General features: G+C 41.7%; 1 protein-coding gene across 3 annotated transcripts; it reads left to right on the top strand.

Annotated features, from left to right (window-relative positions):
• The first annotated feature begins 92617 nt into the window (after window positions 1-92617).
• On the top strand, window positions 92618-240387 carry LOC148038109 (sequence-specific DNA binding transcription factor ATNDX). Of its 3 annotated transcripts, none has more exons than XM_087669074.1 (20): window positions 92619-93149; window positions 153807-153938; window positions 154048-154203; window positions 154555-154638; window positions 154771-154899; window positions 155342-155566; window positions 156409-156540; window positions 171271-171366; window positions 211803-211970; window positions 212091-212427; window positions 212628-212753; window positions 212883-212952; window positions 236478-236541; window positions 236673-236888; window positions 236985-237860; window positions 238020-238054; window positions 238143-238377; window positions 238540-238574; window positions 238685-238935; window positions 239086-240387. In XM_087669074.1, the coding sequence occupies exons 1-20, from the start codon at window positions 93117-93119 to the stop codon at window positions 239106-239108; spliced, it is 3423 nt and encodes a 1140-aa protein (XP_087525200.1). In that variant the 5' UTR covers window positions 92619-93116; the 3' UTR covers window positions 239109-240387. The 3 variants fall into 3 exon arrangements, 2 of the variants coding, with proteins under 2 accessions (XP_087525200.1, XP_087525208.1); XM_087669082.1 differs by having other exon boundaries at window positions 92620-93149; window positions 238685-238925; window positions 239086-240386; XR_015689053.1 differs by lacking the exons at window positions 238540-238574; window positions 238685-238935; window positions 239086-240387 and having other exon boundaries at window positions 92618-93149; window positions 237989-238054; window positions 238143-238215.
• Window positions 240388-249556: the final 9169 nt, after the last annotated feature.

Genomic DNA, 249556 nt, shown 5'->3' with positions numbered 1-249556 from the left:
GAAACAAGTTGAGGTCTTGCTCTCCCTATTATATGTGTAAAAGAATTTGAGTGGTCTAATTTACACTTAGAGAAGAAAGAAAGGTCATCATTGATGGAGTTCCATATAAAACCTCTAAAATCTGACCCCATGGCACCATGTGTTGGAGGTATCTCTCTCTTCGCTTGCACCCCCTTACGAACATAAGAAAGCAACAGCTTCTTCACACACACACACACACACACACACACACACACACACACACACACACACACACACACACACACACACACACACACACACACACACACACACACACACACATTTTTAACCCTTGCCTCTAACACAAATGCATAGTACATATAAGTTAAGACACCATAGATTCTACTTGTCCGTGTCACTTGGGAGTAAAAGATTCAAGAAGCAACAATCTACTCACTCCCAACGGGTATTTCCAAATATTACAAGTACGTACTATCTATATATTTTAGAATGCAAAATTTTAATCCAACACTTTAAATGATGGAAGATGGTTTGAATGAGTGCTACATGTTGACTTTATTATTTCTTAACCTCCTCTTCTTTTTCTAAACATCAATTGCTACGATTTTAATCATGTCGTTGTTATTTTTCCTTAAACTCCTCTTCTATTTCAAAACATTGACCACTATATGTTTCATCAAGGAATTGTTGATTCACATCGATTCTTCATGTGGTTGAAGACATTAAGTGCATCAACAAATGTTGATTCAATTTTTCATGTGGTAGATTCACATCGATTATTTAGAAAGCACTAAATGTATTTATGCGAGATAGATAAAGAGAGATGTCAACATCCATAGATAGAGTGGCATGAATAGTGCAATAATGGGAGAGAGAGAGAGAGAGAGAGAGAGAGAGAGAGAGAGAGAGAGAGAGAGAGAGAGAGAGAGAGAGAGAGAGAGTGTGTGTGTGTGTGTGTGTGTGCGTGCGTGTGTGTGTGAGTTTTTACCCATTAACATTTCACAAGTGAATGCATTATTGCATTTAGACAAGCATGTTGTCTATTATAGTGTATAAGTGTATATGACTAATTACATGCTTTTGTGAATAACCTCCATAAACAACTTATTCACATTCTTGGGATTTTACACATTAGGTGCGAAGTGCCTCGCATTATGCACAAAGCATGCTATTCGTAATTCTTTTATAAGCAAACAGAAGTACCCATGCAACAACACCACCACTTTTCTTTGCTCACAAAAGTATAATGCGAACAAGGCAAAGCCTCATGAGTTTTGCAAGTCTACCAACCGCACATGCGGTTAGTGGGTCTAGTTGAAAACCACACATGTGCTTAGTGGGTGTATTTAGAAACCATGGCAAACCGGCTAGTACAAGTTCTTATGGTGCTACCTTTGCCTATATGTGCACGCGTGTGCACAAACACACACACGCATGCATACACAGAGAGAGAGAGTGTGTGTGTGTGTGTGTACATGTGGATATCAAATAAAAAAAGCAATCTCTCTTTTTCAATGTTTTTGACTTTTGTTATGTTTAGTTGAACATATAACTATCTTTGTATAGTGACATAACATAATTTATTGCCATAATGTCACAAAAAATGTGTGTATACATTCCAAATATATCCTATTTATCTCTAGAAACACATTTATGCAAATTGCCTCCACATATTTTTTTCATGCCACATCCTCAAAACTAACATGGAGGTAGAATTAGTAGCGACACAAGATAGAAGCTCTATCTAAACTTTCCATCCCATGAATATGCAATACACAATAGCTACAAAGAGAGAGATATGTAAACAAATAGATGAACAAAGAAGATGCTCCCCAACAAACCATGCATGCATGGTAACATGTACACATACATTTATTGTGACATTATGGTAATAAATTATATTATGTCACTTTCCAAAGATAGCTATATATTCAAGTAAACATAGCCAATGTCAAAAACATTGAAAAATAGAGATTGCTTGTTTTACATGATATCCACATACACACACACACACACACACACACACTCTCTCTCTCTCTCTCTCTCTCTCTCTCTCTCTCTCTCTCTCTCTCTCTCTCTCTCTCTCTCTCTCTCTCTCTCTCTCTGTGCACACATATGGGCAAAGGTAATAGCATAAGAACTTGTACTAGTCAATATGGCTAGGGTTGTTGGCTAGCCTCACTAACGTGCGGTTGCCGACTTTACCCTTAAACCGCATGTTCAGTTGGCGGAGTTGCAAACCTCGTGAGGCTTCGCCTCGTTCACTTTGTGCTTTTGTTCACAAAGGAAAGCGACTGTGCAACATTGTAGAGCCGCTTTCCTTTCCTTACAAAAGAATTACAAATACCACGCTTTGCGCGCAATGAATGAGGCACTTTGCACATAATGTGTGGAATCCCATGAATGTGAATAAGTTGTTTGTTGAGGTTATTCACAGAAGTATGTAGATACTCATATAGACTATAATAGACAACATGCTTGTCTAAATGCAATAATGCATCCACTTGTAAGATATTGAATGTGTGAAAAACACACACACACACACACACACACACACACACACACACACTCTCTCTCTCTCTCTCTCTCTCTCTCTCTCTCTCTCTCTCTCTCATTGCACTATTCATGCACCTCTATCTATGGATGTTGATATCTCTCTTTGTCTATCTTGCATAAGTGCATTTGGTGCTTACTAAATAATTGATGTGAATCCACCACACGAAAAATCAATGTGAATCAACATTTGCCACACGAATGAGAGAGAGAGAGAGAGAGAGAGAGAGAGAGAGAGAGAGAGTTATATTAACATCTACCGAGGCCAAAATTAGCCTATGAGAAAAACCATGTACAATGCTTATCACCGCCTAGATATCAAAGTGTGGCATGCTAAAAGATGGTTGATGATATATTGTGAAAAGAAGCTGAGCCAATGTACAAAACAAGATAGTCCTCATATAGGGATACAATGGGAGCATGATGAAGTGCATGTCTAGCTATGCGGTTCAATGATATCCCTATATCTAGTTCCATCAAGTCAAGATTGGTGGATAGAGTATGTCATATATCTCAAATTAAATAGTATGAGGGTAACATCTAGACTAGGCCCTCAACTCTATCAATTACTGCTTATATCGTTGGCAGATCTTCCTCATCTCTCTTTGATATAGCATTTAGGTTTATTATCCTTGCATTTGCGAGCATGTGCTACTCTAATCTCCTCAACTCTCTAGATTATCACCCCTGTTTGTGTGGGTGATGTGCATGTGGTGATTGTTTGAAAGTTATTGGTCATCTATGACCGATGCCCCACTCTCTATATGGTTCCAACTGTAGTGATGTGCGGAGCCTCTTACTCCCAACTAGGAACTTGCCTAGGTGGCACTTTCTAGTGTGGGGACTCCATGACTAGTATGAGGAAGGTGTCTCCTCCAAATAGTAGGAGGACCTAGCTCGGACTACGCTATGGACTCTACATCTACAAATGTAGTGCTCCTCGCTCTCCACCTCCTCCTAGCATACTTTGCAAATCCACTTAGCTCTAGGAATGTGGGATGCCCTCCTGGTCTCAATCTCAAGTGGTAAGAGGATACCCTAATTTGGCCAATCGCTACTCACCTCTCATGCAACATGTATGCATCTAGGTATCTAAGTCTCTCAATGAAGCCATTTGATGTAGTCTTCATGAAGTGGTCTCTATTGTACAACATATTTGGGGGAAGGGGCTACTTGGGTGAGGTCCTTATATTGTGTATATACAACTAGTAAAGGTCCTGCCGCATGACCAAGTTCCTTTCTATGTGGAAGAGGTATATGAAAGGGGAGTTAGGGTCATACTGAAAGGGAGGGAGATGGTTCATGTCGAGCCCATATTGTGTAAGCCACATGCTCGACCTGTGCATACAATGAAGTGTATTGTCTTACCTTATCTAGTTGCCTAGAGGCCTCAAAGGATCTTTTAAGTAGCCTATTTAGGTGCATGTCACATACTCTATGTATGATGCTGATAGTTTAAAAAAGGGCCTCCATCATCATGGGGGATGTAGCAAACTCAACTTTGATAATCTCATGTAGTACTGTTGGTTTGCTGTGAATCATCTGTGTGAGAGCATGATGATCTATGGTCACATAATCTGTGACAAATAATCATCAAGTTCAACTTAATGGGTATATAGGATAAACATCAACCAAAGGCCATAGATTGACAATATACCACTACCCTAAAATACACATCATGAACGTAAAGGAAAATATAACTAAGAATTAGGAAGCACTAAATGCTACAGTCAAATATAACCGCTTGTAATCACAAATTTATATCAACCACGAACAACCAACTATAAACTTGCAATAGAAAGCATAGGAAAAAGCCTACACCTATACCAAATAAATAATACACCATTTATTGGTATTGGATATCTCAACATAGTCATAAGGAAATAAACAAATGAAACTCACACAAATTACTTGAATTATTCTCAAAGTATGAAACGGGGCGATGTGGGTGGGCAGGGGGGTTTCGGTTTGGAGAAGGTGGGGGTAGGAATGGGGGCTAAGAAGGGGGTGGGGATTGGGGGGAAAGGAAGGGAAGGGGGAGGAGCAGGTGGAGGTGGAGGGGTGAGGGGAGGAATAGGGTATAGGAGGTAGAGAAAGGAGGAAGGAGGAAGGAGGAGGAGGAAAAAGGAGGGCAGGTGGAGGAGGATTGCAAGTGAAGGAGAGAGAAGTTGTAGAGGGGTAGGTGCACGTGGCAAGCCCTGAGGAGGGATGTCCAGGGCAGGGGAGATGCGCAAAGCAGAGGGATACAAGAGGGAGGAAGGTGGAGGAGGAAAAGGGAGGGTGAATGGAGGAGGCAGGAGGGCAGGGTGCAAGTGAAAGAGGAGGGTGGGTGGAGAAGGGAGGAAGTGCATGGAGAGGTGAGGTGAGGGAGAGGTGGAGAGGAGGCAAGCACGAACAACAGAGTCAGGGGGAGAGAGAGAGAGAGGCAAGACGAAAAAATCGTTCGCATATAGTCTTTTTTTGTTCTTTTCTCGTTCTCTACTTTCTCTCTTTGTTTTGTTATTTGAACTTTTCTTATTTTGTTTTCCATCTTTCTTTTTTCCCTTTTTTCTTTTCACTTTGTGGGATTTGCTCCCTTTTTTTGCCTTCATTTTGTATTGTTATTCTTTTCCTTTTGGGTGTTTTATCCTTGTTTTTTATTTTTATTCCATGTTTGAGGTAAAATGTAAGCATTGGCAAATTTGGCTATGCCATCCCCCAAATTGAGTCTCAATGGCTCCCTTAGTCCGAGCACTTTTAAATCAAATAGCTTAAGTTTTTTATTTGTACCTCTTTCATATTTGGGCAACAAGCATCAATATTATGGTAGGCCTTGACTCCTCACACTCCATGCTCCAACCATGAGCACCTCAATGATGAAATTGATAAGATGAGAAGCTACAACACACACACACACACACACACACACACACAAAAAGGGGGGGACCAATAGTTTTATGGGTACTAAGCTACCCTTATTCACTATATTAATATACAATATGCACATATACAAGGAATGCCCACTTGGCCTTAGGCCATTGGCCCTTACCCAACATAGATTGTGCATAATGCATAAATGTTATGTCCTTGGTCTGTTTTCCATATGTTTGATAGTGCAAATGTATCAAATGATATGAATTGTGGGTAAGATAGTTATGTATTAAATAATAGTGACAATTTACATTATGGGGATTATAGTTACTTAAGTTTTATCTCTTAACTTTTCTAGATCTCTTTCCTTAGTTTGCCCATTTTACAAGATATTTCCCAAAACCACAATGCCTTGAGAGAAAATTTTGCCCATCATATATCTTTTCTTTTATCATTGAAAATCGAGCTAATTTTCGCGTCTCAAATAGATTGTAAGGAAAAAAGCTTGGCTGATAGGTAAACAAAACATGCTATTTTGCTCTTAAAGTTTATATTTCCTTAGATCCAAAAAACCATTTATCATTGTTCATTACCATGAGTGCTCAAGTACCAAGATAGATTAATCCATACGATTTTGGCCACGCAACCATCCCAAAAGAGGTGTGATAGTGTTTCATTGCAGACGTAATCACATTTGCCATTTGCAAATCCTCTTTTCTTGAGCTCGCTTCTAATGAATATTTCCATGATCATGATTCTCCACAAGAATGCGCTATCCTTCAGAGAAAAATCCAATGACCCATTTCTATCAGGACATTCTTTGATTAGGTCTCTAGATAAGTTGCCTTCCTAATCATTGCAACAGTCAGGAGGTTAGTGTAACTTCCCAACAAAGTTTGCTTTATCATTTTTGCACTTAAAGCCATCACTACTTTTTGCCAAAAAAACTTCAAGTGAGAAATTTTATTTGTGGGAACATTAGTAGATAACTTAAAGTTGTTATATTTAAATGCTATAGTATCCCAATAAGATCTAAAGGAATTAGGCAAGTTGTGATCAACTTTCCCTTTCTCAAAAGCAATTGCATTGCTAGTGCAACTAATACGATCCACATATTTGTTCAAGCCCCTCTTAGCTAGCAAGATGCCCTTCCTCTCCACGATTTCTATCAAATGTAGGTGGAAGCTCCAAGACCAAAACACATTGTCTTTTCCCTAAATTTTACTGACAATAGCACCTCTTTCATATTCACTAAGGATTCTCGACCATTAGCTAAGTAGCTTCTTAAGAAAGAATGTTGTCTTTGCCTTTTTAATAGCTTGGAATTGGTTATTTCCTACTATGTAATGTTTTTGGACAAGCAAAAACCTCATATTTTTTCATACTGTAGCATGTTTGTTGGGGTAAAGGCTAATGGCCAATAGTTGGGTAGACACCCTTGTATATATGCACACTATACATTCCTACATAGGTAAAGATAACAAAGAATAAGGGTACCATTCATTTTGTACTGCATAACTCCGTTGTGTTCTCCTCTCTCTCTCTCTCAGCCCTCTTGCACTCTATAGCTCCTCCCTTGCATCCGACGATCCCTTCCTCTCAATTGGTATTAGAGTAGCATTCAATGTTCATGGGGGGTTATGATTGGAGCAAGGAGCATGAGAAGTGAAACTTTGTTGTTGCAAAGATTGAGGATTCTAGCTTCTTCTTTGACATTGATGCTTATTCTCTACACATTGATACTATTCTCATCGTATGGATCTATATTTGAGACAAGCATGTGCTTGAGCTATTGAGACTTGATTTGGGGTTGTAGTAGCCCGATTTGGTTACATTTGGGTAGCCATTAGTGGCTAAAATTGATGCAAAATAGTGTGGCTTTGGATATTTAGAAAGAGGTATTGGATGCTCAAAGACATTGAACAAAATTGAAGCTTTCCAAGAGACAAGAAATCAGCATTCTCTTCCATTTTTGTCCACTCAAATGTATGTGTAGCAAATGAGAAAGTGAGAATAAGTCTCAAGCATTCACGCTAGAAGACATTCTATTCATTTTGAGTGGATATAAAGGATACTACTAAATTCAAGGACAAGTATAGTAGCTTGATAGTACTTTAGTATTTTGGTTTGTATTCAATATTGGATTTAGGTGTTCTATAGCTCAAAACAAAGAGCATGACAAGAACTACAGATTTGAACAATTACATCGCCAATCTATGTAGTTTTTAGTTCTCTATTTTACACAAGATAGAACAATTCTAGTTTGGAAAGGAACTCACACTTGGATGCTCTTAACTTTGGATTACACACAGATTTTGATGGCTTTGTTGTCCTAAAGGATTTATTATGTTGGTTTATGCTCATTTCGCAAAGGTTATGTGGATCAAAATTAATTTATGAAGGTACTTTACATGTACTTGGTCTTTAGTTTTTATTGTTTTATGTTGAAAAGATAGCTAGAATACTTGGGATAGCTTGCAAAAACTTGATTCACCTTTGGGATTGCAAAAAATTTATTTTTACATGAGTTTAATGCTGATTTGATATTTGGATAGCCATTGCTTAGCTCAAGCACCCCATTTGTAGTTCATTGGTCTATTTTGAGCTTGCGATTAGGTATATCTTGTTATATTTGGTGTGCAGACATACTTTTATCATTATGTTCTTTCATCAAGTCCAAAGAATGCATTATTCAATATTAAAAAGCTTGATGGTACAAACTTTTCATACTGGAAAGAGCAACTCTATAATGTATTGGACTAGAAGAAGTAATGAAACCAATCAAAAATAGTGGGATTAAGCTTGAGGACATGGATGCGGATGTATAGGAGGAATTAGATGAGCTGGCATGCTCTAATATTATGTTTATACTCTCAAAGTCTCTATATTTTAATGTGAAAGGCATGGCATATGCATATGGTATATAGAAAAAACCTGGTGACTTGTATAAATAAGAAAGTGCAGCCCCTTAGGTTTATTGGCTAAAAAAAATCATTAATCTCTACATGGAGGAGGAGGGGGACTTCAATGTCTAACCATCTCAATAAATTCAACACTATTTTTAGCTAAGTGAGATCTCGAAAGATTATCTTCCATGATTCATTAAAGGCCATAGTCTTGTTAGTCACCTTGCTTGAGAGTTGGGACACTTTCAGGACTATCATTACTAACTCCACACCCATAGGTTGTCTTATGAGTGCTCATGTTAAGAGCAATTTGCTCACAAAGGAGGAAAATATAAAGAATAATGTAGGAATAGCTCTAGTGCACTTATGGTGAGAGGAATGTCAAATGCCAATAGGAACTCTTATGAGAGAGGCAAGTCCAAGAGCAAGTCACCTGGCAAAAAGGATGTGGAACACTTCTATAACAAGAAGGGACACATAAAAAGGGATTACTTCAAGTAGAATAGAAACCAAAAGGGAAAGAAAGAAAATGAGCAAGATGGCAAAGAGAAAAGCAAAGCAAGGATTGAGGAGGTTAATGCATGTGGTAGTGATGACGGTGAGATTTTATTTGTATCCTCCTTTGGTAATGCATTCTTGGGTGCCATGGATAATGGCATGTCTTAGAATTGAATTATGGATTCTAGAGCATCATTTTATGTTACTCCACATAGGGAGTGATTCTCTACTTATGATGCTAGAAAGAGAGGACGTGTTTGTCTTGGAAATAATTATGTATGCAACATTGTTCGCATTAGGAATATATATTTGTCATTAGCAAATGGTTTTTCTTTTGTCTTGGGGAATGTATTGCATGTTCTAAAACTTGACAAAAAGTTTGACCAATATAGGGCAACTTGATGATTATGGTTATAGTGTGATCTTTGATCATACATGGAATATTTGTGAGGTTTCTCTTGTTGTGGCCAAAGGGCCAAATTTTGGTAGTTTATGTCTTTTATATATTTTTGGTGGTAAAGATCATGAATATTTATCTATTTCTTTATGGCATCACTTTTTGGGGTATATGTCAATCACTGGAATAAAAAATTTGTGTCATTTGAACTATCTCCCTTGTCTAGATTTTTCTAATCTTGGCTTTTATGAGCATTGTCTCTTTGAAAAGCAAACATGAATCTTGCATAGAGAGGTAGTGGGAGTAGAATATTAAAATGTATTGATTTGATTCATAGTTATTTGTGTGGACAATGCCTACGATTTCATTGGGTGGAGTAGCATACTTTGTTACTTTATAGATGATGCCACAACAAAGGTTTGGGCTTATCCTCTTTGTAAGAAGAGATCAGTATTGGAAGCATTTCAAAATTATTTTACATTTGTAGAGAATCAGTTAGGCAATAAGCTTAAGTGCTTGAGGACTAACAATGGTGGAGAGTATCCCACGCATGTCTTTATGAACTTTTGTGTAAGGTCTAGTATCAAGAGAGAGTTGATAGCTCTTGAGAAACTTGCTCAAAATGGTGTGGCTAAGAAGACTAATAGAACCATTTAGGAAAGGGTCTAAAGTATACTAATGTTGGTCTCAGTAATGAATTTTGGGTTGAAGTTGTAAAGATAGTTGTGCATTTGATCAACAGGTCTTCAGAGTAAGGCATTGGATGAAAAGATACCATGAGAGTTATGGTCTAGTAGGAGACCTAGTTATTATGATCACTTATATAATTTTGGCTTGAGGCATATGGTTTAACAAGAGATGGATGGATTGTGGTGAAACTTCTTCTTATACAGATGCTATGACTAGGGTTGATCATCATAAGTGGAAGAGGGCTATGTAGTCAAATATGGATTCTTTGGTAAAGAATGCTACATGGGAGTTAGTTGCTTTGCCTAAGATGTACATATGCATTACGATGTAAGTGGATCTATAAGTCAAAGGTATCTCCATCTAATGCATTACCTAAATACAAGTTAAGATTGGTAGCCAAAGGATTCAAGCAAGAAAAATGTATTAACTTTGATAAAATCTTCTCATCAATAGTCAACATGACCACCCTTCATATGGTTCTTGCTTTGGTTGTTAAATAGGATATGGAGTTGTTCCACAAGGATACAAAAACTACTTTCTTGGATAGGGACTTACATGAGGATATTTACATATGGCAACCTAAGAAGTTTTGCTGTGGAAGACAAGGAGCAATACATGCATAGGCTACATAAAAGCTTATATGGTTTGAAATAGCTTCCATGGAATGCTATCATAATTTTAATGTCTTTATGTAGTCTCAAGGGTATACTAGGATTGAGATTGATTATTACCTATACATAAGGAAGGCTAGGGATCGTACCATTATAATCTTCATTCCTTATGTGGATGACATGTTGATTGTTGGAAAGTCAATTATGGATGCGTATGCTTTAAAGAAAAGGTTGCATGAAGCCTTTAACATGAAAGACTTAGAGAATGCTAGCCAAATTGTTGATATACATATTATGCGAGATTTAGATAATAAGATACTCTATTTATCTCACAAGGAATAACTTGGGAAGGTATTGGAGTGTTTTACTATGGAGGGGAGAACGCTGTTAGAGCTCCATTGCCTTTACATTTGAAACTTAGCTAAGAAGACAACAGCCCCAAGTCAAATGAGCAAAAGGTTGAAATGGCGAAGGTTCCATATTCATCTATAGTTTGGTAGCTTAATGTATGCCATGGTTGCTACACATCTAGACATTGCCTATATAGTGGACGTTACTAATAGGTATATGGCAAATCCCAGTAGGAAGCATTGGGAGGCAGTAAAGTGTACCATGAGATACTTGAATGGCACTAGATTTGTGTGCATATGCTTTAAAAGGAAGGATCTATCACATGGATATGTAGATGGTGATTTTGTAGGGATTGTAAACCCTAAAAAGTGTATACAAGTTTTATAATCACTTTCACAAGTGATAAATTCTCTTGGATCTCTTGATTGCATCCATGTATGGCTTTATCTACTACTAAGGCATAGTATATTGTAGCCTTGAGTATTGCAAAGAAGATGTATGGTGCCTTACTCATCTAATGGGAGACTTGGGCATTGCAGGTGATGTACCTATATTGCAATGTAATAGTCAATGTGCCATTTGATTGGTATAGAATCCTATCTTCATGTAAAGACAAAGCACATTGAGATGAAATATTACTTAATCAAGGAGGTGCTTGAGGATAAGCGCATTGAGCTTATCAAGATCCATATGGATGAGAACCCTACATATCTTTTCACAAAGACTTTACATTTTGAGTGATTTGCACATTGCAAAGTGTTATGGGCATTGGATAGTATCTTCACTTTCTTATTATGCTCCGATAAAGGTGCATTTGCCTTTAAATGGGAGGTTGTTAGGGTAAAGGCCAATGGCCAATAGCCAGGCAAGCACCCCTTATATATATGAAGATAACAAAGAATAAGAGTACCATTCATTTTGTACCCACATAACTCTCTTGTGCTCTCTCTCTCTCTCAACCTTATTGCCCTCCATAGCTCTACCTTCATCCCACCATTGCTTTGCTCTCAACAAGAATAGGGTGTCTTTGCTTCCATAATAGGGAACTAATTGTACGACACTTTGAAGGGACAAGGTAGAATTTATAGATAGGAAATTTATAAGGACAAATAAATGGGTGTATGACCAGTATATAGAAGTTATTCCTCCTAATAGGATTGCTCTTACTAGGCATCCAAATTCAAAGAACTATGAACTCCCTAAGTACCCTAATCTCTTGAAGGATTATAAACTCCTAGGTACTAGGGCCACTCTACCTTTCTTTACAATCAAAGAACTAGACGAGATACATTGTTAAACTTTCGTACTTCCTCATGAATTAATAAAGATATCATTATTTTCTAACAAGTGTAACTATGATGTCTTAGGATATTAGCCAAGCTTATAATTAGTTTGTGGTATTCAAGGTCATGTACAATATTGCCCACCAATCCTCAAATACTAAGTTGTGAGAAAACATGATGAAAATTCTTGAGAATGTATCAGACCCTAGCAATGATAATGCAAACAGTGTAGGGACCACCTCTAAAAATGTGTCACAAATTATAGGCTATCCCTTGGGGCTAGTCCGTGATGTGGGTGACCTTTTAGGATCACTTACTACTAAGTGAAGGTGCTCTGAATGCTAGAAAACATGCTAGAAAAGGTGGGGAACTATTGTGTACCTCAATTGGAAGAAGGTGTGGTTGCCATGGAAGCTCGGTTGAAGCTCTCTTTCTTGAGCTAAAGAAGAATGGTTGAAGCTCCTCACATGCGCACTTTGGTACTAGTTGAAAGGGTGATCGAGAGTGAAAGTGAGAGAGAAGCTCAAGTGGAAACAAGAGAGAAATGACTATGGAGATTTGAATTAAAGAGAGCAAGCTTGGTATGTGGGAACTCCAATTGTCATAATGTGTGACTTGCCTTTCCTTTATTATTCCATACTTAAAGAATAAATAACAAACATGACAGTGATGTGTGACTGCCACCTATAGTGTACATGTGTGTAGGCACTAAGTACAAGGTAAATATAGGTGACGAGGAAGATGCATCCTTTAACCCACAACACAAAGAGTTTTAAATCTAGCATGAACAAGCTAGCTAATGAGAATCTGACTTCTAATTTTGATCCTAACTCTTTCAAGGACCCCTTGCATTCCTTTTCCCTTACAAACATCTATGCCAAGCAGGAAACCTAAGTTTGTGTAGGTATTCCCTCTAGTAATGACTCTCCATTTCCATTACAAGTTTGCGAAGTCATATTTAGTGATGCTAATTGGTGTGGAGGTGTTGTAGTGATGATAAAGCTAATACCCTCATTGTAAAGGTCTAGCAAACTCAAAGTTTTATCAAGGTTATATTTTTTAACAAAACTAACAACCTTACTACAAAGGTCTACAAAACTCAAAGCTCTATCAAGGCTATCTTTTTTGGCTTCAAGAGACACCAATAAATCATGTACAAATACCTAGCCAACAAACTCCTTACCTCTATATTGTATGCCATTTAGGCTACCTTGTTGTGTGAGTCTATCATCATCCAAAAAAGAGGATAGCAATTTCAATTGCAAACAAAAGGGGGCTCATGGGGCACACTTGCTTAACCCCTATTAATGCTAATTGACACTAAGAGCAAACCATCCGAAGAGATGAAAGGCTAAGCTTGCCCTACTAGGAAGAATGTAAGGACAACCTACTTATTGTCAAAACCTATTTTAATCATTGCCTTTTTAATGTAAGACCATTTGATATGCCAAGGGCTTTTTCAATATCTAAGTGAAGGAATACAAAATTTTTCATGAGATTTTGGCCCATTTAGTGGCGATAAGTACATTGAGTATATCGTGCAATAAGTTCTCACCTTTTATGAAACCATATTCATGGTTGTTAATGTGTTTTCTCACTATATTGGAGCTAATATCATAGCAGATGCCTTGGCTAGGATTTTGTAGAGGCAATTTATGAATGATATAGGCTGTCATTGAGTCATTTTAATACATTACTTTTGGTTTGTTATGAGAGTGATAATATTCTTAGTAGTGGAAGGGAACTTGCTTGTAATGCCTTGCATTTGTAGTGAGACATTTTTTAATGCCTTCCAGCCATTGAAGACCCACCCACCTTAAATGAAAAATTATTGGAAAACGGTGGAGAAAAACCATTTGATGTCTACTTCCATGGTTGAAATTGCAAGAAGCTAATCTCCTTGATTGCAATAATACCATCCTTCAAGATGTGCCCTTTGTGGCTCAAGGAGTTAAAGGTAAAGGGAGGATTATTGATTGTAGAACATTAGTCATATATCAATTAGATTGAGGTTCTCAGTAGCTAGAGAGCATGCATGTAATTCTTCCCTGGCACTTAGCGCTGATAGTGAGGATGCACTAGTAGAGGGCTCTTGAACCATATTGAAGTTTCCCGCCACAAGGTCATTTTCCCTTGTGGCATTACTCAATAATAGCCATTGATTTTTCCTTAGCCTTCTGTTGATGAAGCCATAAACATTAATTAGATTGATTTAAGTACCCTCCCATGTAATAGAGACAATCAATAGACCATCCTAATTGGATCTACACACATCTACTAGATCTATGCACACATATTGAATCTCTAAAGGTTTTAATAGTCATCCAGCTAGAGTAGTGGCCTTTCTCTCCCCCCATAATACAAGTATAATCTTTTTTAAGGAACCACTCCATTTGTGAAGCTTATGCCCATATAAATGAGCTAAAAATGGTCATACCAAACTTATATTTATGGATCTATTGCCAAAACAAATACTTATTGGTGCTTCCATTATAAGTCCTTTTCTATTAATGGTTCCAAGTTTAATTTGATACCTTGTCATTTCCATCTATATTTTCAATGCTTGAAGGGACTTGTTGCTCAAAGACATTATCTCCATACTCCAATGAGGTGTGATCCTTGAGCCATTTGTTTTGTTCGTTTTGTCTCCCTTACATGCCGGTGTTGAGTTTGTAGCGAACTAGTTTTGGTTGCCTCACTTTTTGAGGTGGCTTGAATTTTTGCATCCCAATCTAGATACGACATATCTAGATGTTCCAATGGAACCTTATAAGCTAAGAAAATGTGCTAGCATGAGTCCAGATGTTCCTATGGATGGAAGCTTTATTCTTGAAATTCTTTATTTGAGGGGGGTCGATGAAGGCACTGTCTAGAAACAAGGCACTCTATTTATTTGCGCTTAGCTTGTCACTTGTATTCTTGGCAATTTGACATCCTTTAACCTCATCTTCATTAGAAGCCATGCCACTTTTGCCCTTGTCTTGATTTTGATTTTCCTTGATCGTTTTTTCTCAAGAGGCATTATGAATGTGGTTGTGGTTGAATTCTTCCTTAGGGAGCTTTGGGCACTCCCTATAATAATGGCACTAGATGCCACAATGGAAATAAGAGCAGTGAATTCACTCCATACTAAATTGAGGTGAAGCTCTCCAACATAGGGTATATCCCTCATATATCCAAGTCCAAAAAGTTTGGTTTTTTCTCTTCAACATTCCAAAGAAGATCGATCCTATTTTTGAAAGGGTTTTCTAGGGGAGGGATGTACAAGGGCCTTCCCAATCCTTTAACAATGTCAGGTAGCATGTTCCATAGGTAGGCTGGGAGGTCAAGAATCTCCATTAAGATAGGGCATTCATTGTGAATATTACCCTAGCCTCACCATAAGGATATATGAGAATACCAACAGCCATTTCCGACACATATTAGAGATGTCACTATTTGCGTCACAAATAGTGACGGTACTTAGACAAAAAAAAAGCGATCCGAAATCAAAGCGCAACATTTTGCGCAAAAGAGTGAAAGAGAGAGTGAACTGTATCGTGTGTTTGAGAGGGAGAGGGAGAGAAAGAGGGAGAATGAGAGCTTCTCACCGCTACCACCACCGTTTGCGAAGAAGAGGAGGAAGTGTACGAAGGGCGAAGAGGAGCCGCCGTCACGAATAGGAGCCGCCGAATCCATCCTCGGACCTTTGCGGTGAGTGCATTGCTCCCCCTTGGTTTGTTTTTGTTTTTTCTCCTTTTCTTTTGCTTATTTTTATTAAAAACGATGTGTACTAAGAGAGAAAGAGAGGAAATGAGAGAGGGAGAGGAAGAGAGAAAAAGAAAGAAGGAAGGAGAGAGAGAGAGAGAGAGAGAGAGAGAGAGAGAGAGAGAGAGAGAGAGAGAGAGAGAGAGAGAGAGAGAGAGAGAGAGAGAGAGAGAGAGGGGGGGGGGGGAGGAGAATGAATGGATAAAAAACAAAGAGAGGGTATTACTAGAGCACAAGAGAAGCAAGCTCTTGAGGAAGAAAATTTGCAATTAAAAGGAGTTGCAAAGGATAAATCTAAGGATGTAGATCCTAATATAGAGCTACGTGAATCAGACTCTCCTCAACTTTATTCAGATCATGTGTTATCACCCATGCCACCAGGAAATCTCAAAATTCAGATGGATGTAGCTCCTTTTCTTGAAAGACTAGCACCTTCAATGGAGGGAACAACAGAGTAAGAGGGAAAGGTGAATAAGGCTATGATATTTGGGAAGTACTAGAGAAAGTATATTTATCAATTAATCTCAAGAGGGTGCTTGGAATATAACCTAGATGCCGGAGACAACTCTATCATAAGCTAGTTCAACATAGAAGATAAAGAATTGAGATGACTATAAGTAGTGATGAAGTGGATATTTCATTAAAAACCTGATAAATGTATTTTTTGAGTTCCAAAAGGAACTATTGTTTCTAAGGAAGGTATTGCCATGGATCTTACTAAAATTGCTAAGATTTCTAAACTTCCACCACCTGGTGACATTATCCTTAACAAAACTTTCTATGAAAGGACACTTCTTTTAATTGGGATAGTGTCTATTAGGAAGATTTTGAATTTCTGAAGTAAAAGTTAGTTGAAGAACTAGTATGGGCACCCTCCAATTGTATGAAGGAATTTCACTCCAATCAGATAAATCTATGCATGATGTCAGAGCTATTTTATGTCAAGAAAATAACAATAAAGGGGATAATCTAATTTTTATGCAAGCCATAATTTATGTGATGCAGACATTTCTAATTTTCTTCGTACTACTCGGTATCCACATGGTGTAGATAAATGAAGAAAGCTAGAGATATTGATGCAAGAATGCTCGTATGGATGATAAGGGGGTTAGCTATATAAATTCTTCCCTAGAGAGGGCATTTATCATTGATGTGTATATGAAGATGAAGTTCAAGTGGTTTCAAAGTTATTACATGATGAACCTTGTGATGACCATTTTGCTGGTAAATTAACAACAAGGAAGGTTCTATTATCTACTTATTGGTGGCCTAGCTTACTTAAGGATGCGTATTATTATTTTCGAAAATGTGACGTATGTCATAGGATTGGTTGACCTTCTAAGAGTTTCGCTATACCTTTGACAACTATATTTGGGTTATATATCCTCTTTTGGGAAATAAAGCATTGATTTTGTGGGTCCAATAGATCGGACTACAAGATATCAATGCAATCAAGATATCTTTGTTTGTACTTACTATATTACTAAGTGGGTAGAAACAGAAGCTTGTAAGACAAATAAAGCCATTGAGGTGACTAAGTTCATGTATAAAAACATCATAACACATTTGGTTGCCCACTCAAATCAGTAGGTGATCAAGGTTCCCATGTCTTGAATGATCTAATTAGCAAAGTAATAGAACCATATAAGATTAAGCATCACAAATCAATGCTTTATTACCCTAGATTTCATAGCCAAGTAGAAGTAACTAATCAAATTATTTGTGGGATTTTAACTAGAACAGTCACTTCTTATAAATAAGATTGGGATGAGTATCCGTATGAGGCTCTTTGGGCGTATAGAACCACCTATAAGGTAAGAGTGCAAAATACACCCTCTAATTTGGTTTAGAGCATTGATGCTATATTTTCTATTTAACAAGAGTCTGATATTTTCTTTACTAGGTGTAAGAAGTTCAATTTCATAATCATTATTTTTACTTCCCATGCAAAACCTATAGCGTTCAGGTTGGACCATGCCAATACCATCATACATAAAGTCAAGTTGCTCCCAAGATGTTGGGACTCTCACTCCATCAAGGTTTGCATCCCATGTACCAAGTAGTTGCACTTATAGCTTACTTAAACTTGGCTTGCATTCTTCAACTCTTTGAGTCCTAGGCCTTGGATTGCCCATGTCTTCAAAAAATAATTGGAGTATGTTCTCTTGTGCACTGATTGATATTTGGTTCTCATCCTAAAGAGCTTGAAGCTCAATTATTATTTGTATAGTTTGTTGATATAATGATTGCTCAATAATAGATATGTGATTGTCTATAGAAGGGTATATTTGAGGAGACTCCGCATGGTTAATTGAGTTGTTGTCACGATCGAAGGGGGGACTTACATAAGTATGAATAGTTCGATCATTACCTTGTTCATGTTGCCTTTCATTAGAAGTAGTAAGACCAATTTGCATACTTAGTGCATCATATTTGGCATTCAACTATTGATGCCTAAGAAAAGTTTGTAGACCAATACTCCTCCCACCATTACAATATGCAACGCAATCACACCATGTATATCGTCTATTAAATCATCTATGTTAGTTCCACCATGCACTGGAGATGATTCTTCATGCCTTCAGTTCTCAATATGATCTCCTTGCACGTTTGAGTCACTTGGTTCACTAGCATGGAATATTTCTAGAGAAGAATACATAATCCCAAAGCATGTCTAAAATAAGTTCTAGGATTCACTAATTGCCAACCTTCAATACCATGTACACACTTATAGTCACATATATAGTTGTTTCTTTTTTTACAGAGTCCGTTCGATGCTCATTTGCGACGGGACAAGGTTTTGGATGGCGAGGATCTATAGCTCACCCTTGGATCCATGGAGCACACATCCTCTTCTTTTTTGGTCATGTGATTTATGTAGGCATTGTTTATGCACTATCTTATTATCATCCTTTGTATCTTGCCATGATTGTACCGTTGCTTTCATTATGCTTTCATTTATTTTATGTATTAGTCTTATGGATTCAAGTATACTTTGCCTTCATGAAAATGAGCATTGTACACTTTACTGTAACTCTTTTGTATGGCCCAAATAAAGCACATAGTGCTATGCTGCCCTACCACAAATTTTTTTCCCCCTATAACCATCGCTATTAGCATCACAAATTTACTGCATGCGTCGCAATTAGCGTCGCAAATCATCGCTATCAATATCACATATGGGACGTTGATAGCAATGCAAATAGTGACGCATATAGAGACGATTTTAGCGATTGTTCTATGGTGTCGCTAATACCAACGTTTTTTGCGATGATCGGGGCAAAATTTTTTATGAACATTTTCGTCGCTTTGAACGTCGATATGAGGCATGTATCTTGTAGTGCCTATATTAATGGATTACCAATCCATGATGTACACAAGGTCAAGGAGCCAAACATAAATGCCTTGATTGATATATTTCTATGTTGCTCCCTTATTGTTAAAGATCATCTCACAGAACTTCTTACCTCCATAGTATATTTGCTTCACTTTCCTATCGATTTTAAGGATCACTTTCAACCATGTTGCCATTTCCATTGCTTTGGGAGGTCTTCTAATGAAGAAAAGCCAATGTAGCTCTTGTATTCAATTGTAGGACATTGCTACACACCTTCTTGGCATCCAACACAACTTCGTTCAATTAGGCCTTACCTCTTTCATCCATGTTTATCTTAAGCACTGCTGCTACTATTTTTAAGACATCCTATGAGTTTGCTTCCAATGTAAGTCTAAATCCTCCTATGTGTCAATGAATGTCTCCTTTGATGAAGGGAACCTTCTTATTTCTTCACCAAATTGATGAACAAAAGCATTGGGTTTAGCTTTTGAGTTACACCTCTTTCTCTTGTGTAGAATAAGTGTGCTCTTGCTATGTACACTAGTAACTTTCTCTTCCTTAGTAGAGATACCTACCGTGTCACCATCCTTTAGTTCTAATGTGCTTAGATTACCATGACCCAAGCTCCATACACTCATTTGCATGTAGGGTGATGCAAACATGGCATGCATGCTTTAATAAGGAATAATGGTAATAAGTGAGACTCTAATAAAAGTAAATACACATAATTAAGTTTAATGACTCTACGAGCCCACTCTGTCCTTTGATCGTATTAAAGTATTTAGTGGAATCCACTCTCATCTCACCCACATTCAACTTCTCATTAGGTATTGGTTTTTTTTTTCCACATTTTTGGCTTGTATCGAGTGATAAATGTATTCCACCCCATGTTTTAATTAACTTTGTGTGTGTGCACCATGCATGTGTGTATGTGTGTTTTATTAGTGAGCATCACACTAAAGAATAGATTGTTGATTTTCAAAAAAAAGTGACAAAGGTCTTTCATCTATTTTGGCGTTGACTTTTGAGTGATACCTTGTATATCATAGCTTCAAAATTGCAAAAGGTTTATATATGCAACTAAACTTCAATGTGATCTCTCTCTTTTTGTCTCTTTTTGCAATTTTCTATAAACATTCTTTGATTGTGTTATTTTATTAACAACATGTCAATAGATAATCTTAAGTAAAAATAAATATCTCCATTACTTTTCATTGTTATATCTATATTATTCAATGACTATAGAAATAGGTATGTATTTTCCTCTGTGTGTGTGTGTTTTCCTCTATGTTTTGAATCATGCTATCCATTGTATTTTGAAGTTGCCATCGTGTATGCATCGCGCCATGATTTGGATAGGGAAACCTAACAGCCTCTAATCTCTACAGGGAAACTTGGTAGGCTCAGGGTGGGTTCAAACCCGGCAGACAAAGGGGCATCCCAAACGAAGATGGCCAATCAAATTTCAACATGGACAACTAAATGTTCACACACATGGTGGAAGGCCAAAAAATTTAAGGGCCCTTTTTGACACGTCAAGGCCAAGTTTTTGCTCCTCTCTTCTGGCATGCCCAGCATGAATACTTCTCTCCCTTTGCGTCATGTCTTCTCTTTGGCGCCTTCCATCTTGCCTATGCAACAAAAGCTTCAAGACTGCCATTGTAGTTCTTGAGCTCTCCCTCTCTCCTCTATATATACGTGCTGCTTCGATCACATCATCAAACTCTCATTGAGCTTCAATAATCTACAGGTACTCTCTCTCTCTCTCTCTCTCTCTCTCTCTCTCTCTCTGTGGCACAGTGATGTCAGGCGCATCTCTCCCTCTCTCCCCAGTGGGATGTAATCTTCATTGAAAATCTGTTCGTCTCTTTTCTTTTTCATAATAGTTGGGTGCATCTCTCTCTCTCTGTGTGAATATGTGCACAATTTGACCAGAATTTGCTTGATTTCTCTCTCTCTGAATTAGGCGCATTATCTATCTAAATCGGTGCATCTCTCTCTCTCTACGCTCCCAAAGAGGCATGCAATGTGGATTGAACTCAAAAATTGGGTGTATCTGTGTCTCTCGGCGCATTGGATCAATAAATCAAGTCTAGACATTGGATTTGTGTTGAAATTGACCTAATTTTTGTCTTTTGCCATCATGCAAGCTTTTCTCATGCCTCTGTTACGTCAAAGCACCTGCTCATCTTGCTTCACTTGGCATCACTGCTTAGCCAAAGGGATCACTTGGGTATGTACAAAAGAAAAGTAATTAGTAGACTCCATGCTGTCTTTTTGCATGCAAAAGCTGATTTGGATCATCTATAAAAAGAAAAGAATTTAGCAGAAGTTTACCAGAGGCATAGGTCAATTTGTGCAGTGAGAGTCTGCTTTTGACATGCAGCTTCTTCTCAAGCTGAAAGATGTTTGCTTCGGTGCATCTCTCTCTCTCTCTCTCTCTCTCTCTCCACCCCCAAAGAGGCATGCAATTGCATTGAACTCAAAAATTGGGTGTATCTATGTCTCTCGGTGCATTGGATCAATAAATTAAGTCTAGACATTGGATTTGTGTTGAAATTGGCCTAAATTTCATCTTTTGCCATCATGAGAGCTTTATCAGACCTTTGTTACATCAATGCACTTGCTCATCTTGCTTCACTTGGCATCATTGCTTAGCCAAAGGGATCACTCGAGTACGTACAAAAGAAAATAAATTAGTAAACTCCATGTTGTCTTTTTTCATGCAAAAGCTGATTTGGATCGTCTATAAAAAGAAAAGAAGCGAGAGTTTACTAGAGGCATATGTCAGTTTGTGCAGTGAGAGTTTGCTTTTGACATGCAACTTCTTCTCAAGCTGAAATGTCAGTTTATACAGTGAGAGTTTGCTTTTGACATGCAACTTCTTCTGCTGAAAGATGTTTACTTCGGTGCATCTCTCTCTCTCTATCATTTGTAAAAAGAAAAGAATTTAGTAGAAGTTTACGAGAGGCATAGGTTAGTTTGTGTAGTGAGAGTCTGCTTTTGACATGCAGCTTCTTCTCAAGCTAAAAGATGTTTGCTCTAGCTACCATGTGAGGGTGAATTCAATGCTTGTACAGTGCGGGGGCTCAAGACACTAAGGATATAATAGGCATGGTGATACCACAGCCGGGCCTACTCGAAGAATCTGTTGACGAGAGGAGGAGTTGTAACTCCTAGCTTGTATCACTACCCAGATCAGTACATCCTCTAATGGTAGTAAATGAAATATATGTGAAGTTTATCTATGAGAGAGGGCCCTGCATCACCTCTTTGGCAACCATTGCTAGGGCCGCATGGTTGGAGCCTGAACTTAGAACTATAGATGAGGAAGACTCGTCGATAAAGTTGTCACCCTTTGTCATTGGTAATGTTGTGTCACACTAATTTTCCTTTAAAATTGTAAAAGTGTTGCTTTTAGTACCGAGCCTTGGTTTGTAGACAGGTATTAGAACTCAATTTTGTAGCAATACATTATTTAATTTGCAGAATTCATTGGTGCACATCAGAACTCAATTTTCATTTGTTGTATCCTTCACACATGTGTTAGAAAGTGTGTGGAGCAGGATAAAATAGAAAAACAAAGTTAGGTACAGTTTTGCTATTCTTTTCTCTATATATTTGTGAATGTCATCTGTAAATAGAACTTGATTTTCGTTGTTGCATCCATTTGTTACAACCTTCAAATTCTTGATAGAAAGTTTGTGGAGGAGGACAAAACAGAAAAAGGGGGTTAGGTACAATTTTGTCTTTTTTTCTCTATATTTGTGTAAATATGTTGTCGATTGTAATCAAATGATTGTCTTATTTTGTAGGCTTGCAGCAATGGCTTTCCACCAATACACGCAAGACTCTCAAGATGACATTGTCATTGAATCACAGCCACAAATCTCTTTGGATAGCCAAATCTCAAGTCCTTCAGGTTTTCTCCCAAACGCATCGTATTATTTGCAGCATCTTCCACAAATGGGTATGCAATTCGGAATGCCTCCACATGGGTTTAGTGCTATGCTTAATGACGGCTCTATTCTAAACACTTGCATTACACAACACCTCAAGCTACCAATATGCAAGGGGTTCAACCCTTCTCTACCCAAGTTCATAATCTGGACCATCACGAGGCAAGTGTGCATTTACCTCAACAACCTCCAAACTCTCGGGGAACAAAGAAGTGTGTAGTGGCACCCAATAATGTGTCACTTACCCTTCCTCTCCCTAAGAAGAGAAAGACTAAGGGAAAGAAAGCCATGACCAATGACTTAGACAATGAGGAGGATGGAGAAGAAAAAAAAGAACAACTTTTGGAAGGATTTTTGGGTTGAGCAGCTAGTTCATGCTCGTGGTAGTATGAATGACTAGTTCAACAAGCCTAAAAAACAAGGTGTTGATCTTTGGGGCAAAATTGCCACACAATTGGCTTCCATGTATTCTAATTTTGATAAGGATAGTGAGTCTTGCAGGAAGAAGTGGACCCGTGTGTATCAACAATACAAGAAAGATAAAGCACATAACACAATCTCAGGCAATGATAGGAAGATAACATGTAAGTGGTATGATGTGGTGGATGAGTACATGCATGGCCGAGCTCATGTCACATGCATCAGCCATGCTTCTTCCACCCAAGAAAACTTGAATATAGAGGGAGAAGCATCCCCAGGGAATGTTAAAGGTAGTACATCTATAGAAAATGCACAAAAGATATTGGGATCTAATTGCACACGTCGCAAGCCCGCCGTTGATGACTACCTATCTGCAATGGTTAACACTGGACGAGAGCAGGTCTCACAACTAAAAGATTCATCTGAGCGATGAGATGCAATAGAATCTCGCAAGCTTGATATATTTCAAGCCATGCATGGTAGCATGGTGGCATTTCTAGAGCTAGCTAAGAAGCCTACTTAGTGTAGTAATGTTGAATTGTAATGGGAGTTTGAAGACTAATTTTAATTTCATGTTGGTGTTCCAATCTCAACATTGTAAAATGTCTCTACATGTGTCTTCAAAAATCCATATGTTGGTTTCAAAAGTATACTAACTTAAAATGTGTATCTTCAAATTTGTCTTTTAGGATTAGCATATGTGTATCTTCAAATTTGTCTTTTAGGATTAGCAAGTTTTGATTAGATTTTGTATATGGAGAGTCTATGACATGTAGTAGAGAGATGGCTTTGTATTGTGCTTGGGTGATATCTGTTATGATGCTAGCCATGCTAGATTGTATATTGGAGGAAGTTGATGATATTGCAAAGGCATGGCTTTATGAGGCAAAAGTTATTGCCAAGATGATGAAGGCAAAGACCCTAAATCATTGTTGAGGTCACCTTACTCGACGATGTTGGGCTTATCCATGCACCCAAAATTTTATCAAGCCACTTTGATGGGATCATACATAGCCCAAATGTTCAAGAAATGCCTTCATGTTAGCAGGGATACATTCCACTATCTTTGTGGCAAGTTGTCTGCTATGTTTGGGAGGCAAAACACTCGCATGAGACAAGCCATACCACTTCAAACCCGTATTTGCATAGCTTTGCATAGGTTGGCAAGTGGAACTCTGCTCGAAGTTCTTGCAGATCTCTATGGATGTGGGAAAGGTACAGCATGTCACATAGTGCTACAATTTTGTGCAGCATTGGTAGCATCAAGATTGAAGGATACATATATACGTTGGCCAACACCGTTTCGAATGCAAAAGCTTTCCTAACAATTTGAAGCTATCAGAGGCATTCCCTTTATGATTGGTGCCATTGATGGAACACATATCCCCATCATAGCACCTAAGGACAATGTAGCAGACTACTATAACAGAAAAGGTTTTCACTCTATTTTGTTACAGTTGACAGTTGCACCTGATTGCACTACTTGGGACTATGATGTAGGTTGGTGCGGGTCCATACATGACTCTGTGAACTTTGGCAACAGTGCACTTGGGATCCGATGCAACAAAGGTGACCTTGGCAAGTATTGCTTAGTAGGTGATTGTGCATACATAGCAAAATTGTACATGCTAGTTCCTTTTAAAGGAAGCAAGGAAGGCTTGTCTAAGATTAAGTATTATTGGAATTTCATCCAGTCCAGTACACGGATGGCCGTTGAGAGGGCTTTTGGAATGTTGAAGGCAAGCTTTCAGATTCTCCTAAAACGCATAGACATGGATCTGCTTAATGTTCCCGACATTGTCACTACATGTCTTGTGTTGCATAATATTTGCATACTACATGGTGACACCTTTGACATGGATTGGGTACGGGATGCTAAAACAACCCTTAGGCAATCAGTAAACCTTGAGGTAGGGACCACAAGGACATCAACATCCACCTTATTTGAAGTTCGTGCAGTTCTACCAATGTCAGAAGCAGAGGTGGTCAATCGAGCACAAATTGAAGCGGATGATGTAGAGACCAACAATATGGGTAGAGGTACTAAACACAGGGACAATTTGGCTTAAGTAATGTATAAGGAGCATTGTCGTAGAAACGTCCAAATGGTTTTTGGTGATAGTGAAGATGAGCATCTAGGTGAAGACGAGTAATCCATAATATAAATCTACAGATTCAGATTCAACTTTGTACAAATCTTCTTAGCAAATTTTAAAAATATTCTCTGAAATTTATACTCAAAAGTTACTTTTCTATACACTGTTACATGTTCATTTCTGTTCATTTCTGTGTACTCTGTTATTCTGATAACAAGTAATGGTATATCAGTAGCAAATTTTGCAGTGTAGTAATGTCTCCCTTGTATTTTGAAGGGTATGTAGTCCATAACACAATAACACTTTTGTTATATGGGACTCCTGCATTTGCTTGTGTTGCTATTCTTATTTCTCTAGCCAAGAGATGCATGCTGAAATTTGGAAATCAGGAGTAGATATAGATCTTTTTCTGAGCTGATCAACTGGTGGAGATTGTTAAGGTGCTAAAAATGCATTTTCATGGTTTTAGATAACTTTTAGTTTAGGGTGGTAGCTTTCTCTTAGCTGTTCATTAAATCTTACTCCCACAGATACTTCTTTGGATGTTCAAGACTATTTGCTCATTTGCCTTGTTTATTTGTTGTTGCTGGAAGGGGTGAGCATTGTTGCTTAGATAATGGATATGTTTGTGTTTTTCAAGACCACCTGAGGCAGTTGATTTGGTGTCTAGAATGTTGTAGAATTCTCCTAGCAATGCAGTAAGATCTATGTTTTTAATCTTATAGTCCTATGTAATAATATTTTCCTATTCAAGGTACTAAGCATTATGTTTAATCTTTAATGTGAACAAGAAAAGCGGCTTAATCTGCAACTGCAATAGTTACTTTATTGTGTCTCAATTTGCAACTCCAATATTTACTTTACCATCATATGAGTTCATTCTATTCTCAATTGTGTACCAGCTTGAAGCATGTGCACATCCTTTCTTTGATGAACTTCGTGATCCAAATACTCGACTGCCATCTAGAAGACCACTTCTTCCTCTAAACTTCTAGGTTTGTATAAGAGTAAGTTCTCCTACCTTATAGACACATCATTCCATATAATTGTGATTGATAGTTTTTTTGGATGTTAAAACAATAGAGTTGAAAGGTGCAACTCCAAAACTACTCCAGAAACTTATACCTGAGCAGGCTCGAAAGCAAAGCCAATGATTGCAATGTATAATATAAAGCCTTGAAGATTTCAGTAGTTGTACATGATCCATCAAAAGTTGGCAAGTTTTGTGGTACGACTTCATTTTTTGCAAAATTGGAGGAGAAAAAGCTTGGGCAAGCAGGGCCACTTGTAGTAGTTGTTTGACATTACAAAATTACAAGGTGCAATGAAATGGATGGGATTCAGGAATGGGGAACCTTTGGGTAGTGGCATGAAATACCTCCACATCCTAATAGTGGTGATCCTTTTGTAGAGCAAGTGCTTTACGTTAGTGTAGCTTACTAGTATAGCTTTTACACATATATGAAGCTAGTTGGTCCCTATATATGCAGGAGATGTTTAAGATGGCAGGTTGCTTGGATAATGCCATCTCCCATTCTTGAATGCATGAAAAAAGAGAATGCAATTGTAAATGTCTTATAGGTCTCTCATTTTGTGTGGTTTTTCATGGTGGCAACTGTCAGATTCCATGCATGTTGCAGGCTCATAGGCCATAATGCCAAACCAAGTGAGGCCTCCACCAGAAGAAACCAACCTTAGTTCTCCTTTGTGGGTTCTAGTCGTCTAGTAACTGGGGGAACTTGCTATACAATTGCTGCTTTCTCACAATTGGATTCTTGTTATTGTGCTTAGAACTGATCAACTTTTGTAATAGAAGATAATCACTTGGACTTCTGTGGCTTATGGTTGATTTTTGTCAGTATCTTTTGACTGGCCATTTTATATGAATGCCTAACTGTGAATTTTGTCATTCAATAACCTCCAGGTCTGTCACCTCATACCTGTTGTTGATAAGAGCTCAAAAATTTTGTCATTCAATAGTCTCCAGGTTTGTCAGCTTCAGAGAAAGAACAAACTTCGTTTGGATGCCTTCTTACATTTCTAAAGAATGTCCCAACAGGAGGTGAGCAGAAAATAGTGGGAGCAAGTGCAAGCCCTGTGAGTTGCGGCGAACAGCAACGGAGCGATCACTGTTATCTTCTTTCGCTCCTTTCGTTCCTTTCCTTCTTCCCCCAAGCTCCTTTTGCTCCTTTCCTTGTCCACCACTAATGTGAATGAGAGGGCGGACAACTCTTGGGAAATCCTTGTGGCTGGGTGGAAAAGGGGATTTTTCACCCTATTGTCCACCGTGCAAGTGTGAACCGGGCCTCAGAGGATGAATGTCGTTTGCTATCTGAAACATAAGACCGCCTCTCTACGGGTAGCCCTATGGCTCAACTAACCTGTGCAACCTGTACCCCAAAACATAAACCGCCGCCGCCGCCGCCGCCGGCCCGCCCCCCCCAAAGTGCTTGATCTTTGTGAAGTGCGGGATAATACAAAGAACGATCGATGCACAGGACAACATAATGTCCACAAAGAATGATCGATGGATGGGACGACGTCAACACACAGGAGAGGGCAGAGAAAGAGGAAAACATGGCTTTCGTTTAATGTTGGTGATGGGCTCCTTGGCTTGGCCGCACTGCTCGGTGGCGTTCCACGATTGGGCAGTTCGTGCAGGGTGGCGCTTCTCGATGACAAACCATAGCGAGGTAGTATTCCTTGGCTAGGCAGGGCGACAGTGGGACAGCTTTGGGATGTTCTTGATTGGGTGACGAGGAGGGCAGTCACTGTGGCGTGGTAGCAACAACGCACGAGGGTAGGAGCAATGCAGGAGGTTGAGATAGCCCATATCTGCCTCCCTCCCTTCTCGGGCTTCGTGTCGGGCCACATAAGAGACGCTATCATCTTCTTGACTTTGCTTGCAACGTGTTCATCGATGCCACACATCCAATCATGATTAACTCGGCATGTGAACTAAGTAGCACAATTAATGCCATGAAACATTGGCGTGACAGTCTTTGGCTTATTTAGATTGCCAAGGTCACCAAATTTGCATGGATATCCATATGTTGATCCTCAACCATTGATCCATCTCTTTTCGGGGGATATAGGTTTTTTATATTACATAATGACTCAAGGAGGGGTAATGCACCTGCACTCAATCACTCACATGATAGGGCATATAAAGGTAACATGATATGTGAGAGCAAAGTACACTCTTGTATTATTCAATGAAAGAAATGGTACAACATAGGCACATTCCAGAAATATACATTCGTGATGTCATACACATGAGGGTTCACCACTAGGTATAGAGAATCACACATAGAGTGGAAGCCAAGAAGGGCTTGGAGTCACTATTACTCCCTATATAGGTATTTCTAGTAGCAACACCATGGTATAACTATAAAGCCCTTATCCTCACCCAAATACAATGGATTGCTATCCTTAACAATCTAAGGATAGTGTTTATTGACTCATTTTGGGGTCGTAACGCAGCTCATGCTAGCAAGCTGGTCAGTGTCTACCTAGCTCATTTGCGAGGTCTTAACACGGTCTTTTCTATTAAGTCAATGTCTATCGTGCTACAACCTAGGGGGTCTTAGCATGCTTTTTCAATCAACCTAGCTAGTGTCTGTCCACTAGACTTTTTGTTTTTTATTAGTTTTTGGTATCGTCTACCCTCGACTCAAACAATGTTTAAGGACTAGAGGCTTCAAAGTCCTATGATATTCTAAGGTATGGATTAAGGTACATTGGAAGTATTGTTGGTATTCACCTTGATCCAGGTAGTGCCTCTTTGCCACGTTCACGAGCTTTTGCTTTCAAAATCTAAGTGGTAGGGTATCCTTTCCACTCGGTGAGATCCTTGGGGTAACCCTTGTGCTCTCGACGTTGAAGGATTGCTTCTACTTTTGAAGGGACCATTGGAATGAAGCAGTGGAATCTGTCGTGTCCATTAGGTGTTGAGGTAGAACTTACACAAAAGGCATGCATGGAATTCACTATGCATATAGATGCTCTTTGGTAGGTCCCCAACTTATAGGTGACCTCATTCAAAACCTGGGTGATACGATATGGTTCATAGTGCTAATACTTGTGAACTTTCATACTCTTTGGCAAGGACATATGCTTAGAACTAACAAGGACTATGTCTCCCTTAGTGAGCATGAGTGCCTTGTGCTTCTTGTTGGCTTGCTTGATCATGGTGATCTTACTCTTTTTCAAACGCTACTCAGCTCTTGCATTTCTCCATCTCCATTTCTTTAAGAAATCTTATGCATCATGATCTTCTACTTTGGCAGCTCCAAAGGCTAAGGCCGATGGTGTGATGACTTCTTTCCCTATCACTAAATCAAAGGGGGTATAACTTATTGTTGAATGGATTGAGCTATTGTAGTGGAACTCGAGTACATCAAGGTACAAGGCCTAATCTTTTTGGTCCACCCAGTCATAGATTTTGAGATCGTCTTCAATACCTTGGTTCACTCTGTCTTTAGGTGGAAGGATGATGAAGTTTTGAGTTGTGTTTCTAGAGACTTGAAGAGTTTATTCCACATGTCGCTCATGAAGTGACCATCTCGATGATACAATAACTAAGGGTAGCCCATGTAACTTGAAGGCATGAGTAAAGAAGAGGCAAGTTATCTCCTTGGTATTAAATGGTGGCTTGGCAGGTATGAAGTGTACACACTTGGAAAAATAGTCCACCACTACAAAGATGGTGATATAGCCATGGGATTGTAGGAGTTCTATAGTAAACTCCATGTTGATGATAGGGTGGCTTGACATTAGCATTGGTCAAAGTAAGTTAGCCGATTTGGTGCATAGAGCTTTCACTAGCTAGCAAGTGGGACAAATTTTGACGTAGTCTATGACCTCCTCCTTCATGCTTGGCCAGAATAACTATTTCCCTAAGGCCTCTAGTATCTTGCTTTGACCCTTGTGTCCCCCTAGCTTCCCATCATGCACTTCGTTAGGATGATCTTCTTTAACTCCATGCTATTGGGAATGTACAATCTCTTTCCCACGAAAAGGATCCCTTCTTCCATTGTATACATGCCATGTGTCATCTTCTCAACTCTCACTACTTCTATTAATTTGTGTATTTCCTAGTCATGCTCTAGGGCATTCTTCACTAACTCTAGGAAATTGCGATTGGCTATGCTCACTACTTTCAAATATGAATTGTGATTTAGTACTACTACCTTGTTCATGTGTCCATGCTTATATTTGATTTCCATGTCAAATTTTGCCAAGAAATCTAGCAATTTGGTTTGTTTAGCAGATAACTTGGGTTGGTAGTGGAAGTATTTGAGTGAGATGTTGTCTATGAAGACAACTATGTGCTTGTCTTATACTTAGTGCTTCCACTTTCTAAGGCAATGGATTAATACTAGCATATCTTTCTCATGTGTACTCCACCTAGTTTCTATGTGTGTAAACTTCTTGAATTCACAATCTACGAGGGGTGCCCATCTTGCATCAACACTCCTCCAATGCCATAATTATTTAAAGATATGACAAATGATGTATGCTCTAGAAGAGATGTCCTGAATCCCATATGCACAGTGAGGATAGTGGAACAACCCAACCACTATAAAGCATTGTACTTGACTATCACTTTCAAGATGAGTAATGCAATATCATGATGCTTGGTACTTTCAGTTAGTGTCATTGTCATTATCTGTCTCTTACACAAGATTGTGTTTATGAGTCCAAGCTTTCATCTTGGAACCTAATTCACTTGTGTAACATTCGGTCTGGTCATTGTCCATGTCACTATGAACCTAGTCTTCATTTTCCAACCTTCATAGCTACCATGCTCTAGATTCGTATTTTCAACATGGTATCAGAGCTTAGCTAAGCATGTCACAACTCCATACACTGCTTCTCTAGTCTCTCTTCACCTCTGGTCATCTCTCTGGATTCCAGCACAGTGCATGACTCCATTTTCAACTTCACCTTCATCTTGACCTTGTGTATGCCATAGGTAGCCTGCACCCACCTCTGTTTGAGCACTTAGATCTTTCAAACCAGAGCATATCTCTTCATGCTCTCTTCAAGAGAGTTGTTCCCCAGCTTGAGGCGCTCCTTGTTACATCAAATCTCAATATTGTGCCCTACAAGTAGGACTCGGCATTTCAAAAAATCTCAGCTCGTTGTAATTCTACGCATGTCATTGTTCGTACTGACATATCGTCTTCTTTGGAACCACTTCAATGCCTTCCTCTCCTATGATGAACCCTAGGAATTCTAGCTCTTTCAGTACTATGAATTCACATTTCTCTAGTTTTGCATATAATTTCTACTACCTTAGCTTCTCAAAGACCAATCTTAAATGTTTCTTTTGCTCCTCTGAAGCTTTTCTATAAACTAATAGATCTATGTATATAATGATAAGCACATCTAGCTCAGCCCTAAATACCTAGGTAAGTACTAGTTGGTTAATTGGATGGACCAATGGATCTACCAAATGATTAGTTTAGGATTTTTCTTTTAATTGTCAATATTGTGCCCGGTTCTTTGCACCCAATTTTGCGATAATGGCTATCTTTCAATTCATTTTATTCTTCCAGGTTCAATAGCTTTTTCTTCCATTTCATCAAAAGATGAATTTTCACCAATACAAGTAAGGGGAATATTTGCTATCCAAATAAGTATGGGATATTTGAGCAGAACATCCATTGTGCTCATTGTTATGGACTTTCAATTTATGGGAGGAAGCATGGGCTCCATAATAGGTGACCCCATCCATTAAACCACAAAAAGTTTAACGCCCATTTCTAAGTCCAAATCCTAGGACTAGCCACTCAAAGCTTCCATATCTAGTGCAAAAGGTTGTTTTTGGGATATCTTCTTCAGCTATGTAGATTCGACAGTAGCCTAACCTAAGATCTATGCAGCTAAAGTATTTCACTCCATGGATTCTATCTAACAAGTCCTCAACTAAGAGCATTGGGTACTTGTTCTTGATGGTGATCTTGTTAAGGGCCTTATAGTCTACACACAATCTGAGTCCACACCATCCTTATTCTTGACAAACAACACTGGGATACAAAATGGGGACTTGCTTGGCTGAATAAAGCCTTGCTCTTCCAATTCATACAATTGGTTCTTCAACTCCATCATTTCAATGTGATTCATTTGGTATGGGGCCCTAACTAGTGGGACTACCGCTGGGGTTAACTCAATCTTGTGGTCTACATGTCTTTTGGAGGATAAGCCTTTGGATAGTTCCACATGCATCACATATGCCTACTCCTTAAGTATGCCTTTCTACTTCTTTGTTGCCAACTTGTAGTTTGGGGCCCTTAGCAACCTCATTCTCCATGGGTTTGATTAAGCATAAGTACACTATATCTCTGTGCTTCACTAATTTCTCCACTTGTTTAGCACCATTCTATTGAAGAATCTTACTAGATTTAGAAGTCCTTGCAAGCTTTGAATTATGATTATCTAATAACTACATAGCATTCACAATCACATTAATATGCAATGGTTGCCACATGAGGAAATGTTCCGTGAAAATCTATGGCTGCCTTATCTTCATTGTATTCACATTCATGTAATTTATCTATTTGGTTGTAGCCTTTGTGCAATGCCTAAATGGCTAGACAATTATTTTTTTAAAGCCTTAGAATAGGCTAATTAGATAGGAGTTAGATATTATTAGGCCAAAAGCATGACATTCAAGCAAAGAAAGCAATAGTCCAAAAATGGTGCTCTCTTAATGCATTTTGAACACAAAGATATAATGCAAAATCCATAAATACATGCATGGGGAGGCACTCCTCAAATCACTAAGTTGCCACCTCATGGACACATCTAATATGGCATGTATTTTTATGGTCAGTCAAATATGCTATACTATGGACTAATTGTCATGTGCTTATGTTAGTTTTTATTGATTTTGCATATCCACTTGATTTCCATTTAGTGATGTCACGTGTTCCATATTGCATGGTGGTAAATTTGTTGTGGCAATGAGGTGACATTACATGGTGACTGCATGAGTCTGTGACATTGAGTCCACCTATCAAGAATGTGATGGGGCCAAGGCCCTCTTGTGTAGCCATGGAGTAGAGACTCATTCTCCACCCGATGAGAGTGCACCGTAGTCCATGGGGATGCCTAAACCAATGCATTGAATGAGCATGCCTTGAGTGATGAGGGTGGCTTGGGTGCTGCCCCCATGCCATTGGCAAGTAAACACTTTGATTTTGAATTGTTTTTGTAAGCAAGGCATTAACAAGTTAATTGATGCATACTTGCAATGCCCCTAATGTTGACTTGGAACTAATTAACTACCCTTACAAGGAGTATTACAATGAGGTTGGTAGGTTTGTATGGAGGTGCTATGGACATATATTGTGCAATAAGTTACATCCCATTTTCTAAACAAAAAGCCTTGGTTAAATACTTCAAGAAAGAGCATGGGATGAATGTTGATATCCCCTATAGGTAGCTTGGTGTAAAGAATGTCCCTTTTGTGAAGGGAGAGTAGATGAAGTTTGATGCATATAAGAGAGATCACTTCATAGCATACTTCCATGACACATATTGTAAATTTCAAATCAATAGTTGGAAGTATGAATGCATGTTGTTGGGGGTAAAGGCGCCTCTTCCTAGCCGCCCATGTATTACTACACTAACAGTCACCGCCATTGCACACTGCAGGTGGTGGTCGCCCGTTACCATCACTTTATTCTTTATTCTTTTAGTGACAGTTTGAATAAAGGAAGGCCCGGTCACACATTGTGACTGTTGGAGTTCCCATTTCTAGTCTCTCCCTTTCTTGCTCTTGCTCTTGCTCTCCCGCCATAGCTCTTGAGTCCAACCTTCGATCCGTCGCTCCCTTTCAACTGGTATCAGAGCTTTGCTTTCCGACTCTTGAGCTTGGTTCGTGGCATTCTCAGCATCCCATCGACTCCCTACTTGCATTGGGTCTCCTTCCCGGCAGAGCCATATCCGACTCATTCGAGCTCCCGTCACTCCCCGGCTTCTCGAGCACCTTCCCGGCATTGTTGGGCACCTTCAAGGCATTACATCAAAGGTATTTGATCATTTTCTTCAGGTTTTACTTCAATTCTCAGGTCTCACAGGTTGTAAATAAGTTGTGGGCAGCCATAGCTCACACCTCTTGGAACTTCCTTCACCTGGATCTTGCGTCCAGCCTATCAAGGCTTGCTGAGGCTTGGTGTAGGCCTTCTTTGGCCCTCATTTCTGCCCCCTTTGGGCTCCATTATTGACACGTGGGACAGCAAACCCCCAAAGCTAGTTCACATTTTTCTTTGCGCCTGTTTCAAAATCTGGCCCAAAAATCACTCTTTTTGTCATATCTCGGGCATTCGAAACTCGATTAGGGCAAGGTAAGAGTCTAAGTTGGGATTTTGGCATGCTCTAGACGTGATGGTGATGTCGAATTTGCCAAATTCTGGTGACAGAATCTTCTCCAACAGATTTCAGGTCTGAGACAGCATGTATTTGTATGCCTATGCTTGTTTGGGCATGACTACATAAACGGTTTGATGCCTATTGCATCCCAATTGATTGGGGGATTGAAGCTACATGTAATGCTATGATTTTGGCCTGATTTTGGGACTGGAAATACACAGTTTATAACAGTAAATGCATGCTGACTACTCTTGGGCTGAAGCTATCTTTCATGCTTTGACATATGCCTATTGGTTCCGGATGTATGTCTTGGGTTATGCTATGATATATTGATCATCGAGGGACGACTTTGAGCTTGTCATTGAATCCGGATGCTTTTGGAAGCTTGAGCTTATTTCAGCCCGCACTTATTAACATTGGTATATGCTTTGACAGTGATGCTTCTTGGGTTTATGCATACCCGCTGCCTACGGCTTGATGCTCATGTCACGGTTGATTACCCTATGCATACGTTGAGCTTGAGTGCTCATTGAAGCTCCACCTTGGATGCATTTTGGATTATCTGAAGTAGTCTTGGATGTTACTTGGCTTGTTAAAGTTTGGATTGGGATGTATTTGATGTGTTACATGCTTACGGATGCTACATACGAATGGTCTACCGCCTACATATTCGGGATTTACTATTGATGTATTGTCTTGGACTTATGTCATTGGCACTGTGCCTTGCCTTGGCTTGAGATCTTGAGCTCGTATATACAACTTTTGTGGCAGTGGGAGCATTCTTGGATGCTTATCAGACATTGAGCAGGCGGTACTTTTATGCATTGAGCTGTTACATGCCATTGAGCAGTTACAAACACTTGAGACTTTGAGACTTCTTACCTTTTGGGATGATACATCATATGTCTTGGTTCACTGTATGCTTATGAGCTAAGTCTCAGTTTTGGATCTGTATCTTTGTGAACTGACACCTACTTGTGTCAAGCTATGGTAGTGGCAGGAACACTTTGCCCTGTTGTCTAGGGGTGGTGCCTACTCACTAGTAGATGTTTGTATGACATACTTCGTCTTGGATTCATGCTTATCGGCCGTCATATGCTTATGTTATGCCCGCATGATGCCGGCTTTGGTCTTGGCAGTATCTGATTGCCTTGGGATTCGATTTTGGCACTGTTAACTCTCTTATATTGAAATCTGAAATTTATTACAGCAAGCATATATGTATGAACTAACATGGATTTTTCATGCTAAAACACTCTAAAATGATGTGCTTTCACTAGTACTTGGTGGGTAGCAGCTTTGGTTCCACTTTCCTCGCCATTTTCCCTCAATTTGGTGATTTTTTGGTCATTTATTGCAGTAAACAACAAGCAGTTTTGAACTGTCTACAATCTTCCAGTCTGCATTATGGCGAGTTCGTCCACTGATCATGCTATTTTCAACATCACTAAGCTTGATGGTACGAATTACTCTTATTGAAAGGGCCAGATTTGGCAGGTGTTGGTGCAGAAATCACAGATCAAACCTTTGAGGTTAAGCGGACATCCGCCTTCAACTATGCCAGATGAGGAATGGCTTGAGCTTGATGAGTTATGCAAGTCCACCATTGTATTGTCTCTCACAGAACAAGTTCACTACAATGTATTTGAGGAAGAACAGAGTGCATGGCAGTTGTGGGATAAAATCAAGAATCTCTATGACAAGAAAAGTCCAGCGAGTCAAAAGTATGGGTGGCTGAAGCAGCTTATGGATCTGCGTATGAAGCAGAATGTGACTATGTTTGCTCACTTGAGCTAGTTCCATGCTATACTCAAGAACTTGACTTCGCAGGACATCACTTTTGCAGAGGATGTCACTCCTCTTTTCTTACTTGGTACTCTTAATGAGTCATGGGATGTATTCCGCACTACATTATGTGCCTCTACTGCTACCTTGAAATTATCTGATTCTGAGAGTGCTCTTCTGCAAGAAGAGATTAACCGTAAGAATTTGGATGCCTCTCGTGTGTCACATGCTATGACAGTTAGAGGCAAGAATGATGGATATGGAAAGCATGGAAACGGCAATGGCCATGGACGGGATTCTCAAAAATCTCGGTCCAAGTCTCGTGGGAAGTCACGTAGCAAATCCCGTGGCAGGAATGCAGATGTTTCTTATCACCATTGTGGGAAAAAGGGCCATATTAGGCCACAATGCCATGAATTGCACAATGAAAGGTGCAAAGATAAGGGGAAAGACAAAGTGCAGGATAAGTCTTCTGATCGCAGCATAGTGCTTGCAAAGTCCAGTGTTAAAATTAAAGAGATCAATGTTATGCAATTTGAGGATGTTAATGATGATGATTATATCCTTGCAGCTTCTTCTAGTGCTTCGCAGATGACAGAGATATACTCTATGTATGTATAGTGTTGGCTCTTGGACTCAAGTGCATCCTTTCATGTGACACCTTGCTGAGAGTGATTTCATTCATACCGTACTATTTCGAGTATTGTGCGCTTGGGTGATGACAGCTCTCTTGGTATTATGGACATTGGTGATGTTAGGCTGCAGTTTCCTTCTGGCAGCAATTTTGTTATGCAGGATGTACGTCTTGTACCTGCTTTGACACGCAGTCTCATGTCAGCTAGACAGCTTGATGACGCAGGTTATCATGTATCTTTTGGAGACTCTACATGGAAGATCACTCGTGGCAGACTTGTGATTGCGAGAGGTACCAAGGCTGGCAATCTCTACCCCTTGATTGTATCAACTTCTTCCCTTGATTATGTTTTGTCTGTGGGTTCTATCCCACATGTATCTCTTTGGCATGCCCATTTGGGCCATATGTCTTTGAAGGGAATGAAAATGCTTTCTGGTTTGCAGTACTTACCGCCCCTTGATTATGCATGTTTTGATTCATGTGAGCATTGTCTTTATGGCAGGCAGACTAGATCTACGCATAAGAATTCTGGTAGGTCACGCATGAGTGAGCCCTTGGCATTGGTACATTCGGATGCCTGTGGGCCCATGCCTTGTCAGTCTATGGGTGGTGCAAAGTATTTTGTTACGTTCATAGATGATTTTTCACGGAAAGTTTGGGCTTATCCCATTAAGCTGAAATCTGATGTCTTGGCTGTGTTTCAGAGATGGCTTGCATTGGTTGAGAACCAGTCTAGGTATAGGCTAAAACGCCTAAGGACTGATAATGGGGGTGAGTATGTCTCACGTGCTTTTGAGCAGTTATGTGATGAGAGGGGTATTAAGCGTCAGTTGACCGCCCCCTACACCCCCTCAGAATGGTTTGGCTAGGCGGATGAATAGAACTATCGAGGAGCGTGTACGCAGTATGCTTAGTCATGCAGGCCTACCACAGAGCTTTTGGGCTGAGCCAGTTAGTACATCTGTGCATGTCATAAACAGATCACCTTCTAGTGGTTTGGATTTCTAGGTTACAGAGGAGGTATAGACTGGAAAACCCCCCTCTTATGTGCATCTCCGTGTCTTTGGATGTAAGGCATTTTGCCATGTACACAGGGACAAGGGAAGTAAGTTGGATCCCAAGAGTGTCAAATGCATTTTCCTTGGTTATGGGGATGCAAGCGAGATGGATTATCGTCTCTAGGATCCGGAGGCACGGAAAGTCATCTGCAGTCATGATGTAGTCTTTCATGAAGACAAGATGCATAGGCAGCCTCAGAGAGTTGTTGAGATCCGTAGGGTCATATCTCAGGAGGAGCCGAGAGCTCCCGCACAGCCAGTTGGACAGCCTACAGCTGCAGTAGATGCTCATGGTGAGGGCATTGGACAGGCAGCTGGGCAGGCAACATTGCCTATTGTGAGACGGTCTACTAGAGACAGACATCCACCTAATAGATTTCAGCCCTCGATGCATTATGTCTTGGTTACAGATGCATGAGAGCCTTTTGCTTATGATGAGGCTATGCCCAGGGGTGACAGTCACTCCTGGGAGAGGACTAAGCAGTCTGAGATAGACTCCTTGCATAAGAATGACACTTGGGATTTGGTTTCCTTGCCTACGGGCGAGAAGGCTTTGCCATGCAAGTGGGTGTATAAGCTAAAAAGTACCCCTGGACACCCCAAGCCCGCATACAAGGCTAGATTGGTAGCAAAGGGTTTTAAGCAGGAGCATGGTGTGGACTTTGATGAGGTCTTTTCTCCTGTGGTTAAGATGACCACCCTACACTTAGTCTTGGCTTTGGTTGCTTAGCTTGACTTGGATTTATACCAGATGGATGTCAAGACAGCTTTCTTACATGGGGACTTGCATGATGAGATTTATATGGAGCAGCCTAAGGGCTTTCCAGAACCTGGCAGGGAGCACCTAGTATGCAAATTGAAGAAAAGTCTTTATGGCTTGAAACAGGCACCTAGGGAGTGGTATCATAAGTTTGATGCCTTTATGCAGTCCCAGGGCTACAGCCGGAGTGCTATGGATTCGTGTCTTTATACGAAGAAAGCCCGTGATGGTTCTTTATTGATTTTGGTACTCTATGTGGATGATATGCTGATAGCAGGGAAAGCTCATGATGAGCTAGATGCTCTTAAGGCTCAGCTCAAGAAGAGCTTTGAGATGAAAGATCTGGGACAGGCCACTCACATACTTGGTATGCGCATTAGACACGACAGGCATCAGGGACTCCTCTACTTGTCACAAAGGGAGTACATTCATAAAGTCCTTGAGCGTTTCCGCATGTAGGATGTAAAGCCTATTGGCTGTCCATTGCCTTTTTATGTGAAGGTATCACAAGATGATTATCCGCAGACAGATGAGCAGAGGGCCGAGATGGCCAAGATTCCCTATGCATCCGCAATGGGCAGTCTTATGTATGCCATGATAGCCACTTGTCTAGATATTGCCTTTGCAGTTGGTGTTGTGGCATGCTCTATGGCTACTCCTGGCAAGAAGCATTGGGATGTCGTGAAGGGTATCATGAGGTACCTGAAGGGCACTGCAGATATGTGCATATGCTATGGCAGCCAGGATATATGAGTCGTGAGGTACACTGACTCTAATTATGCAGGACATGTAGATAGTAGGAAGTCCACTTTCGGTTATGTATTCACCTATGCTGGAGGTGCTGTTTCTTGGATGTCCAGGGTGCACAAATGCACGGCCCTTTCTACTACAGAGGCCGTGTGTGTTGCACCCACTGAGGCTTGCAAGGAGGCCATTTGGTTGGGTCATTTAGTTGCTGACCTTGGTATTGATGATATCCCTACATCGCATTCGGATTCTATAGGTGCTATTTGATTAGCCAAGAATCCGGTCTTCCATGCGAAGATGAAACACATTGTGGTGAGGTATCACTTCATACGTGGGGATGTTGAGGACAAGTCTATCGATCTTGTCAAGATCTTGACTGACCAGAATCCTGCAGATCTGCTCACGAAAAGCCTCTCTACAGAGTGCTTTGCCTTCCTCAGGAGGTTGATGGGCGTGGGATGAGATGACGTCTTTCCTCATCCTGTTGTACATGTGTACATGTTGTACTATCTTTTTTCTTTTTCTTTTCACTCCTCACTAGGGCAGATTGTTGTTGGGGGTAAAGGCGCCTCTGCCTAGCTGCCCGTGTATTACTACACTGATAGTCACCGCCACTGCACACTGCAGGTGGCGGGCCCCCGTCACCGTCACTTTATTCTTTATTCTTAGTGACAGTTTAAATAAAGGAAGGCTCGGTCACACATTGTGACTGTTGGAGTTCCCATTTCTAGTCTCTCCCTTTCTTGCTCTTGCTCTCCCGTCATAGCTCTCAAGTCCAACCTTCGATCCGTCACTCCCTTTCACATGCAGTGAAAAAAGGCTACTACACTCATCTAGGACCTTCTACCAAATGAGGATCGGATTATGACTAAGGATGAGTACATTTTTACATACATGTTAGTAGCCATGGAGAAGTACATGCCTATTGTGAGGATGCATGTATGGAGCTCACCATGAAGAAGATAGCTAGTGGTTATGATCACCCCATGAGTGCTTTATCTAGCTCATGGTCTACAACTATAATTTTGTTTAGGGTTGACTCCTTGAGTGCTAATATCTTGTGTAGGATCAAAAGAAGCCCCCTAAAAAGGAGCTTGTTCATGATGCCCCATGCGACAATGAGTGTGAGTCCTCTTACGACTCTAGTGAGTTGTATGTGGGCAATGCTTTGGTGGATTATGTAAGGCAAATGTGGTGCTATATATTTAACAAATTTACCGTCTAGTTGTCTAGAATATCCTTATTGAAGAATATGTGAACATGGTCTTGACAAAGAGGTATTGCGATGTTATATAAACATGTAGATAGAATTTCTAAATGCAATCCAAATGTTGCTGGCTTTTAGAAGCACATAAGTATTTAAAATCATGTTAGTACATGATATAATATTATGGAATGTATTAATGGAAGGATATTCTAACTATTGAGGTGCTAAGGAAGACTTGAATCATTTTAAGAAAATGCAATTAGTAGGGGTCCCTATGAATGCTGATAGGCTTGTTGTTTGCTTGAAATTCATGCAACACCATGGAAGCAAGAAAGCTAGGTAGAGGAATATGTATTGTGATAACTAAGGGAGATTTTGCACAAAGAGCCCTTATTGGCAAACACTTGATATGTATGGGAAGTGTAGCTTTATTGTAGAACCATATCATGTGCTTGACAAGGTGCATGTCAATAATGCAGTCTCATGGACTACCCTAATTGCACTGTATGTTGATTAGTCTCATGGTGAAGAAGTACTAAATTTTTCTAATCTAATGCCAGTTGCTACGAGGTATCCTTATAGATGCTACAACTTATGTTATTTACACAACACATCATTCCACATTGGTAGTTATCAAAGATATGTTGCATACAACTATGGAAGAGCTTAAATATTGAACATAGAGTTGCCTTCCCTATGTAGTTATAAAACTTTATATCTATGTACTTCTGGATATGCAATGTTATGCAATGGCGAAATGGCTCATAGCCTCGTCCACATGTAACAAATCTTGAGAGTAGACTTGTCGAAGACATATACTTACAATAAAGTGGTTTTATCCATGCACATTTTGAATGGCAGTGGTTGACTTTGTCTATAGGACCATATATAATAAGGATCTTATCCTAACATAGCATGTGTGTATGTACAAAACTACTATTTTATATATGCAAATATATGAGGATCTTATTCCTACATAGCACATGTCTATAGAAAACTACTCTCTAAACTATACAACAATATATATGTCTCTTCTCTACATAAATTAAATCATGGTAGTATCTATTACTTTTAGCAATAGAATATTAAACCAAAGTAGCCTCCATTGTTTTTAGCAATATAGTTTTCCTTGATTTGGTTGGTCTTAATAGCTGTCTACAATCTCTTTGATATTTGGGTATTGTTGTATTGCATATATATAAGTAACAAAAGTCTTAGAAAGATTAAGCATGTCTCTACAATCAGTCATGTCTTGATGTAATAGACTTGCTTCAACTATTCCCAAGCTTCAACATCCTGTATAAATAGGGCATGTGCCTACAATCACCTCTAAATGCATCAAACCTCTTGCTTCAAGTGGCGTTTGTTTTGCTCTTAAGATGACATAACATTAGGTCCAACATGTGGTACACTTTCAATGTCCATTTCACAATCTTCTTGAGGTATTGTGTAATAAGCAAGGGGAGACTCTCTATTTGAAAGTTCCATTTTTAAAGCTTAAATCAATTTTAAGAAACCTAGCATATCTATCAAGCCATGAAGCTACATTTCTAAGACATTATATCATTTTCTTTCTTGCTTTGTTGATAGTTCCTTGTCACCTCATGATGAAGAGTGGACCAAATGGCCCAACTAGTGTTGATGGTAAGTGGGCACCTATCATGAGATATGGGTGTCAATTCTATATGAAGTTAACCAATAGTATGAAATACATGTATATTGACATGCCAATCATGCAAGGCATTTTGGAGTCATAGGCAAGAATGTGTGACATCTAGATTCAAAACAAGAATGTGTGATATCACCATAGCTATGCAAACAAGAATGTGTGACATCTAGATTCAAAACAAGAATGTGTGATATCACCATATCTATGGAAACAACCCTCCTAAAAAATGTAAACAAAGGCCCTAGTAGGGTCCCGTCTTGTGCCTCTGCACATCTCATCTAACCTAAAATAAGAGAATTCGAGTATGATTCCTAACATGAAAATCCTTGGGATGTCTCAACGTCTTGCAAAGCTTTCACATTCAAGTAGCATAAGGATAGGGTAGTTTCCAACAATTTAATGTAATCCCAATCCTCATTCTAGAATTTAATCATAGAAATGCTTGGCATACTCTATCTTCTTCACATGTCTAGAGCTTTGAAAAGTGTTGATCCAATTGTGTAGCTCAGAATGCATCCCCACATCCCTACCTAAACATTCCCAATGATCAAAAGTCACTATAAAACTCTACCCTTTTCTAAAGGGTTCTACCACTACGTGGCTACAAAACCAATAGTGTAGCGCATCATGCTAGGTCATGGAGCATTTAGGAAAGATTTCCTACCACTTAGTACTTGTTTGTCTTCTAGTTTTGAATGTGTCCCATTTCTCTACTGTATCACGTAACAAACTCTAAGTAATATCAAGCAATGTGTTTGTGATAGCCCTGGGAAGAAAATACCCTTTCAAAGGATTATAATGTAAAGAAAAATGCTCGTTGAAGAGATTGTAGTCACCTCAATCCTAATGAAATGAGGTATGCCAATTACTAAGCTAGCCTACATGTGATGTAGCTACCATTGACTAAATGAAAATGTGCACATTCGAAATGGAATACTTGTTGACCCTACTTGGATTTCTACTAAAAAGATGTAACTCAAACTTGTGTAAGGCACATGCTCGTCAATGATGCACTATCAATCAGTTCTTCAAGACTTCTCCTCCCTTCCAATAGGCATGTAGGGTTCCCTGTGAATGTTGACAAGTTTGTTCTTTGCTCAAAAGCATATATCACCATGGGAGCAAGAAATTTAGATAGAGGAATATATGTTAATATAACTAAGAGAGATTTTGCATGAGATCCTTTGTTGGCAAACAATTATTTATATGTATGGCAAGTGTAGCTTTATTGTAGAACCACATCAAGTGTTTGACAAGCTACCTATTGATAATGTTGTCTCATGGACTCTCCTCATTGCATTGTATGTTGATTAGTCTCATTGTGAAGAAGCACTAAATTTTTATTAATCAAATGCTAGTTGTGAGGTATCTTTACAAGTGTTGCAACTTATGTTGTTGCAAAACATCTCATTATACATTGATAAAACTTTGGTAGTTATCATAGATATGTTGCGTGCAACTATGGAAGAGTAGAAATATAAAACGTAGAGTTGCCTTCCCTATGTAGTTATAAAAGTGCATTTGTATGTACTTCTGGATATGCAATGTTATGCAATGGGGCAATGCTTCATAGCCTCATCCACATGTAACAAATCTTAAGGCTAGACTTGTCCAAGGCGTATACTTATAATAAAGTAGTTCTATCCATGCACATTTTGAATGGCTAACCTAGTCTATAGGACCATATATAATAAGGATATAACATAGCATGTGTCTATAAAAGCTACTATTTCACACACACACTCTCTCTCTCTCTCTCACACACACACACAAGGATCTTATTCCTACATAGCATGTGTCTATAGAGAAATTTGTGAAATACTCAACAACACATATGTCTCTTCTCTACACAAATTAAACCATAGAAATCTCCATTGCTTTTAGCAATAGAGTTTTCCCTGATTTGCTTGGTCTTAATAGCTGCCTACAATCTCTTTGATCTTTGGGTATTGTTATATTGCATGTATATAATTAACAAAAGTCTTAAAAAGATTAAGCAAGTCTCTACAATCAATCAAGTCTTGATGTAAAAGACTTGCTTCAACTATTCCCAATCTTCAATACCCTGTATAAATAGGGCACGTGCCTACAATCACCTTTGTATGCATCAAATCTCTTGCTTCAAGTGGCTTTGGTAACATTTGTTTCTCTCTTAAGATGACATATTAGGTCCAACATGTGGTACACTTTCAATGTCCATTTCACAATCTTCTTTGATGTATTGTGTAATAAGCAAGGGGAGACACTCTAATCAAAAGTTCCATTTTTAAAGCGAGCTTAAATAAGTTTTAAGAAAATTGGCATATCTATCAAGCCATTAAGCTACATTTATCAGACATTATAGCATTTTCTTTCTTTCATTGTTGATAGTTCCTTGTCACCTCACAATGAAGAGTGGACCAAAGGCCCAACTAGTATTGGTGGTAAGTGGGCACCTATCATGAAATATGGGTATCAATTCTATGTGAAGTTAACCAACAATATGAAATACATGTATATTGACATGCCAATCCTACAATGCATTTTGGGGTCATAGGTAGAAATGTGTGATATCTAGATTCAAATCAGGAACCCAAAAAGAAAAAAAAAAACAGCAACAACGATGATGACAAATACATCTACACCACGTGCCAAACAGACCGGAACGAAACCATCAACATTAACTCACAATTTTTTTCTTAAAACCATAAATCAAACCAAAAGAAAAAGATATTGACCACCCACTACACTATAAAAGAACAAAATCCACCACACCTTTTTTAAACCCAAAACAAAAACAAAAATCACAAACTAAAACATAAACAAAGTAAACACAAAAAATGAATAAACCAATACAGCCACCACCACCATGCTCATAAAAACCAAATACACAACTAGCACCCAAATAAAAACACCAATAAATACAATTGAAAAACAAAAACAAAAACAAAATAACAAACACACCATTATGTCGACATACATTATACCCCAAGCCAACCATGCATCTCTTATTCTTTTTGTCTCTTTTTCTTGTTGTTGGATATTTGCATTATCATCATGATTACCCATCCATAGATTTCTTTTCTTGGATTTTGTGTGCATGTGGATGTGACTACCACTTAATCTTTTCAACAGTTGCCATCAACTTTAGTGTGCACCCACACACACATCTAGGTTTTCTCTTATTATTTTCTCCGTCATATCCAACCACACATTAATTATGTAAAATGAATCATGGACTCTTTCATGCACATCCATGCTCAAACACTTTTTATTTAATTCAAAATGGATCACCATTCAATTTTATACACACATATGTACTACACACACAACATAATTGCTAAAATAAACCCATCATCACCAATGCACACATAATAGCACTAAACACACTTGTAATTTGATAATTAAGAAACCTTATATTTAGAGATTAGTCAAATTGTCATAAGTCTAGGCTACAAAAATTCATTACTTCGTACTAAATAAAGATTTAATAAATTTTAAATTCATAAAGAATCATTTTCCTATTAAGGTTCATAACCTAATAAAAATATCACCCATTTTTAAATAATTTTCTTGAAAATAAATCCTAATCTTTAAATTTGAATCGACCCACTATGCATTGTAATTAATGAATTAATGAATGCGCTTCAAGATTTTGGTATGATATCTTTTCAGTCACCTAGATGCTAGTCTTGAGGTTCTTAATTCTTGATTGAGACATAATTGTCATGTTTCCTCATCGATGTTCTCTACTATCTTTATTATTTGTAGTCGAATGGTCAGTGGTTTATTTTCTATATTTGCTACCTAAAATATGGCATGCATGGCTTTTCTTTTGTTTTGTGTGCTTGATGATGGGGCTTTAGATACATTCATATCTACATCACATGAAGCTATCAGTCGCACATGTGCATAAGTCCCTACTACAAATGGTCAATGGTTTATTGTCTATATTTGCTACCTAAAATATGGCTTGCAATGGCTTTTTTTTTGTTTTGTGTGCCTAATGATGTGGTTTCAAATACATACATATCTACATCACATGAAGCTATCAGTCGCACATGTGCATAGATCCCTACTACAAATGGTCAATGGTTTATTGTCTATATTTGCTACCTAAAATATGGCGTGTATGACTTTTCTTTTGTTTTGTGTGCTTGATGATGAGGTTTCAAATACATACATATCTACATCACATGAAGCTATTAGTCGCACATGTGTGTAGGTCCCTTTTTTGTAGGACTATGGATCATTTTGGGGTGCTCTATTGCATCCTTCGATTATCGGTATTGTCTATATTTACTTCTTAGTCATGGTTTTGTGGTTTTTGCAAGAACTCGCTTTGTTCTTCTTGGTGTGCATATGTGTGATTTCATTCTTGTGTGATCTAAATGGCACCCATTCCTATCCAATATGTTTCTTTGGTTTTGCAAGATTAATCATTGCTTCTATAATTAAATCTTTATCTACAAGGCTTACCAACTTACATTATTATATGTGGCAAAACTACTTCCACTTCTACATGAGGATCTTCCTCTTTGTGATGCCTTTTTGTTTGACTATAACAAGCATACATGTCCATTCATGATATCACTGTGACAATGACTCCTAAAGGCTTTGGAAAAGCCTTGTGCTTATCATACAATGGTGAGGCTATTCAGATAGTTCATCAGTTGCTGCCTTCTGAAGTTATTGGGAAGATGTTGTAGAGAGACACCTCTAAGTCTTTGCTAATGAACAAACTCATCAATACTTTTGGGGTTTTAGTTTCAATGATTTTTGATTCCTTGTTGAAATAGTTGTGTCAGCCTCTGCATAATAGATTCATGCCTATCAAAACCTCTACCAACTATTTATCCAAGGAGCTATTCATTGCCTCTCAACTGAAACTAAATGGTGATGTGATTAATTTGAGGACCTATCTTTGCTAAAAAATGGAATAACACTTCATGAAAATGGCTGGAGGCAATGTTATTTACGTTGCATATCTTTATATTTGTCTATATTTCTTATTGTCTTCTCTCATTCCAAAGGTTTTCTTGCCCCAATTATTGGTAATCCCTTGTGTAGCACTTTTGAGCCTTCTTTTAATCTTATTCTAGTGGATATTGATACCAATTCTCTACCACTTGGTGATTTTGTGCACCAAACACATCAAATGCCCCTTCGATTTGGGATTTGCTATAATCCCTCCCATTTTTGCACTTGCACATCAAGAAGTTTCCTTCCTGCCTTTCTTAGTGGTCCAAATCTATTTTCAGTGTAGCATGAGGGTGCAGTTGAGGTGATAGCTCCCTCCCTCACAATCACCTTATGGTAGGAGATTCTATTCTGTTTCTATGCAAGGATATTCAATCTTTTGTAAAGTTGACATTGACAACCTATCTTAAGCAGTTATACTCTTCCATGATGAAATACGATAGACCACTAATGATCTTCGTGTTGATTTGAATAATGCTTGACTCAAGTGAGTTCCAGTAAGACATTGATTGATGTTACTTGCCAAATGAAAGAGTCAAGTAACTTGTTGGAAGCTTAGAGAACACTACTACTCTTCAATATAGTACTTCTTTATGTTCCCTCTTTCAAGCAAAGGTTGAAGGATTGTAGGCTCACATGGATATTCTTCTTAGTACTTTTGAGCAATTTATGGAGGGGGAGGGAAGAGAGAGAGACACGCACATAGCACAAGCTACCTGAGGCGAAGATAGATGCATGGACACACATGGGTGTAAGAGATGTGACTACCCCTCCATCTTCTATTTTCTTTATAGCCTTCATTCTCGTGTCATCATCACACAATGAAGATATGTAAATGTCACCAGACTATCATTGGTCGCAAATAATGAATCCAAACACAAGAATACCACCCAAGAAGTCTAGCTTTTTCGTCCCACAATTTTGTTTAATTAGTTTATTTAAGAAATTCAATAGAATCATGATTAGTTAAAAGGAAAAAGAGATTTAAAAGAACATACTTAAAATAATAACAAATAATCAATTAGAAAACTAGATTCTAAGGAAAAATATTAGCAATAATATAAGTAGTAAAATTTAATTGTATGTAAGAAAATATTATTTAGGAAAAAATGATAAGAAAACTAATAATATTATTAAATTAGAAATTTATTAAATGTTTGACTATTTAGTCCAAAATGCTAGGGAAAATTGTAGGGTAAGAACGAATTTAAGGAGAAGCTCAGTTGGTTATAGAAGCACGTCTTCCTTGAAGGTTGAGTTGGAGTGATCTAAGACTAAAGGCCTTTCATTTTAGCGGTACAAGAGAAATACCAATAATATCAAATATAATATTTGTGATACGGCCACCTTCTAGTATCACTTAGAAGAACATAGAATGTGTTATTGTAGGAGGGACCCCTTTAATATGGATTAGTCTGTGACATGTGTAGGGCTACCCAAGTGAAATCTATTAGATCATCCTATCAAGATTTGATCAAGGTAATATCTTGGTAAGAACAAGATACAATACCCATAGTTGGATTCCAACCCACTTGTATCCTATAATGATTTAGTATATTTGGGATAGGTAGTAGTACAATACAATGTGCAAATAGTCCTAGGTCTCAATCCATTTCATGAGGATTGCAACATGTATTTAGGATAGTATTTAAAGAGAAGAGGCACTCCCTATGAAGTACAATTAGTAGTTATGCAAATGTAGATTCAAATTGAAGAAGTATAATAGACTTTCAAATATAAAAAATTCCCTTGGAAATCAATGCATGTTACAGAAGTAAAAGTAGCTTTAAATCGACCAATTTAAGGGGCTAGTTGAGATGCCATCTTTCAATTTTACCATAATAGCATCAGGTGCCATAAGGCTAATTAGCTTGCCAAGTGTTGATGTCCTAGTGAATAGTAATAAGGGTCCAACTGACCTCTTGTATGCATTGGAGGAAATAGCATGAATATCCAAGATGTAAATGATTCATCTTTGCATGATGCTTGTGGGTCCATAGGTTGATCACAAGGTTTCTTCTTCATTAATGGCACACTAGCATTAGGCATAATGCTTTTTCTTTCTTATGTTGCACTAACGTTAGGCATAAATAAGATAATGATCAGTCAATTGTTGTTGTCTAAGTAGACCTACGTGCAAGTTCATTAGATCTCATCAATTATTTGTAAAGTATCATCCAGATATTGAAGTTCTTATGTGGTCAACGAATCTTTTTCTTAGAAGGATGAAAGGGATTCAAAACCTTATGCTATGTCAAAGACTAGGTAATAAACCATAGCTTAGTTTAAAGGACATGATTGTAGCTATAGCATCATACCCACAAGTGTGTGTTACACAGCTAGGAAATGGCAATATGACCCAACAAATTGCATTAAAGGCATGCTTCTATATTCAAGTGAATAGAGTTATTGAAAATTTCTTTAAAGATACAAAACTGAAAGGTACAAGGCATATATAATAGAGTCCCACATTGGGAAACGATAATGAAATAGAGTTTGGACCAGGCAACTTGGTTGCCATCCTACCACCATATCCAATTGGATACCAAATACCTGCTTGTTTGCATTGCACCAATGATCAATGTAGCTAGCTCAGCCATTGCTCCATTTCTGCAACAATTGGGTGTGTTTGCCAAGTATTCCATGGGGGTATTGAGTGTAGTCATAAATGGGGAAATTAGAGTCATGGCACTCTCAAAGATGAGAGAGGGCAAAAAAAAAAAAAAAACCTTTGCATTAGTTTGCACTACATATATCCCTTAGCATAAAATAACAAAAAGGGTGTATATAATGTGGACACAAGCATCTTAGATCATTAGGGTGCTAGAGTAATAGCGATTATGTCCAAAGCCTGGGCTTTGTAACTAGCATGCCTAAAGTGGATGTAGTTCAGTTGGTGATAAAGGAGGTTGATGAAAGTAAGAAGGAGGAGTACCAATAGCAAGGCTAGTATATCTTGGAGCCATTTTGACACTATAAGCATTCATACATCCAAGTCCTACAATGGTGGAAAGCATCAAATACCTGGGATAGGTGCACAAGCTAGGCAACCTCATTAGCCTGGTAACTGTCTTGTGTGAACAAAAGATGGCATGTTGCCTAACAATACAATCTTTTATGTGATAGAGCAAGGGGAGATATTGCTCATGTAGCTTAATAGATGGATGAGATAGATTGCCATGATACATAGCAATAAGAGAATGTGCCTAGGATAGGTCACCGTGAGGGGGCAAAGCAGCTAAAGAATACAAGCAAAGAAAGTGGACATAGTTTAGATGGTGATAAAAGAGGTTGATAAAATTGAGAAGGAGGAGTACCAATAGCAAGGCTAGTATATCTTGGGAACCATTTTGACATTGCAAGCCTTCGTACATCCAAGTCCTACAATGGTGGAGAGCACTAGATGCCTAGGATAGGTGTATAGGCTAGGCAACCCAGTTAGCTTGGTAACTATCTTGTGTGGACAAAAGATGGCATGTTGTTGGCAATATAGTGTTTGATGTGATAGAGCATGGGGATATACAACTATATAGCTAAGTAGATGTATGAGATAGATTGCCATGATACACATCAATAAGAGAATGTGCTTAAGTTAGGGCAACAAGAGAGGGTAAAGCAACTCAAGAATACAAGCAAAAGTCTAAACTAGGCCAAAATGGCAAAGTGCTGACAAAAGTGGTTGTTTTGAAAAGATAATTTCAATTATTTTTGTGTTGCACCACCTAAATGTCATTCAACAAACCTCATGTAACAAGCTAATTAAAGAAGTTGCTTTTATCTGTCCTCACAATGTTTGGACCCTTACCCACATAATAAAATGTCTAGTGATTAGGTGGAAAGTGGATTGATAGTAGCTACCATGACAATGATATCATGCAAAAGAGTGGACTCGATAAGTCACTCATAGAGTTTTTAGTACTTGAGGCAAACATTGACTTCCTAGGGTTGAGTCCATGAACTCAACTAGCACCATTTTAGGGGGCTAAAGTGAGATAATGCCAAGGCAAGGGGACAATGCTCATCTCCCCCTCATCTCTCACTCTCTTTGAACCAAGTTTGGTGCTAGCTGACTCTCAATCTTGATTGATTGCAAAGTGGTATTCTTGGGAGGTTCTTGGTCAAGCACTAGATTGTTGATAAAGACTGAGGAGCCATAGGCCCCTTAGGTCAATCCTATTGGGTCACCCCCTCATCTCTCACTCTCTTTGAACCAAGTTTGGTACTAGTTGACTCTCAATCTTGATTGATTGCAAACTAGTCTTCTTGGGAGGTACTTGGTCAAGCACTAGATTGTTGATAGAGACCGAGGAGCCATAGGTCCCTTAGGTCAATCCTATTGGGTCAAGTTGCAGCAAAGTAGACTCAAAAGTCGCACAAGAAGCTAGTTTTGTGAACTTAAGGGGTTCGAATGATGTTGCTTAGGAAAGATATCCATGCGACGACTAAATGTCTCCCCCCCTAGTATGTCACATATGGTATTAGAGCAAAAATAATAAATGTTACCTTTTCATAGAGAAGTTAAAGATGTGATGCAAATCTAAACTTAAGTGTAGTGTTGACTATGAAGTACCCCATGCAAGTAACAATACTAGACTTGCAAAGTAAATTTACTACTGTTTTACAAAGAAGATCTATGTTACTCAAGGTGATCAAAACCTCAATTTCATTAGATGCAACAAGGTAGGATATACTTAGGAAAAATGTCCCTATCATTGGTGCTCAAAGTGTAGCAAGGTGGGACACGTGCAAGCTAAATCCTAAATATGCACACTAATGTTGCCGAGGTAACAAATTTGGACACCTTTGAGCTCACTATCTTGCATGTTCGTAAGGGAAGGAGATGGAAGAAGGGAAACAAAACGTGCACACACACATGCATGCGAGTGCAAACATGTATTGTATAAAGTTAGCTAGGTTAGTGATTTAAGTAAGTAGTCTGTAAGCTAATGAAAAATGAATAAATGAGAAATATAGTTGAAATAATAAGAATTAGAATCAGTTTAAAATCCTTAGGAAAAATATTAGCAATAATATAATTGGTAGAGATTAATTACGTGTCAAAAAAATATTATTCGATTAAAAAATTCTAAGAAATGTTATAGGGGATTGGAAAAACTTATTAGAAGAATTACATGTTTGGTTATATAGTCCAAAATGCTAGGAAAAATGATAAGAGAAGAACCAATCTAAGGGGAAAGAGACTTTTAAAAAATTACAAGTAACTTAAGATGATGATTTATTACCCTTGTTAGAGTACAGGATTGCACATAAGAATGCAATAAATGATGGTTTAAGGGATGTGCTTTAACTCCCCCTAAGTTGGGAAAGATACTTGAGACATAAAATGCATATCTGAGATGGTTGTCTATGTTTTGGGTTGGTTGCATTTTGTATTTAGATGGGGATTATGCAATGGTATTGTGGGATAGTTGAGATGATGAGATGTATAAAAGAGGTAAAGTTTCTTGAACCATACCTTGTGCCTACATGAACACATTGTTATTGAAGATAGGGATCTTGCAATGGTATCAAATGTGCTTGCATAGATACATTTCTATCAAAGATAGAGGTCATGCGATGGTTTCAACTTGAAATGTCATGAACGCAAGTAGATTGTTTGAAATGAAACTTTGTTTAGTGGAAATGCTTGTGGATGTGACTGACAAGTTTGTGGATGTGACTAAAGAGGAATTAAAATACATAAATGAACAAGAATTGAGATTGGTATTGTACTTGTTAGATATGTTCAATGTCTTCATTTTACAAGGTGCAACCAATGATCCATGGTGTGAGCCCATGGATATTTATTGGGTTCTCATTTGATATACAAATGAGGTCTATGATACCGAATGGAAAAAAAGGTAAGGCAATCTTTGTGAGTCTAATATTTGGATTGGATAGAATAGTTAAGCTAGTAGTAACAGAAGGCACACTACATTGAGTTGTAGGGTGTGTGAGTTATTAGAGACAACTATTTTGGATTATGGACCAAACAATCAAGAGAATATAATATTCCTTGGCCAACTAATGAAGGTTCATAATATGGCAAGTCAGATTGTCCAACATGATCACCTTTGCAAGCTATAAAAAGGAGACCTCATAACCATTTCTTGCTTGGATTTTATACATTGTATAAAATCATTTTTACATGGTATCAAAGCCTAGCAGACTCCAAGGATTAAAAAGTATGTGAGAGGCAAGTGTTTCAACAATGAAGAGGAGCAATATTGGCATTAAAAAGACTTTTTGGAGCATCAAGTAGTGGTGTTGGTATAGTGGCAATTCAAACACCAAGAATTTGTCCACCGATCTTTAATAAAGGTAAGTTAGATGGTATAAACTACAGTTTGTGGATATTTCAAAATTGCAACTATTCTTGATTCTTATGAGCGCCATGAGACAGTGCTAGGGTGTGGGAGCTTTCACTCAACCGCCAAGACCCACGGACCGGTTATTGTTTCAAGCGTTCCAAGCGAGCTCTCATGGCTATCTCTTACCTAGCCGACGCGCCGTCGATCCTACGAGTGTAGTGAGCTTACCTTGATGCCGATGCGAGTAGCCTCCTCCCTCGCACACCTCGATAGCTCCACGATTCTTGATGCGAGCTCAAGCATCCTCAAGCCTCCTCCATCTCCAAGCTCTATCCTCCATAGCCGCGCGCGCAAGAGAAGAGAAGAGAAGAGAAGAGAAGAGAATAAGAGAAGAGGAGATGGTGAAGAGCTTCATCCACTTGATCCCTCACTCCCACACACTCACTCCCTCACACTCTCACACTCCCTCTCTCAAGAGCACACACAAGCAAGAAGGAGAGAAGAAGAGAAGAAGATGAAGACTCATTTTGCCACACACCAAAGAATTAGATTCTCATTCACTTTTGAACTTTATATACAAAACCCTAAATCCCTTTTGGGCGGTCACCCCCTTTTTTACAAGACCGGCCATTGGCCTAAGCCCATTTCTCATTTCCCACCATTCTAATTTATCATATTCCCAACTAATGTATACAATTTGCACAAGAGCGAGCCTGGCGCTCTTTTACAAGGATTCGTGAGTGCTTCCACATTTAATGGTGCGTCTTTTACTCTTTTGCTGTCTCGGGGCGATACTAAGACTTTCTGAGGGTCATGCCCGAACATTTAAATTTTTCAGGGTCTGGTTATCGGTCAAGGCGCCTTTTCCTTCTTTTATCCTGCACGTTTTTTTGCTATTTCCCTTTTTCCATTTTCCCGCTCCTCTACTCCATTTTCCCGCTCCTCTGTGCTGCGGTAAACACGGTAAACATTACCCCCTCCTAGCCAAGTGCCAGTCCCATGGCACTGTGGTGGGAAGTAGTGGCTAGTTGGGTCTGCTGCTAGGCGGAACTGGTAGGTAGATGACACTGATTCAAAGGTGATTATGTGAATGAGAGGTGACGGAGTTTAATGACGATGACCAGGAGAGATTCCAACGTGCTTTAGGCTTCATGAAGATGCTCGGCATTTCTCACACAGTTGTAGCTTCCATTCTGCGACAGCTGATAGGGGTTCCAGTTGGCTGGTGGAAAATATGTAGCCGGTCATCCCTTGAGCATCAGAAACGCTTGATCAATAAGCAATCCCTGTGGAGGATGGTATTGGAGGGATTTATCATGGAGGAACCCCTCCCCCTCCCCCCCCCCCCCCCCCCCCCCCCCAAACTCTACCTTGACAAAGATATGGTTTGTCTTCGCATTGAAGACCTGTGTCTTTGATTTGAAGATCTTCAATGCTGCATTGAAGATCTTCACCCTTGCATTGAAAATCTTCAGGCTTGTGGAATCAATAAGCGATTCGTAGATCTTGAGACGTTAGGAGCGGAGCCGGCCGACCGAAGCCACCAGGCATGCCTAACTTGAGAACCCCTAGGTGCAGTGATAGTGCTTATATGGTAATTGAGTGCTTCTACAAGTGAGTGCTTGTGTTGTCATGCTTTCTGCTTTGCCTTTCTTTCTTAGCTTTTCTCGTTTTGTACGTTCTTTGCTTTTTTTTTATTTTCTTCTCTTTTTTTTTTTTGGTTGTTAATAAGGGAAGAACTTACAGAGGAGGATATGGCTACTATTGCTCACTCCGATCATGTTGGGGAGGTTGGGGTTTGTGGGATCTATTAAGGAAGGATCAGCTTTGCAGATACCTACGTAGATCGAGGCGGGTTTGGAGTGTGGTGGTGAAGAGGAAGGGATGACTACAAGTCAAAAATCGGATGTCGCTTATATCCTCTAAAAGGGCTAGGCAAAACGAGGGTAGGAGCGTGGCTCGCATCATGAGACGGGCCATGGCACAGCTATCAATCATGTTAGGATCGAAGAAGAGAGGGGGTAAGTTGCGCTCTTGTGGAGTGGGATCTATCCTAAGGAGAATTCTACGTAGGCGAAGGTAATTACAAGTGGTGATAAATGCTAGGTCAAGGCAAGAGGAGAATGTGTCTAGGAAGTGTACAATGGCATTACATAGATCGCTAGGGGTGAAGGTAAGAGCATCCTCATAATTTGTACAATTAGGGTTGTAGATGATTGGGAAATCATACCTTCAATGGGCACTTGAGTCAAAATCGACTCCAATCCTCCGAGGGTACGACATGTGAGTGGGATCATTACGCTCGGAGAGGAGTGCATTGCAAAAGGTCATCCAAGTGTCCATATTCATCAAACATATCCTTCTCCTCCACAGAGGCTGGCTTTCGAATCCCGGCACAGATCTTGGCAGTCTGAATACCTTGTTCTGCCAGTATTCACGCTGTCTACATTGCTCCATGCACTAGAATGCTACTCTCTTTCCAGCAACCACTTGTCTCTTAGCCTTCCAGCAACACCTATGACTTCGTCCACCACTTTAATGGGTAAAACTCTTCTTAAGTTCAAGGGGAAGTTGAAAGTGAAGTCATAGGGTTGTCTATTCAGCTCCTGCTGCTCCCAGGCGGTGATGTCTGCTTGGAAGCGCGCAAGGCACTCTTCTAGGGTGGGCGGAATTGGCACTGTGGCCACTATCACTGGGGGTCGAGCCCTCTGTCTAGCCCTGACATCTTTAATAAGCTTCCTCTGCCTTTCTTCTTGAGCGGCTGTTCTCTCTGGGGATGGGTCAGTGGGCGGCTGGTCTTCTGCTGGTGGCGAAGGGGGTGGATGGACCAACTCCTCCTCTTGAGGCCCCTTTTCGAAATTGAAGTCGGTCTCATCTCCCTCTTGCCATTGCTCTTGCTACACTGCCTCTGCTATGAAGCCCAATGAGTCTATCTCCTGGGGAGATAGCCCTGCCTCTAGTAGTGAATTACGTTGTCCTTCTAGGCTTGGGCTGGCTCTTATCATTCGAGCCAGCAGCTGTAGTCCTGCTTTTAGTGCTCTACGTGCCATGCCTAGTTTCTTGCAGGCTGTTTCCACGATCTTGTTGTCTTCTGGTACCGTTACGTCCAGCAGGGTGGTCATGAAAGCACGTTGTTGAGCATTGAAGCTCATGAAGATGGCACCTGCCCTATTTTCCGCCATCAGTTTATCTTTCTCCAGCTGTCCTAGGCGTTGGGCGAGAATCTTCACCCGCCTTTCATTGTGAGCGGCCCACTCCTCGGCCCTCTTTCTCATATCCTCTAGACTCTCGTCTTGCCTTTGAGCCAACATTGCCAGTTCGCTGCTCTTGGTCTTGCATGTCCTTCTTCAGCTATACCTGTTTCTCTTGCTCCACACTCAGCTCCTGTTTTAACTTTTCTATCTCTTGCTCATACCTATGAGCCCTTTCTTCTCGTACCACCTCCAAGTCATTCGCAGCCCTCTGGATCTTCTCCCCCTAGGCCTACATATCCTCGCAAAATCCTACAAGTTCATCATTTTGCCGTTTTAAAGATGCCATGACCTCGGTGTCTTCACTGGCCTTGGTCTCATACTCGGCTTCCGCATCCTCCTTTTCCTAGAGCTGCCCTTTTAGCTCATGTAGTTCTCTCTGAGCTGCGGCTAGCTGCCTCGTTGTTTCCAGCTGGAAGGCAGCTCTAGCCTCTTTCTTAGCTTCCAGCTCAGCAGCCTGCTTTCTTCTCTTCCTTCGCCTTTTCCAGCTATGCTAGTAGCTGCTTCACGTATTCATCATATTCTTGTGCTGGCATGCCTGTTGTGGGGACGGAGGTGGTGGAAGTTTCTGTTTTTTGTCTCTTTGGGTCCCTTTGCGATTCTGCATCAACATCTATAGGTCTCTTAGTTTCGAGTCCAGAGGGCGTGACCTCTCCTCCTCCTTGGCTCATCTGCTTGTCAACCAAAAACTGCACCTACTCCAAGACATTGTTGAGATCAACCTCGAGAGTGGAGCCTTGGGTGGCGGTGGTAGTGGGCGTTGTCATGATGAGAGTGGCTGGTGTGGTAGGTACAAAGAGAGGGGGAATTTGCGCCATTAGTTCTTTGCCTTTTCCTTCTGCTGGCGGCGGGGGTGTGATTTCCGGCACACTGGTACTAGGACCAGGTGCTTCTGTTCTACATGGGCTCTTTGCGCCCTCCTCATCTCTTTTATGCTGCTCCTCAATGGAGTGACGGGTGGCCAACGCTATTTCTTCCTCTTCCTTTCTTCTCAACTCCTCTTCAATCTTCTTCCTCTCCTCCTCTGCCTTCTTTGATTCCATCTTAGCTAATCTTGCCTCCTCTTGCTCCTTCTTTTTTCTCTCCTCCTCATCCCTAAGCGACTCCCTCCGAGCCCTCTCCAGATCTTCTTTTTCTTTTTTCTTGCGCTCTTCTTCCCTTTTTCCATGCGGGGCTTTTGTTCTTTGTTCTGTGGGCTGCCCTGGGACTCTCCCTCTTTGTCTTTGTCAGTCTATGTTTCATCTGAAGACCTGTGATGTTATTCTGTGTGAGGTGGGGATTGTAACTGTGACTCGTCACTTTCTTCTTCGTCTCCCTTCTTATCTTCTTCTTTTATCCTTGCCCTAGTGCTTCTTGAATTATGGTAGTAAGGACGCCTCCAAACCCTATGGTTGAGGCCTTGGAGGACGATACCTTGCGTTTTGATCTGGACGATGGGGATTCTACTTCAGCGGCTCTTCCTCCCATTGCTAGAGCCTTAGCTGAAGCCTCTATGGTTCTCCTCACAAACCCATTCAGGTTTACCTCGTCCAATGATTGTGCCGCAATGCTTTCGAGCAGAGGCACGTTGATCCGGCTCATTATGGTGTTGTACCTGTGGCTCGAGAACAAAGTGTGCACCATTTTTGCTTACAGTTGGATATCTGGGTTTGGGATGTCTACCAAGCTAATCCCATCGTTGGTATGGACCTTCATCTTGTCCATTCCCAACATCATGTAGACGTCCCTCTTCGGCTTTCTTTCCACTTTATTTGGCAGCCCCAGTGCCCTCTCCACCAATTTCGGGGTCAGCTCAATCTGTATTTGCTGAGTGGCTTCATTCTCGCGCACCGTGATGGTGCCTCTATTTCTGTTAAAGGTGCGCAAAAAGTCGGCACACTAGGTGTAGTCCACCCTCTGGCCCACTGCTTCTAGGTATTTCTGCAGATGGCACTGGTCTATAATCTGGCATACTGCCGGTCGATGGCCACATCTTCAAGGTTGAAGATGTGATGGAACTTCAACTGGCTAAAGGTTCTAGTCTCCACAGTGAGCCCATACTTCGCTTGCTCCTCCTCCGAGAAGGGGAGCTTACCAGCCTTGTCCTGGCTTGCCATGATAGATGCCTGCAAGTTCAGCCATTTCCACTATTAGTGCTTTTTGACAAGTAACTTGCTGAAAGAAGAAAAGCATAGCAGATTTTATTAATCTGAAATATTTTGAGTGTAGCCTTAACTTTTCTTTTCAGACTTTTACCATTACATTTTACCATTGCATTTCAACTTTTATTGACATTTCATACTTGGTTCACTTTTTAAATTCCACCTTATCCCCCTCCCCCTTTGGAACGAGAAGAATCCGTCCCAGGATTGGAGGTTGAGAGGACAAGGGCATTCAACATAAAGAGCATCGGTCTATTTGCGCAGGAGCCAAGCATAGAAGTTGGGGTTGTACTCTAGCTGAGCTTCACGTTCTAATTCGAATGGACGAATACCCACGTGCATGATGTATGTCAGAACATCGGTTAGGAGATTGCCAGAATCGACGCGACTAGCAATGTGGAGTTCTTCCTCTGTTAAGAGTCGGTCAAGGTAGGGATGCCCCTTGATGTGCTCTTCCATGGGTCGGCCACGAAGAGTGGTTAATACTCGATACGAGGTTGACGCGATGTAAGTGAGATCGTACTCTGCCATTTTGATTGCGTAGCGCTACTCAGCGTTGGTCATTATGCGGCACTCCTCAACTTCCCATTGCAGCCTAAGATTGTACCAATGCTTCAAAAACGTGGAGTCAGTATCAGCGAGCTTGGATAACTCTGTGATTTCCTGATCAGTGATAGTAGAAGTGGTTCGCTGATCGTAGAATGTGATGAGACGTTGTTTAATGGCTTGCTCTTTGGAGATCTCGCTGTTGAGTAACTCAGTAGGCAGAGCGAGAAGCTTTTGCAAATGCAAATTCAAAGGTCTCCCAAGAGCAAGGCATATTGCGCACTTCCGTTGCAAAGGGTTCTTCTAATAGACCTAAGTCCAAGCGGTCATAGCTGAGGGCTAGCGACACAAAGGTGGCATCGAGTCGTTTAATGCATTCCACCACGTCATCCCCGGTGTCCTCAGCAAGGTCAGCAGCTAGAGCTAGAAAGAATTTTCGTTCATAGGAGGGCGTAAGGCCGACGGGTGGTCGAGGTTTGCTAGAACTAGAGGCCTTAACAATATAGAGTTGCGGTTGGGAGTTTCCTTGAGCCTGTAGTTGGGCTGTTTGGAATATGGGTGGATTAGGGTCAGCCACAACAGATGGACTGCTGCATTCACGTTTGCTTTGGGGAGTCGAATTGACTTGGTCGGATGAAGCCTCCTGTGACGGTGGCTGTTGCTTGGGCCGATAGGCCTGAGCGACTCTCTTGGGGCGAAACATAGATGAGTCGAATGGCTGGGGCTCTAGAGAGCACTGCAGCTTATGGTTTTGAGGTGTTATGGGACATGGGCTAATCAAGCTTGAGGGTGGCGTATGAATAGTGCCTCTGGCCGTGGAGGCCTTAGGGATCCACAGCCAGGTATTTCCCTCGTAGTAGCCTTACATATGCAAAAGGGCTTTAGGGACCCATCTTTGCTTAATCACATGGCGCTTCCTGTGATTGCGTCTTGGCCTCCTAGGTTTAGAGTTCTGGGTCTTATGAGGATAGGAGCGTCGACTCCTAGGCGGTTGTTGCAGCTGTTTAGGCACCCATTGAAGGCGAGACTGTTGGGCCTTAGCTTTGGCTGCTATGGGTTGCGGTTTATGGAAGTTGGGGAGTGGCAGCCGTGCACTACCCCCCTCCTTAGTCTTGCCTACAGATGTTTCTACTAGTGGCTTTCCGGACGGTGATGGTGTCGCACAACCCTTGCTGAAAGCTGTGACAATGCGCTCGTTGCCTATTGCTAGGTGGATGCACTGCGACTCATAATCAACATTGCAATGAGTGTGCTTTTTGAAGGTTTGCCCCAGCAGTGACTCCGTGCCTGCGTCTGTAGCACTTGGCAATACATAAAAAAGCATTGGAACAGTCTCAGACTCGATAGAAAGGGCGACTCTGCACTTGCCGAGAAGTGTGTATGAGTGGGCCCCATATGGGTTTAATTTGGCAGTTGTGGGTTGAAGTAGTGGTTTGCCAAGTTGGATCCAATGACTGTGGGTTAAGACATTGAAGTCTGCTCCCTCATCGATCAAGGCATTGAAAGCACATGTTTGCTTGTCAATTACCGTGATACGGAGGTAAGCGAGTTCTACGGCTTCCTCATCCTCTTTGTTGATTTCAATGATTGTAGCTACTTGTACTTTGACTGGGGGTTCTAACAATGGTGGCTCATGCAAAGGATGCGTGGGAGGGTAGTACTTCTTGACACAACTGCCATTGAAGAAGCCTATTCCCTCACCGTCTAGCGTCTCAAGCTCGACATTGCCGGTTCGGCTGATTGCATGAACCTTGAAGGGTCCGAGACCTCTAAATTTCATTTTTTGCTTATGCCCCTTAACTGAGTAAAGGAGCACTGAGTCACCCTGTTCGAACTTGCATTGCTTGACATGCTTGTCAAACCAACTCTTGCGTCGGGCTTTCTCACAAATAAGCACGTAGGTGGCTAGAAGACGAGTCTCTGATAGGCGTTCAAGCTCAACCAAGCGTTGCGTCCATGCCTCCTTCCCTTCCCATCGTTCTTGAAGTGCTATTCTTAGGCTAGGAACGAAGAATTCTAATGGTAGAATTGCCTCAGTTCCATAGGTCAGCCTAAAGGGGGCTTGGCCGACAGCCGTTTTATAAGCTATGCGGTAGGCCCACAAGGCTGCCATCAGCTTGTTGTCCCAGTCGCTGCGTGAGGCTGAGACTACTTTGGTCAGGACATTGACGAGAATTTTATTCATGGATTCTGCCTAACCGTTCGCCTGAGGGTAGTGTGGCGATGATTTGCGATGGATAATGAGAAAGGTAGATAGGAGATGCGCTATCACTTCGTTGATGAAGTGCATGCCTTAGTCACTGACCAGTTCGATGGGGCAGCCGAATCGCGAGATCACTTACTCCCATAAGAACTTGGCAGTCGTCCTAGCGTCGTTTTTACGTGTGGCTCTTACCTCTGCCCATTTCGTGAGGTAATCCGTGGCCACAATGATGTACTTGGCTTGTGAGTATTGCACCATAGGACTAATGGGTCCTATGAAGTCGATTCCCCATTTTTCGAAGGGTTGTCGAGCAATAATTGGGGTCAACTCCATTTGATCCTTGTGAATTGGGACTTTTGTCCGTTGGCACTCGTCACAATGCTTGACGAATCGTGTCGAATCGCGGAAAAGCGTGGGCCACCATAGTTGAGACTGTATCACCTTCCGTGCTGTCGTGTCTCCGCTAAAGTGTCCTCCCGCAATGCCGTTGTGTGCCTCTGAGAGCACATAGTGCATCTCATGCTCATATACGCATCTACGCAGGAATCCGTCTTGCCCCAACCTATAGAGTTGGCATGCAATCAGTTGATAGGGCTGGCTTGCAATCAGTTGATAGGGTTGGACCTTAAGGATTAAGCACCTAAGTCAGGCTTTTTCTATTGGTTGTCAGGTAGCCCATGCTCAAGCACTTGGACTATGTCATCTGCCCAATATGGCGTTATATCAGCCTTAAATAACTCTCTCTCGCTAGACAGGTTAAATAGATGGGCATCAGGTAATTCATCCACGATACCTTGTCCAGCGGCTTCTCCTGTGGGGATGCGTGACATGTGATCAGCCATGTAATGTTGTTTTCCCTTTCATACTACCACGGAGAAATCGAACTCTAGAAGCAAAAGGAGCCATCGAGCTATGCGTCCTGTAGCGCAAGGTTTGTTTACGAGATAGAGCAAGGCTTGATGGTCCACGAAGAAGGTAAAGGGTGTGGCCAAAAGATAATGCCGGAATTTCTTCACAACGAACACCATGGCTAATCCCTCTCTTTCTGTTGTCAAGTAGTTCATTTCCGTCTCAGTGAGTTGTCTATTAGCAAAGCTCACTGGATAATCTAAGTTTTGTTCGCCGGGTTGGCACAACACTGCCCCCATGGCAAACTTAGAAGCGTCGATGTGCACGTGGAAGATAATGGTCCAATCTGGGGCTAGTAGAATTGGTGCTGTTGTTAGAGCCTTTTTCAATTCTTCGTACACTTGTTGGCATGCCTCAGTCCATTCGAAGACAATAAGCAGCTTGTATAATGGTCTGACGATCAATGCATAGTTCAGTACAAACCGCCGATAATACCCCATATGGCCTAAGAAGCATTGAACTCCCTTGTAGTTAATTGGGGGTGGAAGGTCAACAATAACCTTGACCTTCGAGAAGTTAGTGGCAATGCCGTTCTTCGACACCATGTGCCCTAAGATGCATCGGTGCTTAACCCAAAACTGGCACTTTAAGGGGTTCAAGGAGAGACAATACAAGCGACACCGCTCAAAGACTGCGCGGAGTTTGTCTAAGTGTTTGATCCAAGTCGAGTGGACACAGAGATCATCAACAAAGAATTCTAACTCCTTGCAAAGCATGTCCTTAAAGATGGTGCACATGAGACGTTGGAAAGTGACAGGGGCATTGGTCAACCCGAAGGGCATGACTATGTATGCAAAGATGCCCCGCTTAGTGGTAAAGGTGGTCTTGTGCCTGTCCGCAGGATGCACTTGCACCTGGTTGTACCCTGAGAAGCTATCCAGAAAATTGTAGGCTTCCTTGCCTGCCACCCTCTCAAGCATGTGCTCGGTGTATGGCAATGGATAGTTGTCCCTCTTCGTAGCAGCGTTCACCTTCTTGTAATTGACGCACACTCAGATTTTTCCATTCTTCTTCATCACAATGACTATGGGCGATACCCAGTCTGTGTGCTCAATCTCATAAATGAATCCAGCTCTCATCAGCTTGTCAATTTTCTCTTTGATAGCATGGATTCATAGGGTACGGTCACTACTTGACCGGTGTTGCGTCTGGTGTCATGGGTATGTTGTGAGTCACGACACCCAGATCTACCCCCTTAAGCTCCTCTAAGGACTAAGCAAACACATCTATATACTCTCGCAAGAGAGCGACAAGACTCGTTTCTTCTTCATTGGTCAAGTCATCGGCAATGAATATTGGTTGGGGTGTTTCCCCTTCCTGGGCTAAGTCTACCTCCTTGACTTTGGCTGGTCCCTCGATTGGTTCGCTCGTCTACCCTTGACGTTTGGCACCTAACATAACTACTACCCTATCCCCTTTTTTGAATTTCGTGAAGCGTTTAGGGAGGTCCTATGGCTTTCACTGTTCTTCTGTTCGTGTATCCCTAGGTTGCTTTGCCTTTTCCTACCTTAACCGTCTGCGCCTCAGGTGGACGGGTAGGTCCCCCTTGGTACGCCTGGTCGTGGGCGGCCTAGGGCTCTCTGGATCACTATCCGAACTAACTTTCGATTCAGAGTCAAACCCTCCGTCTTCGCTAGAAGAGGTGGTCTCCCCTGGTGGCCGTAGTTCAGATGGTGATTCAGTCCTAAGTACTGATGCCGTTCCTGGCTGGGCTAGGCCTGCTTGCTCAAGGTCTATGGCTCCTACGTGTTCCAACCAAGCGTGATCACATTCCATGCGCATGACTCCTCGCTCTACCCTAAAGGTCTGCCTTTTCTGCGGCTTGGAGTCTGCTCAATTTCTTGTCCTTCAGTGTCGTATTCTACGATATCTACTTCACATTCGCTCTCATCACTAAAGGATTGGCAGTCTTCGTATTCATCGCTAGAATCTTTATCATCCGACTGCTCGTCGTCTCCTAGGGTTTGGTATGTCTCATGTCGTTGGTCAGAAACTAGGGCCTAGTTATACATGAGGTTTAAATCATGCACCCTGGTCCATTGCCACTTGGATTCCTCTAAGAGATCCTGGAGTGGTTTGAAGTTTGCAGATGGATTGCCAGCTAGCTTGTCCGTTAGGTATTCCAGTATCCCCTGGAGTTCCCTTTTGTTGGATGGTACTTGGAAGGTGACAGGCTTAGGCTTTCCACGGAGGCTTCCTGCCATCATGTAGACTGGTATAGAGAGTGCTTCATTAGACTTGCCGATCATTTTGATAGCTTGCTCATATGCCTCATGATCTGAGAATGGCAGGTCGATTGTAGCGAGAACGTGCATCCAATCCCGCTCATCCTCTGGGCATGGGATATACTTGGTCAAGGGCCCATAAGACTTCTTGACCTGAGTGTTACCCTTGAGCATAGCAGAGATGACATCTAGGTCGACTGGTGAGGTCTTCCAAGTGTCCATCTCTACCCTTACGTCATATGTTCTATTGCCAAGGAAGATCAAGCCGTTACCCCAATCTTCGATGACTCTAGCATCGCGCATCCAGGGTCAGCCTAATAGGATATCGTAGTCCACTCCCTTCATGACTATAAAGTCAATAGAGAACTGGACACTTGCGATCTTCACTGGCCAATTCTTAAGTACCCCGAATGGCTTCACTCTCATATCGTTTGCTAACGTGACATTAAACCTAGCAGTTTCGACAAGCGAGTTTCCCCAAGTCTGAAGCACAGCATTGCTAAGCACACTAACCCCAGCTCCCGTGTCTACGATTCCCTTTCTTGTTGTGTCACCTAAGGCTAAAACTAGTAAGACCGCATGCATCTCGAAACCTTCCCAGAAGGCATTGACGTGCAAGGATTTAGGCATAGAGTGCAGCGTCAAGCTTGATATTTGCATTTCTGCGTCATCGTCTTGAGGGTCTGCTGTGACCTGCTCTCGTGACCCTTCAACCCATTGCTTAAGATCTTGCCATAGGTTAGGATACTGCCTAAGCAGATCCCCTAGGCTAAGCGTTACAGTGGTAGTCACTAGGGTGGTCAGGAGATCGTTGGATACTCGACTTTCCCCTAACCTAGATTGTCCTGGCCAATGGCCACGACTGATCTGCGGCTTTATAGCATCAAGTCTTGGTCTTAGTGGCACTGCTTGTGGCGCGGTTGCTTCTGCCGACTTAGGTTGAGGCGGTGATATTGGCATGCTTACGTTGGAGAGATCATCAATCTCGTCCTCTATGATGGGCTCAGTGTCCTTGAGATGCTCTTGAGCCTCCTTCACCTTTTCTATGGCCTCTAACTCTTGCTTCGGATGCGGGTATTCCCCTACCTTAACACTTCCCTTTTCGGCCATCTTAGGGGCTAAAGTCTCTACCTCTGCGTTTGAAACCTTCTTTCCAGTAGGCAGAGTCATAGCACTCTCGATTTTTAGTGCGACTTTAGCTTCCGATCTCTTCTTCTTACGCCTGTGGCTTTTCATCCCTATAGAGGTTGCGTCAAGATTGCTAGGTCCTAGTGGAGATATACCGGCCTGCTTTGTTTGGGCTTGGGTCATGACCCGCAATGGGATAGGTGTGGCCTCCCTATTGAGGTTTTCGACACCAAACAGCCCCAATGGGACAGATGGTATGTTGGCTGAGCTAGAAGATGGCTTTCGCTTTGGGCAGTCTACAAAGAGATGGGTGATTCTGCACTCTGCGCACCTTTGGTCAGCCTTGTCTTTGTTTTGCTGCTTTCTTTCAGGGTAGCGTGATGAGACATGACCAAGGTGACCACAAGTCCAATAGGTGACTGGATCCTGCGTCTGCCCTCCTAGGCCTCTATCTCGTCCCCTTCCTAACACCATCACTAGCACGGGTCGATAATCCATGAGGACCACGTTGCCCTTGTCGTCGTGCGAGACGTAAGGGTATACGTAGGTCTCTTCCTCATTCGGCTCCTCCACGTAGTGGACTGGAGCGTTGCTCGGTGGATGGGTCACATAAGGACCGGGCGGTCTAAGAATGCCTGTAGGGTTTATGTCCATTCTAGGGACAGCTGGTTTTGTATCGTTAGGCGCGGGAAGAGCCAATGGGGCTCCCCTTCCGAAGAATGGCTGTGGCATGTTCGCTGGGTAAGGCTAGCCGTAGGGTTGCGAGTACGGAAGTCTTCTTGGTAATCTGCATTACGCGACGTCATGGCCAAACCTACCACAGTTAGCACAAGGTCTTGACCTAGGGTCTTGACATTCAGCCAGTAAGTGGTTTCTGACACAGTACACGCATTGGACGTGCAGGCACGTTGGTCGTCTCAACATATCTTGCAACTTGGCTAATTCCATCTTGACATCAGCCAAGCCTTGGTCTGTCTCGGTGGCCTTCCCCTTATCTTGGGATGATGGGATTGATCACTCACTAGAGGCTGACGCTCTCTCTGAGCTTCACGAGTTGGTCTCCTCTAGATTCGAGCTCCTAGAGTTCCGCTCCTTCAACTGATCATCGACTCTGATGGCTTCCTCAAACACTCTAGCTATCGCGTCTCGCTGCAAGCTCGAATTGCCTGCCAAAGTCTTATATAACTCCTCATCCCGAATGCCGCTAATGAATACAGTCGAAACTGCTCTTTCAGTCGGTCACTCGCCTAGAGGGATTCTCTTGAAGAGACTCCTCACATGGGCTCACATGGATTACATAGTTGTGGATGTCCTCCTTCTCATTCTGCTTGACGTTCATCAAGCGTACTAGTAGGTTATCGGAGTATCCGGGCTCGGTGAATCTCTTGATAAAGAGATCCTTGAGGCCATTGAAGTTGACTCACTCTACAGCATCTAGACTTGTATACCACGTCCTACCCTTGCCGCCTAGGCAAAGCTCGAACACTTGCGAGCGTTGAGTTAGGTTGTTGAGGCCGTTAGTCTCGCAGACTTGCTCAAACAGCTCAACAAAGCTGTATGGGTCGTCATGGGGTTGGTACTTATCGAGTTGCTTGGCAACAATCGGTATTTTGGACTGGCTCTTTGAGCCTTGGTTCGCCCCTATTCCTACGAGCAACAACGTCGCTAGTGCGGTGGCACTCTGCTCTGCTGCTATATTATCGAGCAGCCGCTTCATGAGAAGCTCGCTCAACGTCAAGTCTCCCTCTAGTGCTCTCTCATGGTCTATTCGGTTTCGGCCAGCTAAGTTCAGCACCTCATGCAGCTCCATCCTTTGCCTTTGGCTCCTAGCCTACTGATCCCTATTGTACTCGGCTATGCTTTGCAATGCTTTGTGGGCTAGCCTTCTCTCCTCTTCTAGATCTACGATGATTGCGTCTGTTGTCTTGCCGCGGTGCTCGTACCGGGCGTGCACGTCATAACTGCTCACCAGCTGGCTGAATAACATCTGGGAATACGTCCAAATCAAGCTCCTCATTAGACCGATGGTCTGAGCTCTCTTCCGCCATGGTCGAGTTCTCGCGCTCCACTAAGCTGTCGATCAGGTTGAATAGACCTTACTCTTGGTGAATGCTTTATGCTTTGGCTGTGGATGGCAGTTGTTTGAGCTCGTCTCGACATTCATTTGAGTATTCCCTTGAGCAATTGGACATTGACTTGGATTTTTCCGTTACGACTTGGATTTTTCCATTACGACCTTGGATGCTATCGAGGCATTGTCTTCGTTACCTGTCTTTGGTACTTTGACTTGGTTTGCTTGAGCTATTGAGTTCGTTTATCCACCTTTTGAGCTAGTGGGAGCATCTTGTATGCTTGACCAACATTGAGCAGGAGGTTTATGCTATTTGAGCATTTTGCAGATAGTTGAGACTTTGGGATCTCTTACACTTACATGTTGCATGGTTCATGCACTGATATCTTGGAGTTACTTTTGGCCTGAGCTTGGGCTTTGCACTCTTGTGAGCATACACCTACTGGTGTTAGGTCTTGCCACTGTTATGTATACTTTGCCCTACTGTCTAGAGGGTATGCCTACTCACTGACGGATGCTTTGGTGATATGTTTGGGTGAATGCTTAGGGTCTTGATGATTGTTTGGTGCTAATTTATGCCTATTTATGGCTGGTTATGTCTTGGTTGTCATTTATTGACTTGGTGCAGTGATTTGGTCAGAAATTGACTCTCATAGTACCCTGCTATCATTTATTATAGCAAGCATACAACTTCGGAATGACATGGATTTTTCATGCTGAAATATTCTAAAATGATGTACTTTCACTAGTACTTGGTGGGCAGCAGCTTTGGTTACACTTTTCTTGCCATTTTCTCTCGATTTTTGTGATTTTTTTGGTTATTTTTTGCAATAAACAACAAGCAGTTTTGAACTGTCTACAGTCTTCCAGCCTGCATTATGGCGAGTTCGTCCACTAATCATGCTATTATCAACATCATTAAGCTTGATGGTATGAATTACTCTTATTGGAAGAGTCAGATTTGGCAGGTGTTAGTGCAAAAATCGCAGATCAAACGATTGAGGTTCAGCGAGTAGTCGCTTGCAACTATGCCAGATGAGAAATGGTTTGAGCTTGATGAGTTATGCAAGTCCACTATTGTATTATCTCTCACAGAACACGCTCATTACAATGTATTTGAGGAAGAACAAAGTGCATGGCAGTTGTGGGGTAAAATCAAGAATCTCTATGACAAGAAAAGTCCACGGAGTCAGATGTATTGGCTAAAGTAGCTTATGGATCTGCGCATGAAGGAGAATGTGACTATGTCTACTCACTTGAGCCAGTTCCATGCTATACTCAAGAACTTGACTTTGCAGGATATCACTTTTGCAGAGAATGCCACTCCTCTTTTCTTGCTTGGTACTCTTAATGAGTCATGGAATGTATTCCACACTGCATTATGTGCCTCTACTGCTACCTTCAAATTATCTGATGTTGAGAGTGCTCTTCTGTAGGAAGAGGTTAATCGTAAGAATTTGGATGCCTCTCGTGTGTCGCATGCTATGATAGTTAGAGGCAGGAATGATGGATATGGAAAGCATGGCAGTGGTAGTGGCCATGGATGGGATTCTCAAAAATCTCGATCCAAGTCTCGTGGGAAGTCACGTAGCAAATCCCGTGGCAAGAATGCAGATGTTACTTGTCACCATTGTGGGAAAAAGGGCCATATTAGGCCACAATGCCATGAACTGCGCAAAGATAAGGGGAAAGACAAAGCACAAGATAAGTCTTCTAATTGCATTATAGTGCCTGCAAAGTCCAGTGTTAAAATTGAAGAGATCAATGTTATGTAGCCTGAGGATGTTGATGATGATGATTATATCCTTGCAGCTTCTTCTAGTACTTCGTAGATGATAGAGATACACTCTATGTATACACAACGTTGGCTCTTGGACTCAGGTGCATCCTTTCATGTGATACCTTGCCGAGAGTGGTTTCATTCATATCGTACTGTTTCGGGTTCTGTGTGCTTGGGTGATGACAGCTCTCTTGATATTGTGGGCATTGGTGATGTTAGGTTGCAGTTTCCTTTTGGTAGCAGTTTTGTTATGCAAGATGTACGTCATGTACTTGCTTTGACACGCAATCTCCTGTCAGCTGGACAGCTTGATGATGCAAGTTATCATGTATCTTTTGGAGACTCTACATGGAAGATCACTCGTGGCAGACTTGTGATTGTGAGAGGTGCGAAGGCTGGCAGCCTCTATCCCTTGATTGTATCTGCTTCTTTCCTTGATCATGTTTTGTCTGTGGGTTTTATCCCTCATGTATCTCTTTGGCATGCCCGTTTGGGCCATATGTCTTTGAAGGGAATGAAAATGCTTTCTGGTTTGCAGTACTTACTGCCCCTTGATTATGCATGTTTTGATTCATGTGAGCATTGTCTTTATGGCAGGCAGACTAGGTCTATGCATAGAAGTTTGGTAGGCTACGCATGAGTGAGCCCTTGGCATTGGTACATTCGGATGCCTGTGGGCCCGTGCCTTGTCAGTCTATGGGTGGTGCCAAGTATTTTGTTACTTTCATAGATGATTTTTCATGAAAAGTTTTGGGCTTATCCCATTAAGCTGAAATACGATGTCTTGGTTGTGTTTCAGAGATCGCTTCCATTGGTTGAGAACTAGTCTAGGTATAGGCTAAAAAGCCTAAGGACAAATAATGGGGGTGAGTATGTCTCATGACCTTTTGAGTAGTTATGTGATGAGAGGGGTATTAAGCGTTAGTTGACCAGCCCCTACACCCCCCCCCCCCCCCCCCCAAAGAATGGTTTGGCTAAGAGGATGAATAGAACCATCCAGGAGCGTGTACGTAGTATGCTTAGCCATGCAGGCCTACCACAGAGCTTTTGGACTGAGGCAGTTAGTACAGCTGTGCATGTCATAAACAGATCACCTTCTAGTGGTTTGGATTTCCATGTTACAGAGGAGGTATGGACTAGAAAACCTCCCTCTTATGCGCATATTCGTGTCTTTGGATGTGAGGCATTTTGCCATGTGCCCAGGGACAAGAGAAGTAAGCTAGATCCTAAGAGTGTCAAATGAATTTTCCTTGGTTATGGGGATGCAGGCGAGATGGGTTACTGTCTCTAGGATCCGCAGGCGCAGAAAGTCATCCACACTCATGATGTAGTCTTCCATAAAGACAAGATGCATTAGCAGCCTGAGAGAGTTGTTGAGATCCAGAAGGTCATATTTCAGGAGGAGCCGAGAGCTCCCGCATAGCCAATTGGATAGCCTATAGTTGCAGCAAATACTCATGGTCAGGGTGTTGGATAGGTAGCTGGGCAGGTAGCTGAGCTTGCCATGAGACACTATACTAGAGACAGACGTCCACCTAATAGATTTCAGCCCTCAATGCATTATATCTTGGTTACAGATGCAGGAGAGGCTTTCACTTATGATGAGGCTATGCGCAAGGGTGACAATCACTCTTGGGAGAGAGCTATGCAGTCTGAGATAGACTCCTTGCATAAGAATGACACTTGGGATTTGGTTTCCTTGCCTACGGGCGAGAAGGCTTTGCCATGCAAGTGGGTGTATAAGCTAAAAAGTACCCCTGGACACCCCAAGCCGGCATACAAGGCTAGACTGGTAGCAAAGGGTTTTAAGTATGAGAATGGTGTGGACTTTGATGAGGTCTTTTCTCCTGTGGTTAAGATGACCACCCTACACTTAGTCTTGGCTTTGGTTGCTTAGCTTGACTTGGATTTATACCAGATGGATGTCAAGACAGCTTTCTTACATGGGGACTTGCATGATGAGATTTATATGGAGCAGCCTAAGGGCTTTGCAGAACCTGGCAGGGAGCACCTAGTGTGCAAATTGAAGAAAAGTCTTTATGGCTTGAAACAAGCACCTAAGGAGTGGTAACATAAGTTTGATGCCTTTATGCAGTCATATGGCTACAGCAGGAGTGCTATGGATTCGTGTCTTTACACGAAGAAAGCCCGTGATGGTTCTTTATTGATTTTGGTACTCTATGTGGATGATATACTGATAGCAGGGAAAGCTCATGATGAGCTAGATGCTCTTAAGGCTTAGCTCAAGAAGAGCTTTGAGATGAAAGATCTGGGACAGGTCTCTCACATACCTAGTATGTGCATTCGACGCGATAGGCATCAGGGACTCCTCTACTTGTCACAGGGAGTACATTCATAAAGTCCTTGAGCGCTTCCGCATGCAGGATGTTAAGCCTATTGGCTGTCCACTGCCTTCTTATGTGAAGGTATCACAGGCTGATTGTCCGCAAACAGATGAGTAGAGGTCCGAGATGGCCAAGATTCCCTATGCATCCGCAGTGGGCAGTCTTATGTATGCCATGATAGCCACTCATCTAGATATTACCTTTGCAGTTGGTGTTGTGGCACGCTATATGGCTACTCCTGGCAAGAAGCATTGGCATACCGTGAAGGGTATCATGAGGGACCTAAAGGGCACTACAGATCTATGCCTATGCTATGGAAACCAGGATACAAGAGTCGTGGGGTACACTGACTCTAATTATGCAAGACATGCAGATAGTAGGAAGTCCACTTTCGGTTATGTATTCACCTATGCTGGAGGTGTTGTTTCTTGGATATCCAGGGTGCAAAAATGCACGGCCCTTTCTACTACACAGAGGCTGAATATGTTGCAGCCTTTGAGGCTTGCAAGTTGGATGGGTCGTTTGGTTGCTGACCTTGGTATTGATGCTATCCCTACAGTGCATTCGGATTCTATGAGTGCTATTCAGTTAGCCAAGAATCCGGTCTTCCATGCGAAGACGAAACACATTGAGGTGAGGTATCACTTCATACGTGGGGTCATTGAGGACAAGTTTATTGACATTGTTAAGATCTTGATTGACCAGAATCCTACAGAATTGCTCACAAAAAGCCTCTCTACAGAGTGCTTTGCCTTCCTCAGGAGGTTGATGGGCGTGGGATGAGATGACGCCTTTCCTCATCCTGCTGTACATGTGTATATGTTGTATTGTCTTTTTTCTTTTTTTCTTTTCACTCCTCACTAGGGTAGATTCGCCTTTAAGTGGGAGGTTGTTGGGGGTAAAGGCGCCTCCACCTAGCTGCCCGTGTATTACTACATTGACAATCACTGCCACTACACATTGCAGGTGGCGGGCGCATATCACCATCACTTTATTCTTTATTCTTTTAGTGACAGTTTGAATAAAGGAAGGCTCGGTCACACATTGTGACTGTTGGAGTTCCCATTTCTTGTCTCTCTCTTCCTTGCTCTTGCTCTCCCGCCATAGCTTTCGAGTGCAAGCTTCGATTCTTCTCACCTTTCACTCTCATAAATTTAGCAATTAATGCCATATCGACAATGTGAGAAACAACTTTTATTCTCTCCTATTTTCTTTGAGACTTCCTTGGTCTATCTACCTTTCCTCAATAGATGTAGGCATAGGCTTATTTCAATCATAGAGTTGCTTCACCCATCATAGCAATGGCTTCTCTAGTGGAGTGATAGCAGATTGGTAAAATCTATCCTAATTTTTTGAATATGATTCTTCTTACTCCTTAGGAATAGGAATAGCTCTTGGGATAGGTTCATAGTGGACTATTTCTTCACTTGATGATAAGGTAGAAGAACTTGTCTTTATCTCCAATGTATGTGGTTGCTCCTTGAACATCACATCACAGCTCACTGTGATCTTCTTTGTCTCTTGGTCATACAATTAAGCCTTTTTCTCATGACTATAATCCAAGAGAACATTTGATACTTTTTTATTTTAACTTGTTATTATACTTTGGAACACATACACAACATTCACATCCAAAAGTTCTAAAGTGTGAGATAAACGATTTCTTACCAATGTAGGCCTCATAATGTGTTTTTCCCTTGAGAGCCTTTGTGTAGCTCTGATTGAAAATGTAGAATGTAGTGTTAACAGCTTCGACCCAAAATTAGTTGTGCAATCCCTTGCCCTTAAGTATGCACCTTGCTATTTTCACAATGTTGTGATTTCAGCATTCAGCAACAATGTTATTTTGAGGTATATGAGGCACCATCAAGTGATGTTTGATCCCTTTACTCTTGCAAAAGTCATCAAACTCCTTTGAGTTGAACTCACCATCGCCATGTATTCTAAATTTCTTTACACCACTTGTTTCATTTTCCATAAGTTGTAGCTATTCTTTGAACTTATCAAAAGCTTGAGCCTTTATCATGAAGGAAGTATACCTACATCTTCTTGCTATTGTCAATAAATAATCAACATGAAATAAGAAGATCTCCCAAGGATTAAATTCTAGAGGAGCCTTTGCTCTATTTTTGTTTTCTTGTGGAAATGTCTTTCTTTGTTGTTTGCCTTTCATATGGTTCCTTCATTTCAGTCATTGTAGGTAGGTGAACAACCATAGCTTGCTTATGCATATTCTTTAATACTACAAATTTATTGTGACCAAATATTTCATGCTAAAGTTTACTTGTGCCTACTCCAACAATGGCTATAAAAGCACTTAGCTTATATAGGTTGTTTCTTTTTTCTCATTTGCCATCTATTTTACCAATGCTATTTTGAATTTATGTACCTATCTTAGTGGGCATTAAGCTTTTTGACTTTACCATTTGCAACAACAATGGAAATAGTACTCGTCCCCTCAATAGGGTATTTTGCATTGCTCCAAACTATCATAATAATAGGTTCTTGCAGAGGCTACATAAAATTGTATAAACATTTCTTATTGGTCATGTGACAGTAGACACCATTTATCCAATACCCATGAATCAGTGATAGATGTTTATTGTGCCAAGGAACACGCTTCCTTATTTCAGTTCTATTTCAACCATATTGGTTGTCTTCTTCCCTTTCCTTTTTAGGATACCATTCTTTTCATCTATCTTCTTAACATGACAATTTGCAACTATATTAGTTGTCTTCTTTCTTTTACTTTTCAAGGTACCAGTCTTTTCATCTACATTCTTGGCATGATAACTTGCAATTACATGCCCTTTCTTCTTATAGTAGAATCACTCTTCTTGAACCTTTTTCTTATCACCCTTCTTCTTTTATTCACCATCACTTTTGGTCCTTTGCCTTTTGCATTGGTAGAGAATGCAACATCTCCATTTTCCTTTTGGGGCTTTAAGCGACAACTCATTCTTCATTAATAATGCATAAAATTTCTCAAACATAAAAGCTTGAGATCCCACTTGAGTGTTAAGGGAAATTACCAATCCATCAAACTTTGGTGGACAAATATGAAGCCACCACCAAGCTACCTTCTTTTTAGTATTTTGTATCCTACCTTCATCCATCCAATTGTGTAGATTCTTGATCTAAGTGATAAATGTTTAAGTTATAACTCCTTCAAAAAACTTATGTACTACTAACCAATTCTCCAAGTTCTAGATCCTTGTTTGGTTTTGTGTCTCTTATTGACTCTTTATTATGTTCCAAGCCTTTGATACCTTAGTTGTATGTCAAATCAAGGGCAAATTATTGTAAGAATATCTTGTAACTAAGGTGCATAGGGCATCTATATTTTTTCATTTCTAAGATCGTAGAAGATCAACATTTGGAGAAATCACTATTCTCAAATTTGATAGGTTAGAGGTAGGTTATGGTTTTGGGTTAATCCCTATATTTACCGTGTTTATCGTAGCACAGAGGAGCAGGAAAATTGAAAAAATGAAATAGCAAAAACAAGCGCAGGATAAAAGAAGAAAAAGGCGCCTTGATCGGTAACCAGACCCTGAAAATTTTAAATGTTTAGGCACGACCCTCAAAAAGTCCCAGTGTCACCCCGAGACAGCAAAAGAGTAAAAGGCACACCATTAAATGTGGAAGCGCTCCCGAATCCTTGTAAAAGAGCGCCAGGCTCGCTCCTGTGCGAATTGTATGCATTAGTTGGGAATATGATAAATTAGAATGGTGGGAAATGAGAAATGGGCTTAGGCCAATGGCTGGCCTTGTAAAAAAGGGGATGACCGCCCAAAAGGGATTTAGGGTTTTGTATATAAAGTTCAAAAGTGAATGAGAAGCTCATTCTTTGGTGTGTGGCAAAAGGAGTCTTCATCTTCTTTTCTTATTCTCTCCTTCTTGCTTGTGTGTGCTCTTGAGAAAGGGAGTGTGAGAGTGTGAGGGAGTGAGTGTGTGGGAGTGAGAGATCAAGTGGGTGAAGCTCTTCACCATCTCCTCTTCTCTTCTCCTATTCTCTTCTCTTCTCTTCTCTCATGCACGCGGCTATGGAGGATGGAGCTTGAAGATGGAGGAGGCTTGAGGATGCTTGAGCTAGCATCAAGAATTGTGGAGCTACCGAGGTGTGCGAGGGAGGAGGCTACTCGCATCGGCATCAAGGTAAGCTCACTACACTCGTAGGATCGACAACGCGTCGGCTAGGAGATAGCCATTAGAGCTTGCTTGGAATGCTTGAAACAATAAGCGGTCCGTGGGTCTTGGTGGTTGAGTGAAAGCTCCCACATTTTGGTTCCGTTGCTGGGACCAACGGATTCAAGCTTGAGCACTTGTGCGCCTCATATCGAGCATCGAAGTAGGGGTTTCATCCCCAAAACGGAGCTTGAAATAAGTAGGAAGTTTGGGTGTTTTTGATCTTCAAAACAAGTAAGTATTTTGGGATATTTTGGTTGTTTGATGATTAGAAAACATGGAGAAATTATTTCAATTTTTTGCTTTCGATTCTTGTTGCGTTTAGAGTAGGCTAACATTAGGAAATCACACCCGAGAGGCATAGGGTTTGCTACTATAAAATAAGGAGAAAATCGGGAAAAACAAGTGGAAAATGGAGGAAATGCTCATTTGAATGTGTAGGAATCGCAAGGAGAGTGATCGATAACATCCCGGTAATGTCCAACAGGGATATAAGTTCTTGGAGGGCAAGGAAATCCTCATTTGCAACTAGTTGTGTGTGTGTGTGTGTGTGTGTGTGTGTGTGTGTGTGTGTGTGTGAGAGAGAGAGAGAGAGAGAGAGAGAGAGAGAGAGCTTGGGTGACCCATTTCGATCGATCAGTGCGAGAAGTTACATTGCTATCACCGATCCCCAGGTATATAGATATCTTCCCTATCACTCCAGCATCATTTCTGTTGAATCTTGTAGCTTGTAATAATCAATACCTTAAGATTTTTTACGAGTTCATGCTTGAAAGTGCATTCGGGTCAGCGGAATTGGACACCCGATCTAGTGTCCGATTCTGAGAATCGGACGCTCGGACATGTCCGATCGGACCACTCAGACCAACCCGTCCGATTTTGGAAATTGGACCACCTGTCCGATCGGACGCCTCGTCCGATCGAGGTAATCGAACCCACCCATGTCCGATTCGTAGAATCGGACCCATGGATTAGGACACATCAGCAATCGGACCACCCACCTGGTCCGATCTTTGAAAATCGGACACTTGACCCCTATCCAATTCTGAGAATCGGATAGCTCAAAATCGAACCCACCTGGTCCGATTCTGAGATTCTGAGAATCGGACCACTGGTAAATTGGACGTCCGATTCTCGGAATCGGACACACCCTTAGGCAAAAAAAAAAAAAAAAGAAAATATCAAAAATTGACCCCCACGACCGACTAGAAGCGCAACCCGCTCCGGGACAACATAGCGAATGCCTTGTAGGCAGTTCCCGACGTAGGAGTCATGACCAAGGGACAGGGGAACAGTGCTGGAGCACTCCACATCAACCTGACGCATCGAGAACATAAATCCAATCGTAGAACCTGTGATTGACCCTCGAGTGAACAGCAAGAAGCAGCGCAGACCCTAGAATCCGCTAGAACGACTAGGACTTGGGCGACGAAGCTTATTAGGCCCGAGACGAGACAAGAGGGCGTAAGCATATAGAGATTGTTTGCCGCACTCACATTGAATTCCGCACTTGAAGTACACATAAGAAAGTTGAAAGCCTAATTGACTACAAGTGCACGAGAAATGACACACACTGAGTGATCATAAATTGAGGATTGTATTCAATAATTCAAGGAACTCACTCAGATAAAACCACTCAAGGAACCTACGAGTAGGAGAGAACCAAGACATAGACAAACCATCAAAGTGCAGAGTAGGACCAAGCAAGGAGTGCCAATGACGTGGATCTAATCTCAACTCAAAAGCATTCCGGAGCATAAACAAGACATGTGGCATAGTCCAAATACATCATGACATCATACCGAGTAGTCGGGAGCACCCCGTGACCAATAGGCATAACCCAACTGTAGCATAAATAGCTTCAGCCATGAAGTTTCCAGTAGTATATATCCTCTATAAACTAAGCAAATCAGTGCTCAATCCAATCTCAAATCCATAGGCAAACCATAGACATACATTCCCGTATGTATAGGCACCAACTGGGAATAATCGGGCATCAAATGCCAAGATCTGTAAGCATAAAATTGAAGTAATAGGTGGCCGCCTTGTTTTGGACAGATCTGGGATTGTTCAAAATAGTCAATGGCTGAACTAAATTAGCTCCAAATGCGTCTCACATAAGAGATGCTATCTCAGACCTGAAATCTGTTGCAGAATATTTTGTCATAAAAATTTTGGCAAATCCGACATCGCATCGCATCCGGAGCGTGCGAAAACCTCAATTTAGACTCTTACTCGTCCTGAATCGGGTTTCGAATGCTTGAGATATGACAAAAAGAGTAATTTTTGGGCCAGATTTTGAAACAGGCGCAAAAAAAAACGTGAGCTGGCTTGGGGGGTCTGCTGCCCCATGTGTCAACGGGAGCTTAAGAGAATGAGCTATGGCTGCCGAGAAGGAGACCCAATGCGAGTGGGGAGTCAATGGGAAGCTAAGAATGGCACGAGCCAAGGTCAAGAGTCGGAAGCCATGCTCTGATACCAGTTAAAAGGTGAGAAGGATCGAAGCTTGCACTCGAGAGCTATGGTGGGAGAGCAAGAGCAAGAAAGAGAGAGACAAGAAATGGGAACTCCAGCAATCACAAAGTGTGACTGGGCCTTCCTTTATTCAAACTATCACTAAAAGAATAAAGAATAAAGTGATGGTGACGGGCACCCGCCACCTGCAGTGTGTAGTGGCAGTGACTGTCAGTGTAGTAATACACGGGCGGCTAGGCAGAGGCGCCTTTACCCCCAATAGAGAGAAGTAAAGGATCTAATTGACTTGGAAGAAGCACTTGCAAACCCAACGTGGAGATCAACTATACAAGTTGTGTATATTAGTATAATGAAGAATGACACCTAGAAGCCAGTGGATCAACCACCCAAAAGAAAGATCATTAGTATAAGCAAGTTTAAAATGTAAATTACAAGGTCGATGGAACCTTAGAAAAGTACAAAGTCATATTAGTTTTAGTTGCACATGGATTTTCATAAGTTAAAGGGTTTGATTTTCAAGAATCGTTTGGTCCAACTACTAGAATGACCAATGTTCGCACAATACTTGTCACTCATAAGAAGTGGACAACTTACTAAATGGATGTTAAATCAACATTCTTAAATGGTGACCTCAAGGGAGAGATATACTAACTCAACCATTAAGGTTTGAAGCCCCTTGAGAACAAAGTTTGTAAGCCGAAAAGGCATTATATGGGTTGTAACAAGCCCTTGGAGCATGGTACCAATTGATAGATACGTTTTTTTAGGCTTAAATTTCAAAATATGTGCTTCAAATACTAATTTGTATGTTTATAGGGATGCTAAAAAGCTTGTAGTGATTGTCCTATATATGGATGACCTTCTTATGATAGGTAACTATGGAAATATGTTTTATCAAACTCAAAAGGAAGGCATTGAGCTCTAAGTTGGAAATGATAGACTTATAGTATGGTACCAATAGATGGATAAGTTAACTTTAAGCTTAAACTTCAAAACATGTGTCTCAAATGCTAACTCGTACATTTAGGGGGATGTTGAAAAGTCTATAGTGACTATCCTATATGTGGATGACCTTGTTATTACATGTGGCTATAAAGAGATGATCCATCAAACTTGAAAGGCATTGAGCTTAGAATTTGAAAAGATAAACTTAGGCTTATTTCACTATTCTTTGGGGTTGAAGTCTAGTAAGATCTAGGAAAAATATTTATCCCCTAGGAAAAGTATACAAAGGAGATCTTAAAAGTATTTGGCACAACTCATTGCAAGGAGCTAGGTACACCTATGGAGGCCAATATAAGTTATCCATAGAGGATGTATAAGTACTAGTAGACATTGGGAGGTACAAGAGTTTAGTATGTAGTCTCATTTATTTGTGCAATGCTAAGCATTATATTAGTTTTGGTTTTGGTGCTTGAGCATGTTCTCAAACAAACCCCACCAGAGCCATTAGAAAACTGGGATGTGGGTGCTAAGATGTTTGAAGTGAACTCTCAACTATGGTATCGCATACACTTCTAAAACTTTCATGACAATAAATTGTGACTTAGACTAAGTAGAAGATAAGGATTCTAGGAAGTTGGTATTTGGCTATTATTTTTCTTTGAATACAAGAATTTTCTATTGGATTAGTAAGAAGCAACCAATAGTGGTGTCACCTTCTACTAAAGCAAAGTACAAGAAAGCTTATTTTGCTACATGTTAAGTGTTGGAGCTACATGGAGAATGGAGATCACACACATACACACACACACACACTAAAGACACTATATTTGTGGTGCCTCAAATTCCTTTATTGTGAGTAGCACCTTATTGTCTTATCACTCAAAGAACAGAGAATGAGTGTGTACATATATAGTTAGGGTTAGTAAGTAAGATAGGTAGTTGGCTACATTAACATTTACACCAACATTAAATAATATGGTTAAGGAGGATCCTATGGTTTATTGAAGTACAAGATGAAGATTCAGTTGTGCCAAGATGTGATAACCAAAATTGCATCACCGTTGCCAAAACTCCAATGTTTCATATATGTACCAAACATTTAGTATCACTATGTCTGTGATTTTATCAAGGATAGAATAGTAGAGTTGGTTTATTGTCCAAGAGAGAAGTATGCAGCATATATCTTATGAAGGATTTGCTTGAAATTCATCTTTAGAGACTTTGTGTTGGGCCAAGCATTATGTAATTTTTATAGTACTCTTCCAAGTCTTGTCAAGGTCAGCTTTATCACACTTAGTCGGATTGATTATAGTCTAGTGTATGAGATTACCACCTAGACAATAAGGGAAAACGTACAAGGAAGATTCCCTCCTATGGTGGCATGAGGCCAATTTGGGACTTTAATCATGTTAACATTAAATCCATGTTTATCTAAGACGAGAGAGGATATCCTTGGCAATTGTTTGCAAAGTGACCTTCTTGGCCAAGTGCTAGATTACTGATATAGACCTAGGAGTCATAGATCCCTTAGGTGGGATCCTAGTGGATTGACACCTTGATGTTCCACTTGAGATAGACTCCAAGGCCAACTGACTAGCTAAGTCTATGAATCTTAAGGGGCCCAAAAGGTTTTGCTTATTAGAAAAGGCATCAAGTGACTATTAAGTGTCTCCTTCCTTGGCATGGCAAGGTGTGGGTATCTCACACTCAAAGAGCTTTCATAATATAGTAAGTGACTTCACTTATAGGAATGCATAGTTAAGGACCCAAGTGAAAACCAAGGTTTATTATAAATAATAATTGAAATTTTATTCATATATCTCAATTATGTACATGTGGGAGGAAGAATAAATGCAATTTACTTTTGTGCATGTGGGCACATGCTTTTGAAAATAGAGGTACGTTCATCTAACTCACCAATGATAATTGAGCCTCTCTCTCTCTCTCTCTCTCTCTCTCTCTCTCTCTCTCTCTCTCTCTCTCTCTCTCTCTCTCTCTCTCTCTCTCTCTCTCTCTCTCTCTCTCTCTCTCTCTCTCTCTCTAGAATTTAAAGTTCATTGTCATTCACTTATTGCCTCTATCCATCTTTAACCATAGGAAGGTTGAGAAGAAGAAGTAAGAATATGATGCATAAGCATGGAATATGTATGCCTAACAATGCTCTTAACGTGACTAAGCATAACTTGGGGATGTGAAGCACACTTTGTTTTAATAATGTCACAGAAAGTACATGTGTAGTGCTTCAAAGTTGCAACTTAGTACCTTATATATAGGGTATCAAAGTTTTTTAATTAGAAATAATTAGAGTAGACCTTTGGGGTATGTCAAGGTTGGTTTCCTTGTGCCTCCACTAGCCATTACTCTCACCAATGCTTGTAGAGAAAAATTGAAAATTTTATAGTAATCAAGTGGGTATATATAACATGATCCTTATGTGTGAACCCTCTTGCCACATGAAATCTTAGGGCGTGAAGTGCCCTATCTACTAGCAACATTGAAGTGAAGCATAAGCTTAGTGCCACGCTTTGTGTAGCCTAGGTGCAAAGCATGTAGTAAACAACATAAAGACAAGCATTGTGAGAGTGACTTACAATCAAAAGATCATGTTAAAAACATCTTCACAATTTAGAAGTTAGAAACTTGAAGATATATTTATCAAATAGAAAGTTGAAGTCAAAGGTCAAAGACGCAAGATCACATTCAAAAGTTAAATGAGATAAACATATAGGAAATCCCAATAATCTCGCCTTGCCCAAGCTATATAAGCTCAAAGCTTCTAGCCATGAGACACAATCGACTTGGTCTTAATTACTGATTAGGCAAGGCAGAGGGGCATAGAGTGACATCTCTAATATTTGATATATATTAATACAAGGTTTTGAAGGTGCCATGTGTCTGCTAGGGGTGCCACGTGGTAATTGCTTATCGCCCCCTGAAACCTTCTAAGTTATTTTTAAAAATAAAAAAAGGCTTGCTTGACTACTAGTTTTACCTTCTCTCAAGCCTAGCTATTCTTCTCAATTCTTTGTCCTTCTTCTCATTCTTCTTCTATTCTCTTACATATGCTTTTTTCTATCCACCTCTAATGCACAAATTGGATGTTGTATGCGCGCGTAGTGAACGTTGGAAGGTTCCCAAGAACAAAGAACCCTACAAAAGCTTCATTAAAGCAATAAAAGAGTTTGTACGACACGAGACAAAAAGACCAATTAGGTGCAATCTCCCCCCATGCCTTGTGTGAGTGTTTCATAAGGCATGTATTTATAGATTTATTAATCTCCAAGCTCAAAAAATAGCCTAATTTACAATTAGCTTGCTTTTGGCTTTTGTGTTTACTTTTTCCCAAATAAAGAGTAAAGCGTTTGGGCATCCAGAAATCAGGTTGTGCCCAAATACAATGTCAAATAATGAAATATTTAAACCGAGCATTTATGCCATACAAAATAATAAATATTTGTCAAGCGCTTTAATAAATAAGCGCACCCAAATAAATATTGATGCTACGCTTTTAGTAATAAGATGCGCGCCCATCAAAAATAATAATTCTTCTAGGTAATCTAAATACACGCCATCGCCGAGTGCTTCCCAACACCACCATTGCCTGCTCTACACATCAATTGAAGCATTCACAATTGTTAGAAAATAATAAGATAAAACCCACAAAAGTGAATACCTAGTAGCCTTCAGCTACAAAATAATTAAATAGGTTGGAACTCTGTCCTAACTTTAATTTAATACGAGTGCACTCTAAACTCATAAATTTCCATTAATTTAATATGTATTTTGCAGAATCGCCTACTGTGGAATCATCCACATGCACATTAAAATAATCTGACGCCCGAAAAGAACATGCGTCCCTGTCAACTTCTCGCACAAGGAATCCACCTTGTATATGAGCCCCAGTAAATAAATATAGTTTTACGAAATCCACCGAAAAACCTCATGTCCCCGTGGTGGGATAGCAATTGCCCTCAATTACTATTAGCTTAATGTGGAGTGAGCAGTGAGAGGTAAGGACTTAGATCGCGAGCGTGCATTCATTGGGCTTCTTCAATAATATGCTTTTTAAACTTAACCAAATATCTAGAATATCTATGGCTAGTTCTAGTGATCATAAAGTCAGTGTCTAGAATAGTTTCAGATTCAAGGATTTCAGTTTCTTCTTCTAACAAAGGAGGGTTTTCATAGACAAGGTGGACATGTAATTGGCCTCTAAGAGGTCGTGGTAAACTTATATGAAAAGTATTATGTGCTTTCCAATGTTGGGGTAGTTCTAAATTAAATGCATTGTCATTGATCTTGTGAATTATTTTGAAAGGTCCGTAAAATCTAGGTGCTAATTTAACAACAGGGTGTTTCTCAACACTTTGCAATCTTCTCTTTTCAATGCGTAACCAAGCATAATCATCAACATTGAAACTCATGGCTTTTCTTTTCTTATTAGCTTGTTTAGTATATGATTGCTGGGCTTTCGCAATCATATCTTTAACTTGAGCAAAAATAGTAGCATGCATATTTGCAATATCATCAGCAACTTTAACTTTGTTCGACAATGATGTAACAAGTGTAGGCAATCTATGTCCATACATGCTTTCAAAAGGTGCTTTATGTGTAGTTATGTGTGGTGTATTATTATATGCAAATTGAAGTAGATGCAAATGTGTATCCCATGTTTGTGGTTTTGTATGCACGCAAAAAGATCTAGAATTGTACTATTAGTAGCTTCTGTTTGCCCATTGGTTTCAAGATGGAATGTAGATAAGAAATCAATCTTAGTACCTAAATTAGCAAACAAAGTAGTCCAAAAATTGTTACAGAATGTAGAATCGTGATCATAAATAATAACTTTTAGCAAACCATGGTTAGTGAAAACAGTCTTCAAAAACAATTGTGCAGCTTGAGATGCAGTTAATGTTTTCTTACAAGGTAGGAAATATGATTTTTTGCTAAATCGATCTACTATAGTCCAAATCATATCATGATTAGCTTGTGTGTTAGGCAAACCGATTATAAAATCCATTGAAATATGTTCCCATGGATGTTCAGGAATTGGTAAAGGCATTAACAAACTATATTGCTTACCATAGTGTCGCTTGACTCTTTGACAAATTAAACACTTAGAAATAAAGTTAGAAACATTAGATTCCATTTGTGGCCAGTAAAACACTTCAACCAATATTCTTAAAGTGGATATAATACCTCTATGGCCTTCATATGGAGGACAATGAATTTCATGCAACACAAATGGTCTAAATGGAGTAGTGACACATAATCTTTTCTCATAAAACATAAATCCATCAGAATAAGACAAAGAATCAATTGGAATCCAGTTATTAACAACTAATTTGTTTCAATGAGCTTGAAAATTGGGGTCATGGTCATAGGTATCCTTAATAGGAATAAGGAAATCAAAAGATAGAATAAAAATATTATGGATACTTGGTCTTCTACTCAATGCATCAGCAACAATATTCTCTCTACCTGGTTGATATTGGATAAGTGGATGAAAACTTTGAATGAAAGCAACCCATTTAATATGACGATCAGAAATTTGTGGCTGACTAAGGAGATGTATGATACTTTGTTAGTTAGTTTTGATCATAAATTCGGATCCCGTTAGATAATGATTCCATTGACGTAAGGCTTGAACTATAGCTAACAATTCTTTATCATAGATGGGATACTTCAGTTTAGAGGGTTTAAGTTTGCAACTAGAATAGGGTATGGGATGTGAATCTTGTATGAGGACAGCTCCTATTCCCGATTTGCTAGCATATGTGACTACTAGGAAGAATAATAGATTAAAATCAGGTGATTGCGAAACAAGTGCATGTGTTAAAGCATATTTCAATAAATCAAAAGACTTTTGCTGATTGTCAAACCAATGATACATAACACCTTTCTTTAACGATTTCGTTAAAGGTAATGCAAACAATGAATTTTTTTTTACAAATTTTCTATAAAAGCTTGTAAGACCTAAAAAAGAATGTAACTCATGCACATTTTTAGGGATTGACCATTCAAATTTGCCTCTATCTTTTTAGGGTCAACACGAATACCATCAAAAGAAACAATGGGACCTAAGTATATCTAAGTTTGGAAAAATTCACTCTTGTTAGGGTTAGTATATAATTGATTCTCTTTCAACAATTTCAAAACCAAAGATAGATGTTCATAATGCTCATTCTCATTCTTAATGAAAACCAATATGTCATCAAAGAAAACAATCACACAATTCTGATACTTCAAAAATATGCGATTCATCATATGATTGAATGTAGCAGGTGCATTAGTCAAACTAAAAGGCATAACAAGAAATTCATAATGACCAAATTGAGTTCTAAATGCAGTCTTAAAAATGTCAGATGTATCCAATCGTACTTGAGGATATCCAGATTTGAGATCTATCTTGCTAAAAATAGTGGCCCCTTGCAGTTTATGCATGAGGTTGCCTACCCTAGGAATCGGATATCTATTCTTAACAGTGATATTGTTTAGGGCATGATAATCAATGCACATCCTATAGGTATTACTTTTCTTCTTAACTAATACGACATGTACACCAAAAGGAGAACTGTTGGGCCTAATGAGTCCTCGGTTCAACAGTTCTTTAACTTGTGCTTGGATTTCTTTCTATTCAATCTAATTGTGTCTATAAGATGCTTTACATGGTGTTTGAGAACCTGGGATTAAGTCCATTTTATGGTCTTCAAGATGTGTAGGTGGTAAACTAGCTGGCAAATCAACAGCTAAAAAATCTTTAAATTGTGAAAGAAATTGTGCATGCCTAGGATGCATCTAATTTTCCTTAGCTTCAATTTCATTCACCCATACTAAGTATGATTTGCTAGCTTTTCTCAATGCATGTTTAGCCTATGTGTGACTAAGCAAGGGAAATTTGTCAAAGGTGTGCGATCCATGTAATGTGATTTGTTTTCTGTTAATATAAACTTTCATGGAATGTGCGGATATAATCTATGTCCGGATTATATTTGTGACGCCAAGGCATTTCTAAAATAATATCACTAGCTTGCAAAGGCACAACCAATTTCTATGCTCGATATAATCACTAATTTTAATTTCTAAAACATGAACTTCTTGTGTATCATTGTATCCAGTGCCTAAGAATGCAGCCTTTATGCGATAATGAGTTGGAACAGTAGGTAAATTTAATTATTTTACCAGCTTTGTAGAAATAAAATCATGGGTACTTCCATCATCATGCAAAATAATATTTTCTTAACCATGTATAAAATATTTCATCGTTAATAATGAATAAGAATTTGGCATACTTGGTAAAGTATCTGAAGCATCGCCGATATCATCATCATCTTCAATGAAGTCTGGCATATCTTCATGGTCTTTGTCTTCAACCGCTCCCAAGTGATTGATTTGAACAACTTGCTTCTTGGATTGACAATTTATTACTGAGTGTCCAGGTTGATGACACTTGTAGTAAACCATAGGCTTTGCTTTGGAAACATTATTGGTAATGGCTGGAAATTTGAGTATGTTGGGATTTGGCTGGAGAGAAGGCTTAGGGTTTGAATTTGTGTTTGATGGTAAAGCAGGAGGTCGAGTCCAAGGTTTACGGAAAGAAGAAGAAACAAAGAGATTTTGATTGAATCTTTGGAAGTTAGAATTGAATTGCTTTGTACCAAAGTTACCATTAGTTAAAAATTGTTGCGATCTCTTTTCTCGTCCATGAATTTTATCTTCAGCATCATGCCCTAAAGAAATCACATCCTCCAAAGTCTTTGGCTTGACATATTCATTTCCGCATAGAAGTGGCCAAGCAAACCGAACATATACTTGTGCTTGTGGATCACCTCAAGAACATCTTCAAGCATTTGAAGTTGTAGTAAGGCACTCCAAAAATGCTCAGTGTATTGCGGTATGGATTCACAATCTGTTTGTTGCAGAAGATCCCACTGCTTGATTGCTTTTTCATGGAATTGAGGTGGAAAGAAATTCTGCAAAAGTTTCTTTTGAAAGGCCTCCCAAGTAGAGGTACAATCAACACTCTTGAGGACAATAGTCCACCATAACGATGCTATGTTTGCTAGATGGTTAGTGACGCATTTAAGTTTATCTTTTTTAGCATATTACTTTTCATAAAAATAGTCATCAAACTGACTAATAAAAGCAAGAACAAATTTGCTGTCACATTGCCCATTAAAAGCACGGAATTTGAAATTTCTTTTACTTATATTGGCTTTTTTTTTTAGAGACTGTGCATCGAGTGTCGCATCAATCGTACGTCGAATAACATCTTCACATTGTGCTTTGTCTTGATCGACAGTGGATCATTGAAGTGTGGCCAATTGTGATTGCAAATTTGGACGTACTCTTCGCTCTTTTATTAGGTCCAATTTTGCTCCATAGTTGGGTGTGGCAAATCACCTTCGCCCATAAAATCTTCCCATGTTTTGATCGGACATCCTGCAAAAATCTCAAACAACCTCATACACTCGAAATCTCTCTAGAAGGATGAGCATAGCTCAAATTTGGGTTTACAAGGCTTGCTTTTTTAAATAAAAAATATAGCTTTTACTTTTACGATCTTGTTTCTTTCGTGGGTACGATAATTGATGATGGGTCTTCTTCCAAGTGAAAAATTATTCCGCATAGACTGCGTGTGATAGCCTGCTTGCTGTGAATCAACTCTGCCAAATTGCAGGTGTGAACAAAGGCTTTTTGGAGTTTCGAAACGGGTTCGGGATTAATTCGATAAGAACTCCCACTATGGAAGAGATTAAAGATTAAGTCTTTAGCCTTAGTAAGGCTTAAAACTTTAAGCTTTATATAAAAAGCTTAACTAAATCGTTTGATTAGCGTGACAGGATGGCGACATCTTTTTAACGGCGACGATTGTAGTGAGTACATGCCACATTACCAAATTGAAGAGTTTTGAAGCTTAAGCTTTATAAGCCTAAGCATTAAGCTTAATAATTAACATAAACTTCAGCAATTTTCCTCTGATAAAAAATGTATTGACAAAGGGGGTTAAGAAGTGGTTCTCCGCCTCTTGGGTGAGGTCCTTCGCAATCTGAGAGTCCAGCAGGGGGTTCTTCAACGCTAGGAACACGCCGGTATTGATGGGTAAGTGATTGGAAGCCCTTGATCTCGGCTTCGCTCTAATACCACTGGTGCACAAATTGAATGCTATATGCGCACATAGTGTACGCTGGAAGGTCCCCAAGAACAAAGAACTCTACAAAAGCTTCATTAAAGCAATAAAAGAGTTTGCACAACATGAGACAAAGAGACCAATTAGATGCAATCTCCCCCCATGCCTTGTGTGAGCGCTACACAAGGCATGTATTTATACATTTATTAATCTCCTAGCTCAAAAAATAGCCCAACTGACAATTAACATACTTTTGGCTTTTGTGTTTGCTTTTGCCCAAATAAAGAGTAAAGCATTTGGGCGTCCAAAAATCGGGCTATGCCCAAATACAATGTCAAATAATGAAATATTTAAATCGAGTGCCTATAATAAGATGCGCGCCCATCAAAAATAATAATTCTTCTAGGTAATTTGAATACATGCCATTGCCCAGTGTTTCCCAACGCCATCGCTACCTGCTCTATACATCAACTGAAGCATTCACAATTGTTAGAAATAATAAGATAAAACCCACAAAAGTGAATACCTATTAGTCTTCAACTACAAAATAATTCAATAGGTTGAAACTCTATCCTAACCTTAATTTAATACGAGTACACTCTGAACTCATAAACATCCATTAATTTAATATGTATTTTATGGAATCACTTGCTGTTGAATCACCCACGTGCACATTAAATTAATTTGATGCTTGAAAACGGCAGGTGTCCCTGTCAACTTCTCACCCAAGGAATCCACCTTGTGTACGAGCCCCGGTAATGAATATAGTTTTATGGAATCCACCAAAAAACCTCACGGAATCCATCATGGAATAAAAATTTGATGGAATCCATCGTGGAATATGCCTCTTGGCATCATTCTCCTCCTCCTCCTCCGTCTTTGGATTCATCTTTCATAGTTTGTTCCTTCTACCCATGTTGTAAGCAAAAGGCCAAAGACTCCATCTACTTCTTTTATGTAGCTCCTACATATGTAGATTTTTATTGTGCTCATAAAGAGGAAAACTTGCATGGCTCACAAGGCATACATTGGCTCATCCTCTTCCACAATTCATTATTTATAGGTTGATTTTGCTTGTAATTAACAACATAATGCAACATGCAATATTGCATAGGCATATCTCCCAAGCAAAATGCTAATTGGTTTGCAAAAGTGGTGAGATGAAGCATTCCAACAACTTGGAGGATGACAATGGATTCCTGAATGCTCAATCCACAAGGTGCTACTAACTCCAAGTACTCACCAACCAAGGTTGTCCTTCCTTGAGCCTTGTCCTTGAGTGGTTCAAGGCCAATGCCTCCTTCTTCCTTAGGTGATGCATTGTCCAAGGTTAAAGAGGCATGGCCCATCTCCTCATGCATGAATAACCACTTGTTTATCAAATATCTAGTGAGCTCTTAGGGAAATGCCCTGGCTACTGTAAGGAATATGTTGGATTTTAGGGAACCCAATGTCATGTGGCTTCTCAAAACCATGGAGTCATGTGAGAAGATTGAGTTGAGAGGTGGGTTTAGAACATGGAAGGTACACTTGAAAAAAGCATGGAGAGCTAACCCTTCCTTTAAAATCAATGCCTTGTTATGGAGGGTTGCAGCTAATCAGCTGGCCAATAGGGATTGAATCTCCAAATTTCTACAACTGTCGCCCTTGTGCATGTTTTGCAAGAGAAAGGAAGAGTCAATTAAGCATGTATTTTGAGAGTGTCGAGAGATGCATTGCTCTAGATAAGGATTAAAAGGGCTTTGGAAAAAACCAATCCTCACCATGTAGTTGGCTGGAAGTAGATTTTGTTAAGTGATCATGGAAATCTAAATGAGGTCTTGGTGAAGATGTGGAATGGTGTTTGAGGAGAAGCTCTTTTCAACACGTGGGACCTTAGGAATAACATTGCTTTTGCCTATGTGGGTTCTGGCTTTGCTACCCCTAGAGGATTTGTCATGGCGTAAATGTTAAGCATTAGGAAGATGATCACAACCCCCTATCCAAGAAGATGTTAGATTGGATGTTAGACGTGTCCTTTTGGCGTGCGTGCGCGCACGCACACACACACACACACACACACACACACACACACACACACACACACACACACACACATTCTCTCTCTCTCTCTCTCTCTCTCCTCCCCCCTCCCTCCCCCCCAAAAAAAAAAACATTATAGGATATATATATTTATGCAATGCTTTCTTCATTTTTATTATAATCATCTACAAGATCCATTAAACTTCATCGTTCACAATAAATTTATGGACTTTGTTTTGAATGTTATCTCAAAAGCCATTTCATGGAGCAAAGGACTCTTATGTTGGAAGAAGTTGGAGCTATCAGAGAATGTTGTGGTTGAAGCCCAATCCCTTCAATTGCGAGAGACATGAAGATTATTGTGGTAGGTAACCTGTAGAGTTGAGGAAATGAAGGCAAGAAAAGGCAAAGCCAAGGATACACAGTGATTAGTAGATCCCAAGGTACGATTGTAAAGGAAGCTATGATGTAATGCATGATAAGAGGAGAGTTGAAAAGCGAGACACCTATCATGACTTGCTCGTGCCTCCACACATTTTGTGCTATACTTTGTGTGGCCTAAGTGTGAAGTGCCTAGTGTATACGTAGGTAGGTTTCACAACTATTTGCACAACTTCACGTGCAATAGCCTATGATGATGTGTTGTAATCCCAAGCCCTCAAAAAGTTGTCTGCACGAGGAAAAACTTGTCTAGCATGTATAGGCCTCCCAAGCTCAAAATAAACTAATTTTAGTGCCAAGAAAGAATTGAACCTGTCTGCCTCAAGCCATGTGCCTATAACCTCACAACTGGACCAAACGCTGTGTATTGTAATGTTTATGAACATGAGAAACTGAAATAGTGTGTCTGATTGGTATGTAATCATACATCATTTATGAAAGGTGCACCTAGTCCATGAGCACTAGTGTGCACGGGGCCTTATGTTGAAACTAAACTGGGTTCCGTATTCTCACATTTTATGGAATAAATGAATAATTTGCGTTAATTTGGTAGAGTCGCAATATATGCAGCAGCAAGTGAAAACCATGTATATAGTTGAGAGTTTATTGGGTCACGAAAACGTGTATAACTGTATAATGCTGTTTTGTTTTGTTTGGAGGAAAAAAGGAGTTCGCAGTTGGCACCTCCTGCTGCTGCTGCTTCTTCTTCTTCTTCTTCTTCTTCTTCGTCTTCTCCTCTGTGTGTGTGCGCGTGAGTTGCCCATCTTTCCATCTCGCGTCTTTTATTCTGGCACTCGACAATAATTCGAACGCGGGCAAATTTCCATCGCCATCTCGAGGCTCTCGGCTTCTGCTGGCTGCTGGCCATCTTGATCATCTTGTCCCCCGGGTCATCATATTCACCCTCCCGTCACCATCACCACCTGCACCTACCAGCAGGCGTTCATAACTGCGAAAGCTGCCCTTCTCAGCTCGCCATCATCGCGCGCAGCAGCAACAAAGAGAGCGAGAAGACAAGGATTTTAAGCAGAAGGAAAGAAGAAAGGGGAAGACGACGCGAAGCCGACGGAGCGCAGGGAGGTGGAGAGAGTGTTTTTCCATCGACATTACAGCACTGCTGGAAACATGAATCATAACCGAGGGCCAGCCCCCCCGAAGGTGAGTTCACTTGATAATATGGTTCGCTTCAGGCCCTTCCCGTTTAGGTCGATCGACGGGCCTGCATAGGATGTCAGCTTGCGCCCCACATTCATGGTCCACCAGCTGCAGCTGTCTTTGCCTGTCTCAGGACGTAGACCACCTCACCCCCTGCACCAGCCCGCCTTTCACGTTAACGTACACTTCTCTCTTCGAGATCGACCAAGCCATTAGATCCTGCAAGCTTTTATGGCGGCTTGATCCATCAAGTCACACCTTAGCACATGATTGACTCGTACCTTCTTTGGTTGGGCTGGCCATATTGGTCCCCTCTACTTTAGGTCCTATGGACCTATGATCACCCAGGGCTTTCCACTTGCCGAAGGCAGTTCCCTTAGGTCATATTTGTCCCTACCTTGGCCAATGATCACTTTAGTTGTCTAAGTATGCTAGAATCAAGTCACTTCCGCAGGAGTATTACATGCGCATGATGGAACAATGGTAATTGGGTGGGCAATAAGAGTGGGTGCAGTGTGTGTCCACATATGGTCCAACCTTGGAAACATTTTCCTAGAGATCCCACTATTATCTAAAGACGTTTGCTTGACAAGTTTAGGTTGTTTAGACCTAGTTAGTCTATTATCTACTCTGCCAAAGGGAAAGTTTACCCTTTAGCAACATTGGACAAATCACGGTTCTTAACCTTATTTTTTCCAAATGCCGGAGTTATTTGATATTTAAAGCTTTCCAAGGTGGAACCTTTATTGTTTGTTTTGACTAAAAGTTTGTGTTTGCCAATTGGTTACATCGTTCGCTTTAAGAATCGAACTTGGCAACCATGCTCTTGCCAAGCATGTGCACATTGATATTGACAAAAATTAAATCATTCGCCTCTTATATGTGAAGATAGTCTCTTTTCTTTGATGCTCTATGGTTGTAGGAGCTCCAAAGCTGCTCTAAACAAGATAGACTAACTACTCGGTTGAGAATATGAATGGCCAATTGCTACAACTCAAGCCCATTTGTACCAAAATTCTCCACATCATAATGTTGCCTCAAATTTGAAACTATCCTCCTATTCATGGGGACAACCATAGGAGCTATGGGATGTTCTATACTTAGCTAGTTGGTTTCTATTGTTCTCTTGGTGGTAGGATCAAACACGAATTTATCCAAGGTAGTCCTCCAACGAGCTCATAAGTCTTTGTCAGCTACTTGATCCTGCTCATAAAGTCTGCCACAAACACTATTCCTGCCATAAGAGAATAGTAGGAAACCCATCTAATGACACACAAGTGAGGAATAGCGTTGTATCATTAGCATTAGGCTTTGAATGCTTTAGCCTTTCAATCCTTTTGTCCATGGCCTCATAAACCTTGCTTATGCGCCTCAGTAAATGCAATACAAGCTGTACCATGGCAGCAATGCCAACCAATGGTGAAATAGTGAACTAATAAATAATCATCTTAAAGCTATATTGTATGTCCTCAATTGACCACACATAATTAAAGGCATATTGAGTATTTTGATATTTGAGAAGCATTTCTTTGAAATATGGTTGGATTCATGTTGCAAGAATTGTTGGTTTAAGACAAATGATATCATGTGATTGCCTTATCAATGATGGGTTATATTCATGTTGATGACTTTCCAATGTCTTTCAGCAAGTTGTTAAATAGTGTGTCATGCAACAAGAGACGATAATGTAAGGATATACATATCTTGCAAAATGCTCCATATTGCCCTACTTGTGGGTCCATCATCAACAAGAACAAGTGCATCAATTGATTCCTTGTACTTGAAGCATCATGAGATGAAACAAAGCATTTCTTCCCTTGAGCGCATAAGCAACCACCCCAAGGATGGACCTTGTGCACTTGATCCACTTGCAGAAGTGACACAACATTCCATTGTTGTGTCCGTTTTTCTCTATTGCTTGCTTTGCCACACGTCTTTCCTTTTCAAGCAATGTGACACACAAGGTTTCTAATGAAGGAGGAGTATAACTTGGATCAAACTCTCCCCATTTTTTTGCACATTGCTTTGAAGTTCTTAGATCATCGAAGATTGAATGGATTATGATCATGCCAAAAATTAAACTTGCAATAGTAACATAAACTTCCTTTTGTTTTTGTTGATCTCATATCGCCTCAAGAGTGCATTGTCACCTTTGAGGATCCATAGATGCATGGCCACGAGATGCACCTATTGTAGATGCATTTGGGATGAATGATGTGTGACTAGCCAAAGCTGTAGATGGTGAAGCAAATATAATAGGGTCAATTCTTAGTGGAGGATATGCTCTCCTTGTTGAAGGAGAGGCCTATAGTCTTGTTGTCTTCTCCAACATCTCTCTTCTCTTTGTAGGAGCCACGTGGCAATAGAATTGTACCTCATGTCTTGACTAGTGCAAAAAGTGTGCATGAAACTTTGTTGTCCGACTTGTGTGATGGTATGGACACAATTTGCCATGTGTACATGAGGGATCCTCAACCACTTCTAGGATGCTTTAAATTTGCCTCATCCTAATAAGACCATTCGTTGGTTTTAGTGTGTCATTTTATTATGTCAGTGTGTCATCTCTTGGTTGTGAGCTCCGTCAGAGTTTGATGGAGACATTGGAGCTTTTACTGTTATTTCCACCTGGTTTTGTGTGAATTTCTTTCTTAGTCAGTGTCAGGTGTGTTCAAATTGCATGGTGAGCCACTTTTCCTTGCCTGGCAGTGATTCTATAGTCCTTGATGATTGTTATTTGTGTAGGAGTGCCACATCAGCATTTTAGCCTCTTGTTTGGGTTGGTCGGTGAGATTTAGTTGCCTGACTGCATTTTGTACACTCCTTGTAGCTGGTCGGCCAGATTTGGAGATACTTGGCTATTTATAGCGAGGCCACTAGTTGGGATAGACCATTCTTTTTTGTCTTTTGCAGGTTGCACACTCTATTTTTGTTTTTGGTGCTGCCATCATTTTCAGCTTGATTTGGTGCCCTCATCGATGCCTTGGGTTGCGTGCAAGGATTGATTAGTCCATCATTGTATTTTGCTTTCTTTCCAAATTCAATGCAAATTTCTCTTCCATTCTTGCTGTCTCTTAATTCTCCTTTTCTCTTTGTGTTCGTGTTCCTCTTTCATTAATGCACTCTCACATGGTATCATTGCCTAAGTGAGGACATGGAGGTTTCCTTTAGAGAAGACCACCCTATTGCTGAAAACACAAATTTTCAATCTGTTGTCTGTTACAGAAAACATAGATTTTCTGCATTCTAGAGGTGCTTTTGACAAAGGCAAGACATCTATAATTGATTTCTTGTAGGTGTAGTTGATTGGGCTCTTTGTTCAGCCTCTTCTACAGCCAAACACAGCAAATTTAGTGTGTTTACAAGTGTAAAGACATGGATTATCACTAGTTCCAAGGCTTTGATGATCATATGAGGAGTCAATTTGTATTCCCTTTGATAGATGGCATGATCATTGCAAAGATCGGAGGTCAGAATCTTGTTTTGCATAGGAACCCTCACTTGACTAGTCAGAGATTGGATCAGCCCTCTCCTCCTCCCTCTCTTCATGTGTGCCATAGGGGTTGTCCTTTTGGCTATGATGCACCTTTTGTATAGGTGCTCGTTCTTTCCTCTTTACCCAAAGAAGATCTCTTGGAGGGGTCTAATTACTCCCTTTGGTTGTGCAAAGTTGAGTGCATTCTTGATACCTTTGATCTTTGGGCTTGTCACTACCCCTATTCCTCGGCTAGTGGAGGATCTCGCTCTTGGTTCATCTATGGATCATGCAACCCTTTGGGATAGGATCAACTCTTGAGTTCAGTTCTCTCTCTTTATGAGCCATTAGGATTTTGTCCTGCCATCTCCAAAGTATGATGTTTTCTATACAATTCTTTTGACCTCGAGAGTACATGAGACTTTTCTTTGGGAGGAGTTAGTCCCCCTTGTCTTGGAGCATGACGAGTGTCTCAAAGAGATACAGGCTAGTGGATTCGAATGTACCAAAGCTTTTATTGCAGGTGCAGGAAGGGGAAACAAGAAGGTGAACAAGAAGGTGCAAATAACAACAAGAAACTTGATAGTGAGAAGGATGGAAAGAAGGATGAGAAGTCTAAGCCCAAGTGCCCACATTGTGGGAAGGGTACTCATCCCGAGAAGTGTTGGTAGAATTACCTCCATTTGAAGCCAAAGGATGGCTCAAAGGACTCCAAGGCTACTCCTTCTATTGAGTTTGGTTTTGTGCATCTATTCGAGGTTGGGATACAACCCTTGCTTCCTCCATTAAGGAGAAGCCATGATTCATTCACAATGGGGTTACTTCCCATATGACCTACCGATATGATTGGCTTTAGGATCTTCATTCTAAAGGGGGTTTGTTCACCATTGGTAACAACTCTTCCATGCTAGATTGTGGAGTGGGGACCATTTCTCTTTTGTTGGGCCGTCCGGCTTTAGTGGCCAAAGTCCTTTATGTTAGAGCTGGACATTCCCTAGACAGGCAGGAGTAGCAGGAGCAGCTGGTGCAGCAGGCGTCCAAGTGTTGGATGAGTGCCATGTGGCAGCTCATCAGTCGGACAGCAGTCAGATTGTGCAGTGGGACAGCTGCTGTCCAGTCAGCTGCATTAATTGCAGCCAACCTGCATTATTTGTGGCATTTTTTCCAGCCTATTCATAGGCTCTGATTTCAGCAGTCTCAGTCAGTTGGTTTCACATATTTCAGGCTGCAGACCGTGGAGATTGCCCTTGGGGCTGACGGAGACTAAGATCTTCGAGGTGGAGACATATGCAAATATTCTCTCTGTACTCGTGTATAATTCTGCATCCCTATACAATATTCTTCGTTGTAGATTTTCTGCATTTCACTGTCTCTTTCTCTCTCTGTCTTTTCTTTCTGTTCACTCTTTGTCTTGGTCATTCGCTTCGGCATTGCTTCACTCTGACATGGTATCAGAGCATTGAAGGATTGACCTAGGGTGGACCTTGTTAGAGTCATTCCTTGGATTGGTAGGCAATGCCACACAGGCAAGCTGCCACGTGGCAGTAGTTGGACTGCATTTGTCGGCTGCATTTAATGCAGCCAACCTGACAGCATTCTTCATTGCAGATTCTCTGCGTTTCACTCTCTTTCTCTCTTCTCTCTTTGTTCACTCTTTGTCAGGGTCATTCGCTTCCTCATTGCTTCACTCTGATATGGTATCAGAGCATCGAAGGATTGACCAGGGTGGACCTATCTGAAGAGGAGTTTTCAGCACGACACACAAGATTGCGTTTTCAGCGTTCAAGTGTGAGCAGGTAGGCTTTGCATTAGAACAAGGCTGAGGCGAGCGTGGGCGTGCAAGAAAAGGGAAGATTTACTGAAGCTACTGTTGTTTTTGCTGTTAGAGAAGGAAGAAGGCTGCGTTTTTGACCTTCAAGTGTAGATTTTACCTTTTCATTGCCTCCGGTGGGTGGAGAAGGAACGGGATGAGTGAACCTCAGCCCTAGCAGGCTGTATTTTCACAGTCAGAGGGGACTGCTTTTGGTGTTTTGTGCAAGCATTGTAGGTGAAGATGTCTTCTAAGGCGGAGATAGAGTTTCAGACGATCATGGACTGGAAGGTGCTTGTCCTATTGGCTTTTCGTCTAGATCAAAAGCTTGATGGTGAGAACTACTGCATTTGGCAGTTCATGATGCTTGCTATGTGGGAGTCCTATAATTTGGCAGAGCTTGTTACGGAGGCTATCAATTGTTCTTTTTCATGAGATGAGTCTAGATTCTCTTCTAGTGAGAAGGTAGAGTTGGCAAAGGCTCAGCTACATTGGGATAAACTGAGTGCTCGCATTCGCTCGTTTTTATTTCTCTCATGTACTACAACTGTTATCTCTCATATAGAGCATTTGATGGTGGCTAGGGAGATATGGTTGGAGTTGGATTAGATGTATAATTGAATGATCGTCATGAAGTGAGTTTCTTTGGAAGTGCAAATGAGGACTATGAGTGTCAACAAGTCATCCTCCATGCGGGAGCATATCAACAAGCTAAGGCAGCTTCAGATGCAGATTCAAAATGCAGGGAAGGTGATCACTTCTGAAGACATGGCGATAACTCTACTTTCACAGTTACCGCCTCGCTTCAGTGGTTTTTATTCCGCCTTGATTGCTTCAAGGCGGTCTAAGACTCTTCGGTGAGAAGAGTTGGTTTCTATGGTCTTGGACCAAGAGGAGCAATTGGAAGGAACCGATGCTTTGAAATCTAAAGCTTTGTTTGGTCAATTCTCTCAGAAGAAGGGGAAGGACCAAAAAAAGAAAAAGGAAGACAAATCTAAGAACAAAGACAATGAGTCTACTTGTCACATTTGTGGTAAAATAGGTCACTGGAAGAAGGATTGCCCCGAGAAGGAGAAGGAGAAATTTTCAAAGGATTTCGGAGCGGTGGCTATTTTCTCATTAGCTGCTTTCCTCCATTTGGAGGTGGTTGAGGATTCGACCGTGTTGGCTTTTGATGCTCTGGTGACGGCCCCATTTACTCGGGAGTGGATTGTTGATAGTGGTGCCTCTAGGCACATGACTCCTTCTGTAGGTGTTACTCATTTGTGGTCTTCTTATGGTTAAATTCTTACTGGTGATAGTTTGTCTATTCCTATTTAGGGACGGGGTAACATGCATCTTATTCTAGATGGGCATGGTAGTGCCTATGCATCTGAGGTACTTTATGTGCCAGCTTTGGGGTATCATCTTCTCCTGGTGCACAAGATTTGTGCCCTTGGCCTCTTGGTCAAATTTGATGTGGATTCTTGATCGAGGATCAAGAGTGGTTCTTTCTTCAGGTTATGAGGAGAATGGAATCTACAAGTTGGGGTCTTCTTCTGCCTTGACTTCTCTTCTTCTTACCTCCCAAACTTAGTCCAAGCTTTGGCATGCTTGGTTTGGTCACCTCAATTATGAATACCTTCGGAAGGCGTCTAAGTACCAATTTGTACGAGGTTTGCCGGATATTGTGGTGAGTCAGTAGCCTTGTGTATCCTGCATCCGTGGGAAGCATACTCGTGATGTTGTTCCCAGCAAGGCTTTGAGGCGGTCTTCAGCACCCTTGGAGCTTGTTTCTACCGATCTTTGTGGACTGATGAGGACAGAATTCCTTCTTCGAGGAAGTTTGTATTTCATGCTCATTGTAGATGATTACAGCAGGATGACATGGGCCTATTTCTTGAAGCTGAAGTTGGAGGCTTTCTCCAACTTCAAGGATTGGTTACTCTTTGAGGAGAACCGATCGGTGCGGAAGCTAAAGACCTTACGATCGGATAAGGGTGGAGAATTTGTTTCTAATGAGTTTGCTTGGTTTTGTGTAGATCGTGGTATACACCAAGAGTTTGCCAATACAAACACCCCTTAAGAGAATGGTGTTTTGAAGCGGAAGAATCGAAGTGTGATCGAGATGGCCTGTACCATGATGGATCATCGTTAGACACCTCAGTGTCTATGGACTGAGGCTGTGGCTACTTCAGTTCACATCCTTAATTGTTCCTCTACTTCGGCTGTTGTTGGTATGACTCCTTTTGAGGCATGCTTTAGCTCAAAGCCCGATGTTTCTTATCTCAAGGTTTTTGGGTATGATGCTTATGTTCACATCCTGAAGACACAGCGTGACAAATTTGAAGCGGCTTCTAGAAGACAGGTGTTTGTGGGCTATAGCTCGCAATCTCAAGGCTACTGATTGTACGATCCTGTTAAGCGGGATGTCTACATGAGCCGTGATGTTCGGTTCGTGGAGGTTTCAGTCCCAGAGGCGGGTGAGAATCACCTTGTACATGGAGATCTCGGTGATAGTTGGGCCCTAGCGACCGTTCCTCTCGAGCTTGTATCTCTTGAGGACTCTTCTTTGGATGAGGAGCCTACTTCCCAGCCATCGGATTCACCGATTGGTCCTTCGTTGATGGTGGACCTTCTAGAAACTTCAGCAGATGGAGAGCACCGAGGCAAGATTCGGCCTCCTCCTCGTTGGGCTTGTGACACGCTCCGAGATTCAGGGATCAAGGGGTTCCCTGAGGAGTGGCAACCGCAGGATGGACCGCGGAGGTCACGGCGGCACGAGGCGCATACTGTGGAGCTTGTTTGCTCTAACTATTGTTTGATGTCTCGTGTTATGCAGGATAGAGAGCCTACATTAGTGAAGGAGGCTTTACAATTTGATCATTGGCGGAAACCGATGGAAGTCGAGTTGGAGGCTATTGAGCGGAATGGCAGTTGGTACCTTGTGTCTTGTCCCTCTCATAAGAAGGTGATTGGTGTCAAATGGGTCTTCAAGACTTAGTACGATAGTGATGGCTCTTAGGACAAGCACAAGGCTCGCCTTGTTGCTAAAGGTTTTGCACAGCGCCCAGGTGTTGATTTCCATGATATTTTAGCCCCTACTACTCGCATGGCAACTATTCATGCTGTTCTTGCCTTGGGCTGGTGATAGGAGATGGCCTGTCTTTCACTTGGATGTGAAGTCGGCCTTCTTGAATGGTGATTTGAAGGAGGAGATCTATGTAGAGCAGCCTCCTGGCTTTGGTTCCTCTGATGGGAAGGTTTATAGGTTCTAGAAGGCCTTGTATGGTTGGAAGTAGGCTCCTCGTGCTTGGAACGAGAAGATTGATTCGTTTCTCCAGGCCACGTTAGGATATCGGTGCTCTAGGGCTGATCCGCAGCTTAATGTGCACACTTCGGAGGGTGGTCGTGTGTTGTTTGTTTTGTATGTTGATGACTTGATTGTTACAGGTGATCATGCCTAGAAAGTTGAAGAGACGAAGGCAACCCTACATCAGAAGTTCGAGATGACGGATTTAGGACTTCTCCATTTCTTTTTGGGCCACGAGATTTATCAGACTTAGAGAGGGGTTTTCATCTTTTAACAGAGATATGTACAAGAGCTCTTGGTGACTTGTGAGATGGAGGATTGTCGGTCTATTTCTACTCCTATAGATCCGAACTGGAAGGCCACTTCACACACAGATTCTCCTTTGGCAGATGCTACCCGCTACCGTCAGTTGATTGGATCATTGAATTGGCTTCTCAACACACGGGTTGATCTATGCTTTGTTGTAGGTCTTTTGATTGGCTTCATGAGTGTACCTTAGAGGATACTTTAGTTTCCGAGGGGGACCTCCGACCTTGGGATTTCCTATTCAGCAGGTACAAGTGCTTTTGATCTTGTTTTTGCAAGTTGGAGTGATTCGGATTGGGCTGGCGATATGGACCAAAGGCGGTCTACTAGTTATTGTTTTACCTTTGGTGCTGGTGCTATCTCTTGGAGTAGCAAGAAGCAGCCCACAGTAGCCCTATCTTCGACTGAGGCAGAGTATCGGGCTGCGTCTTCTACCACATGTGAGATTGTGCGGCTTCGGCGTTTCTTGGAGGAGCTTGGCTGCCCTTTAGATGACTCCTACTATTTTGCGGTGTGACAATGAGAGTTGCATTGCCTTGGCACGGAATCCCGTATTCCATGCCTTTGTCCATGGTTTGACACAACTAAGTACTTGCGTGGTCTTTACCTAGGATGTTGTGATCGTTGAGGATTCTTGTATAGGTTCTATTCTTTGGATAGGTACCTAGGAGAGTGGGCTTTTCAAGCTCACTTTGCTGTTTGTATGGACTTCTCACGAGCTTGGGCTACTTTGGCATGCCCATTATGGGCACCTAAACTTTGACTCCATACACAAGGCTTCTTAGAAGAAGTTAGTGGAGGGTCTCTTAGATTTTTCTCTTATTCACACTTTGTGTCCTAGTTGCTTATGTAGCGAGCAACATAGACAACCTCATCCATAGGTTGCTTCTTGGAGGGCTATTACACCACTAGTTGGTTTACATCAGCTCATGTGGACTTATGGGCATGGCCTCCCTTGGAAAGGCCTAGTATTTGATGTTGATTGTTGATGATTTCAGCAAATATGTGTGGCCATACATCTCGGAGTATAAGAGTGAGGCGTACTTCAACTTCTACGATTGGAAGGTGTTTGCAGAAACACAAATGTCTTTCAAGGTTCGTGTATGAGTTGACCCTAGTGGCGAGTTTTGCTCTAACGTTTTTTCTAAGCTTTGCAAGGATCACAACATTAGGGTAAAGTATTCCCATCCGAACTCACCGTTAGAGAATGGTGCGGTGGAGTGCGCCAATCGAACCATGCTTGAGATGGCTTGATTGATGTTGGATTTGCTCTATGTTTTTAAAAAAAGTTTTGTAGGAAGTGGAGTATTTCCATCAAAACTCGTTATCAAAGAATGGTGTGGTGGATCATGCCAATAGGACCATGCTTGAGATGGCCCAATTGATGTTGGAGTATCGGAGTCTACCTTGCTCTCTTTGGGGTGAGCTGGTTTATCCGCAATAGGTCTCTGACTTCTGCATTGTAGGATATGACTCCTTATGAGGCTTTCTTTGGGGAGAAGCCTTCCGTGTCCCACTTTGGCATCTTTGGTTGCAATGCTTATATTATGTCCATGTGGACAAGAAGAAACAAGACAACAAACTTTACCCGAAGTCAAAGAAGCTTATCTTTGTGGGATACAACATGACCACAAAGGGCTACAAGCTCTATGACCTAAAGACACGAAAGATTGATGTGAGTAGGAATGTGATCTTTGATGAGGCTCTTGGTCTCTAATGATTCCATTGATGGTGCTTCTTCTATAGGTGGTTCTTCGTCATAGATGGACCTCCCTGCATCATCAGCTCCACCCCTTTCTTCTAGGTTACCTATTGGCATTCCTCTTGTCAAATAATGATGTACTAGCGAGACAGTAGGGTTTGCAGCGGAGGATCCCGGAGTGAACTCGGTAAACACTAAGAAGAGAAGAGAAGAGAGAAGAAACTCTGATGAATGGAATGATGAAGATCTAAGTCATGGAGTGAATGTGATACAAGGGAACAAGGGTGCCGTAGCACAAGGAAGATGATGAAGACAGCCACGAACCAGGAACCGCAATGTCCTCTTGACGGGGTGTGAGGGTAGTGGAGATGTTGGAGAGAAGAGATGATGGATTGAATGAATCAACCGTAAGGAATGAATGAGAGAGTGGTCTATAAATAGGCACAGTCAGTCTAGGGTGGCGCCCCTTTTTGGGGGCTGCAAACCCTAAACGCAAAACACTAAAACGCAAAAAGGCAAACTACGAGTGAAGGGTTTCTCAACATCCCCTGTCGGGCCCAAAAGAGGGAACAAGAGAAGAGTGAGGGGGAGATGGAATGCTACATGCTGAAGAATGCTCATGCAGCAGGTGCCACTTGGACAGTGTTCTTGTGGGAAATTGTTCACTTGCCCAAGCACCCTAGTACAAAGATGATGAAAACATGCAATGCATAGGAGGAATGTTGGACTTTGTGTGGTGCTGAGAACCATAAGGATATGCCCATACTGGATCTCGGGAGGTGGCTCCATGCTGACCAAGGGACGAAGAAGATCCACTCTATAATCTGAGAATACCACCTGAAAGGAGGCCTTTGAAGATAGTTAGGAGACTGGATGAGCTATAGAATCCGAAACTCAACCTTGGGAGAGCAGCCGCTAGCTCCATGACTCCATGCTGAAAGGAATACGAAGGCCTAGCCACCAAGTCGCTGCTAAAGACCCAAGGGCCCTGATCTAGGTAGATGCTCTAGATCCTGGGTATGAGTAAAGGAAATGACTGCTCAAAGGAGAGCCACTCCTCGAAAGTGAAAGGTGGTACTAGTTGCGTGACTCCATGTTGAAAGGAATACGAAGGCCTTGCTACCAAGTTGCTGCTAAAGACCCAAGGGCCCCGATCTAGGTAGATCCTCTAGATCCTGGGTATGAGTAGAGGAAATGAGTGCTCAAAGGAGAGCCACTCCTTAAAAGTGAAAGGTTGTAGTGTGTGAAGAATTTTATGGCACATAGGGTCCCTCTTTGAATTGGAAGGAGTAGAAGTAGGAGCCCCCTTTGAAGCCGAAGAATTGGAAGCTCCCTCTAAGGGCGAAGTAAGAAAATCTCCCTTTGAATCCTAGTCTGAGAGAGAGAGGGAATCCAACCACTCATGGCTCACGGATTGCAAAGGATTTGATGATGAAGTGCCGTGGATTGTGCCGAAGAAGGTATCTGGGGCTCAGAAGAAGCCGAAAAGCACCTAGAAGTGGCCTCTCGAACTTGAGTGGAAGAGAGTGGGGAAGAAGGAGGCTTAGGATGAGCCAAGGGTTGGGAACAGTCGCGGGCTTTTAGGAGAGTGGACTGTGGAGGAGATGTGGGCCGTGGAAGCCACTGTACCCGGAAGTAGGTGGGGGAAACCTCCATGCAGTGGGGTGGTCTACAGGAGGGCTTATCGCCTTGGAAGGTCTTAGAGCCTCCGTGTGCTCAAAAGGACTCAGTGCGCGTCGGGTGTAGCTTATTGCCTTGAGCATAATACTTTGATAGCTGATGCAAAACGATCTCTGTGGCCTAGAAACGAGAGGCGGCATAGGAAGTGTCAGGTGGGAGACGCATATTCTCGGGGGAGATGGGGAGCAAAGGTTGAAGTCGGCAAGCAATGGTGTTGTGTTCGGTGATGCCACAATAGGAGCACCCAGTAGATTGGCTATCTGCTGGGTAAAGAAGCCATGGGTATCAGTGTGCCTTGCTGAAGAAGGATGAGGTCAGCCATGAACCATGAACTGCAATGTCCGCCTCAAGGGCTGGGAGGGTAGTGGAAGGGCTGGAAGTGAGTTGCCAGTGGGGGGGGATGCTACCAACAGTAAGAGGTTGCAACCAATAGAAAAACGCATGGTACAACAGTATGGTGGAGCTGTTGGGTTGTAGAGAATAGCTGCCAGTACACTAACTGAGCCTCCAAGTTGTAGAGAACAACCGCTAGCAGTAGGGAGGAGCTGCCAGCAGTCTGGTTGAGCCGCCAATAGCAGAGAACAACCGCTAGCAGCAGGGAGGAGCCGCAAGCAGTTTGGCTGAGCCACCAGCAGTCTGGCTGAGCCGCCAGTAGAGCAGGAAGGAGCCGCTAGCAGTCTGGCTGAGCCGCCAGTAGTAGAGAACGGCCGCTAGCAGCAGGGAGGAACCGCCAACAGCAGGGAGGAGCAGCTAGCTGATTGGAGGTGGAGGTGGCAGCAGTAGCCTTGAACGCAGGCTGGAAAATAACAAAGGCAAGAGGGAGCAGCCGCCAGTTAGGATGTTGATGCAGCGAAAGAAGAAGAGAAGTGGATGTCGAACCTGCCACTGGTCTTTGCCTTCACTGGAGTGGAGGATCTTTGCCACCGTTTTAGCATATCTAGCTTTGATACCATGTCAAAAGATGACGTACCAGCGAGATAGTAGGGTTTGCGGGGAGGAACACGGTGTGAACTCGGTAAACACTAAGAAGAGAAGACAAGAGAGAAGAAACTTTGATGAATGGAATAATGAAGATCTGAATCATGGAGTGAATGTGATACAAGGGAATAGGGGTGCCGTAGCACAAGGAAGATGATGAAGGCAGCCATGAACCACGAACCCCAATGTCCTCCTGAAGGGGGGTGAGGGTAGTGGAGAGGTTGGAGAGAAGAGGTGTAGCACAAGGAAGATGATGAAGATAGCCATGAACCACGAACCCCAATGTCCTCCTGAAGGGGTGTGAGGGTAGTGGAGATGTTGGAGAGAAGAGGTGACGGACTGAATGAATCAACCGTAATGAATGAGAGAGTGGCTTATAAATAGGCGCAATTAGTCTAGGGTGGTGTCCCTTTTTGGGGTTGCAAACCCTAAACTCAAACCCTAAATGCAAAACGCAAAAACCCAAACTGCGGGTGAAGGGTTTTCCAACACCTCTTTCATCTTCAACTTCTTTCCCTTTGTCCCCTCCTCCCCCTTTTCCTTCTCGTCTACCCTATGGCTCCTCCTATTCCTTCATTGATTTGAATGCTAAAGAGAGTAGAAAATTTACATTTCCATTGTGAGAAAATGAAAAAAATCAGATGCTGCCTTGTGTAGATAGCCATGAAAGTTATCTCCACTGATGAAACACCTTGAATATGATGTTGCTTGGCTGAAACAACCCTCAAACTGCTTTGACCTATCGATGCAGACTCTTTTGGACATGTCTCTAGGTGTTGGAGGATCTTCTACTGGCTAGAAGTGGCTTGTCAATTGTTGTAGTAGCAATGGCAGCCTTCTCTCTCTCTCTCTCTCTCTCTCTCTCTCTCTCTCTCTCTCTCTCTCCCCTTTTAAAAAACATATTTTCCACTTGCATGGGAAAGTTTTGCCAAGTGGTAGCCTTCTAATCTCATTTTTTAACATTATCCAGTTGATTAAATTAGTTTTTAGAATATTAATTTTGAAAAGTAATTTAATAATTATTTGTGTTTAGAAAAATAATCTAACTAGCCAATAGTTAAATTGGCTAGGTTAATTTATCACCCAAGTGATCCTAAGCACTCGTTAGCTTAGAACTGACATCAATTCCCTAGTGTTACTAGTAACACTAAACGGCTAATTAAATGTCCTAGGCTAAGTTTTGATATTTGGTACCTATCATGCATAACTTGTTACAACTTTCGCCTTTGGCACCAATTGATATCTCAAGGTCCTAGGTCCCACAAATATGTAATAATTGACTTACACCTCACATGTGCAAGTCACGTTTACACATTTGATTAACTTTAGTCAAATGCTAAGCAAAGCAATAAACTTTTATGTCCACATGACAAAATAACCACTTCACACCAATCACCTTTTAGTTCCGTGGGACGCGGAACCAACTCTTAAGTCTGATTACGCTCGATTGTATCAGGCTCATCTTGCATAGCACGATGCCAAATATCTTCTACAAGATTCTTAGCAACTATAGTAGGCTCATGATTCTAAAGAATCCGTGACATAAGAGTGTAGTTCACATAGAGTGAACTATCCCACTAGGCTTGTATCCTGGTGGGGCTGATCTATGTGGGTCTAAAGAGGTTGCAAGAAAATGAGTAACACCCATATCCTCCATGAGCTGTCAATACTAGCGAGGAATGGTGATAGGCTCATCATGATGCAAGGGAGGTTGAGAGGCTTCTGGTACTTGCATTTCACCTATTTGGGATGGAGACTTTCTCTCATTGGGTAAAGGTACATCTTCCTCATCAGAAGGGGAGGGCTCCTCCTTAGACGACTCAAGTTCCCTAGAAGACACCTAAGGGAATGGGAAATGAGTAGAAAATATAAAGAAATATTAAAAGGGGTGTTGTCATGAGGACATGTATTTTTGGATAAAGAAATACTAAAAGGGGTGCTGTCATGAGGACATGTATTTTTTGAAACCTCACTTAACATGTGGATTAATTTTTAATCACATGGTTAAGTAAATGTTGCACATGTGAGGTGTAATTGGGATTAGAGTAAATTTACGAGCCTAGGACTCGAGGAAATCACAGGATGTTAAAGGCAAAAGTTGTTATAAGTTATGCCGCACAGGTACTTAGTGGTATCTATTGTCAGTTGTTGGTGACACTAGAGAAGTGACGCTTAATGGTACCTAATGTCAATTTGATGGTCAAAGATGGTGCAAAGACACTTGGGAATGAAAGTTACCTGGCCAATTAATTATTGGCTAGTCAGATTATTTTTCAATGCACCGAAATAATTATTAGATTAATTTTTAGTATTTAAATATTAAAGATTAATATTTAAATATGGATAATGCTAAAAAAACCATTTGGGAAGGTTGCCACTTATTAAAACAGCACATGTAAGCTTGAAAAACGTCTTTAGAGGCTGGAGAGAGACATTTTAGTGCATTTAGCTTGCAAGAGAGAGGGAGGAGATGCTGCTGGTTTGATTTGCAGCCATTGGAGCACCTTCTGACTGCCACTTATAAAAAATGTCCAAGCAAGCTTGAAAAACGTCTTTAGAGGTTGGAGAAAGGCATTTTAGTGTATTTAGCCTGCAAGAGAGAGGGAGGAGATGTTGCTGGTTTGATTTGCAGCCATTGGAGGACCTTCTGAGGCAGCCAAGGGTAGGAGAAGGCCAATCAACAATAGATGATAGCATCTACAGGCTGTTGAGATAGGGCAGCAGCAGTAAATGATTGATTTTCTTCAATTCTTTGCATCTACAAGCTGTTGAGATAGGGTGGCAGCAGTAAATGACTGATTTTCTTTAGTTCTTCGCGAAGAAAGTCTGAATTTTCTCTCTCCTTAGCATTCTCTCTCATCTCCCAGCCTTTCTATAGCCTTGCTCGGAAGATTATAGCATTGAGATCACCAGAGGCTGAGAAATTTCAGATTTTTGTGATGTAAATCCTAATATGTAGACAGAAATCAGGGTCTAGCAACAGCCTCGGGAAGCGTACCAAAAAATTGGAAGCTCCAAGACTTGGATTCAACAGGGCTGAAGTTGTTTTTAGTCAAATTCAAGTGGAGGGACTAGCAAATCAATGAATTTGGGGCATTTTCCATCTCCATGGAAGCGAGTGAAGGCCATTTGATTGCCCGAATCAAGGGGCAAATCAAATCGAAGACTGTTGGTCATTTTGGATAGCAAGGAGAGTTGGAATACTGAAAGGGATTGGGTGGAAAATCCCATTGTACATGAACTTCTTTTTCAATTAAGTTAAATAAATACCAAAAGTGGTGTCACTTTTGGGCCAATAGGGTGTCCATTGTCCAAGATTGTAAGTTAATTTGCATTTCTTGGTTTTGTAATAAATGTTACTGCTATAACTAAGTTATAATTAGGGAATTACCACCTATCTAGGGAAGAAAGGCTTGTTATAGGCTCCCGTTTTGAGGCCAACAAGTTGTCCATTGTCCAAGATTTAAGAGGTAAAGTGTGCATTTCAATTCATGTGAATTGATTGTTAAATCAAGTTGTTACTCCTCTATTTGAGAAGGAAGGCTGGTTTTAGTAGGGTTTACTGCAAGGATTAGTCAAAATCTGCATCTTCAATGGTTGATTCTGCTAGAAATTACTGAGAGAGGGTGAGAATAGGTTGGAGGATGAGAGAGAATGCTGAACAGAGAAAATTCACTTATTGTGAAAAAATTGAAGAAATTAACTGCTGCCTTGTCTAGACATCGATGAAAGTTGTCTCCACTAATGAAGCACCCCGAACATGATGTTGCTTGGCTGGAACAATCCTCAAATTGCGGTCATCTACTATTGTAGACTCTTTTGGACATGTCTCTAGCTCTTGGAGAGCCTCCTGTTGGTTGGAAATAGCCTATCAATTGTTGTAGCAACAATGGCAGCCTTCTCTGTCTCTCTCTCTCCTCGAGCCTCAAAAACGTCATTTCCACTTGCACGGGTAAGTTTTGCTAAGCGGCAGCCTTCTAATTCCATTTTCTAGCATTATCCATCTTATCAATTTAATTTAATTTTTAAAAATAATTATTTCTATGACAAAAAAAAGAGAACTTGCCATTAATCAAATTGGTTGGGCTAATTTATCACCCAAGTGATATTGATTACTCATTAGTTAGGAACTAGCATATTGATTAATTAATGGCAATTTCCTAGTGTCAAAAGTGACACTAATGGCTAATTAAATGTTCAAGGTCAAATTCTGACAATGGATATTGCCTAGTATTTATTAGATATAACTTATTACAACTTTTGCCTTTGGTGCCAATTGATATCTTAGGGTCATGGATCCCACATTGTGAGATAATTGACTTGCACCTCACATGCGCAAGTCACATTTTCACATTTGATTTTTTAATCAAATGCTAATAAAATTTCACGTCCTCATGATAGAGCACCTCCTTGAAATCCTTGCAATCATCCTCAATTGCATTGCAATGTGCCAAAGCAAAACATGCTACATTGGAATTTCCCAAAAGACATCATAGTAGAAACAACATTGGTCACTCTTGTTGAACCATGCTGATGCCAATACTTGCTGAAAATTTCCAGCCAGCATACATAAGGCATAAGACTCATAAGGAATCCAATACCGTTGCCAAAAACCCATAGAATGCATTTCTCATAAGCATATCTAAATTATTTTGGACAAACGACCATAGCAAAGTATAATTTGAGCATGAACCATGTCTGAAGTTTGAACTATCAATGGCATTCATGAAACATGCTATTGTCCACAAAGCTGGTTGAATATCATTGAAAATTGATGATCATAGACTAATGCAAATTGATGCATATTCATGCAAATGTATAGTTTTAGAGCTGCAGTGGAAATCATAACAATTTGCATACCAAACTACAATGACTAGTATACTAAATAGTGACCTTATGGAAAACATATTGTTAGTTCATTACCTTGGATGCATGCTAAATATATCCAAGATTCACTATATACGAGAGCTGTCCATCACTGGAGAAGTGAAAGTGTTATCTCCCCCTTGAGCATCAGGCAATGTTTTAGACCCATGCTTTGCTAAACCGAATTGAGTCCAATCCAAAGTCGGCTCTAACTGAAGAGCCTCGAGGTAAAGTTACAACAAGCGAGGATGGTCTACTAAGTCATCCTCTTTCATCCACTTAGTATCTATTGGTGAATAGTTTTGAAACTTCACTTAATACCTTTTGGAAACTTTACTTGTGATCTTTCTCTCTTTATGTGCCAAAATCAGCTTGGGTACGAAAATCTCATCGAGCTCTTCTACCTCGGGCTGAATGTCAGGAGATACATCCTTAGACACATCACCATGTGTAACAAACCTTTTGTATATCAATTGTTACCAAGACATATTGGCTCAATGGTTTCAAATGAATTTGATACTCATGTACTTTGAAATGTGATTTGTATTATGTAAGTGTTTCAAGATATGGTTAAATATTCATCTTTCTATTTAAGGGTGGCTAATGGCCAGAATGCTCTATAATTATACTTGGGTCGTCATTGACGAGATGCTCGAGAGAAATTAGAAGTTTAGTTCGATGGTCAGATTGATTGGAAAGCTTAGATGACTAAGACTTTTACACTTAGATAGTCACATTGACTAGAAATCCATATAATGAGTAGTTTTAGAAAGTGAAACCAAATGCTTATGATTGAAAAAACAAATCATGAATCGGTGAACCTATATAACGAAGCTTTACATAGAAGCTTAATTTGGTGACTTCTAAAATTTAGGAGGTTACTATTTTTGGAGTTGCTCAAATGGAAATTTTGTTCGCGTCAAAGGCTTTGGGATTTTGCAAGGAACAATTTTGTCTTTAGCAGCTATCTTAAATTCTTAACCATTTGAGAGATTTTTAGAGTATAAGGTTTGGAAGCTTCTTTATCTAGAAAAGGGATGCGTGGCATCTAGAAGAGGACATGGGTTATTTTGAAGAGACAAGTGTCTCTACACTTGTCATTTTCAGCAAACACTTGTCATTTGTAGTCTCTACTTTTCACTTTTGAGCACCCAAGCCCCACACCTTATATTGGAGGTCTCTCTCTTTATTTGGCATAAGCTCTCACGGTGAAATTTTTAGCCACATGCTTTGTACTTTCTTATCTATCTCTTATCCAAGAAGCACTTTTTACTTAGTTTGATCTAATCCAAGCATTAAAGAAGAAAATCAGCCTGGTGCTTGGAGTTTTTTGTCATTCTCACGTTCTTCCCCGCGTTTACATTGGTATCAGAGCAAGGACTTCTTCTTTGCAAGAACTTTTTTGGGTGACAAGATCTTTGGGCCCAACTTTCTCACCATGTCAACAGGCGAAGATGAGAATTTTGGTGGACAATTGGAAGGCTCTAATTTTCATGGTGATAATTGATCGAGTTGGTTAAGTCCAAAGTATTTTCATTCTCACGTTTGTCCCCGCGCTTACATTGGTATCAAAGCAAGGACTTCTTCTTTGCAAGAACTTTTTTGGGTGACAAGATCTTTGGGCCCAACTTTCTCACCATGTCAACAGGCAAATAGGAGAATAGATTTATGCTTGAATAATCAAATTTTAATGATAAATTAAAACTTGTAATTGAAAAGGTAACAAAATGCATGAAAAGAAGAAGAAATAAATGAAAGGAGTTAGAACATAGCTGTCTCTATTTATGAAGGCTATTTTTGGGTAGATTGTGGCTGCCACCTATACATCCATTGCCTCTTACTGCTGGTCATGGCCGTTTATGTGCTGATTGTGCCGTCTAATGAGTTGGCGAAGCTGTTCTAATACTACCAATGCTGTCTATCATTCGGATGAAGCTGTTATGAAATTGGCAATGTTTTTTTCAGCTCAATGAAGTCGTTCGAGTAGGTGATGGCAGTTGTAGGGTGGACAATGGCTGTTTTGGTCCAGGGATGGTGTTCTATGCTAGGTGATGTAATTCTGGAGATGTGCTTTTGTGTTGTGGTTCATGACATTCGGGAGAGATTTATCGCAATAAATTTTGCATAGATAGAGGTGTTTGGCAAGATTTAGTGTTGAGTAGATTGATATTCTTGTGCCTTTGAGGATTTATAGTAGTTTTTCTTAGATTTGGTGTTCTTGGTCTTAGTCCGGAAGAGCAATAGGAGATAGTTACCAGAGGATTGCAAATTCATGAGCAATTGTATTAGATTAGCTTGTTGATGGTTGGGTTTGGAAAGTGATTTGTGCTTTTCTGTGGAGTTTTGTGCTTTTTTGCTGTGCTTTGTGACATTTTGAAGAGATTTGTCGCCACAAATTTTGTTAGATAGAGGATATCTTGCAAGATTTGGTGTCGGGCAAGTTGGTCTTCTTATGCCTTTGAGGATGCATAATTGTTTTTCTTGGATTTGGTGTTCTTGGTCTTGCATGGGAGAGCAATTGGAATAGGTAGTAGAGCATTGCAAATACGTGAATAGTTATACTAGATTGGCCCATTAATATAGCTGAGTTTGGAAAGCCAATAGTTAGGGCTTTTTGAGCAATAATAGATGTAATGACAATTCAATAATGGCAAAGCAATACTTCAAGGGGTGCTAGACTTTGGGGGCAATTTTTCTTTGTGTCCATGTGTAGGAGCATTCTAGCTCGGCTATTTGATTTGTTTTTCAGTTGCCAAATTTCTATATTTAAGATTAAGTGCTAGCAAGTAAAAGTTCATTGCCCTTTGCTTCATCTAAGGTCAGTTTCATGGTTCCGTTGCTTGGAGATGACTTACTTCTTTAAGAGGGTGAGGCCATGATTGCTCTAGTGCAAGAAATTAAGTCTTAAATTCAGCTAGACAAAAAAGCATCTTGGAAGGATGCTTCACAAGGAATCTAGCAAAGATTGTTGTTGCTTTATTCAAAGCACAACTGCTTAGTACAATTGACAAGTTTACTCAACTTTGTAGTGCACTGGAGACTCTTGCCCAGTTTATGAAGAATCCTAAGATTGCTACATTGTTGGATTCTTCAAAATTGATAAAGGGGAGGCAAGAGGAGATTGATCTGAGATTCGAGTGTGTTTGGGAGACAGCCTCCTCAATTTTAGTTTGCAATCAGACAACAAAAGGTGGTACTGCTAGTGCGGAGAGCGCTTAAGTTTAATAGACAGCTTTTTTTTTTGGGGTGGGGGGTAATATGCCGAAGTTAACGGACAAAGTGATAATTTTCAGCAAGTGCAGCAGAGGTACAGCAAGTAGTTTAGCCACAATCTATGCATCCTGATTCTTTTGGAGGTAGGTGGTACTGCTAGTGCGGAGAGCGCTTAAGTTTAATAGACAGCTTCTTTTTTGGGGTGGGGGGTAATATGCTGAAGTTAACGGACAAAGTGATAATTTTCAGCAAGTGCAGCAGAGGTACAGCAAGTAGTTTAGCCACAATCTATGCATCCTGATTCTTTTGGAGGAGTCTTTGTATTTTATGCAATGTCAAGTGATGTTCAGGCTGGCCAAGGCGCTAGTGGGTGGTGTACAAGTAGGCTTACATGGGAAATGTTTGTAGGTATGCAAACTAAGTTCACCTAATTTTATGTACAGGAATGCGGGCACTCAAGCAAGCTTCTAGGTTGAGGTGCAACTCCATCTATAGAATATTTTGTTCTAGTTTTTGGTAATGTAAATTCAGCAGCAATGGTGGGGAATATTGGTGAAGTAGTTGGTGTGGAGATACGCTAGGGTTTGCAAAAGGAGACAGGGAGTTTGCAACTATGACTGTTAACATAGTAAACAAAGACACTAATGCAAAAAGCAAAACTAAAGAATGAAGAGTGCTGAATAATGAATAAATGAACGAATGAATGTGTGTGCACAATGCTCAAGGGTAGAGCAGTTCGACAGCTGATGGTTCTCTTGGGAGCGGGTTGAGGGAGGAGTGTCTGAGAGTGTCGTCCTCTGGTGATGAACCCTGTGTGTAGCAAAGACAGTGTCAAGGCAAAAGATGATGGGATGCAGTGGACTGGACAAAATGCAACAGGTCTTTGAGGTTGGAGAATGTGAATGTAGTAGTGCACAGCCTGGCCACAGGCTCTGGATGATGAACGATGGTGCTGGACATGAATTGCAGCAATATGATGAGTCTGTAGGTGCTGTACAGCAATAGGGCTGCTTGCTGGAACAAACATAGTTATGTAGATGTTCTCCAGGTGATGAACAGCGATAGGGCAGCCTGCTCAGGAGAAATGCAGCTGTTGTTGAGGTTGTGCTAATCAGGGCAGTGGTTGGATACTGTTTGGCAGGGGCTGCAGCAGTCGCAAAGGGCTGATTTGATGGTGACCGCAGGTTGGAACCAAATGCAAATGAGGACAGCCACTAGAGGATGAGGGTAGCAACAGCAAATGGCCATGGCAGTAGCTGGAGTGATGGGCAGACTAGATGGCAAAGGGTTACAAGTGACCTAGCACACTCTCTTTTTATAGAGTTTGAACCAACCAAAGTATGTGGGATTGCTTATGGGACACTAAAGCACACTTTGTGTTTTAGTTTTGGGGCTGTTTGATGGTCTAATGAAGGTTTAATGTTTAATGCACCTTTTTAGTGTAACAGTTGGTACTGCAATTCAGCATATATTCTTGCAGCCAACTGCCTATGACAACCTCACTCCAAAGGAAAAAGCAAAAGACTCTAAAGAGGGAGGACAATCAATAAAGTTTGAGACCTTCTCTGGAATCAAGACAACACGAAAGCTTTGCCTTTCATCCAACATTTTAATGTCACTTAATTAGTGGAACTGTATTGGATGTTCCAAGGTGCGCAAGGCATTTGTGTTCCTCAAAGGAAGTGCACAATAGTGGTGGACAAATCTTTTGGATTAGGGAAAAGCATCAAAAGTTTGGGTATTGTTCAAGCAAGGATTTTGCAATACATGTCTCACTCACACCTTTGAGGTAGAACTGAAGACTATTGATATGCCAGGGTTTGCACTGAGAAGACAGAGAATGAATGAACATGGCTAAAACACAATAACTCAAAAAAAACACAAAACACAAGATAGGGAAGAATGAAGATGACATTGAATGAATAATGTATGCTAAATGAAAGAAAGAATGTACACAATGTTCAAAGGTAGAGCAGTTCAATAGCTGATGACACTCGTGGGAGTGGGCTGAGCGAGGTATTAGAGTGTGTCATCTATCAATGTTGGGAATAAAGACCCTCGTGCCTTTTAAGTGTGCTCGGGTGTGAACACACCCTCAGCACTTGTAACCTAAAGAGGTACACACTCTATTGTACCCACAAGTTGTGCTCACTTTCACTCACAACCCTGCACTCTCTCTCTCTATCTCTCTGCTAGCAATCACTGCGTGTCTCGATCTCCGTGCCCTCTGAGCTTGACAAGCTGGTATCAAAGCAGGCAAAAGAGTGTACACTTCTCGAGGTAGGCAATAGTCAATAGGTCAGCCTTGACCAGACAGTCAAGCGACGGGGTTTACATCGACTACAGGTCAGCGAGCAGTTGACGGGCTGACGAGCGTGCGACAGGCTGGGCAAGCAGGCAACGGCTTGGTGAGCAGGCGACGAGCTGGATAGGTCAGTTGCAGGACCAACGGGCGACTTCACGGCACGCGACGGGACGAGCAGGTGACAGGAACTTCACGACGGGTGACTTCATGCCAGCGCGACCAGACCTGACCTGACGGGTCAACGTTAGACGTGACCTTTTTTTCTTCTCGTCATTTTTCTGGCAAATTCTTGGAATTTTTTCCTTCTTCCCTTGTCAGGTGTTCACATGTATAAGCACAAAAGGTCAGATTTGTGCAATCTTGGCCCTGAAATTCGGGGCTTTTCTAGATTGAGTGCTGTTCATGCAAAATCCAGGCATTTGCGTCAGAAATTGCAGACATTGTGCGCGTTTGAATTGCGGATTTCGCCAGATTTATTGAAATTTTGTTCATTTGAGTGAAATTTCTCAACATTGGACCCGTAAAATTTGGGGCTTTTATTGTATTGGTGAAATTCTGTTTAGCTGAGTCAGATTGGCTGATATTGGTGCACATTTGGACCCGAGAAATTTGGGGCTTTTGCAAAACCTTGTGAAATTTTGCTAATTTTGCCCATTTTATACTTTCAGGAACATGCATTAATGCAATTTGGATACCTAGCACTTGGAAAAATTTGGGGATTTTGCTGAAATTGCTCTATTTTGGCAAAATTGGCCTGTTCTATGCATTTTAGAGACAGTGTAGATGTATGGTTGATGCTTTGAGCACAAAAATTTTGGGGCTTTTGATCGTGTGTGTCAAATTTTATGCCCATGGGTACATGTACAACAGAAACTGCAGCTAAAATTTGGGACTTCTCATATAATGTGATGTATTTGCCCTTGGAACAGTTGTAATCAGTTGTGGAATGCTGTAGCACATGGTTTGGTGCTTCTGAAAATTTACTTACAGATCTGAAATTTCTGCTTCTATGTGGTCATTTATTGCTGGTTGGTACTTGTTTGTACCTTGGTCACTTGTGTGATAGTTTGGGCCTGCATTTGCTGAAGTTTTTGGTCACATTTGGGCTGAAAATCATGGCTAGCAGCAGTGATAGCAGTAATCTCATGCACATTAAGAAGCTTGAAGGAAGGAGTACATAACTTTGCAGTTTGGCAAAAATAGTGCTACAATATCTTGTTGTAGAAAAAGTAGACAAAGCCAATTAAGACCAAAGGAGCAAAGCCCGCAAATATGGAACATGAAGATTGGGATGAGTTAAATGAGCTTGTACGCTCAACCATCGAGCTATCGATTTCTGATGCCTTGCTATTTAACATTGAAGGTTTGGATTCTGCATATGCTATTTGGACTGGACTGGAAGAACTGTATGCATAGAAGAGTTCTGCAAGCAAAGTGTTTTGGCTGAAGAAGCTTATGGATTTGTGTATGAACGAGGGTGTAGCAATGCCTACTCACTTGAGTGAGTTTAACTCCATTTTCAGTCAGCTGGTTGCCTTGAAGTTTTTGATTGATGAAGAATTTAAGGCTACGTTCTTGCTTTGCACTCTTCCAGAGAGTTGGGATACATTCAGGACTACTATGAGCAATTATAATGCGATTCTTTTGTTTGTTGATGTAGAGAGTGCTCTACTCATGAAATAAATGAAACGACAGAACAATGCATCCAGTAAGTCTTCCAGTGCTTTGCATACTAGGGGCAGATCACAGCAGAAAGGCAAATTTGATAGCAAGGGATACAGTAAATCACATGGCAAAGATGTTGAATGCCATCATTGTGGCAAGAAGGGTCACTTTAAATGTGATTGCTACAAATGGAAAAAAGAAAAAGGAAAGGACAAGAAGACAGATGATAGCAAGATAGCAAGGAAGAGAAGAAAGAGAGTTAGCCTAAGAAGAGCAGTGTCAAAATTGAAGAGTTGAATGTAGTTACTCATGACAGTGACAGTGGGAATGACGTACTCTTTGTCTCTTCACACTTTGGTGCACATGCTTTACTTGCAGATATAGATGATGACATGCATACCTAGATTCTCGATTTAGGTGCTTCCTTTCATGTCACCCCTCATCATGAGTGGTTCTCTACCTATACAGGGGGTCGACATGGTGTTGTCCATCTTGGGGACAACTATGCATGTCACATTGCAGGTATTGGCAGTGTGCAGTTGCAGTTTTAGCATGGTTCTGTCTTCATACTTCAGCATGTACGGTATGTACCTCAACTCAAGAAGAGATTGATTAGCACATGGTAGCTAGATGACGATGGATTGCTAGAGGTTGTAAAAGTGATACCTTGTATCCTCTCCATGTATCTAGTGTGAGTGATCACGTTGTTACTGTGACTGAGCAACCAAGTGTTTCTTTGTGGCATGGCCGGTTGGGACACATGAGTCTAATTGGAATGAAAGTGCTCTCTCGTTTGGGTTACTTGCCTAGTCATTGTGATCATTGTGTTTATGGTAAACATGCACAAACGTCTCATAAAAAGTCTCTTTCGTTGAAATCTTCTTCTCTAGAGTTAGTACATTTCGATGTATGCTAGATGCCAGGATTGTGATCATTGTGTTTATGGTAAACATGCACAAACGTCTCATAAAAAGTCTCTTTTACTGAAATCTTCTCCTCTAGAGTTAGTACATTCCGATGTATGTCAGATGCCAGGATTATCTTTAGGGGGAAAGAAATATTTTGTCACCTTTGTCGATGATGCTATACGGAAGGTATGGGTTTATCCTATTCGTAGCAAGGATGAAGTGCTTGACAAGTTTAAAAAATTCTTGGTATTGATTGAAAATAAAATTGATAAGACACTTAAGTGTCTTCGATCTGACAATGGTGGGGAATATGTATCCAAGGCCTTTCAAGCATTTTGTGATAGCAAAGGGATCAAGAGGGAGCTCACTGTCCCTCATAATCCACCCCAAAATGGATTTATAGAGCGTATGAATTGGACCATATGGGATAAGGTCCACACAATGCTGTCTCATGTTGCATTACCCCATGGTTTTTGGGCAGAGGCTGTTATGACAGCCGTACACTTGAGTAATCGGTCACCAAACAGGTCTTTGGAAGGGGGGAGTTCCCCAAGAAGCGTGGTCGGGCAAGCCACCTTCATATGCTCACGTGAAAGTGTTTGGCTGTGAGGCTTTTGTGCACATTCATAAAGAAAAACACAACAAACTTGAGCCAAAGTCTTGTAAATGCATTTTCCTAGGATATGGTGACGAGAGTGAAATTGGGTATAGATTATGGGATCCCGAGAAAAGGAAAGTAGTACGTAGCAATGATGTTATTTTCCAGGAAGATCGCATGCGTAAACCGCCCGAAAAGACCGAGGAGGTCCGTAGGGTTGTATTCCGGGAAGAAATATCTTTTGGACAGCAAGATGTGTCCGCTGTACAGTAGCAAATACCTGCTGTAAATGAACTTGTAAATGCATAAAATAATGCTGGAAATGATTGCCCATGATAATGAGCCATTACATATGTAGGAATAGCTAGGACAGCAAGTTGGTAATATTGATTTGCAGGCTGAAATTTGCAGGCTGAAATGCCAGGACAGCAAGCTGAAAATGCTCAACAGCCAACAAACAATGATCATTGGGTTAGGAGATTGTCTAGGGCTACTAGACAACCTGATAGATTCATTCTTGGTGTAAACAATGTGGCTGATTATGCTACGTTGACAGATTGTGGTGAACCGTCTTGCTTCAATGAAGCAATGGACAGACATGAGAGCAAGAAATGGTATAAAGCCATGTTGTCAGAAATGGAATCTCTTGAGAAGAATGGCACTTGGGACTTGGTGCAGTTGCGTAAAGGGCAAAAAACACTTCCATACAAATGAGTTTATAAGATGGTCACTTCTGGCTCCTCACTAAAGTACAAAGCAAGATTGGTTGTGAAGGGGTACAAGCAGGAACATGGAATTGACTTTGATGAGATATTCTCTCTTGTAGTCAAGATATCTACATTGAGAACCATTTTGGGCTTGGTTGCAGTTGAAGATATGAAGCTCATAGAGATGGATGTAAAGACTGCATTCTTACATGGTGATTTGCATGAAGACATATATATGCAGCAACTTGAAGGGTTTGTGGAAAAAGAAAAAGAGAAGATGGTATATAAACTCAAAGGAGTTTGTATTGGTTGAAACAAGGACCAAGAGAATGGTATCATAAGTTTGATACATTATGCAGTCTCAAGGTTTCCATAGAAGTCAAGTGGATCATTGCTTGTACACCAAGAAGGCAGTAGATGGCAGCTTGATTATCTTGGTTCTGTATGTTGATGACATGCTGATTGCTAGCAGGGATACTCATGCCGTGGACTCAGTGAAGTAAGTCTTCGTGGTAGCTTTGATATGAAGGATCTTGGTGATGCAAATCACATTCTTGACATGTGAATACTTAGAGATAGGTCAAAAGGATTACTCTATCTATCTCAACAGGAGTATATCTCCAAGGTTTTGCAGCGTTTCAATATGGAGGGGGGAGGGAAAACAATTGGGGTTTCATTGCCTCCATATGTGAAACTCAGTGTAGAGGATAGCCCTACATCTGATGATGAGAAGGCTGAAATGGCCAAGATACCATATGCTTCAGTTATTGGCAGTTTGATGTATGCTATGGTTGCTACATGTCTTGACATTGCCTTTGCAGCGGGAGTGGTTAGCAGATACATGGCAAACCGTGGTAAAAAGCATTGGGAAGCAGTGAAAGGTATTATGAGATACCTCAAAGGCACAAAGGAGTTGTGCATTTCCTTTGGAAAGCAGAAGGCATTTGTCGTTGGCTTTACGGATGCAGACTATACTGGTCATGCGGATTGCAGAAAGTCCACTTCTAGGTATGTCTTTACCTTAACAGGAGGAGCAGTCTCTTGGCTCTCCAGGTCACAAAAGTGTGTTGCATTGTCTACTACAGAGGGAGAGTATGTGGCTGCCAATGAGGCATGCAAGGAGGCTTTATGGCTTTCACGTCTGGTGGGAGAGCTTGGCATTACAGAGTTACCTGTTCTTCATTGTGGTAGTCAGAAGTGCTCGGATGTGAATACCCCCTTAGCACTTGTACTTTTATATATCTATCTATCTAAAAACCTAAAGAAATACACACTTGATTGTACCCACAAGTCGTGCTCGCTCTCACTCACAACCCTACACACTCTCTCTACTCTCTGCTAGGAATCACTACGTGTCTCGATCTCTGCGCCCTCTGAGCTCGACATCAAAGACGGATCTTTAGTGGAGCAGCCACCAATAGGAGCATAGGATGATGTAATCAATTGCTGAGAGCTAAAAAACGACTTGTTGTAGATGCACACACAAATTAGATTGATGTAGAAAAGTGCTGAAAAACTTGAAACGTAGCAGCTGGCGGTATGGATGTGATGACATGGCAATCAGAGCGGCTTGCTCATTAGTCATCAAGAGCAGACTAGCAGCAAGGTGATGATGAGGGAGTGCTGTAAACAGTGAAATGCAGCTTGTATAACTGATGGTAAAAGGCAGCAGTTAAGGACAACACGCAGAGCGGGTTGGAGTAGCAGTTTGAGAAGACCTTTAGGCGATGAACAATAGTAGGGCAGCCTATTCCGTTGAGAAAGCAGCAGTTCACCAGATTATGATGAGTAGGGCTTAGTTGGAAACTGGGATTTGAGCAGTTGCAAAAGGGGCTGAAGTGATGGTGATAACTGCTAGAGCAATGTAGGTGTGGACAACTGAAACCAGCCTTCCTTCTTGGAATGGGTGGTGATAACCTGATTTAAGAGTTTATTACAGCAATAAATAAATGCACATAAAATGAAATACACACTTTACCATAACATTCTTGGACAGTAGACACCCTGTTGGCCCCAAAACTGGCGCCCCTTGTGGTATTTCTTTAATTTTCATTCAATTGGAAGGAGTACAACTCGAGATTCTTTAATCTCCTCCTACTAACCAATTGCTCTTGTTGTCATAAATGACCATAAGCCTTTTGGGTGATTTGCGCCTTGATTCACCCAAGACTTCTTCTCCAATTTGACCCTTGGCTGGCCAAATGCTGCCCCAAATCAATTTGGGATGGGTTGGCTCTTGAAATCCCTTGATAATCTTCAATTATCAGCTGCTGATTTCAGTCCCTTGAGCCTTCAATCTCTGGCACGGGTCCCAAGGTGAATCAATTTGGGATGGGCTAGCTCTTGAAATCCCTTGATAATCTTCAATTATCAGCTGCTGATTTCAGTCCTTTGAGCCTTCAATCTCTGGCACGGATCCCAAGGTGACTACTAAACCCTAATTTCTGCTGTAAATTAGGGTTTAGTGCAGAAATTACAGATCAGCCTAGCAAAAATGACTGAGACCTCCTCCGAATGGCTGAGAATGGCTGAGCATAGGCTGAAGGAGACGAGAGAATGCTGTAGAGAGAGAAAATTCTGAGATTTGTCGCGAAGAACTGATCAAAATCAGCAGCTGCCCTGCTGTACCAGCCCCAAATGGATGCACCAACAACAATAGGAGTATCAGAGACAGTGATCTTCAGAAGAAAGTGCATCAGTAGCAATTGCCAGCTTCCCAAGGTCAAGAATATGCAATCTCCATCACCAAAATGGTCTCCAATGATTGGGAAATGGCCCTAACAGCTGGCAGCAACAGTCCAACATCTCTTTCCAACAGCTCCAAAATGAAAAAACGAGATTTTCCTCTCCCTTCAGCCCTATTTAGCCTTTCCTCCACTTGCATGGGAAAGTTTTGCCAAGTGGCAGCTTTCTTAATCCATTTTTAGCAATTTTCAGCCATTTAATTAATTTTCAGAATTAATTAATTCAGCCCTTAATCCATGCCCAAAAAATTGACCTTGCCCATCCAAAAATTAATTGGCTAGGCCATTTGCAACCCAAAGTGGTCCCATGCATTAATTAACCCTTGGACAAGCATTAATCCATTAATTAATGCCTAGTCCCTAGTGTCACCACTGACACTTCATGGCCAATTAATGGTCCTAGGGGCAAACTGACACCAAAATTCACCTAGAATCTAACAAGTGTAACTTGTTACAACTTTTGCCTTTGACATCCATCTTTTTCATAGGGTCCTTGGGCCTTGAATTGTAAAAAAAGTATTTTGCACCTCACATGTGCAACACATGTGCACCTTTTAATTGCACATTTGATTAATCCTTTAATCAAATGCCATAAGCAAAGCATCAAATTTTCACGTCCTTGTGACAACAACCTTTAGACGGTCACATCAATAGTTGGTCATGATGGCAGATTGGAGAGATTGGGATGCAAAAGGAATGTAGAAAACTTAGTATACTCTCCATTTGCTTATGGGACAGTACGACATGTTGAGAAACCCTTCACCCTTCACGCGCAGTTGACATTTTTGCGTTTCTGTGTTTTGCGTTTAGGGTTTGCAGTCCCAAAAAGGGGCGCCATCCTAGACTGATTGTGCCTATTTATATTCCATTCTAGCAGTTCATTCCTCATGGCTGATTCATTCAGTCCGTCACCTCTTCTCTCCAGCGTCTCCACTACCCTCATACCCCTTCAAGAGGACATTGCAGTTCCTGGTTCGTGGTTGCCTTCATCATCTTCCTTGTGCTATGACACCCTTGTTCCCTTGTATCACATTCACTCCATGATTTAGAACTTCATCATTCCATTCATCAAAGTTTCTTCTCTCTCTTCTTCTCTTTTCCATATTTGCCGAGTTCACTTTGTGTTCCTCCCCGCAAACCCTATTGTCTCACTGGTACGTCATCTTTTGACATGGTATTAGAGCTGGATTTTTTCACCTAGTAGCAAAGATTCTCCACTCCAGTGAAGGCAAAGACCGGTGGTGGGTTCGGCATCCACTTCTCTTCTTCTTCCGCTGTATCAAAATCTTGTTTTTGTAGGTTTTAGGTGTTTTCGGCTTGCTATCCACACCCCTTTTACAGAGGACATCGTAGTATCAGCTGTCCCTTGCTGTCATCTACAATATGGCGCTTGTTTCTAGCCTTTCACCCGCAGTTTGTAGCTGTTTACAGCAGAGCGACTGCTGCTGATCACTCTCCATTCAGAAAACAATCTCGTTTTTGCAGATTTCAGGTATTTCAGCTTGCTGCCCACACCCGGGACGCGGAGGACATCGCGGTCCAAGTTGGCCATTGCTGTCTTAAACAGTTTGGTGTATGTTTCTAGCCTACCACACACTATTCGGAGCTGATTTTAGCATATTAATTGTTGTTACTGGTTTTTCTTGCGTTTTTAGTATTTCTCTCTCCTGCAGCCTGCGTTTTTAGTCTTTCTCTCTCCTTCTCACTAGAGAAGACAAAGACCGATGGCGAGTTCGGCATCAACATGATTTCTCTATCATTTCCACTGCGCATTGGGAGATATTCTTTTTTCTCCCTCTCACCCTTCCTTCTCTAGTTTGCCACATCGGTACCATGGAGTCTCCACTGACAGATTGCCCTTCTATTGGGTGCTACTATTGTGGCAAGAACGATCATCCCACCGAAGACTGTCGACATCGACCTTTGCTCCCTACACCTTGGGAGTATATGCGTCTTTCACTAGGCACTCCTTGTGCCACCTCTCCTTTCTAGGTCATAGAGATCATTCTGCATCAGCTATATCAGAGTATTAAGCTCAAGGCAATAAGCCGCACCCGACGCGCACTAAGTCTTGTTGAGCACAGGGTGGCTCTAAGACCTTACGAGGCGATAAGCCCTCCTGGAGACCACCCTACTACGCGGAGGTTTCTCCCAACCCACTTCCGGGTACAGTGGCTTCCATGGCCCACATCTCCTCCACAGTCCACTCGTCTAAGAGCCCGTGACTGTTCTCACCCTTGGCTCATCTTGAGCCTCCTTCTTCCCCACCCTCTTCCACTCAGGTTTGAGAGGCCACTTCTGGGTGCTTTCTAGCCCCAGATACCTTCTTCAGCTCGGCCGGCGATACTTTCTTCGTCATCAGATGCTTCGCAATCCGTGAGCCATGAGTGGTTGGATTCCGTTTCTCTCTCAAATTGGGATTCAGAGGGGGATTTTCTTACTTCGCCCTTACAGAGGCTTTCCAGTTCTTCTTCGGCTTCAGAGGGGGCTTCTACTTCTACTTCTTCCGATTTAGAGAGGGACCCTATATGCTATGAAGCTCTTCACACACCACCACCTTTCACTTTCGAGGAGTGGCCCTCCTTTGAGCAATCATTTTCTCTACTCCTACCCAGGATCTAGAGAATCCACTTAGATCGGGGCCCTTGGGTCTTCAACAGCGACTTGGTGGCTAGGCCTTTGTATTCCTTCCAGCATGGAGTCACGGAGCTAGTGGCTTCTCCCCCTAGGTTGAGTTTCGGGTTCTACAGCTCATCTTGTTCCCTGACTATCTTCAATGGTCTCCTTGCAAGCGGTATGCTCAGATTACAGGGTGGATCTTCTTCGTCCCTTGGTCAGCATGGAGCCCACCCCCGAGATCGAGTATAGGCATATCCTTATGGTTCTCGGCACCACACGAAGTCCAACATTTCTCCTATTCATTGCATGTTTTCATCATCTTTGTACTAGGGCACTTGGACAAGTGAACGATTTCCCCACGAGGGACACTGTCCAAGTGGCACCTATTGTATGAGTATTCTTTTGCATGTAGCATTGCATCTCCACCTCACTCTTCTCTTGTTCCCCTTTTTGGGCTTGAGAGGGGGTGTCGAGAAACCCTTCACCATTCACCCGTAGTTTGCATTTTTTCCGTTTTGCGTTTAGGGTTTGCAGCCCCAAAAAGGGGCGCCATCCTAGACTGACTGTGCCTATTTATAGGCCACTCCAACAGTTCATAACTCACGGCTGATTCATTCAATCTGTCGCCTCTTCTCTCTAGCCTCTCCACTACCCTCACACCCCTTCAAGAGGACATTGCGGCTCCTGGTTCGTGGCTGTCTTCATCATCTTCCTTGTGCTGGAGCACCCTTGTTCCCTTGTATCACATTCACTCCATGATTGAGAACTTCATCATTTCATTCATTAGAGTTTTTTCTCTCTTTTTTCTCTTCTCCATGTTTGCCGAGTTCACTCCATGTTCCTCCCCTCAAACCGTACTGTTTCGCTGGTACGTCATCTTTTGACAATACACACTAGCAAATGTGAGTTTTGGGGCTGTTCAATGAGCTTAATGAAAGATTTAATATTAATTCACATTTTTTTAAAGCTTAATATTTCTCTCAAGTCCAAAATGGATATTAGGAGATACAACCAAGTGAAGCTCACCCCTTTTTTCATGGCAGGTTCCACCTAAAAGTAGCTAGGACATCCGTGAAGTCGGTTGCTCAAGAACCTACCAAGACTAAAGAGGTGATGGTTATTCTTCCTTTGGATCTCGAATGATTTTCCTTGGAGAGTCTGAAAAAAATTTGTGCCTAGTCGGGAAGGGATGGTTGGCTTGCAAGTGACAAAACACAGGGCATGTATATAGGCACCCACATGAAGAGGTATGTAGGTGATGGGACCGTTGGGGAGATTACTCGGGATCCAAAGTGAGCAAAGTGCTCGTGGTTGTTTTGCACAATGAGATGCATAGAGAATGCCACACAATGCAATGAGGATGGCCATGCAACAAGATGCCACCTGGACAATGTCCCTCATGGGGAAATTGTTCACTTGCCTAAGTGCCATGTACAAAGATGATGCCATGCAATAAAAAGGAGATACACAAGGAGGGGATCTTGATGTTGAAGACAAGAAGACAAAGTTGAAACTTGTAGGCACCTAGGAACCCACTCCCAACCTTGGATCGGAACCTTGGATGTCAATTCCAAAGGAGGAGCATCAGCTTGATATTGGTCTTTGGTGGCGCCGAGAACCATGAAGAAGGATGGAAAAGAACCACCCCGATTTGAAAATCTAGGAAGAAGTAACCGTCGTGGTAGCAACAAGTGATGCTTGAAGATCCACCTTGGAAGATGAAGCCACCATGACTGTAGAAGAATAAGTCTCAAAGGAAGATGAAAGTATAAAGGAACGACTAACAAATGGTGTCTTCACCCTAGTAAGGATTGGTTTAAACCTGCCAAGCTAGTCCTTAATTGAAATACAAAATCGAGCATGGAAGTACAAGCAAAGACGAGAACTTGCATATTAGTGCTTCATATTGAGATGCTTTGGTGCTAAGCAAAGAAAAACAAAGCAAAGCTAATGTAAGACTAAGATGTTGTAGAAGATTAAAAGTAAATAACTTAATGTGTGTAGGGAAGGTAATTAAATTTCCAGAGCAGCCCAAGGACAATCAGCCTATGGGCTTGACTCGATCGTAGTGTACCCTAAGGGATGTGGCTAGTGTGGCAAACCAATCATGCGGACCTTCAAGTGTTCTTAAAGGTGCTGGCTGAGGGGACTGTCCAGATGCCACATGTTCAGTGGTCCACCATTGAGTTTGGTGGGTACCAACAAGAACATGAGCAGTAGGTGTAGGTGTTGAAGGATGACCCCCTCTTGATTGCCAAGGAAGTAGTGCTTGTAGGTGTAGTTCTGGTCTATTATGGTGATGATTTAGGTGGAAGACCCTAGGCCTTATAATGACACTCCCCATCTATATGAACCAAGCGCTAGTAGTGAGTGCAAAACCTAATATTTACAGGGAGTTGCTATTAGGTTGGTTTAGATTCTTTGTTTCCATCTAAAGAAGGGATGTCACTCTAGTTAGGACTTGCCTCCATTTCTTGAGAGTTCTTGCCACCTCCGGACTTTCCCTTCGAAGAAGAGGATACGGAAGCCCTCTTTGAAGTGGATAGTATGGGGGAGGTCTTTTTGTGGGCTTGTTCATGCAGCCTTGTGTAACGCAAGAGTTGTCACTCCAATTCATAAAAGGTCGGTAGGTGGTAATTACATCCTTGGACATTTGGATGGGCTAGGTTGTCAGTCCAACTCATAAAGGTCGGTAGGTGGTGTTACAACCTTGGACATTTGGATGGGTGCTAGTAGCCCATCCAAATGCCAAAGGATATAATAGGTGGGGCCACAAATTGACTTGCTGCATGAAGTGGAAGTATTTTGGGGGTAGTATAGAGAAATGCTTGAATAGAGATAGACAACTCAAAGTGTAAGACAAACACAGCGAAAACAGATCCCAAGAAGAAGGGAACTGAGAGTTATGAATGAAAGTAATGAATGATCAAGTTGTATGCTGGTGTGATCTACTGGGCCTCAAACCTCCATGTCTCGCATGGACCAAGGATGACGCGAGCTAGAAGAGGAGTCGGAGACATTAATGATAGCTCTGAGAGTGTCGTACATTGGACGGATCTGGAAATGCAGTAGGCAGTCTCTGACGATGTCAGCATGTTGGTGGCAGCTGAATGGACGACCCGGTGACTGAGCACACAGATCAGCGTGCATGAAGATGATGCCACCTGTCTAGATCATGTTAGAGACTCAAGGTAACAGCATGGCAGCCTGCTGGGGAGCAAAACACAGATGAACAACTGCTGAATTAGACCTCCAGGATGCAAAATGCAAGGCTGAGATTGAAGGTGACGAGCTGATCTCGTCCTCATGATTGGGTGGAGCAAACTGCAGAAAATGCAGGCAGATCTGGTCCCGAATAGCAACAGGCGTGATTTGGGAGGCATGTGGCAGCTGGACATTGAAACGCAGACAGTAGATGATGCCGATCAGCTGCTTGAGTGGTCAGATCAGGTAGGCAACAGCTGAAATCAGTTTGTCTGCGACTGGAGGATGGCTGTGGGCAGCAAAAGTGATAGGATCCTCAAATTGAGGTGTCCACCCGAAAGGATATAGACAGCAGACGATGTGAGGAGAGCTGATGGAAGCTGACTGAATAATGAATGAAGAATCAGGATGCACTCACCAGAGCTCCTATTTATGGAGGATTGAGGGTGCATTTGACCTACTGCCAAGACTAAGCCATTTAATTAAAATAATTCAGCATTAATGTACTTTTGAGGCTGGTTTAAAGAGACTTAATTATGGATTGATGAAAACCTCAATTTTAGTGGCTCAACATGCAGCCTGTTTGAGAATAATGTGACTAAGTCATTGTTTGACTTTTGGGAGCAAGTGATGAGTAGTTGTCTATACTCGGCCAACTTGACTCCCCTTCATTCTGTACGAAGAACACAATGCCTTGCAAGGTGTTGGGGTTTATAGGTTGCTTGTGTCTCATAGTAGCAATGGAATGGGAATGGGAACGGGAACGCGGGCCCCTAAGGGAACGGGAATGAAGCCCCAAGGGGAATGGGAACGACTTGCACTGTATACATGATTTATATATTTCAAACTATTCATTTATATATTTCATAAAAGCTCTTTGAAAAACACCTGCACAATCTATAAAACACGATAGTCTTTTTCATAGATGAAAGATTGGTTACATTGAAATGGCACATAAGATCCAAAATAGATGATAATTTAGGATTATACTACATAAAAGAGTCAAGAAGCATCAAATAGCAACTATAGTGGACAAAATATGGTAGCTTGGAATTTGAAAGTCTCTCAAAGTAACCATTGGATCATACATGGCTGCCACTAGCAGCAAGACTCTCCAAAAGTCTATCATCCACATTGTCTAAGAAAGCCATATCATCATCAAAATCAGCATTTGCAAGTTCCAAAGCATCTTGATCATCAATTATATGTGTAGGCATAGGTGTCTCCCCATCCTCATCATTAGAGGACTCTTCTTTATCAAGAGCTATAAACTTTTCTGCCTTGAGGGAAGCCACATCTGCAAGTGAGTGCAAGTTTACACTGACAAATATCGAGTCATTCACTTGTTTTGTCCCAAACCTATTCCGCTTTTTAGATGCAACATGCTGACAAACACTCCATAGTTGCTCAATGGGAGAGAAGCTTGCACCTTGATACAAAATCCGTACTGCCAATGTTTGAAGCTCAGGTGTACATGTCCCATAATCTTTCCACCAGAAGGCAGCCCCAATCTCAAATAGATTTATTTATGCATCAGCAGACCCAAACCTTCCCAACTTGTTTCTATAAAAAGCAAGCTGATCTTTCACCAATCTTCTCTTAGTATCAATGGGAACCAACTTAGAAAGCACTATGTCCCAACCTTGCATTACCTCATCATCCTTCTCTTGACCACACCCTTGAAACTTTGGATCTAATACATATGTTGGTGCATAGGTGAGTGATAAGCATTCCATGTTGCCTCACATAAATCATAGACTTCTTGATACTTTGCATCATCTAAACTGAGCTGTCCTAGCTTCTCAATCATGCGATCTGTCCCCTCGTAGACCTTTCCAATGCATGGCTCTCGTCCATGTGCAATTCACATCAAGCGCATGATTGGTTTCATGATGTTCTCCACTACTATACTGGCTCCTTGATCTAGAAGTAGCCCATCCCATCCACTCATTACTTACTGCCAATTGCTTCAAGGGTAAGCTTACCTTCTCGAGTCTCTTTATCATGAGAAAGTTATAGCTAAAGTGTGTCTCAAAGTACTTTTAGAGATCTTTTTTAGGTGATCTCTTGTGGAACTCACTAAGAATGAATTGATGGCTTTGGATGAAACTGATTATATCCTTGCCGATTTGGATGAAGGGATCAATCCATGACAAGTTGTCAACAAATTGCTTAAATAACGAGCAAAGCATGGGCTGAATGTGTTGAGAAACCCTTCACCCTTCACCTGTAGTTTGTGTTTTTGCGTACGGCACCCTTGTTCCCTTGTATCACATTCACTCCATGATTCAGATCTTCATCAGTCCATTCATTAGAGTTTCTTCTGTCTTCTCTTCTCTTCTCCATGTTTGCCGAGTTCACTCCGTGTTCCTCCCCGCAAACCCTATTGTCTTGCTGGTACGTCATCTTTTGACATGGTATCAGAGCCGGTTCTGCTCAAACAGTGGCAAAGATCCTCCACTCCAGTGAAGACAAAGACCGGTGGCAAGTTCGGCATCCACTTCTCTTCTTCTTCTGCTGCATCAAAATCTCGTTTTTGCAGGTTTCAGGTGTTTTCAGCTTGCTGCCCACACCCCTTTCGCGGAGGACATCGCAGTCTCAGCTGTCCCTTGCTGTTATATACAATCTGGCGCCTGTTTCCAGCTTTCCACCCGCAGTTTGCAGTTGTTTACAGCAGAACGACTGCTGCTAATCACTCTCCATTCAGAAAACAATCTCGTTTTTGCAGATTTCAGGTATTTCAGCTTGCTGCCCACGCCCCAAACGCGGAGAACATCGCGGTCCAAGCTGGCCATTGCTGTCTACAACAGTCTGCCGCCTATTTCCAGCCTATCACACATTGTTCGGAGCTGATTTCAGCATATTGACTGCTGCTGCTGTTTTTCCTGCGTTTTTAGTCTTTCTCTCACATGTTGCCTACGTTTTTAGTCTTTCTCTCTCCTACAGGCTGTCCTGCCTGCGTTTTTCTACTGGTTGCAACCTCTTACTGTTGGTGATATCCTTCTCCCACTCGTAGCTCACTTTCAGCCCTTTCACTACCCTCCCACCCCTTGAGGCGGATATTGTGGTTCGTGCTTTGCATTGCCCTCATACCCCTTGAGGCGAACATTGCGGTTCATGATTCGTGGTTGACGTCTTCCTTCTTCAGCAAGGCACACTGGTATCCATGGCTTCTTTACCAATAGATGACCAGTCTACTGGGTGTTTCTATTGCGGTACGAACGGTCATCCCACTGAAGACTATCGACATCAACCTTTGCTCTCTACCCCCCCAAAGTATATGCGTCTTCCACCAGGCACTCCTTGTGCCACCTCTCCTTTCTGGGCCATAGAGATTATTCTACATCAGCTATTAGAGTACTATACTCAAGGCAATAAGACGCATCCAATGCACACTAAGTCCTTTCGAGCACATGGAGGATCGATTGGTGCTACGACCTCCTGGAGATCGTTGCAATGCCAACGATAGTCTTCTCCCACTTATTTTTAGGTACAGTGGCTTCCACGACCTACGGATATGCAGTCCGCTCCATCGAGAGACAATGATTATTTGATACCGTCTCCTCGTCAGTCTACTCCTTGGAGAGACAGTGGCTGCTCGACTCCTTCCTCTTCTTCGGCTACCCAGTCCGCTCCACTGAGAGACAACGATTGTTGCCCACCTCTTGCTCATTTTAAGCCCCACCTTTTCCCACCCTCGACTACTTAGGTTCGAGAGGCTACCTCTGGGAGCTCTTCGATATCCCCGATATCTTCTTCGGCACGATTGGCAGCACTTTCTTCGTCATCGGACATTTCAGAGTCCGTGATCCATGAGTTTTTGGATTCCCTTTTTATTTCAGAGGGGGATTCAGAGGGGGATGTTCTTTCTTTACTCTCAGAGGGGGCATCTACTTTTTCTTCGACTTCAGTGGGGGCCCCTCCATCTCCCACCTCAGAGGGGGAACCTACTCCACATGAAGTTCTTCACCCATCCTCTACTTTCTTGGGGTGGTTATCTTCGCCTAGTCATCTCTTCTACTAATACCCAGGATCTTCAAGTACCACCTAGATCGGGACCTCGGAGGTTCAGCTGCGACTTGGTAATGAGACCTTCATATTCCTTCCAGCATAGATGCACGAAGCTAGTGGCTTCTCTCCTGAGGTTGAGTTTCGGGTTCTCCAATTCACTTTGTCTATTGTTCTTTACTGCAGGTTACCTTTCAGGTGGAAATCTTGGATCTTAGGGATCCTCTACATCTTCTTTCTTCTCTTCTCTTCTTGCCTTGGCCACTTGGTCAGCATGCAGCCACCTCCCAAGATCGAGTACATGCATATCCTTATGGTTTTGGTACCACATAAAGTCCGATATTCCTTCTATGCACTGCATGTTTTCATCATCTTTGTACTAGGGTGCTTGGGCAAGTGAACAATTTTTCCACGAGGGACACTCTCTAAGTGGCACCTGTTGCATCTCCACCTCATTCTTCTCTTGTTCCCCTTTTTGGGCCTAAGAGGGGGTATTGAGAAACCCTTCATCCTTCACTTGCAGTTTGTGTTTTTGCGTTTCTGCGTTTTGCGTTTAGAATTTGCAGCCCCAAAAAGGGGCGCCATCCTAGATTGATTGTGCCTATGTATAGGCCACTCTCTCATTCATTCCTTACGGCTGATTCATTCAGTCCGTCACCTCTTCTCTCCAGCCTCTCCACCACCCTCACACCCCTTCAGGAGGACATTGCGGTTCGTGGTTCGTGGCTGTCTTCATCATCTTCCTTGTGCTATGGCACCCTTGTTCCCTTGTATCACATTCACTCCATGATTGAGATCTTCATCATTCCATTCATCAGAGTTTCTTCTCTCTTCTCTTCTCTTCTCCATGTTTGCCGAGTTCATTCCGTGTTCCTCCTCGTAAACCCTACTGTCTTGCTGGTATGTCATCTTTTGACAAAATGTGATGTGCGGGTATCTCTCCTCAAGTCTCATACTTGTTGCCCTATTTGTTGCCTCACCATTAGCAATAATCTGGATTATATTTTCAGCCCTAACTTTTTCAACACCTTCGGCCCATTCCTTCACAAGCTGATTTGCACTTTTTCTTGTACTTGAGACATCATGTGAGGAAATGAATTGCGTCTTTCCTCGGGAATAAGCAACCATCCCATGGATGGATTGTTTTCGAGTATCACTCCACCCATTCGCTATCAAAGAAACACCATTTTTTACTCAACTTTCTTGCACAGTTGCCAAAGCACATTCAATTGCATTCTTTTCCTTTTGTAACGAAGTGGTACGTAGTGTCTCTTATGATGGAGGCTTATAGGTTGGACCGTACTTTGCAATCTTTTGGACCATCTTAAAGAAGTAGGGAGATATTACAACATTGAATGCGACATGATGATGGTAGAAAATCCTTGCCATAGCTGCATCTACGCTCTCGTTTCTACAAGGATCCCAAGCTATTTCCAAGGTTTGTTGCTTGCTGCATTTTCCATGAAGGGATTGTGAGGATGCAAAAGTTCCAAGTCTCCTATGCATGGTTTCATCACCCATGAATGACTATACCATCAACTTGTTCTAAAACGGCCTTTTAAACGTGTGTAGTGTATGGCTTAGGAATTACATACTAGGCCACCCCTATCTAAACACATTTAACATCACATATTGACTCCACACATCCTCACATCTATCACTAAACTATTGTACAATGCCAAGCAACGGCCTAGATCCCTCACCCACTGTGTGAGAGAGAGAGAGAGAGAGAGAGAGAGAGAGAGAGAGAGTGAGATGAGATTGCAGTCCACTGGACAGTTTTCTCTTACCTAGCGATTGAAACAATTGCTCGTAAGTTGCAACACACGACACCCTATCCTCGATAGTCTGACAGTCTGCATGCCACTCATGACAGTTCGGATACCTCGTGGATCACTTCTGACTGTCCCGACAACACTTGTCACTTTTCCAACGTTTCCCTTTGGAGAACGGCAGCATGCACATTTTCCCACTCTCCCCCATGTTCCCCCATAGCCGTTTTCCCTTCATAGGCGTTTTCTTGCAGCGTTTCCTTGTTCCTTCAGCTTTTTTTTGGTGTGGAATGGGTTCCCACGTTTCGAAGGGGGTGAAACGGCATTCCCTTGCTAATATATTGTATCTAGCAGCCTACATTCTACCTCGTACTCCATGCGTGCATGCCTGTACATTGCAGGTGGCGGGTGCCTATCATTGTTATCTTTATTCTTGATTCTTTACTATGGAATATTGGAAAGGTAGGTCACACATTGTGATTGTTAGAGTTCCCACATACCGGTCTTGTTGTCTTGAGTTCAAACCTCCATAGCCATAGCTCTTGCTTCCGCTTGTGCTCTTCACACTCTCACTTCTACTCACCCTTTTAAGTGGTGTCAGAGCAGGGATTTGAGAAGCTTTAGCCATTCTACTTCAACTCGGGAAAGAGAGCTTCAATCGAGTTTCTATGGTAGGAATTTCTTTATTTTTTTGAGATACACAATAGCTCCCTATCTTCTCGAGCTTTTTTCCTACCTCCATGAGGGCATTTTAATGATTGCGAAGTAACCAATGAGGTCGGCCATAGCAAAGCAAGCCCTAGGACAACAGCCCAAAAATTGCGGTGCAATTTTACGGATTTTCCTTGTATTTACCATATCAACTTTCTGCTTCTGGTTTTCCTCTTGCTCCTTGCTCAGCTTCTGGGTATTGTTATTGGTATATTGGACTGCGTCTTAGGCACTATGTAAGGCAGAGATGATCAGCCATTGATTGACCATTGTGAATAGACTTGCTATTCACAGTTTGGGGCAATAAAATTTTGAATATTTATGCTTCTTTGATGCTTGCTTAGTGAAGCTTTAATATTGGGATGATGTGTTGATGCTTGGGGATGCTCTTCAGATTGATTAGAGCTCACTTTGCTTAGCTATTGGAAGGTTTATTGCTGTCATGAACAGTGGAGAACAAGCACCTATGCATTGATTATAAGTGAAATACATACTTTTATGCCACTTGGGAATGCTCTTAGATCATATGTATACTTACACTATTGGTTATGTTGGATATGCTCTTCTTTGAGCTTGAGCTTTTATTTTAAGCTTCTTTACATAAATATTTGGTAGAGGTTGCATTGGTCAGTGCTCTACTACTTAAAGGCTTGGATATTTATTTCATATATATGCTCCTTGATGTATTACCTGGTATCATCGGGCTTCTAGATGCTATGATGTATATACATTGAGCTTACTTTGCTCTTGGATATTTTGGATTTGCTTCAAGTGGGAGTACTTTCAGTTTTTATTGGGGAGTTTGGCCTTTGGAGATTGTGGGATCTCTCTATTTGCTGATTGGTTTATATAGACATTGTTCTTGTAATTATTGATCACTATGGGCTGATCTTTACTTGATATTTGGTTATGTGGTACTTCCTCTCGTCAGTTAGTCATACATGCTTCATGATGTACGAAGCTTATGGAGCTTCATTGTTCATGAGTAGTGAGTTGATTGCAACTTGGTAGATCTCAACATTGCTTGGAGATCTCTTATGCACAATTAGCTTATGTACTTGGCTACCCCATGGTTGGCATGCATCTATGTATTTGAAATTCTTGAATTATTTGATAGTATTTGGTACTTGGAGTTGCATCCTCTTTCTTGGATACTGCTAGTTGTATTGTAAGGACTGTTGCTATCCAGACTTCCTTGGCAATGGGAGCATCTTATCTTCGACATTTGCCTACAGTTGACTTATCATTTGCTATAGCTTTATGGACAGCATTGCTGAAATTTAGTTTTGAGCTATTTTATTGAGAGCAAGCAGTTGTTTCAGGTACTCTATTGCTCCTTTTTTGTGGATAATAATACATTGAGTTGTGGGTATCCATAGTGGATAGTTTGATATATGCCATGATAGCCACTAGACGTGACATAGCATTTGCAATGGGAGTTGTGGCTTGTTATATGGCGATACCTAGCCGATCACATTGGGACACCATGAAGGGTGTCATGAGGACATGTATTTTTGAAACCTCACTTAACATGTGGATTCATTTTTAATCACATGGTTAAGTAAATGTTGCACATGTGAGGTATAATTGGGGTTAGAGTAAATTTACGAGCTCGGGACCTGAGGAAATCACGGGATGTTAAAGGCAAAGGTTGCTATAAGTTATGCCGCATAGGTACTTGGTATATCTGGTGCAAGTTGTTGGCCTAGGTCATTCATTTGGCCATAAGTGTCAGTTGGTGACACGAGAGAAGTGGCGTTTAATGGTACCTAACGCCAATTTGATGGTCAAAGATGGCGCAGAGACACTCGGGAATGAAAGTTGCCTAGCCAATTTAACTATTGGCGAGTCAGGTTATTTTTCAGAGCATCGAAATAATTTTTAGTATTTAAATACTGAAAATTAATATTTAATTATGGATAATACTGGAAAATCCATTTGGAAAGGTTGCCACTTGTCAAAAATGCCCATGCAAGACTGAGAAGTGTCTTTAGAGGCTGGAAAGAGGCATTTTTAGTGTATTCAGCTTGCAAGAGAGAGGGAGGAGATGTTGATAGTCTGATTTACAGCCATTGGAGAACCTTCTGAGGCAGCTAGGGGCATTGCATCTACAAGCTGTTGTGGTAGGGCAGCAACTGCATTTGACCGATTTTTAGTCATTCTTTGCGACAAAACTCTGAATTTTCTCTCTCTACAGCTTTCTCTTTCATCTCCCAACCATTTCACAACCTTGCTCTGAAGATCTCAGCATTTGGACCCTTGGGGGTTGAGAAAGTGCAAAATTCTTTAATGTAAACCCTAATTTACATCAGAAATTAGGGTTTAGCAGCAGCCTTGGGAAGCGTGCCATAAATTGGAGTCTCCAAGACTTGGATTTTTCAGGGCTGAAGGTGAAGTTCAGCTAAGTTCAGGTGCAGGACTAGCCAGGCATTGAATTTGGGGCATTTTCATCGTCTATGAAGTGGGTGAAGGCCAATTAAGTGCCCGAATCAAGGGGCAAAATAGATTGAAGACTTGCTGGTCACTTTGGACAGCAAGGGGAGTTTGGATTGCGAAGGGGATCGGGAGAATCCCATTGTAAATCAACTTCTTTTTCAATAAAGCTAAAGAAATACCGAACGGGGCATCAATTTTGGAGCCAATCGGGTGTGCATTGTTCAAGATTAGTAGGTAAATTTGTATTTTTAGATTTGCATTAATTGTTTGCTGCTGTAATTAAGTTGTATTTAGGGATTTACCACCCATCCATGGAACGAAGGTTGGTTACAAAGGGTATCATGAGATATCTTAGGGTGGTATCATGGGATACCTTAAGGGCAGTGTAAGACTTATGCCTTTGCTATGGCAGCCAAGATATTGGAGTTGTGGGTCACATTGACTCAGATTATGCAAGATATGTTGATAGAAGGAAGTCCATCTCTGGCTATGTCTTCATCTTTGCTTGAGGTGCTATTTCTTGGATGTCTAGGATATAGACATGCACAACCTTGTCTACTATTAAGATTGAGTATATTGCAGCTATTGAGGCTTGCAAGGAGGCGCTATGTTTAGGTCGTTTGGTTGCAGACTTTAGTATTACTTACTTCTATGACTCCTACCTTTCATTTGGATTTTACGAGTGCTATCCAATCGGCATATAATTCAGTCTATTATGCGAAGACTAAGCACATTGAGGTGTGCTATCACTTCATAAGAGAGGTAGTTGAGGACATGCACATAGAGCTTGTCAAGGTCTTTACAAACAAGAATCCTCCTGGTTTGCTCACTTAAAGTCTCCCATTGGAACGCTATCCATTCCTTAGGAAGATGATGGGCATTGGATGAGATGATATCTTTCCTCATGGAGTTGTACTTATGTGTGTATTTTGTATTTTTCTTCTCCTCACTCCAAGCACATTCGCCTCTAAGTGAGAGGTTGTTGGGCAAAGGTTGCCTGTGCCTAGCCATCTACATTTTATCTTGTACTGAGTGTCAAGCTCTTTTGAGCACATTGATGCATTGAAAAAAAGCTCTTGCAGAGGCAAATACAGATTGTTGTTAATGTCTCCTCTCCCACCTCTTTCTTTTCTCAAGGTAATAAGATGCCTACAACTTGTGCCAAGTTTTTTCGAGTGTTTGAAGGTCATGAGGTCCCATTGGGCAATAAGCCTTCTTGGAAATTGCTACAACAAGCTATGGAGGTTTCTTCCACCTATTTTTGGATAAAACTATCCACTTCCTTGTGAGACATTGGCCATTCGCCATCTTTATCTCCATAGTCCCTTGTCCATGAGACAATGACAATGACTGTTGCACTCAGCTGCGTGTAGTACCATAGGAGCAGTAGATCCCCACTACCTTGTACGACTCCACTGACACAAATTTTACCACTAGTATTGAGTAGAAAATTTTTTATACTTTTTGTTCCATCCCTCTTTTATACCTCTACTGGTTTCTTTCTCTTTGTTCCACAATTGCATTGATCTTAGGTACCGTCTTCGGTCCTCTGAAGGACATTCATTCTTCCAATTCTTTGGAGGTTGTCATTCATCATTGTTTGCTCTCTTATCTTCTTTAGAGGGGATCATGGTCCATCGTGACCATTCATCGTAGGAATGGATTTTTCTCCCTCCACTCTTAGTCCTAGTTATGACCATTTTTTGCCCCCATATTCCTACACAATGGCAAGAGCTGTGGCCTTTCTTCTTCTTTTTAGACTTCAGCTCTCAGGGTTTTTTAGCTTTGCCTAGACTAGTGACTTGGTTTTCAGTGATGCCTTGGTGGTTGTGGCTTCACATCTTGTCCAACATGGAGAGAGGGATAGTGTCCCCTCTTCTGGGGCCCAAGTTGAGGCATCTCTTTGTATACTTGCTTGCATGGACACGGAGCCAATGGCCTCTCTCTCTCGAGGCCGAGTTTTGGGCACCTTGAACTACCACTTTGGCTATTGCAATCCTCTTAGGTTTTCTAGCTATGGTGCATGTGTTTCTTTCAACCTTCTTCCATTGGACTATTGGTGTGGACTGTTTTTTGGTCCCAACTTAGCTACCGAGATGATTCTTGTTATTGACACCCTTGCCACATAATTGTTCTTAATGGGGGATCCTACTATCTTTGTATTGCCTTAAATGGTTAAAGTTAATGAAAAAAGAGGCCATAGTAATAGCTCACCACATCATAGGACCCTTTTGCGCCTAGGAGGTGTTAGAATTTGCCAATTCTATGGGCAGTGCCCAATGTTTTAGTCTTTAGTTCTTTTTTACTTCTTAGTGTGAACACAACTAAAGTTATAAGTTGTGTCACTACTCCTAGAGTTAAGGTTAGAGTTAGTTAACTCTAGTTGAGCTAGAGCTAGGTTTATCTTAGATCTATCTTGTACCTTTCATTCTCATTCTTTGAGTTCAGCAAGTACACTATACTCTTTTGCTTCAGTACACTCTCATTGTCTCTCTTTTCTCTCCTCCATAGGTGGCTGTCATTTTCCAACATTTGGTATTAGAGCAAGGTTCTACGTGTGAATTTAGTTCAGTCACCGTCAGCCGGTGCTTCCCTACCTAAGGGCCTGTTGCTGTCAGTCAGCTCTCTGCCTGAGGAAGAGAAGGATGAGCTGCTGCTGTTTTCAGTGTGTGCACAATCCTACGTAGTCCCGTACGTAGCCCACATGCAGCTTGAGGAGCTACTATTTTGAAGGAGCTGCTGCTGTTTTCAGCTCTGCCCCATATTTTCTCACCTCTCCCATGCATATTCTCAGCCTTGCCTGTGATTTTTTGCAAACCCTAAAAAGTGCAAAAACCCTAAATTTCAGATTTGGGTTTTTTTTTTTGAAAATTTTCCAATTTTCCATCCATTTTGGCTATGTCTTTCAGAATCTCAATTTTTGCCGCTCAAAATTTGGGTTTTTTGTCAATTTTCGCTCTGGGAGTTCAAATTGACAATCAATTCGAATAAATTTCGCAATTTCTTTGACATTTCCGTCAAAATTTTTGGGGCTTTTGCCTTATTTGTAGTCCCATGTGCGAGTTTTCCTTGGAAACGCCAACATCGCACAATTTCATTGACATTTGTGCAAGAAATTTGGGCCTTTTTGTTGTAGAGGCTCCGACATGTATCATGAGGCATATTCTAGTTGGCACCCCGAGGTGACATTATTGCGGAAATTCAAGCTATAAGATATAAATTTCTTCAATTTCTTTGAAACTTTAGGAAGATATTTGGAGCTTTTGTTGGACACACATTCCAAGGCAGCAAACATGTAGTACACTTACTAGCATTTAATTGTTGTGACAGTTAGATTGAGAATTTTTTTTGGGAGAATTTAGTAAATTTTGAAAAAATTTCATAAGTTTTGGTAAGAATCGACATTAAGTTGCTGTAATCTGTCATTTTGAGGGCATGCATTGCGAGGTAGGCATGGTACAACTATGCATTGCTGTTATTTCTTGGCTGAGTGTTGATTTGGGTCAAATTGGACACACTTTGGCATTTGTGTGACAATTTGGTACTTGTTGCATAATCTCGAGGGGATTTTGGGTACTTTGAGCAGTACAATCTATACTTCAGCAGAGAAGTATTTGGTTACGAGTCCGGGACCTGAAGAAATCACGGGATGTTAAAGGCAAAAGTTGCTATAAGTTGTGCCGCACAAGTACTTGGTGATATCTGGTGCTAGTTGTTGGTCTAGGTCATTCATTTGACCGTAAGTGTCAGTTGGTGACACTAGAGAAGTGGCGTTTAATGGTACCTAACTCCAGCATGATGGTCAAAGATGGCGCGGAGACACTTGGGAATGGAATTTGCCTAGCCAATTTAATTATTGGCCAGTCTCATTATTTTTCAGGGTATCAAAATAATTTTTAGATTAATTTTCAGTATTTAGAGACTGAAAATTAATATTTAATTATGGATAATGTTGGAAAAACCAGTTGGGAAAGCTGCCCTGTCTTAAAAATGCCCATGTAAGACTGAAAAACCTCTTTAGAGGTTGAAGAGAGGCATTTTTAGTGTATTCATCTTGCAAGAGAGAGGGAGGAGGTTTATGGTCTGATTTTGCAACCATTGAAGGACCTTCTGAGGCAGCCAGGGGCAGAAGGAGACCAATCAACATTCTTTGCATCTACATGCTGTTGTGGCAGGGCAGCAGCTGCATTTGACTGATTTTCAGTCATTTTTCGCGACAAAACTTTGAATTTTCTCTCTCTACAACTTTCTCTCTCATCTCCTAGCCATTTCATAGCCCTGCTCTTTGAAGATCTCAGCATTTGGACCTTGGAGGCTGAGAAATTGTAAATTTCTCTGTTGTAAATCCTAATTTACAGCAGATATTAGGGTTTAGCAGCAGCCTTGGGAAGCGTGTTAGAAATTGGAAGCTCCAAGACTTGGATTTTTTAAGGCTGAAGGTGAAGTTTAGCTAAGTTTAGGTGGAGGACTAGCCAGCCATTGAATTTGGGGCATTTTCATCGTCTATAAAGTGGGTAAAGGCCAATTAAGTGTCCGAATCAAGGGGCAAAATAGATTCAAGACTTGCTGGTCACTTTGGATAGCAAGGGAAGTTGAAATACCGAAAGGGATTTTGGGAGAATCCCATTGTAAATCAACTTCTTCTTGAATAAAGCTAAAGAAATACCGAAAGGGGCACCAATTTTGGGGCCAATCGGGTGTGCATTGTCCAAGATCAGTAGGTAAATTTGTATTTTTAGATTTGCATTAATTGTTTGTTGTTGTAATTAAGTTGTAATTAGGGATTTACGACCTATCCATGGAAGGAAGTTTGGTTTCAGTTATGATGTATGTGGTCTTGGGATAGTCACTATTATTGTTGCAGATGGTTGTGATTTCATGCTTCTAGATGTCTTGTTTGTACCTGGCATTACAAAGAACTTGTTGTCTATCTCTGCTTTTAATAAGCATGGCTTTCGGGTCATCTTTGAGGATGACAAATGCATTGTTAGAGACAGAGAGATGGATTATGCACTTAGGCTTGTCTGACACCTTGCATAATGGTCTATTTTTGTTGGATACATATGACAGACAGTCTCATGATGCTTTAACAATCACTACTCTTTCGCTCGCTATGCAAAATGCGGAGCTATTGCATGCCCACTATGACACATGAGCTTTGGGAGTTTGATGACCCTTTAGAGGTGTCATATGGTAGATCCATTGCCTCCAGTGGAGACTCCACCTCCTCATGCATGTGAGGGATGTATTTTGGGCAAAATGCATAGGTTTGCCTTCAAAAAGGATGGTGTAGTGTACGTTGTCCGAAAAATGCAGCTTATTCACTCTGATGTTTGTGGTTCCATGAGGACACGTGCACTTGGAGGACATCAGTACTTTGTTACATTTATTGAAGACTACTCTTGGTATACATGGGTGTATGGGCTGAAGGCAACATCCGATGTGTTCATGCATTTCAAACATCCTGTTCCAAAGCTTGAAGCTGAAACTGACTTAAAAGTGCAGATACTTCACACAGATAGAGGGGGGGAGTACATGTCTCGTGCTTTTGAGACATATTTGCTTAATCGTGGCATTACGTATCAAGCCGTTGTTAGAACGACTCCTCAGCAAAATGGTGTTGTTGAAAGGAAGAATCAGACTCTTATGGAGATGACTCGTTGTATGCTAAAAAGCAAGGGGCTACCTCATAAATTTTGGCTAGAAGCATAGTTACCAGGAATGAGGAATGGGAACGGGAACGGGACTCCCTGGAATGGGGGGAATGCCTAAAGTTAGGGCATGGGAACGGAGGGAACGGCATGAGAGAGAGAGAGAGAGAGAGAGAGAGAGAGAGAGAGAGAGAGCGCGCAGAGATGAAGTTAGTTGGAAGATTGCAAATTGGTTTATCTAGTAGCATGGTGGAAGTGAGAAGGGTGGCATGATATGCTAGGTACAATATGGGACAACTAGATTATGGGTAGTAGTATGGTAGGCATTGAAAAGGTCATGTTCGACGTGCCAATTTAGTGACCTAATGGATCACGCTTTTCAAGGGGGGACCAACAATACAATTAGTAGCAACATGATTAGTAATCATATGTCACACGCACCCACACATGCACACATGTTTGTATATATGTGTGACGTGTGTGTATCTAATATCTATCTTGTGTGTGTGTGTCTCACCCACTCACTCACTCAGGTCGGCAGGAGAGGTAGGAGCAGGTAGGGCCTAGGCGAGGGAGGCGGAGAAGGCAACAGAGGCAGGAGCAGGCGGGTTCCAGGGAACGGCCGTTCCCTGTTGGAACGGGCTTGGGAATGGGTAGGAACGTTCCATTGGCGTTTCGCTGGTAGACACATGCTGGAACGCGTTAATCCGTTCCTAAGGCCCGGAACGGGCGTTCCCTGTTTCTATGGCTAGAAGGCCTTCAGTGTGCAAATCATGTGTTGAACCGTGCACCTACTAAGGCATTGAAGACGATCACACCATTCAAAGCTTGGCATGGCAAGAAACCTAAAGTAGACCACTTTTGGGTGTTTGGTTGCATAGCCTATGCACATGTTCCGAAAGAGCTTTGTGGGAAGCTTAATGACAAGGCTGTAAAATGCATATTTACTGGCTACAGTTTAGAGAGCAAGGACTATCGCTTGTATGACCCACGCACGAAGAAAGTCTTTGTTAGTAGGGGTGTCCTATTTGCTGGAAATGCTGCATTTTTACATGTTCAGTTTCAAAGGCCAGCCACCCATGACATTGGTGATGTCTTTGAGGGTCTTTTGTCACTTACTTTGGAGTTTGTGCTTGCTGTAAATGGCAGGACAAACTTAATACAACAAGCTGTTGCTGCACCATATGGTCCCGAACAGCAAGGTATCGATGATGGTTTGCCACATGCAGTGGAAGAAGTAGTATAGTATGAAAGGGCTGCTGTAAATGCAGCCAAAACAGTCCCAAGATGGTTGTTACAAACTCTTTAGGAGAGTAAAATGGATGCTCCTATACCTCAACGCACTAGAAGGGCTGCCAGAAATGTAGCAAATGATACAAGGGGGGCACATTTGATTGATTTTACGGAAGTAGATGATTGTAATGAGCATGTGTTTATGAGCTCACAATTGGATGATGATGAACGTACTTCCTTGGACGAAGCTTAGCAAGATGTACATTGGATGTAGGCCATGCAGGATGAGTTAGACTCTATTGCCACTAACTCTACATGGGATCTTGTAGATTTACCACTTGGCAAGAAGGCCATTGGCACAAAATGGGTTTTTAAAGTTAAATGCAAGGTTGATGGTACAATTGTCAAGTACAAAGCACGGTTGGTAGCAAAAGGCTATGCACAAAAGAAGGGCATAGATTATGAAGAAACTTTTGCTCCTACATCGCGTATGAGTACGGTGAGATGTGTGATTATTATGGTTGCAAATTATGGTTGGAAAGTATATCAGTTGGACATTAAGACAACATTCTTGAATGGGGATTTGCATGAGGATGTTTATGTGTCACAACCTCCAGGGCTTGTGGTTAAAGGGAAAGAGCACATGGTATGCAAGCTAGATTAAGCTCTTTATGGTCTCAAACAGACTCCTCGTGCATGGTACTCCAAAATTGATGCTTATTTGGCTAGCAAAGGGTTCAAAAATAGTCCAACTGCTTCCACTCTATACATTAAGAATGAGGAGGGGGGGAGGGACTTGCTAATTATCATTCTTTATGTAGATGGCATGCTGCTCACTAGACCTATAGAAGGAAAAATTTCAGATTTTAAGGCTGAATTAAAACATGCATTTGCTATGTCAGATATGGGTTGCCTACACTATTATTTGGGGATTCAATTCACCCAAAATCAGCATGGTATCATCATGTCGCAGTCACAATATGTGGATAAGCTGTTACATAGGTTTAGTATCTAAGATTGCAAACCTATGTGCACTCCTGTGGAGCCAGGCTTAAAGTTGTCTATGCACGATGGTGAAGAGATGTTTGATATTGCAATTTATTTATCTTTGCAACACATGCCTCGACATTCAGTATGCAGTATCTCAGGTGAGCAGGTATATGCATAGCCGATGGACCATACATTGGCAAACTGTTAAGCGGATCTTCAGATATTTGCAAGGTACTCAGTCATATGCATTATATTTCCTGGGGGGGAGGGACTTGCACTTACAGGCTTATAGTGATTCAGATTGGGTTGGTGATGCAGATACTAGACAGTCTACTAGTGGACACTGTTTCTTTCTAGGCCGTTCATGAATTTCATGCCTAGCAAGAAATAGCCTACAATGGCTACCTTGTCTTGTGAGGTTGAGTACATGGCGGCCTTCACGACAATAGTGGAATGTGTATGGTTGCGCAGATTGTTGGCTGATCTACATTTACCATTGGAGGGTCCTACACCTATTCTTGTTGATATTCAGAGTGCTATTGCAGTAGTACGAAATTCTATGTTTCATGCTCGCACGAAACACATAGAGGTGCATTACCATTATGTCAGAGAAAGATGCTATGCTGGAGAGATTAGCTTGATGTATATATCCACACAGAAAAATGTTGCAGACATTTTCACCAAGGGACTACCATGCGAGAAGTTTGAAGCTTTTTGAAAGTCCTTAAACTTGTTACCCTTTGGTGATTGATCATCCTTGTACTTCATCCCATTGGCACTGCAGGGGGATGTTAGAATTTGTCGATTCTATGGGCAGCGCCCAATGTAATTTGTGTGGTGTGAACACTTATTAAAGTGTCAATGTAAGGTGTGTACACCTAGTGTCTTAGAAACTTAAAGTAGTGACACTAGGCTCTAGAGTAAAATAAACCTAACTCTAGTTAGTTGGTGGAAGGCTAGTCAGGTTAACCCTTGACCTAAACATAAGTTGTACTTTCACTCTATCTTTCATTCTAGCAAGTACACGCTTTTCTTTTTGCTTCAGCTCACTCTCTTGCTATCATTGTCTCTCCTCTCTCTCTCCATAGCTGGCAGCTATTTTCGAACAGGATATTCCTTCGAAGTGAAAGCCTACCATTTATTCAATTCTTAGACGAACAAGGTGATCGTTATAAGCCTTGAGATGACAGACCTCGGTTTATTGTCTTACTTTTTGAGAATGGAGGTGGTTTGATTTGGGGGTTGTATTTTTGTGTCATTGCAGAAGTATGCACTTCAGCTCGTGGAACAATTCACTACGGATTAGACGCGACCAATGGCCACACCTCTCAATCCTACTGTCCACTTGTCGAAGAATACCCTAGGTTAGCCCTTTGATGCACATACCTATAGGTTTGTTGTAGGGAAACTTGTTTGGTTAATTTACACTTGGCTAGTCGTAGCTTACTCAGTCAATATTTCATAGCACCTAGGATGCCACATTGGCTTGCATGTCTTCGTGTGTTGTGTTGTTTACGGTGTATCTATTCTTATGGCCTTACTTATGGTTCTGATTTAATGTGTAGTGGTATACTGATTCTGATTGGGCAGGAGATCTTGAAACCCAACATTCCCATGGCAGCTATCTCTTCACCTTGTGCACGGCTCCCATTTCTTGGTCCAGTGGTATACTAATTCTGATTGGGCAGGAGATCTTGAAACCCAACATTCCCATGGCAGCTACCTCTTCACCTTGTGCACGGCTCCCATTTCTTGGTCCAGCCGTAAGCAAGAGATGGTGGCGGCTTCCACGGCTGAGGTTGAGTATAGGGTTCTCTTCGATGGCATCGCTAAGGCCATCTACCTAAGGAGCTTATTGACGGTGCTTTACTTTCTTATGTCTCTTCCACCATTGTCTAATGCGATAACTAGAGTGCCATTATCCTTGTGGGCAATCTGATCATCACACCTCAGATGTGGCATGTGGGAGTACACTTTCACTTTTCTAGAGAGCAAGTTAAGCTAGGTACTATCCACTTAGAGTTTGCGTCTTTAATAGACAATTTTGCAAACATTTTGACCAAAGCAGTTAACTGGCCGGTTCTTCAGTGCTTCCCTCTTGCTTTCCCTTTCATTCATTTATTCTTTTGTATTGTACTTATGGACATTTGTAACTTTGTCCGTACTGTCATGATGACGTGATTGTAAAAGGGCACTTGGGCAAGTGAAGAATTTCCTTGCGAGGGCACTGCAAAAGTGACAGCGTTGCATTGCATTTTGCGTGAGTATGATATCCTGCATCTCCCTTTGCATTACCCCATGTATTGGCATTTTGTTCATGTAAATATGCATTTGTGTATATTTATCCCTTTTCGGTCTTTTGGAGTAGTCGACTTTGGATCCACCATATTTGTGGCATTGCACATGGTAGTCTCCAAGGTAGTTCTCCATAGCTTGCTTGCTTGCTTTGCTTGTCTTACTTGCTTCGCATCTTTGCTATATTTGTGTCATCCACACCTTAGCCGTTTTTATTTTTCATCGACACCCAATAATGGTAGGGATAGTATGCTTGTTTTGTGAAGGTCTTGGATCACATCATGTGTAAATCTCTTTCATTTAATATGATGGAAGAATAATGGAAGAAGAACAACAATGAGCTAAGGCTCATCTTCTGCTCCACTCTGTCTCTCTCCCTCTCTTTCAACATGGTATCAGAGCTTGAACGCCTGAAGCCTGAAGGCTTGAAAGTGGCCATTTGACATCAAGACATCAGATTTGAAGAAAACGTCATTAAAGGAGACTGTGCCTGCAACTCGTTTTTTTGCAGAAGCTATATCTTGCTACAGAAATGGTTTTTGGAGAAATGGCTCTACATTCTTGACCTTTTGACGTGGTCTACAACTTTGCAGAAGAAAGTTTTTTCAAATTTATCACAGATTTTGAAATCATCTATGATAAGTCTCATTTACCACCCATCCTTCTTACGAAGGCATGCATGAAAAAAATCCTAGAGAAATTCTTAACCACAAATTTCAAGGAATCATTTGGGTTTGTATGAGATGTACTGAGAATAGGGTGCAAGGAAGATACTGCACTTTCCAAAAGAATTTATGATTCTTTTTTCTCTATCAAAATAGGATTTTTTCAAGGACTAAGATTTTTGCAACAAAATATATTCTAAGAAGTTAAAATTTTGATTTGTATTGAACTGATGAAGCCTCTGATTGACCAATAACCATTTGGCAAACTCTTCTCATTCAACATAGCTCTTTCTGATTCCATCAATACCTTATTTTTTCTTTATTCTACACCATTTTGCTGTGGTGTATAGCTGCAAGTTGACTATCTTCTGATCCCATGTTTAGCAAGGTACATGTCAAAGTAATTAGAGGCATATTCTCCACCTCCATCTGATCTAAGACATGAAATTTTACAGCTCAACTCATTTTCAACATGCTTCTTGAAGTCCTTGAATTCATCAAACACACCATCCTTATATTTCAGTATGTAAAGCCAAGTATATCTGCTGAAATCATTAATGAAGGATACATAGTAATGAGCACCACCAAACGAAGCATTTTGAGATGGACCCCATACATCTGAATGTACCAACTGCAAGAGTCATGAGTTATTCCGTACACGTCTCATAAATGAAAATCGTGCACATACATGTCCAAAGTCATGATACTTGAACTTAGGCAGTCCAAGCACAATATCCTTCTACTGCATAGATTTAAGCTTTTGTACATTCACATGGCCAATCCGCTTATGCCATATCTCAACATCCCGTATAGCACGATCATCATGTGCAAACATGGCTGCTTTCAATTCTAGAATTGACGCATCGAGTAAACATTTTGCCATCTCTTTGGCCTCTAGCAATCAATTTGCAGCCGTTACCATATTCTTCAATAAAGCATCCATCTCTATTAAATCTCACCTGTAGATTTTGATCTTCCATTTGCCCAACTGACAAAAGATTCTTGGTTATTGTAGGTACATGTAGTACATCATGCAGGCTCTTTTTCTTGCTATTGGGCATCAACAAAGGTACAACTCCTTTATGATGAATAGTATGTTGGGTGTAATACCTAGTACGAACATGTCTATGCAAACCTACAACCATCTCATCAAACCATTCTCCATGGGGTGTCATATGATTTGAAGCTCTTGAATCAATGTACCATCTCTCATCTCTATTCTGCCTAGATGCATTCTTAGACACATGTTGCATGGCAAACAATCTGTCAACCTGCTCATCATGAGCACCGTTAGAAGATGCATAGTGCCCATGATGTTTGTCCTTTGCCTTTATATCTCTCTACTTCTTGTAACAATCCTTTGCAATGTGTCCATATCTGCCGCAGTAATGACAGTCCTTATCTTTGTTTGACTAATCATTTGACTACAATGAATCAGATCCACCACCTCTACCATGGGGTGATCTTCCCATACCTCTAAAGCCACCAGATCCATGCTGGCCTCTATGTATTTGTGCCATGCGAGGCATTTTGCTGATGTTGTCCATAAGCATTTCGAGTGTCTCCTTGACCTTAAAAAAGAGCCATGGCCTCTACCGCCTCTACCACACTGGCTAGAGTAAAGAACAATGTCTCTGCTTTTAGATGTACTAGAACTTTTATTCACCCCAAGCTTAACTTCCTCATGAAGCAGCAAAGCAATTATCTTGTCCTAATCAGGGGATTCAGCTCTCACAAAAATAGACGTATCAAATGCTTTATACTCTTTGCCAAGTCCATTCAATGTCACTGCAATCATATCATCCTCAGACACTGAAGATCCAATGGTGGCAAGCTGATCTGCTATGTTATTGATGTCTCTAGTGTATGCGTGAATGCTTCTACCATTCCTAGTGTATGTGTGATCTGCTATGTTATTGATCTCTCTAGTGTATGCGTGAATGCTTCTACCATTCCTAGACATGTTATTGAACTGTTGCTTTAGGTGAATGTTTCTTGCATGTGTTACATTTCCATAATTCTTCATGCTATGTCCCATGCATCCTTTGAGAAACTACATCCAGTAATATGTATAACCATAGCATCTGAAATACATAAGAAAAACCAATGTAACACCTTGCATGCTCTCTCAGTACATAGCTTATAAGCCGTCATGATGGTTTATTATTGATTTTGGTACTCCATGTGGATGACATGCTTTTAGCAAGGAAAGCTCATGGTGAGCTAGATGCTCTTAAGACTCAGCTCAAGAAGAGCTCTGAAATGAAAGATCTGGGACATGCCTCTCATATACTTAGTATGCGCATTATGCATGACAGGTTTCACATGGACTACTCTATCTGTCACAGAAGGAGTATATCCATAAAGTCCTTGAGCACTTTCATATGCAAGATGTCAAGCCTATTGGCTATCCATTGCCTTCTCACTGTGCACCCTTTGTCTGATGCCCTGGTCCTGGGGTGATCACTTGGGCTCCCCTGGTAATATTACCATCGCCTTTGTAGTCTTAGTAGGCCATTGGGCAGCCAATACGCACCCTTTGTCCGATGCTCTAGTTGCTTCAGGTGGGATGACTTTGGGATAAAAGATAAATAAAAAAAAGGACTTGGTTGGCCTACTTCTCGTGGCATCGTTGTTGGGCTTGAGAGGGGGTGTTGAGCTAAAAATGCATTAGCTTCACTTAAATAGTCCTAAATCATACTTAATTAAGGAAGAAACCTTGTTTATTTAAAAAGAAATGCGTTCCTAGAGAGTGTCTGTATCCCATAGGCACAAACCCATTTGGGAGGGCCTAAACTTTCTATAAATAGGTATGATGCCCTACATTCAGACCTAATCTCGTTTTGCAGGTTTTAGGTGTTTTTAGCTTGCTGCCCATGCCTCGTTCGTGGAGGACATCGCAGTCCAAGCTGTCCATTGTAGTCTTCACTCATTTGGTGCCTATTTCCAACCCTTTGTCATCAGTTTGTTGCTGTTGCCAGCTAGGCAACTGTTGCTGTCTGTCATCCAGCTGTCGTATAGCTTGCCACGTCAGCATATTGCTGCATTTGCAGGCCCTAGCTGCCGCCTTGCAGATTTTCTCTCCTCAACTTGCATTTGTTGTTTTTTCTCTCCTCAGCTTGCATTTACTTTTTTCGCTCTCCTTAGCTTGTCGCTGCTGTTTTCCCTCTCCTCTCGGCTAGAGATTCTCTCTCCTCAACTTGCGTTCTCTGTTTTCTCTCTCCTCACGTGCGTTTTTGGTCTTTCTCTCTTGTGCATTGCCGTCTGTATTAGATCCAACCTTCCTTGGCTACGTTTGCTAGTGTTTGACATTCGGAGGTTGCCTTGTTGCGACTCAGGATCCGTTCGGAGTACGACACACTCTCCAACTCATTACCCTTGCCCTGATCCTTGAGATATAGGAGTTCGAGGTACATTATTCATTCACTACATAGTGTGTTTGCTGCATGAGCATTGTATATTCAATAGTCTTATCACTTCATTCATTCTTTGTGTTCATTGTCTCTGAGTTACCTTAACCCTAATTGTGTTCTTCTATTAGTCTGTGCTTTGTCGTATAGTGTTATTTTTGTTTTTACGCTAGGGTATTTCTTCACAGCTAGGTCTATCTTAGACATATCTTGTACCTTTCATTCTCATTCTTTCAGTATTAGCAAGTACACTCTACTCTTTTGCTTCAGCACACTCTCATGGTCTCTCTTTTCTCTCCTCCATAGGGGGTGTTGAGCCACCATAATTAAGACATGCATCAAATTGTAATTTGTTATGCAATAATACCTACTTTTGCTCCATTAAAACAACCCCAAAAAGAAATATATTTGTAAAAGGTTCTTATTTCAGCTAGTAGGACCAATGCTAAAAATCCGTTATAAGACATGTTGTGGGTATCCCATTCCTCTCATACATCTTATTGATCATTATCATGTTCTTTGTATACTTTCCTCATTATTGATCATTTTTTGGAAGATATGAATGAAATGCTAAGATTAGCTCAAAGCAACATTAGCAAGGCAGAGGATAGAGCTAGCTGCTAGAGGCTATACTGATCCAAATAGAAGGCCTCTTTCTTTTGAAGAAGGAGAAAACGTTTTCCTTACAATGTGTGAGCATTTTGAATTGGTGAGAACTGCACCGTCTCCAAAATTATCACCAAGATATTGTGATCCATCCACAATACTTGAGAAAATAGAAACTATGGCTTACAAGCTCCAACTTCTTGCTACTATTAGTAACATCCACTAGTATTTCATGTGGAAAGTTCAGGGGGACATTAATAATCTCATCTTAGGGGACGAGATTATGGAATCTTTAAAAGGTAGACAATACCTTATGAGCATAGTCATTAGAAATGCTTTGTTCTTTTTTGTGTTTTGAGGTTTCTTTTTGTGTTTCATCTTATTAGTCACTTCGAGATTTTGAGTCTTTGGAAATATTAATTATATTAATTAAAATTACTATACATTAATAGTATTAGAGAAAGAAAATAGATCCATAAAATGAAAATGATCATTCCAATTCCCACCTAGATCCTAATTTGTAGAGTAAAAAATCTAAAGCCTAAAATAAATTCTTTTCACCTACTCATTATATAGATATGCAGTGTGGTTCACTTAACCAATATGAGGATGTCTTCTCAATTTCAAAAAGTTAGGCTCTCTTAACTTCAGATGAGCACATGAGTGGGGTGTTGGTTTTAGTTGGAGTATTTTTAATGTGTTCATGTTATTAGTGATTGTCTTGAACTAAAGCTATACTTACTACAGTTCAGTATTGGAAAACACATGCTTAAATATGCTTGGCAGCAAAAATATGATTTTGGTGACAAAACAGCAGGTTGTTGACATCTTTGGAGCTGTAGAAGAGCTGCACAACTTAAGTGCAAAAGAAATGAATAAGCTCTTAAGAGACTCACAACATCTTTTCACTTTACGGCTGCGGACTGGTCGGGGATCCTCTATTCGGGTGAGTGGTGGTGGCTGCTAAGCATATAGTCATTTAATATTTGTTCTGGACATAAGCATTGAAAGGATGCCTTTTGGGTAATCAACATGTGGCTGCCCTGCAACAACAGGTAGATCTAGAGCGCGTTGTTTTAGGTCTGCCTCTGCATTTACTTGCTTGCTTAGCCTCAAGAGGAGTTGATCCTCAATGGCGTTACTTACTGCGCGGTGTACGCCTTCTTCATTCCCTTAGTGACCTTGCACTTCGTCATCCAAAACTGGAACAGGTATAAAGCAGTTTTTCAGTCTGGTTATATGGAAGGATTTTGCATTGACTTTTACAAAGGGGAAAAAAGTAAGATGCTTATGTTTTGGAATAGTGACATGAAGATCTCTGAGGTTTTCTTTGTGTGTTTTTCCTCTATGATAAGATGCACAGCTGAACGCCCACTTGGTGTATTTTGGGGGGGGGGGATGCCTCCCCTCTGAAAATTAGCTGAGAGTGTGGGAAGAGCTATGCTGGCCCTATGCACAGTTTGTGGACTTCTGTTCTCACTTACGACAAATGCACATTGCATGCAGGGATTTCCATCAAATTTCGTTGCTACCCTGTTAACAGTAAAACATGTTTCTTTCAGATATTTTTGCAAGAAGTTAAAATAAGGGAGCAGATATTGGATCTTATTGTGTACATGCTAATAACATTGGCAACACCAGAGCAGGTAGATAACCTCCTCTGACATGTATAGCTGTTTCACCAATGCATGACATATGAGATGCCTATTCTTTTAGGTTGGTTCGTACAATGCCTATTTGTTTGTTACTTTTGATAGTGCATGCTTGCATTCTTGCAGGAGGGACGGCTTGGAAGTTCTTTTACAATTGTTCATTCTGCTCTAGTTGCGTGCACTTTGCATTTGCTGCCTGCATTCGTGGCAGCTGAGTGGTCAGATGTGGTGCCTGTTCTTTTGGAACATCCGAAGGTAGTTCTTCTTCCTTGTACTCTGTGGGTGCCCATGCAGGCTTTCAGGCATGTGTATTTGTGTGCGTTCATAATTCTTTCCATGAGGAACACTTTAACAGGCGGGCCTCTGAAGCCTTTGCAAGGCTACTATTCTGACACATTAAGGGCCAAAGCATTTAGTCCACCTTGATTATAGATGAAATTGATCATCTTGTAGCTGTGAAGGACACATACAATATCACATGGCATGCGATTAATAATGGTAGAAGTTAGAAGATGGGCATGCTAGTAGAAAGTACACAAAACACTGTTAAGGCAGAAAAGCTAGACATTTCCAATTTGCATTCTTCTCTCCTCTATGTAAAAGGGGAGGTGGTGCAATATGTTCCTGTTAAATGGTTAACTGAGCTGTCAATGGTGCTATTTTTTATCTTTAAACTTATTCTAACTATTTGTTGCAGTTAGATATCTTCATGGATGTGGCATTTGATGCAGTAAGAAGAGATATTGGGCTTCTGCAAAGCAAGCTTCGTGTCCTTAATTCTAAGTTGGTGAGCAATAAAGTAACAGGATCAGTGGCAGAATGCATGGCACAAGTGATCGCTCAGCAATGTGAAGCATCTTTACAAGTACTACAATCTCTTTGCCAACCTCAGAGTTTCAGGGACAAGCTCCTTAACCATAAGGTAAATATAGAAACTTCCTGACTGCCTCCGGTTTGGAAAATTAGCATTATTCTTCTGTCTATTGCTATTCGGTGTCACTATCATTGTGATAGTTATATCTCTACCCTAAATGAATGTATTCCCTTTATTTCAAAGAATACATGAGCATATTCCTTCATTATTCTTCAATGGTTGTCTGTGCCATTAACCTGCATGAGCTGATACCCTTATTGTTCTCTTCCCTGTCATGTATCCTTTTGTGCTTTCTGGTTTTACTGAAGATAAATCAAAGTGTTCATAATCAGTGTCGCCATTGAATATTTGACTAAGGAATTCAAGGCTACTGAATTGGCGCATTTTTTCTTTCTTTGCTACTGAGTACTGTTAGATTGCATTTCAGGAACCACAGAATGGAAGATTTGAAATAAAGAATGGAAAAGAGACTGGGATCAGAGTTTATTCTTGATGTTGAAACAGAGTGCATTGTTCATCTTAATCTATTGCAATTGACTTTTTATTTCCTCACTGACATGTTCTTTGCCCTTTGAATCCTTGAATAATGGAGTTTTAAAGTGGAGAGAAGGCTATAATAAATGGACTTACATGTTCTTTGCCCTTTGCATCCTTGAATAAAGGCATTTTAGGCTGGTTAGCAATTTTGCTGAATAATGACCTTGTGTAGCTTGCAATTCATAAGCTAGCTGTATTGCTTTTCAATAAAAAGAACTGGTGTTTCTAGGTAAATACTGCCGACAGGTGATATGTCACAATAGGCTTTGAGAATAGACCACCTTGGATTTCTTGTATTATGCTTGTGCAGGGAAGCCCTCAGATGTCTCATATTGGTTTTGCTTATTTGGCAGGAACTTTGTGGAAATGGTGGTATCCTTCGCTTGGCATTGGCTGTTTTGAAACTTCAACTGCCGATGCTGCTTGCAGAATCGAAGTACCTCAGTTCATTAGTTTCTCGACTGAAGTCGAAATTGCTAGCTATGGTAATTCAATATTCAATGTCTGCAGATTAAGAACCAGAACAGAAACGTTTAAGTTTGATGCCAACTTTTGTGCTGTTTCAAGTAGTTTTTCTTGCTACACCTTTTCTAGCAAATGTTTTCACAGTGCATGAGGTACAGTGCTTCATGCATACATGCTTAAGGTCAAAGGTTCATGCATACACGCAAGCATGGTGCCGTCTGCGCTTAAGGAGAAAACTTTCTTGTTTTTGCAAAATTGCTATCATTGAATCAACGTGTATCAGAGAACAAAGAATTGAACTCAAAATACAAGTGATTGATTTGCAGGCTAATTAATTTTATTGAATAGCTCCCAATTCAGGGTAGAAAAATCTAATGTTCAGTGCACATGCTATTGCTCAGCTGCCAGAGGTCCTAGGGGCACAATTCCCTGTGAACCCTATGGCTATCAACCGAAACGAAAACGGCAGACCGGCGTTTGGGCATCCTCCGGTCCGTTTCAAGGCACTCCAACTGCCGCCGCCGCCTCCTCCTCCTCGTCCTCGTCCTCTTCTTCTTCTTCTTCCCCCCATTAACCTTTACTTCTTACTCTTCTTCCTCTTTCTCCTCTTCTTCGTCTTCGTCTTCCTCTTCTTCTTTCTCTTCCTCTTCCTCTTCCTCATCCTCCTCTTCTTCTTCTTCCTCTCCCTCTTCTTCCCCCCATTAGCCTTTACTTTTTCCTCTTCTTCCTCTTCCTCTTCCTCCTCTTCTTCTTCTTCCTTTTCCTCCTCTTTCCTCTTCTTCCTCTTCCTCCTCCTCCTCTTCTTCTTCTTCCTTTTCTTCCTCTTCCTTTTCTTCTTCTTCTTCTTTCCCCCATTACCTAAAGGCTAATCATGGCGTTGGATCCATATTGGAGACACGTCACTCCAATCAAGGGATACGAGACTAGTATATAGTGCTCAGTGCTCACTGGACTTTGGGGTTTTAACTGATTATTCACATGACATAGTTATATGTATCATTATATCTTGATTTCACTTATTATGCATCTTGATTCTTGTTCCATTGTTCTTGATGTCAGTCTCTATTGTTTTTGATGTCAGTCTTTCATTCTCTTTAGATCATAGATGATTTAGGAGTCATAAATTATAATTCATTTGTTGCCTTCAGTTTTGAAAATTGAGTCTTAATTGTGTCAAGCTGTCTTAAGTTTCAACCATTGAGTCTTAACTCTTCAATCTTCACTCGTGAGTCGTGACATGTGTAATGAATCATGATTTTAATCATATAACAGGGACTCAAAAGTTTTGTATGAAATTTGGGTACATGTTATTGTAAGCATTGATATATTTACATACCCACATAATATTGTATTTATTTTAGTGTACAATCCGAAACGCCGTTTCCCCGTTTTCAAAATTTGGTCGAAACTCTGGTTTTTCTCGTTTCCGTTTCCCCTGTTTCCGAAACTCCCCCGTACTATGGTAGGTGGTACCTTATCATTCTCAATCACCTCAAATGGAGCTTTGCCAGTGGGACTATGCACTGTATTATTGTAAGCAAACTCAACCAAGGGCAAATACTGCTCCAACTGTGTCTTGTGATGTGAAACATAGCACCTCGAGAGATCTAACATTGTGGAATTTGCTTCCTCAGATTGACCATCTGTCTACGGATGGAAGGATATTAAGAATTTTAGCATGGTATCCATGTTCACAAACAATCCATTTCAAAATAAACTAGTCATCCAAGGTGTCTGGATCACTAATGATCGACTCTGGTATACCATGATACTTGAAGATGTGCTGAAAAAACAATCGTGCCATATGATCATTCTTTATTTTCTTGCTCACCGAAATGAAATGGGCTTGTTTGCTAAACTTGCAAATAATAGTCTATATCCAATCATTCCTTGTAGGTGTCTTAGGAAGCTAAAAAATAAAGTCCATTGCAGTGCTCTGCCAAGGCCTATCTGGAATAGGCAAGGGCTGCAACAAACCCGGCATCTTTTGCCTATTATGCTTTACATTTTGAGATATGATGCCTCAAAGCTATTCAATAAAAGAAAGGCTCCACTGCCTTGACCGTGGCATCAATAGCTCTGTGTCTTACATATGGAGGAGCATGGCTTTCAGCAATAACTCATAGCAAAGTTGGAATTAGCAACATATTGCTCTTTCGTGGCATCCAACTCAGTGTGATAAACCATGCTGACGGTTGAAATTTGTGGCTTATGTGACAATGCATCAGCCATAACATTCTTTTTACCATCAATATGTACAATCTGAAAATGAAACATAGAGAGAAAATTTGCCTATCTCATATGCTTCTCTGACAACTTTGTCTGCGCTAGAAAGTACCTCACAAATAATGTTTTCATGTAGACAGTGCATGAATTACAGCCAAGAGCTTTTTCTCATAGACCTGCAAATTCTTTTCTGCACCGTGGAGAATTTGACTCTTATAAGCCACAACTTGGCCATCTTGCATAAGAACAGTCTGAATGCTGTTACCACATGCATCACATTGAACTATGAATGACTTTCTTAGATCGGACAACATAAGTGCAAGATCTAAAGTTATATTTTCCTTCAACTTTTCAAATGCTGAAATTTTCACTGCTGTCTATCTAAATGGCACATCCTTTTTCTGCAAGGCATGCAATGGAGATGCAAGTTCAGTAAACCCGCGTACATACTTCATGTAGTAAGAACATAAAACCAAGAAGATGTGGATCTCATGCACAATGCTCAAAGGTGGCTATGATCATATTGCCTTAACCTTTGCAAGGTCCATGCAAATACCATCAGCCGATTATTGCCCCAAAAAGTGGATTTCATGCAATAAGAATTCACTTTTCTTGTCATTGATAACCACCTATGCTTACGTAGTTCATTGAACACAATGTCCATGTGTTTTCTATGCTCTGCATCATTCTTTGAATAGACAATCATGTCATCAAAGAAAGTGTCCACAAATCCTCTATGTGGCTTGAAGATACGATCCATCATCCGATTAAAAGTGACAGGAGCATTCGTATGTCCAAAAGGCATAACAAGAAACTCATACAATCCAAAAGATGTCCTGAAAGCTGTCTTAGGCACATCTTCCGGTCTAATGCGTATCTGATGATATCCACTTTTCAAATCTATATGGCTAAATATGGCTGCCCCTTGCAATCTATCTATAACATCATTGATCTGAGGAATCGGAAAGCGATTCTTTATTGTGATCTTGTTAGAGCACAATAATCAATTCACATACGCCATGAACCATCCTTTTTTTGCACCAAAAGCAGTGGAGAATAAAAGGAAGATGAGCTGGGATGAATCAACCCTTTTTCTAACAACTTATTCTCCTGACTCATAATCTTCTCCTGTTGGGCTGCATTGACTTTGTAAGGTGACTTATTAGATGGGTTCTTTCCAAGGATAAGATCTATGTCATGATCTTTTGGCCTTTTAGGCGGTAGTTGCCTTGGAAGTGATTGAGAAAAGCAATCAATATATATTTTCAAAAATGACACGCGATCCTTCTCAAACTTAAGACATGTTTCCAACATTCTCACTATCATCTTTATCCTTAGGAAAAACCAAGTACGTTGAAAGATGATTTTTCATTACTTTAGAAATGGCAATTGTTGCAAATAAAACAAGGACAGATCCAACTTTCAACTTTACATCAAGTGGGAGTGCTTTTTCCTTTGGTTGAATAGTAATCTCTTTTGTATGAGAGTCAATCACTGCATGTATACGGTGATACCATGGCATACTAAGCAACATATCACAACCCTCAAGTGGAGCAATGAAGAACTCTTCGTTGTCCATGTATCCTTGTATGTGCAACTGAAGCTTTTCAATGAGCGGTGTGATGGGCTCTGCATGGCCTTTACATGCCATTCCAAGTTTTCCCATGGGTTCCATTTCATCCTCTCTGATGTCTAAATGGGTTGCCATGTCTATAGAGATGAAGTTGGCTAGTGCACCATTATTAAAGAAAATCAATGCATGATGATTCCTAATTTTGCCCCATGCTTTGCACAACTCAATAGCATCATCATTGGGCTGATCACTAACAACATCGAGCACCAATCCCACTGATGATTTGGGCTTCTTTCCTTTATAATCAACCCGATTTTCTAATTTTGTAGCTTGTTGCCTATTGGGACAATCCCTTGCAATGTGACTCTCCTATTCACAAATAAAAATTTTATTTGTAGCCATCAATTCCCTACGTTGTGCCAATGTTTTGAAGCCCTTTCTTTGCTATTTTGGCTTCTTTTCAAGCCGATTTTCAGATCTGCCCCTTTTCTTAGCCTTAAGAACTTTTTATTTGGCTTTTCCCCACTCTCTAGGAAGCCCAAATTTTTCCCACACAACAAAGTATTGGTTGTAGCAATAGTCTCTATGGGCTGAGACATGCTAGACACGGTGGATTCAATGCAAAAATCCCTGGTTCCTTTGGGCAGTCCATAAATATATTTTTCTACTTGCTCATGAAGGGGTACGGGGTGATAAGAAGTAATAGGCAGCAATGTATCCTAAAACTTCTTATTATATTGCTCCAAATTCTTGCATTCCTTAGCATCAAGCTTATTCCAAGCTGTCATAATTTCCACTTCAAAGCTACTAGTCAACCAATTCGATGCAAATATTTGCTTGAATTGTACTCACATTGATGGTGCTCTACCTTGCATTAAAAGAGTGGACCACCATTGCAATGCATTCTCTTTTAAGGTTGCCTTTCAAATTTTCGAGGGCTTGGTAAAATTCCTCCCCGAATAGGTTGCATCAAACTGTTGAATGAAAGTCAAAGCTTTCAGCCTATCTTCTACACCATTGAAGGACTCAAACTTCATTGCTTTTCCATCCTCATCATAGTCTTTTATTGCTCCTTTGGGTGTCAAGTTATCATACACTGGTTGTTGCAAAAGGGTGCATTCACTGAATTTATGTCAAAATCAACACCAAACATAGCATTGTATGACCCACACTCATTCTTTGAGCCCCATAAACATTCGGGAGGGCAGATGCATTACCGAATATGCTACTTTGTGTCCCAGGCATCAAACCAATGTTGCCATACATAGGATTTTGCACATTTCTAGCCATATCCGATTACATTGGGCCTTGCACACCATGCATTGGCTATTGCATACCATAGGGATTTGTGCCATACATTCCCCTATGTGATCCCTATCTAACCACAGCATGAAAAAATTGTGCTTTCATCAAAATATCATGGCTACCCCATCATAGTGTGTATATGCGGTTGTCCAAAATCCATTGGATTGGCACTTTCATGATGGCCTTGCATTTGCATTCCTTGCCCTATATGTACGAACTGTTTCACTTCATTAGCATTTTCGGAATCTTTAAATGAAGGCTTTGGCATTACCTTCGGTGTACCTTGTTGTCTCGAAGGTGTAGAAGATGTCTTATTCTTCTTGCCCTTGTTGTCCTTCTTAGGAGCATTCAAAAATTGGGTAAAGTGAGAATCCTTTTCCAATTTAGCAAAGAGATTTGTTGCTGTCCTCATCTGATTCTTGAACTGGTTATCAAATTCTTCTTCACTTTACTAGTCATTAGCCTCATTATGCCCTGCATCTTGCCCAGCAACAACATTTTCACCTTGCTGTCCATGGTTTGAACCTTGCCTAAGGTCAAGTATTGCATTTCCTTCATTCTAATGTGAATGTTCATATTGAGAGGCATTATCATGGCTTGATTGCATCTCAGTATATTAAGACATATTGTTGTAATTTCTCAGCTGAGAGAAAAAATCAGCACTAGCACAAAGCTTTGGCTTGCAATCAAGTGCCTCGGGTCTACCTAATCAAAGGATTGAGTGGTGTCCTGGCAACGGAACCGTGAAACCAGCCTTCCTTCTTGGAAAGGGTGGTAATTCCCTAATTAAGCACTTAACTTAAAATGCACTAATTATCTTAATAATCTCGGACATTGGATATCCTGTTGGCCCCAAAATTGGTGTTCTATTGGTATTTCTTAAACTTGATTGCTAATGGAATGAGTACAAGTTGTGAACAATATTTTTTGTTGTAGCAACAATCAACAATCGATTCGGGCTAATTACCCTTTGATTTTTCACCCAAGACTTGCATGAATGGAACCTCCAATTGGCCAAATACCACCCCAAATTACAATGAATGGGCTGGTATCTGAATTCCTTGACAATTACACAAATTTTAGATGTTGAATTTAGTATACAATGTCTTCATCAATTCGTAGAGGTCCCAAGGTGGTTGTTAAACCCTAATTTTTGTAGAAATTTAGGGTTTACAACAAAGATCTCTTTACTCTCTACCAAATTTTGCTGAGATCTGCTCAAAATGGTTGAGATCTCTTAAGAATGGTTGGAGAAGGTGAGATAAAGCCAAGATGAGAGAGAAATCTGATTTTCTTCGCGAGAAAATCCTAAATTCTGCTACTATTTGCTCCAGCTTGCATTTAATGCAGTCATCTACTGCTAGACCTCTCCAAGATGCTGCCACTTGATCAACAATGCTGTTGCTAGTCCTTGGAAGGTGACTTCTTGCTGTTCCTTACCTGTTGAGGCCTGTAGATAGCTGTCTCTTGTAGCAAATTATTGTTCTCTGATCAGAAAATGAACCAAAAGCTCGCTCTCTCTCTCTCTCTCTCTCTCTCTCTCTCTCTCTCTCTCTCTCGTTGTAAACTAACTGAATGGCGAAGACCTAGCCCATCAAGAATGTTCTCTCAATTTGCATGGGCATTTTTGCCAAGTGACAGCCTTTTAAACAGATTTTTCACCATTATCCAACAATTTAATTAAATTTCAAAACTAAATAATCATGAATATTAAATTTAGTCCTTCTGACCCTGCCCAAAATTAAATGTGCCCATCCATAATTAAATTGGCTAGGCCATTTCCAACTTGGAGTGGTCCCCAATCTTTGTTGATCTTAGATTGACATTAATTAATTAATTAATTAATTAATACTAGTTTCTAGTGTCACCCGTGACACTTTAGCCAAATAAGTGTCCTAAGGTTAGAACTGATACCAATTTATCCCCAAAGCCTAGCTAGCATAACTTATTACAACTTTTATCTTTGACTCCCAGTGCATCCTCGGGGTCCTTAGAATGTTACTATGGAATATTTGGCATGTGCATCACATGTGCTTAAACAACCTTGCACATTTGATTAATAATTTTATAATTTAATCAAATGTTATCAGCAAGATTAAAGCATCTCAAAATTTCATGTTCTCATGATAGGTTGCTATCTCCATTCATTGGTGGTTTGAAATCATGCTCTCTTCCATCCTCCGAATCCTCAAAGTGCACATTGGTGGCCTTTCAATCAGCCATGTCGAGCCACAGTTAACATGAGCACTTCTACTTGCTTTCCATGCTTACACTTGCTAATCCAGCTCACACACTTGTCTTTGACTATTGTTGACAATGTGTTGAAGAGGTCAATTGATGACCATAATGATTGTTCAAGATGATGATGATGAATTTGAAGCTTTAGATAGACATGAGCGAACAAAAGAATCAGATTAACTTGCATGTGAAGTACTAACATGAAATGGATGTGCTTGGTAAGAGTATTCAAGGTAGTGGTATTCCAAGGTAGAAGTGGGAAAAAATAGGCAAGCATGGGTAGCATGATGGTTTGTGCAACTTTGAGACACACATGGAAAGGTCAAGCCTTGGTTTTCAAATAAAAAGATTTAGCCTCCAATTTTTGTGAGATCCATTTCAAGAAGTGCATGTGAAGGGGTTAGTGACATCACTATTCAACATGACCCGTGTAAGGAAGCATTGATATTGATAGCGTATATCAAATGAGACATACAGAAGACAAAAACCATGATATGCATAAGCACTGCACCAAAGGACTAGCTTTGTACCATGAGTTGTCAAATGAAGCGTAAAAATTGCATGATATCTGGTGATGCCGATGACAAATCACAGTTGACTTGCTCCTATAAGTTCTTTCTTGCATGCACTTGATGTTAAAATTTGAGCAGATAGACTAAGACACTCTTAAGTCTTTGGTAGATGGTTTGGCCCATTGATTGCAGACTTGAGCAGATTAACATAGACTTACTCATTTTGACTTTTGAAACTTGGGACTTGCTGAAAGTAGAAGGCATAAAGATACTATGCATGATTGGTAAACATATAGATAGCTCATAGCTCTATAGTCCAAACAAACAAACAGAATGCTCATAGCTTTCTAGTCTAGACAATGTCCACACCGCACTTAGAAATAGGTTGTGTGGAGCATGTGACAATTAATCAAATGTATTGGAAAGAAGGTGGAGGTTGAAGAAATGTATGTGGATGAATAGGACGATGGAATTGCTAAAGGGATTTATATGCCATCAAGGGATCGACTTACAAGAAAATAGATGCCTTAGAGATTGCACTGTCTTTTGTTGTACGCACAAGGTGAAACCAACCTTCCTTCTCAGAGAGGGTGGTAATAATCTGATAAATCACTAATTACAACAAGTAATTAATTCACATAAATTGAAATGCACACTTTACCACTTTAATCTTGGACAATGGATAGCTTGTTGGCCCCAAAATTGGTGCCCCTTGTGGTATTTCTTTAGCATTTATTGTAAATTGATGGAGTACAACTGAGATTCTATGATTCCCTCCACTAATCCAAACGTCTTTTGTTATCAAAACTGACCAACAAGCCTCCAAACCAATTTGCCCCTTGGTTTGCTCAAGGATGGGTCTTCACCCTGCTTCTTGAAAGATAAATTTAGCCGCAAATTTGATATTGACTAGCTGGTCTCTTGAATCTCCATGAAATTCTTCAACTTCAGCTATTGGAATTCAAGTTCTAGACCCTCAATTTTGAGCACACATCTCGAGGTTGCTGTCAAATTCTAATTTCTGCTGTAAATTAGGGTTTACAATAGAGATTTTCTAATATCTCCATCTTTGATGAGTCAAATGGTTGGATTTTGTTGAGATAACTTGAGAGATGGTTGGGGGATGAGAGAGCATGCTGTAGAAAGAGAAATTTCAAAGTTTCATTACAAGAAATGCTGCAAAACTGTTGCTGCCCCGCTCAAACAGCCATGGAAGCTCTCACCTATAGCTTAGGACCACTAGAAAGTTTGTTGTTCCCTTTTATATGCTGTCACGTACACTAGAAGGACCTTGGGTTGCTATCACTTGCTCTTGGAGTGCTCGAAATTGCTATCCTCTGCTATAGGATTGATCCCTGGTGGTTGCAAATCATGTTAGGTAGCATCTCCTTGCTCTCTAAAAGCCTCCTTCTCTCTCATAATGGCTGGAATAGACTTCCACCAGTGCCCAAAAACGTTTTTTCCACTTACATTGGCAAGTTTTACCAAGGGATAACCTTCTAATTTCATTTTTCAGCTTATTAAATTATTTTTTAAAGATTAAAATTTAAAATTAATTTGATAATTATTCTAGTCCCCAAAAAATAATTCCACTAGTCAATAATTAAATTGACTAGGCCAATTTTTCTTCTAAGTATCCCTGAGTAGTTATTGATCCTTAGATTGGCATTAATTAATTAATGCCTTGTCTCTAGTGTCACCACTGATATTAGTAGCCAATAAATTGATCTAGGCTAAAATCTAGCATCGAGTACCATCAAGTACTTGTCAGATATAACTTATATTATAACTTGTGCATTTGGGACCAAAAACTGATATCTCAGGGTCTTGGGTCCACACTATGAAATAATTAATTTGCACCTCACATGTGTAAGTCACATTAGCACATTTGATTAACTTTTAATCAAATGCTAAGCAAAGTAATAAAATTTTATATTCTTGTGACAAACTATCCCATCGAAATCCTTGTAATTGTCCTCGATTGAACTGGAATGTGCCAAAGCATCCATTGCCATTATTGGAAATAAATGTTGGAATCATAGTCAAACAATGCATTTATTTCTTAACCATGCTCATGCCATCTACATGTATGAAACACTAGTCAGTTAGATGAGTTATGATTCACACACATGAATCATAATCACTGTCAGAACCAAAAGGGATACATCCACATACCCAAACCCAAAAGTATTCTGACCACCGAGGCATTGTAATGTATAAACTGAGCATAAGCAACACCTCATAGAATTGAGCATAAGCAATACCTCATAGAATTGATGTACCACATGATAGTCATGTAAATCATACATCAGCTGCAAACCACATGTAACTTATGCAATTGTACTTCTTTTCCGTCACTTGCAAATGTACATTGCATGCCATCCATGTATCCCCTACATTCTTTGCAAATGCACATCACATCCAAATATATATTCCATGTATTCTATACATGTCAATAACTTTTCAAATGTATAGTTACAAAGCGTAGGTGCAAACCATACACGTGTATATCAACTTATAGTGACTACTATATTGAATATTGACCTCAATGGCAGAAATACTATGAGTATATAGTACCTTGGATCACACGTGTACTTGACATGCTATGAGCACGAGATCCATACTAGCCATACCAAGATGCATTTTCCCATACATTGCAAGCATGACTACCTGCATTTTTCCTCATGACCAGCACTATATAAAGCATTTGCATTACCAATACTAATACCACAAGTCCCAAACACAATGGGCTGCATATATGCATTGCCAAACTTGCCAATTTGTGCCCTAGTATCATGCCAACATTGCTATACATGGGGTTATGCATATTATCAGCCATACTTAGTTACATTAGGTCTTGCTTGTCATGCATTGGTTGCTACATACCACAAGGAGTTGTGCCATACATTCCTATATGTGGTGCTTGACCAACCATAGTATGGAAACTAGTGCCACCACCAAAGTACCTTGGCTGCCCAAGCATTGCGTTCATGCCCTGTTGTCCAAAAAGCATTGGATTGGCACTTCCATGTTGGCCTTGCATATGTATCAATTGCCCCGTTGGCATTATTTGGTCGTGCTCACTGCTCGTATTTGGAATGTTATGCAGCTGTATTGGCTCATTCTTCGGTGCATCTCTTGCTATCCCGAAGCTCTCGAAGATTGTTTCCTCTTATCTTTGTTGCTCTTCTTTAAGGAGTCAAAAAGCGCATGAACTGAGGATCATTTATTGCCAATTGCACAAACAATTTAGTTGTTGTCCTTAGTTGATCTTTAAATTGGTCATTAACTTTTTCTTCCTCTTGCTGGCCATTAGCTTCAAGAGACCTAGGAGGACCCACCTCTTTTCCAATTCCCTCATTTTAGCTTGCTGCTCATGCTGTGTGCCTTGTCCAAGATCGAGCATTGCATTTTTTCCAACACTTTGTGAATTTTCAGATTGAGAGGCATCATTCTTGCTTTATCCCATCTCACTATCTGAAGACATTATTGTTGTAATGCTTAGTTAAATACAATTTCAGCACTAGAGCAAAGTTTCTAATCTTCAATCAAGTGCCTTAGTCCACTAATTGGAGGGAATTGATGGTATCATGGTGACCGATCCTTCGACCCAGCCTTCCTCCTTCGAAAAGATGGTAATAATTTGATAAGTCAATAATTACATCAAGTAATTGATTCATATAAATTGAAATGCACACTTTATTACCTTAATCTTGGATAATGGATAGGTTGTTGGCCCCAAAACTAGCATTCTTTGTGGTATTTCTTTAACTTTTATTGCAAATGGATAGAGTGCAACTGAGATTCTCTGATCCCCTTCGTTAATCCAAGTGCCTCTTGCTATCAAAATTGATCAGTAAGCGTCCAAATCAATTTGCCTCTTGGTTTGCTTGGGGTTGGTCTTCACCCTACTCCTTGAAAGACAAATTCAGCTCCAAACTTGATATTGGCTAGTTGGTCTCTTGAATCTCCTTGAAATTCTTTAATTTCAGCTGATGGAATTTAAGTTCTAGGCCCTTAATTTTGAGCACGCATCCTGAGGTAGCTGCCAAATTCTAATTTTGCCATAAATTAGGATTTACAGTAGAGATCTTTCAATATCTCCACCTCTGATGACTCAAATGGTTGGATGTTGTTGAGATAACTTGAGAGATGGTTGGGGGATGAGAGAATGTTGTAAAGAGAAATTTCAAAGTTTTATTGCGAGAAATGCTGTAAAACTATTGCTGCCCTGCTCAAACAGCCATGGAAGTTGTCACGTACAGCTTAGGACCACCAAAAAGACTGCTGCCCCCTCCTATGTGCTGTTATGTGCACTAGAAGGACCTTGGGCTGCTGTCACATGCTCATCGAGGGCTCTAATCCACTGTCACATGTTGTAGGATTGATCCTTGGTGGTGGTAAATCATGTTAGCAACATCTCCTTGATCTCTAACGGTCTCCTTCTCCCTCATAATGGTTGGAATAGACTCCCATGAGCCCCCAAAAATGTTTTTCTCACTTGTATAGGCAAGTTTTGCCAAGTGGTAGCCTTCTAACTCCATCTTTCAGTATTATCAAGCTTATTAAATTAATTTTTAAAAGATTAATTTTGAAAATTAATTTAATAATTATTTTAGTGCAAAAAAAAATTCCACTAGCCAATAATGAAATTCACTAGGTCAACTTGTCTTTCAAGTATCCTTGAGCAGTTATTGATCCTTAGACTGGCATTAATTAATTAATTAATTAGTGTCTCGTCTCTAATGTCACCACTGACATTAGTGGCCAATAAATAGGTCTAGGCCAAAATCTAACACTGGGTATCATCGAGTACCTATCATAGATAACTTATTATAACTTTTAGCTTTGGCACAAAAAACTAATATCTCGGGGTCTTGGGTTCCACACTGTGAAATAATTAACTTGCAGCTTAGATGTGCAAGTTGCATTAGCACATTTGATCAACCTTTAATCAAGTATTAAGCAAAGCAATAAAATTTCATGACCTTGTGATACAAGGAAATTCGGATATTCCAATGTATACCTCAATTTGTGAAGTGCCCAATTAGTTTCTTGTTGAAGGTACACTTTGCAATGTATTTGGTATCCCAAGTGCTATATTGCCTCCTTAGGTTTGAGAAATTGACTTGACCAAAGGCAGTCATGGGAGGACTGAACAAGAAATGTTCTATTTTGAAATTTTTGTGCAAACCACCTGCCAACCCAAAAGAAGATAGGATATTTTTATAAGACATATACTGCAATGTGCACAAGGGGGGTGTCTCCCCTCCCCATGTTAGTCGAGAGCATGCTAGCATTCTTCGTATGTGCAAATAGGATAGCTTGCAAGCTGAATGAACAATGGTGATCATGGAGCTTGATCACATTGGAACCCTCCTCCTCTATGACCCTAGTAAGTTGGAGGACCAACTTAGTGTTCGAACGGGCAAGAGCTTGAACTTCGACACACACACAATGTGAACATAGGTATCGAATGCTTTTGCTTCATGAATCTGAATGATTTTGACATGCTCCTTTATACAGTTAACTTGCTCAATGGCAATATAGATGTTTACTACATTGTTGTTAAGGATGCGTGCATGCCACATACACACATTCAATATAGGTGTGCAGTGTGGGTGGAGCAGTATGCTGGCTGCTATACAGTCATGAAGTCTTTGGAAAGGCTAGAGAAATATCTTTGGAAATCTATGAAGTCTCCACAAATGCTACATAAATGTCTCTGAAAATGCTGCAGGAATGTCTATTTGTGAAGTCTCTAGAAATGCTACAGAAATGTCTCTGGAAATGTTTCAGAAAGGTCCCCCGAAGCATTGCAGAGATGCTCCAGAAAGGACGTCCACTAAGTCTGGAGAGGGGTGTGCAAGTCTAGAGGGAAATGGAAGTTTAGGAGTACCACATGAAGTGCGAGAGAAATACAGGGAGAATCTCTAAGGAGAACTATAGATCCATAGAGGGAATGCAAATCTGTAGAGAATGTTGCAACTTGCAACAGAGGTGGAGTCAAGGGAGGGGTGGAGTAAGGGTTTGAGTGAAGTGAGGAGTGTGACAAAAAGAGGAGAGTGAGAAGCAGGGGAAAAAGCACACTTATATTCAATTTCATATTTTACAATGGTAATTCCCCTTTTTTAAAGAAGAGGGAAGAGGAAATCTCCATACATCTTTCTCTTCAACAAGTTATCTTCGGAGAAAACAAAAATCTGTGCAGAGAACGTTCTTGATGCCAAAAAATCTCTGGAGTACTCTCACATGGTCAAAAACGAAAATATTTGCAGAGGACCTGCTTCACCCAAAACATCTCTGGAGAAATCTCATGCCGTTGAGTGGAAAGTCTCTGTAGAGACCTAGTGTCCAAGGAGAAATATTAAAAAGTCTCTTGAAAACTAGATCTCTCCAGAAAAGTGAAGTCACATAAATTGACTTGAGTGTACAAAAGTAAAGTAAGTAAAGTCTTAAAAGTAACTAGTACATCCCTAGTAAGAGCTTGTTTTTTATGCTTCGTGCACAAGTGGTATATCAGAGCTAGTTTTAATACTATGCATATGAGTGGTGTACAGGGAGCAGTTGAATATACATGTTGCAAATACACATTTAGACACTTCATGCATGCACATAAATATTTAACTAATAGGCACAACCATGGGATTGTAAAGACTTCTGTATGAACCTACATTTGTGTTTTTTGAAATGACAATGTGTGCGTGTATATTCTGCACAATGAATTATGTGGAACTCCTCCCATTGAGGGTTCCACATTGTTCATTAACGATTAAAACATTAGTCAGCTGTGTGTGTGGGGACGTTCTTAAATAGAATCTGTGCTAATAGTGACTTATTGTTTGAATATAAGCTCCATTTTATCATTTGTGAGTTGGGTTTAATTTGCCTTTTAGATGGTGAAGTTTTGCGAGACGGAGTCTGTTTCCTTTCTTGACGAGGTTGCTGCTGATGTAAGGTCTATGAATATGGCAGAGATGGTTGTTGAGGAGGTTAGTGGTTTTGGATGTTTGAGGATTTGCAGTTGGGAATTTCAATTATAGGCATTGATGGAAATTCTACATGTAGGATATTCCATGTGTTTAATGTTATTGGTTTAAACTTTGTGGCTTGTTCTCTCTTTTACTATTACCAAGTACCTACCTCGATTATATCTTTTGTCTTGGGGAATGGATGATGGAATCATCAAAGATTCAAGATTAAGTTGCCAGTTAATTTTAGTTCTTAATACCAGTTTTCAGTTTAGTCAGCTTGTTTGATAAACATACTTAGTAGGGTGTAAATGACTAGTTTTAAGAAAATATCCGTTTGATTTGGTAATAAGATCTAGGGTCATGGACGGGACTGATTGACACATGTTAGAATACTTGCATATGTTTTGTCGTATGGAAACTATGTTTGTTATTGTTAATTTATTTTCCTGTTCATGCCAACAAAACTGTCTTTATGCTTGTTATTAATTTCGTTTTTCATTCCTTGCTTCAGCATTGTGACTAGAATACAAGTATTTGCAATTGAAATGCAAATATGTGCTTGAATGCCACTAGAGCAAGGAAGTACCATTTAGAAAGAGTGAGAAGCTGAAGTGGTGAAGAAAATTCTATACGCTGGAGACATCCTAATTGTGAGAATAATTTTCAAATGGAAATCAATGGTCCTTCCCTTTAGCCTTTGTTGTGAATTAGGAGAGAACAGTTATAAAGGCAACAAGACTCATCTTGGAAAGCAGAAAAGGATGTGTAGTCTGCTTAGTGTGACCTCCAACTGATGCAAGGGTAGGCGATTCATCTGGATAGTGGTCTGACATCAACCAGAGGCTTGGACTGCCAAAGAGTTTGCAACAAGGCTTATCTTGGAAAGCAGGAAAGGATGTGTAGCATAGCAACATGGAATGGGCAGTTTTGGGTCCCCTGTCCCCGTTCCATGCCTATTCCATGTGACTATATAGCCACATGGAATGGCAAATCATGCATGGCGTTCCCCGTTCCTGTTTCCCATTCCATGTTGTTGCTATGATGTGTAGTCTGCTTAGTGTGGCTTCCAACTGATGCAAGGGTAGGTGATTCCTCTGGATAGCGTCTGACATCAACCAGAAGCTTGGACTTTTGAAGAGTCACATCATCTGGGTATGTATCAAAGTAGTCTCAAAAGCCTCCAGAATACTACTCAAATTGGGGCAGGTCCCTGGAAAGTGCTAGTTCATGGTGAATGTTGCAGTTTGTGACCTTTATCTATATGAATATATCAATGATGGTCCATTGGAGACCCACCTAACTGGGTGCTCTATTGGAGATGTCTTGTATGGATGGATACTATGTCTTGAAAATTGACTCCATGTGCCCTATTTGTTGGCATATAAAGTAGTATCTTGGCATCGCAAGCACAGTTGCCAAGAAACATGCTTCATACTCGTAGGATTTTATTTATGGCATTATGCTTCTTCTTTATGTAAGTTGATGGTTGTTCATGGATGATGGATAGGGCATGTAAATTGTTGGTCTTTTGTATGTTCAATCATATTTTGTATATTGTGATGAATCATGTTCAATATGTGTTTTGCCATGGGACTTGAAGAATATTTAGCTCTAAAAAATATTAATAATTTTCATCTTGAATGAAACCGGTTCCTTATGTTTCACAAAACTTTTATGAAACCTTTGAAACTGGTTTCAGACCTCCCGTTTCTGAGACCCCAAGCATCTATGATCGCAAATGAGAAGTAAATTGTGTGAGTATCCTATATTCTTGAAGTATTGGAAGTAATCTACCCATAGCTTAGTATTGATAGGATGTCATCAAAAAGTCAATCTCATTAGCAGAGGGATCTTGGGTTGAACCCAAAAGTTGTGAGACCTAATGTTCCAGTAAATCAAACCATCCTCTAGCCAAAGTGGGTGCCCAATCATTTTGGAGTCAATGTATTGTAACATAGGGGTATGCATTTCTTAGAAAAATGATTTCCAAATTTAGATACGATGCATGCCAAGCTATTTTGAATAATACACTTTGTGAGCATTAGATCCTTGAAACTTATAAACCATGTAACTTCTTTTCCATCACTTTGCAATAGTTAGGTACATGATTACCAGCTGCGGGCATTCGCTATGAAAGATCAGGTCAAATCAACCCTTGATTATTTGCCAATTCATTTGGATCTCTTGCAATACTGAAATGGCAAAACTTGAAATGTTCTTGTTGGGCATTTGTACCATTGACTTAACCCACTGACCATTGTGCGGTTCATTTGGCACTGATACTCACTGCTGTTTGGACCCGGCCTACTGCAAATGCAGCCCATTGCTGCCACTATGACTGATACTTACTTCTGTCTGGAATTGCCCTGCTGCATATGCAGCTCCTGCTGCTGCCATGACTGATGGACAGGCTACATTTTGCTGTCCTAGAGTTGTCGTTGTTTTCGTCATCAAAGGATTTATACTATACCAGACTAAGATACTGAACCGTACATATTAGTACCATAATATACTGTACTGTATGTATTAGTACCATAAGGTTACAGCTTAATGGATACTACTGTTATGGTCCGATCCGCACATTGGGATGCGTTAAATGCTTCTTATACTAGTATGATTATGTCATGGGATCATGTTGTTTCAGATTCAAACAACTTCTCTACCTTTTTTAATCAGGAAATTCAGTTTTAATCAGCTTTTAGCAGAGAATGGCATATTTTTATTGTACCATAACTTGAAAAAACTTAAGGTGCCAATTAGTACCTTATTTTATTGTATTGTCCTATATTGTACTTTTTGTACTTGACAACCATGGCTCTTGGATAATAGGTGTCTCACATGAAAAGTTTCCACACGAGATGATAGCCACTCTCAACCTGCAAACTTTAGATGACACTGATAATTCTTGACGCAATTTTGCTTCTTGTATGCCACATATCATATGTGGGTATGGAAAATATTACATGGGTCTAAATAGGTTGGTATGGCAAATATCCCATGTCATATGTGGGTATGGCAAATATTGCATGGGTCTAAATAGGTTATTTGATCAAGAAGCTAAATCGATTTTGGAATGTTGCAGCCAACAATTAGTTCTTTACTTGTCTGAACTGGATAAAAGCTGTTTTTCAAAACGTTTCTTTAAGGGGCTGTCACATTCAATGCACTCAGATTCCTGAAAAAGGGGGGTTGAAGACTGATAGTAAATGGATTGTTTCTGACATAGTAGCAATGAAGCGGGAATGGGAACGTGAATGTGAACACAGAGTCCTAAGGGAATGGGAACGACTTGTACTGTTTACATGATTTGTATATTGCAAACTATTCATTTATATATTTCATAAAAGCTCTTTGAAAAACTCATGCGAAATTTGCAAAACATGATAGTCTTTTTTATAGATGAAAGGCTGGTTACATTGAAATGGCACATAAGATCCAAAATAGATAATAATCTTGGATTATACTAAATAAAAGAGTCAAGAAGCATAAAGTAACAACTATAGTGGACAAAATATGGCAGCTTGGAATTTGAAAGTCTCTCAGAGTAACCATTGGATCATACATGTCTGCCACTAGCAGCAAGACTCTCCAAAAGACTATCATCCACATTGTCTAAGAAAGCCATATCATCATCAAAATCAACATTTGCAAGTTCCAAAGCATCTTGATTATCGGCCATATATGTAGGCATAGGTGTCTCCCCATCCTCATCATTAGAGGACTCTTCTTTATCAAGAGCTATAAACTTTTCTGCCTTGAGGGAAGTCACATTTGCAAGTGAGTGCAAGTTTACACTGACAAATATCAAGTCATTCACTTGTTTTGTCCCAAACCTATTCCGCTTTTTAGATGCAACATGCTGAAAAACACTCCATAGTTGCTCAATGGGAGAGAAGCTTGCACCTTGAGACAAAATCCGTATTGCCAATGTTTGAAGCTCAGGTGTACGTGTGCCATAATCTTTTCACGACAAGGCAACCTCAATCTTAAACCAATCTATTTTTGGATCAACAAACCCAAGCCTTCCCAACTTGTTTTCATAAAAAGCAAGCTGATCTCTCATCAATCTTCTCTTAATATCAATGGGAACTAACCTAGAAAGCACATGTCCCAACCCTGCATTACTTCACCATCCTTCTCTTGACTATACCCTTGGAACTTTGGATCTAATACATATGTTGCTGCATCCGTAGGTGAGTGATAAGCATTTCATCTTGCCTCACATAAATCTTGGACTTTTTGATACTTTGCATCATCCAAACCGAGCTGTCCTAGCTTCTCAATCATGCGATCGACCTCCTCATAGACCTGTCCAATGCATGTCTCTCGTCCATTTGTAATTCATATCAAGCGCATGGCTTCATAACAATATTGATGCTTTTCAATTCATTCCAAAATGCACAATCTTACATGATGTTCTCCATTGCTATACTAGCCCTTGATCTAGAAGTAGCCCATTCCATCCACTCATTACTTACCACCAATAGCTTTAGGGGTAAGCTTACCTTCTCAAGTCTCTTTATCATGAGAAAGTTATAGCGAGAGTGCATCTCAGAGTACTTTAAGAGATCTTTTTTAGGTGATCTCTTATGGAACTCACTAAGAATGATCTGACGGTTTTGGATAAAATTGACTATATCCTTGCCGTTTTGGATGAAGGGATCAATCCATCACAAGCTACCAGCAAATTGCTTAAACAATGAGCAAAGCATGGGTTGAATGTGATGTGCAGGTATCTCTCCTCAAGTTTCATATCTGCTTTTCTATTTGTTGCCTCACCATCAACAATATACTGGATTACATTTTCAGCCCTAACTTTTTCAACACCTTTTGTCCATTCTTGTACTTGAGGCATCATGTGAGGAAATGAATTGCATCTTTCCACGGGAATAAGCAAGCATCCCATGGATGGACCGTTTTCGAGTATCACTCCACCCATCCGCTATCAAAGAAACACCATTCTTCACCCAACTTTCTTGCACAATTGCCAAAGCACATTCAATCGCATCCTTTTTCTTTTGCAACAAAGTGGTACACAATGTCTCATATGATGGAGGCTTATAGGTTGACCCATACTTTGCAATCTCTTGGACCTTCTCAAGGAAGTAGGGAGATCTTATAACATTGAATGTGATGTGATGATGGTAGAAAAACCTTGCCACAATTGCATCCACCCTCTCCTTTTTACAAGGATCCCAAGCTATTGCCAAGTTTTGTTGTTTGTTGCATTTTTCATGATGGGATTGTGACGATGCAAAAGTTCCAAGTCCCCCATGCATGGCTCCATCACCCATGACTATATCATTAGCTTGTCCACTAAAAAAAGACGCATAAATTGCTTGCTTTTTCTTTGCATATGCTTTGTCTTCTTCACTTGGGTAGTTTGCCATGAGTTGCCGTTGCATTTTGGGTGTGGTATTTGGGCAGAAATTTCTTTGGGCTCCGTTGCCAACATGGCGTAAATGTTGCTTCACACAATTGGATCCTCCTGTTTTCAATTGCTCATACCTTTTGCATTTCCATTTCTTTGCACCTCCCTTTGATGCATGATGGTCCATTTTCTCAACCTCGTCCCACCAACTAGGCTGAGATCACTTATTACTGGAATGCTTTGATCCTGAGGAAGCCATGACTTCTACAAATTCAGGAATCAAAAGCATTAGTTGACCCTCCATGAGGCTTAGCTTGGTTTGAGAGAGAGAGAAAGAGACAATTCTGTAAAAACAGAGCTGTTTGAGAGAGAGAGAGAGAGAGAGAGAGAGAGAGAGAGAGAGAGAGAGAGAGAGAGCTGTAATTAGTAAAAGAAAAGGCTGATAGCTGTAAACAGTAAAATTTGAGTCTCTAAGCTTGTTGAGAGAGAGAGAGAGAGAGAGAGAGCTGTTTTTATGAAAAAAAAAAAAGAGAGAGAGAGCTGTAAAAACAAAGCTAAGACAGGGAGAGAGCTGTAATTCGTTAGGCAAAGGCTGAACAGTGAAAGCTGTTTTAGAGAGAGGTATTGTATGAGAATCTAGAAAGAGAGAGAGCATGCTGTATTACAGGTTGTAGCCAAACAAAGAGACAAGGAAGAGTTTCAACTTTTCGCTTAGTGCTGCAGCCTATTTTGAGAGAGAGAGAGAGAGTGCAATGCGGATATTCCCTCTACCTCTAAAGCTGGCCGTCAGAACTCTTTTGCTGTGTTAGCTAACTTTTTGGATGAGGGAGTCCTTGACATTCTGGCAGAAAAGGTTAAATCGAGGCAAGCTGTGCCTCATTCCTGATTTCCTTTTGAATACACATGAAGATAGCCACGTGGAATGTGCGAGGCATTTGTTCTGGCCATAAGCAACATGCCGTGTGGACTGTATTGTATGAGAATTAGTGGGATGTCTTGTGTGTTGTTGAGCACAAGAGTCATGGTGAAGTAGGAAAGGCTGTAGATTGCCACGGGTTTCGCTTGTTTTACGCAGGGACACATGCCATGCATTATTCTGGTGTGCTTATGATTGTACACGAGAAATATCAGTCTGTTCTCATTAAAAATGATGTACATGGCCGTTTTGTGGTGATTGAAGTTTTATTTGAAGGAGAGATCTTATGGTTGCTGGGCCTCTATGCTCCGAATGACCTGTTATTCTGCCGGGATCTTTGGAATACTTTGCAGAGCTCCTTGTCACTTGGTAGACGGGGTTTTTTGATGGGGGATTTTAATATGTGTGTTGATTCTTCACAGTCCACATCAGAACATTCGGTGATGGACGCTCCGAAAAGTCGTGTGTGAAATGCTTTTGCTCTTGCTATAGTTAAGCAAGATCTCTGGTCTTGGCTACACCCCTCTTCTATAGGGTTTACTTTCCATTCTGCGCAGTATGCAACTACATGGTCGGGGTTGGACCGCATGTACATCATGCAGGATGATGATTTTCTTCTTGAGATGCTGGAAATGAAAGTGTTGCAGCAATATGCCTTGTCGGACCATTTCCCTCTATAGCTTGAGATACTTGCACAACCCATTGCACCTTTTAAGCAATTCCTGAATAGACTCCCTTTGCGCTTCAACTCCTCTTATTTGAAGCATGCAATCTTTCAGGGCTATATGCAGCAATTGATTGATAGATTTTTATTGGACTTCGCCGCTGAGGGCAATGTTTCTTTTGAACGATTGCTCTCTAATGTGCAGCGGGTTGCTCGGCAGTATGGGATCCATCATGCCTCTCTTTGTCGGCGGCCTTGGCATGCAGCGGATGTCTTACTAGCTTTGGTTCGTTCTCTGTTGGGGGACACTCCAGATGATGCATTCCTGCTGTCATTGGCGATGCGTTTGGCTGATCTTATTAAAGAGTTTCAGTTGAAATCTTATCAGCAGGCCAAATTGCAAAATTTGAATGACAACTTGCAAGACAGTGCTTGTCAGACTCATAAGTTCTTTCGAGCTCTACATGCGTCTCCTGCTTGAGAAAATATGACAAGACTACAGAATCCAGAAGGTCGAATGGTCATTGATCCCCAGACGATTGTGAATATGTGCAGGAATTATTTTGTTGACCTTCTTGGTTCTTCTCCTTCGCCTTCTGACCACGTTACTCATGCACGTTCAGTTTTCTATGATTTGGTCTGCAATCAGGTTCCACTTGATATGCAAACTACTTTGGAGACAGATTTTTGTGAGGCAGAGGTTATGGATGTTCTGTTACACCTGCCCAAGGATAAAAGTCCTGGTTGGGATGGTCTCACCAATGTATTCTTTGAGACTTTTACTACCCAACTGGTGAAACTATTGATGGCTATGTTTTAGCAGGTTTGGGAAACGGGGTTCATGCCTTCCTCATGGAAAGGTCTTATTAAACTGCTTCCTAAAGTTCCTTCGCCGTCAACGTTGAAACATTGGAGACCAATTTCTTTGATGGGTTCGATGTATAAAATCTTTTCCAAAGTGATGGCGAATCGGCTCCACAAGCATCTTCCGACCATTGTGCATCTGCTTCAATATGGTGTCATTAAGGGCCGAAACATTCTACACAATATCTTAAATGTGCAAATGGCTATCGACTATGCAAGGCACTCGAATCAGCAAGTGGTTTTGATTCAATTGGATCTGGAAAAGGCTTTTGATTATTTAGACTGGTCTTTCATTGCACAACTTATGTCTACTATGGGCTTTGGTACTTGGATGTCCCGCTTGATCTACACCATTAGTATTGCGGCTTCTTCGCGAGTTATGCTAAATGGTGGTGTCACTGAGCCATTTGTCCTTGCATGCTCTGTGAGACAAGGTTGCCCTTTGAGTCCTCTCTTCTTTGCCCTTGCGACTCATCCGGTTCTTTCCATGTTATCTTTCATGGCAGCTTCTACTCAGTTGGCTAGATTGTCCCTTCCTTTTGGACAGCACTTCATTACTCAATCTTTGGCTGATGACAGCTTTATGATTCTGCGTGCTGACAAGGACAATCTTCGCAAAGCATTAGATGTGTGGATGCTCTTTGGTCATGCTTCTGGTCTTCATATCAATGCTTTGAAATCGGCCATTCTCAGTTGCACGGAGTTCGATTTCAGTCGTTGGGTTGGCAGGGAAAGGTTACTCCCCGTGGTTCCATTGTCAGGCATCTTGGGTACCCTTTGGGTGTTGATGTTCGGCCAAAACAACTTCTCGCCTGGATTTCACAGAAACTGGCAGCTAAGTTTCTGTATTGGAGGTCGTAGGCTTGGCCCTTCCATGTTCGTCTCAAAGTGGCTCAAAGATAAAGTCCATAGCAATGCCCTGCCAAGGTCTATCTGGAATAGGCAAGGGCTGCAACAAGCCCGACATCGTTTGCCTATTATGCTTTACCTTCTGACATATGATGCATGCCCTAACAAACTGCTCTACATCATGCCTCACAGCTGGCCAATAAAAGAAATGCTTCACCGGCTTGACTGTGGCATCAATACCTCTATGTCTTGTATACGGAGGAGCATGACTTTCAATGATCACTCTATGCCTCAACTGCTTTGTGACACACAGTCGTCCATGCATCAACAGAAATCCATCTCTTAGTATAAAATGCTCATGCCTTTGGCCATTGCAAAGCTGATCATAAACATTAGCAAAGTCCGAATCAGCAGCATATTTCTCTTTTATGGCATCCAACTCAATGTGATAAACCATAGTGACGGCTGAAATTTGTGGCTTATGTGATAGTGCATCAGCCACAACATTCTTTTTACCATCAATGTGTACAATTTGAAAATGAAACACAGAGAGAAAATTTGCCCATCTCATATGCTTCTTTGACAACTTTGTTTGCGTTAGAAAGTACCTCAAAGTCTGATGGTCTGTCTGTACTGTAAAATCAGCTCCCAACAAATAATGTTTCCACGTAGACAGTGCATGAATTACAACCAAGAGCTCTTTCTCATAAACCTGTAAATTCCTCTCTGCACCATGGAGAATTCGGCTCTCATAAGCCATAGCTCGACCATCTTGCATAAGGACACCCCCAATGCTGTTACCACATGCATCACACTGAACCACAAATGGCTTCCTTAGATCAGGCAACACAAGCACAGGATCTGAAGTCATCTTTTTCTTCAACTTTTCAAATGCTGAAATTTCTACTGCTGTCTATCTAAATGGCACATCTTTCTTTTGCAAAGCATGCAATGAAGATGCAATTTAAGCAAACCCGCGTACATACTTCCTATAGTAAGAACATAAACCCAGGAAGTTGCGGATCTCATGAACATTCTTCAAAGCTGGCCATGAACGTATTGCTTCAACCTTAGCAGGGTCCATATGAATACCATTATCCGATACAATATGTCCCAAGAAGTGGATTTCATGCAAAAAGAATTCACTCTTCTTGTCATTGATAACCAGCCTATGCTTACGTAGCTCATTGAAAACAATGTCCAAGTGCTTTCTATGCTCCGTCTCATTGTTTGAATAGACAATCATGTCATCAAAGAAAGTATCCACAAATGCTCTATGTGGCCGAAAGATGCGATCCATCATTTGGTTAAAAGTTACAGGAGCATTCGTAAGTCCAAAAGACATGACAAGAAATTCATATAACCCAAAAGATGTCCTAAAAGCTGTCTTAGGCACATCCTTCGGTCTAATGCATATCTGATGATACCCACTTTTCAAATCTATACGGCTGAATATTACTGCCCCCCGCAATGTATCCATAATATCATCGATCCAAGGGATCGGAAAGCGGTTCTTTATCGTGATCTTGTTCAGAGCACGATAGTCAATGCGTCATGAACAATCCTTTTTTTACACCAAAAGCGTTGGAGATCAGAAAGGAGATGAGCTGGGCTGAATCAGCCCTTTTTCTAACAGCTCATTTACCTGACTCATAATCTCCTCCTGTTGGGCTGCACTGAATCTAGGGTGGTTTATTAGGAGGGCTACTTCCAGGGATAAGGTCTATGCCATTATCTTCGGGTCTTTCAGGTGGTAGCTGCCCTGGAAGTGACCGAGAGAAGCAATCAGCATACATTTTCAGATATGACATGCGATCCTTCTCTAATTTAGACATATTTCCAACATTCTCACTATCATCCTTATCCTTAGTAAAAACTAAGTACGCTGAAGGATGATTTTTCATTATTTTAGAAATAACAACTACAGATACAACAGGGACGGATTTCCCTTTCAACTTTACATCAAATGTGAGTGTCTTTCCCTTATGTTGAATATGAAAGGGAGTGACGGATCGAAGGTCGGACTCGAGAGCTATGGCGGGAGAGTAAGAGCAAGAAAGGGAGAGACTAGAAATGGGAACTCCGACAGTCACAATGTGTGACCGGGCTTTCCTTTATTCAAATTGTCACTAAAAGAATAAATAGTAAATTGATGGTGACGGGCGCCCGCCACCTGCAGTGTGTAGTGGCGGTGATTGTCAGTGTAGTAATACACGGGCGGCTAGGCAGAGGCGCCTTTACCCCCAACGACCTCCCACTTAAAGGCCAATCTGCCCCCAGTGAGGAGTGAAAAGAAAAAGAAAAAAAAGACAGTACAATATGTACTCATGTACAACAGGATGAGAAAAAATGTCATCTCATCCTACGCCCATCAACCTCCTGAGGAAGGCAAAGCGCTCTGTAGAGAGGCTTTTCGTGAGCAGGTCTATAGGATTCTGATTAGTCGAGATCTTGACAAGATCAACAGACTTGTCCTCAACGACCCCACGTATGAAGTGATACCTCACCTCAATGTGTTTCGTCTTCGCATGGAAGACTGGATTCTTGGCTAATTGAATAGCACTCATAGAATCCGAATGCAGTGTAGGAAAAGCATCAATACCAAGGTCAGCAACTAAACGACCCAACCAAATGGCCTCCTTGCAAGCCTTTGTAGCTGCAACATACTCGGCCTCTGTAGTAGAAAGGGCCGTGCATTTCTGCACCCTGGACATCCAAGAAACATCACCTCCAGCATAGGTGAATACATAGTCGGAAGTGGACTTCCTACTATTTGCATGTCCTGCATAATCAGAGTCAGTGTACCCCACGACATCTGTATCCTAGCTGCCATAGCATATGCACATATTTGCAGTGCCCTTTAGGTACCTCATGATACCCTTCACGGCATCCCAATGCTTATTGCCAGGTGTAGCCATATAGCATGCCACAACACTAACTGCAAAGGCAATATCTGGACGAGTGGCTATTATGGCATACATAAGATTGCCCACTGCGGATGCATAGGGAATCTTGGCCATCTCGGCCCTCTGCTCATCTATCTGCAGACAATCAACCTGTGATACCTTCACATAAGAAGGCAATGGACAACCAATAGGCTTTACGTCCTGCATGCGAAAGGGCTCGAGGACTTTATGAATGTACTCCCTCTGTGACAAGTAGAGGAGTTCCTGATGCCTGTCGCGTCTAATGCGCATACCAAGTATGTGAGCGGCCTGTCTCAGACCTTTCATCTCAAAGCTCTTCTTGAGCTGAGCCTTAAGAGCATCTAGCTCATCATGAGCTTTCCTTGCTATCAGCATATCATCCACATAGAGTACCAAAATCAATAAAGAACCATTAGGGGCTTCTTTGTGTAAAGACACGGATCTATAGCACTCCAGCTGTAGCCCTGTGAAGACTGCATAAAGGCATCAAACTTATGATACCACTCCCTAGGTGCCTGTTTCAAGCCATAAAGACTTTTCTTCAATTTGCACACTAGATGCTGTCTGCCAGGTTTTGCAAAGCCCTTGGGCTGCTCCATATAAATCTCATCATGCAAGTCCCCATGTAAGAAAGCCATCTTGACATCCATCTAGTATAAATCCAAGTCAAGCTGAGCAACCAAAGCCAAGACTAAGCGCAGGTTGGTCATCTTAACCACAGGAGAAAAGACCTCGTCAAAGTCCACACCATGCTCCTGCTTAAAACCCTTTGCTACCAATCTAGCCTTGTATGCCGGCTTGGGGTGTCGAGGGTTACATTTTAGCTTGTACACCCACTTGCATGGCAAAGCCTTCTTGCCCGTAGGCAAGGAAACTGTTGTCCATTGGAAAGAGAGTCTAGAAAGCTCCACTCGTCACTCCCAAGGAATATTACGGATTTTGCGATCTAGGACTTCCCGCATCTGCCACGTTGCGGAAGTATTCCGGCCGCTCCTACTTAGGATAGACCTAGTTTCGCACTTGTTGGCAAGTCGAAACCCTTAAACCGAAGGTCCTACCCACATTCACGGAATGTTGGGTCAATTGGACGATCACGCAAGTAACGATCTAGGGTTTCTACCCTAAGGATCATTCGTTCAAATGTTAAAACTCGGTTTGAGTTTGAATCCCTAGGACCGGACTAGTGTATTTAGGTTTGGGTTGGGCAAGAAGACACCCTAAACCCTGCTTCTTGTCTAAACATAATTCATTGATCAGAAAAACGCCGTTCAATGGGTGAAATGATCCCATGGAATAGATGTGACACTTGTGCAACAAGTTGCAACGTCGCATGGTCTTGTGGTTTGATCACAAGAGAGTTTTTCCATTCCTTGGAATAAGGTTGGCAGGTTCTTGTGCAAGTTTAACTTACAAGAGGATGAGTAATCATCTTGCTACATCACCTTTCTTGGGAAAAATTGCCAAGTTAAGAAAAGTTAGGTATTTGCTTGGGGACAGAGGATTAATCAATTTAGAGCGACATGGTCGCCAGGATTTACTGTTAATTTACGAACCCTAAGGTATTGGTTAAGTTGGGTTAATAGGGTATGGCCCTAACCCAAGGAAAAAAGGGTGAACAAACAAACGCAATTGATCCCGGATGGAATGCTGGATGCATTCAGTGAAAAGGATTCACTCCTTAGCAGTTGGCCAAATAAACGACCACTGGAATTGATTGTGCTCGTAACAGTTTAGGAGCACTGTTTGCATTTGTTTGCTCAAGGAACTAAAGAATGGAAAGATATTTAATGCTTCAGGTTGAAGGCCTGAAGGGAGAGGCAGCTTCAGTTACCCCCGACTGTTTGCTTGACCCTAACCAAGGGGGTTGTTAACCGCGCCGAGAACGTGGACCGGACCCGCCGCGCGAGGTCTCTCTGTTGAGCGCTACTTGGAGCAGGAGGACGCTTGGGTGCCAGGGGGGGCTCTGGCCGTAAATCCCTTGCTTTCCGGGTCGTGCACAAGAGGCCAACGTGACTCCGGATTGGATCTCGAGGCCCGCATACTAGTTTACGGGCGGAAATCTTGGATTAGTAGTCCCTGTGGATTACTGGATAGCCTTCGGGCGGATTATGGATAGCCTTCGGGCGGATTATGGATTAGCCTGCGGGCTGGACTTTATGGATGTATTCCAAAGATAAATAAGATAACCTGTTGAAACGGAACTTGTTTGAGATTGTTTTTTATATGTCAAGTGCTAAGATTACGTGAAGGAACCAGTGTCTAACTAGCTAATTAATGAAGTTGCTTGATGCATGACCAACTAAATGTGGTAGGTAATTAGACAACTAAAGCAACCTTGAGAAAAGTGCGGTGGATGTGGCCATGGGTCCGTCCTACGGATTGGTGGTCCCGGTTGGCCGGAAACTTTTCTCAATCGAAATGGACAGCAAGGAGCTCTTCTCGAAGGAAATGAACAGCAAGGGCGCTGACTAGGGTTTAGGTTACTAGAATCCCGATTTATGTTGTTTTAGGGGAACGGGATGGGACTATGCCTTATGGGCAGAGAGGTTGAGCCTTACATCTCTCTCGTTTCCCATTCTCCTTGAACCAAGTGCAGCATGAATCCACTTCGTCCCTGGCGTTTCTACGTAAAGTAGTTCACTTGGGGGTTCGACGCTAGCTGCCGTTTAGGAAAGTGACCATTAGGGAACACTCTAATTCAGGTTGGTCCTAAGTGGGAACGGCCGGAATACTTCCGCTACATGGCAGACGGGGGAAGTCCTAGATCGCAAAACCCGTAACATTCCTTGGGAGTGCCGGGTGGAGCTTTCTAGACTATCCTTTCCGATGGACTGCTAAGACGTGTCCTGAAAGCAAATCCCAAGTGTCATTCTGATGTAGGGAGTCTATCTGAGACTGCATAGCCCTCTCCCAGGAGTGACTGTCACCCTTGCGCATAGCCTCATCATAAGTGAAAGGCTCTCATGCATCTGTAACCAAGACATAATGCATTGAGGACTGAAATATATCTGGTGGACGTTTGTCTCTAGTAGACCGTCTCACAGTAGGCTCTGCTACCTGCCTAGCTGCCTGTCCAACGCCTTGACCATGAGTATCTACTGCAGCTGTAGGCTGTTCAACTGGCTATGCAGGAGCTCTCGGCTCCTCCTGAAATATGACCCTGTGAATCTCAACAACTCTCTCAGGCTGCCTATGCATTTTGTCTTCATGGAAGACTACATCATGACTGCGGATAACTTTCCGCACCTGTGGATCCTAGAGACGATAACCCATCTCGCGTGTATCCCCATAACCAAGGAAAATGCATTTGACACTCTTGGGATCCAGCTTACTTCTCTTGTCCTTGGGCACATGGCAAAATGCCTCACATCCAAAGACACGGAGATGCGCATAAGAGGGAGGTTTTCCAATCCATATCTCCTCTGCAACTTGGAAATCCAAACCAGTAGAGGGTGATCTGTTTATGACATGCATAACTGTACTAATTGCGTGAGCCCAAAAGCTTTGTGGTAGGCCTGCATGGCTAAGCATACTACGTACACGCTCCTGGATGGTTCTATTCATCCGCTCAGCCAAACCATTCTGGGGCGGGGTGTAGGGGGCGGTTAACTGACGCTTAATACCCCTCTCATCACATAACTGCTCAAAAGCACGTGAGACATACTCACCCCCATTATCTGTCCTTAGGCATTTTAGCCTATACCCAGAGTGGTTCTCAACCAATGCAAGCCATCTCTGAAACACAGCCAAGACATCGAATTTTAGCTTAATGGGATAAGCCCAAACTTTCCTTGAAAAATCATCTATGAACGTAACAAAATGCTTTGTACCACCCATAGACTGACAAGGCATGGGCCCACAGATATCCGGATGTACCAATGCCAAGGGCTCATTATGCGTAGACCTAGTTTGCCAGCCATAAAGACAATGCTCACATGAATCAAAACATGCATAATCAAGGGGCGGTAAGTACTGCAAACCAGAAAGCATTTTCATTTCCTTCAAAGACATATGGCCCAAATGGGCATATCAAAGAGATACATGTGGAATAGAACCCACAGACAAAACATAATCAAGGAAAGAAGTTGATACAATCAAGGGGTAGAGACTGCCAGCCTTGGCACCTCTCGCAATCACAAGTCTGCCAACGAGTGATCTTCCATGCAGAGTCTCCAAAAGATACATGATAACTTGCGTCATCAAGCTGTCCAACTGACATGAGACTGCGTGTCAAAGCAGGTACATGACGTACATCCCGCATAACAAAATTGCTGCCAAAAGGAAACTGCAGCCTAACATCACCAATGCCCACAATATCAAGAGAGCTATCATTACCCAAGGGCACAGTACCTGAAATAGTACGGTATGAATGAAACCACTCTCGGCAAGGTGTCACATGAAAGGATGCACCTGAGTCCAAGAGCCAACACTGCGCATACATAGAGTGTATCTCTGTCATCTGCGAAGTACTAGAAGAAGCTGCCAGGATATAATCATTATCATCAACATCCTCAGGTTGCATAACATTGATCTCTTCAATTTTAACACTCGACTTTACAGGCACTATATTGCGATCAGAAGACTTATTCTGCACTTTGTCTTTTCCCTTATCTTTGCACCTTTCATTGCGCAATTCATGGCATTGTGGCCTAATATGGCCCTTTTTCCCACAATGGTGACAAGTAACATCTACATTCCTGCCACGGGATTTGCTAAACGTGACTTCCCATGAGACATGGATCGAGATTTCTGAGAATCCTGTCCACGGCCACTACCATTGCCATGCTTTCCATATCCATCATTCCTGCCTCTAACTGTCATAGCATGAGACACACGAGAGGCATCCAAATTCTTACGGTTAACCTCTTCCTGCAGAAGAGCACTCTCAACATTAGATAATTTCAAGGTAGCAGTAGAGGCACATAATGCAGTGCGGAATACATCCCATGACTCATTAAGAGTACCAAGCAAGAAAAGAGGAGTGACATCCTCTGCAAAAGTGATGTCCTGCGAAGTCAAGTTCTTGAGTATAGCATGGAACTGGCTCAAGTGAGCAGACATAGTCACATTCTTCTTCATGCACAGATCCATAAGCTGCTTTAGCCAATACATCTGACTCGCTGGACTTTTCTTGTCATAGAGATTTTTGTTCTTTTCGCACAACTGCAATGCACTCTGTTCTTCCTCAAAGACATTATAGTGAACCTGTTCTGTGAGAGACAATACAATAGTGGACTTGCCTAACTCATCAAGCTCAAGCCATTCCTCATCTAGCATAGTTGCAGGCGGATGCCCGCTTAACCTCAAAGGTTTGATATGCGATTTCTACACCAACACCTGCCAAATCTTGCTCTTCCAATAAGAGTAATTCGTACCATCAAGCTTAGTGATGTTAAAAATAACATGATCAATAGACAAACTCTTCATAATGCAGGCTAGAAGACTGTAGACAGTTCAAATATGCTTGTTGTTTACTGCAGAAAATGATAAAAAAAACACCAAAATCAAGGGAAAACGCCGAAGAAAGTGGAACCAAAGCTGCTGCCCACCAAGTACTAGTGAAAGTACATCATTTCAGAATGTTTCAACATGAAAAATCCATATCAGTCCATACATATATGCTTGGTGTAATAAATTTCAGATTTCAGTAAAAGAGAGCTAACAGTGCCAAAATCGGATCCCAAGGCAATCAGATATTGCCAAGACCAAAGCCGGCATCATGCGGGCATAGCATAAGCATATGACGGTTGATAAGCATGAATCCAACACCCAAGTATGTCATACAAACATTTGCCAGTGAGTAGGCACACCTTCTAGGCAACGGGGCAAAGTGTTCCTGCCACTACCAAAACTTGACACAAGTAGGTGTCAGTTCACAAAGATACGTATCCAAAACTGAGACTTAGCTCATAAGCATACAGTGAACCAAGACATATGATGTATCATCCTAAAAGCTAAGAAGTCCCAAAGTCTCAAGTGTCTGTAATTGCTTAATGACATGTAACGGCTCAATGCATAAAAGTACCACCTGCTCAATGTCTGATAAGCATTCAAGAATGCTCCCATTGGCACACAAGTCGTATGTATGAGCTTAAGAGCTTAAGCCAAGGCAAGACATAGTGCCAATGACATAAGTCGAAGACAATACATCAATAGTACATCTTAAGCATGTAGGCGGTAGAGCATCCGTATGTAGCATCCGTAAGCATGTAATACATCAAATACATCCCAATCCAAACTTTGACAAGCCAAGTAACATCCAAGACTACTCCAGATAATCCAAAATGCATCCAAGGTGGAGCTTCAATGAGCACTCAAGCTCAACGTATGTATAGGGTAATCAACCGTGACATGAGCATCAAGCCATAGGCAACGGGTATGCATAAACCCAAGACGCATCACTGTCAAAGCATATACCAATGTTAATAAGTGCGGGCTGAAATAAGCTCAAGCTTCCAAAAGCATCCGGATTCAATGACAAGCTCAAAGTCGTCCCTCGATGATCAATATATCATAGCATAACCCAAGACATACATCCGGAACCAATAGGCATATGTCAAAGCATGAAAGATAGCTTCAGCCCAAGAGTATTTAGTATGCATTTACTGTTATAAACTGTGTATTTCCAGCCCCAAAATCAGGCCAAAATCATAGCATTACATGTAGCTTCAATCCCCCAATCAATCGGGATGCAATAGGTATCAAACCGGTTATGTAGTCATGCCCAAACAAGCATAGGCATACAAATACATGCTGTCTCAGACCTGAAATCTGTTGCAGAAGATTCTGTCATGAGAATTTGGCAAATCCGATATCACCATCACGTCCGGAGCGTGCCAAAACCCTAACTTAGACTCTTACCTTGCCTGAATTGGGTTCCGAATGCGTGAGATATGACAAAAAGAGTGATTTTTGGGCCAGATTTTGAAATAGGCGCAAAAAAAACGTGAGCTGGTTGGGGGGGTTTGCTATCTCACGTATCAACAATGGGGCCCAAAGGGGGCACAAATGAGGGCCAAAGAAGACCTACACCAAGCCTCAGCAAGCCTTGATAGGCTGGAAGCAAGATCCAGGTGAAGGAAGCTCCAAGAGGTGTGAGCTATGGCTGCCCACAACTTGTTTATAGCCTGTGAGACCTGAGAATTGAAGTAAACCTTGAAGAAAATGATCAAATACCTCTGATGTAACGCCCTGAAGGTGCCCAACAATGCTGGGAAGGTGCTCAGGAAGTTGGAGAGTGACGGGAGCTCGAAGGAGTCGGATATGGCTGCCGGGAAGGAGACCGAATGCAAGTAGGGAGTCGATGGGATGCTGAGAATGCCACGAACCCAGCTCAAGAGTCGGAAAGCAAAGCTTTGATACCAGTTGAAAGGGAGCGACGGATCGAAGGTTGGACTCGAGAGCTATGGCGGGAGAGCAAGAGCAAGAAAGGGAGAGACTAGAAATGGGAACTCCAACAGTCACAATGTGTGATCGGGCCTTCCTTTATTCAAATTGTCACTAAAAGAATAAAGAATAAAGTGACGGTGACGGGCGTCCGCCACCTGCAGTGTGCAGTGGCGGTGACTGTCAGTGTAGTAGTACACGGGCGGCTAGGCAGAGGCGCCTTTACCCCCAAAAGAATAGCGATCTCTTTTGCATACGAATCAATCACTGCATGGATAGGATGGCACCATGGTATACCAAGCAATACATTACAACCCTCAAGTGGAGCAAAGTAAAACTCTTCGCTATCCACATATCCCTGTATGTGCAACCAAAGCTTTCCAATGAGTGGTGTGACAGGTTCTGCATGACCCTTACATGCCATTCCAACTTTCCCCATGGCTCCCATCTCATCCTCTTTGATGCCTAGACGGGCTGCTATGTCAGTAGAGATGAAGTTGGCTCGTGCACCATTATCAAAGAAGATCAATGCATGCTGATCCCTAATTTTGCCCCATGCTCTGCACAACTCAGTAGCATCATCATTGGGCTGATCACTAACAACATCGGGCACCAATCCCACTGATGTTTTGCAGCTTGTTGCCTATTGGGACAGTTCTTTGCACTATGACCCTCCTGTTCACAAATAAAGCATTTATTTGCAGCCATCAATTCCCTACGTTGTGCCAATTTTTTCGAGCCCTTTCTTTGCTGTTTTGGCCTCTTTTCAAGCTGGTTTTCAGATATGCCCCTTTTCTCAGTCTTAAACAACTTTTTATTGGGCTTCTCCTCACTCTCTTGGAAGCCCGAATCCTTTCCATGCAGCAAAGCATTGGCTGTAGCAGCAGTCTCTATGAGTTGATACATGCTAGAAACGGTGGATTTTATGCAAAACTCCCTTACTCCTTTGGGCAGCCTACATACATATTTTTCCACTTGCTCATGAAGGGGTATGACACGATAAGAAGTGATGGGCAGCAATGCATCCCAAAACTTCTTATTGTATTGCTCTAAATTCTTGCATTCCTTAGCATCAAGCTTGTTCCAAGTTATCATGATGTCCACCTCAAAGGTACTAGTCAACCAATTCGATGCAAACATTTGCTTGAATTGTACCCATGTTGACAGTGCTCTACCTTGCATCAAGAGTGTGGACCACCATTGCAATGCATTCCCCTTCAAGAAAGTGGTTGCCTTTCGAATCTTAGAGGATTCAGTGAAGTTTCCCCCTGAATAGGCTGCATCGAATTGCTGAACGAAGGTCAAAGCTTTCAGCCTATGTTGTGCACCACTGAAGGACTCAAACTTCATTGCTTTTCCACCCTCATCATAGTCTTTTGCTTCCCCTTTGGGAGTCAAGTTGTTATACACTAGCTGTTGCAAAAGGGGTGCATTTGCTGTATTTACATCGTGACCAAGCCCAAATGAAGCATTTGGATGACCAACAGTCATTCCTTGAGCCCCATAAGCATTCGGAGGTGTAGATGCATTGCCAAACATTCCACTTTGTGCCCCAGGCATCAAGCCAATGCTACTATACATAGGGTTTTGCACATTTCCAGCCATACCCGAAAACAATGGGCCTTGCACACCATGCATTGGCTGCTGCATACCATAGGGATTTGTGTCATGCATTCCCGTATGCAGCCCTTGGCCAACCATTGCATGAAAAATCATGCTATCACCAAAGTATCCTAGCTATCCCATCATAGCATGCATGCCCGGCTGTCCAAAATCCATTGGATTGGCACTTCCATAATGGCCTTGCATTTGCATTCCTTGCCCCATAGGTACCAACTGTTTAGTTTCATTGGCCTCTTTAGGAGCTTCAAGTGAAGGATTTGGCACTACGTTCGGTGCATCTTGCTTTCCCGAAGGTGTAGAAGTTGACTTCTTCTTCTTGCCCTTGCTGTCCTTCTTCAGAGCATTCAAAAATTGGGTGAACTGAGAATCCTTTGCCAATTCAGCAAAGAGATGCGCTGCTGTCCTCATCCGATTCTTGAACTGGTCATCAAATTCCTCTTCACTTTGCTGGTCATCTACCTCATGACGGCTTCAAGGCCCTGCATCTTGCCCAACAGCAACATTTTCAGCTTGTTGTCCATCATGAGAGCCTTGTCCAAGATTAGGCATTGCATTTCCTTCATTCCCACGAGAATGTCCATATTGAGAGGCATCATCACGCACTATATGAAGACATGTTGCTGTAATTTCTCAGCTGAACACAAAAATCAGCACTAGCACAAAGCTTTGGCTTGCAATCAGGTGCCTCGGGCTCACCAAATCAAGAGATTGAGTGATTATCCCGGCAATGGAACCATGAAACCAACCTTTCTTCTCAGATAGGGTGGTTTAACTTGATTAAGTACTTAATTACAGCAATTAGCAAATGAATATAAACTGAAATGCTCACTTTACCTTCATAAACTTGGACAGTGGACACCCTGTTGGTCCCAAACCTAGCGCCCCTTTCGGTATTTCTCTATTTTCAATTTTTGATGGATAAATTACAAGCCGAGATTTCACAATCTCCGTGGCTGATTCAAAAGCCCCTTGCTGTTTCAATAATCAGCAAAGCATTCGGGCAAATTGCCCCTTGATTTTCACCCAGGACTTACTCTAATGGAATCCCAGCTGGTCAAATGGTGCCCCAAATTCACAATAGATGGGCTGACATATGAAATCCTCACAATTCCACGAATTTCCGATGCTGATTTCAATGTACAATGCTTTTGACTGATGGCATGGGTCCCAAGGTGGCTGCTAAACCCTAATTACTTCTGTGATTTAGGGTTGATAGCAGTAAACTCTCTGCTGTCCACCAAATTTGGCTGTACTCTGCTACCCATGATTGAGAATTGCTGAGAATACTTGAGCATAGACTGGAGTAGATGAGAGAATGCTGTAGAAAGAGAGAAAATCAGCTGAAATGTATCTTCTGATTTGTAGCTGTAAAATTCCGCATAAGCCCCCTAAACAATTTGGATAAATGGAAATTTTTTTATTCCCCCCCTTATCCCTCCAACCGACTGATGAGCTGGAGGGGGAGGGAAATAGTAGGAGCTATTAAGCTCCTTGTTAGGGCCTTATGGAGGGAGGGGGGACATGCGTGATGACACGCAGGGGAGGGAAGATCCCCCTCCCCTCCACTATTTAAATGAGGGGGGGCTGCTGGAGTTGGGAGGAGGATGTAGCCGTGCGGAATAGAGGAAGAAGGGTCGGAGGAATCCGTGTCGCTGTTGCGTCGTGTGGAAACCAAGAGTGAGGGAGGAACGGAAGACGCTGAGGCCTCGCCACCTGACCATCACGCCTTCACTCGCCGCTGGATCACCACGCCTCCACTCGCCGCCACACTTTGCCTAATAAGCTTTCCCCCCCTCCCACGTGGAAGCTTTAGAAGCTTCCTGGGGGGAAGCTTCTAAAGAACCTTCTTAGCCCCCTTTCAACCCCCCCCTCCCCCCCCCCCCGAATTCCCCCCTAAACCCCCTTTGTTTCCCCCACCCGGGTTTAATTACTCTAAAGTCTTTTTTTCTATTTTCCCCCCGGGTTTTAAACCCCCCCTCATAACTCTCATTTTTCCACAACTCCCTAAGCTTTCTTTCTAATCCCCGTATCCCCATTATTATTTTCCCCCCGAACCTAAAAATCCAAACCATCATCATCGCTCGGATGGTATCCCGTAAGGAAAAAATAGCCATGAGATAAAAGATAGGGAGGGACAGTAAAGGGAGTGAAAAGAAGGAGTGAAGGAGGAAGAGTGGGAAAAAGACAAAAGAAAGAGAAGGAAGGAGAAGACGGTGGAATTCCAGAAGAAAGAGGAAAAGGCAATCTCACATTCGAACTACGATGCCGCCGAAGAAAGTCCAATGTGTAGCTGTGGGAGGGTCATCCCCCAGTATCCATGTGGATATCTCACCTCAAAGCCAGGTTTTTTTTTTCTTCTTGGCGTTAATTCGGTTTTTAGTTGATCATGCAAAGAAAAATTGTTAAGGATAGGATATTCGAGTTATTTGTAACGAAGGAGTTTAGCTTATGAATGACAATGTATAGAACTTAGCTTTCTTCAAATTGCATCAAGCATTATAAATTACGAGCAAGATTAACCATTTACTATAGTAATATATTCCTAAGGTGTAGAAATTATATCTTGTACCATTAGTCTTATTCCTTTCGCAACGAATCGTTGTAAATGGTTAAAATCATGAAAGGTTTCTTTCGATGCTCAAATTACTAGGAAGTTATCTTGAATATTTGCACATCTTAGCAAGGCAAGTGTTGTTAGTTGGCATGAGGTCATCTTTAAGGAAAACGGAAGTTAAATTAAACTGTATTAACTGGGAAGTAAATTGTCACAAGGATAGCAAAACCGTGACAAGACGATTAATATTACCTTCCAAAAGATAACTGAACCAATCTAAATATAGAAACATTCATACCCTAAACACTTGACTACTTTCCTTACTGTAGGGACAATCAATTCGTAAAGATAAGGAACTAGGGTTTGTCCCTAAGGTTCTTAAAAGAAGAAACCCTAGGCCTGACATATGTCAGCTTAAAGAATCTAAATAGATTATTTCATCGCAGGACTTGCGCAACAAGTATGAAATCATTTAGTCTTGTGATTGATTCACAAGGAGAAAGGGTAAAATCCCTCATTAAGGGCGGCAGATCCCTACGCAAGTTATCTTGCAAAAAGACGTATTTTTGGATATCCTTCTAAATAAGGAGAGTTGTAAATCGGAAACTAGCATATCTAAGGCACTTAGGGTTAACCAAATTGGGTATGCCCTACACGGGAATGTAAAAGATCTTGCCAATTTACCAGACACCTTGGGAACGAGTGCTGTTACACTCAAAAGGAAAGAACACTTCCTTAGCAGTTTGCCAAACAACTCGGTTGATTAACGGAAATGTTTGTGCTTGCTAGAGATTTTAGAGCTCTGTTTGAATTATGAATTACAAATTAAATAAGTACCTATACTTCAGGTTAAAGGCCTGAAGGGCGAGAGGCAGCTTCAGTTAATCCTGACTGCCTGCCTGATCCTAACCAAGGGGGTTGTTGACCGCGCCGGGAACGTGGACCGAACCCTCCGCGAGAGGTCTCTCCGTTGAGTTCTACTTGGAGCAGGAGGACGCTTGGGTGCCAGGGGGGGCTCTGGCCGTAAATCCCTCACCTTCCGGGTCCTGCACAAGAGGCTAACGTGACTCGGGATTGGATCTCGAGGCCCGCATATTAGTTGACGGGCGGAAGCTTGGAATAGTGATGCTTGGAGATTACTGGATAGCCTTCGGGCAGATTATGGACAAGCCTACGGGCAGAACTCCTTGTATTTCAAAGATAAAATGATGAAATATTAAAAGAACTTGCTTGATGTTGTTTTTCTATGTCACGTGATAAGATTACGTGAAGGAACCAGTACTTAACAAGGTTAATTAAAGAAGCTGATTGTTATATGTCAAATTAATGTGTTAGATAATTACATAACTAAAACAAACCGAGGAAGGTGCGGAGGATGGGCCATGGGTCCGTCCTACGGTTGGGTGGTCCCGGTTAGCCGGGAACTTTTCTCAAAAATCTCGAAGAACAGCGGAATGATCATCATCATCAAAATGAATAACGAGAACGATGACCTAAAGTTACGTCTTACCCGATTTACGCTGTTTTAGGGGAACGGAATGGGACTATGCCTTATGGCAGAGAGGTTGAGCTTTGCATCCCTTCGTTTTCCATTCTCCTTGAACCAAGTGCAGCGTGAATCCGCTCCGGACCTGGCGTTTCTGCGTAAAGTAGTTCGCTCGGGTCTGACGCTAGTTGCTGTTAGCTAATGACCAAACAAGAAAACCCTAATTCCGGCCGATCCTAAGTGGGAAACGGCCAGGATACTTCCGCTATGTGGCAGACGTGGGAATACCTAGATCGCAAAACCCGTAACATTCCTTGGGAGTGCCGGGCGGAGTTTTCTAGACATCCTTTCTGATGGACTGCTAAGACGTGTCCTGGATGATACTAGGGGACACGTTACAGTTGGTATCAGAGCCGACCAACAACGGAATTGTTTTTATGATATCTCAATAAAATGAAGTAAAGAAATTGTTGCTGTCTAAACATTTCCTCATCTTCAATGCTGTCTTGCAGAACTATGAAGCGTGGAACAAGTTTTTGGTGTTTCGGGTCATGTTTATGACTGCAATGCATTCTCCCCTTTATAGACAAAGAATTGGGATGATGAACATCCTGGAGCAGATTTATAATCCATCACCTTTATACATAGAACGAAGATGGACGGGCTCTTCAGGAATCTACTATATAGCCGCCCACCGGTTTGCTTATCTACAGACCAACCTAAAGAGGATCAAGTGGTGGGAAGACTTGAAAGTTGTGAAGCTGTTCATTTTTGTGGAAGCTCACGTAAATTCGACTTTACATATTCAAGGTCAGAGGGTTGAAATGAACTCATATGTATATGAGGAAGTAACCCGTGTAATCCCAGCCGACAGGATTAAAGTGTTGGGCCGCCATGAGAAGTATGGATTCCAACGGAAAGGGTATCTTGAACTTCCAATGAATTATCGATTCCTAAAGATCCATGACCCAAAACCCTACTATTACACAGTTCCTGTAGACAAATGCAATACAATGTTGTTCTTCCCAAACTGAATGTAATGATTGGATTATCATTACACGAGACGTTGTATAAGGCTATGCCCATGTAAATACAAATAAAGACTTCTTTTATCAATATCTGGCTGTGCATAAGGGATGTTAAAAGTTAAGTAGCTACATTGTTTACGAGATAGCTGAACTAAAAATGAAAGATAAGTTAACATCGATTATCATATAATAACATTAAGAAAACTTTTATCCAGGCACAACCCCAGGTACAGGTTCCAAATTCGCCCCCTACATCAAGTACTGCTGTGACCCAGGAGAAGAAGTTCCTCCTCAAGCAGATAAAGCCACCCGAGTTTGACGGGAGAGGCAGATTCGTCCAGTTTGATGCTGAAATTTGGATTGAATCTATGGAGGATTACTTTGAAGCAGCTGGTACTGCACCTACCAATCAGGCCATGCTCGCCAAGTTAAAACTAATCGGCGAAGCTAGACTTTGGTGGAAACAATGGTGCAGGGATCAAGGGACTTCAGAGGGGTCCGTTACCTGGGAGAAGTTGAAAAAAGCTGTACAGGGGAGATATTTGCCACCTGCATATCGTACACAGAAAATGAATGAGTTCTACGAGCTAAAACAGCTAGGACTCACTCTTGACGCATACTACTCTAAATTCGTCTCACTTTTAAAGTATGCGCCACAGATGGACATAACACAGCAGGTGTCCAAATTTTGTGCGGGCTTAAATCCACCCGTAAATACCCGTCTTGAATCTATGCGTCCATCAGATCTTCAGGATGCACTCATTCGAGCGGCGCCTATAATTCAGGAGGTGCAAGCTAGACTAAGGGGTAACAAAAGTTGGTCCTATAGTGACCCGAACACAGGAGCATTCAGACCTCAAGTGAAGAGAGTTCAAGGTCACAATTAGGGACAAAGGAAGAAAGCAAGGACAAATAAGATCAACAACTTTGTTCCTACTCAAAGTAATGGCCGAAACCTCCGTTGTTTCCACTGCAACGAACCCGGTCATTTCAAGAGGCAATGTCCCAAGCTCAGCGGAGGACATCGTCAAACGCCTTTCCAAGGTGCAGGCCGCGGTCAAGGAGCTGTTACCCGTGGAAGAGGAAGAACCGCTTGCATTGCCAATAGGCAAAGATGCGAAGAAGAAGAAGAGGAAGATCCGACTATGGAAGCTGAATTCCAAAGAGCGACAGTCCATGCCGCTTTACAAAAGAAAGGGCCGAATTGCCAGTTCTCGGTGATTCAGACACCGTCGGACTATCAAGGTAAAGGTTGCAAAACCTTGATTGATTGTGGCAGTACACATTTCTTTATCTCACGAGCATGTGCAAAAAGATTAGGAATAGCCACAGTAGAAGCACCTACCCTGCTTGTGGAATTGGCAAACGGTCGCGAGGTAACTTGTACCAGGCAAACTGCTAAGGTGAAATTCTTTCTGGGAGGAAAGAAAACCTCAGTCAAATTGAGAGTCATGAATTTGGGTATCCATGAGTGTCTACTCGGGATGGATTGGCTTAAGCCTAATGACGCCCACATCCACTGTGGAAAGGGTCAAGTTTCCTTTCGAAACTCTGAAAGGGAATTTGTCACAACTCAAGGTGAGGCAGGAGTGCCAAGAATCCAATTAGCCAAAGTATCTCGGATCATAAAAGGAGTTAGAAAAGGATTACCCGTTTACCTGATCAAACTCAACAAGTTAGATCAAAAGCAAGAGTCTCATGAAGGACCTTCTTGGCTAAAGGAATACGCTAACGTATTCCCTGAGGAATTGATTGAACTTCCGTCTCCAAGAGAAGTAGATCATGAGATTAGGCTAGTGCCTGGAGTTGCACCAATTGCAAAGAGACCTTATAGAATGTCCATACCAGAAGCAATTGAGTTGAAGGAACAGCTCAAGCAACTGTTGGATCAGGGTTATATCCGGCCTAGCAACTCACCATGGGGAGCTCCAGTACTATTCCAGAAAAAGAAAGATGGGACACTTCGACTATGTATTGATTACCGAGGGTTGAATCAATCAACAGTCAAGAACAAGTATCCTATTCCTAGAATAGATGAGCTTCTTGATCGTCTTCAAGGTGCAAATATCTTCTCCAAGATTGATCTCAGGTCAGGTTACTATCAGATAAGGATCAAGGAAGAAGATATTTCAAAAACGGCCTTCAATACAAGATATGGGCACTTCGAGTTCTTGGTTATGTCATTCGGGCTTACAAATGCACTTGCCACCTTCAATAGATTAATGCAGGATATTTTTAGACCATATCTTGATGATTTCGTGCTTGTCTTCTTCGATGACACTTTAGTCTATTCCAAACAGGAAGAAGATCATGAACCTCAACTTCGGATTGTCCTTGAGACAATGAGGTCTCATAAGCTGTATGCAAAAATGAAGAAGTGTGCATTCTTCAAGCGTCAGATTGAATATCTGGGATTCATAGTATCATCAGAAGGAATATCAGTAGACCCAGCCAAGGTCAGAGATGTGCTTGAATGGCCAATACCAGTATCCGTCAAAGAGATATGTAGCTTTCTTGGATTGACAGGATGGTATAGGGTCTTCATAAAAAACTATGCTTTGATTGCAGCACCTCTTACAGACTTACTAAAGAAGCAGACTTCTATTACATGGTCAACTTCCGAACAAAATAGCTTCGATAAATTGAAGCAAAGTTTGGTATCAACACCTATTCTAAAACTTCCTCACCTCAATAAGGAGTTCGAGGTAGTAACTGATGCTAGCATTCTTGCCTTGGGATGTGTACTTATGCAGGAAGGTCATCCAGTAGCATACTCTTCAAGGAAATTGAAGAGCCATGAAAAGAATTACGCCACGCATGATCTGGAATTACTAGCTGTCATCCATGCTCTAAAGCTTTGGAGACACTACCTACTGGGTAACAAGTTTACCCTAGTAACCGATCATAAGAGTCTCAAATGGATTTTTACCCAGAACGAGCTCAACATGAGGCAACGTCGGTGGATTGAAGTATTGGAGGAATATGATTTTGAAATCAAGTACCGACCAGGGAAAGAGAATGTAGTTGCCGATGCACTCAGTCGCAAGGCATTCCTAAATTCCCTAATCTTGCAAAATCCATCAACGGCCAGATCTCTGGCTACAAAAGTATCTATGCCAAACAACCCTATACTTGAACTAGCTAGAGAGGAAGCATGCCATGATTTGGCCTACCAAACAATGATAAAGGAAATATCTACCAAGGAGCAGAATCAGAAGTTGCAAGCTAAGTATCAGGAATTTTCCATTGATAATGGACTTGTCTACTACAGAACAAGGTTGTGTATACCAACAAGCCAGTCACTTAAGCAGAAGATATTATGGGAAGCTCATGATTCTCCTTTCGCAGGACATCCTGGCTATGCTAAAACTCTTAATGCAGTCAGGAAGAGCTACCATTGGGAGAGGCTTAAAGGTGACGTTCTCAAGTATGTCACTGAGTGTTTGTCTTGCCAACGTATCAAAGCCGAACATGTCATGATGCCAGGGAAACTGCAACAGCTTGACATTCCCCAAATAAAATGGGAATTCATCAGTATGGATTTGTTGTGGGCTTACCCCAAGTCCAAGGAGGATACAATTCCATTATGGTTGTGGTTGACATGCTTACTAAGGTTGCACACTTGTTACCAGTAAAGACAAACTATAAAGCCTCCGACATTGCAAGATTGTTTATCAAGGAAATATTCAAGCTACATGGGTTACCTAGAAGAATCATTAGTGATCGAGATTCTCTCTTCACATCACACTTCTGGAGAGCTATCTTTAAAGCTATTGGGACTCAACTCTGTTTTAGCACCGCCTACCATCCCCAAACGGATGGCCAAACAGAGCGAGTAAATCAAGTCATCGAGGATATGCTTAGGGCATACTGTTGCCGAGAGCCGAAGAGGTGGATTCAATTCTTGCCTTTGGTTGAATTTGCCTACAATGCTTCTTACCAGCAGAGCATTGTAATGACCCCTTTCCAGGCATTGTATGGTCATGATTGTCGAAGTCCCCTAAACTTTTCTGATCCAACCTTAAGAGTTGAAGCTTCAAGACAAATGTTGGAGGACATGGATGATCAAATAAGGTCAATAATACAAGACATACAAGCGGCCAAGGATAGGCAAAAGGCATACGCAGATTTGAAACGTCAAGATAGAGTCTTCAAAGAAGGAGACATGGTCTTCATTCGTATACGCCCTAAAAAGAGTTCTCTATCCCTAGGAGAATGCAAGAAGCTAAGTCCAAGATATTGTGGGCCGTATAAAATCCTCAAATGCCTAGGACCCAATGCTTATAGATTGCAACTCCCTGAGAACCTAAAGGTTCACAATGTATTCCATATCAGCCTATTGAAAAAATATGTACTCAACCCTAATCATGTACTTGATGACCAACAAATTGTAATGCCTAGTCAAGGAGTCCTTGAACTAAGTCCGGAAAGGATCTTAGATGTTAGGGAAAGACAGTTAAGATCTAGAACCTTGAAAGAATGCCTTGTCGAGTGGAAAGATTATCCCGAAGAGGATGCCACTTGGATAGATGAAAGCTCTCTCAACCATCAATATCCCCAGTTTATCTCGAGATGAGGACATCTTGATTCCTCCAAGGGGGAAAGAATGTAATATTCCGCGTAAGCCCCCTAAACAATTTGGATAAATGGAAATTTTTTTATTCCCCCCCTTATCCCTCCAGCCGATTGACGAGCTTGAGGGGGAGGGAAATAGTAGGAGCTATTAAGCTCCTTGTTGGAGCCTTATGGAGGGAGGGGGGACATACGTGATGACACGCAGGGAGGGAAGATCCCCCTCCCCTCCACTATTTAAATGAGGAGGGGCCGCTGGAGTTGGGAGGAGGCTGTAGCCGTGCAGAATAGAGGAAGAAGGGTCGGAGGAATCCGTGTCGCTGCTGCGTCGTGTGGAAACCAAGAGTGAGGGAGGAACGGAAGATGCTGAGGCCTCGCCGCCTGACCATTACGCCTTCACTCGCCGCTGGATCAGCACGCCTTCACTCGCCGCCACACTTTGCCTAATAAGCTTTCCCCCCCTCCCACGTGGAAGCTTTAGAACCTTCTTAGCCCCCTTTCACCCCCCCCCCCCCCCCCCCCCCCCCCCCCCCCCCCCCCCGAGTTTAATTCTCCCCTTTGTTTCCCCCACCCGCGTTTAATCACTCTAAAGTCCTTTTTTCTATTCCCCCCCCCTCCCCGAGTTTAATTCCCCCCTTTGTTTCCCCCACCCGCGTTTAATCACTCTAAAGTCCTTTTTTCTATTCCCCCCCCCTCATAACTCTCATTTTTCCACAACTCCCTAAGCTTTCTTCCTAATCCCCGTATCCCCATTATTATTTTCCCCCCGAACCTAAAAATCCAAACCATCATCATGGCTCAGATGGTATCCCGTAAGGAAAAAATAGCCGTGAGATAAAAGATAGGGAGGGAAAGTAAAGGGAGTGAAAAGAAGGAGTGAAGGAGGAAGAGTGGAAAAAAGACAAAAGAAAGAGAAGGAAGGAGAAGACGGTGGAATTCCAGAAGAAAGAGGAAAAGGCTATCTCACATTCGAACTACGATGCCGCCGAAGAAAGTCCAAGGTGTAGCTGTGGGAGGGTCATCCCCCGGTATCCATGTGGATATCTCACCTCAAAGCCAGGTTTTTTTTTTCTTCTTGGCGTTAATTCGGTTTTTAGTCGATCATGCAAAGAAAAATTGTTAAGGATAGGATATTCGAGTTATTTGTAACGAAGGAGTTTAGCTTATGAATGACAATGTATAGAACTTAGCTTTCTTCAAATTGCATCAAGCATTATAAATTACGAGCAAGATTAACCATTTACTATAGTAATATATTCCTAAGGTGTAGAAATTATATCTTGCATCATTAGTCTTATTCCTTTCGCAACGAATTGTTGTAAATGGTTAAAATCATAAAAGTTTTCTTTCCATGCTCAAATTACTAGGAAGTTATCTTGAATATTTGCACATCTTAGCAAGGCAAGTGTTGTTAGTTGGCATGAGGTCATCTTTAAGGAAAACAGAAGTTAAATTAAACTGTATTAACTGGGAAGTAAATTGTCACAAGGATAGCAAAACTGTGACAAGACGATTAATATTACCTTCCAAAAGATAACTGAACCAATCTAAACATAGAAACATTCATACCCTAAACACTTGACTACTTTCCTTACTGTAGGGACAATCAATTCGTAAAGATAAGGAACTAGGGTTTGCCCCTAAGGTTCTTAAAAGAAGAAACCCTAGGCCTGACATACGTTAGCTTAAAGAATCTAAACAGATTATTTCATCACAGGACTTGCGCAACAAGTATGAAATCATTTAGTCTTGTGATTGATTCACAAGGAGAAAGGGTAAAATCCCTCATCAAGGACGGCAGATCCCTACGCAAGTTATCTTGCAAAAAGACGTATTTTTGGATATCCTTCTAAATAAGGAGATTTGTAAATCGGAAACTAGCATATCTAAGGCACTTAGGGTTAACCAAATTGGGTATGCCCTACACGGGAATGTAAAAGATCTTGCCAATTTACCAAACACCTTGGGAACGAGTGCTGTTACACTCAAAAGGAAAGAACACTTCCTTAGCAGTTTGCCAAATAACTCGGTTGATTAACGGAAATGTTTGTGCTTGCTAGAGATTTTAGAGCTCTGTTTGAATTATGAATTACAAATTAAATAAGTATCTATACTTCAGGTTAAAGGCCTGAAGGGCGAGAGGCAGCTTCAGCTACCATTGACTACCTGCCTGACCCTAACCAAGGGGGTTATTGACCGCGCCGGGAACTTGGACCGCACCCTCCGCGAGAGGTCTCTCCGTTGGGTTCTACTTGGAGCAGGAGGACGCTTGGGTGTCAGGGGGGGATCTCGCCGTAAATCCCTCGCCTTCCGGGTCCTGCACAAGAGGCTAACGTGACTCGGGATTGGATATTGAGGCCCGCATACTAGTTGACGGACGGAAGCTTGGAATAGTGATCCCTGGAGATTACTGGATAGCCTTCGGGCAGATTATGGACAAGCCTACGGGCGGAACTCCTTGTATTTCAAAGATAAAATGATGAAATATTAAAAGAACTTGCTTGATGTTGTTTTTCTATGTCACGTGATAAGATTACGTGAAGGAACCAGTGCTTAACAAGGTTAATTAAAGAAGCTGATTGTTATATGTCAAATTAATGTGTTAGATAATTACATCACTAAAACAAACCATGGAAAGTGCGGAGGATGGGCCATGGGTTCGTCCTACGGTTGGGTGGTCCCGGTTAGCCGGGAGCTTTTCTAAAAAATCTCGAAGGACAGCGGAATGATCATCATCATCAAAACGAATAACGAGAACAATGACCTAAAGTTACGTCTTACCCGATTTACGCTGTTTTAGGGGAACGGAATGGGACTATGCCTTATGGCAGAGAGGTTGAGCTTTGCATCCCTCTCGTTTCCCATTCTCCTTGAACCAAGTGCAGCGTGAATCCGCTTCGGATCTGGCGTTTCTGCGTAAAGTAGTTCGCTCGGGTCTGACGCTAGTTGCTGTTAGCTAATGACCAAACAAGAAAATCCTAATTCCGGTCGATCCTAAGTGGGAAACGGCCAGGATACTTCCGCTACGTGGCAGACGCGGGAAGACCTAGATCGCAAAACCCGTAACATTCCTTGGGAGTGCCGGGCGGAGTTTTCTAGACATTCTTTCCGATGGACTGCTAAGACGTGTCCTGGATGATACTAGGGGACACGTTACAGTAGCTCTGATGACAAATCTGATGGCACCAACAGCTTCAAAAGGGGTGTAAGACATCAGCTCGGCTGGCGAGCCCTCCTCTCCTACCGCCGCCTCTCTTGAGGCGGAAGAGAAACTGCTGTCCCGTGTCCTGTGGCGGCGAGCGATCAGTCGTCGTCGCCTCTCAAAGCCAAATCCGATCGCCTCGTCTCCCTCTACCATGCTCCGAACGGCTGCAATTCCACTTCCATCACCCTCCAACAGCCTTCTCCCTAGTTGCACGGGCAAGTTTTGCCAGGTGGCAGCCTTTCTAATGCATTTTCAGCCATTAAAATAATTTTTCAGAATTAATTAATTCTGAAAATTAATTTCAGCCCTTTTGACCTTGCCCAAAATCAAACATGCCCATCTGGAATGAAATTGCCTAGGCCATTTGCAACTTGGAGTGGTTCCTAACCTCTGCTGACCCTTAGACTAGCATTAATTAATTAATTAATGCTAGTCCCTAGTGTCACCACTGACACTTAGTGGCCAAACAATTGTCCTAGGGTCCAACTTGGCAACAACTGACCACCAAAACCGAGTTGGCATAACTTAATACAACTTTTGTCATTAACACCCATTGCATCCTTGGGGTCCTTGGCCCATTCCCATGAAATAACTGTCATATGCATCACATGTGCTAAACAAACTTGCACATTTGATTAGTAACTTAATCAAATGTTACTAGCAAGATTAAAGCATCTCAAAATTTCACGTCCCCATGACAGTCCCTATCTGAATCGGAAGGAGTAGAAGTAGGAGGCGCCTTTGAAACTGAAGAAGAACTAGAAGCCCTCTTTGAGGGCAAAGTGAGAAAATCCCCCTCTGAATCCTAGTCTGAGAGAGAAAGGGAATCCAACCACTCATGGCTCACGGACTGCGAAATATTTGATGATGAAGGAAGTGTTGCCGGACGTGCGGAAGAAGGTATCTGGGGTTCGGAAGAAGAAGCCGAAAAACACCCAGAAGTGGCCTCTCGAACCTGAGTGGAAGAGGATGGGGAAGGAGGCTTAGGATGAGCAAAGGGTGGGGAACAGTCGTAGGCTCTCAAGAGAGTGGACTGTGTAGGAGATGTGGACCATAGAATTCACTGTACTCAGAAATGGGTGAGGGAAACTTCCGCGCAGTGGGGTGGTCTCCAGGATGGCTTATTGCATCGTAAGGTCATAGAGCGTCCGTGTGCTTGAAAGGACTTAGTGTGCTTCGGGTGCGGTTTATTCCCTTGAGCATAATACTGTGCTAGCCGATGCAAAACGATCTCTGTGGCCCAGAAAGGAGAGGTGGTACAAGGAGTGCGTAGTGGAAGACGCATATACTCTCGGGGGTGGGGGGGGGGGTGGGGAGCAATGGTCGAAGCCGATAGTCTTCAGTGGGGAGCAATATACTCCGGGGGGTGGTGGAAGATGGATATACTCTGGGAAAGGGGGGGGGGGTGGGGAGCAATGGTTGAAGTCAACAATCTTCGGTGGAACGACTGTTCGTGCTGCAGTAGTAGCACCCAGTAGAAGGGCAATCTGTTGGTGGAGGCGCCATGGTACTGGTATGGCAAATTGGAGAAGGGAGAGGCCAGCCACGAACCACAAGCCACAATGTCCCACTTCAAGGGATGGGAGGGCAGGGAAAGAGGTGGAAGTGTGCCGCCGAGTGCAAATGTTGGAAGGGCTGAACCACCAGTGGTTGGGAAGAACCACCAGCCGTTAAGGTGCAGCCGCCGGTTGTGGGAAAAAGCCGCTAGCCGAGAAAGAAAACAACGCTAGTTGTGTCGCCAGCAGCTGACAGGCTGAGCCGCTAGTAGTAGCCTGTGCAAATGCAAGGAGATAGGGAGGAACCGCATGTTGAAAACACAGACCAATAGGAGGAACAACTGGTTGGGCAGAATTGCTAGTTTGCAGCCAGTGTGCCGCCAGCCGCCGCTGCCGCCGCCGCCTAAAAAACGTAGGCAGATTCGGTGTAGCCACCGGCAGTAGGTGCTAAGCCGCTGGCTAATAGAAATCAGCCGCCAGGATGTAGAGCGGAGCAGGCTAGCAAAGAAGATAGCCGCCAGGAGCTGGGCGGAGCAGGCGGAGGTGAGTCAGCTGCAAACGGAAGGTGGGCTGAAACTTGAGCTGGTTTGGCCGAGCTGCAGGCTGCAAACGCAGCTTAGAACAATTGCCAAAAGAGTGTTGATGTTGTAGAAGAAGAAGAGAAGTGGATGCCGAACCCGCCACTGATCTTTGCCTTCACTGGAGTGGAGGATCTTTACCGTTGTTTGAGCAGTTGCAGCTCTGATACCATGCCAAAAGATGATGTACCAACGAGACAGTAGGGTTTGCGGGGAGGAACATGGAGTGAACTCAGCAAACATGGAGAAGAGAAGAGAAGAAACTTTGATGAATGGAATGATGAAGATCTGAATCATGGAGTGAATGTGATACAAGGGAACAAGGGTGCCGTAGCACAAGGAAGATGATGAAGACAACCATGAACCACGAACCGCAATGTCTGAAGGGGTGTGAGGGCAATGGAGAGGTTAGAGAGAAGAGGTGACGGATTGAATGAATTAGCCGTGAGGAATGAATGAGAGAGTGGCCTATAAATAAGCACAGTGAGTCTAGGATAGCGCCCATTTTTAGGGCTGCAAATCCTAAACGCAAAACACAAACTACGGGTGAAGGGTTTCTCAACAATATGCGATGTAGGAGCAAATGTCTCCTCATAATTAATGCTCTTCTTTTGTGTTTTGCCTTTTGCCACAAGCCTAGCTTTATGCTTATCAATGGATCCATCTGCTTTTCTTTTCAGCTTATAGACCCAGTTTGTGCCAATGACTTTCTTTCCAACAGGCAATGTCACTAAATCCCATGTTTGATTCTTTATGATAGAATCAAATTCAGCTTGTATTGCTGCCATTCAATGCACACTCTGCTGTGCATCCTCAAAACAACCAGGCTTCTCATCGTCTAGTGTATGTGTTGCCATAACAAACTCCATTGTATCAGCATGATCATGGAGATGGGCTTCTCTTCTAGTACGACCAACAATAGGAGCATCCAAATGACTATCTTTCATAGTTTGCAAGTACCATCTAGGCATTTGCCCAGCTTTTTGATTATGTACAAGCTCTTGCTGAACCTCAAATTCAGCATCTTGCTGAATATTCAAAGCAGCCACAGGTTGAATTTCTGCATTGCTTAATGGAGCAACTAGTTGAACATTGTTTTTATTTACTGAAATTCCAATTGTATCACCAAAAGAAATGGGCAGCAGCTCTTCAAACACATCATTCGCAGCCTGATATGTATCAAAACTAGCAAGGGATAATTCTGATTTTTCATAAAAAATCACATCCCTATTGACAAAGACTTTTTTGGAAACAGAATCACATACTTTATATCCTTAGCTCTCATTGCTGTACCCTACAAAAATGCATTTGACAGCCTTGTTGTCCAACTTTATTCTAAGTACTTTGGGAATATGAGCATACACATAATGCCGAAAAGTGCGGAAGTGGCCAACTGAAGATTTCTGGCTATTCCAAGTCTCAAAAGGCATAACATTTTTTAATGCCTTGGTAGGGCACTTGTTCTAAACATGACAAGCACACATAGTTGCTTCCATCCAAAAGCCATGTGGCAGATCCTTAGCTTTCAGCATATATCTGGGCATCTCCATGAGTAACTGATTCTTCCTTTCTGCAATCCTATTTTATTGTGGAGTATATGTAATACTATACTGATGGGCAATGCCTTTCTGCTTCGAAAAATTATTCAGCAAGGAAGATATGCATTCCCCCCCTCGGTGAGAATGGAGAGTCTTAATCCTACAGCTAGATTGGTTTTCAATAAGTGTAACAAAAGCCAAAAAATGCATCATACATTTGTGACTTTTTCACCAATGAGTAGACCCAACAAAAACTAGTAAAGTCATCAATGAAGGTGATGATAACATCCACCCAATGACTTTGTTTGCATAGGTCCACATACATTTGAATGCATAATTTGTAATTTGGCTATTTCCTTAAAAGAAACATTACGAGGAAATGAGAATCGATGCATTTTTCCCAAAATGGATTCCTCATAAATATGCTCAGGAGGTCCCTCTAAAAGATGTAAGCCATCTAGGATTTGAGTATGTTGCATAAGCATCAAACTGCCATAGTTAATATGCCTTGCATGCCACAACTCTGCTTATGACATAGCAAGAGTAAGAGTAGATGCTAAATAGATCGATCAATCAATCGAATAAGCATCTAACTCATAGAGTCCATGACATAATGTGGCAGTCAAAACCAAAGTCAAGAATTCTTTATCCCTGACTATGTATTTGTCATCATCAAATGCGACCTGCATACCACACTTTGCTAAAGAAGAAATGGACAACAAATTCTTCTTAACCCATGGCACATATAATGCATCCTGTAAACAGAGAGTAGAGCCATCAATGGCTTTGAAAACAATCTCCTCAACACCTCTAATAGGGTAAGATGCATTGTTGGCACATTGCATAGACTTGCCAACAAAAGTTGCAATATTAGAGGAAAAAAATCCTTGTGGGATGTAATGTGCTTAAAGCACCACTATGAAAGAACCGAGTGCTAGCATCCTTAATAAAGCTAAATTCTCTATCAGCCCAAGAAGAGTCATAACTTCAAGTGTGAAAAAAAAAGTGACGGTCTACAACAAAAGACACAGACTTTGTAGCAGTAGAAGGTGCATCAGAAACAAACATCCTTGGCTTCTCCTTCTTCTCCTTGGCAATGCGCTTCTTACATTTCGTGATGTAGTGACTTGAACTTCTTACAATAGTGGCACTTGTCCTTCTTGGCTTATGTGCCCCCTGTTTCTTGTTGCTTTGCGAGTACTTGAACTTTGAGAACTCTATGGAGTATTTCTAAGTTGACAGTCTTTGCCCTTTTGTCTCGCCATAAAAGCTTGTTTAGAGGCTATAACATCCATTCCACTGTTCTTTCTTGTTTGCTCGTCTTCTAGGAGCAAAGTAACCAACTAAAGAAAAGTAAGTGGCTGTGGACAAATTCTCATGGTAAGATTTAAGGCCGTGTGAAAGGCCAAATAAGAGGGCGGCAAAGAATTCAGAGTAGTAGAGATCATCTGTGCATCAGAATAATACTCATCTGCATTCATTAACTGCTCACTCAGGTCCTCAATTTTGTTAAGTTGATCTTGCATGGCATCACTTCATCCATCTTCACATTCGCAAGCTCTTTTTTAAGAAAGACTCTCATTTTTTCCAGTAAACATCCGCTCAAGTATGAGCCATGCTTCTCATGAAGAAGTTGCAGACTGTATATGCGGGATTATAGATCTCTGAACTGCCAATGCAATCAGCGACAATGCTTGAGTATCACATGTGTCCCAAGCTTTTTGTGTTGCTGATCTTTGGGGAAGTGGTTGAGCTGGAATGGGCCTTTGACCACGTCCTCATGTGGGAGGTGTTGCAGGAGCCACAACTCCAAGACGGACTTCCTCATCTCTAACATAATCCCAAAGATTTTTTGCAATTAGCACATCCTTCATCATGAAAGGCCACAAAGAATAATTATTGCCGTCCAATCTCTCCTCCTTGGATACACATGTGAATACATCATTCTGTCCTTGATTTGCCATGGTAAATGTCACTGTTTCAAAGAACACAAAAGCAAGATCCAAAGCTGGAACAAGGTGGAAATCTAGAAATTTTGAGAAATTACAGCATGCACCACGCTATAATGATCAAATCTGTGTCACACTTGATGGAAACTGTCCAATGTACACACTGTCAAATGCACAAGCAGTGCTCAGCAACACAACCAATGCAAAACTCCCAAAAATTTGCTGTCCAAAATGCACAATTTCAGTCTATTTCAGACAGAACATGTAGTACATCTGCCAATGTCTACTTAGTACCCGAAAGCCCCAAAATTTTTGACCCGCTTCCCAAGAAATCTCTGCAGGGAGTGTGTCCTAGACATGTCCAAGAGCAGAAATGGACCTCTCGAGCAAAAGGCCTTTGCTGGAATTCGGATTTTGTAAATTAAAAAAATGAGTAAATGCCTTCTTTACGTCTAATGTTGGCTGCAACAGCTGCCAGCCCTGGTGGAGCAGCAGACAGTGACGTAGGCAGAGATGGCGAGTAGCTAGAGGAGCTGGAAGAGGCGCTGGCAGAGGAGGCGGTGCTGGACAGAACAGAGGTGGTGTTGCAGGCGGCGGGCCTGCAGGCGGCAGGCCTGCTGGCGGAGCAGGCGCAGGTGACTCCTGCGTTGGTTGGTAGACCAGGACTGGACCAAGGCAGCTGCTACAGGCGGTGCTAGCGATTGCTACTGGGTGGCGCCAGCAACTGGCGACAGTGGTGGATCAGGTGGCTGGTGGAGCAGGACTGGAGGTAGCGCTGGTGGTGGGAGCAGCAATGGCTGGTGGTGGGGCTGTCTGGTCTAGGGGCTGCAAACGGACGAGCTGAAACTGGAGCTGGCCCACAGCTCTGATACCAAATTTGAGGGGTGAAGATCGAAGCTCTCAGCTGAGAGTACACAGTTGACAGTAGAGACTGAAGACATGGCACGACTCCCAATGCAATTACCAAGAGTGTAATGAAAGTACAAAGTACAGACCTTAAACCTTAGGGTTGTTAATGTGCGTTCACACCTAAAAGGTGTAAAACACGATAAGTGGTCGAACTATATAACATAAGCACATAAAATAGAAGATAATGTAGCTTGGGGAAAAAACCTCTCATAAGAAGAGTAAAAAGTGCCTGAGTGTCCTATTGCGGATCATTGACACTCCTTTGTGAGCATAGATGTGAGTCAAACCCAACATATATTGTTTAAAGATGACTTTGAGTTTAAATTGCACAACTCAAAGGTCTTTGTCCTGATCATGTGCATTAATTTCAAATATGTTAAGATGGCCAAAAGCCACCAACCATTGACCAATTGCCCAAACATGTCTTTTAAATGTGCAAATCATTATTGAAAAGAATAGTTGAATGGTTGAAGGATTGCAGTGATATGTTCTAGTGATTGCGTGATTTGTTCTGTTTTTGCTGATTGTTCTTTCTCCAGGTACTAGATATTGTAAGAAAGGCCCTTACTGAGGAACCTAGAGATCGTCAAGCATTGGAGGAAAATGAAAACGAAAAACCTTCTGGTCTTTTGCATATTCATGCAATGCGTTTGGCAGATATCTTCTCAGATGACTCTAATTTTAGAAACTTGGTGATGGACCATATTGTGCGTACACTTTCTTCTCAATATACCGAGTTTTGATCAGATATGAAAATCAAAAACCAATTGTGGCATAAAATTAGGGGTATTCCAAATAATCCTAATTAGTTTGTCTTGGTTATGTAGGCCCCAGATCTGGCCAAAGTTCTGGCAGCATCTCCAATTGATTTTTCATCTGGCTGGTGTAGCAGTCCCATAGCAGATGCTAACATAAAGCCTGCATCGGATGCACTGCTTATTTATGATCCGTTTCGGGCTTCTGGTGCAGCTATGCAATCATTTAAAATTCCAAGCAGCTCTGCAGCTAGAGGATCAGGAAGCTCTGCTTTGATGCCAGATGAGTCATCTGGCTGTTCTCTATCAGCAGGCCACATGCACTTTGCTTCTTACTCTCAAGAGAGATCATCTCTGTTTGTGAAGATTTTGGCAAACTTGCATTGTTTCAACCCTGAAATATGTCCAGGTTTGTTCATTCACTAGGCACACAATTTTGTCACAAATTTCTGCATGTGAACCTTGCTCATTTACTATGCACAATTACTTGCATATATTTTTTATTGCAGTTTGTTGGCTGTGACGCAACAGAAGCCAAATTTTCAGACAAATTACATATTGTCTAATGTAAGCTGTGACACTTTACAACGTTCTTTTTGTTTTTTGCAGCTGATGAGAAAGATCGGTTTCTGAACTTGTTTATCGAATGCCTTATGGCTGGACCACTTACACCTGGAAACAGTGCCTTCTTTCTCAGCACAGTTCAGACAGCAGTTCGTGTGTGTGAGAACCTTTGTAAGAGCATTGTTTCTGACCCTTTTGAAAACCTGATGAAGTCTCAGATTGTAATTTATGTTCCGAGAATGAAAGTTGAATACTGCATTAATACTACTACTAAAGCTATTGGCCTTGTTTTGGAACCAGTTGTGCTATTGGATCATGTTTCATCTCTTTCAACTGAGGTCGTGAGCGATGAAGATTTGCAGCTGGTCAGGTAGTTGCTTAGCAGATTTACAGGGGATATCAGTAATATTGTAAATGTATTGTATCCTTGTTTTATATGTGTGTGTGTGTGTGTAAATAATTGTTGGTCACATAAATTCTAGCAGGGTTTGCATGTTTCCTTTGCTAGGGAAAATATGGTCAGGCTGAGCAATTTTGCACGTGAAATGGTTACAATGGGTTTTTGTGCGCCCAAAGTACCCCACACTGCCACAGTTACATATGAAGATCTTATTTCACTTTTTCAGATACTGGCCCATCGTATGTGAAGGGGGGTACCGACCGACGGAGCCATTGGGTTGACGTGTTGAACACCATGACCTTGGTTTTCCCCAGGTTCACAGTTAGGTCTTTGTCTTGGCAGAAGGCCTGTAGTGCGTCCAGTTGGTGCTGCAGCCCTTCGGGTGTGCTGGAGATGAGGACTATGTCGTCTGCATATAGTAAGATAGGTATCAGTGTCCCTCCCAGGCTCGATCCCACCTCGCCCAATCTGTCTATGTACTCTGAGATCTCATCAATGTAGAGGCCAAATAGGGTGGGAGAGAGAGAGAGAGAGAGAGAGAGAGAGAGAGAGAGAGAGAGAGAGAGAGTTAAATCGCGGCAAGCTGTGCCGCGTACCTGATTTTCCTTTCGAATACACATGAAGATAGCCACGTGGAATGTGCGGGGCATTTGTTCTCGCCATAAGCAACATGCCATGTTGACTGTATTGCATGAGAATCAGGGGGATGTCCTGTGTGCTGTTGAGCACAAGAGTCATGGCGAAGCAGGAAAAGTTGTGGATTGCCATGGCTTTCGTTTGTTTTATGTAGGGACACATGCCATGCATTATTCTGGGGTGCTTATGATTGTGCATGAAAAATATCAGCCGGTTCTTATTAAAAATGATGTGCATGGCCGTTTTGTGGTGATTGAAATTGTATTTGAAGGAGAGATCTTATGGCTACTTGGCCTCTATGCTCCAAATGATCCTTTATCCCGCCAGGGTCTTTGGAATACTTTGCGGGCCTCCTTGTCACTCAGCAGGAGGGGTTTCTGGATGCGGGATTTTAATATGTATGTGGATTCTTCGCAGTCCACATCGGAGCATTTGGTAATGGACGCTCCGGAAAGTCGTGTGTGGAATGTGTTGGCTCGTGACGTTCTTAAACAAGACCTTTGGTCTTGGCTACACCCTTCTTCTACAGGGTTTACTTTCCACTCTGCGCAGTATGTGACTACATGGTCGCGGTTGGACCGCATGTACGTGATGCAGACATATGATTTTCTTCCTGGGATGCTTGAAATGAAAGTGTTGCAGCAATATGCCTTGTCGGACCATTTCCCTCTACAGCTTGAGATGCTTACACAACCCATTGCACCTTTTAAGCAATTTCTGGATAGACTCCCTTTGCGTTTCAACTCGTCTTATCTGAAGCATTCAATCTTTCAGGGCTATATGCAGCAATTGATTGACAGATTCTTATTGGACTTCTTTTCTGAGGGCAATGCTTCGTTTCAACGATTGCTCTTTAATGCGCAGCGGGTTGCTCGGCAGTATGGGATCCATTATGCCTCTCTTTGTCGGCGGCGTCGACAGGCAGCGGAGGACTTACTGGCTTTGGTTCATTCTCTACAGGTGGACACTCCAGATGATGTTTTTCTGCTGTCACTAGAGATGCGTTTAGCTGCTCTTATTAGAGAGTTTCATTTGAAATCTTATCAGCAGGCCAAATTGCAAAATCTGACAGAGAATTTGCAAGACAATGCTTGTTAAACGCATAAGTTCTTTCGAGCTCTCCATGCCTCTCATGCTCGTGAGAAAATGACTAGACTCCAGGATGCAGAAGGTCAAATGGTCCTTGATCCGCAAACTATTGTGAATATGTGTAGGAATTATTTCCTCGACCTTCTTGGTTCCACTTCTCCACCTTCAGACCATATTACCCATGCCCGCTCAGTTTTCTATGATTTGGTCCGCAATCAAGTTTCCCAAGACATGCAAGCCACGTTGGAGGCAGACATTTGTGAGGCGGAGGTTATGGATGTTTTGTTGCACTTGCCCAAGGATAAAAGTCCTGGCTGGGATGGTCTCACCAATGAGTTCTTTGAGGTCTTTGCTACCCAATTGGCGAAACCATTGACGGCTATGTTTCAGCAGGTGTGGGAAACGGGGTTCATGCCTTCCTCATGGAAAGGACTTATTAAACTGCTTCCAAAAGTTCCTTTGCGGTCTATGTTGAAACATTGGCGACCAATTTCTTTGATGGGTTCTATGTATAAAATCTTTTCCAAACTAATGGCGAATCGGCTCCATAAGCATCTTCCTGCCCTGGTGCATCCTCTCCAATATGGTTTCATTAAGGGCCGCAACATCCTGCATAATGTATTAAATGCACAACTGGCTATTGATTATGCAAGGCATTCTAATCAGGAGGTGGTGCTGATTCAATTGGACCTGGAAAAGGCTTTTGATTATGTGGACTGGTCTTTCATTGCACAACTTATGTCTACTATGGGCTTTGGTGCTGAGATGCCTCGTCTGATCTACACCATTAGTGCTGCGGCTTCTTCGCGAGTCATGCTGAATGGAGGTGTTACCCAGCCTTCTGTCCTTGCCCGCTCTGTGAGACAGGGTTGCCCTTTGAGTCCTCTCTTTTTTGCCCTTGCGACTCATCCAGTTCTTTCGATGTTATCTCATTTGGCAGCTTCTTCGCAGTTGGCTGGATTGGCTCTTCCTTCTGGACAGCACTTCATTGGTCAGTCCTTGGCTGATGACAGCTTTATGATTCTGCGTGCGGACAAGGATAATCTTTGTAAAGCATTAGATGTTTGGGCTCTCTTTGGTCAGGCCTGTGGTATCCGCATCAATGCTTTGAAATCAGCTATTCTCATCTGCAGGGAATCGGATTTGCAGTCATTGGACTGGGAGGGAATGATTGTTCCTCGTGGCTCCATTGTCAGGCATCTTGGGTACCCTTTGGGCGTTGATGTTCCGCCAAAGCAGCTCCTAGAGTGGATTTCACAGAAATTGGCAGCGAAATTTCTGTATTGGAAGTCACAGGCTTGGCCCTTTCATGTTCGCCTCAAAGTAGCTCAAACGATCATGTTGCCAATGCTCACATATTTCTTGCCATTGCTGCCTTGGACTACTACTGCATTGAATGCTCTTACGCAGCATATTCGTTTCATGTTATGGAAGAAGGATTCCTTGCATGCAGGCATTTCATGGATTTCTTGGTCACATGCATGTACCCCGAAACGCATGGGTGGTGGAGCTATCTTAGATGCCAAAACTCATATGCTGGCACTCCGTTGGTCTCTTTTTCGCGCCATGTGCTTGGATCATCACTCGTGGGTTGTTATAGCCCGTTATTTTCTTGAGGATCACGGGCTGCTGCATGGTAATACCCAAATTCGGGGTTCTTGGTGGCATGTTCTTAATGTAGACGCTCCGTTCTCTAGTCCTTCATCATCTCTGCTTGTCCATTTGGTATGTTCCTAGAGATTGGTCCTCCAGAAGACTCAGTGGCATCCAACGGAGCACCGTTTAGTCACTAACTCCTTCCAACTGGAATTGTTGGCAGTCTCGCGGTCACTTTCTTGGGAAGGGAAACATGAGCTTAGACCAAAATTTAACCGCATGGCACGTTTGGGCTTGACTTCAGTAGCAGATGCCACCCTTGCCAGTCGCAATGTGTTGATAGCATTTCGTACAGCTAGGAGACTTTTTAGGATCCCTCGTGGATACAGGGATTTATGGGGACAGCTTTTGATGATGCTATAGAACAGACAACCCTTTCCTTTCCTTGCTTCGGATCGTCCTTGGCAAGACTGGGACCTTGCAGGCTGGCTGAATTTGGAAAAGGCTTCAGCTAACCAGGTGTATCATCTTCTGATTAAAGATCATCAATGGCTGGCCACTAAAGCTAATACTCTATGGGGATTGCGTAAATCTCGGTCCTGGTGGAGGGTAACGGTGATGGAAGCCTGGTTGAACAAGACCCCTTTCAAATATAAGGTCTTTCTTTGGAGGGTAATGATTGGTGGTCTTCCGCTGGCTTCAGCCCTTTCCAAGCGTCGCATCTTCAATGGCAATTGTTTCTTTTGCACCACCAGTGTGGAATTGGCTCGTCATCGATTTATTTCTTGCCCTCTCGCTAAGAAAATATGGTCCTTCTTGTCGGCAATTTGGTGCGCGGTGGTCGGGTTCTCGCTACGCTCGTTTGATTGGGTTTTTGGGCAGCCCAAATACCCCACTCTGACACAGCCACATATGAAGATCTCATTTCACTTTCTTAGATATTGGGGCTGTTGGCATAACTGGACCATTCGGAATACTTTTATTTTTGATTCCGCCTCTAATGTTCAGGGACATGGCCAGGCTTAAAGGTCTCTTACTCTAGCAGATAGATCTTATTCGGCTCTCTGACTTGCTCCCTCGGGAGGACTTACTTCCTTGGCATATGGCAATTTCCGCTGCGTCTTTGCCATGACTTTTTGTAACTCTTGGGTTGTTTACTTCTTGTAGCGAGAGAGAGAGTTCTTGCATGTGATGGCATAGAGCCACTGTGTATCTTGTAATCATGTAAACTTGTACTTTTTTTCTCATAATTAATACAATTAACTTTTACGGAAAAAAAAAAAGAGATGGAGAGAAACAACTTAGAGTATGAGAGAAAGGGAGAGAGAGAGAGAGGCCTGTGTTCATTTCTACCGCCCGTGAGCTCTTGGTTCTGCATCTGATCTACACAAGTGTGATACAACATGGCTGGTCTAGATATGGCTTTTATCGACCAAATGGTGGCAGCCCTTGGTCCGGATTCTGACACAGAGAAACCAGAGGATATGGTTCCTTGCACAGAGGAGATGCCTTTTGGTCCTGACTTCCAGCTTGCGGGCAAATGTACCAAGCATACTTCGGAAGAGACAATGGCTCATCAGGAATGTTCTTATGCTCAGGTTGCCTCCGATTCTGTGGATTCTCAGGATGCTGACTGGGAGCATTTGTTGGAGTTTGCCAACACTCTGCTTGGCGATTATGTCCAACATAATCATGAAGCTTTTTCTGACTCTGGAATTGAAGATGTTCTGGAAGCCACGGTGAACCCAAAAAATGTCTTGCGTTCATTTTCGGTATTTCATAAGCGTGCTGTTATACTCTTCTTCACTGGCAAGATCCCAGTGCTTTCCCATATTCGCCAGTGGCTGCACAATCTACTACAAGGGGAGTGTCTTGAGGAGATTTTTGTTGGGCCTCGAGGCTTCTATGAGGTGGTGTTGAAATTCGAGAAGCACCGTGTTGATCTCCTGTCTAAACTGCCATTGTTTTTTTATCGCCATTTGGTCCATGTTGTGCCATGGCGCCCAATGGCAGATTTTCAGCGCCTGCTTGAACGTGAATGCCCGGTCTGGGTTGAAGTGGAAAATTGTCCGGCTGTCTATTGGCCACTGTTACAGGATACCATGGCCGTTGTGGGCACTGTTCTGGTCCCCCCGAGCCTACGGGCCATGAATCGTAACCGTTTGTGTATGTTATGGGACACTGCTTGGAAAAGGCCTGCTTGGTTACGTCTTAATTGCTCTGGCATGTATCCTTTGCACTTTCGTTTGAAATGGGGTAACTTTGTCGGGCATTGCTTTTCGTGTGGAAAATTGGGGCATTTTATGGCCGAATGCCCAGAGAAGCAACCGACTTCAGATGCTGAGCATGTTGTGCTGCCCATGGAAGATATGGTGCTTGTTGCTCCGTTGCAGGATGCAACCCAGCCATCTAAAGTTTTGGATAAAGGTAAACAACATGTTTCGGGTTTGGATTCCCGTGGCAATGGCTGGGTAGATGTACATGCAAAAAAAGGTAAAAGGTTTGATGCTAGTATGGCGGATACTGGGCCTAATGCTTCTCAAGATTCCATACGCACTTATATGCGCAGGAAAGAAATGTTGTCTTCAGAGCACAATGCTCATACTATGGTTTCTTGTGCTCCCTGTAATCAGTCTACGAGAAAAGTATATAGAGGCGGTCCAAAGGGCCCACCTGCTAAGTTGGCTTTTGATACTAGAGGTAATGTGATTACTCCATGGGATCGTCGTTATCCTCGTTCCCTCCCCAAGATAGTGGATATTCCGTCTACCTCTAAAGCTGGCCGTCCGAACTCTTTGGCCATGTTAGCTGATTTTTTGGATGAGGGAGTCCTTGACATTCTAGCAGAAAAGGTTAAATTGAGGCAAGCTGTGCCTCGTTCTTGATTTTCTTTTTGAATACACATGAAGATAGCCACGTGGAATGTGCGAGGCATTTGTTCTCGCCATAAGCAACATGCCATGTGGACTGTATTGCATGAGAATCAGTGGAATGTCTTGTGTGCGGTTGAGCACAAGAGTCATGGTGAAGCAGGAAAAGTTGTAGATTGCCATGGGTTTCGCTTGTTTTATGCAGGGACACATGCCATGCATTATTCTGGTGTGCTTATGATTGTACATGAGAAATATCAGCGTGTTCTTATTAAAAATGATGTGTATGGCCGTTTTGTAGTGATTGAAGTTTTATTTGAAGGAGAGATATTATGGTTGCAGGGTCTCTATGCTCCGAATGACCCTTTATCCCGCCGGGATCTTTGGAATACTTTGCAGACCTCCTTGTCACTTGGCAGACGGGGTTTTTTGATGGGGGATTTTAATGTGTGTGTTGATTCTTCGCAGTCCACATCAGAGCATTCGGTGATGGACGCTCCGGAAAGTCGTGTGTGGAATGCGTTTGCTCTTGCTGTACTTAAGCAAGACCTCTGGTCTTGGCTACACCCTTCTTCTACAGGGTTTACTTTCCATTCTACGCAGTATGCAACTACATGGTCGCGGTTGGACCGCATGTACATCATGCAGGATAATGATTTTTTTCCTGAGATGCTGGAAATGAAAGTGTTGCAGCAATATGCCTTGTCGGACCATTTCCCTCTACAGCTTGAGATACTTGCACAACCCATTGCACCTTTTGAGCAATTTCTGGATAGACTCCCTTTGCATTTCAACTCGTCCTATTTGAAGCATTCCATCTTTCAGGACTATATGCAGCAATTGATTGATAGATTTCTATTGGACTTCGCCTCTGAGGGCAATGTTGCTTTTGAACGCTTGCTCTCTAATGTGCAGCGGGTTGCTCAGCAATATGGGATCCATCATGCCTCTCTTTGTCGGCGGCGGTGACAAGCAGTGGAGGACTTATTAGCTTTGGTTCGTTCTTTGCTGACGGACACTCCAGATGATGTATTTCTGCTGTCACTGGCGATGCGTTTGGCTGATCTTATTAAAGAGTTTCAATTGAAATCTTATCAGTAGGCCAAATTGCAAAATTTGACTGAGTATTTGCAAGATAGTGCTTGTCAGACTCATAAGTTCTTTCGAGCTCTACATGCATCTCCTGCTCGAGAAAATATGACTCGACTCCAGGATCCAGAAGGCCGCATGGTCGTCGATCCTCAAACCATTGTGAACATGTGCAAGAATTACTTTCTAGACTTCTTGGTTCTTCTCCTTCGCCTTTTGACCAAGTTACTCAGGCACGCTCAGTTTTCTTTGATGTGGTCTGCAATTAGGTTCCACTTGATATGCAAACTACTTTGGAGACAGATATTTGTGAGGCAGAGGTTATGGATGTTTTGTCACACTTGCCCAAGGATAAAAGTCCCAGTTGGGATGGTCTCACCAATGAATTCTTTGAGATTTCTGCCACCCAACTGGTGAAACCATTGACGTCTATGTTTCAACAGGTTTGGGAAACAGGGTTCATGCCTTCCTCATGGAAATGTCTTATCAAGCTACTTCCAAAAGTTCCCGCGCCGTCAATGTTGAAACATTGGAGACCAATTTCTTTGATGGGGTCGATGTATAAAATCTTCTCCAAAGTGATGGCGAATCAGCTCCACAAACATCTTCCAGCCATTGTGCATCCTCTTCAATATGGTTTCATTAAGGGCTGAAACATTCTGCATAATATCTTGAATGCGCAAATGGCCATTGACTATGCAAGGCACTCTAATCAGCAAGTGGTATTGATTCAATTGGATCTGGAAAAGGCTTTTGATTATTTAGATTGGTCTTTCATTGCAGAACTTATGTCTACTATGGGCTTTGGTATTCGGATGTCCCGCTTGATCTACACCATTAGTGCTGCGGCTTCTTCGCGAATTATGCTAAATGGTGGTGTTACTGAGCCGTTTCTCCTTGCACGCTCTGTGAGACAGGGTTGCCCTTTGAGTCCTCTCTTCTTTGCCCTTGTGACTCATCCGGTTCTTTCGATGTTATCTTCTATGGCAGCTTCTACTCAGTTGGCTGGATTGTCTCTTCCTTTTGGACAGCACTTCATTACTCAATCTTTGGCTGATGACAGCTTTATGATTTTGTGTGTGGACAAGGACAATCTTCGCAAAGTATTAGATGTTTGGACGCTCTTTGGTCATGCTTCTGGTCTTCATATCAATGCTTTCAAATCAGCCATTCTCAGTTGCACGGAGTCCGATTTATAGTCATTGGGCTGGCAGGGATAGGTTGTTCCCCGTGGTTCCATTGTCAGGCATCTTGGGTACCCTTTCAGTGTTGATGTTCGGCCAAAGCAACTACTACAGTGGATTTCACAAAAACTAGCAGCTAAGTTTTTGTATTGGAAGTCGCAGGCTTGACCCTTCCATGTTCGCCTCAAAGTGGCTCAGACAATTATGTTGCCAATGCTCACATATTTCTTGCCATTGTTGTCGTGGACTACTACTACTTTGAATGCTCTTACTCAGCACATTCGTTTCATGTTATGGAAGAAGGATTCCTTGTAGGTAGGCATTTCATGGATTTCTTGGTCGCACACGTGTACCCCCAAACGAATGGGTGGTGGGGCTATTTTGGATGCTGAAACTTATATGTTGACACTTCGTTGGTCTCTTTTTCGTGCCATGTGCGTGGATCATCACCCGTGGGTCATTATAGCCCGTTCTTTTCTTGAGGATCACAGGCTTGTGCATGGTAATACACAAATTCGGAGCTCCTGGTGGCATGTTCTTAATGCAGACTCTCGGTTTTCTAGTCCTTCCTCATCCCTGCTTGTTCATTTGGTTTGCTCTTGGAAATTGGTTCTCTAGAAGGCAGGTTGGCATCCAGCGGAGGACCGCTTACATACTAACTCCTTTCAACTGGAATTGTTGGCAGCCTCGCGATTACTTTCTTGGGAAGGCAAATATGAGCTCAGACCGAAATTTAACCGCATGGCACGTTTGGGCTTGACCTCAGTTGCAAATGCCACCCTTATTAGTCGTAATGTCTTGATATCGTTTCGTACAGCCAAGAGGCTTTTCAGAATCCCTCGTGGATATCGTGATTTATGGGAATAGCTTTTGTTGGTGCTCCAGAGTAGGCAACCTTTTCGTGCCCTTGCTTTCGATCGTCCTTGGCAGGACCGGGTCGGTTGAATTTGGAAAAGGCCTCAGCTAACCATGTCTATCATCTTTTGATTAAAGATCATCAATGGCTGGTTAATAAAGTTAATATTGTATGGGGATGGCGGAAATCTTAGTCATGGTGGAAGGCAATGTGATGGAGGGCTGGTTGAACAAGACACCTTTCAAATGCAAGGTCTTTCTTTGGAGGGTGATGATTGGTGGTCTTCCGCTTGCTTCAGCCCTTTCCAAGTGTCGAATCTCTAATGGCAATTGTTTCTTTTGCACCACTACTGTGGAATCGGCTTGTCATCGATTTATTTCTTGCCCTCTGGCTAAGAATATCTGGTCGCTCTTGTCAGCGGTTTGGCGAGCGGTGGTTGGTTTCTCGCTAAGCCCTTTTGATTGGCTTTTTGTACGGCCAAAATACCCCACACCGGCACAGTCGCATATGAAGATCTTGTTTCACTTTCTTAGATACTGGGGATGCTGGCACAATTGGACCACTCGGAATGCCTTTCTTTTTGATTCGGCCTCTAATGTTTCGGGACATATTGGGAGGCTTAAAGGTCTCTTGCATTGGCAGATAGATCTCATTCGGCACTCTGACTTACTCGCTCGGGAGGACTTACTTCCCTGGCATATGGCAATTTCCTCTGTCTTTGCCATGACTTTTGTAACTAGTTTGTGGTTTGGTACTGAGATGTTACACACGATGGCTTAGAGCCATCGTGTATCTTGTAATCATGTAAACTTGTATCTTTTTTTCGTAATTAATACAATTACCTTTTACGAAAAAAAAAGAGAGTGCTCTGAATCAGACAATTCTGTGCCGCCCAGCTGTGGACTTGCCTTATGATTAGACTGCCACCTGTTCTGCTCTGCGACTTGATCTTCGTCCTGTGCAGAGATTTTCTGACTGGAGCACATGGAAAGGGCTTTGGGGCCCTAGTTGCAAAAGTGCAGTCATTCTTAGGCTGACCTCATAACTGGTACAGTGCACACACAGAGCTTGTATTTGGAGACTGATCCTGTTCAGATCTGAGACAATCTATCAGGGTTTGAAAACAGAGATTGTAATAAGCATTAAGCTTGGTTATGGCAATCTACAGGAGTCAAATGGTATTGATATGGCCTTTCTTGACCAGCATATAGGGAATGGGGATGATAGAGATTTGGTCGAATTGGATGGTGACTCGTCAGCTGAAGATTTTGGGCAGTTGATGGATGGGGATGGGATGGGTAAACATCGTAAAATGTTGGTTGATGAACCAGTCTTGTGTGCCCAGAACTTGCCTGAGAAAAATGTTCATGCATCATGCTCTTAGCCTGATGGGCCTCTTCAGTTTATGCTGGCCACCGCCAATAATCTAATGTCGGATTATGCTCATGCCTATGAGGGTAAAGCGAGTTCTTTACCAGAAGGGGAACATGTGGTCACTGTTTTGGGTACAAATCTGGTTTTACAGCAGCTTGTTGCTTTCCATGAGAGGGCAACCATCTTTTACTTTACGGGAAGGACTCATTTGATCACTAGAATTCGTGCTTGGTTGCAGTCTATGCTTGTCCGTGCTGAGATGGGTCAAGATGATGCTTCAAGACAAGTGCAAGCCCCTCTTGTTGAAGAGATTTATGATGGCTGAAGGGGTTTTTTGAAGTCCTTTTTCGTTCCCCGGAAGTGTGTGCTTTTATCATGCAACGTATCCCTTTGTTTATGGATGGTCAGTTAGTACATATGGTCCCTTGGAGACCTATGGCGGAATTTTAGGAGGTACTTAGGCAGGCATGTCCAACTTTGGTTGAGGTGGTTGATTTTCCTGTACATCTTTGGAGGCCTCTTCCTTTGGTATTGAGAACTCTTGGTGAGGTGTTGGTGGAGCCTTGGTTGCCTCCCGCAATAGGAATAGGGCCTGCATGCTTTGGGATACAGGGAAACCTCACCCGCCGACCAAAGTTCGGTTTGAGGTTCCGGGATTGCAAACATTGGTTTACAAGCTGAAATGGGGTACATTTGCTGGTCATTGTTTCAGATGTGGCCAATTGGGCCATTTCATTTCTGAATGTGATAGAAGCCCTGTCATTGTGCAGAGTTCAATGGTTCTTGACATGGATATGCATGAGCATCATCCCCAGCAGGTGGTTCGGCAGCCAGAACCTGATCTTGTGCCGCTTGTCCAACATGGCATGATGATGAAAGGAAGGATGCTTCTCAAACTGGTAGAGCGTGCATCGCTTTCAGTTGGTTGGAATTCACTTCTGCAGGATAATTCTTGGATCACTATGGTTAGACGCAATGCTAGACAAGAGCCTCGTTTGTCTGCTCCCCACCCACCTCCGCAACCTATCACTCAGACTTTTCAACGTAGAGGTAGGGGTTTCTATATGAAACCTCAACCCTCACGTGCTCCTGCAGTCGGTGCGGAGGACAAAAGGGCTTTTGATTCTGCTTTGTGCTTTGATGCGCGTGGGAGGCTTGTGCCTTCTCCTGATGTTTTCCATTCTCATCAACAACAGTTTCCTTCACGTGATTCGATCGCTAGTTTGTAGAGAGCAGATCTCGTAGATGTGGTCCGAAGTGAGATGGAGAGATTTTAGGCGGCTAAAGCTGTTGATATGAAGGGGAAAGGGAAAGGGGTGGTTGGTGATGTATTTTTGAGTCGTTTTGAGATTGGACAATGAAATTTGCAGCAGATTCACTGCTGAGTGGGAAGTCTTCAGAGTTTTGGATGCTTCAAATGTTGAAAAAGGGCAGCTTCTCTTGGTACATGTATTGCTGAATACTCATTATGTAGTGAAACAATGGTAAATACAGCATTTGGGTCATTGTATTTGGGAATTTTGGTGATGTATTACTAAAGTGGGAGCTATCCTTAATGCAAATGTATCAGATTTGATTCGTGCATATGTTGTAATCAGTACTTGAGACTGATATTTGCAGCTAAACATCTACTTCTTGGACACCTTGGAAGTACAAAAGTGTGTACTTGCTGTTACAATTCAGAAACCTTACTATTGACTGAAAGCATTCAGCCTTTAAAACCGGGGTGCACATTTGCAACTAATCTCCACATGTGCACTTGAAAGTGGCATCCCTGAAGAGGTTTGGTTTGGCAAACCTGCTTCATATGACCACTTAGGAGTCTTTGGCTGCAAATGCTATGTACATGTATCTGTTGATAGCAGAACCAAACTTGACATGAAATCTCATAGAGGCATCTTCATGGGTTATGGAGATGAAGGTGAAATGGGCTATCGAGTTTGGGTTCCAAGCATGAAAAAGGTGCTATGCAGCCGGGATGTGGTATTCAATGAGTCAAAGCTGCTGAAAAATGTCACAATCTAATGACTCGGACAAAAAAAAAGTTAAATTTCAGCATGATCAGCTACTTGGGCAGCCATTAGCCACTGAAAATTCAGCTCCTTTTGATGCTGATTATGACAATCAGCATATCATTATTGAGCCAGATGAAAATGGGAAGCAAGGGGATGCTGAACATCAGCTTGAGCACCAAAATTAGCATGTTGAAAATGAATTACAGCAGTCTGAAATTGTATTACAACAACCTGAATATGAAGTTCAGCAGTCAAACAATGAGGTCATTGACATTCCCTTCGATGCGGATCTATTACCTGATAACACAAATCATTGGGTAAGAAGGTCTGCACGTGTCAGAAGGCCTATAGAGAGATTTGATCCTTCTTTGGACTGCATTTTGCTCACGGACGAAGGTGAGCCTCTTACATATAAAGAGGCCTTATTATGTGAGTTAAAGAAAAAGTGGAAGCTAGCTATGTTGGAAGAAATGAAGTCATTGTATTAGAATGATACTTGGGATTTGGTTACATTGCCTAAGGATAGAAAAGCCATTCCTAACAAATGGGTCTATAAAATCAAATGTGTGGATGGCAAACCCAAATACAAAGCCAGACTTGTGGCTAAGGGCTATACACAAAACAAGAGCATTGATTTTCAGGAAGTGTTTTCTCCTGTTGTCAAAATGATCACTCTTCGAGTGTTATTTGCCATTGTAGCATCTATGGATCTTGAACTTAATCAGATGGATGTTAGAACTGCATTTCTGCATGGGGATCTGGAAGAAAAGTTGTACATGAAACAGCCCGAAGGCTTTGTTATACATGGAAAGGAGCATTTGATATGTAAGCTTAAGAGAAGCTTGTATGGTTTGAAACATGCTCCTAGGCAATGGTATAAAAAGTTTGAGGCATTCATGCTCTCACATGGATTTAAAAGGAGTAGTGTAGATCACTACTTATATATTAAGAAGGCTGATTATGAAAGCCTTATTATACTTGTGCTCTATATGAATGATATGCTTATTACTGGTAAGCATAAAAGCCAGATTAATGCATTGAAAAGGTAAGTGAATTCAGCCTTTTCTATGAAGGATTTGGGTGCAACTGAATATATTTTGGGCATGCGTGTAACACGAGATAGAGAGCAACAACTCTTATTTCTCTCACAAGAAAAGTACATCAGCAAAGTACTTGATCATTTTTCTATGGCTAATGCTAAATCTCTTGGTGTACCGTTTCCACCTTATCTTAAGCTTAGCAAAGCAGATTGCCTAAAAGATGATAAGGTAGCTAGTACTATGAAGGGTGTTCCTTATGCTTCAACTTGTGGTTCACTCATGTATGCTATGGTTGCCACCAGACCTGACATTGCTTATGCAATGGGAGTTGTAAGTAGGTTCATGTCAAATCCTAGCAAAGCACATTGGGAGGCAGTGAAATGTATCTTACGGTACCTTAAGGGCACACAAAGAAAATGTATTTACAATGGCAAGGGTACGTTAGATATGCAGGGGTATTGTGATGCAGACATGGCAGGTGATTTGGATACTCGCAAGTCTACTAGTGGGTATATCTTTACTTTGATGGGTGGGGTGGTTTCTTGGTGCTCTAGATTTCAAAAAATAGTAGGACTCTCTACCACTGAGGCTGAATATATTTCAACCCTTGAAGCTTCAAAAGAAGCAGTTTGGCTTGGTCGTTTGGTTAAGGATTTTGGGTTGCCCACCAAAACACTTGTACTTAGATGTAATAGCAAGAGTGTTATATGCCTGGCTAAGAATGCCATGTTTCATGCATGTACCAAACATATTGATGTTCGGTATCATTTTATCAGACAAGTTCTGGATGATGGTCTAGTCACCCTAACTAAGATAGAATCATAGGATAACCCTGCAGATGTTTCCACTAAAAGTCTTGCAAAGGCTCAACATGAGCATTGCATTAGACTTGTGGGAGTTGGTTAAAGGTTCGCTTAGGATCTTTACGCGCTCTCCCGTGTATATATTACTTCACACATATGAACCCACCCTAATGTGTGTAAGTGTACCGTACCCTAAGTATAAATAGATTATTTTATTCTTTGTGTGTACCACGTTGGTACACACCTATCCGTCGACTCACTCTCACTCTATCACTGTCAAACACTGTTTAGTTCAGAGTCATTGAGCTCCTCGATTAATGTGCCTGCTCTTAGCTCTCTTTCTCTATTTGCTTCCGCTTCAACTCTACAGTTGTATCTTTGAAACATGATGTGTGGTCTTGGATGTATCCTTCTTAGGCTGGATATACTTATCGCTCTCTTCAACATCCAAATATGTGGGCTAGATTGGATCAGATCTACATTTGTCAGAGTGATTCTTTTCTTCTTGCAGTTATTGATATGTGGGTGGAGAGACAGCATGTTTTATCAGACCATTATCCTTTGGTCTTGGAGCTGAAACAAAGACCTGTCCATGCCTTTAAGGCTCTCCTTGCTCGTTTGCCTCTTCATTTCAATGAATCCTTTCTGCTGCAAAATTAGTTTTTGGAATGTATTCACCAATTGATTGCTTCTTTAGCTCCAGGGTCCTCTCCAAAGGGATGGAAGCATGGACAGTTTTTAGGGACAATGTTCGATCGTTATCGCAATAGTATGGTATTCAGCATGCTTCCTCTTTACGCACTGAATTGTAGCATGCACAATCATTATTGGCCCACTCGTTGTCTTTGTGTTAGTCGGGGGACTCCATTGATGACTTGCTCATAACTCCACTGATGACTTGCTCACATGCATTGAATGGTTGAAAGGCAGAGTTCAATCTTTACAGGAAGAGGAATATGCTAAATACAAATTGTTGGCCAGAGTTTACACGACAATAACTGTCAATACCATCAAATTTTTGCTCGATTACACCAAAAATACGCTCGAGAAAATATTGTGTGTTTGATGGATGAGCCAAGTATTATGGTGACTGAACTAGCTTCTATCATTCAGATGTGTGTTGACTTTTATGCCTTCAGACTGGAAGATTGTTGGCATTTGGTTATTGCCTAAGGTTCCCTCTCCAACCTCCTTGAAACAATGGAGATCCATTTTTGTTATGGGTTCTTTATATAAAATCTTTTCTAAAATCATTGCCAATGGATTGCAGGAAATATGTCTGCATTTGGTTCATCCATGCCCATATGGTTTCATTAAAGGTCGGAATATAATGCACAACATTTTGAATGTTCAATTGGGGATTGTATGCTAAAGCTTCAGCTCAGCAAGTTGTTATGCTTCAACTTGATATTGAAAAGACGTTTGATCATGTTAGCTGGTCTTTTTTGCGGCAGCTAATGACCACCATGGGATTTGGGTCTCGTATGATTTCTTATGTGGATACCATTAATCGAGGAGTTGTGGCCCGCATCGCACTTAATGGAGGGATCACAAATGAAATTGCCTTATTCCGGTCTCTTTGGCAAGGTTGCCCTCTCAGTCCTTTGCTGTTTGCTTTAGTCACTCACCCGATGCTTTCATTGTTGGACAAGTTGGTCAATCAAGGTGAGATTGTGGGTCTGTCTCTTCCCAGTGGGGCTCAACTTTTGGGTCAATCTTTGGTAGATGATTCCTTCATGTTTCTTAAGGCTGATTGCTCGAATGTCAATCGAGCAATGGTTGCATGGAATATTTTTGCCATGGCATGAGGACTTCATATTAACACTCAGAAATCTATACTGCTTTCTTGCATGGAGAATGATTTGCAGGCCTTGGGTTGGCAAGGAATGGTGATTTCTAAGGAAAACATAACTAGACACTTGGGTTATCCTATTGGTGTGGATGTAGCTCCCCGTGCATTGCTGGATTGGATGTCATCTTGTATTCAGGATCGGTTCATGTACTGGAAATCTCAAGGCCGGCCTCTTCATGTGAGACTTAAGGTTGCTCAATGCATCATGATCAGTATGATTTCGTTTTTCTTGCCTCTACTTCCTTGGACTAAGAAGTTTCTTTTGGAATTGGTTCAACCTATCTGATTCATGTTGTGGAAAAAGAAAGGGAATCGCTTGGGCCAGGTGTGGATTTCATGGCAGTATATTAATACTCCTAAAAGGATGGGGGGAGCAGCTTTGTTGGATGTTAACTTGCATATGGCAGCCTTGAGGCTAGCTCTTTTGCATGCACTATGTATAGAGAGTCATCCTTGGTCAGATGTTGCAAAATTTTTTATAGAAAAGACTGGAATCTCTCATGGCAGCACGGTTATTCATGCTTCTTGGTGGCATGTGCTTAATTCCACATAATCTGTAAAGGTCTCCTAGTCTTTTCTTCTTTCTCATTTGATCGCATCTTGGCAGGCGATGTTATGTTTTGTAGTTTGGCGCCCTCGTGATTTTTGTAAGGAGGAGAATTCCATGCAAGGTGAAGTTGTGAGTACTTCCAGGTTGTTGGATTGGCTTGATAAAGAATTGCACAGAGATAAGTTTAATCGGATGGCTCGTTTGGGGTTGCAGACAGTCCTTGATGGTGTCATTCTTGTGACAAGCTTGCCTTTATTCTTTTCGGTGTATTCGTCAGCACTTCCGGGTACCTCGAGGTTATCACGACATTCGATTCTCATAGGTGCTCGAAGTTTTCCTTCCGCGCCTCAGTAGCCTTCTGGGCACGGAAGGGGGACACGATGTGTAGGGACTTTTTCCAGGTGCATGAGCCTTGCACCTTAGGAGTGCAGATACACAGCCTTTGAGATCAGTATGGAAGGACTCGTTCTAGCCCAGACGAGGTGATGGAGATTGCCAGACGCCTGTTCGAGCAGGAGACATCCTCAGCCAGAGGACAATAATGTAGACAGCAAGTTTGGGATCACATCCCGTCCCTCGTTACGGAGGAGATGGGGTACTCCCTCCTAGCCCCCTTCATAGAGAAGGAACTCGAGGAGGCCTTTTATACACAGGATGGGTAAAAATGCCCAGGAGAGGATGGCCTCTCTAAGGCCTTCTTCACTACCCTCTGGGAGAAGGTGAAGGACCCCCTACTGATGGCATTCCAAGATATTTTCACCTCAGGACAGATGATAGGGAGTCTCTTGGCAGGCCTTATCAATCTTCTCCCGAAAGGGGGAGACAGATTGGAGCTTTCCCAGTGGAGACTGATCACCTTATTGCCAGTGGCCTACAAGGCACTGGCAAAGATGATTGGTACGTGACTACACCCTATGCTTCCAGACATTATCTATGACACACGGACAAGCTTTGTCCAGGATAGGAGCATCCATCACAATGTATTCACTTTCTTTGAGGCGACAGAGTGGGCCCAGCATAGTGGGCAGAGAATGGCCGTACTACTCTTGGATTTCGAGAAAGCTTATGACAGGGTGGATTGGGATTGCTTAGAGGGCACCATGGTGAGCTTGGATTTCCCCCAGGCTTGGATTCGCGGGGTCTCCGCACTCTTCAGATCGGCCACTAGCAGGGTTTTCATAGGTGGTAGGCAGGGGGAGGAGTTTTGGCTGGAGAGATCGGTCCGGCAGGGTTGTCCCTTGGCCCTGTACCTGTTTCTACTCTTTGCAGAGGCGATGTCCCACTTTCTCAGGTCTCGGGTGAGCGGATTATACGGTCTCCTCCTTCCCGTGAGGGAGAAGACTGAGTTGCTAGACTCAAAGTATACAGATGATACAACACTCTACATTGAGGACGATGTGTTGATGCTGAAGAGAGTGAGGCTGGCTCTTGAGGTATTCTGTTCTGCAACGGGACCAAAAATCAACTGGCGGAAGTCGGTTGGTTTTCTCACAGACCCGGACTCTAGCACGGAGTGGGTCGTCCACCTGGGATTCAGATGGGTGCAGACCGTCCATTATCTAGGGTTCCAGGTGGGACTCGACATTACTTCTGCCCAATAGTTTCTTCTAGTCCTCGACTCTATTTAGAGGAAGCTTACCCACTGGAGCATGGCTCACCTCTCACTAGCAAGCTGAGCCCTGGTGGTTAATCAAGTCCTCCTAGCGACGGCTTGGTACATCGCCTCATATTGGTGTTTCTTGTCATCTTGTGTAGGGTAGCTTCGCCACTTGGCGTGGAACTTCTTATGGTCTGGGTTAGACGGCTCCAGGGATTCGAGGGCCAAGGTGGCGTGGGTGACCATCATACGGCATCGCTCAGAGGGAGGTCTTGGGATCATAGACCCAGAGTATCATTGGGCAAGCTAGTCGTTCGTGGTCTCACACTAGGAGGGCAGACTTGGAAGGTCCTACTGCAGGAGGGTCTTCAGGAGTGTAGATCGAGGCTCGGTGGTGAGTGAAGGCCGTCCTTGAGATGGATCTTCACACCAGCCCAAATCAACCCCCCCCCCCCCCCCCCCCCCCGCCCTAAAATCACCTTTCCTACGCAGCTTGCTCCAAGTGTAGCAGGGCCTCCATAAGGCCCTGATCCAGAGCTCCCCAGGCTGCCAGGAGGAGATAGACAGTCAACCGGTGATCTTGAACCTCCAAGTCAAAGATCAGGATGGGGCTCAGATTGGCGAGTGCCCCCACATCCCGTAGGCTGGGTGGGAGGCCGGCCCGTCTTGTACCGTAAGGACTTGGCGGAAGGTGTATAGGTTGGTGGGCAAGGAGGTATTGCGGCGAGCATAGGCTACCAGAGAGGAGTGGAGCTGAGGAGAAAGGAGATAGATGCAGCAATTCCTCGGGACTGGCTTGCTCTCTCGATACGAGAGTCGATAGAGCCTGGGGAGGTATGGGCCGCTAGGTTTTCTCCAGCAGGCACCCCCCTCCAAGTGGTAGGTAGAGTAGGCGGCGCTCCACCTGGGACCTTCTTCACCGTGCAGGAGGGGGGGCATCTGACTCTTGACTGGGGGCAACAGGATGAGGGGATCGCTGTCCTTTCGTGGAGGAGGATCCGAGTGATTGCCTGTAGGGGAAGACATGGTGACTGGACCCCTTTGTCTTCTGGGAGGAGTTCAAGGAGTGGCGCCTTTGGATCTGGGAGGGTAGGCCACTTGATGAGCTGGAGTGGGATCCAAGGGAGTGGCTATGGCTGGCCATTGTTGTTGTCGAGAAGCCACCGAGACTCTTGGAGTATATTGCTAGGATTGGCAGACACGCACTAATGCAGGAGGATATGGATTGGGCAGGGCCGTGTAGCAAGCATTGGGTGGAGCATGGCATTCCGGAGCCTTTCCGACGGACCTTCTAGTGCTGCCTATGGGATAGCTGGAGACCGAGGAGGGTATTATACTTCTTATGGCTAGTGGCACACGGAGGCTTGGCGGTGGGAAGTTTGCTTGCCCAAATGTACGAGGGAGTTTGTAAGCGCTGCACACAACAGCCTTTGGAAACCCCAAAACACTGCCTTTGGTCGTGCAAGGTGGCGCAACTAGTGTGGAGAGGAGCATGCTGCATCCTTCATCGCATGGCTCCTAGCCTTAGATACATCTCTTGGGGAGCTTTCTGCTGGCAAGCAGTCAGCCAGGGCCATCACCTTCTGTATGAGGTTGGGATGCAAGACACGATAGTCATTATCGAGGCCGGGTCGTGCGCAGTGGTCGGTTTGGAGGCTCTACCCATCCACCAAGTATTGGAGCCCACAGTAGGCTGCTTTGAAGTATGGGAGATCATAGGGAGTCTTACTGGATGGCATATCTGGAAGGCATGGTGTCAGGAGGTTTTTGGCGGAGAGAGACTTTCAGTACAGGCAACCTTAGCAGAGCTCTCGACCTCCATCATCCACTCCTTCCGCAGACGATGGGATCAGGTGTAGGGCAAGTCCAGGGCTTGTTAGGAGCCCCGTTGTCATTTCGTGTGCACTTGGGGCGGCCAGGACCTGTTTTTCGAGATGCAGGCAAGCAGCGCCAAATGGCATTACACCCCCCCTCCATGGCTTCTTGCCGCCATTCCCCCTAGACCACCCTGAGAGGCTTGTACATTTGATATATTTGCGACTCTGCATCAGCTCCAGTTAGTTTGTTAAGCATGAGCACTTCCTTGTATTCAAAAAATGTTTTTTTCTTGAAGTAATATAATTAGCCTCTCTTTATTTGCAAAAAAAGAAGAAGAACATGGATGTAGTATATGAGAAGGTCAAGTATGTACTACAAGGATCACATGAAAAGCAAAAGAGAGCAAGTGATTGCCATAGACATGTTTTGCAGTTTGCAAATTCATGTATTATTGCGTTTTGAAAAGGCAAGGAGAAAGATTAAAGGCAAATAGAGATTGTATCCAAAGTTGAGTATGCGTTATTATGGGCCCTTCCAAGTGTTGGAGAAGATAACCGATGTTACATACATGCTGAAATTGCCTCCACATTGGTGGATACATAATGAGATATTGGTACCCGAACAAAGTTTGGCATGTAAAGAGAGACCAAAGGATGCCAAGTGGATGGAAGAGCATGACTTGGCAGATGATCCCCTGTTGTTGCACTTTTACCTTGGTGCCTTTTTTTAGTTAGAGTGAGCTTTGGATCAAGCTTAGTTAAGCTCAATAGGGCAAGGTCCAAAGTTTTTCTTGATGCCCAAGGGAAAGATAGCACTTCCACTTCTCTAATGATGGACAGCTCTATTATAGAGGGATCTCAAATATATAGAGTTTGCATCCTAGGTATTGTATGTTGACCGTACTTCTACCATGCTATCTTTGTTGGATAAGTTGGCTAATGATGGGGAGATCATTGGTTTAACTCTTCATAGTGATGCTCAACTTTTGGGTCAATCTCTAGCGGATGATTCCTTTATGATTCTTAAGGCTGACCAAACCAATATGAATAAGTCAATGGCTGTTTGGAGTCTGTTTGGTTTAGCTTTGAGGCATCATATCAATAGTCAGAAATCTACACTAATTTCTTGTATGGAGACAAATTTGCAAGTTTTGGGCTGGCAAGAGTGGTTGTTTCTAAAGGTGAAATTGCTCAACACTTGGGTTATCCCATTGGTGTGGATGTGCCTTCTCAAGCCTTGTTTGATTGGATGCCTTCTCCAGTTCATGACACACTTATGTATTGAGAATCTTAGGGCTGGCCTCTTCATATGCAACTAAAAATGGCACAATCTATCATGATCAATATGGTCTCATATTTTTTAACCAAGAAGTATCTCTTGGAATTGGTGTAGCCCATGTGCTTTAGGTTGAAAAAAAAGAAAGGGAATTGTCTCGGTCAAGTTTGGATATCTTGGCAGCATGTTACTACAAAATGGTTGGGTGAGGCTGCTTTGTTGGATGTCAATCTCCATATGAGAGCTTTGAGACCGATTCTTTCTCAAGGGAATGAGCGTAAGGTTGTCTCGAGTGCAAATGCAAGTTATAAATTCAACAATTGGTATCGATGAGACTACCAAGGCTGTAAGGCTTGTGAAGCAACCCTTTGTAGGTTGCGTAAAGCATCTCTAAGTGCATAGTGTCTGTGAAAGCATACGTATGTGGTATGTGAATTCATGCTTGGTTTTGTTTTTTGGCTGTCAGTGTTAATGCGGTACAACTTGATTTTTTTGAGGCTTCTACTACTGTTTCCAAATGAACAAGCAAGAGTTAAGTGTCCTTAAGATGTGATTATTTAGCCATATTGTGCAAGAGGATTCTTCATTGCTTGGGTACCATTATGGACTCATACTAATGTCATATGAGATGCCTTCACTCGTGGATCCTTCGCCATGCTTTTTAATGCACTTGGTTGTGTTGCTATCTTGTGTGCCATTGCCAAATGTATGTTGGTTTGTTATGTTGGGCATTATTATTTCATTTTTAAAAACACTGCTATTTATGCGTGGCTTTGGGGTGAGTGAAACTTGCCATGTTCTTCCATCTCTAGATTCTCACATGCCAAGCTTGAGGTTGTTAGCTATGGTAGTGCAGATCATGTGCATTTTGGGCAGCGTCATGATCTGCTAGAGGCTAGAAATTCCCTTCTCTTGCATCTCGGTGGTTGTGTATAGCAGATCAGAGTTGTATTTCTTCTCCTCTCTCTGACACACAACCTTCTTACTGAATTTATGTTGTTTCGGACCCCATGAAGCAATGGAACAACTTGTTTTCTATGCATGCAATCACTCTCAGGGCAGTGAGCCAAGTGGTGATGCTTGTAGGCACCTGCTGGTGCACTTTTGGGACAGTTCTGTTGTGAAGAAAATCACTGTTGGTGAGAACAAGACTACATGAATGCAATAGGACAAAGGTAGGATCATTTTTGTGAATTTTCTTAGGGAATTTGGGGCCAAATAAGTTACTATTCTGCAGATGTGGTTTTAGGGTTTACAGGGAGATTTGGAGAAAATGTTTTTTGGATTGTTAGAGAAGACACGAGTGCCTTTAGCATTCATCAAATTTGAAGCCTGAAGCCACAATCAGCTGCAAGTCAGCTGTATGTACATTAGACAGCAAGTTCATTTGTAAGTAACTTCAAGGATGGGAGGTCTAGAAGTTATGCAATCCTTCTAAGAGCTGTGTGCTGGTTTGTGTTGCATATTGGCACCTGCTAGAGTGCTTTAGACTCAGTTTTGAGACAATTTTGCCATGTGAAATGATATAGTTGGTCGAGCAACCATGGACAGATGCACTAGGGCAGTTTCGAGCTGAGATTGAAGAGCATGCACTGAGGATGAAGTGTCATATTTCTGGACTGATTTGCTGCAGATAGATTAGGGTTCTCAGAAGGGTTTGTGAGATGGAACTTTGTACTTGATCATTAACAAATCTCAAGCTGGACCATGTAGAGTATGTCCATCTCCCACCTCATAAATGTCCAAAGTGGTTCTTGGAAGTGCTCAGTTGCCATGATGTATTTTCAAAACCTCAGGTTGACATTGAATAATTATTTATTTGAATCTAAGTGGTTTTTTTTGCTCTTGCAGTACATTTTATTTTGCACTTCATGAAGCCATATGCCCTTCAGCAGTCTCCGAGGCTTCCATGCAGGTAAGTAACGTTCAACAAAGGAGGCCTTGTAGGCTCACAATTCTGCTTATGTATGTAGGCCATTCATTCCCATATACTCATGAAAACTGTTCCTCCTTGCAACTCCGTTGCCTAAGCTGTTTCTCTTTCAGGAAGATCCAGTGGTTGCCTATGTTAGGGATGCACATGAACAAAAGCGCAGAGTTCTTCTTGCACAATGGCAAAGATCAGAACGTTGGCAAAGAATACACCACCTACCTGAAACTAGTGACAGAGAACAAAGTAATGCTGGAAGTTCTATCAATAAATCAACAAAGTCATCTTCCAGTCAGCCAGGTTTTGAAAATGATGCTAGTCAGCTGTCAGAGGTATGGATGCCAGCTGTAAACAATTGAAAAGTCCAATTCTTTATCTGTTTGTAACTCTAAACACACAACTGGTGTTTGGAACTTGTGTACTTTCAGGAAGAGGAGAGCTTCGCTCATTTTTCTGACCAGATAATAAGAGAAACCCGAGGTGCAGAAGGGGATGAGACTGTCCAGCCAAGTAAACGGGAAAATATTCAGTTCCTTGAAAGAAAAGCCACAGACTTAGGCTGGATAGGAGCAACAGAGGGCACTGTTACACAGGAACTAATGGATGTTGCTGTGGACAGAGATGTACCTGATCAGGGCACTGCAGAGGAAGCTGATGTTGCGGAAGTCAGTGGTCTGAAAGGCGATGCAGACATTGCCAAAGCGATGGAGAGTGGTGAGTATGATACTGAAGTTGCAACAGATTATGAGGTTGCTAGGAATGTCGAAAGCCGTTTAGCAGGGAATTTACAGGTTAGAAGTGAGAATGAGGAGATGATTTCCACTAGGCAAGAAAACTTAAAATTTGAAGAAGATTTTCCTCCTGACAAAGATAACGACTTTAAGTTTGAAATGAAGGTGAAGGATATTGAGATAAATGAAGCAGCAGACCCTCGAGTTCAAGACTGTCAGACATGCATGGATTCCAACCAATTGGAGGAAGAAAATGCCGAAGCAGGACCAGCAAATTCTCAAATTGATACAGGAATAAGGACAGTGGCAGAAAATAGACAGCAGAGTCCTCTAAGTGGTGTAGAATTGACTCAGGCATGGGGCTTGGAAGAAAACAGTCAAACTATTGGAAGTTGCACAGTCCAAAGTATCACTTCGGGAGTAGCAGGTGAAGAACTCCAGCCGAAGAAGCGTAAGAGAAATATAATGAATGATCAGCAGATGGCTATAATGGAGACTGCACTCCAGACTGAACCAGAAATGCACAAATATCCAGACCTTATTATGCAATGGACAGACAAGCTCAACACGATGGTAAGGGAGCTTCCTTGCAAGAAATGTCAAAGAAAATAATATACCTGGTCAATCTTTCTTGAAGTTTCAAAAGGTTTCATCTTTGGTTTCTTTAGTATTGTTGTGATCGGGTGAAATTTTATAAGCAGCGCTGATCGGATTGGGCTTGAATTTCTCCAGGGCCCAGAGATTTCATATCAACAGCTGAAGAATTGGTATGTCCCCCAATTTCTTTGCAAGATACATACACTAGAATAGGAATTTCTTGCAATCTTAAACAGTCGTTTTTACATCCTGTCACAGGATCAATAACCGAAAGGCATGGGCCTTGGAAGAAAATAGTCAGGCTATTGGAACTTGCACAGTTCAAAGTATCACCTCTGGAGTAGCATGTGAAGAACTCCAGCCGAAGAAGCGTAAGAGAAATATAATGAATGATCAGCAGATGGCTGTAATGGAGACTGCACTCCAGACTGAACCAGAAATGCAAAAATATCCAGACCTTATTATGCAATGGACAGACAAGCTCAACACCATGGTAAGGGAGCTTCCTTCCAAGATAGGATGAAGAAAATAATAAATAGACTTGGTGTGGCTTTATTTTAGTTTTAAAAGGTTTCAGCTTTAGTTCTTATTAGTATTGTTGGGGTCAGTTGAAAATTTATAATCAGCTGATCGGATTGGGCTTGAATCTTTGCAGGGCCCAGAGATTTCATACCAACAGCTGAAGAATTGGTATGTCCCAAGTCTCTATACAACACAAGACACATATACTCCAATGGAAATTTCCTGCAACCTGTAAATCTTAAACCTTTGTTTTCTATCTGGATGTCATCCTGTCACAGGATCAATAACAGAAAGGCTAGGCTGGCGCGACAGGCACGAGATACACGCGGGGTGGAAGATGAGGTACAACTATCTGCCCATGATCGTGAAGTCATTTCATCCTTGAAGGCGGCTGTTCAAGTGAAACCTGCACCTGGAAGCAATGCTGACAGTGGGAGTTCAAATGACCCCAAGGGAGCTATATGTTTGGACAATAATAGTAGAGATTCTGGCAGTACAATACAAATTAGGAAACCTTCAGTAAGCACTGGTATCTCTCAATGCAAACTGGCTGCTGAGCATGTAGCCAGTAGAACACATTTGAACTTGGATATTAATGCAATCAATTAAAACAGATGTAATGCTGCAAGCACAATCATCAGCTTTGTGAGATTAATCTGATATCTGTTCCCTCTCGCAGATCAGCATCAGTTAAATTTGTGAAGTGTGAGGGTGGCCAGGTGTCTCTCTTTTAAACAGAGATGGCAAATAAGTTGCCAGTGGATTAGTGGGTCAGGTCGAAGGGCTCTGGCAGGGTAATCAATCAAAACACAGGAATTTGTGTTGTGAAAATCACTCATCTAAATGTGCACAAAGAATATCCATCAAACTTGTCAGGGCACACTTTTGAAGGAGGCTGAGAATTTCTATGGACAGTTGCTAGTTGCTTGAGATGCAAAGCGTTCAATCTTGATAAGCTGATTACTTTGCAACTGTTAGAGCCAAGCTATGCTATTGAATATCAGTGTGGCGGATTCAATCTGAGCACAACAGAGGTGGTTGATAGCTTCTGGTGGTTGGTAGATTCTGGTGCTTGATCTCAAGGTTGGACAATGATGTCAACAGGTTCTGAGGCTGAGTCCCCGCAGGTGGTTGACTCAAGGCTCAAGGTCCATCTCCAAGTATCCTTTTCAACTATGGCATAAGCTTAAATTTTGGATGTCACAGAATCTGGGACTAGAAGGGTGGCTTGACCATATGGTGGAGTGAGTGGCTTGGCCAATTTTCAACCTTGCAGTCAAATGGCAATGGCTGTCAGGTCCTGTATGTATCACAGGTTTAAAGATAGAATCACCAAACAGGGCTATCAGAGTACAGCTTTTCATTCCTGGTGCTGGATCCAAACCAGCAAAAGTACAAATTAAACCAGCAGCCTTTCTCCTCACTGAAAAAACGGTCTCATTGTAAATTTTGAGGAACATCCTGCCTCGCATCATTTTAAGGTACCAAACAGTGTTACGTTTGCAAATTGCAAGTAACACTTGTAATACAAAATTGTCAATTGCCCTTGTGGTTGTGAAGAGGAAACCCACAGCTTCATATGTATCATAGGCCCTCTCGCTGCTAAATGTATATACTAAGCACACTGATACAAGAGCAGGACACTTCAAGGCATTACAGTCTGTGTCTCTCGATTTAAGATCTTAATGTGCCTTCATTCTCTTTCTCTATCACCTTGTTACGTAACTTCATATTTGGAACCCTCAAATTAGAGTCCGTCATCCTTTACAGCCTCACATATAAACTGCATCAAGGAGACATTACCAAGCCATCAATCAAACCGGATAAGTCCAGCAGTTTGAATATTGAGTAGGTAATAGCTTGCTTGCTGTGGATCTACTTGAAAGAACTTATCGAGTCTTACTTCCTCAACTCCAACGGCGGTGCCAGCGTTTACCCAATACTTTTTCATATTCAGATTGGGAAATATATTTATTTAGTGAACCACACATGCTCATCTTTTATTTTCAATTTGCAAGGGTTATTTGCTTCATATGTTTGCACAGTGGACTAAAATTAAGAAGCATTTTCATTTTCATTTTCAAATACATTTTTGTGAAGACTATTATGAACCTTGAACCGGCTATAGGATGAAGTGAGCTCTTTCTCAAGGACGGTCTGTCCGTGCTATGCCAAAGTTGTTGCCAAAAAACATCCCAAGCTCCATGTTTACGTCTGGCAGGTGTATTTGAGAGCATGATTATGACTTCGCAATCCTCAAGTTCTTCCAGTCGACCCAAAAGCAATATATTGCCTAGGGTTATGTCCAGCCTTGATCTATTCTAGGAAATGTTGTATTTACCAATGATTAAACCCTTTGTGGACATCACCACTGGTGGCTCTACTCCCAATGAGTGCTTTCTGTTATGCACCCCGATGGAAGCGCCCAAGTTTCTCCTCCTTGCTATGCACCCCGATGGAAGCACCCAAGTGTTTCAGATTGGAACTTTGAAGTGCAAACATGTAAAATGGCATAGAAATAGCACATCAAAAAGACATAACGAATTAATAAGGAATCCTTGTATTCATAAATAAAAAGATGCAACACATAAAGAACACCCTTGGACTATACACTCGTGATGTTGCATATGTGAGGGTTCGCCATAGAGTATGGGGCCTCACTTATAGTATGCCTTAGTCGAATGCACCACTACTTTCATATAGGTGCATTTGGCTCCAACTCCAATGCATACCGCAAAGCTTCAAATGGGGGAAATAAGGATCCCATAGTCTCCCCTACACTATGGATTGCTGTCCTCAGTAATCTAAGGAATGTTTGCTTTTGACTCATCACGAGATCTTAACACAATTCATCCTATCAAATTGGCTAGTGTTTGTCAATCGACTTTGACTCATGTGCGGAGTCTTAATACAACTCATTCTTTTAAGCTAGTTAGTGTTTGTTGCTCTACAACTTGGGGATTTAACACAACTTTTCCTATCAAACCCGTACGTGTCTGTCCATCTAAACTCTCTTCTTTTATTCATTCTTATTCCAATCCACCTTCAGCTCAATAAGGTTTGAGGAATGGAGGTTTCAAAGTCCTAACTTGTGTCTTCATGTCTCTTATGACTTTGCATACCAAACTTTGTAGACATAGTCCCAAGCAATTGCATTGTTGGGATCAAGGTGTGGTGTTGTCGCCGTGCTACAATGGCTTGAGGGAGTTAGTCCATTGGGTTGCTCCTTGGGCAGTTTCTGCCTTTCTTCTTGGCTTGCCTTGGGCCTTGGGGACTTGGGTTTCATGGTTTGTTTGCCATGATACTTTGCCTTTATTTCCAAGTAAAGTACTTAGGTATTTCCATTGGCCTCCTTGTCAATTTTTTATTTCTCACCTTGAACTTGGACAAACTAGTTGGTATAGCTTGTCTCTTCACACGGATGGTGTAGTCTTGGTGCGTGGCACATCTTTGAGGGCTCTCCTTAGTCGGATCTTGCTTGATATCTTTGCCTTAAACAAACTATTTAGAGCAGTTTGTCTTTTTGCATGGAAGGTGAGATCCCATCACATAGCACTTTTCTTTGGCTCTCTTTAGCTTCATTTGGAGTTGAAGTTCTTTGAAGGGTATGGACTAAGTCGTCACACTTACATTGGATTCTCGACATTAGGAGTAGAGGTACCATCCAAGTGATTGGGCTAACACCCATGTTTGGAGTGATTGGACTGCCACAGTTTCATAGGATTGGAATGTCACTGCCTTGCATTACTTGTGGCCTAAAAGTCGGGATCTCAAACTTTACCAATATTGTCGAGTATGGTCCCAATGAGTTCCATAGCCTTAAGACATTCACCTTAAGTGAGTTGGAGGGTACTGCCTTAAACAAACTATTTAGAGCAGTTTGTCTTTTTGCATGGAAGGTGAGATCCCATCACATAACACTTTTCTTTGGCTCTCTTTAGCTTCATTTGGAGTTGAAGTTCTTTGAAGGGTATGGACTAAGTCGTCACACTTAGATTGGATTCTCGACATTAGGAGTAGAGGTACCATCCAAGTGATTGGGCTAACACCCATGTTTGGAGTGATTGGAGTGCCACAATTTCATAGGATTGGGATGTCACTGCCTTGCATTACTTGTGGCCTAGAAGCCATGATCTCAAACTTTACCAATATTGTCGAGTATGGTCCCAATGAGTTCCGTAGCCTTAAGACATTCACCTTAAGTGAGTTGGAGGGTACTGCCTTAAACAAACTATTTAGAGCAGTTTGTCTTTTTGCATGGAAGGTGAGATCCCATCACATAGCACTTTTCTTTGGCTCTCTTTAGCTTCATTTGGAGTTGAAGTTCTTTGAAGGGTATGGACTAAGTCGTCACACTTACATTGGATTCTCGACATTAGGAGTAGAGGTACCATCCAAGTGATTGGGCTAACACCCATGTTTGGAGTGATTCGACTGCCACAGTTTCATAGGATTGGGATGTCACTGCCTTGCATTACTTGTGGCCTAGAAGCCAGGATCTCAAACTTTACCAATATTGTCGAGTATGGTCCCAATGAGTTCCATAGCCTTAAGACATTCACCTTAAGTGAGTTGGAGGGTACTGCCTTAAACAAACTATTTAGAGCAGTTTGTCTTTTTGCATGGAAGGTGAGATCCCATCACATAGCACTTTTCTTTGGCTCTCTTTAGCTTCATTTGGAGTTGAAGTTCTTTGAAGGGTATGGACTAAGTCGTCACACTTACATTGGATTCTCGACATTAGGAGTAGAGGTACCATCCAAGTGATTGGGCTAACACCCATGTTTGGAGTGATTGGACTGCCACAGTTTCATAGGATTGGAATGTCACTGCCTTGCATTACTTGTGGCCTAAAAGTCGGGATCTCAAACTTTACCAATATTGTCGAGTATGGTCCCAATGAGTTCCATAGCCTTAAGACATTCACCTTAAGTGAGTTGGAGGGTACTGCCTTAAACAAACTATTTAGAGCAGTTTGTCTTTTTGCATGGAAGGTGAGATCCCATCACATAACACTTTTCTTTGGCTCTCTTTAGCTTCATTTGGAGTTGAAGTTCTTTGAAGGGTATGGACTAAGTCGTCACACTTAGATTGGATTCTCGACATTAGGAGTAGAGGTACCATCCAAGTGATTGGGCTAACACCCATGTTTGGAGTGATTGGAGTGCCACAATTTCATAGGATTGGGATGTCACTGCCTTGCATTACTTGTGGCCTAAAAGCCGGGATCTCAAACTTTACCAATATTGTTGAGTATGGTCCCAATGAGTTCCGTAGCCTTAAGACATTCACCTTAAGTGAGTTGGAGGGTACTGCCTTAAACAAACTATTTAGAGCAGTTTGTCTTTTTGCATGAAAGGTGAGATCCCATCGCATAACACTTTTCTTTGGCTCTCTTTAGCTTCATTTAGAGTTGAAGTTCTTTGAAGGGTATGGACTAAGTCGTCACACTTAGATTGGATTCTTGACATTAGGAGTAGAGGTACCATCCAAGTGATTGGGCTAACACCCATGTTTGGAGTGACTGGAGTGCCACAGTTTCATAGGATTGGGATGTCACTGCCTTGCATTACTTGTGGCCTAAAAGCCGGGATCTCAAACTTTACCAATATTGTTGAGTATGGTCCCAATGAGTTCCGTAGCCTTAAGACATTCACCTTAAGTGAGTTGGAGGGTACTCCAAGGTTTAATTGGCAAGGTTTTGTTCCACGAGACTCAGTTATCTTGATCATACCGTTTTGTGAGTATTCCCTCTTCTTCTTAACTTTCTTCCTCTTATTTTCTTCTAGATACCTAGAGTTATTATCATTCTTCTTACCTTTTTCTATCTTCTCTTCTTTGCCTATCTTCTATGGTACTATCTTTTTTTCAATCTCTAGCCACATGTTTTATTCTCTCATCTTTTGCTATCTTGGCTCTGGCTCCATCTAGCAACTCTTTACTTCGTCTTTCATATCATCTTCTTCTATTTGTTCCCATACTCTCAAGATTCTATCTTTGAACTCTCCACATAGCCTATCATTGTTGAACTTTATTGGGTTGGTTGTTTGTTGAGGTTGGGGTTGTTGGGGATGAGTTGTAGGTGTTTCTTGACTTGGATTGAATATATCCTCTCCCTTCTTCTCTCCATCACCTATCTTATTGTATAAGTTAGGGGTTTCACCCATGCATAATGAAGTGTTGGCTCCATGTAATTCATCATTTTTATCATCAAAGGTATCGTGTGCCTCCTCTCCCTTCTCTAACTTCACTTCTTCTAACATTAGCTAATCTTCAAGCTAGGCTACAACTTGCAGGTGCAAAGGCGCCTTCTCCCATGTCCATCCATCTTCATCTTTCTTCTTGTAGCATAATTTCTTCATGATCTCTTCTAGCTTTATCCTAGCATCATCTAGCTTCCATTATTCTCCTTTTTTAGAGTATAACATCTCTTTTTCTTCTTCTTCTTCTTGGATTTGGTTGACTCCTTCGGGTTGGAAATTGATGGGGCACTATTCTTGGTATCACTCTTCTTCTTTGGAGTAGTAGTCATTGAGATAGTTATCAATGTAGAGGTATTATTCTTCATGGTGATAGTCAATGGGATATTCTTTGAGTTAGCAATCGTCATCTTCTAGGTAGTAAGTTCTAGGTAGTAATCGATGGGGTAGTGTTTCTTAGGGTGTTCTTTTGGTGGATATTGAGTTTCTTCATAGTAAAGTTCAGGGTAGTTGCCTATTGTTGGTTACTTGTACTCTTCTTTTTTGCCTTTTGGCTTGTAGTCATCTTCAAATATCCCCTTCTTCTTTCCTTTGTCTTCTCTTTAACTTTCTCCGCTTCTTTGGTTGCTAGGCTCCATTCTTTAGCTCTTATACTTTATCAACTTTCATCTCCTTCGTGTATGGGTGAGCTTGCTCTTGTGCTTCTTCAGATCCAAAGGCAGTCTCCAATCCCACTTATAGGTGATGTGTCTTTGAAGCTCCCTCTCAAGGTCTCAAGCCTTCTTCACATGCTACAACTTGGCTCTTTCTTACACCATGATCAAATGTTAGTTGATCTTGTCCAAGGCATTTTTAAGATTTTATCCTTCATATGCAAACTTTTCAACATCTCAGTTCCTTTGAGGGTTTCTTTATTTCTTTGATGGCCTTCCATGTTTTCTTGACTTTTTTGAGAAGTAGTTCCTTTTTCTTGTAGGCCTCTTCATAGTTGGAGGTCTTTCTAGTCGATTGTCATCTCGAATGGTATGCCATGTACCCCTATTGTGTTTCATCTCCTTCATACTTTGGTTGGTGCATTAGGGGATCAACTTCACATTCCTTTAGGATCTCCTGTATGACCATGAGCTCACTTCCCTCTTGAGCTAGATGGCTTTATGACAAAGTCGCCCTTATACCAAGTGTTATGCTTGCAAATGAGAAACCTCGTGTTTTTTATAAAAAGGGAAACAAAATGTATCAATAAGGAATCATTATATAAAGATACAACACATAAAGTATATATCTAAACTACACCCTCGTGATGCTACACATGTGAGGGTTCACCACAAAGTATGGGGCATCACTTGTAGTATGCCTTTAAGTGCACCCTTACTCCCCATATAGGTGCATTTGGCTCCAAAACCAATGCACATCTACAAAGCCACAAATGGGGGAAGGGGGATCCCACACACCACAACCCCAAAGGATTGGTCTGCTTTAGGATTCTTTATATCCAAAGGTAGTCTCCCAATCACACATATGGGCAATGTCTCCTTTAAGATTCATGTAACTATAAAATCTAGAATGCATATTTTGCCTGAAGGAGTGAACAAGTAAAAGGGTGGATCATTAGTCTCATTAGTTTTTGGCCTTCACAAATTTCAGCCAATAGGACACTAATAGGGTACACTCTTAGGGGGCCTTTTCCATTTTTTTAAATAGCTAAACCTTGGATTTTAGATTATTCTGTAAGTCTTGCCAATCAACTTTCTCTCTCCTAAGAATCTTATTTTTTGTGGGTTCCACTTTTTCAACTTTTACATTTCCTTTTCAAAAGGCACCTTTCGCCCTCCCTAATAGCTTCCCCAACCCATTCTATGTTGAATGTTGATTTTCTCCTCTCTTGGTCCTACTGCAACTTCCTGTCCACCATCTTGGCTCATTCATCTCCACCAAAGGTTTCTCTTTGCTTTGCTTGCTTCCTCTCCACTATAGCTACCATTTTATTGCTTCTTCTCCACCACCATTGCTAATATTGCTTTTGCTTTTTCATAGTTCAAGCTCTCCCTCTATTTTCTTGTTATTGTTGTTGGTTTCTCACCACCAAAACTTCCGCTCTTATTTTTGCTACTTCTCTAGCATTTCTATTGCAACCTCTTCCATCCATTCGAAATCTTCCCCTCTCCTAATCTTGCTCCACTACCATTCTAGGTTTAGAGATCTCATTTTCTCCATTTCCCCTTAGTTTGCTCCTCCCCTATCTTCTGCATCATCCACCACCATTGTGTGTTGGAGCTTCAAACATCTCCATATCCCACACATTTCTCCCTCTATCTTGCTTTTGCATCCTCCCCCATTATTGTACGCTTAAGCTTGCGCTTGAAAGTCTACAACAAATCAAAGGGGATACCCGTGGTAGCAAGTAAGGTTTTTTATTCTCTTTTTCCTTCAATCCAAATATTATAAATAAATAATTTTGTCATCAACATTGTTAAGGTGGTTTTCTTAACTTCTCTACTTGTCATGCATTCTTGCATATGGGGAGAATAAGACAATGGACTTTTGGTGCTAAATATGAGTATCAACATGTCCAACAATTTCATGTAGGATTTAACTAAGCATAGTCATCAATACTCTTTATAAAGAATAAAAGGTCAACAACTCTAAGCCTCTCCTAAGTCCTATTGAAGCTACGAAAACTGTAAGGAAGCATCCTTGTGACACTATTCTTACTATGAAATTGCATAATCTCAAAAAATGATTATGGAATTGCATATTTTGATCAATTTACTATAGAGACATTCTAAAGATACCCTTTTTCAAATGAACTAGTGCGTAAAAATTTTGAAATATGTTGGAATTATTCTTATTATTGAATCGTGCTTAAAAGTATTACATTATTATTTTTTCCACTTTATCCCTGAAATGTCATGACTAATCATAAATCCTACATAAAGAATGTAAAATACTACCAAGTATGATCTTCTATGGTGCCATCATGGATTTTTATCCATTACTTTCCAAATTCATTCATCATTTTTGTTATATTTCAATAGTATAATTTTGTTGCAATGTTTGTCATTGTTTTGATCTTAATCTATTTAAAATGGTGAATCATGGGCTCCAACATAGAGGACTATGGATTTTGTTTGTTCTCATTTTCATGTAGCCATCCACCACGTGCTATTGTTTCACATTTTTGTCACAATTGTTGTTTTATTTGAAATAAGAAAATGTATCTAGCTCTACGAGAGTACCCGAGTTTACCTCATATATTTATATATCATTGAAAAAGTCTAAGAGCTTATAAAATTAAATCCTTGAACCCTTTTGGAATCATTAACTGTCTTATAGCAAAAAATATTGGTTTTAATCTCCCAATACTTTACAAAAATATTGGTTTTAATCTCCCAACACTTTACAAAAATCATAATTGTAAGGAGATAACTATAAAAAGATACATTTACAGTGATCTCCTCACAATTTCATGGTGATATTTCAAGTCTTTATATCCGTACAATGTTTTTCCTTATCATAATTTATCGTTCCATTTTATTTTTATTGAGATTTAAAAGAATATATCAACAACATGTTGACATACGTGTGTTATAACGTACTAAAAACATACAAATTTGGGAAGGTATGGTTCAAAGTTGAATTGATGAATAAATGATAAGTTGCAAAGTACTCAAGGAATATATTTATTTCCTCTTTTACATGTGCCAAATGAGCTATATGGATATTATGATTACAAGTCTTACATTCTACTGCCACACAACATCCAACACCTTAATTTTTGGACTCTATGAGGATGAGGAGGAGGCTCTCAGTGCTTTTCCACTTATAACCTTAATTCCAATCATTAGATGATAGATTTTAAAGAGTTGGATATACCTTTTGTGAAGCACAATTGACAAAAACCCTTCAGCAAACATGATAATGGCTTCCATCAATACTAAGGCTAGTTATACAATGAGCAGAAGCCCTCATCTACCCTCAAAACAATCCACATATTTGTTTACATACTGGATGCACCTAACTTTTTAAAAAAAAGGTCTCATTGGCCCACTAGATAGAGATTGGAATTTAGATGGATTGGAGAGGGTTTCAAAACCACCAACCGCTCTACAGTATTTTGATAAAAGAGATTGGCATCTTCTAATTTGGGCATGCACTCGACCCCTTAGATGGGAGATCTCATGCACCTTGATTTGTTTGTCACATGCAAAATGAAAACCCAATCATTTTACATATCAATCTTGCTTACATGGCTTGTGTGTAACTACCCTAAGTTTAATTCTATCTTCCATGGAGGACTATCGTCATCAATAATTTTGATGCACTAAAAAGAAAAAATAATTTAACCTAGTTTTTGTAATGTGATGATAAGATTAAGATATGTACATTACCACCCATTATTTTCAATGAAGCTATGGGTTTAGCCAAGTGTATAACTTGAAAAAGGGATGAGTCTATGAGGCATGTTGAAAGTAGCTGAAGCTATTGCATGATTGTTGATAATGCCCCACCAAAAGAGATTGCACAATCTATATGTGGAGACACTCCTATGTCTATTTTCGAGAAAGTTCACCAGTTTAGAGAGAGAGAGAGAGAGAGAGAGAGAGAGAGAGAGAGAGAGAGAGAGAGAGAGAGAGAGAGAGAGAGAGAGAGAGAGAGAGAGAGAGAGAGAGAGAGAGAGAGAGAGAGAGAGAGAGAGAGATTGCCAACCTATGTGCACCTTTTCTTGAATCACTTTTTACCTTTTTTTCCTGGGCTTGTTTTCTTTTGCTTTGCAAAGCATAGACTTTCTGCCATCTAGATCCTTTTGCCCATGACTTTTAGCCTAGCTCTTTTTCATGAATCACCCTCCATTTTATCTCTTTGGGATTTTTTCATTTTCAATCAATTTGAATAATATTTATTAATTTATGTTTAGGGATCTCTCTCATCATTGGGCATTGATTCTCTTAG

This window comes from Lygodium microphyllum, chromosome 3 (assembly GCF_053477565.2).
Source record: "Lygodium microphyllum isolate KBCC chromosome 3, Lygodium_microphyllum_v1.1.10, whole genome shotgun sequence".
Classification (NCBI taxonomy): Eukaryota; Viridiplantae; Streptophyta; class Polypodiopsida; order Schizaeales; family Lygodiaceae; genus Lygodium; species Lygodium microphyllum.
Note: the sequence above shows the minus strand (reverse complement) of the source record. Positions and strands in the feature narration are given on the sequence as shown.

Bases quoted from the DNA above. Each gene is read 5' to 3' on its own strand.
- LOC148038109 (XM_087669074.1), top strand. From the start codon at position 93,117: ATGAATCATAACCGAGGGCCAGCCCCCCCGAAG. The intron at 171,367-211,802 runs GTTAGTGGTTTT...TTCTTTCTCCAG, and splicing joins CAGAGATGGTTGTTGAGGAG to GTACTAGATATTGTAAGAAA. The intron at 238,936-239,085 runs GTATCTCTCAAT...TCCCTCTCGCAG, and splicing joins GAAACCTTCAGTAAGCACTG to ATCAGCATCAGTTAAATTTG.